The 245,740-nt window shown below is 38.6% G+C and overlaps 1 protein-coding gene, 1 long non-coding RNA gene and 2 pseudogenes across 2 annotated transcripts in view; 1 reads left to right on the plus strand and 3 right to left on the minus strand.

Moving 5' to 3' along the window:
- Positions 1–60,703: 60,703 nt before the first annotated feature.
- Positions 60,704–180,801, minus strand: FAM184A (family with sequence similarity 184 member A). Its single transcript, XM_029223297.1, has 18 exons — positions 180,173–180,801; positions 123,362–124,216; positions 122,508–122,643; positions 120,892–121,073; positions 116,526–116,723; positions 112,788–112,910; positions 104,510–104,671; positions 102,183–102,304; positions 101,568–101,718; positions 81,966–82,178; positions 79,771–79,924; positions 75,943–76,070; positions 74,388–74,572; positions 73,798–73,944; positions 67,404–67,521; positions 65,346–65,450; positions 62,640–62,842; positions 60,704–61,052 (listed from the first exon to the last, which is right to left on the minus strand). The coding sequence occupies exons 1-18, from the start codon at positions 180,338–180,340 to the stop codon at positions 60,971–60,973; spliced, it is 3,432 nt and encodes a 1,143-aa protein (XP_029079130.1). The 5' UTR covers positions 180,341–180,801; the 3' UTR covers positions 60,704–60,970.
- Positions 135,474–136,250, plus strand: LOC114895765 (annotated as a pseudogene).
- A 26,237-nt stretch (positions 180,802–207,038) lies between the features above and the next one.
- LOC114896294 lies at positions 207,039–212,837 on the minus strand (annotated as a pseudogene).
- Positions 212,838–243,477: 30,640 nt separating this feature from the next.
- LOC114896177 overlaps positions 243,478–245,740 on the minus strand; it is a 6,110-nt gene continuing 3,847 nt past the window's right edge. The window contains exon 3 of the long non-coding RNA XR_003793732.1: positions 243,478–243,738. This is a non-coding gene — a long non-coding RNA (uncharacterized LOC114896177). The remainder of the gene's footprint in view (positions 243,739–245,740) is intronic.

Below are 245,740 nucleotides of genomic sequence, written 5' to 3' on the forward strand. Positions count from 1 at the left end.
CTTAATATTTCTGTTCCCCAGTCTATTTGTCTAACTATAAGAACACGACGTTGTCTTAATTACTCTAACTATAATGAATCTTGAAAGCGGGTAGTGTTTGGCCTCCAATTTTGTTCTTTCAAAGTTGTTTGGGCTCTTCTCTTTCAATATGAATTTTAAAGCCAGCTTGTCATTTTCTATTAAGAAGCTGGGATTTCTGTTGGAGTTGCATGGAATCTATAGGTCAATGTGGGAAGAATTTATGTGTTAATAATATTGAATCATATGACCCTTGAACAAAGTAAACCTCACCATTTATTTAGGTGTTATATAATTTCAAAAATGTTTGATCTTTTGTCAAATTTATGTCTCAAATTTATCCCTAAAATCATGGGGAAGGAGGAACCATACTTTTTTAAAAATTTTTATTTACTTTTGGCTGCGTTGGGTGTTTCTTTGCTGCACACGGGCTTTCTCTAGTTGCGGCAAGCGGGGGCTACTCTTGTGGTGTGCGGGCTCCTCATTGCAGTGGCTTCTTTTGTTGCGGAGCACGGGCTCTAGGCGCGCTGGCTTCAGTAGTTGCAGCACATGGGCTTAGTAGTTGTGGCACGTGGGCTCTAGGCGCGTGGGCTTCAGTAGATGTGGTGCACGGACTTAGTTGCTCCACGGCATGTGGGATCTTTGTGGACCAGGGCTTGAAGCCATGTCCCCTGCATTGGCAGGCAGATTCTCAACCACTGAGCCACCAGGGAAGTCCAAGGAACCATACTTTTTGATGATATGTAAATGATATTTTCAATTTCAATTTCTGGTTCTTTTCTAGCATGTAGAAATACAATTGATTTTTTAAATTTTATTATTAAAATTTTTAAATTAATTTTTTTTTTAGAGCAGTGTCAGGTTCATAGCAAAATTGAGCAGGAAGTACAAAGATTTCCTTTATGATCCTTGTCCCCACACACCCACAGCTTCCCTATCAATATCCCTTTACCAGAGTGGTGGGTTTATTACAACTGATGAACCTGCATTAACACATCATCATCACTCAAAGTCCACGGCTTATAGTAGGGTTCACTCTATGTGTTGTACATTCTGTCCATTTTGACAGATGTATAATAACATGCATCCACCCCTGTAGTATCATACAGAATAGTTTCACTGCCCTAAATAAAAATCTTCTGAATTCTGGCTGTTCATCCTTCCCTCCCACCTAACCCCTAGCAACAACTGATCTTTTTACTCTCTCTGTAGTTTTCCAGGATATCATATAGTTGAAATCATACAGTATGTTGCCTTTTCAGACTGGCTTTTTCACTTAGTAATATATATTTAAGGTTCCTTCATGTCTTTTCAAGGCTTGGCAGCTCATTTCTTTTTGGTGCTGAATAATAGTCCATTATCTGGACATACCACACTTTATCCACTCACCTACAGAAGGACATTTTGGTTGCTTCCAAGTTTTGCCAATTATGGCTAAAGCTGCTATAAACATCCACGTGCAGGTTTTGCCGTAAGTTTTCAGCCCCTTTGCGTAAATACAAAGGAGCATGATTGCTGTATCATATGATAAGAGTAGTTTTGTAAGAAACCATTAAAATGTCTTCCAAAGCAGCTGTACCATGTTGCATTCCCATCAGCCATGAATGAGAGTTCCTATTGCTCCATATCCTCTCCAGCATTTGGTGTTTTCAGTGTTTTGGATTTTAGTCATTCTAATACATGTGTAGTCTCTTATTATTATTTTGCTTTGCATTTCCCTGATGACATATGATGTTGAATATCTTTTCATCTGCTTAATTTTCATCTATATATCTTCTTTGGTGAGGCATCTTCAGGTCTTTTGCCCATTTTTAAATAACATTGCTTATTTTCTTATTGTTGAGCTTTAAGGATCCTTTATCAAATGTGTCTTGCAAGTATTTCATCCCAGTCTGTGGCTTGTCTTCTCATTTTCTTGACATTTTCATTCACAGAGCAGATTTTTAATTTTAATTAAGTCCAGCTTATCAATTGTTTCTCTCATGGACTGTGCTTTTGGTGTTATATTTAATAAGTCATCACCCCAGAGTATCTAGATTTTCTCCTCTGTTCTAGGACTCTTATAGTTTTGTGTTGCACACTTAGGTCTATGATCCATCTTGAGTTAATTTTTGTGAAGAATGTAACGTCTGTGTCTAGCTTGTGTGTGTGTGTGTGTGTGTGTGTGTGTGTGTGCACGTGCCTGTGGACATCCAGTTGTTCCAGTACTATAACAGAGAAGAACAAACTTGACTCCATGTTGAATCTATTCCTTTAGCTCTAACCCTTGTGCTCTGTTGCCTGTGCTTAGTCATGCTGGCTCTGAACCTTTTATAAAAGAATGTTGCCTATAGCCTGAAGTATACGGGATAGCCCATTCTCAAGGCTCTGACCTTTAAAGCTGTAACACTTTTCCATTCATATAGAGATAAAAAGTTGCAGAACAGAGAATAACATCTGTCTTGTTGGAGGTTTATAGGAATATTGTGACCAGGCCTACCTGGACAGCTGCAAGAACAAAGGATTCCAGCACCAAGAAGTTTACAACAACCAGCCACACCCCTCTCCCCTTTTAGCGCAAAAGAAGCCTGAGTTCTAACTGAGGAAAGATGGTTCTTTGGGACACCATCTTCTCAGTCTGCTGGCTTTCTGAATAAAGTCGCTATTCTTTGCCCTAACCACTTGTCTCTCGATTTATTGGCCTGTTGTGTGGCAAGCAGTAAGAGCTTGGACTTGGTAATAGTACCATTTGTTGAAAAGACTATCTTTGCTCCATCTGTCAACGATTTGTATTGCCTTTGCTCCTTTGTCAAAGATCAGTTGGCTATATTCATGTGGGTCTATTTCTGGGCTCTCTATTCTGTTCCACAGATCTATTTGTCTATTCTTTCACAAATACCACACTGTCTTGATTACTGTGGTTTTATAGTGAGTCTTGAACTCAGGTATTGTTAGTAGTCCTCCAACTTTTTTCTTCTCCTTCAATATTGAGTTTGCTATTCTGGGTCTTTTGCCCTTTCACATAAACTTTAGAATCAGTTTGTCAACATTCACAAAATAACTTGCTGGGATTTTGATTGTGATGAGATGACTCTATAGATCAAGTTGGAAAGAGCTGACATTTTGACATATTGAATCTTCTATCCATGAACATGGAATATCTATCTCTTCACTTATCTAGTTCTTCTTTGATATACTTTATCAGATTTTTATAGTTTCTGTCATATACATATTGTATATATTTTCTTAGATTTACACCAAACTATTCCTTTGGGGAGGGTGTTAATGTAAATGGTAATACGTTTTTAATTTCAAATTCCACCTGTGCATTGCTGGTATATAAGAAAGCACCTGACTTTGCATATTAACCTTATATCCTGCAATCTTGCTATAATCACTTATTAGTTCTAGAAGATTTTTTGGTAGATTTTTTCCATATTTTCTATATAAACAGACATGTCATATGCAAATAAGGACAGCTTATTTCTTCCTTCCCGATCTGTATGCTTTTTATTTCCTTTCTTATTTCATAAAGTAGGACTTCCAGTATGATATTGAAAAGCAGTGATGAGAGGGGACATCCTTGCCTTGTTACTTATCTTAGTAGGACAGCTTCAAGTTTCTCACCATTAAGTATGATCTTAGCTGTAGGTTTCTTGTAGATGTTCTTTATCAACTTGAGGAAGTTCCCCTCTATTTCTAGTTTGCTGAGAGTTTTTATCATGAATGGTGTTGGATTTTGTCAAATGCTTTTTCTGCATCTCTTGATATGATCCTGTGATTTTCTTTCATTATCCTGACCATGTGAGGGATTACATTAATGGATTTTTAGATTGGAACCAGCCTTACATATCATGATAAATCCAACTTGGGTGTGGTGCCTAATTCTTTTTATACAATGTTGGATTCAATTTGCTAATATTTTGTTAAGGATTTTTGCATTTATGTTCATGAGAGATATTGGTCTGTGGTTTTCTTGTAATGTCTTTGTAAGATTTTGGTATTAGTGTAATGCTGGCCTGAAAGAATGAATTAGGAAGTATTCTCTCTGCTGTCATGTTCTGGAAGAGATTGTAGAGAATTTGTATAATTTTGTCCCTAAATGTTTGATAAGAATTCACCATTAAACCCATGAACCTGGTGCTTTCTGTATTAATTTTATATATATATATGTGTATGTGTGTATATATATATATATATATATATATATACATATATAAGCCTATTCAGACTCTATTTGTTCTTTTGGCAGATTGTGTCTTTCAAAGAATTGGTCCATTTCATCTAGGTTATCAAATTTGTGGGCATAGAGTTGTTTGTAATATTTCATTATGATCCTTTTAATGGCTGTGAGATCTTTAATAATATCCCCTCTCTCATTTCTGATATTAGTAATTTGTATTTTCTCTCTCTTTTTCTTAGGCTAGAGGCTTATCAACTTTATTGGTCTTTTCAAAGATTTTCTCTATTGATTGCCTCTTTTCAGTTGCGTTGATTTCTGTTCTGATTTTTATTATTTCTTCTCTTTTGCCTACTTTGGATTTAATTTGCTCTTCTTTTCCTGGTTACCTAAGATGGACGCTTAGCTGATTGATTTTGGATTTTTCCTTTATTCTAATATATGTATTCTATGCTATAAATTTCTCTCTAGGCACTGCTTTCACTGCATCTCACAAATTTTGATAAATTGTGTTTTCATTTTCATTTAGTTCAAAATATTTTAAGATTTTCTTTTGAGTTTTTTTCTTTGACCCCTTTGTTATTTAGAAGTGTGTTGCTTAATCTTCAAGTATTTTGTGTTTTTCCATCGTTCCTTCTGTTATTGATTTCTAGTTTACTTCCACCATGGTCTGAGAGCAGACACTGTATGATTTCTATTCGTTTAAATTTGTTAAGGTGTGTTTTATGGCCCAGTATGTGGTCTGTCTTGGTGAATGTTCTATGTTAGTTTGAGATGAATGTAATCTGCTGTTATTGGATTAAGCAGTCTATAGATGTCCATTATATCCAGTTGATTGATAGTGTTGTTGAGTTCAACTATGGCCTTACTGATTTTCTGCCAGCTGGATCTGTACATTTCTATAGAGGGGTGTTTAAGTCTCCAACTATAATTTAGATTCATCTGTTTCCCCCTTGAGTTCCATCAGTTTTTGGCTCACTTATTCTGAGGCCCATACATATTAAGGATATGTGTTATGTGTTCTTGGTGTGTTGATTCCTTTATCATTATATAATGCCCCTCTCTCTCCCTGACAACTATTCCTGCTTTGAAGTCCACTCTGTCTGAAATTAATATAGCTACTGCTTTCTTTTGACTAGGTTAGTATGGTATATCTTTCTTTATCCCTTTACTTTTAATCTATAGGTTTTTATCTTTAAAGTGGGTTTCTTATAGAAAACATATAGTTGGGTCTTATTTTTTTAATCCACTCTGACAATCTTTGACTTTTAATTGGTGAATTAAGACCATTAGACATACAAAGTGATTATTGACGTAGTTGGATTAATATCTACTATATTTGTTAGTCTTTTCTACTTGTTACCCTTGTTCTTTTTTCCTATATTTGCCTTCCATACTTTTTCTGACCTTTGTGGTTTTAACTGAGCATTTTATATAATTCCATTTTCTCTCCTTTCTCAGCATTCAGTTGCTTCTTTTTTTCTTTTTAATTGGTTGCCTACTAGAATTTACATTATAACTATCTAAGTCCACTTTCAAATAACATTATACCACTTCAAGGGTAGTGCAAATATTTTATAGTAGCAAAGTAATCCTGAATCTTCCCTCCTATCCCTTGTATGATTGCACTCATCTATTTTGTTTATATAAGCTTATAAGACTTAGATATGCATAATGACTACATTGTTGCTATTATTATGTCGAACAAATTGTTGTCTTAATTGCTAGAGCAATTAAGAATAGGAAAAATAGAAGTTTTGATTTTATTTTTATTTAGTCCTCCTTCAATACTCTTCCTTACTTTATGTAGATCTGAGTTTCTGACATATTATTTTCCTTCTCTTCAAAGGACTTTTAAGTTTTCTTGCTAGGCAGGTCTGCTGGCAGCAAACTCCCTCAATTTTTGTTTGAGAAAAATCTTTATTTTTACTTCACTTTTGAAGGGTAATTTTGCAGGGTACAGAATTCTACGTTGGTGGGATTTTTCTCTCAACACTAAATATTTTACTCTACTTTCTTCTTGCTTGCATAGTTTCTGAAGGTAAGTTGAATATAAATTTTATATCTGTTCCTCTACAAGTGTTTTTTTTCCCCCCCTGACTTCTTTCAGAATTTTTTATCTTTATCATTAATTTGACATAAATTTGGTGGAAGTCCTCAGTCATTATTACTTTAAATATTTCTTGTGTTCCTTTCTCTTACTAGTTTTGGTATTCCCATTATTTGTATGTTATACCTTTTGTAATTGTCCCACAGTTCTTGGATATTCCAGTGGGTTTTTTTTTTTCAGTCTTTTTTCTCTTTGCTTTTCAGTTTTGGAGGTTTCTACTGACATATCCTCAAGCCCAGAGCTTCTTTCCTCAGCTGTGTGCAGTCTGCTAATGAGCCCATCAAACACATTCCTTATTCAGTTACAGTGTTTTTAATCTGTAATATTTCTTTTTGCTTCTTTCTTAGAATTTCCACCTCTCTGCATACATCACCCATCTGTTCTTGCATGCTGTCTATTTTATCCATTACAGCCCTTAGCATATTAATCATAGTTGTTTTAAATTTTCAGTGTGATAATTCCAACATCCCTGACATATCGGAGCCTGGTTCTGTTGCTTGCTCTGTTTCTTCAAACTGTGTGGGGTTTTTTTTTTTTTCCTTTTAATATATCATATAATTTTTTGTTGAAAGATGGAGATGATGTACTGGATAAAAGTGCTGTAAATATGCCTTTAGTAATGTGGTGGTATGGTGTGGAGTGGGAAGAAGTTCTGTAGTCCTGTGATTAGGTCTCAATCTTTTAGTGACTGGATTATCTTTGCCACTGGATTATGAAGTTTGCATGTTCTTCTCAGTCCCTTCCCCAGTTATGTGGGACAGGATGGTTAGAATGGGCTGGAACTGGATATTTTCCTTCTCCCATGTGGAAGCTAAAGGAGGCTGGAGTTGTGTATTTTCCTTCCTTCATGTGGAAAGCTAGAGCCAGCTGGAGATGGATATTTCCCTTTCCCAAGGTCAATTAGTCTCTGATAGACCCCAGCAGGTTAGGCTCTGGTTAAATAGTTTCAGCTGAGGGCAGAGCTTATTAAGAAGAACAGAATGCTCTGGTGTATTTCAAAATGGCTCTCTTTCCCCAGCTCCTGCCAGAAGCAGGAAGGGATTTTTCTCCAGTATTTACTGTGAGAACCTGATGAACTCCTGGAGGTAAAACCCACAAAAGTGTGAGTGGGCCCCTCTGGAGTTTTTAACTTTTCAGACTTGCCTGCACCAAGCCTCCAGTGATTTGTCAATTACAGTTCAAGTTTTCCTACCCCAGCACGGGTTCCTGTAGAAGTTTTCAGCTCATGAGTTTCTACTCTGGTAAGTTGTGATTCTCTGTTGTCTCTTCAGTTTGGAGGGCAATAATTTGCCCTGTGACCTCACTCTCATGGATTTAAGAAGAGTTGTTGATTTTTCAGTGTTTCAGGTTTTTACTTGTTAGAACTGAGTGGCAATTTTCAGGTTTCTTACCTGCTGGACAAGAAATCAGACATCTCAATCATCTCTTAAAGAAATTTAAATAACAAGAAAATTATTGTATATATTTATGCATGCAGGTATGATTTCCTGTGCTCTTTCATTATTTATTCATGTATTTTCTGTACCTCTTCCCTTTGGCTCCTTTGCAGATTTTCTACTTATCACTGGGTTCAGCAGTTTGTGATTTGCCTGGATGTATTTTTCTTCAATTTCTCGTTGAAAATGAGAAACTCAGTTTTTTCTGTGTTCCTTTCTATGTAGGAAAAAAAAAGTTTTTTTCCTACTATGTGTTTTTTCTCTGTGAGTCTCCTTTAGTCCTCACAAAAAACACTTCACTTCTGAACACCAAATGTGTGGGGGTTTTACCCCACAAAAACACGCACGTCTGACACCAGTGGGGTGTCTTACAATTTACGTTCTATTATTATCTACCCAGAGCTAGCATCAGATCCCATAGGTTAAGGGCTCAGTACCACAAGATTGAACCCCTCCTCCCCACACACACATACTTCAGACACCAGTTGCAAGCCCGGGTTATCACCTGTGCTTCTGACCAATCTGCTGTAGATCAGAGGTTCCAACGACCCCCTCCTTGGGTTTGATCAATTTGCTAGAACAGCTTACCGAACTCAGGGAAATACTTATGTTTACATTTATAAGGATATGATAAAGGATACAGATGAACACCAGATAAAGAACTACAATAGGATCATGTCTGGGAAAGCCCCTGAGCAGCTTCTGTCCCATGGAGTTGGGGTGCATCATCCTCCTGGTGTCAAGGTGTTGGCTGACCTGGAAGGTCTCCAAACCCCATACTACTGGGATTTTACGGAGGCTTCCTCACATAGGCATGGTCTGTTATTAACTGTTTCCAGCCCCTCTCCCCTCTCTGGAGAGATGTGAGACACTGGCTTAGTCTTTCTGGTGACCAGCCCCATTCAGGAGCCATCCAGGAGCCCTTTAGAGTCTTCTCAATAGAACAAAAGATGCTCCCACTGCTCTTATCACTTACGAGTTTACAAGGGTTTTCAGAGCACTATGTCAGGAACAGCATCAAACATAAATATTAGAGATGCTCCTTATCTCTAATATCACTTAGGAAATTACAAGGATTTCAGGAGTTCTGTGCCAGAAGCCAGAGGCAAACCCAGTATAGTTGATTCTTGAAAAATGTGGGGATTAGGGGTATTGATCACCTGCATTGTCGAAAATTCGCATATAACTTTACAATCGGCCCTCCATACCTGCAGTTCCACATCCAAGGATTCAGCCAACCTCACATGATGTAGTACCATGGTGTGTATTTATTGAAAAAATCCACATATAAGTGGACCTGCACCATTCAAACCTGTGTTGTTCAAGGGTCAAATGTATATATCTTCTGTTATCTCACACTTGTGTTTTGGATTTGTTGAGTTTCTTGGATCTGTGGGCTTATAGTTTTCATCAAATTTGGAAAATATTTTGGCTTCTACTTCTTTTGATATTTTTCTGCTTCCCTTACCCCTGTCCTTTGGGGACTCCAATTATACATATATTATGCTACTTGACTTTGTCCTACATAACTCACTGATACCCTGAATATTTTGGACTCTGTTTCATTTTGGATAATTTCTATTGCTATGTCTGTAAGTTCACTAATCTTTTCTTGGGCAATGTCTAATCGGCTGTTAATCCATTCAATGTATGTTACACCTCAGCCATTGTAATTTTCTTCTCCAGAAGTTAGATTTGGGTCATTTAAAAAGTATTTTCTACCAAGTCTCTACCTAACATGATCCTCTACCACTTATTGTTCATATTGTTAATTATGTAGTTTTGAATCTTTTATCTTGTTTTATTTCTGTAAGTTTTTAGTTGTATAGTTTAAAATTATTATACTGTATTACAAGAATTCTTAATTTCTATTTTTGTCCTACTGTTTTGTATTTTCTTTTATTCTACTTTCTCACAATTTACATTCTGCTAAAATGCAAACAGGAATTTTTGTTGGTTTTGAAGCTACTAAAACAGGGCCTTTCACATAGTAGATTCTGAATACTGTTTGTTGAATTGAATTCTTGTCATATTACTGAAATGTTTGTTCTTATGACTTGGTTCTAGTCTTTAAATATGTTTTTCAGTTTTTAAAATTTTCATCAATTTATTGCATATCCACTACTTTCTTCCTTTGCTCACTCCAATACAGCAACAGTGCTGCTGCTTAGACATTCCTGCTTTTCCTAGCACTTTGCATTTGCTGTTACTCCTGCCTGGAATGCTCACCTCCAGTTCCCTACCTGGTTCAGTCCCCACATCCCCACTCCCTGCCTCATACTCCATGTCTTCCCTCCCTTGTTCTTCTCCATTTTATTTATCATTACCATCTGACAATACACAATTGTGCTTTTTACTGATTTTTTAATCTATCATATGTATATATGTATACAGATACACTCCCACAACAATATAAGCTCCACAGAGCACACAAAGCAGGTTTTTTGCATTTTTCCCCTCATTGGTATATCCCTAGTCATAAAACAGTTCTCAGCATATTGAAGGTGTGCAACAAATGTTGGAGATATTATTTTTACATGACTAATTTTTTTTAAATTTACTTCAGCCTTTGACTTTTTACAGTTTTGTTTTTGTTTTTGGTGAGACTAGTTCACAAGGCTCACAGGATGTCTTTTTCAATGTTTCCTGCTCTGTGAATTCAAACCATGGTCCCTAATAGATTCCAGCCCTCTCCTTAGAAACGGACAGACCTCTTTAAACTCAATTTGAACACATAGATTCATTCTGTCTAGATTTGGCTTCCTTACAAGGATATTTAATATGCCTCCTTTTTTTAAATATAAATTTATTTTATTTATTTATTTTTGGTTGTGTTGGGTCTTCGTTGCTGCCCTCGGGCTTTCTCTAGCTGTGGCGAGCGGGCGCTACTCTTTGTTGCTGTGCGTGGGCTTCTCATTGTGTTGGCTTGTATTGTTGCAGAGCACAGGCTCTAGGTTCACGGGCTTCAGTAGTCATGGTGCATGGGCTCAGTAGTTGTGGCTTGCAGACTCTAGAGCACAGCCTCGGTAGTTGTGGAGCACAGGCTTAGTTGCTCCATGGCATGTGGGATCCTCCCGGACCAGGGCTTGAACCCATGTCCCCTGCATTGGCAGGCAGATTCTTAACCACTGTGCCACTAGGGAAGCCCTTAATACGCCTATTTTTTACACCCCTCGTTTGAGAGGGCCCATTTATTGTTTTGCTGCCTCTCTCAATTCAACCAATGAAGCACATATTTGTCTCTGACCATCTCAGTGCCGCTGTAGGTGATGGTGTTGCTAAATCCTTTATGGAGAGAATATGGATTGGAAGAATATTTTCCCATGGATCACTCCTCAATGAATCAAAGAGAAAATTTCAAGCTCCAATAATTTATAATGTATTATTTGGAAGGGCAAGTTATAGGAGAAAGTTTTCATAGAGAAACCTTTATCTGTGATCTGAGGAAGCAGTATTCAACCTCAGGGGGTGTGCAAGACGAACCACTGTGATGAAGAGACATTTATTGGAACTTCTATTTATATATTTTATATTTATTTTTGAGTCTAAAAATAATATATTTAAGTATTTATTGTTGGACTTCCCTGGTGGCACAGTGGTTAAGAATCTGCCTGCCAGTGCAGGGGACACAGGTTCGATCCCTGCTCTGGTAAGATCCCACATGCCGTGGAGCAACTAAGCCCACAAGCCACAACTACTGAGCCCGCGTGCTGCAACTACTGAAGCCCACATGCTCTAGGGCCCGCCTGCCATGACTACTGAGCCCATGTGCTGCAACTACTGAAGCCTGCACGCCTAGAGTCCATGCTCTGCAACAAGAGAAGCCACCACAATGAGAAGCCCATGCACCGCAACGAAGAGTAGCCCCCACTCGCTGCAACTAGAGAAAGCCCGCACACAGCAATGAAGACCCAATGCAGCCAAAAATTTAAAAAATTTTAAAGTTTAGAAAAAGTATTGTAAAAATTGCAACTGGACCCTTATGTTTATGTCAGATGATTTTCAGGTAAAGTTCTTGAGTTTTCAGGGGAGAGGGGGAGGTCTAAAATTGCATGCGTGGACTGTAGCACTGTACCTCAATTTCTTTGTTTTCTGTTGTGACTGTGTTGCAGTTTGTGTATAGATCTACAGATTATATATTGTTCAGGTTATATCATATTTTTATTATAATACAATTAATATGACATTGATGTATTACATTAGTATATAACAATGATATATTATTTAAATATATGTTGTCACCCTACAGATTATATGTCTCTAAATTTAACTAAATTAACATAGAAAAAACTTAGATTATATCATCTACTATCATTAGCCATGAACTGTGCCTGAAGAGGCCTTGAAATATAAATGCCATCACCATAGTGATGGGTTTTTTTCTATATAATGTGTATATCAGTACAATAATATGTGCATCTATGTAAATTAGTTACTTCTTTGGGGTTGTGTGCTCACAAACATTTTACTATGGGTATATAATAAACAAACATTGCTTTAGGGTTATAGTGAAAGTTTATGAAAAAGTTAGCCTCTCTTTTTTTTTTTAACCATCTTTGTAGCTCACCATGTGAATCAAATGCTTATTAAAGGCTGATACCTTGGCTCGCCTGAGACTCATGGAATAAGAATCTCTGGAGGTGGGGCCCTGAAGTCAGTATTTTAAACAAGTAACCAAGGTGACTCATGCATACCAAAACGTGAGAACCACTGTGTTAAATGATGTTTAAATATTTCCCCTCAATCTTAATTTTCAAAATAACAGCTTCTGAGCCCATTGGTAACTATATTGTTGAAATTAGAGTATTATAAAAACTAAAATGAAGGCAGCTATCTGAAGATCATTTGAACACTCCTGATTTCCCATGAAAAAGTTTCCCTCTTCATCTCCTACTAAAGCGTTAATGACAGAAAGAGATCAATCATTTTGTCACGTTTGTGCAAATTAGAGTATCAACACACAACGTCTGTCACCATACAAAGATAATTGTTTTAACTTCTGGTTAACCTAAGACTGCAGGGAAGTGAAAAGACATCTGGCTAAGGCAGCAAAACAATATGCCAAACTGCATTTGATAGAGACCGTTCATGAAGGTGAGTTTAAATCTTAATGCAAACTTCTTAGCTTCAAAGTAACAAGTGAAATAAATGCCATTAAGAGGGCACAGACTTGGCCAGATTATTAAGGATAAATCTATGGATATTATTTCCAAGTGTATGTGTTTTTAAGGAATTCTTGGCTGCAAATAACAGAAGCTAACTCAAAATAGCTTCAGTAAAATTCCTATAAAGATACTAAGTACCTTAAAGAGCCAAAGAGGAGGAATTCAGGTTAAGTCCTTCCTCAGGGAAGGACTTAACCAAGAAGTGAAAGCCCTCAGGAATCTCTGAATCTTCAGTCTCTTTCACACTTCTTTGCTCCACGGTTTCTTTCTGTTTGGTTGCTGTTTCTTACTCCTCAGTTTAGTTGAACTTGGTGCCCTTGCAGCTCCAAGTCTTAGGTGTTACAGATGCAGCTACATGATAAAATTAACTGAACTTGCTTTGTGCTGAGTTCCACGTTCTTGATGAGAGAATCAGATTTTCCCAGTTAGAGCTCTATACTGATCTTTGGTTCAATTAGCTACAGCGAGGCCGGCCAAGTCATATAGTTAAACGTGACTGCCAGGGGCCAGCCCTGTGGACCAAGGAGTGTTTTTAGGGGAAGTACACAGAGAAAACAAGAATTGTTGATTCATTAGCTGGGCATAGATCCTCACTGATTCTCAGGAGCCTCCAAATGCCCGTATTTTTGTGGATCCCAAATACCCACCCAATGCTGGGATCCAGAACTCCTCTCGCCGTAAATCACTTTATTAAACATCTAAGTTGAGTAAATTAGAGTAATGATCTCTTATTACTAGAACACTTTAAAGCCTATTCTGGTTTCTAGATTATTTTGGGGGATGGATATCACTGATGCGTGCCTGGCCGTCATAGTCAATAGGACAAATTTCCCCACTTAAAATGTTTTTAAGAAACATGAATTGTGGCCTATTTTTAAATTATTAGAAAAAAGTGGTTCAATAGCAACTACAAATGCATTTTGAACACTAACTGGCACATAATGATTATGCAACAAAGTTATTAAATGAAAAATAAAATCAGTGACTTTTCCACAATATGTTATTTGTTTATGACATTGCTACACAGAAAATTGAATTTTAGTATGGAAGGACTTTTTTTTCTTCAGTTTTTTCAAGATATAATTGACTTACAGCACTGTATAAGGTTTATAGCATAATTATTTGACTTACATACATCATGAAATGATTACCACAGTAAGTTTAGTCAACATCCATTATCTAATATAGATACAAATTAAAAGATAAGGGGACTTCCCTGGTGGCGCAGTGGTTAAGAATCTGCCTGCCAATGCAGGGGACATGAGCTCAAGCCCTGGTCCGGGCGGATCCCACGTGCCATGGAGCAACTAAGCCCATGGGCCACCACTACTGAGCCCACATGCCACAACTACTGAAGCCTGTGTGCCTGGAGCCCATGCTTTGCAACAAGAGAAGCCACTGCAGTGAGAAACCCGTGCACCACAACAAAGAGTAGCCCCCGCTCACCCTGCAACTAGAGAAAGCCCGTGCGCAGCAACGAAGACCCAACACAGCCAAAAATAAATAAATTAATAAATTAATTAATAAAATAAAAAGATAACTCTTAGGATTTACTCTCTTAACAACTTTCATATGTAACATACAGTGGTGTTAGTTATATTAATCATGTTGTACATTGAATCCCTAGTACTTACTTTCTTATACCTGAATGTTTGTAACTTTTGACCACCTTCATCCAGTTCCCCTCCCCCTAACCCCCACCTCTGGTAACCATAAATCTGATCTCTTTCTTTTATTATAAGTTTGTTTTTGTTTGTTTGTTTTTTGTTTTTTGCGGTACGTGGGCCTCTCACTGTTGTGGCCTCTCCCGTTGCGGAGCAAAGGCTCCGGACGCACAGGCTCAGCGGCCATGGCTCACGGGCCCAGCCGCTCCGCGGCATGTGGGATCTTCCTGGACCGGGGCACGAACCCGTGTACCCTGCATCGGCAGGCGGACTCTCAACCGCTGCTCCACCAGGGAGGCCCGAGTTTGTTTGTTTTTGAAGTGTAACTGACTTACAACACTCTGATGGTTCCTGGTGCACAACATAGTGATTCTATCTTTCTATACATTACAAAATGATCATAATAAGTTAGTTAACGTCTGTCACCATACAAAGATAATACATTATTATTGACTATACTCCCCACTCGGTACATTTCATACCTGTGACTCATTTATTTTGTAACTGGAAGTTTGTACCTCTTAACCTCACTCACCTATTTGTCTCCTCCCCTCTGGCAACAAGCTGTTTGTTCTCTATATCTATGCCTCTGTTTTCTTATGTTTATTCATTTGTTTTTTAGATTTCACATGTAAGTGAAATCGTACAGTATATACAGTATTCACTTGGCATAATACCCTGTAGGTCCAACCATGTTGTTGCAAATGGCAAAATTACATTCCTTTTTATGGATGAGTAACATTCCATTATTATATACCATAACTTCTTATCCTTTCATCTATTGATGGGTATGAAGTTTGCTTCCATATCTTGACTATTGTAAATACTGCTGTAATGAACATAGGGATGAATGTGTGTTTTCGAATTAGTATTTTTGTTTTCTTCAGATAAATATCCAGGGGCGGAATTGCTGGATTTTATAGAACTTATTTTTTTACTTTTTGAGGAACCTCCATACTGTTTTGTTTTTTATTTTATAATTTTTAAAAATTGAGGAATAGTTTATTTACAATGTTGTTCCATACTGTTTTTCATAGCAGTTGCACCAATTTACATTCCCACCAACAGTGCACAGGGGTTCCTCACCAACACTTTTTTTATGTGATCTTTTTGATAATAGCCATTCTGAAAGATGTGAGGTGATATTTCATGGTTTTGATTTGCTTTTCCCTGATGATTAGTGATGTTGAACATCTTTTGATGTGCCTGTTGGCCATCTGCATTTCTTCTTTGGAAAAATGTCTATTCAGGTCTTCCGCTCATTTTCAGTTGGGTTGTTTTTTTGATACTGAGTTGTTTGAGCTGTTTATATATTTTGGATATTAACCCCTGTCCGTCATCATTTGCCAACATTTTATCCCATTGTGTAGGTTGTCTTTGTCTTTTCATTTTGTCAGTGATTTCCTTTGCTGTGTAAAATATTTTAAGTTTAATTGGGTCCAATTTATTTACTTTTGCTTTTATTTCCTTTGCCTTAGGAGACAGATCCAAAAAATTACTACACCTTATGTCAGAGTGTTCTGCCTGTGTTTGCTTTTAGGGGTTGTAGGGTTTCAAGTCTTACATTTAGGCATTTAATCCATTTTGCATTTATTTTTGTATATGCTGTGGGGAAATGTTCTAATCCCATTGTTTTATATGTAGTTATCCAGTTTTCCCAGCAGCATTTATTGAAGAAAATGTCTTATCTCCATTGTATATTCTTGCCTCCTTTGTCATAGATTAATTGACCATAGGTGCATAAGTTTACTTCTGTGCTCTCTATTCTGTTCCAATGAACCTATGTGTCTGTGTGCCAGTACCATGCTGTTTTGATTACTGTAGTTTTGTAGTATAATCTGAAGTCTGGGAGGGTGATACCTCCAGATTTTTTTATTTTTCTCAAGATTGTTTTGGGCAATTTTGGGTCATTTGTGGTTCCATATTTTAGGATTATTTCTTATAGTTGGGTGAAAAATGTCCCAGGTATTTTGATAGTGATTGCATTAAATCTGTAGATTGTTCTGGGTAATATGGCCATTTTAACAATATTCTTCCAATCCAAGGGCTCAGGATAACTTTCCATTTCTTTCCATTTCCTTTATCAATGTTTTATAATTTTCAGTGTATAGGTCTTTCACTTCCTTGGTTAAGTTTATTCCTAGGTATTTTATTCTTTTTGAGGTGATTTTAAATGGGAGTTTTAAAACTTTATGATAGTTCATTATTAGTGTATAGAAGAGCAACAGATTTCTGTATATTAATCTTGTATCCTGAAACTTTGCTGAGTTCATTTATTCTAGTAGTTTTGGGGTGGAGACTTTAGGGTTTTCTGTATAAAGTATCATGTCATCTGCAAATAGTGACAGTTTTACTTCTTCCCTTCCAATTTGCATGCCTTTTTTTTTTTCTTGTCTGGTTACTGTGGCTAGGACTTCAATACAGTGTTAAATAGAAGTGGCAACAGTGGGCATCCTTGTCCTGTTCCTGAATTTAGAGGAAAGTCTTTCAGCTTTTCACCATTGAATGTGATGTTAGCTGTGGGTTTCTCACAAATGGCATTTATAATGTTGAGATATACTCTCACCCACTTGCATGAGATTTTTATCATGAATGGGTATTGAATTTTGTCAAATGCCTTTTCTGGTCTATGGAGATGATCATGTGATTTATCCCTCCTTTTGTTAATGTGGCGTATCACACCAATTGATTTGCAAATATTGAACCATCCTTGTGTCCCTGGAATAAATCCAACTTAATCATGGTGTATGATCCTTTTTTTTTTTGCTGTACGCGGGCCTCTCACTGCTGCGGCCTCTCCCGCTGTGGGGCACAGGCTCCAGACGCACAGGCTCAGCGGCCATGGCTCACGGGCCCAGCCGCTTCGTGGCACGTGGGATCCTCCTGGACCGGGGCATGAACCTGTGTCCCCTGCATCGGCAGGCGGACTCCCAACCACTGCGCCACCGGGGAAGCCCTATGATCCTTTTTACATATTCTTGGATTTGGTTTGCTAATATTTTGTTGAGGATTTTTGCATTTATATTAATCAAAGATATTGGCCTGTAATTTTCTTTCTGTAGTGTCTTTGGTTATTATGTGAGGGTAATTGTGGCCTTGTAGAAAGAATTTGGGAGTGTTCCGTCCTCTTCAGTTTTTTGAAGTGGTTTGGGAAGGAAGGTATTTTTTCTTCTTTATATATCTGGTAGATTTTCCCTATGAAGCTGTCTGGTCCTGGACTTTTGTTTGCTGGATTTTTAAAAAATTCAATTTCACTACTAGTGATTGGTCTGTTCAAATTGTCTGTTTCTTCCTGATTCATTTTTGGCAGTTGTGTGTTTCTAGAAATTAGTCCATTTTTCTAGGTTGTCCAGTCTGTTGGCATATAACCGTTCATAGTCTTTTTTATGATTTTCTGTATCTCTGTGGTATTGGTTGTTAGTTCTCTTTCATTTATTATTTATTTGGGTCCTCTCTCTTTTTTTCATGAGCCTGGCTAAAGGTTTATCAATTTTATTTACTTTTAAAACAACCCAGCTCTTGGCTTCATCTTTTCTTTTTTTTGTTCTCTATTTTATTTCCTCTCTGATTATTATTTCCTTCCTTCTGTCGACTTTGGGCTTTGTTTGTTCTTCTTTTTCTAATTCCTTTAGGTGGTAGCCTAGGTGGTTTGAGATTTTCTTGTGTCTTCTTTTTTTTTTGGCCACGCCATGTAGCATGTGGGCTCTTAGTTCCCCTGACCAGGAATCAAACCTGTGCCTCCTACAGTGGAAGCATGAAGTCTTAACCACTGGACCACCAGGGAAGTCCTGAGATTTTCTTATTTCTTGAGGAAGGTCTGTATCACTATAAACTACCATCCTAAACTCTTCTTCCTGCATCCCATAGATTTTGGAGTGTTGTGTTTCCATTTTCGTTTGCCTCAAGGTATTTTCTCATTTTCTCTCCTTTTTAAAAAACTGTGTTTATTTATTTGTTTTTGGCTGCATTGTGTCTTCATTTCTGCGTGCAGGCTTTCTCTAGTTGCGGCAACTGGGGGCTACTCTTCGTTGCAGTGCGTGGGCTTCTCATTGTGGTGGCTTCTCTTGTTGCAGAGCACAGGCTCTAGGCACACAGGCTTCAGTAGTTGTGGCTCACGGGCTCTAGAGCACAGGCTCAGTGGTTGTGGCACATGGGCTTAGTTGCTCCACGACATGTGGGATCTTCCTGGACCAGGGCTCGAGCCCATGTCCCCTGCATTGGCAGGCAGATTCTTAACCACTGTGCCACCAAGGAAGTCCCTCATTTTCTCTTTGATTTCTTCATTAACCCTTGGTTTTTTAGTCACATGTTGTTTAGTCTCAAAATGTTTATTGTTTTCCCATTTTTCTTTTTGCAATTGATTTCTAGTTTCATACTGTTGTGGTCAAAATATATTTGATATAATTTTTATCCTCTTAAAAATCTGAGACTCGTTTGGCGGCCTAGGTAGAATGTGATCTATCCTGGATGATATTCCATGTGCAATTGAAAAGAATATATATTATGCTGTTTTTGGATGGAATGTCCTGTAGAAGCCTGTTTACTCCAGCTAGTCCATTGTGTCATTTAAGACCAAGTTGCCTTATTGATTTTCTATCTGGATGATTTATACATTGATGTAAGTGGGGAATTAAAGTTCCCTACTATTATTATATAATTGTCAATTTCTCCTTTTTATGTCTGTTAGTATTTGCTTTAGGTATTTAGGTGCTCCTGTATTAGGTGCTTGTATGTTAACAAGTGTAATAATAACCTCTTCTTTTATTGCTCCCTTTATCGTTATATAATACCCTTCTTTGTCTTTTGTTATAGCCTTTGTTTTAAAGTCTTTTTTATCTGATATGAGGATTGCTACCCTTACTTTCTTGTTGTTTCCATTTGCATGAAGTATATTTTTCCATCCCCTCACTTTCAGTCTGTGTGCCTTTAGCTCTGAAGTAAGTCTCTTGTTTACAGTGTATAGAAGGGTCTATCTACCCTATGTGTTTTGACCAGAGTATTTGGTCCACTAGCATTTAAAGTAATTATTGATAGTTATGTACTTACTGCCATTTTGTTATTTGTTTTCCAGTTGCTTTGTAGTTCTTCTCTGTTCATTACTTCTTTCTGTTTCTTCTCTTTTGGTTTGATGATTTTCTTTCATAGTATGCTTGTGTTCTATTCTTTTCAGTTTTTTGTATCTATAGTAGGTTTTTGATATTTGGTTACCATGGGGTTCATATATGTTGACCTGTAACTATATCTACTGGTAGTCATTCAAGTTGAAACACATTCTAAAAGATCTACATTTTCTCTTCCCTCCCCCACATTCTGTGGTTCTGATGTCATCTTTTATACCATCATGCTTATCCTTTAACTGTTTATTATAGTTATAGTTACTTTGTAAATTTTTTATCTTTTAATCTTCATACTGTCTTAAGTGGTTGATCTTTAGTCCCTACTATATATTTGCCTTTCCTAGTGGGATATTCCCTTTTCTATAGATTCTTCTTTTCGACTTGAGGAAGAACTTTTAACATTTCTCTTGGTAGACATAGTAATGATGGACATTTTAAAGTTTTTACTCGTCTGAGAAGTTCTTTTTCTCTCCTTCTATGCTAAAGGATAATCTTATTGGGTAAAGTACACTAGGTTGCAAGATTTTCCCTTTTAGGACTTTAAATATATCATGCCCCTTTTGGCCTGCAAAGTTTCTGCAAGGAAATTATGGAATAACCTTGTGGGGATTCCTTTGTATATGACTCTGTTTTTCTCTTGCTAACTTTAAATTCTCTCTTTAACTTTTGCCATTTTAATTATATGTCTTGGTTTGGATATGTTTCGGTTCATTTTGTTGGGAACCCTCTGTGCTTCCTGTACCTGGATATAAGTTTCTTTCTTCAAGTTAGGGATGTTTTCTGCCATAATTTCCTCAAGTACATTTTTTAAAATAAATTTTATTTTATTTTTGGCAGCATTAGGTCTTTGTTGCTGTGGGCGGGCTTTCTCTAGTTGTGGCTGCGGGGGCTTCTCATTGTGGTGGCTTCTCTTGTTGCGGAGCACGGGCTCTAGGCACGTGGGCTTCAGTAGTTCTGGAACAGGGCTCAGTAGTTGTGGATCACAGGCTCTAGAATGCAGGCTCAGTAGTTGTAGCACACGGGCTTTGTTCCTCTGTGGCATGTGGGAACTTCCTGGACCACGGCTCGAACCCGTGTCCCTTGCATTGGCAGGCAGATTCTTTTTTTTTAAACATCTTTATTGGAGTATAATTGTTTTACAATGGTGTGTTAGTTTCTGCTTTATAACAAACTGAATCAGTTATACATATACATATGTTCCCATATCTCCTCCCTCTTGCATCTCCCTCTCTCCCACCCTCCCTATCCCACCAATACAGGTGGTCACAAAGCACCGAGTTGATCTCCCTGTTTATACAGCTACTTCCCACTAGCTATCTATTTTACGTTTGGTAGTGTGTATATGTCCATGTCACTCTCTCACTTTGTCACAGCTTACACTTCCCCCTCCCCATATCCTCAACTCCATTCTCTAGTAGGTCTATGTCTTTATTCCCGTCTTACCCCTAGATTCTTCATGACATTTTTTTTCTTAAATTCCATATATATGTGTTAGCATACGGTATTTGTCTTTCTCTTTATGACTTACTTCACTCTGTATGACAGACTCTAGGTCAATCCACCTCACTACAAATAACTCAATTTCATTTATTTTTATGGCTGAGTAATATTCCATTGTATATATGTGTCACATCTTCTTTATCCATTCATCTGATGATGGACACTTAGGTTGTTTCCATCGCCTGACTATTGTACATAGAGCTGCAATGAACATTTTGATACATGATGCCTTTTGAATTATGGTTTTCTCAGGGTATATGCCCAGTAGTGGATTGCTGGGTCATATGGTAGTTCTATTTGTAGTTTTGTAAGGAACGTCCATACTGTTCTCCATAGTGGCTGTAACAATTCACATTCCCACCAGCAGTGCAAGAGGGTTCCCTTTTCTCCACACCCTCTCCAGCATTTATTGTTTCTAGATTTTTTGATGATGGCCATTCTGACCGGTGTGAGATGATATCTCATTGTAGTTTTGATTTGCATTTCTCTAATGATTAATGATGTTGAGACTCCTTTCATGTTTTTGTTGGCAATCTGTATATCTTTTTTGGAGAAATGTCTATTTAGGTCTTCTGCCCATTTCCGGATTGGGTTGTTTGTTTTTTTGTTATTGAGCTGCATGAGCTGCTAATAAATTTTGGAGATTAATCCTTTGTCAGTTGCTTCATTTGCAAATATTTTCTCCCATTCTGAGGGTTGTCTTTTGATCTTGTTTATGGTTTCCTTTGCCATGCAAATGCTTTGACGTTTCATTAGGTCCCATTGTTTATTTTTGATTTTATTTCCATTTCTCTAGGAGGTGGGTCAAAAAGGATCTTGCTGTGATTTATGTCATAGAATGTTCTACCTATGTTTTCCTCTAAGAGTTTGATAGTTTCTGGTCTTACATTTACGTCTTTAATCCATATTGAGCTCATTTTTGTGTATGGTGTTAGGGAGTGATCGAATCTCGTACTTTCACATGGACCTGTCCAGTTTTCCCAGCACCACTTATTGAAGAGGCTGTCCTTTCTCCACTGTACATTCCTGCCTCCTTTATCAAAGATAAGGTGACCATATGTGCATGGGTTTATCTCTGGGCTTTCTATCCTGTTCCATTGATCTATATTTCTGTTTTTGTGCCAGTACCATACTGTCTTGATTACTGACGCTTTGTAGTATAGTCTGAAGTCACGGAGCCTGATTCCTCCAGCTCAGATTTTCGTTCTCAAGATTGCTTTGGCTATTCGGGGTCTTTTGTGTTTCCGTACAGATTGTGAAATATTTTGTTCTAGTTCTGCGAAAAATGCCAGTGGTAGTTTGATAGGGATTGCATTGAATCTGTAGATTGCTTTGGGTAGTAGAGTCATTTTCACAATGTTGATTCTTCCAATCCATAACATAGTATACCTCTCCATCTATTTGTATCATGTTTAATTTCTTTCATCAGTGTCTTATAATTTTCTGCATACAGGTCTTTTGTCTCCTTAGGTAGGTTTATTCCTAGATATTTTATTCTTTTTGTTGCAGTGGTAAATGGGAGTGTTTTCTTGATTTCACTTTCAGAGTTTTCATCATTAGTGTATAGGAATGCCAGATACATCTGTGCATTAATTTTGTATGCTGCTACTTTACCAAATTCATTGATTAGCTCTAGTAGCTTTCTGGTAGCATCTTTAAGATTCTCTATGTATAGTATCATGTCATCTGCAAACAGTGACAGCTTTACATCTTCTTTTCCGATTTGGATTCCTTTTATTTCCTTTTCTTCTCTGATTGCTGTGGCTAAAACTTCCAAAACTATGTTGAATAAGAGTGGTGAGAGTGGGCAGCCTTGTCTTGTTCCTGATCTTAGTGGAAATGCTTTCAGTCTTTCACCATTGAGGACGATGTTGGCTGTGGGTTTTTCATATATGGCCTTTATTATGTTGAGGAAAGTTCCCTCTGTGCCTACTTTCTGGAGGGTTTTTATCATAAATGGGTGTTGAATTTTCTCGAAATCTTCCTCTGCATCTATTGAGATGATCATGTGGTTTTTCTCCTTCAATTTGTTAATTTGGTGTATCACGTTGATTTGCATATATTGAAGAATCCTTGCATTCCTGGAATCAACCCCACTTGATCATGGTGTATGATCCATTTAATGTGCTGTTGGATTCTGTTTGCTAGTATTTTGTTGAGGATTTTTGCATTTGTGTTCATCAGTGATATTGGCCTGTAGTTTTCTTTCTTTGTGACATCCTTGTCTGGTTTTTGGTATCAGGGTGATGGTGGCCTCGTAGAATGAGTTTGGGAGTGTTCCTTCCTCTGCTATATTTTGGAAGAGTTTTAGAGGGATAGGTGTTAGCTCTTCTCTAAATGTTTGATAGAATTCACCCGTGAATTCATCTGGTCCTGGGCTTTTGTTTGTTGGAAGATTTTTAATCACATTTTCAATTTCAGTGCTTGTGATTGGTCTGGTCATATTTTCTATTTCTTCCTGATTCAGTCTCAGCAGGTTGTGCATTTCTAAAACTTTATCCATTTCTTTCAGGTTGTCCATTTTATTGGTATAGTGTTGCTTGTAGTAATCTCTCATGATCTTTTGTATTTCTGCAGCATCAGTTGTTACTTCTCATTTTTCATTTCTAATTCTATTGATTTGAGTCTTCTCCCTTTTTTTCTTGATGAGTCTGGCTAATGGTTTATCAATTTTTTTATCTTCTCAAAGAACCAGCTTTTAGTTTTATTGATCTTTGCTATCGTTTCCTTCATTTCTTTTTCATTTATTTCTGATCTGATATTTATGATTTCTTTCCTTCTGCTAACTTTGGGGGTTTTTGTTCTTCTTTCTCTAATTGCTTTTGGTGCAAGGTTAGCTTGTTTATTTGAGATGTTTCCTGTTTCTTAAGGTAGGATTGTATTGCTATAAACTTCCCTCTTAGAACTGCTTTTGCTGCGTCCCATAGGTTTTGGGATGTCTTGTCTCCATTGCCATTTGTTTCTAGGTATTTTTTGAATTCCTCTTTGATTTCTTCAGTGATCACTTCTTTATTAAGTAGTGTATTGTTTAAACTCCATGTGTTTGTATTTTTTACAGATCTTTTCCTGTAATTGATATCTCGTCTCATAGCGTTGTGGTCGGAAAAGATACTTGATACAATTTCAGTTGTCTTAAATTTACCAAGGCTTGCTTTGTGACTGAGATATGATCTGTCCTGGAGAATGTTCCATGAGCACTTGAGAAAAATGTGTATTCTGTTGTTTTTTGGATGGAATGTCCTATAAATATCAATTAAGTCCATCTTGTTTAATGTATCATTTAAAGCTTGTGTTTCCTTATTTATTTTCATTTTGGATGATCTGTCCATTGGTGAAAGTGGGGTGTTAAAGTCCCCTACTATGAATGTGTTACTGTCAATTTCCCCTTTTATGGCTGTTAGCATTTACCTGATGTTTTGAGGTGCTCCTATGTTGGGTTCATAAGTATTTACAATTGTTATTTCTTCTTCTTGGATCGATTCCTTGATCATTATGTAGTGTCCTTCTTTGTCTCTTGTAATAGTCTTTATTTTAAAGTCTATTTTGTGTGATATGAGAATTGCTACTCCAGCTTTCTTTTGGTTTCCATTTGCATGGAATATCTTTTTCCATCCCCTCACTTTCAGTCTGTATGTGTCTCTAGGTCTGAAGTGGGTCTCTTGTAGACAGCATGTATATGGGTCTTGTTTTTGTATCCATTCAGCCAGTCTGTGTCTTTTGGCGGGAGCATTTAATCCATTTACATTCAAGGTAATTATCGATATGTATGTTCCTATTCCCATTTTCTTAATTGTTTTGTGTTTGTTATTATAGGTCTTTTCCTTCTCTTGTGTGTCTTGCCTAGAGAAAATCCTTTAGCATTTGTTGTAAAGCTGGTTTGGTGGTGATTAACTCTCTCAACATTTGCTTGTCTGTAAAGGTTTTAATTTCTCCATCAAATCTGAATGAGATCGTTGCTGGATAGAGTAATTTTGGTTGTAGGTTTTTCTCCTTCATCACTTTAAATATGTCCTGCCACTCCCTTCTGGCTTGCAGTGTTTCTGCTGAAAGATCAGCTGTTAACCTTATGGGGATTCCCTTGTGTGTTATTTTTCCCTTGCTGCTTTTAATATGTTTTCTTTGCATTTAATTTTTGACAGTTTGATTAATATGTGTCTTGGCGTGTTTTTCCTTGGATTTATCCTGTATGGGACTCTCTGTGCTTCCTGGACTTGATTAACTATTTCCTTTCCCATATTAGGGAAGTTTTCAACTATAATCTCTTCAAATATTTTCTCAGTCCCTTTCTTTTTCTCTTCTTTTTCTGGAACCCTATAATTCGAATGTTGGTGCGTTTAATGTTGTCCCAGAGGTCTCTGAGACTGTCCTCAGTTCTTTTCATTCTTTTTTCTTTATTCTGCTCTGCAGTAGTTATTTCCACTATTTTATCTTCCAGGTCACTTATCCGTTCTTCTGCCTCAGTTATTCTGCTATTGATCCCATCTAGAGTATTTTTAATTACGTTTGTTGTGTTGTTCATCATTGCTTGTTTCATCTTTAGTTCTTCTAGGTCCTTGTTAAATGTTTCTTGCATTTTCTCTATTTACAAGATTTTGGATCATCTTTACTATCATTATTCTGAATTCTTTTTCAGGTAGACTGCGTATTTCCTCTTCATTTGTTAGGTCTGGTGGGGTTTTATCTTGCTCCTTCATCTGCTGTGTGATTTTCTGTCTTCTCATTTTGCTTATCTTACTGTGTTTGGGGTCTCCTTTTTGCAGGTTGCAGGTTCGTAGTTCCCATTGTTTTTGGTACCTGTCTGCAGTGGCTAAGGTTGGTTCAGTGGGTTGTGTAGGCTTCCTGGTGGAGGGGACTAGTGCCTGTGTTCTGGTGGAAGAGGCTGGATCTTGTCTTTCTGGTGGGCAGGTCCACATCTGGTGGTGTGTTTTGGGGTGTCTGTGGACTTATTATGATTTTAGGCAGCCTCTCTGCTAATGGGTGGGGTTGTGTTCCTGTCTTGCTAGTTGTTTGGCATAGGGTGTCCAGCACTGTAGCTTGCTGGTCGTTGAGTGAAGCTGGGTGCTGGTGTTGAGATGGAGATTTCTGGGAGATTTTCACCATTTGATATTATGTGGAGCTGAGAGGTCTCTTGTGGACTAGTGTCCTGAAGTTGGCTCTCCCACCTCAGAGGCACAGCACTGACTCCTGGCTGCAGCACCAAGAGCCTTTCATCCACATGGCTCAGAATAAAAGGGAGAAAAAGAAGAAAGAAAGAAAGAAGGAAAGAAGGAAAGAAAGGAATAAAGGAAGAAAGAAAAGAAGGAAGGAAAGAAGGACAGAAGGAAAGAAAAAGAAAGGAAGGAAGGAAAAGAAGGAAAGAAAGACAATAAAATAAAATAAAGATTAAATAAAATAAAGTAAGATAAAATAAAGTTATTAAAATAAAAAATAATTAAGAAAAATTTTTAAAAAGAAAAAAACCCAAAATGGATAGAACCCTAGGACTAATGGTGAAAGCAAAGCTATAGAGACAAAATCTCACAGAGAAGCATACACATACACACTCACAAAAGGAGGAAGAGGGGAAAAAATCATAAATCTTGCTATCAAAGTCCACCTCCTCAATTTGGGATGATTCGTTGTCTATTCATGTATTCCACAGATGCAGGGTACATCAAGTTGATTGTGGAGCTTTAATTCACTGCTTCTGAGGCTGCTGGGAGAGATTTCCTTTTCTCCTCTTTGTTCGCACAGTTCCTGAGGCTTAGCTTTGGATTTGGCCCCGCCTCTGTGTGTAGGTCACCGGAGGGCGTTTGTTCTTTGCTCAGACAGGACAGGGTTAAAGGAGCAGCTGAGTCGGGGGCTCTGGCTCACTCAGGCCAGGGGGAGGGAGGGGTGCAGATGTGGGGTGAGTGGCGGCAGAGGCCGGCGGGACGTTGCACCAGCCTGAGGCACGCTGTGCATTTTCCCAGGGAAGTTGTCCCTGGATCCCAGGACCCTGGCAGTGGCAGCTGCACAGGCTCCCCGGAAGGGAGGTGTGGATAGTGACCTGTGTTCGTACACAGGTTTCTTGGTGGTGGCAGCAGCAGCCTTAGTGTCTCATGCCCGTCTCTGGGGTCCGCGCTGTTAGCCACGGCTCACGCCCATCTGTGGAGGTCCTTTAAGCAGCGCTCTTAATCCCCTCTTCTCTCGCACCGGGAAACAAAAAGGGAAGAAAAAGTTTCTTGCCTCTTCGGCAGGTCCAGACTTTCCCCCAGACTCCCTCCCGGCTAGCCGTGGTGCACTAACCCCTGCAGGCTGTGTTTATGCTGCCAACCCCAGTCCTCTCCCTGCGCTCCCACCGAAGCCCGAGCCTCAGCTCCCAGCCCCGCCCACCCCGGCAGGTGAGCAGACAAGCCTCTCGGGCTGGTGAGTGCCGGTCGGCCCTGTTCCTCTGTGCGGGAATCTCGCCGCTTTACCCTCCGCACCCCTGTTGCTGTGCTCTCCTCCACAGCACCGAAGCTCCCCCCTCCGCCACCCACAGTCTCCGCCCACGAAGGGGCTTCCTAGTGTGTGGAAACCTTTCCTCCTTCACAGCTCCCTCCCACTGGTGCAGGTCGTGTCCCTATTCTTTTGTCTGTGTTTGTTCTTTTTTCTTTTGCCCTACCCAGGTACGTGTGGAGTTTCTTGCCTTTTGGGAGGTCTGAGGACTTCTGCCAGCGTTCAGTAGGTGTTCTGTAGGAGTTGTTCCACGTGTAGATGTATTTCTGGTGTATCTGTGGGGAGGAAGGTGATCTCCGCGTCTTATTCTTCAGCCATTTTCCCCCTCCTGGCAGGCGGATTCTTAACCACTGTGCCACCAGGGAAGCCCTCTCAAGTACATTTTTTTTTTTTTTGCGGTACGCGGGCCTCTCACTGTTGTTGCCTCTCCCATTGCGGAGCACAGGTTCCGGACGCACAGGCCCAGCGGCCATGGCTCACGGGCCCGGCCGCTCCGCGGCATGTGGGATCCTCCCGGACCGGGGCGCGAACACGTGTCCTCTGCATCGGCAGGCGGACTCTCAACCACTGCGCCACCAGGGAAGCCCTCAAGTACATTTTTGATCCTCTTCTCTCTCTCTTCTCCTCTTGGTACCCCTATAATGTGAATCCTCATAAGCTTAATGTTATCCCGAGATCTCTAAAACTGTTTTCATTAAAATTCTTTTTGTTTTCTAATTGGGTGATTTCCATTACTGTATCTTCTAGATCAGTTATACATTCTTGTGTATCATTCAGTCTGTTATCCATTCCTTCTAGTGTTTTTTATAATTATATTTCATCTATTGAATTCATTTCAATATTTGTTTGGGTATCTGTTATATTTTGTAGTTCCTTGTTAAAGTGTTCACTGCGTGCATAAATCCTTAACCTAATTCATTTAATATTTTTATGACCAATATGTTCAATTCTTCATCTGGTAAATTACTTACTTCTATTATTATTTTCAGGGTTTTTCCCTTACTCTTTAAAAAAAATTTATTATATTGGAATATAGGTGATATGTTAGTTTCAGGTCTACAGCAAAGTGATTCAGTTATACGTATACATATATACATCCTTTTTCAGATTCTTTTTCCATATAGATTATTACAGATTATTGAATAGAATTCCCTGTGCTATACAGTAGGGCCTTGTTGATTATCTATGTTATATATAGTGTATCTGTTAATCCCAACCTCCTAATTTATCCCTCCCCAAGCCCCACCTTTGCACTTTGGTAACCATAAATTTGTTTTTTAGGTCTGTGAGTCTGTTTCTGTTTTGTGAATAAGTTCATTTGTAGCAATTTTTTTTTAGATTCCAAATATAAGCAGTATCATATATTGCCCTTCTCTGTCAGACTGACTTCACTTCCTATGGTAATCTCCAGGTCCATCCATGTTGCTGCAAATGGCATTATTTCATTCTGTTTAATGTTTGAGTAGTATTCCATTGTATATATTTACCACATCTTCTTTATCCATGCATCTGTTGATGGACATTTAGGTTGCTTCCATGTCTTGGCTGTAGCAAACAGCACTGCAGTGAATATTGGGTTGCGTGTATACTTTTGAACTGTGGTTTTCTCTGGATATATGTGCAGGGGTGGGATTGCTGTGTCATATGGTAGTTCTGTTTTTAGTTTTTTGAGGAACCTCCATACTTTTCTCCATAGTAGCTATACCAATTTTCATTCCCACCAACAGTGTTAGGAGGGTTCACTTTTCTCCACACCTTCTCCAGCATTTATTGCTTGTAGATTTTTTTGATAATGGCCATTCTGATCGGTGTGAGGTGATACCTCATTGTAGTTTTGATTTGCAGTTCTCTAATAATTAGTGATGTTGAGTATCATGTGCTTCTCCACCATCTGTATGTCTTCTTTGGAGAGATGTCTATTTAGATCTTCTGCCAATTTCTTATTGGGTCGTTTATTTGGTATTGAGCTGTTTGCAAATTTTTGAGATAAATCCCTTGTCAGTTACATTGTTTGAAAATATTTTCTCCCATTCCATGGGTTGTATTTTTGTTTTGTTTATGGTTTTCCTTACTGTGCAAAAGCTTTTAAGTTTAGTTAGGTCCCATTTGTTTATTTTTATTTTCATTATTCTAGAAGGTGGATCAAAAAAGATATTGCTGCAATTTAGGTCACAGAGTGTTCTGCCTGTTTTCCTCTAAGAGTTTTATAGTATCTGGTTTTACATTTAGGTCTTTAATCCATTTTGAGTTTATTTTTGTGTATGGCGTTAAGCTGTCCAGTTTTCCCAGAACAATTTATTGAAGAGACTGTCTTTTCTCCACTGTATATTCTTGCCTCTTTTGTCATAGATTAATTGACCATAAGTGTGTGGGTTTATTTCTGGGCTTTCTGTCCTTTTTCATTGATCTGTGTTTTTGTTTTTGTGCCAGTACCATACGTTTTGATGGCTGTAGCTTTGTAGTATAGCCCGAAGTCAGAGAGGCTGATTCCTCCAGCTCTAGCTTTTTCTTTCTCAGGATTGCTTTGGCTATTTGGGGTCTTTTATATCTCCATACAAATTTAGAAACATTTTGTTCTGGTTCTGTGAAAAATGCCATTGGTAATTTGATAGGGATTGCTCTGAATCTGTAGATTGCCTTGGGCAGTACAGTTATTTTAACAATAGTGATTCTTCCAATTCAAGAACACTGTATATCTTTCCATGCTTGTGTTATCTTCAATTTCTTTCATCAGCATCTTTCCTTTCATCAGCATCTTATAGTTTTTGGAATACAGGTCTTTTGCCTTCTTAAGTAGGTTTATTCCTAGGTATTTTATTCTTTTTGATACAGTGGTGAATAGGATTGTTTCTTTAATTTCTCTTTCTGATCTTTCATTGTTAGAAATGCAACAGATTTCTGCGTGTTAATTTTGTATCCTGAAACTTTACTGAATTCATTGATGAGCTCTAGTAGTTTTCTGGTAGCATCTTTTAAGATTTTCAATGTATAGTATCATGTCATCTGCAAACAGTGACAGTTTACTTTTTCTTTTCAAATTTGGATTCCTTTTCTTTCTTTTTCTTCTCTGATTACCATGGCTAGGACTTCCAAAACCATGTTGAGTGAAAGTGGACCTCCTTGTATTGTTCCTGATCTTAGAGAAAATGCTTTCAGTTTTTCACTTTTGATTATGATGTTAGATGTAGGCTTTTCATATATGGCCTTTATTATGTTGAGGTATGTTCCTTCTGTGCCCACTTTCTGGAGAGTTTTTATCATAAATGGATGTTGAATTTTGTCAAAAGCTTTTTCTGCATCTATTGAGATGATAATATTGGTTTTTTATTCTTCATTTTGTTAATGTGGTGTATCACAGTGATTGACTTATGGATATTGAAAAATACTTGCATCCCTGTGATAAATCCCAGTTGATTGTTGTGTGCGATCCTTTTAATGTATTGTTGGATTCAGCTTGGTAGTATTTTGTCAAGGATTTTTGCATCTATGTTCATTAGTGATATTGGCCTGTAATTTTCTTTTATTTGTGGTACCTTTGTCTGGTTTTGGTATCAGGGTGATGGTTGCCTCATAGAATGAGTTTGGGAGTGTTCCTTCCTCTGTAATTTTGTGGAAGAGTTTCTGAAGGATAGGTGTTAACTCTTCTCTAATTGTTTGATAGAATTCACCTAGTCCTGGACTTTTGTTGGGAGTTTTAAAATCACAGTTTCAATTTCAGTGCTTGTCATAGGTCTGTCCATATTTTCTACTTCTGACTGGTTCAGTCTTGGGAAATTTTACCTTTCTAAGAATTTGTCCACATCTTCTAGGTTGTCCATTTTATTGGCATATACTTGCTTGTAGTAGTCTTTTATGAGCCTTTGTATTTCTGTGGTGCCTGCTGTAACTTCTTTTTCATTTCTAATTTTATTGATTTGAGCCCTCTCTTTTTTCTTGATGAGTCTGGCTAAAGCTTTATCAATTTTGTTTATCTTTTCAAAGAACCAGCTTTTAGTTTCACTGATCTTTTCTATTGTTTTCCTTGTCTCTATTTCACTTATTTCTGGTATGACTTTTATGATTTCTTTCCTTCTACTCACTTTGGGTTTTGTTTGTTTTTCTTTCTCTACTTCCTTTAGGTGTATGATTACATTGTATATTTGAGATTTTTCTTGTTTCCTGAGGTGAGATTGTATTGCTGTTAACTTCCTTCTTAGAACTGCTTTTACTGTGTGTCATAGGTTTGGGATCGTCATGCTTCAGTTGTCATTTGTCTCTAGGTATTTTTTGACTTCCTCTGTGATTTCTTCAGTGATCCATTCGTTTTTTTCATACCATATTTTTTTAGCCTCCACCTGTTTGTGTGTTTTTTCACAGTTTCTTTCTTTCAGTTGATTTCTAATCTCATAGCATTGTGGTCAGAAAAGATACTTGATATGATTTCAACTTGCTTACATTTTTGGAGGCTTGCTTTATGTCCCAGCATGTGATATATCCTGGAGAATGTTCATGTGCAGTTGGAAAGAATGTGTATTCTGCTGCTTTTGGATGGAATGCTCTATAAATATCAACTAAATCCATCTGGTCTAATTTGTCATTTAAGGCCTGTGTTTCATTATTAATTTTCTGTCTGGATGATCTGTCCATTGATATAAGTGGGGTGTTAAAGACCCCCACTATTATTGGGTTACTGTTGATTTCTCCTTTTATGACTGTTAGCATTTGCCTTATATATTGGGGTACTCCTATGTTGGATACATATATGTTTACTATTGTTATATCTTCTTCTTGGTTTATGCCTTGATCATTGTGTAGTGTTCTTCTTTGTCTTTTGTAACAGTCTTTATGTTAAAGTCTATTTTGTCTGATAAGAGTGTTGCAACTCGGCTTCCTTCTGCTTTCCATTTTCATGGAATACCTTTTTGCATCCGCTGGCTTTCAGTCTGTATGTGGCCCTAGATCTGAAGTGGGTCTTTTGTAGACAGCATACACATGGGTCTTCTTTTTGTATCCATTCAGCCAGTCTGTTTCTTTTGTTTGGAGCATTAAATCCATTTACATTTATGGTAATTACTGATATGTAAGTTCTTATTGCCATTTTGTTAATTGTTTTGGGTTTGTTTCTTTTTTTAAAAATTTTTTTATTTGTTTCTTTTTGGCTGTGTTGGGTCTTCATTTCTGTGCGAGGGCTTTCTCTAGTTGTGGCAAGCAGGGGCCACTCACTATCGTGGCCTCTCTTGTTGCGGAGCACAGGCTCCAGATGCACAGGCTCAGTTGTGGCTCACGGGCTTAGTTCCTCCGCGGCATGTGAGATCTTCCCAGACCAGGGCTCGAACCCGTATCCCCTGCATTAGCAGGCAGATTCTCAACCACTGTGCCACCAGGGAAGCCCTTGGGTTTGTTTTTGTAAGTGTTTTTTCTTTCCTTCCTCTTTTGTTCTCTTGTTATTTGATGATTATCTTTATTGTTGTGTTTCGATTCCTTTTTCTTTTTTGTGTATATATCTATTGTAAATTTTTGCTTTGTGGTTACCATGAGGTTTTGACATAGCAGTCTATCAGTATACGAGATTGTTTTAAGTTGCCAGTCTCTTAATTTCAAATACATTTCCAATAACCTGCATTTGTACTCTCCTCTTCTCACGATTACTGGTTTTGATATCATATTTGTGTGTGAATAATTTTCTACCTTTACTCTATGTTTGCCTTTACCAGTGAGCTTTCCCATTTGTCATTTTCTTGTTTCTAGTTGTGAGCTTTCCTTTTCCACCTAGAGAAGTTCCTTTATCAATTGTTGTGAAGCTGGTATGGTGATGATGAATTCCCTTAGCTTTGGCTTGTCTGTAAGACTTTTGATTTCTCCACTGAATCTGAACAAGAGCCTTCCTGGGTAGAGTGTTCTTGGTTGTAGGACTTGCCCTTACATCACTTTATTATTATTTTTTTGAATTTTATTTTATTTTTTTATACAGCATGTTCTTACTAGTCATCAATTTTATACACATCAGTGTATACACGTCAATCCCAATCGCCCAATTCATCACACCACCACCTCCACCCACCTGCCGCTTCACCCCCTTGGTGTCCATACATTTGTTCTCTACATCTGTGTCTCAATTTCTGCCCTGCAAACCAGTTCATCTACACCATTTTTCTAGGTTCCACATATATGAGTTAATATACGATATCTGTTTTTCTCTCTCTGACTTACTTCATGCTGTATGACAGTCTCTAGATCCATCCACGTCTCAACAAATGACGGAATTTTGTTCCTTTTTATGGTTGAGTAGTATTCCATTGTATACATGTACTGCCTTATCCATTCATCTGTCGATGGGAATTTAGGTTGCTTCCATGACCTGTCTATTGTAAATAGTGCTGCAGTGAACAAAGTGGTGCATGTGTGTTTTTGAATTATGATTTTCTCTGGGTATATGCCCAGTAGTGGGATTTCTGGATCATAGGGTAATTCTATTTTTAGTTTTTTAAGGAACCTCCATACTGTTCTCCATAGTGGCTGTATCAATTTACATTCCCACCAACAGTGCAAGAGGGTTCCCTTTTCTCCACACCCTCTCCAGCACTTGTTGTTTGTAGATTTTCTGATGATGCCCATTCTAACTGGTGTGAGGTGATACCTCAGTGTAGTTCTGATTTGGATTTCTCTAATAATTAGTGATGTTGAGCAGCTTTTTATGTGCTTCTTGGCCATTTGTATATCTTCTTTGGAGAGATGTCTGTTTAGGTCTTCTGCCCATTTTTAGATTGGGTTGTTTGTTTTTTTAATACTGCACTGCATGAGCTGTTTATATATTTTGGAGATTAATCCTTCATCCGTTGATTCGTTTTCAAATAGTTTCTCCCATTCTGAGGGTTGTCTTTTCGTCTTGTTTATGGTTTCCTTTGCTGTACAAAAGCTTTGAAGTTTCATTAGGTCCCATTTGTTTATTTTTATTTCCATTACTCTAGGATGTGGATCAAAAAAGATATTGCTGTGATTTATGTCAAAGAGTGTTCTTTGGGGCTTCCCTGGTGGAGCAGTGGTTGAGAGTCAGCCTGCTGATGCAGGGGACACGGGTTCATGCCCCAGTCCGGGAAGATCCCACATGCCGCGGAGCGCCTAGGCCTGTGAGCCATGGCTGCTGAGCCTAAGCATCCGGAGCCTGTGCTCTGCAATGGGAGAGGCCACAACAGTGAGAGGCCCGTGTACTGCAAAAACAAGAACAAAGAGTGTTCTTCCTATGTTTTCCTCTAAGAGTTTCATAGTGTCTGGTCTTACATTTAGGTGTCTAATCCATTTTCAGTTTATTTCTGTGTGTGGTACTAGGGAGTGTTCTAATTTCTTTTACATGTAGTTTTCCAGTTTTCCCAGCACCACTTATTGAAGAGGCTGTCTTTTCTCCATTGTATATCCTTGCCTCCTTTGTCATAGATTAGTTGACCATAGGTTGCGTGGGTCTATCTCTGGGATTTCTATCCTGTCCCATTGATCTGTATTTCTGTTTTTGTGCCAGTATGATATTGTCTTGATGACTGTAGCTTTGTAGTATAGTCTGAAGTCAGGGAGCCTGATTCCTCCAGCTCTGCTTTTTTCCCTCAAGACTGCTTTGACTGTTCGGGGTCTTTTGTGTCTCCACAGAAATTTGAAGATTTTTTGTTCTAGTTCTGTAAAAAAAATGCCATTGGTAATTTGATAGGGATTGCATTGAATCTGTAGATTGCTTTGGGTAGTATAGTCATTTTCACAATATTGATTCTTCCAATCCAAGACTATGGTATATCTCTCCATCTGTTCGTATCATCTTTAATTTCTTTCATCAGTGTCTTATAGTTTTCTGCATACAGGTCTTTTGTCTCCCTAGGTAGGTTTATTCCTGGGTATTTTATTCTTTTTGTTGCAATGGTAAATGGGAGTGTTTTCTTAATTCCTTTTTCAGATTTTTCATCATTAGTATATAGGAATGCAAGAGATTTCTGTGCATTAATTTTGTATACTGCTACTTTACCAAATTCATTGAGTAGCTCTAGTAGTTTTCTGGTGGCATCTTTAGGATTCTCTATGTACAGTATCATGTCATCTGCAAATAGTGGCAGTTTTACCTCTTTTTTTCCAATTGGTATTCCTTTTATTTCTTCTCTGATTGCCGTGGCTAGGACTTCCAAAACCACATTGAATAATAGTGGTGAGAGTGGACGTCCTTGTCTTGTTCCTGATCTTAGAGGAATTGCTTTCAGTTTTTCACCATTGAGAATGATGTTTGCTATGGGTTTGTCATATATGGCCTTTATTATGTTGAGATAAGATCCCTCAATGCCCAGTTTCTGGAGAATTTTTATCATAAATTGCTATTGAGTTTTGTCAAAAACTTTTTCTGCATCTATTTAAATGATCATATGGTTTTTGTTCTTCAAATTGTTAATATGGTGTATCACATTGATTGATTTGCATATATTGAAGAATCCTTGCATCCCTGGGATAAATCCCACTTGATCATGGTTTATGGTCCTTTTAATGTGTTGTTGGATTCTTTTTGCTAGTATTTTGTTGAGGATTTTTGCATGTGTATTCATCAGTGATATTGGTCTGTAATTTTCTTTTTTTGTACTGTCTTAGTCTGGTTTCGGTATCAGGGTGATGGTGGCCCCATAGAGTGAGTTTGGGAGTGTTCCTTCCGCTGCAGATTTTTGGAAGAGATTGAGAAGGATGGGTGTTAGCTCTTGTCTAAATGTTTGATAGAATTCACCTGTGAAGCCGTTTGGCCTGAACTTTTGTTGGAAGATTTTTAATTACAGTTTCAATTTCATTACTTGTGATTGGTCTGTTCATATTTTCTATTTCTTCCTGGTTCAGTCTTGGAAGGTTATACCTTTCTAAGAATTTGTCCATTTCCTCCAGGTTATCCATTTTATTGGCATAGAGATGCTTGTAGTAGTCTCTTAGGATGCTTTGTACTTCTGTGGTGTCTGTTGTAACGTCTCCTTTTTCATTTCTAATTTTATTAAGTCCTCTCCCTCTTTTTCTTGATGAGTCTGGCTAATGGTTTATCAATTTTGTTTTATCTTCTCAAGGAACCAGCTTTTAGTTTTATTGATCTTTGCTATTGTTTTCTTTGTTTCTATTTCATTTATTTCTGGTCTGATCTTTATGATTTCTTTCCTTCTGCTAACTTTGGGTTTTGTGTGTTCTTCTTTCTCTAGTTCCTTTAGGTGTAATGTTAGATTGTTTATTTGAGATTTTTCTTGTTTCTTGAGGTAGGCTTATATAGCTATAAACTTCCCTCTTAGAACTGCTTTTGCTGCATCCCATAGGTTTTGGATCGTCGTGTTTTCATTGTCATTTTTCTCTAGGTATTTTTTGATTTCCTCTTTGATTTCTTCAGTGATCTCTTGGTTATTTAGTAACTTATTGTTTAGCCTCCATGTGTTTGTGTTTTTTATGTTTTTTTCCCTGCAATTCATTTCTAATCTCCTAGCCTTGTGGTGAGAAAAGATACTTGATATGATTTCAATTTTCTTAAATTTACTGAGGCTTGATTAGTGACCCAAGATGTGATATATCCTGGAGAATGTTCCATGCGTACTTGAGAAGAAAGTGTAATTTGCTGTTTTTGAATGGAATGTCCTATAAATATCAATTAAATGTATCTGCTTTATTGCGTCATTTAAAGCTTCTGTTTAATTATTTATTTTCATTTGTTACGGTCTGTCCATTGGTGTAAGTGAGGTGTTAAAGTCTCCCACTATAATTGTGTTACTGTCAGTTTCCTCTTTTATAACTGTTAGCTATAAAATTGTGTTACTGTTAGCTATAAAATTTTGTTACTGTCGGTTTCTCTTTTATAGCTGGTAGCAGTTGCCTTATGTATTGAGGTGCTCCTATGTTGGGTGCATATATATTTATAATTGTTATATCATCTTCTTGGTTTGATCCCTTGATCATTATGTAGTGTCCTTCCTTGTCTCTTGTAACATTCTTTATTTTTATTTTTTTTTTGTGGTATGCGGGCCTCTCACTGTCATGCCCTGTCCCGTTGCAGAGCACAGGCTCTGGACACGCAGGCTCAGCGGCCATGGCTCACGGGCCCAGCTGCTCTGCAGCATGTGGGATCCTCCCAGACCGCGGCACGAACCCATGTCCCCTGCATTGGCAGGCAGACTCTCTACCACTGCACCACCAGGGAAGCCCCAACATTCTTTATTTTAAAACCTATTTTATCTGATATGAGTATTGCTACTCCAGCTTTATTTGATTTCCATTTGCGTAGAATATCTTTTTCCATCCCCTCACTTTCAGTCTGTATGTGTCCCTAGGTCTGAATTGGGTCTCTTGTAGACAGCATATATATGGGTCTTGTTTTTGTATCCATTCAGCCAAACTGTGTCTTTTGGTTGGAGCATTTAATCCATTCACGTTTAAGGTAATTATCGATATGTATGTTCCTATGACCATTTTCTTAATTGTTTTGGGTTTGTTTTTGTAGGTCCTTTTCTTCTCTTGTGTTCCATACTTAGAGAAGTTCCTTTAGCATTTGATTTAGAGCTGGTTTGGTGGTGCTGAATTCTCTTAGCTTTTGCTTGTCTCTAAAGCTTTTGATTTCTCCATCGAATCTGAATGAGATCCTTGCAGGGTAGAGTAATCTTGGGTGTAGGTTCTTCCCTTTCATCACTTTAAGAATATCATGCCACTCCCTTCTGGTTTGTAGAGTTTCTGCTGAGAAATCAGCTGTTAACCTTATGGGAGTTCCCTTGTATGTTACTTGTTTTTTTTCCCTTGCTGCTTTCAGTAATTTTTCATTGTCTTTAATTTTCGGCAGTTTGATTATTATGTGTCTCAGTGTGTTTCTCCTTGGGTTTATCCTGTATGGGACTCTGTGCTTCCTGGACTTGGGTGGCTATTTCCTTTCCCATGTTAGGGAAGTTTTCAGCTGTAATTTCTTCACATATTTTCTCGGGTTGTTTCTCTGTCTCTTCTCCTTCTGGGAACCCTATAATGCAAATGTTGTTGCATTTAATGTTGTTCCAGAGGTCTCTTAGGCTGTCTTCATTTCTTTTTTCTTTATTCTGTTCTGCAGCAGTTCTGTCTTCCAGGTCACTTATCCGTTCTTCTGCCTCAGTTATTCTGCTATTGATTCCTTCTAGTGTATTTTTCATTTCAGTTATTGTATTGTTCATCTCTGTTTGCTTGTTCTTTAATTCTTCTAGGTCTTTGTTAAACATTTCTTGCATCTTCTCGATCTTTGCCTCCATTCTTTTTCCGAGGTCCTGGATAATCTTCACTATCATTATTCTGAATTCTTCTTCTGGAGGGTTGCCTATCTCCGCTTCATTTAGTTGTTTTTCTGGGGTTTTATCTTGTTCCTTCATCTGGTACATAGCCCTCTGCCTTTTCATCTTGTCTATCTTTCTGTGAATGTGCTTTTTGTTCCACAGGCTGCAGGATTGTAGTTCTTCTTGCTTCTGCTGTCTGCCCTCTGGTGGATGAGGCTATCTAAGAGGCTTGTGCAAGTTTCCTGATGGGAGGGACTAGTGGTGGGTAGAGCTGGCTGTTGCTGTGGTGGGCAGAGCTCAGTAAAACTTTAATCTGCTTATCTGCTGATATGTGGGGCTGGGTTCCCTCCCTGTTGGTTGTTTGGCCTGAGGCGACCCAACACTGGAGCCTACCTGGCTCTTTGGTGGGGCTAATGGCATACTCTGGGAGGCTCATGCCAACGAGTACTACCCAGAACTTCTGCTGCCAGCGTCCTTGTCCTCACGGTGAGACACAGCCTCCCACTGCCTCTGCCGGAGACTCTCCAACACTAGCAGTATTGGGCTATTTCCTTTCCCATGTTAGGGAAGTTTTCAGCTATTATGTCTTCACATATTTTCTCAGGCTGTTTCTCTCTTCTCCTTCTGATACCCCTATAATGTGAATGTTGGTGCATTTAATGTTGTCCCCAGTGGTCTCCTAAACTGTCCTCATTCCTTTTCATTCTTTTTTTTTAAATTCTATTCCTCAGCAGTTATTCCACCATTCTGTTTTCCAGATCAGTTACCCATTCATCTGCCTCATATATTTTGCTATTGATTTCTTCTAGTGTATTTTTCATTTCACTTATTGTATTGTTCAGCAGTGTTCATTTGTTCTTTAAATCTTCTAGCTCTTTCTTAAACATTTCTTGTGTCTTCTCTGTGCCTCCATTCTTTTTCCTAGAATTTTGATCATCTTTATTCTCACTACTCTGAATTCTTTTTCAGGTAGATTGCCTATCTCCACTTCACTCAGTTCTTCTGGGGTTTTATCTTGTTCCTTCAACTGAAATGTATTTTTCTGCTGTCTCATTTTAAGTTTCTGTTTTGTGGTCTCACAGGCTACAGGACTGTAGTTCCTCTTGCTTCTGGTGTCTGCCCCCTCATGGGTGAGGCTAGTCTAAGGGGCTTGTGCAGGCCTCCTGGTGGGATGAACTGGTGCCTGCCCAGTAGTGGGTGGAGCTGGATCTTGTCCCTCTGGTGGGCAGGTTCATGTCAAGGGATGTGTTTAGAGGAAGCTGTGGGCTCAGGAAGACTTTAAGCAGCCTGTCTGCTGATCAATGGGGCTGTGTTCCTGCCCTTGGTTGGTTGGCTGGCGTGAGGCATCCAAGTCCTGGAGCCTAAGGGCTGTTGGTTAGGACCAGGTCTTGGCATCAAAATGGCAGCCTGCAGGACAACTCATGCCAATAAGTACTTTCCTGTACCTCCACCAGCAGTGTCCTTGTCCCTGCAGTGAGCCACAGCCAACCCCTGCCTCCCCAGGAGACTCTCCAAGACCCGCAGATAGGTATGGCTCAGGCTTCTTTGAAGTCACTGCTTTTTCCCCTGGATCCTGGTGCACACGAGACCTCACGTATTCTTCATGAGTGGTGTTTTTGTTTTCCCCCAGTCCTGTGGAGTTCCTACGATCATGCCCTACTGGCCTTCAAAGCCAATTGCTCTGGGAGCTCCTCCTCCCGATGCCAGACCCCCATACTGGGGATCCTGACGTGGGGCTGAGAACTCTCACTCCTGTGGGAGAACCTCAATATAATTATTTTTCAGTTTGTATGTTGCCCACCTGCCTGGTATGGGATTTGATTGTATTGCAAACGTTCCCCTCCTACCATCTCATTGTGGATTTTTCTTTGTCTTTGGAAGTAGAAGATCTCTTTTGGTAGGTTCCAGTCCTTTTTGTCAATGGTTGTTCAGCAGTTACGTGTGATTTTGGTGTTTTTGGAGAGGAGACATGCTCAGGTCCTTCTACTCCACTGTCTTGTCAGGAAAACCTGTGATTTTTTTTTCATTGAGATTGTTGATGTACAATATGATGTAAGTTTCAGGTGTACAACATAGAGATTCACAGTTTTTAAATATTATATTCCATTTATAGTTACTATATACTATTGGCTATATTCCTTTGTTCTACAATATATCCTTGTAGCTTATTTTATACATAATAGTTTTTACCTCTTAGTCCCCTACTCCTATCTTTCCCTTCCCCTCTTCCCTCACCCACTGGTAACCACTAGTTTGTTCTCTATATGTGAGTCTGTTTCTGTTTTGTTATATTCACTAATTTGTTTTATTTTTTAGATTCTACATAGGAATTATATCATAAAGTTTTTGTCTTTCTCTGACTTATTTCACTAAGTGAAATACCTTCCAAGTTCATCCTTGTTGTTGCAAATGGCAAAATTTCATTCTTTTTTATAGCTGGGTAGTATTCCATTTTGTGTGTGTGTGTATTTATGTGTGCGTATATATGTATGTGTATATATAATATACACATACATATCACATCTTATTTATCCGTTCATCTGTGGATGGACACTTACGTTTCTTCCACTCTTGGGAATCGTAAATAATGCTGTTATGAACATCGGGGTGCATTTATCTTTTAGAATTAGTGTTTTTTTTGGTTGTTTTTTCCAGATATTTACCCAGGAGTGGAATTGCTGGGTCATATGGTAGTACTATTTTTAGTTTTTTGAGAAACCGCCACACTGCTTTCCATATTTACATTCCCACCAACAGTGTATGAAGGTTCCCCTTTCTCCATATCCTTGCCAACATTTGTTATTTGTGTTCTTTTTGAAGGTAGCCACTCTGAAAGATGGGAGATGATATCTCATTGTGGTTTTAATTTGCATTTAGCTGATGATTAACGATATTGAACATCTTTTCATGTGCTTTTACCCATCTGTATGTCTTCTTTGGAAAAATGTCTCTTTAGTTCTTCTGCCCATTTTTTAATCAGGTTGTATTTTTGATGTTGAGCTGTATGAGCTGTACATATATATATATATATATAGTATAGTAATCTCTTATTGGTCATATTTGCAAATACTTTTTACCATTCTGTAGGTTATCTTTTCATTTTGACAGTGGTTTCCTTTCTTGTGCAAAAGTTTTAAAGTTTGATTAGGTCCCATTTGTTTATTTTTCCTTTTATGTTCTGTGCGTTAGGAGACAGAGCTAAAGAAATATTGCTACAATTTGTATCAAAGAGCATACTGCCTATGTTCTCTTCTTGGAGTTTTATTATTTATGGTCTTACATTTAGGTCTTTAATTGATTTTGAGTTTATTTTTGTATACAGTGTTAGAGAGTGTTCTAATTTCATTATTTTACACATAGCTGTCCAGTTTTCCCAATACTTCTTATTGAAGAGACTGTCTTTTCTTCCTTGTATGTTCTTGCCTCCTTTGTCATAGATTAGCTGACCATAGGTGCGTGGGTTTATTTCTGGGCTTTCTCTTCTGTTCCATTGACCTATGTGTCTGGTTTTGTGCCAGTGCCATACTGTTTTGATGACTGTAGATTTGTAGTATAATAGCATGATGTCAGGGGGGAATGATTCCTCTAGCTCTCTTGTTCTTTCTCAAAATTGTTTGGGCTATTCTGGGTCTTTTGTGTTTCTATACAAATTTTTAAATTATTTATTCTAGTTCTGTGAAAAATGCCCACGGTATTTTGATGGGGGTTGCATTGAATCTGTAGATTGCCTTGGGTAGTACAGTCATTTTAACAAAATTCTTCCAATTCATGAACATGGTATATCTTTCCATCTGTTTGTGTCATCTTTAGTTTCTTTCATCAGTGTCTTATAGTTTTTCGAGTATATGTCCTTTATCTCCTTAGGTAGGTTTATTTCTAGGTATTTTATTCTTTTTGATGTGATTGCAAATGGGATTGTTTCTTTAATTTCTCTTTCTGATATTTTGTTGTTAGTGTATAGAAATGCAACGAATTTCTGTATATTGATTTGTAACCTGCAACTTTACCAAATTCACTGATGAGCACTAGTAGCTTTCCGGAGGTGTCTTTAGGATTTTCTTTGTATAGTATCATGACATCTGCAAACAGTGACAGTTTTACTTCTTTCTTTCCAATTTAAGTTCTTTTTATTTCCTTTTCTTTTCTGATTGCTGTGGCTAGGGCCTCCAATTCTGTTGAATAAAAGTGGTAAGAGTGAGTATCGTTGTCTTGTTCCTGATATTAGAAGAAATGCTTTCAGCTTTTCACCACTGAGTGTGATGTTAACTGTGAGCTTGTTATATAAGGCCTTTATTATGTTGAGGTATGTTCCCTCTATGCTCACCTTGTAGAGAGTTTTTATCATAAATAAAATGGATGTTGAATTTTGTCAAAAGCTTTTTCTGCGTCATTTGAGATGATCATTTTTTTTATTCTTCAAATTGTTAATGTGTTGTATAACATCAATTGATTTGTAGATATTGAAAAATCCTTGTGTCTCTGGGATAAATCCTAATTGATTGTGGCGTATGATCTTTTCACTGTATTGTTGGATTCTGTTTGCTAATATTTTGTTGAGGATTTTTGCATCTATGTTCATCAGTGTTATTGGTCTGTAATTTTTGTTGTTGTTGTTACCTTTGTATGATTTTGGTATAAGGGTAATGCTGCTCTTATAGAACCAGTTCAGAAGTATTCCTTCTTCTGCAATGTTTTTGGAGGGTATTGGTGTTATCTATCATCTAATTCTTTCATAGAATTCACATGTGAAACCATCTGGCCCTGGGATTTTGTTTGTTGGGAGTTTTAAAATTATTGATTAAATTTCATTACTGAAAATTGGTCTGTTCGTATTTTCTATTTCTTTCTGGTTCAGTCTTGGGAGATTGTACATTTCTGGGAATTTGTCCATTTCTTCTCAGTTATCCATTTTATTGTTGTATAATTGTTCATACTAATCTCTTATGATCCTTTGTATTTCTCTGATCTCACTTGTGACGTTTCCTTTTACATTTCTGGTTTGATTCTTTTGGGTCCTCTCTTTCCTTCTGGGTTTATCAATTTTATTGTCTCAAAGAACCAGCTCTTAGTTTCATTGATCTTTTCTAATTTTTTCTGCTCTGATCTTTACAATTTTTTCCCTTCTACTAACTTTGGGTTTTCTTTGTTCTTTTTCTAGCTCCTTTATGTGTATGGTTATGTTGTTTATTTGAGATTTTTCTTGTTTCCTGAAATAGGCTTGTATTGCTATAAACTTCCCTCAAGAACTGCTTTTTCTGTGTCCCATAGATTTTGGATTGTGTATTTCCATTTTCACTTATCTCCAGGTATGGTTTTTATTTCCTCTTGATTTCTTCAGTGACCCATTGATCAATTAGTAGCATATTTATGGTATTTTAATGGTAGCATATTTTAACCACTATGTTTGTGTTTTTTCTGGTCTTTTTCTTGTAGTTGTTTTATAGTCTCATAGTGTTGTCAGAAAAAAATTCTTGATATAATTTTAATCTTCTTATTTTATTGACACTTGTTTTGTGGCCTTGCATATGATCTATCCTGGAGAAAGTTCCATTTGCCTTTGAAAAAATTATGTATTCTGCTGCTTTTGGATGGAATGTTCCATATGTGTCTGTTAAATCCATCTGGTCTAATAAGTCATTTAAGGTCAGTGTTTCCTTATTATTTTTCAGTCTGGATTATCTCTCCATTAATGTAAGTGGAGTTTAAAGTCTCCTGCTATTATTGTGTTGTCAATTATTCTCTTTCTGTTTGGTAATATTTGCTTTATGTATTTAGGTGCTGCTGTATTAGGTGTATATATATTTATTTATTTTTGGATGGATTCCTTGATCATTATGTAATATCCTTTCTTATCTCTTGTTGCAGACTTTGTTTTAAAGTTTATTTTTTCTGATATAAGTATTGCTACTCCAGTTTTTCTTTTCCTTTTGGTTTCCATTAGCAAAGAATACCTTTTTCCATCGCTTCTCTTTCAGTCTGTGTATGTCTTTATTTCTGAAGTGAATATCATGTAGGCAACATATACATTGGTCTTGTTTTTTCAGTCCATTTAGCCACTCTGTCTTTTTTCTTTCTTTTTTTTCAACTTTATTGGAGTCTAATTGCTTTAAAATGTTGTGTTAGTTTCTGCTTTATAACAAAGTGAATCACTTATACATATACATATGTTCCCATATCTCTTCCCTCTTGCCTCTCCCTCCCTCTCACGCTCCCTATCCAACCCCTCTAGGTGGTCACAAAGCAGCGAGCTGATCTCCCAATGCTATGTGGCTGCTTCCCACTAGCTATCTATTTTACATGTGGTAGTGTATATATGTCCATGCCACTCTCTCACTTTGTCACAGCTTACCCTTCCCCCTCTCCATATCCTCAAGTCCATTCTCTAGTAGGTCTGTGTCTTTATTCCTGTCTTACCCCTAGGTTCTTCATGACATTTTTTTTTTCTGAAACTCCATATATATGTGTTAGCATACGGTATTTGTCTTTCTCTTTCTGACTTACTTCACTCTGTATGAGAGACTCTAGGTCTATCCACCTCATTACAAATACATCAATTTCGTTTCTTTATATGGCTGAGTAATATTCCATTGTATATATGTGCCACATCTTCTTTATCCATTCATCCGATGATGGACACTTATGTTGTTTCCATCTCCGCGCTATTGTAAATAGAGCTGCAATGAACGTTTTGGTACATGAATCTTTGAATTATGGTTTTCTCAGGGTATATGCCCAGTAGTGGGATTGCTGGGTCATATGGTAGCTCTATTTGTACTTTTTTAAGGAACCTCCATACTGTTCTCCACAGTGGCTGTATCAATTTACATTCCCACCAACAGTGCAAGAGGGTTCCCTTTTCTCCACACCCTCTCCAGCATTTATTGTTTCTAGATTTTTTGATGATCGCCATTCTGACTGGTGTGAGATGATATCTCGTAGTTTTGATTTGCATTTCTCTAATGATTAGTGATGTTGAGCATTCTTTCATGTGTTTGTTGACACTCTGTATATCTTCTTTGGAGAAATGTCTATATAGGTCTTCTGCCCATTTTTGGATTGGGTTGTTTGTTTTTTTGTTATTAAGCCGCATGAGCAGCTTATAAACTTTGGAGATTAATCCTTTGTCAGTTGCTTCATTTGCAAATATTTTCTCCCATTCTGAGGGTTGTCTTTTGGTCTTGTTTATGGTTTCCTTTGCTGTGCAAAAGCTTTGACGTTTCATTAGGTCCCATTTGTTTATTTTTGTTTTTATTTCCATTTCTCTAGGAGGTGGGTCAAAAAGGATCTTGCTGTGATTTATGTCATAGAGTGTCCTGCCTATATTTTCCTCTAAGAGTTTGATAGTTTCTGGCCTTACATTTAGGTGTTTAATCCATTTTGAGCTTAGTTTTGTGTATGGTGTTAGGGAGTGATCTAATCTAATACTTTTACATGTACCTGTCCAGTTTTCCCAGCACCACTTATTGAAGAGGCTGACCTTTCTCCACTGTACATTCCTGCCTCCTTTATCAAAGATAAGGTGACCGTATGTGTGTGGGTTTATCTCTGGGCTTTCTATCATGTTCCATTGATCTATCTTTCTGTTTTTGTGCCAGTACCATAATGTCTTGATTACTGTAGCTTTGTTGTATAGTCTGAAGTCAGGGAGCCTGATTCCTCTAGCTCCATTTTTCGTTCTCAAGATTGCTTTGGCCATTCGGGGTCTTTTGTGTTTCCATACAAATTGTGAAATATTTTTGTTCTAGTTTTGTGAAAAATGCCAGTGGTAGTTTGATAGGGATTGCATTGAATCTGTAGATTGCTTTGGGTAGTAGAGTCATTTTCACAATGTTGATTCTTCCAATCCAAGAACATGGTATATCTCTCCATCTGTTTGTATCATGTCTAATTTCTTTCATCAGTGTCCTATAATTTTCTGAATACACGTCTTTTGTCTCCTTAGGTAGATTTATTCCTAGATATTTTATTCTTTTTGTTGCAATGGTAAATGGGAGTGTTTTCTTGATTTCACTTTCAGAGTTTTCATCATTAGTGTATAGGAATGCCAGAGATTTCTGTGCATTAATTTTGTATGCTGCTACTTTACCAAATTCATTGATCAGCTCTAGTAGTTTTCTGGTAGCATCTTTAGGATTCTCTATGTATAGTATCATGTCATCTGCAAACAGTGACAGCTTTACTTCTTCTTTTCCGATTTGGATTCCTTTTATTTCCTTTTCTTCTCTGATTGCTGTGGCTAAAACTTCCAAAACTATGTTGAATAAGAGTGGTGAGAGTGGGCAACCTTGTCTTCTTCCTGATCTTAGTGGAAATGGTTTCAGTTTTTCACCATTGAGGACGATGTTGGCTGTGGGTTTTTCATATATGGCCTTTATTATGTTGAAGAACGTTCCCTCTATGCCTACTTTCTGCAGGGTTTTTATCATAAATGGGTGTTGAATTTTGTCGAAAGCTTTCTCTGCATCTATTGAGATGACCATATGGTTTTTCTCCTTCAGTTTGTTAATATGGTGTATCACGTTGTTTGATTTGCGTATATTGAAGAATCCTTGCATTCCTGGAATCAACCCCACTTGATCATGGTGTATGATCCATTTAATGTGCTGTTGGATTCTGTTTGCTAGTATTTTGTTGAGGATTTTTGCATTTATGTTCATCAGTGATATTGGCCTGTAGTTTTCCGTTTTTGTGACATCCTTGTCTGGTTTGGTATCAGGGTGATGGTGGCCTTGTAGAATGAGTTTGGGAGTGTTCCTCCCTCTGCTATATTTTGGAAGAGTTTGCGAAGGATACGTGTTAGCTCTTCTCTAAATGTTTGATAGAATTCGGCTGTGAAGCCGTCTGGTCCTGGGCTTTTGTTTGTTGGAAGATTTTTAATCACAGTTTCAATTGCAGTGCTTGTGATTGGTCTGTTCATATTTTCTATTTCTTCCTGATTCAGTCTTGGCAGGTTGTGCATTTCTAAGAATTTGTCCCTTTATTGCAAGTTGTCCATTTTATTGGCATAGAGTTGCTTGTAGTAGTCTCTCATGATTGTTTACATTTCTGCAGTGTCAGTTGTTATGTCTCCTTTTTCAATTCTAATTCTATTATTTGAGTCTTCTCCCTTTTTTTCTTGATGAGTCTGGTTAATGGTTTATCAATTTTGTTTATCTTCTCAAAGAACCAGCTTTTAGTTTTATTGATCTTTGCTATCGTTTCCTTCATCTCTTTTTCATTTATTTCTGATCTGATATTTATGATTTCTTTCCTTCTGCTAACTTTGGGGTTTTTTTCTTCTTCTTTCTTTAATTACTTTAGGTGCAAGGTTAGCTTGTTTATTCGAGATGTTTCCTGTTTCTTAAGGTAGGATTATATTGCTATAAACTTCCCTCTTAGAACTGCTTTTGCTGCATCCCATAGGTTTTGGTTCTTCATGTCTCCATTGCCATTTGTTTCTAGGTATTTTTTGATTTCCTCTTTGATTTCTTCAGTGATCACTTCCCCGTTATTAAGTAGTGTATTGTTTAGCCTCCATGTGTTTTTACAGATCTTTTCCTGTAATTGATATCTCGTCTCATATCGTTGTGGTCAGAAAAGATACTTGATACAATTTCAATTTTCTTAAATTTACCAAGGCTTGGTTTTTGACCCAAGATATGATCTATCCTGGAGAATGTTCCATGAGCACTTGAGAAAAATGTGTATTCTGTTGTTTTTGGATGGAATGTCTTATGCATATCAATTAAGTCCTTCTTGTTTAATCTATCATTTAAAGCTTGTGTTTCCTTATTTATTTTCATTTTGGATGATCTGTCCATTGGTGAAAGTGGGGTTTTAAAGTCCCCTACTATGAATGTGTTACTGTCAATTTCCCCTTTTATGGCTGTTAGCATTTGCCTTATGTATTGAGGTGCTCCTATGTTGGGTGCATAAATATTTACAATTGTTATTTCTTCTTCTTGGATCGATTCCTTGATCATTATGTAGTGTCCTTCTTTGTCTCTTGTAATAGTCTTTATTTTAAAGTCTATTTTGTGTGATATGAGAATTGCTAGTACAGCTTTCTTTTGGTTTCCATTTGCATGGAATATCTTTTTCCATCCCCTCACTTTCAGTCTATATGTGTCTCTAGGTCTGATGTAGGTCTCTTGTAGACGGCATATATATGGGTCTTGTTTTTGTATCCATTCAGCCTGTCTGTGTCTTTTGGTGGGAGCATTTAGTCCATTTACATTTAAGGTAATTATCGATATGTATGTTCCTATTCCCATTTTCTGAATTGTTTGGGGTTTGTTATTATAGGTCTTTTCCTTCTCTTGTGTGTCTTGCCTAGAGAAGATCCTTTAGCATTTGTTGTAAAGCTGGTTTGGTGGTGCTGAACTCTCTCAGCTTTTGCTTGTCTGTAAAGGTTTTAATTTCTCCATCAAATCTGAATGAGATCCTTGCTATTGAGTTGTATGAATTCTTTATATATTTTGGGTATTAACCCCTTATCAGATATGATTTGCAAGTATTTTCTCTTTTTTTTGAATTTTATTTGTTTTATATAGCAGGTTCTTATTAGTTATCCATTTTATACATATTAGTGTATATATGTCAATCCCAATCTCCCAATTCATAACACCACCACCACCCCTGCCACTTTGCCCCCTTGGTGTCCATACATTGGTTCTCTGCATCTGTGTCTCAATTTCTGCCCTTCAAACCAGTTCATCTGTACTATTTTTCTAGGTTCCACATATATGCGTTAATATACGATGTTTGTTTTTCTCTTTCTGATTTACTTCACTCTGTATGACAGTCTCTAGATCCATCCACGTCTCAACAACTGACCCAATTTTGTTCCATTTTATGGCTGAGTAATATTCCATTGTATATCTGTACCACATTTTCTTTATCCATTCATCTGTCAATGGGCATTTAGGTTGCTTCCATGTCCTGGCTGTTGTAAATAGCACTGCAGTGAACATTGGGGTGCATGTGTCCTTTTTTTTTTTTTTGTGGTACACAGGCTTCTCACTGCTGTGGCCTCTCCCGTTGTGGAGCACAGGCTCCAGACGCACAGGCTCAGCAGCCATGGCTCATGGGCCCAGCCGCTCTGCGGCATGTGGGATCCTCCCAGACCGGGGCACAAACCCACGTCCCCTGTGATGGCAGGCAGACTCTCAACCACTGTGCCATGAGGGAAGCCCGCATGTGCCTTTTTGAATTATAGTTTTCTCTGGGTATATGCCCAGTAGTGGGATTGCTGGGTCATATGGTAATTCTATTTTTAGTTTTTTAAGGAACCTCCATACTGTTCTGCATAGTGGCTGTATCAATTTACATTCCCACCAACTGTGCCAGAGGGTTCTCCAACCCTCTCCAGCATTTGTTGTTTGTAGGTTTTCTGATGATGCCCATTCTAACTGGTGTGAGGTGATACCTCATTGTCGTTTTGATTTACATTTCTCTAATAATTAGTGCTGTTGAGCAGCTTTTCATGTGCTTCTTGGCTATCTGTATGTCTTCTTTGGAGAAATGTCTATTTAGGTCTTCTGCCCATTTTTGGATTGGGTTTTTGTTTTTTAATACTGATCTGCATGAGCTCGTTTGATTCATTTGCAAATATTTTCTCCCATTCTGAGGGTTGTCTTTTTCATCTTGTTTGTAGTTTCCTTTGCTGTGCAAAAACTTTGAAGTTTCATTAGGTCCCATTTGTTTATTTTTGTTTTTATTTCCATTACCCTAGGAGGTGGATCAAAAAAGATCTTGCTGTGATTTATGTCAAAGAGTGTTCTTCCTATGTTTTCCTCTAAGAGTTTTATAGTATGTGGTCTCACATTTAGGTCTCTAATCCATTTTGAGTTTATTTTTGTGTATGGTGTTAGGGCGTGTTCTAATTTTATTCTTTTACATGTAGTTGTCCAGTTTTCCTAGCACCACTTATTGAAGAGACTGTCTTTTCTCCATTGTATATCCTTGCCTCCTTTGTCACAGATTAGTTGACCATAGGTGCGTGGGTTTTTCTCTGGGCTTTCTATCCTGTCCCATTGATCTATATTTCTGTTTTTGTGCCAGTACCATATTGTCTTGATTACTGTAGCTTTGTAGTATAGTCTGAAGTCAGGGAGCCTGATTCCTCCAACTCTGCTTTTTTCCCTCAAGGCTGCTTTGACTATTCAAGGTCTTTTGTGTCTCCATACAAATTTTAAGATTTTTTGTTCTAGTTCTGTAAAAAATGCCACTGGTAATTTGATAGGGATTGCATTGAATCTGTAGATTGCTTTGGGTAGTACAGTCATTTTCACAATATTGATTCTTCCAATCCAAGAACATGGTATATCTCTCCATCTGTTGGTATCATCTTTAATTTCTTTCATCAGTGTCTATAGTTTTCTGCATACAGATCTTTTGTCTCCCTAGGTAGGTTTATTCCTAGATATTTTATTCTTTTTGTTGCAGTGGTAACTGGGAGTGTTTTCTTAATTTCTTTTTTAGATTTTTCACCATTAGTATATAGGAATGCAAGAGATCTCTGTGCATTAATTTTTTATCCTGCAACTTTACCAAATTCATTGATTAGCTCTAGTAGTTTTCTGGTAGCATCTTTAGGATTCTCTATGTATAGTATCATGTCATCTGCAAACAGTGACAGTTTTACTTCTTTTCCAATTTGTATTCTTTTTATTTCTTTTTCTTCTCTGATTGCTGTGGCTAGGACTTCCAAAACTATGTTGAATAATAGTGGAGGGAGTGGACATCCTTGTCTTGTTCCTGATCTTAGAAGAAATGCTTTCAGTTTTTCACCATTGAGAATGATGTTTGCTGTGGGTTTGTCGTTTATGGCCTTTACTATGTTGAGATAGGTTCCCTCTATGCCCACTTTCTGGAGAGTTTTTATCATAAATGGGTGTTGAATTTTGTCAAAAGCTTTTTCTGCATCTATTGAGATGATCATATGGTTTTTATTCTTCAATTGTTAATATGGTGTATCACATTGATTGATTTGCATATATGGAAGAATCCTTGCATCCCTGGGATAAATCCCACTTGATCATGGTTTATGGTCCTTTTAATGTGTTGTTGGATTCTTTTTGCTAGTATTTTGTTGAGGATTTTTGCACCTATATTCATCAGTGATATTGGTCTGTAATTTTCTTTTTTTGTAGTATCTTTGTCTGGTTTTGGTATCAGGGTGATGGTGGCCTCATAGAATGAGTTTGGGAATGTTCCTTCCTCTCCAATTTTTTGGAAGAGTTTGAGAAGGATGGGTGTTAGCTCTTGTCTTAATGTTTGATAGAATTCACCTGTGAAGCCATCTGGTCCTTGACTTTTATTTGTTGGAAGATTTTTAATCACAGTTTCAATTTCATTACTTGTGATTGGTCTGTTCATATTTTCTATTTCTTTTCTACTGCCATTCAGTAGGTTGCCTTTTCATCTTGTTGATAGTTTCCTTTGTTGTATAGAAACTTAGTTTCATGTTGTCCCACTTGTTTATTTTTGCTTTTGTTGCTTTTTAAAATTGAGATTAAACATATATAACACAAAATTTATCATTTTACCCATTTTTAAGTGTACAATTCAGTGGCATTAAGTTCATTCACAATGTTGTGTAATCATCGCCACTAGCCATCTCCGGAAATTTGTCATTGTCTCAAACAGAAACTCTGTACCCATTAAATAGTAACTCCCCTTTATCTCCTTCCCTCAGTTTCTGGCAACCTCTGTTCTTCTCTCTGTCTTTAAGAATTTGTCTATTCTAGGTACCTCACATAATATACAATATTTGTTCTTTATTCTGGCTTATTTCACTTAGCATGTTTTCAGGGTTCATCTGTGTCTTAGCATGTATCAGAACTTCATTCCTTTTAAAGGTTGGATAATATTCCATTCTATGTATATATCAAATTCTGTTATTGTGAGATAATAGATACATAAATTGGTCTAAAACAAGGTTATACAAAAACAAACATTTTAGTGATATGACAAAAATTCAATTCAACAAGCAGTATTCAGTGGCACTAATTTAGGAGCTTCAAAACCAACAAAAATTCCTGCTCACATTTTGGCAGAATGTAAATTGTGAAGTAAAATAGAATAAAATACAAAATAGTAGGATGAAAATAGAAATTAAGCAATCTTGTAATACAGTATAATCATTTTAATCTACACAACTAAAAATTTACAAAAATAAAACAAGATATGTGTTTTAAAACTACATAATTAACAATATGAAAGATTAAGTAGTAGAGGAACATGTTAGGTAGAGATGTGATAGAAAAAAAAAATTTTTAAGACCCAAACCTAACTTCTGGAGATGAAAACTACAGTGGCTGAAGTGTAGCATACATTGAATAGGACTAACAGCAGATTAGACAATGCAGAAGAAAAGATTAGTGAATTTATAGACACAGCAATAGAAACTATCCAAAATGAAACTGAGAAAAAAGCTCCCAGAATTCAACAGGGTATTGGTAAGTTTTGTAGGACAATGTCAAGTAGCATAATATATGTATAATTGGAGTCCTCAAAGGCCAGGAGTGAGGGAAGCAGAAAAAATATTAGAAGAAATAAAAGCCAAAATATTTTACAAATTTCATGAAAACTGAACCTACAGATCCAAGGAATTCAGCAAATCCAGAGCATACGTGTGAGAGAATGGGAAATAAGTATTGGTCTCTGCTGTTGGTCCCTGGCACAGAGCTCCTGAAATCCTTTCCTAAAATGATAAAAAAATTAGGAGCATCTCTTGTTCTAATATTGTCTTTAACCCTGTCTCTGACACAGTGCTCCAAAAACCCTTATAAATTCCTAAGTGATAAGAGCACTAGGAGCAACTTTTGTTCTATTGAAGTGACTCTGAGTGGGCTCCTGGATGGCTTCCAGATGGGGCTAGTCACCAGAAAAACTAAACCTTGATTAGAAGCTTAGAATTTTTCAGCCCTGTCTCCCCCATTTCTCCAGAGTGGGGAGAGGGGCTGGAAACAGAGTTAATAATTAATCATGCCTACGTGAGGAATCCTCCATAAAATCCCAATAGTATGGAATTCAGGGAGTTTCCAGGTTGGTGAACACATCCACACTGGGAGGGTGACACACCCCAATTCCATGGGGACAGAAGCTATTGCCCTCAGGACCCTCTCAGACCTTGCCCTGTGTTTCTCTTCATCTGGCTGTTCACCTGTATCCTTTATCATATCCTTTAATAAACTGGTAAATGTGTTTTTCTGCATTCAGTGAGCCAGTCTAGCAAAGTAATCAAATCCAAGGAGGGGGGTCATTAGAACCTCTGATCTGTAGTGGGTTGGTTGGATGCACAAGTGATCACCTGGGCTTGAGCTTGGGACTGACATCTGAAGTGTGTGTGTGTGTGTGTGTGTGTGTGTGTGTGTGTGTGGTTTGTGCAGTCCTGTGGGACTGAGCCCTAAATCTGTGGGATCTGATGCTATCTCCTGATAAGTGTTGGAATTGAGTTAAATTGTAGAATGCCTGTCTGGTGGCGTAGACTTGCATGTTGTTGTGGAGAAAACCCAAAACCCACCCACACATTTGGTGACCAGAAATAAGGTGTTTTGTATAGGGAGTAAAGAAGACCCACAGGAGATAGACTGAACTAAGGATTTTCCCTACAACAGGAGGGAAAGACTCTGTTTATTTTAGTTATCCATTCATCCGTTGATGGACATTTGGATTGTTTCCACTTTTGGCCACTGAATAATGCTGCTACAGCCATTGGTGTACAAGTAAATGTTTGAATTCCTGCTTTCAATTCTGCTTTTAGGACTATACCTAGAAGTGTAATTGCTGGATCATATGGTAATTCTGTTTAACTTTTCGAGGAACTGCTAGACTATTTTCCACAGCAACTGTACCGTTTTACATTCCCACTAGCTGTGCAAAAGGGCTCCAATTTTTCTACATCCTTGTTTTTTTTAAAATAAATAAAAGCTATCCTAATGGGCGTGAAGTGGTATCTCAATATGGTTTTGACTTACATTTTTCTATTGGCTAGTGACATTGAGCATCTTTTCAAGTGCGTATTGGCCATTTGTATATCTTTATGGAGAAATGTCTATTTTTTTAAAATTTATTTTTTTAATTTATTTTTGGCTGTGTTGGGTCTTTGTTGCTGCGCCCGGGCTTTCTCTAGTTGTGGCGAGCAGGGGCTACTGATCGTTGCAGTGCATGGGCTTCTCATTGTGGTGGTTTCTCTTGTTGCGAAGCATAGGCTTTAGGCACGTGGGCTTCAGTAGTTGTGGCACGCAGGCCCAGTAGTTGTGGCGCATGGGCTTAGTTGTCCTGCGGCATGTGGGATCTTCCCAGACCAGGGCTCAAACCCATGTCCCCTGCATTGGCAGGTGGATTCTTAACCACTGTGCCACCAGGGAAGCCCTGGAGAAATGTCTATTTATGTCTGTTGCCCATTTTTGAATTGTTTTTTTGGTTGAGTTTTAGTAGTTCTTTATATAGTCTGGATATTAATCCCTTACCAAGTATATGCTTTATAAATATTTTCTCCTATTTGGGGGAACTGCATTTTCACTCTGTTAGTACTGTCCTTTGGTGCACACGTTTTTAATTCTGATGAAGTCCAATTTATCTTTGTGCATTTGTTACCTGTACTTTTGGTGTCATGTCAGAGAAATCATTGCCCAATCCAATATCATGAAGCTTTACCCTTTGTTTTCTTCTAAGAGTTTTATAGTTCTTATGTTTGGGTCTTTGATCCACATTGAGTTAGTTTTTTTATGTATGGTGTAAGGTGTAAGGGTCCATGGTTCATTCTTTTGTATGTGGATATCCAGTTTTCCCAACACCATTTGTTGAAGACTGTCCTTTCTTAATTGAATGATCTTGGCACCCTTGTCAAAAATCATTTGGCCACATATGTGAGTTCATGTCTGGGGTATCTTCTATTTCAAAGAGATTCTGACTATTAATAAGAGTAAATTAAAATTGTTAAAATTAAATATAGCTGCATTCAGAAAATTACAAAGATATTATATTCCTGGTATTACCAGAGGTGGTTATTGTGTAGTAATCTTCCAAACTGAAATTAATATGGTATAATCCATTATCACAGTGGTGTCATGTGACAGAGAATTCGGAATATTTGTAACAACATGAAAAGAAAAATTATGCACACCATTATTGTCAAAGAATATGTCTATTCCAAATAATGTTGTTGCTCTTGTTTTGTTGGAAAGATAAAATGTGTTCTCCTTTCGTATATGAAAATAAGTTAAAAGTTATGAGACTTCCTATGGATAATTTTTAGCTGGGTCCAAAGCATGATACTGCTCTCAAAATATTTTCATATGCTTTGATCATTAATACATTTTTTAGAGTCTGAATGCATAACTAAAACTTGTTTTAGACCTATTTCTAAACATCTAATTTGTATTGTTTTTGGACAAACTTTTGCATATGTTTCCTGTGTACATGAATGAAGCATTTCCTACCATGTTATACATTTTTCCTTCTCCACTCCCTAATCCACATTAACATTCCCTACAACATAAAGAGGGACACAGCAACAAAAACCAATCGTGGTTCAGCTTTTCAAGAAGCACTTTTTCTGCTCTAGCTGTAGTATAGAGTGCCATATATAGAAAGAAAATATTCCTTACGATTGTCCCATTAGGACCTATCTCTTCACTCCAGATTGAAAATCAGTATTTGGGGAAAAGCTATGAGTTAGAAACTTCCTGTTTGATGATAATGAAAAGCCTTAGGTAAATATTTTAAGATATGATGTTAAGATAAAAATAAGAATTTTAATCATACCTACATATGACTGGTTATGAAGGAGGTGACAGAATGAGATAAAAACTAAGAACTAAACATCTTGACCTAAATACAAAGATTAATTTGACAACTTCTAAGGTAAGAATGATATTGTGTTTATATATTTGGTCTTTGTCCCAGTTTCTGGCACAGAGCTCCTAAAAAGCCACTGGCATTTCCTAAGTGATGAGAGGAATAAAAAGGTGTCTTTTTTTATGTTAATAAGGTGATTTTTGGACCCCACCTAAGGATAGTTGACAGAAAAACCAACCATGTGATTAAAGGGTTAGAGCTCCTTGGTTCTCAGGGAAGGGGAGAAAAGAGGGGCTGGAGATTGAGTTCAATCACCAATGGCCAATGAATTTAATCAGTGGATTACACTGATAATGCCTATGTAATGAAGGCTCCATAAAAACCCAAAGGACTGGGTTCAGGGATCTTCCAGGTTGGGGAACCAGTACACTTTCATGTGCCATCATGCTGGGCCCCAAACTCCAGTAGGACAGAAGCTCCTTTGTTTGGGACCTCGCGCTATATATATTTTCATCTGGCTGTTGATTCATGTCCTTTAATATCCCTTATAATAAACCAATAATCTAGCGAGTAAATGGGTTTCCTGAGTTCTGTGAGCCACGCTAGGAAATTAATCAAACCCAAGGAGGGGGTCATGAGAACCTCTGTTTTATAGTCAGTAATAGCCTGGGCTTATAGGCATCTGAAGCAGAGGGTAGTATTATAGGACTGGGTCCTTAACTTGTGGGATCTGATGTCATCTCTGGGTAATTAGTGTCAGAATTGAGTTGAATTGTAGGACACCCAGCTGGTGTCAGAATTGGATGTGTGGGGAAATAAATGTCCCCGACACACATTGGAAATTGGTGATGAGACCCTTTGGTAAGGCAATTGATGGTTTTACTTCTAAAATTCTAGTATAAAAGAAATAATAATCAGTTCTCTGCAAACACTCTTGCTCCTCTGACTTTATTCCTTTTGTTGTACTTACCTAACAAAATCCTAATCCTGGTTAAGTGTCCATTATTATCCATTCCTATAATTCTGCATCCAAGCAGCTGAACGTGGTCAAAGAGCAAAATCATGCTGCTGGGTGTCAATATAAACATATAGCCTCTGAGCTCAACCACTGCCTGACAATCCTTGTACACTTCTCCAGTATATTTGCTCTACTTTCCAAGACAACTATTTACTCACCTATAGTAATTTATACCTTTCTCAAACTCTCTCATTATCTTTGTAGGAAGGTAGGGTTAAGAGTATCCATCTTACTACAAAGCCCAGGAGACTGAGTCACAGAGGTTAAGATACTTGTTGGTGGCAGAGCCAGTAGGCAGGGAGGGCGCCTCAGAGGCGGTGAGCTTCCTATCACTGAAGTATTAAAGTTCACTCAGGGATGTTATAGAGGAGATTCAAGCATTCTGTGGGAGATTAGAAGAGATGGCCTTTAAGGCCTCTTCTAACTCCAAGATCCTAGGATTCCATGTGGCTTCTTATATTCTATCAAAATAACTGTCTTGCTGAAACTTCTTCTTCAATCACAACGTTAACAATGTTATGGGACTTCTTTGACCATCTCTTTAATGTTATTATGTGTAACCCAGTGACACAGTTGAAGGTTATAAAATTGTTGCTTGTCTCTTCTTTCTCCTTCTCTCCCTCCCCAGTAGCAAAATATGATAAAACACAAACAAAACCCATCTGACCCCCCCATCTCAGTCTACTACCTTCTCTGCCTCTTTCCCTTACCTGTATAGCCAAATGTCCTCAAAGAGGGGTTTTCACTCACTCTCTCAACTCCCTATCACCTCACTTCTCCGGAATCTAGCTTTTGCTCCTGCCATTTACCCTGACTCTGCTTTTGCAAAGACCATTTTCTAGTCGTCAAAACCAACAGACACTTTTCATTATTTCCCTTTCCTGATCTCTACAGCACTTGACACTGTTGGTTGGCTGCTCTCTCCTTGAAGCATTCTTCTTTCACAACATCATGCTTTTGGGGATCTATAACTCTGCTTCTCATTCTCATCCAAGGTCTGCGTGCCCTTTAAGTGTTGGTGCCCCCGCAAAGTTCTGCTCACAACTCTATTCCTTGTTGTTTCATCCACACACCTTTGGCTTTATCTCATATATGCCATACTCCACTCCAGACCCTTGTGTTTAACTGCTTGTTATTCCAGAGAAACTTTAATTTCAACATACCTGAAATCACACTGCATCTTTTGCCCACACTTCATTTTCTTTCACAGTCCACACATATCTGTCTCCAACTCCTAGCAATTCTACATTTTCACTCTTTATTCCCTCATTTCCGTTCCCATGAACAATTCTTCCTTTCAGTCCTCATCTGAACCAAATTCAATAAATCTTGAATTGGTCTTGCTGTTAGTCAGGTCCCCATATTTTCTGAACAAATTGAGGCCAATATGCTGACTAAACAGTTTAAAACCTAACCATTGCTATTTATTACCTGCTCCAAATACTAAAGGATCAAGTTGAATTCGTTACTAAGCATTCCAGGCCGTTTGTAGCATAAAGAGTACAGGTTTCAACCTTTACGAGTTGTGTGTGTGTACGTATGTCTGTACAGTGGGGCGATGACAAAGAGGGGGAGTTCAGGTTTTTCATCTGGGTGGTTGAAGGGTTAAAAATGTTAAAATTATACTGTCTAATACAAGGTAGGTGCTCTCTTATTATGCCCCATGGTCCTACAGGATTACACTGAGTTCTTTGGATGCAGCTGGCCTGCTCCTTCCTGACTGTTGTTTCAGCTTGTGCCTTAACCAGACAGACCAAAGGTGGGGCTGTTTAATTCCTACTCATCCTTCAGTATTTTATATATATATATATATACACACACACACACACAATATTATACTTGAGTTCCACTTCCATATCCAGCTTAGGTAGCTTGACACTGTAGGCAAGTAGCCACCACTTAGGCAGCAATCACTTCCTCTTCTCCACTCCCAATGTACCCTCCATAGAGCTGATTGTGGCCCTTCTGATACTGCTGTAAAAAACCATTTGGTACTGAACTATTTCAGTGAGTATATGATTAGCTCCTTGAGGCCAGGTGTTCATCTTTGTATACCCATAGTCACCTGCAGGAGTTTTAATCATCAAATCTTTGGTAAATAAACGTCCAAATTATAAGATATGTATAAACTAGGGGCAAGAAAATGAGCTTATAACTGTGTTTTCTGAAATAAGCATTAACCATTTTTTGTTGGAAAATTCAATCTCTTATTTGAAGAAAAAATTCAAAGCAAGCATTTTATAAGAACTTTTTCTCAGGATAATTTAAAGAACACACTACCAGCCATGCATACTCATATGCAGTGGTTTATTCCTTGAAGATTTTGTGAGGATTAAATGAGATAATCTTTCTACTGGCCCCTCAGCACAGTGCCTGACACACAACAAACAATCATTTAAAAAGTTGGTCTTTAACATTATTATAATCATTCATAGATCATGTTCACCCAGGTTCTTCTAAAATCTACATTACTGAGTCAACTATAATTACTGAGTCAACTATATTTAGCACTCTTAGAAATGGATGCACTCTTTCAGGCCACAGAATACAATACAGTAGCCTGCCAAGGTGGACTGAAAACTTAAAGGAAGAAAAGGTCTCATTAACATGTGATAGTTGTTAGTTGGGTCCATGTTCATGTGTCAGTACCAAATTGCCTATTTAGAAAACTAACAAGCTGGCTTCGTAACACTGAGCATAGATGCTGTACTAGAAATCCTAGGTTCTCAACTATCAGAATAATTTTAAAAAACAATATAAATAAGTTGGCAGTATTTTATATACTTGAAAGTCCATAATTTCCACATGTGTTTTCATTCTAGCCTTGTAAACTTAGAGAACACAGTTACAGTTATACACGGAAATGAAACAAATTAACAGGTTATATTTCCCTGTCCTGATTTTGTTATTGAAGTAATTTGATATTTTATGATTATTTTGTAGTAAAACTTTTTCTGGCAAGTCTTACCTGGAATTAAAAAGTATTTAAAAGTTAAAACAAACTTACTAGCAAAAAAGAAAGACTGTTTGTTCTAACAAAATTTATTATGCAGTAATTACAAAGATTAAAGACTCTCCCATCTCAAATAAAAATAACTGTTATAATTACACACATAATACAGTACCTTATAGAGTGATTCCAATAAATATCACAGGAAATACAGGGCATTTTCAATTGGAGAGACAAATACTTTCACCGTGTCTGACAGAGGAAACCCTGTTCACATAACGATCTGCATAAGGTCATGCTTTTAGTAACAGTCCGCCTAGAACTGTGCCAAAGCAATTCTTTCAGAATGTGAAGTACCGGGCAAACCACTCCTGGCGCTGGGGATCTGGAGAAGCCACCGGGGAAGCTTCACTCTGAGGAGGACTGAATTCATAAAAAGAGAGACATGTAACCCAGCATTAAGCTGTTTTGCAAAATGAAGGGAAAAGCACATAAAACATCAGTGCAGATGACCACAACTGGTTCCCTACGTTAGGAGATGCATTTTAAAGATCTGCTACTTCCTCTACACTGGACTGTGTTCTCCACTCCATGAGAGTGCAGCAGCAGCTCAGATGAAGTCCGTGAAGGAGGAGCCACATTACAACAATTACAAGAAACAAAAAAATCAAACAGTTGAGAAAAGTCAGGTGACCTTCTTGGAATAAAAAAGTTCAGGAGGAACTGTAGGAAATAAGAGAGAACCAGGTAACATTCTTCTTGTTCAGCACCTTTTCTCTTTTAGTTAATTAAAAAAAATTTTTAGAATCCGACACAAGCATTTCTTACAGATGTGTCCTTAACTATAACTAAATTAAGTAACTAAACCATGGTATAATATTTTTTATATGTTTATATTAAACTTTCATAATTCCATAAGCAGATACTCTAGGGGAAAGGAGTACGTTAAAATGCCAATTTCCCCTCCATCTTCAAATTTATATAATTTATACTTATCTTAACTCTAACTAAAGATTCTTTGGGCTAGTTAAGAAAATAAAAGGATCCCTACCGTCTTTGGGGGAAATTACAAGGCACGCAACAATGTGTAATGGAAACTCCAGTAGTCATGTTCCTTGAGCCCATGCACATGCATCTTACTGACACCTGAACATACCCATGCACAAGGGAAAATAAGCAACACAAAGTATTTAGCAGGAGACACATTCAAAGGTGTATTTGACTATTTTTCATTCTTGCTATTTTTTTCTATTTAAAATAATGTCATTAACTAGTCATTAATCACTTAGCCTAGAAAAAAAAAGTAGTCTACCTGTATGATTGATTATTACTAGTGACACTGAGACTTAGTAAGAATAAGTCAAAAGATAAATTTTAAAATAGCACAAGATCAGTAATAGTAAGGTAAGCACAAAATGACAGCACTTTCTGACTAATTATTTAATGGATAAACAATTGGATTTCATTCAAATTTTACTTGTTAATACATTTACTCAAGGACTCTGAGATAAAACTGGAATATTAATTATAAAATTTTTTTCCTAAATTTCCTACTTCTGTCATTAAGTTCCCAGAGCTTATATATTTTTTATTTTGGCAATAAGTGCATATATATTTATAAATAAGCAAGGGAAAAATAAACAGATAAGAAACAAAAGCAATAAAAAATATCTTGAATTTCTGTAATAAGGGGGATGGATTATTAATGAAAAACTGGTGATAATTCTAAAAATGAAGCACTGGTCCATAAATATAAATATTAAAATTCTAAGCATATGAATTACATTAGTACCTCTTCAAGCATTTAGAAAATTGACAAGGAAACAGAAAAAATCTTTTTAACAGAGTTAAAAAGGAGTTCTCTAGAGAGGTGGTGAATATATTTTGAAAATATTTCACAGTAAAATTTCTTTTCCTAGGCTGTTCTTAAAGTAGTAGATTTCTGCAATGTAAGAAAGTAAATTTCTCAAGTTAAAAAAGAAAAGAAATCACTGGTGAGACGGGGCTCACCTCAAAAATGTCTTGGGCTCTTTGGGTGGCACTGGCTGTGGAAGTGGTTTGCTGCTGTTGAACTCAATATCGTGGACTGGAGAATTAGGAATGGGATCCAGGCGGTTAGGATGTCCATTGCCCACTCCACCAGATTCCAGAGCACTTAGATTGGGAACGCTCACAAACCTGTTTGTTGGTGATTTATTGTTCTTCTTCTTTTGCTGTATTAAAAATAATACATGTGAGGACAGTCCCTGCATAAGGACGAATGAGAAAATAGGAACAATAGAAGATACAAATTTGGCATGGGAAAATTTCGGAAGCTGGATGTTAAGATGAACCAGTGTTACCCAAAGTGTGGTCTGGGGATCCTTGGAGGTGCTCTTTATCTACATGGAATCCTCACAGACAGACATGCTGCTAGGACAGAAAGAATGAGGAAGAAATGTTTAGGAATGGTTCATGGGGAGGAGAGGAGGGGGTGGAAAGAAGGCCAAGGGATAAAGAATATTGGGAGGAAAAGGGAAAGGGGGAAACAGCAGATCTCATGGATACCATGAGGTTAAACGGGTTTAGGCTAAAATTAGGAGAAGGTGAAAAGTTAACATAATTTTAAAGGAGAGGTCTGTGAACTTTAGCCATCTGTCAAAGGGAGGCAGTCCTTGCCTGGAAAATAAAAGGAATGAGAAAATGCTTGGCAAAGTAGTTTGAATCAAATCTCACATTTCTACCTAAGACTTAGAGCTGACCTAGAGAAATAATTTGGTTTTAAATTCACTGCACCATCTCTCTGAAGAGGGAAGATGAAATCTGTATACTTAAGTCTCAATTACCAATTAATTGGTAGTATTACCATTAGCTCACAATCTATGAAAAAAATTAAAGGTTATAAAACAAAGGCGATCAATGTTTTTTTTTTTAATTGGTTTTTAAAATTGATGGATGAAAAGAGCAATACAATTTCAGATTATTAAAATCTATCAGCTTTCAAGTCATTAACTTTAGCCTCTATTCATCTGTAGATTCAATGAACATCATCTTGCTTTGTGTAATAAAAATTAACATAAATGTGTGCTAATTTATGAAATAACTTTTTGCAAAATGATTCCAGAGTTTGAAAAAAAAATGCAATTAATAGACAAGATGGTCCTTTTCCTTTGCTTATAATGATCTCAACTATCTAGACATTGTCCTTTGTCATTTTCTGTGAACCACGAAGTCTCTGAAAAGAAGCCTATTTTAGCATAACTGCAAAAAGAAAGGAAGAACAATATCTTCTTCAGAATTATTTGTGAAAATTGAGTCCCTATTAGTCAAAATTTACAAAGATGTATCTTTAGCATTTTCTTGTTCTAGTCATGAGAGGGCATAATTAAACCTACTTAAGGTTTCTATTTTAACAAATCAAAAGTATCATTGGTAAAGTTCTACAGTAATGGTTTTGTGGCTAAAAATGTAATTCCAATAAAATAGGTAAAAAGGAAATATTTCTAATCTTGTTTCAACAAGTCTCATAACCTAGCTTTTTAATTAAAAGCTTATTTCACCCTAAATAATGAATTTAAAAACTGAAACTAACTATATTCATTCATTCACCAATTTTTTTTTTTTTGAGAGGCCTTTATGTGCCAGACACTGTTTTGGACTCTGGAGATACAGCTATAGGCTTCCTGACTTAGTCATTCCATTTTGCAAATCATTCAAGTCATTCTGTTTTAATAAACATTTAAGTTTAAAGTTTGGAGCACTTTAAGTTGTGAAGAAAGGATAGATTCCATCTTCTTAATAGAGAAGTTTTATGAGCTTTGAAAGCAGAAATTTTTCTGGCTAAGGGCCTAAGAGAAATTACATATGATGTGCAAATTAATTAAATCTGAATCCAAAACATAGCTTTAGCATGGGCATTTTTATTTCTACTACTGATTCCTGCTAAAAGATATGTAATCCCTATAAAGCCCATATACATAATTATTCATTCTTTATTACTTGCTTTATTCACCAGAATAATTTGTAGTAGCTTACAGAAAACATGATGAAATTTTGCAACTGAACAAATATTTACTTAGTACTCACTATACCTATAGCACTATGATGGGAGTCATAGGAAGCTCGGGTACAAAGATGTATAAGACTTAGCCATGTCCATTTCATTTATCTGCAAGGCTCTTCTATCTGTCCTAAGACAGCAACAAAATGTAAGAATAGGTCATGTTCAATTTTAATTGTCAAGAAAGGTGATTAAGACTGTGAGAAGTAAGGCCCTTCTCTGAAGATTAGTGGGCAACAAAATACATGTCCAACCCAAGGCCCATTAAGATGGCAGGCCTTAAGTCAGGGAGAGCTGTTGGGTATACAGGGCTTGGAGTACTTTTCAAGACCCCATAGAGGACACTGAACACTAAGGAAATGACAAGAAGTTATCCTGAAGCGACTCAGAAGTGAGTTTTCTTTTTTTTAAGATATAAGAAAACAAAATGGTATAACCAAGGTTTTATAATATTAATAAAATACTGTTTTAAGGAATATGAATTCTCAACAAATAAATGAATATTATTAGCATCTCATTTGAAAATGAGTATATAAAGAATTCATAGATTTTAGTCCTAGATTATTAAATTTAAGAAAACATTTTTTGGAAGCTTTATCTTCTGCTCTAAATATTTTATAAAAATTTTAATCAAGTTTTAAACCATATTCCTATTTTACAATGTTTACAGCACATACCTTAGTCAGTGGATTAATAACACCAACAGTAGGACTTGAGTTAAACACTTTGTTGAAGTTAGTTTCTCGATTGACTAATTCCAGCTGATAAAATTTATTATCCTCCTATGAAAAAGAATTACAAACATTTCTTAAACATTTTCTATTGAATATTTAAAAACTTCATTGTATAAATGCCATTTCATTCAAAATTTAATATAAAACCTGAATGAAAATTTATATATCTTATTCAAAGATTTCTAGACCTGTCAGGTCTAGAAATCTTAAAGTCTGCTGGTGGGTGAGTTTTCAACACATTTTAAACACTGTGCTCTGGGATTCTTCTCTACCCTTTCATACCTTTTCCCTCCAAGGCTAGAGCTAAATGTTTTATTTGGCCCATCTCTTTTCCAGAGGGCTGACTGTGCATTTTGAGCAGGCTTAACCTGCATTCATGGAGCTGTTCTGTGCATGGCTGAGTTGTTTCCAGACATGAAGATGGCACTATGGTATATCATTATTCTTGAGTACTGGAAAAGTATTTGATCTTGCCTAATCTCCTCTGTGAGACATCAATGTATTACAGCAATGGTAACCACAGAACAGAGAAAAAGTGAATGGCCCATGCAGAGATAAACCCTTTGCCTTTGGCTTCACCAACAGGTGCTAATTGAACAACCAGACTGTAGGAAGTAAACACATAAGTGAATGGATCACTGTGCGTGTGAAAGGCAGGGTTGTGTGCTCTAGGAGAACTAGATTTTCAACCCCCTCCTAGTTACCACTGACCATCATTAATCTCAGCCCATGTGCCTCACAGTCCACAGACTTAGGGTGTAGTGAAAAGAGTGTAGACCATTCCCTGGCTAGAATTGGAAAATCAACAGCTATTTCTACCATAGGTGAAACATAGTAATACATTTGCTAATTTCATACGTAGAATATAAGGTAATTTTTCATGACTCTACTGTTGTCACACAGAGACAGAGCAAGCTATGATGCCTGTGCTCATGTTCACAAAGCTTGGAAAATTGGGTGGTTACTGGGATGAAGTAGCACATATTCTGTCTTTCCAGGAGCCCTGCTCCTGGGCTCCATCTATGAACCCCAATCAACTACCTGCTGCTTTTTGGCAGGAACTTCTAGTCCCATACAACAGGATGGCTTTCCTAAATGCTAAGAGAAATAAATATGTTAAGGAAAAAGGACTTCAGAAATAAATGCTCTTAGGCTCTCTTTGCATGCTAATGTCCAAAGTTTCCATGAAGAGATCAATGAGTAATCAGAATGATTAGCATTCTATTTCTAGTTTTACTGATTTTTATTTGTTAGTGGCAGTAAAAAGCAATACTTTAATTATTGATCAGGTCATATAATTTTAGAAGACTCTAAATGTTTTATGAATTTTAAAACATCTGTGTTTTTTTAATTCTTGAGGAATAATGACTTTAATGAAGGCAGTGTATTTATTGTTAAATCTGTATTTTCTTCCCTGATGGACTTTTCAGAGCCGCTAACATCTCAGTGTGCACTGAGACTCTCAAGACAGAGCCTGTAGCTTTTCTTAGGCTAGACCCCTAAGAAAACAGAATCCTTTTTCCATGAAGCATGTCTTTGGATCAGGTTTTAGTGGGACACACTTTAGGAAGTTAACAGGACTAAGTGGAAGGGTGCAATGCAGGCTTGTGCATGTATGTGTTGACCGTTCTTTCCCATCCAATTCTAATTCTCCATGTACAATACACACACACACACTTCAGTAGTATATTAACTGTACACTGGCAATAACATATTATTAAACATTCAATATGTATTAAAAAGTATTTCTTTTTAAAAATTACTGAAAAAAGACACAATCTCTCCTTACCATAATACCAAATTTAAAATTACTTTGTATTTCTTATCCTCATTCATAAACATTTTAATAAACGTTCAATCACAATACACATATTTTGTACTTTCAACTTTTGTTTAGCATTACTTAAAAATATTTTCTCATGTTTTCCCAATCAACAGTCTACAGGTTACTAACATGGTTACACCAGAACCCCCTACCCCCCCCAAACCAAAACAACTTACCAATAGTTTCTTTATGACCTGATCCCTTTCTGTAAGCATGGCTTTTAATTCTCCAATCATCTGTAAATCTTCTGGTTTTGATTCTCTCATTAGATATTTTTCTTCCATCTCTTCTAGTCTAAAAACAAGAAAACCTTTCATTGATATGACGCAGACATTCTTTTGCAATGCCTGTATTTTTCAGATTGGTTCAGTTGAACACACAAAAATTTAAAATCAGACTTTTTCCGTTAGAACTCGTAAGCATAATGACATGATTGCCTCGAGAGGTAGAGTTACGAAAGGCTCTCCAAGTGCAGGTGATGTTATTAAAGGCTTTGCAGATTACTTTTGGAAGAATTCGCTCATTTTTAAGTCATTTAAGTGTGTATGGGAATGAGGTGAGGTATGCTCTGTAGAAGAAATAATAGACTGAATAATACTAACCTAGCAATGCAGACTTGATGCTGGAAATGTAGGCTTACTATTAGGAGAACTTACCACGTATACGATATTGTGTGATGACATAACGTTTGTTAACATATATAAAAAGGACAGAAGATACAGAGGAAAGGGGTACAAAGGACACACACATACGACATCATTCTTTCCTGGTTTATGGGAAATGCAGTTTACAAATTCTGCATATCAGTTAATATACTGAATATATAAACTGGAAAATAAAAAACCCAGTTCATCGGATAAAAGAAGAATCATATTTCCTTCTAGGCCTGTTCTGCCCTGAATGAAATGAGAAGGTAACAGAACTAAATGCCACTGAAGACTCTAGAATAGAGGCCATTTTTTATGAGCAGAGGTGCCATGGACCCTGCAGAGTCTAAGAATATAGCACAGGGCAGAATGACGAGGGTGCAAATGGAAACTGCTAGTGTAGTTTGAAAGAAAGCACTCTCAATTTTAGAAAATTCAAATAATTAGAACAATCTTAAAACTTGTTTTCCAAATAAGCAGAATAAACTAAGCTCAACAAAATTATGGTTAATGAAGAGTCACGGAAAAATTTATTCAGTCAACAAATACTGAGTAACTTCTAGATGATCTATTCTCTAGGTATCAGTGATCCACTCCCACCCTCCAGTTCCAGAGGGGTACCAGAATCTGTGCATTTTAGTACTTTTAGTAAATTCCACTAACTCAGCTCAAGCCAAAGACTTGGAGATAACATTTTTGGCTCCCTACCCGGCCCCATGGCTAAAGTTCTAATCTGGGAAGTAGGGAGGTATGAGGGAGAGGAAGTGTGGGGTTAGGGAGTGACTGTCTCAGGATCAGTTGGGACTTCGTCAGTTCAGTGTGAGGCTAGCTTCATTATCTTCACTTTTGTTCTTCTGTGACAGTTCACTGAGCTCATATAAAGTAACCTTGCATTTTATCATGATGTGGCATTATATGGGCAAAGGTTTATATTTTATGGGCAATGGCTTTGTAAAGCTTGAGAAACATGGAAAAAGGCATTTGCGTTTCATACCAGAGTAGCCACAAGATGTCACTGGAGTACTTTCTTTATCAGTAAAAACAAGGTACAAGATTTCTGCACTGTTTCCTGCAGCTGAACAAAAATACTTGGTAGTAAATGGTCACTAAAAAACTCAATTTAAAGCCTTATTTAAAACTATTATGTCTTAGAATAATTCTGAATGTTGCTTTTAAGTATGGAAAATTCAGAAAGCATCTTCTTGGGGTGTAAATAAATACATGTACTTCATTTGTAAAGTTAAAAAAAAAAAACTATTATGTCTTTTTGTTCCAGTACAATGAGAAGTTAAGGTAAAGTGAGTCTAAAATAGTCAGTTACTATCCCTGAACCACCTTTTTTGCATAATAAAGGTCTCTGAACTTAAATTCCAGTGTATGTTTTTGTTTAGTTTCAACATTCTTTACCTACAAAATTATTATCAGTTAATCTTCTCCACAAAATACCTTTACAGCACCAAAAAATTTTTTTAAAGATACCTGGATAGTAAAGGGAAAAAAATAATTGATTAAACTGAAGAAACATCCATATAAACACAAATGGGAAAGCATTAAAGGAGAGAACAAGTAATATGATGTAGATTTAACCTGCAAACATATTCCAAGAATTATTAGTCTTTCAAAATCCTGATGGGGGAAGCACACTTCGTCCTCTTCTGATGCCCATTCACGCCAACACCGGGCAGTCAACATTTTCCCTTTCAGTTGCCCCACTCAACTCTCTAAGCCAGCTGCTTCCCAAAGACTAGGTGTGAACGACTAGTGATACAGGAGACAGTTTAGTTTGTTCTCCTTTAATCTTTCTGACCACAAGGAGGAAGTCTGTTAGGTTCTGTGTATCTTGACTGGTCTTCATAGCATATATGCTTATTACGCTGTTTCACAGCACTCAGGCAGGCCTCAAGCATCAGTGCTAGCCAGGATCTAATAACACTGTTGTATTTTCACAGAAGTCACATTTATATAGTTATGGCTTAACTTCTATTTAGAATAATGGGTGAAATTTTTCAGTAGTGATAATGGTTTTACTGCAGAGTTAAAAATTTAACAGGAAAAGTTGATTAAGTTAAAACAAGTCAATTAAAAATATTAAGACAATAATATCATAGGTAGCCAGAAATGACCAAATTCCCAAAGGCTGTATAGGAAGGATTAAAGCCTGGGAAATAACTGCCTTGAGGGAACCACACAAGTACATACAGACTTTTACTCAAAATACAGATTCCCATTAGAAGTAATACAAAGAACAGACAGAAGTAGAACATATAAAATTACTAATTAGGGTCACTGCTTGATTCTCCCCAGGCACGCACGCCCTGATTTTTTTTTTTTTTTGGCTCTGAGAATATATAGGTCAGTGTCTATGGCTCATGGATAACACAAACCAAAAATATGAATGCATAAAAAGCTGTATAAAAAAGTTTCCCAGTTGATAGTCCTTCCACACTTTTAAAATAAATGACAAAAAATCAGTAAGTTGAGATTTTAGAGCCAAACAACAGTATTATTAGTCACTAATGACTAATTTCTAAAATATGACTAAATTCTAAAATAGTCATATCTATTTTAGAATTTTAATTGTATAAAATGAAAGAACTCTAGTATACTATCTCCTACAGCCTTAAGGTAAAGGAAATATAGTAATTCAAGCAGCTTAACGTCAAACTTCTCTTTCCCATAAATTACAGGCACAGATTCAGACTTGTGACAATAGAACGACTTCATCCTTACCTCACAAGATTATGAAAATAAGCTGTATGGCAACTTAAAAATCAAATAACAACAACAAAAAACTATTAGGGTATTATAGATTTAAAAAACTCAAACAACTTTTAAGGAATAAGTAATTCTGGTGTGGTGGAGAGCTTCTTTTTAATCAGGTATTACTGACCTACTTAAAGTCCAAGTACAGAAACTCAAATGTTTCCCCCAATAGGAAATTACCTTTTGGCTTCAGTACAGTGAGAAGTTAAGGTAAAATAACCCTAAACACTAATAATCTCTGAACCAAACTACCTTTTTTGCATAATAAAGATCTGCCATGACTCCAAGTTCTGTGTATATTTACATGTAGCTTAAAGTTCTTTAAAACGGCCCATTCTCATTTGTTTCTAAAACAAAAACCACGACATATTTCTTAGATACAATGTTTTTACTAAGATACTATACCACTCAAGAAAATAAAACAATTTCTGTAGCATATCTGAAAACCTAAGTAGACTTTAATACCCAGCACTAGAGGATTTCTAGTAATAATTCCGTAAGAGACACAGAACTCTTACCACCATTTCAACGATGTTTAGAGGGTACGGTCCCTCCTTTAAACTTTTGTCCCCATTTCATTTCCCTGGAGTCCAACAAGGTTTGGGGCAGGGACAGAAGCAAGAAATGTCCAGCTGCTCCAGAGGCCCCTCAGCTGCAGGCTTCAGGTGGCAGGCTGACCCGTGCCCCTCCAGTCCCTCCACCATACCCACTGCCAAGCATCCACAGGGCTTTGCCGATTTTGAAGTTTTAAAGTCAGCATGCAGTTGATTAGGAGCTTCAGTAGGGTACCCTTAGTTCTCTGAAACAGGCTGAGAGTAGTTCAAAAGTTGTTCTCCCCAGTTCCTTCAACTGGAATGGACCCTCCCTGCTTTCCATCTGTTTAAATCCAAACCATTCAGCAGATCCCAGCAGGCTGCATCTGAGGATATGCGCCAGAAATATCCACCTGTCTAAAACTGTGCTTTTCAATATGGAGGCCACTAGCCCATATGTGGCTATTTACATTTAACTTAATTAAAATTAAATGAAGTTAAAAATTCAGTTCCTTGGTTGCGCCAGCCACTGTTCAAGTGCTCGACAGCCTCTGTGGCTAGCGGCTACTATACCGGACGGAGCAGATACAGCACATTTTTGTTACTACAGAAAAATCTACTAGACATTGCTAGCCTAAATACAGTTGTATATGTGTTTGTTTTTAACTAAATGAGTAGATACCTAAGACGAGAGGTTAATTACATAATGACAGCAGGTGAAGAAAGAAATATGGCTGGTTAGCATAGACCTAGTTGAATGGTAGAGCTAGAAAAACAGATAAAATATTTGACTTATGAGTCACACTAATCCTTTGATTAAAAATGAATATTAAAATACTAAATTATTTTCTATCTACTGAAAGTTCATAATGCGCAAAACCATAAAAAACGGAATAAAGTAAAAACAAAGATATAACCCTTACTCTTTATAACGTAACATTCCTAAGGAGACCGGACACACGGACAGACAGAGGTTATTCTTTCTGTGAGCATGTTTTCTCAGAGTATGAAGAGGGGGATACCAGGATTTTAGCCTCTGCCTGATAAACAACACTGTGGTCACTGGGGTTCATTGTAACTCATCTCTGCAAAATGCCTGAGATATCTTTTCGACACGGCAGGTGTGCAAGCTCTTACTGCAGCCCACAAGATTTAAAAATTACCCCCAATAACTGCAAACACCCAGAATCACTGTGACTGGGGAAACGACCTCATGAGTCTCTTTACCATTTCAAGGGTAACTTTATGAAGTGGTAAGTATTATAGGGAATCCTCAAAGATTTTATTTGTGAAATATTCATTGAGTGCCTACTGATGTGAAAATTCTGTATGTGTCCATTAGAAAGAACACCTCACCTCAGAGGCATCTGAAGTAAATGCCAGTGACTGGGGCGGGGGGTGTGGGGGGGTCTGTTTTCTGTTTCAGCTGAAGTGAATGTGGGCATATGTGGTACAAATTTAACAAGGCTTACTGTGAGGCTTAGCTGGTTAAATGGATGAAATGCGAGATGATTTTTAGATTGGAGGAAGGTAATAGGTAGGAATGACATAGAAGCTAATTCTGGACTGTAGAGGATAACACAGGAGACTCTTAGAAGGAAACTGTGAGCGTCAGTGTGGCTCACACAAAGGTAGCAGACAGGGAATATGGGTGGCTGTGGGATGAGGCAGGAGACGGCACACTGGAGCTACGACTTTAAGTTTGACTTTGACACCGAGGGTAATGGGAATAAGTCACTATTTTGACTTTATTGAAGCATATGGAGAGTTTTTATGAAGGCTTTTTAATTGATTGGAAGAGGAGAGACTGAAAGTGCATAAACCACTGCAGCAGCTTAGAGTAGATTATTTCTGAGATAACTTAAACTGGACCACAGTTTAGGCCACAGAGATGGCGTGAATGCCAGGTGCATTAGCTACAGAAGTTTACAAGTAAGTGTGTAGGAAAGAGAGGGGCTATTAAATATTTTTTAAAACATAAAGCAATAATTAGAACTTTGGGTTTTAATGATATTGGAGCTACTATATATGAGTACTAACTTTGTGATGTTTTACATTTATTGATTTTTAAAATCATAAAACAATCAAATGCTTGTTGTAGGAATTCAAACAATGTGTAAGTAGAGTATATAAAATAAAAAGGAAGTTTTTGCTCTTCTCCATCTCCAATACCTCCTAATCCAGTCCATAGATGGACTCACTACCATTAAAATTTGTATTTAAGATCTTTCGATACTTTTGTAAAATACGTATTATTAGTGTATATATAGGATCATGATAACCCCATTGGTCACAATATGCTCTTTTTACTTAACATTATGTAATGGGTATCTTTTGAGTTTTCACCATGGCATGATAGGTTCCTGATCCTGAGGGACAGGTCTTTGGACAAATATCATCCTAGTAGAACCACAGCAGTAGCAGCTGACAAAACATAATTGTTCAGCTGCCTTCTTGTAATTAAAGAATACATCATATTGCAGTTACCATCTGTAAATACAGCACTTAAGTTTTCCTTTTAAAGTATCATTTAATTAGATTCAAAAGACTAGCTAATCTGAGGTTAGACACAGTGCTCCTCAGTTTATTCTCCACACATGAATTTTCTTTAATATAATGCGACTTACGACACTTGTAAAGCTGCATTTATTTCCTTGAGTAGCTCGTTAGTCTTATTAAAATCTGCCCGCATGATATTTTTCTCTCTGAGGTGGTCTGCTGTCATGACATCCAGCTCTTTTTCAAGTCTCTTGTTTAAATCTTGTTCATGCAACCTGTTTAATTTATTTTTAGTTAAGAAAACGTTATTCTGAAGTCGAGCTTTCAAAACTTTCCATATTCTAACAGATTTGAAATGGTTTTAGGTATAATATACAGAAAATTAGTGGAAACAGCCTAAAGTAAAGTACTTACTTTGCTCTAATCTTCTAGCTTGTTAAAGTTGTCTCCTTTAATGCTTTTTAAAATAACATTTTTAAAAGATTTTAGTTAATTACATACAATTTCCAAAGTTAGTGAATGTATATACATTTTTCAAAATATAAACATTTCTTCTACATCCAAATTATAACATAGTCAACAAATAAAGTAAAAAGTGGTCCTCAATATCTTACTAGAAGGCTATCTAGTCATAAAAATAGGCATGTATTGCTAAATACCATTGCAACAGTCTTTCAGGTAACACTGCAAATTCCTTCTGTGGTGACTGAAGGCATACCTCATCTGTTGGTTGGATTCACTTCTTATTCTGAGAATTTCTTTTCCCTTAAGTTCCAATTCTTTGGTTAGGGCATTTATATTTTCATGAAGGTGCTGTACTTCCTTATCCAAGCCTGAGATGTGATGCTCTCTGTGCCTTACTTCGTCTTGTAGATCTGTTATTCTACTCATGTGCTCCTTACTCTGAAAAATACAAATAGTTCTTAAAAGTTTTCTGCATATTTACTTTCTGTGTTTAAGGGAAAGAAAATGACATACTGGAATGTCAAACGTAAATCTGACATTGCTTCAAAAGCAAACTGCTGAAATAAGGAAACCTCGAGGCCTCCTCTATTTTCATAATCAATATACAAGAAGTGTTTATATGGATGCCACAGGGCCACAGGGGACCCAAAAGACCATATAAGCACTTCTCCCTCATTTTACTGTTGAAGACACCAATACCCAAGAGATGATTTGTCCAAGGATGATCTATAATCAATGGCAGAGCCGATATTAGAATACAGGGCTCTTAAGTACTCAGTAAGTTACATGGTCTTGCAGTAAAATGCTGGTGCCATCGTCCTTTAATTTAAAAAGGACCTGCATCTATGGAGGCCATCCCAGTATATACACATCCCATTGCTTAGAAGACTTTGTCTGCTTCATGCCGGTCTAGTAGTTATCCTGTCTGACAGATAAGCTCCCTTCCATTTTCCTACAAGTCACTGTTTTCTGCAAATTCTGCAGGCCTAGACATTGTCAATTTCAGCAGCAGCCTAGTTGGAGAGAATATAAGTTCCCTCCATGGTTATAAAGTGGCTCATTTAAAACTTTCTAGTAATGAAGAAAAATTTGAGCTGATCACTTAACATATCTGAAGACTAACAAAGTGAAAGTCATAAGTAATAAACTAATAAACAGGGAATAACCTTCATTGTACTATGACTAGAAATCCATTCATCCAGACATACATTCAGGATCACAAACTATCTAATTAAAGAAAGTACACTTGGCTAATGAGCAAAATTTAAAAAGTGTGAATAGTAGCTGTGCTAGTGATATGGACATATAAATTATCTTTTTTTTCCTGAGGACCTGCTACTTCGATAGCTGTGCTATCTGATATGGCTGTTTAAATTAACTGAAATGAATTAAATATATTAGTAAAATTTAATTAAAAATTCAGGTCCTTGGTCACACTAGACGTATTTGGCTTGTGACTATCCTAGTGGATAGCACAGATATAGATGAGGTCCCTCATCATGGTAAGTTCTACTGGACAGACTGCTGTTTTATAGTATTCTGTTTTCACTCTTTGTATTATTTATATTTCATTGTTCACTCAAGATGCAAATAAAATTCAAAATATTCAATTAAAAGGTCACAAAATAAACTGACCACTATACTAAAGTTGAATTACCTAACTCCCTTTAAAAATAAAACTCTTTAATATAGATAGTAAATAATTACTAGTGAAAATACTAGTTATTACAAAATAATTTTCAGAAAATTGCGAACATTCAAATCTATTCACATTTATTTAAGACATCACAGAACAGAATGTTCTTTACCTGTCTTCTGCTGATATCTATGCTTCTCTCTAATTCCATTTTAGCGGCTGCCAATTCTTCATGATGATTATGCCGTAACAAATCAATTTCAGCTGCATGTTGATGGTTTAGTTCTGAGCGTAAAGAAGCTGGAATCCAAGGAAAAAAAGATTTAGTGTATTTTTAAAATATTAGTATTTTAGATAAAAATCATAAAGGAGTATTATTTTTTAAAATTAGGACACATATTCCCATTAAAATATCATAGGATTGTCTATGCCTCTTAAAATACTACATACTATCATAAAATATAAATTTAGAGGCCATCTGGCTTTGAAGAGGATAAGAAAATTTTCAGCTGCTCAAATGGATCAAGGTTTTCTATATATGTTTTCAGTTTGCAAGTAAGGTGCTAATGGAGAGGAAATTTTTAACTCTTCTCACTCACTAGTAGAATAACACATTTTAGGGTTGAATGGTACTATAACGTATATTTAGGAGGCAACTTCCCACCCACATAAGACTTCTTCCATGATAGCCCTCAAAGATGTTAAGCACTGTCTGGTGATTGTTCAGTGATTTCGAAGTCATTATTTTTATCTGAATTTGAGATTATTTCATACAATCCACACTTACTGAATGCCAGGTACTATACTATGGGAGAATAAAATACGACCCTGTTCTTATAATTGCACAGGCTAGAGGGAAGGGCATCAAGGAATTAGGTGGGATATCAGAGATGAACATTATAATGAAATACAGTGTTTCAGTTATAATGAAAGCAGCGTGGTGTAAGAACCCAGATTTCCTAGGAGAGGGGAAACTGGGGATGCTATCAACAAAGGAATTGTCACGGTAACACAGTCTAAAAGACTGAGCTGGGGTTCTCCAAGTGGAGAAAGATAAAAGCATTCAGGAAGAAGGAGTAACATATGCAAAAGCAGAAAGAACCCGCTCTGTCAGACAAGCTATAAGAAGTTTGGTATGGCAGGCGCCCACAGAGCGAGTGGTCATACTGGAAAGAAAATGGAGCCCAGCCTGAGAAAGTTCTGGTACAAAATGACTTTCACTCCATGTTTACATTCATGGTCCTCAAACTAAGGTGTGTGTGGCAGTGTGCCTGAGGGACTTTTAGAATACACACGATCATCTTCCAAAACATGAATTTTACATGAAGATTTTTGGAAAAGCCACTGTTTTTAATGTTAACACTGAATATATGAGTAAAATACAAGTTACAAATTTCAAAGCTGAAACATGAGACTTCAAAGAAATGCTGTGCTTGTAGCAAGTCAACTTAGGCTCCTCCCGAGACCCTCATGTAGAGCATAAGTTCAGCTTCCCCTGCTGTTAAGGGCTGCTTCAGTGGAAAAATTGACAGGACCTGGTGAAGGATATGAGGAATCACTGAAGGATTTAAAGCGGGGAAGTCACATGGTGAGATTTGAGTCTTGCAAAAATTAACCCAACTGGGGCTTCCCTGGTGGCGCAGTGGTTGAGAGTCCGCCTGCCGATGCTGGGCCCGTGGGCCGTGGCCGCTGAGCCTGCGCATCCAGAGCCTGTGCTCCACGACAGGAGAGGCCGCAGCAGTGAGAGGCCCGCGTACCGCAAAAAAAAAAAAAAAAAAAATTAACCCAACTGGAGTTTGGAGAATGGACTGTGGGAAGGAAGATCAGCAAGAAGGTTGCGGTAATAATCCAGGTGAGAAATGATACGACCGTGAATTAAGGGTGGCGAAAGGATGAAAGAAGAGGAAACAGATACAGAGAATATTTAAAAGGAGGGAATAACACGACATGCAAGCAAAAGAAAAAAGGTTGAATGCATCTCCCAGATTCGTGGTTTTGGCAACTCAGTAAACAGTGATATCATAAATTCAAGTGGGAGATATGGGAATGGAAATATAGTTTAGACCTGAGGGAGATGGTGAGCTAATATCTTAAAACACAGTGTGAGTCAGAATATCTAACAGTGTAATAAGCAGTAAAAAATATAAATCTAATTCACAGGAAAGCAGATTGGTCTAGAAATACATATTTGGAGTCACAAGCACAACAGACGGCCGTTGAAGCCATAGATGTGTGTGTAGAAATAGAAACAATACAATTGGAAAAGAAGATACACAAATGGCAAAAGAGCACATGGAAGAATGTTCAACACCATTAGCCATTAGGGAAATGCAAAGTAAAATTCACAATGAGATATCACTACACTCCTACCAGAATGGCTAAAATAACAAAATAATGACAACATCAAATGCTGGTGAGGATGTGAAGTAACTGGATCATTCATACATTGCTGGTGGGGATGTAAAATGGAATAATCACTCTGGAAAACAGTGGCAGTTTCTTAAAAAACTAAACATACAATTATCACATGACCCAGCAACTCAACTCCTGGGCATTTATCCCAAAGAAATAAAAACTTAAATTTGCACACAACTGAAAACACACAGATGTCCTTCAGTAGGTAAAGGACAACCAATATGGTAGGCCAATACCATGGAGTACTACTTAGCAATAAAAAGGGACAAACTATTGATACATACAACAACCTGCATGAATCTCCAGAGAATTATGCTGAGTGAAAAAAGCCAATCTCAAAAGGCTACATATCGTACAATTCCATTTACAACATTCTTAGAATGACAACATTATAGAAATGGAGAAGAGATTAATGGTGGGGGCAGGGAGTGAAGTACATGTGGCTATAAACGGGCAGCAGGGATACCATGGTGATGGGAATGTTCTGTGTCTTGACAGTATCAATGTCAACATCCTGGCTGTGACATGCACTTTAGTTTTGAAAATGTTACCATGGAAGGAAACTGGGTAAAAGGTTCAGACGATTCAGACGAAAAAGATGCTATTTCTTATAATCTCATGTGCATCTACAATTATCTCAAAATAAAAAGTTTAAGAAACCACAAAAAGTCTTTTGTCTACAAAGACAAATGTATTTAACTCATGTTTCAGTGGATACAAGTTCCAACACTTCGCCCATTTTTACCTCTCCTCGGGAAGAGGAGAGAGCTATAACGACTTGGCCTAGAACTCCCAGCAATAGTAGAGAAGATGAACTGGGTCAACTGGTTTTCCCTTTGAGGCCCCAAATATTCAGAACACTTTGGTCTTCTTTGTTCTCAATTATTACTTGGAAAAGAGTGTGCCACTGAGGTGTGACAAGAGACGTCAAAAACATTAGGAGAATTTGGAAAAAAACACAAACAGAAGGAAAATGAGATGACAGGAATAAAAAGTCATTGAATGACACTAAAAAACAAACAAAAAATCCTTCAAATACATATTCAGTTTTTCTTCCAAACTCAACTGATCTCCTATAAAAACTATAGTGATTTTAATACCTCAAAGATAAAAGTCCTATTTAATAAAAATTCTGGAAAATATCCAAACAAAGAGTCAGACCTAGACATGACTTTTCTCATTAAAACAAAATCCTTAAGTGGAAAAAAAACCAATATGATGATCTAGTCTAAAGACATGTGGCTCCATCCTTGTCTATTCCTTTCAGTCACTGGATTGTGGGAAGCCTGAATGTTCTGACTCCGTTTAGTCCCTTAATGACAAATGGAAGCACCACTGGGTGTTGCTTACACAGCCAGAGTATGGAGAACGTTGAGGGGACCTCAATTTACTGTTTGTGTTCTATCCATTCTCCTCTGCCATACTTGCTCCTTCACCCAGTAACTTCAAATAAAATGTGAACAACACTTAGATATTCATTTTGATGTTTCAAAAATTAAGAATAAAACTTTGTGATTTCTTGTTGAATTTTAAGTTAGAAGGATGTAAAAATAAATATGACAGGATTATAATCTTTTCAAAATACCAAGCATAGCCTTTCCTTCATCTTCTAATTCAAACCGAAGCGTCTGAAGTTCCTGTTCCATTTCTGTCCGGAAGCCCTCCATTGACTCTCTGTGTGCATCTTTTAATGACTGAAGCTCTGCAGAATGTTTCTGTTGTAAATGATTTTCAAGAGCCTAGAATAAGAGAAACATATTCAAATTATTATGCTAGAATATAGGGAAGGAAATGGAAACAAAATAGAAAAATTACTAAAACTCAGTTATTATTCAAGGAAAACAAGTCTTTTTAATTCATTTTCATGAAAATTAGATATAAATGATCATCACTAGAAAATAAATCAGTAGGTTCACTTCAGTAGAATAATCATCATGAAATCAGGTTGAGTCAATATACAGTGTTTGAATTGGGATACAGACCCTTTACCTAAGGCAGTTTTCAAATAAAGCTGTTTTCTGAAGCTGCTAAGGGACATAAACCACCTAAAATGAATGAATAATTCCTCTGTGTGCACAGACTTAGACTTAGGAAAGAGGTGGGGGAGGGCAGATCAGAAAAGATCTCCTTCTGATCAGGAAAAGAGAGATGAGGGCTTTTCCTACTCCAACCTTAACAAAATTTTTGTAGCTATTTTCTGTAGTCATTCTTTGCTCCTGCATTTGTGAACAGAAGCAAAAGCTGAGAGGAGGCAGCTGGAAAAGTGAACTAAAGCCCTTCATGTGATTAATTTTAAAAGCCTAGCCAGAGAGAACACACTACACGTGGCCAAGACGAAGAGAAGATATATGGCCACAAGAGAAAAAAAACAGAGCTCGGGGTACTTCAAGTTTAGAGTGAACTGTATAGCACTCAGCCAGGAAGGGTTTTCCTTACTATAATCTATAACATGAAAGGTTTCTGAGAAAGATACCACATTCTAACTAGGGCTGTGTTTCTTCAACCACTACTCTAAAATGCTGCTTTTAAAAATTATTTGACTACTTATGTCCTTTCTGAAACGTACAGCGTAAGTCCCTCTGGATACAGGTAAAAATAAAGGACTTCTCGTATAGACATCATGACTCAGGTAAGCTTGGCTAACCTAATGACAGACAATAAAACTGCCAGTTCCGATTTCTTTTGAAAAATGATTACAGTTTTGAAAAGACTGAATGTGTAAAATTAAAGCACTGATGTGAAAGCTTACAAGTTATCACAGTTCACAAATGGAATCCAATGAATAGATTATTTAGTTAATGCGAACAGGTCAAATTTTTAACCAAAGGAACTTCCTTGATTTTCCGGACAAGATCAACAGACTACAACTTATTGTACAGGCCAATGAGTTGTTTTTAAAAGAATATGACTTTTTTGTTTTAACAATCTTTAAATAACATACCACTTCTTAAAATAGTATCTATACCCAAATAAAGGATTAAAAATGTGTATCTGTAATAACTAAACATGGTGAAAATTACTGTTAGTAACACTTTTTCTATCAAATCTTTATCTTTATCCATAAGGTCCCTAGAAGAAATTGAAAAATACAGTGTTAAGAAGTGAACTAAACCAAAGTTAATCACACTAAGGCTATGTCAAACTAACCTTTTAACACAGAACTAAATAACGGATATGGGGCGATTCTGGCACATAATTAAACAAATAATGTATCTGTTTAAGTCTTTTTTTAGTGATTTATTTGTATCACTACTTTTCATATAGCTGTTAGGGCTGTATACAGGGAACTATACTATTTTAAAATGTCTCCCATTTCGATTCATTGTGACTTCTGTACATAAGAAAAAGTATGAGGGACAAAAATGTGAGATTAAAAAATATAAATTCCTTGGGTACATGTGTCCTTTGTAGATCCAGACTGAAAGAGAAAAATTAAAAATTTGATGAAAGACTATTGTAAGTTCAAGATAGTATTAAGTGATTACAGTGGTTACAACTAAATTTATTTCATCACTGCTAACATATGACAAGCCAGACGGTGTATTAGTTTCATCATGAACTTGGCAATATCATGGGAAACAGAAATAAAATTTGTCTGCTACAGTGTATAATTAGTGTCCGTGTTTAATTACTGTGACCCCCTACAAGAAGTCATAGCCTAGAAAACACAAATAAAGCAATATATAATTTTTTGGAGCAAAAAATGAACTCTTTAAAATTAGAAGGCTAACAATTATTGGGCTGTTGATTACATTTGAACTTATGTCATTTTAAACTTACTCTTTGTTCCTTTTCCTTTTCTTCTTCCATAGTTTGAAATGCAAGGACATGTGCTTCTTGTAAAGATTTATGTCTTTGTTGATGCTGTTCCTCTAATTCTTCAAGCTCTTGTGTAAGTCGTTGTCGTTCTTGTGTAAACTGGACTTGCAGTTGCTGCAAAGAGGTCTGAGACTGGGAAAGCTGCATCTCCAGATTGTGTTTCAGCAAGGAAATCTATGCCACAGAATGGTACACAAAGAAGAATAAATACAAGGCATGTTTCACATATTGCCTATCTAAGGAAAAAAGCATTTCAAAGATACTAACAAAAGCAAAATAATTGCCTTAACAAAATATCCACTTAAAATGTTTTATAATATATCACAGATAACTAATCTTTAGGTATTACCACTTTTATTCTGTTTTCAGTAATTATCCTAAAAATAGACTGTTTTAGTGGTATTACGCTTGTAGACTCTCTAAAGAACACTGCAGCCCACATTTTAAAAATACAACAAATACCTATGCTGCACTGCCACAAAAATTCATGATGTGAAATAAAAACAAAGATAGCTAACGTATTTACTAGGTTATGGTCACTTTACGGAATCACACTATCTAGTAGGAGAAGTTAAACTGCTTATTTTTGAGGCAGCAAAGTTGAGTAGTTAGGACTGTGGGCTCTGAGTTAAAATTGTAGCTCTGCCACTTGTCACTGTCAATACCTCACCAGGCTGTGTCAGAGGGGAGAGTGTTACTATACACAGTTCACTCAGAATGGCCCCTGCAACGCAGTAAGTGCTCAATGAAAGCTAGCTAAGATTATTTGAGGATTAAAGACCTACTCTTTAAAAGATTTATTAGTTTATAATTTAGAATTCTTATATTAAAAAAGGGTTTTATTTTTGAATTTTGATTTAATTCAAAGGATTTCAAACTTTCAAGCTTTTTAAAAATCACAAACCCCTCACAATCCTCCAGTTACAGCCTTCTAATAATGACAGGTGCTTTTCATTCACTACGGAAAACTGATTTGTCCTTGCTTTTGAAAACAGACAAATCACCCTTAATATGTCCACATTGCTTCTATGTGTTTTAAAATACTTAAATTTAAGTCCACTTTAAAGACTAAAAGCACAAAATACATGCATCTGTACGTGTGTGTGTGTTCATTTACACATTTGTTGAAACCAAATTTTTATTTGATTTATTTCTCTTCTCACATACAGGAAACTTGAAACTAGATAACTCAATCACATTCTAGATGTCTGAGACTAAGGGGAACTTAAGGGAACCAGATAAAAAGGTGTCAAATGTGTTCCATTAAATAACTTAAGATACTGTGTTTATACACAAGTAAAACCGTTTCTGTGGCCAAGAAAGCTAATGGAAAGAGAGAACTTTAAAGTGAGTTTTTGTAAATGAGAAAAGACTTTCTTTCGATTGATGGAAGGCAGATATAGTCAGCCTCACATGTCTCACCAAGGAAGGTACCTGGGAAAGAAAGAGAAAGGGTGGAGAATCACCAGAGATGCAAAATAAGAAAGAAAAGAAAGAAGGAACTGGAAGACAGGAGAGGTCAGAGGTCAGCGGCTGGAAACAGTCACAGACTGTAGTGAGCTTAGGGTGGATAACAGCTGTCTGAAAGGGTTTTGAGCGAAGTTATACAGCAGGATTAGTTGTAAAGGTTAGCACGTGCCTTTGTGTAAAGGGTCAAGCACCGGTGAGAAATGATACAACTGACATATGTTCAATCTGTTGTTTTTTTTTTTTTTTGCGGTATGTGGGCCTCTCACTGTTGTGGCCTCTCCTGTTGTGGAGCACAGGCCCCGGATGCGCAGGCTCAGCAGCCATGGCTCACGGGCCCAGCTGCTCTGCGGCATGTGGCATCTTCCCAGACCGGGGCACGAACCCGTGTCCCCTGCATCGGCAGGTGGACTCTCAACCACTGCGCCACCAGGGAAGCCCTGTTCAGTCTGTTTTAACGTATTTCCAAAGAAGTAAGTTTACCTGTTGAAAGTTATATGAATTCTACTTATTAATTTCTACATAAGCCTAAGATTTCAGAGGTTATTTCATATGTTTGGAGTCACGGTGAACTGCAACACTCTGACCCCAGGCAATGCAACTCCCTACACCTCTAAATGGCAGTGGCACTCATGATTTACAGCTCAAATAAACCCTGCAAGTGTGAAAACTGCAGGAGAAAGCAACAGCTAAGCCTTATTTGTGGAGAAGGAGGACCAAAACAAATTATACTATGTGATTTCTTACCATTTTATGCAAAGAAAATCAGGCTGAAATGAATATTAAACACAATCCAGAAAGAAAAAACAAATCATAAAAGGGTAAAAGACAATAAAAACGTTTGTGAACCCTGATGTGTAAAGTGACAGAGCCATTTTCTTCCCAGCTAGGTGGTTCTTGAAATAGAGAAGGCACCTAGCCACTCTCTTCCCAAGCTCAACCCTAATCCCAGACCCAGCACAGGGACCCACATGACTACCTTGTCTCTGGTGACAACTTGTTAGAACACATATGAGAACATTAGTAAAAGACTACTGTTACATGTAGAATAATGACTCATATTGTCAAAGCTATTATCTGGCCACTGGCCACGTGAGGACTAATCTACCCGGTGAATGAACTGCTCACCCTGCCATCTGGCCTGGTACGCATCTGTCTCCACTCAAAGAAAACGGGCATGATTTTCTGATGTGTACACAGGCACTATATGGGCTAGCAGTGGCCCTGGATTCTGTCCTCCAATGAAGTGTGCACTCGGGTTAATAAGAAGCCAATCAGTTCACAGCAGTGTAGCTTATTTTCTGAAATACCTACTTCAAAAGTTCACTGTGTCAAAAGAGCTCCCACATGTTAATTTGACTATAATTTGACTCACACTTGAACCATTTAAGGATGAAATTTATCAAGAATTATAACATATTATGAAGTACCACAGTAATATAACAGTTATACATTTAAAATCTAAGCACACTTTCCAACCTCTCAAGCTTAAATAAAATACACTTAAATATTTTATATCATAATATACTTTACCTTGAAAGAACTCCAAAGTAATATTTTTCATTTTAGGATATATGATTAATCTTTATTATCTATACTCAAGAAAACAGAGTATATGCAAAAAGACATTATCATGCAATTTAGTGTTCAAGTATACTTAGTTTATATATTTTATATTCTTAATTTTGAAAGCACACCAAAATAATATTAAGGCTATCTAAAAATCTTTGGATTCATGCTCAAGACAGTAACATGAATTATAAGCAGGAAGCCTTTATCATGCAATGCAGCATCAAAACTTACTTATTTTGTTCTTTTTACAAATTAATAAATTAGTAGATTGCATCATATTGTCAGCCTTTATTCAGCATGAAAATTACATGGCACTTTAAAGACAGAAATGAGCAAAGCAACGTAAAATGAACTAATGTTTTATAGCTATAACTTAAAACAGCAGAGTTTAGTATACTTTACGGAAATACAAATAATATAAAATTTCATTAATTCAAAATAAAAGAGAACGATAGATTTTGCATTAAATACTTTTGGTAACCTTGATCAATACTTTTATTACAGTATTATATAGAAAGGCATGTGTTGAATAAATGAGAAGAAGTAGTTACTTCAAATTATATTTTCAAATTATGAAGCATATGGTACTAGTTTCTACATTTGTTATAATTTTAAATCTTAAGGCTTTTTATTTTGCTGATCTTAAATAAACCAGAGAATATTTATTTCAGTAAAAATTTTAATCCTAATTTAAAAATTCTAACCACAGCAGTTTAGATATGAATTATATAATATATTCTACTGATCAAGGAGGTACCAGATACTTTCAAACAATTTTAAAAGCCAAACTTCGCTGATAGTGACTGCTGCCTTCTGATCTCTACCATTTAAAATACTACCTTTTTGAAAATAAAGTGTTGTAAAAATTTCAAAAAGACAAAACTAAAAACATATGGATACATTTTTCTGAAGAAGGGAAAGCTTTACCTACTTCCTACAGGGCAGTTTCACAAAGATTCTGTACCTCTACAACGGTGCCTGCAGAAATCCCTCAAAATAGAAACTGAAACATCAAATCTGAGGTACTGGATATGATAGGATGTCAACATGAGATATGTCATTAATTACGTACATCCTACGTTTTTGATGCACTGTTGGGTTTTTTCCCCCCTTTAAAAAAAATCACTCTTATCACAGAAATGAAAGAATACAGAAAGTATACAAATTGTTTATCCTCGAAACAAAGCATTTCTTGAGATAGTAAATGTAATCTGTGGTTCTCAAACCTGGCTGTATATCAGAATTATCTCTGTAGATGTTAATAAATGTACTTGCCCAGGCCCTGATCCCTGGATATTCTGATTAAATAGGTCTGGAATTGAGCCCAGGCTACCTAATATATTTTTATTCCTAACTAACAAAGTAATAAGTGTTCATTGTGAAAAATAATTTTTTTAAATAAAGTAGTTTATAAAATGAAAGTGAAAGTCTCCTTCCTTCCCTTTTCCTTGCCAAATTCCAATCCCTAAGGGTAACCAGTTTTACCACTTTGTTATCTCCCCAGACTCTTACTTCTCTTTTGATATAATTTCCTGTTTTGCTTTTTTTTTTTACTACATTGTGTGTAAACAGGTGGATGCTTTTCACCATGTAGAGAGTACAGCTGCCATGACATGACAAAATATTGGCTATGTCTTACACACAAAAGTTACTTGGGGTCCCCAGGGCACACCTTAAGAGACCAGTGCTTAATGTCCAAGGTAGCTGGAACAGAGACCCATGGGGCTGCTGACTGGGACAGACATTCCCTATGTCTTACACAGAGAAAGAAACACTACTTCATTTGCGAAACCGTGAGGGAGGGTGTCCAGACCTGCAGGTGTTGCTATGTGATGGAGTGGCTTTTCAAACACTCAAGTCTATGTAGCTCCCTTCAAGATGAGTATACTCACGGATTTGCTCAATGATGGTCAATGATTTCTCCATTAGGGAGGCCAACAAGTTTGGTTTTAGAGGTTTGTTTTTCCTTGCACGGTGACATTTCTAGGGTACATAACCCATGACATGTAGGCATGCCCCATTCTTTTCAATGACTACATATAATGCGAATGGCAGGCACTGTTTCTTGCCTCCCCAAATGCCCATCTCCCCCTTTTCCTTTCTTCCCAGTTAGCTGAACTCTTGAGTTTGTTCACGGACTGAATGGAAATCCCTATCTTCAAGATGGTATGCCCCTCTCCCAGCACCAAGGAGTGAATTATGACTGGGATAAGAAAGTCACGGTAATCTAACTCTAAGGTCATATCACTCTGTTTTAGTTAATAAGCTCAAAGGAAGTATGTGGGGAACTTAGGGGGGGGAGGGGAAAGACTTTATTTCCTGATGAAAGTAAAAAATGCTTAAGGAGAGTCTCTTGCATTAGCACAGTTGTTCAAGAACATGACAGCTGGAGCTGTAGCAGCCATGTTGCAACTATGACATGACAAACTTGAGGTCCAAAAGTTAACACATTGAGCATGGCAAAGCAGAAGTACAGAAAGTACCTGAGCACTTAATTATCTTGACAGCTTGAGCCACTGTCACCTGGGTATTCTGCTGCTTATAGCCAAATGTATCCTAATAGACATCATTCCAAAGTATAAATACACTATAATTACTTTAATTCTTACTGATGGAAATTCAGATCATCTCATCTGGTTTTGCTATTATAAACATTGCACCAAACCCCCCCCCCAAAAAAACCCACAAATGGTCTAAATGCACACACATATGAGTCTATCAGAAGGCTGTACATAACTCTCTTTTAGTTTCATAGATGAATTTAATGCACAGTCACAGTCAAGAACCACTGCCCCAGAATTCATAAAATGAAAGACTCTGGCTGGTTCTTTAATGATAATCTTAAAGCAATGTCTAGAGAAGTCTTTGAAGCCCTGGCCTTTTACTTGTCCTCCGCTCTCCGTTCATTTTATGAGATCAAGGAGGAAAACAAAATATTTTCCTCAAGTAGTATTACCTATGGTTTTTTCTTCCTGTAGTTTTGATCAATTTATCAAGATATTGGTGAACTGTTTATCTTGTGCTTCTGTGTGTTTTTGAAGAAGGCTGTTCCATAAATCATGATTTTTCAAAAATGATTTGCTTTTTAGGGTAGAGGTTTTGTGTGAGAGGGTTCATTCATTTTTGTGAAAACAAGAAAATTTGTAAGAAAAAGCAATTTGAAAAATAGGATGTATAAATATAATTTCGCTTTTCAGTAAGTTATAGGTATGGAGTTGTGTTGAGCCAGAACACTTATTAATTTTGACAAGAAAGGCCAACACAAATTACTAGAAAGTCTAAACCACGTGATATTAATATTCAGTGCAATACTTTCAAATATATGAAGCAACATTAAAAACTGCTACCATAGGCTTAGTAGAGGACAGTAAGGCTAATTTACTACTATGTCAACAACTTACATAAATGCTCATGTAAAATGTTTGAAGGTGTCTGAATATTTTAATTCTTTCTATGCTTTTTCCTTTTTTAACCTCTAATTTGCTATTTTTGGAAAGTCTAGCTAAGAAAAGTAAACTTAAGCTTCTGGAATTATGACCATCCTGAAAAATTCTGAATTGTTCATAATTTTTTTGGTATTTTCTAAGATCTATAAACTGAGTTGATTAAGAACCACAGTAATGCCTAATTAATGTCCTCAAGATATTTCTGGAATATGTTTCTAATCATCCTCTCAGTTGAAAAAAATTATAAAGCTTTTATAAAGAACAGAGGAATCAACAATCACTTGTTTTTTTTAGAACAAGACAGCATATAGTGGGAAACTTCTTCCATGGAAGGCTGGCTGAGGACGGTGTGTGGAGTGGGTGGGTAGATCTCACCCTGCTGAATGACAATGACAAGGTCACATCTTGTTTGGTTGATGACTGAGTGATGAGTTCATCCTCAATGACTACGATGTTACAAAAGAGAATTAATGAATGGGGATGTCAGTGTGTTACAAACCCCTTTTACTTATTTTGTAGGAGATGAGTCAACGCATTCTCATTTCAATTACTAATAGATTCAACTTCAGTAAGGTGGTTTTTATTTTAGTGAACACCTTTTCATTTGTAACTATTTAGGAAGAAGTGACTATGTCGTTGCAAGTATTCTGAAGTACAATTCAACTAATTTTTGACAATACTCATATCTTATTTGGGTTCGTATTTCTATCCCAATCAGCACATATGTCAAAAAGTCTGGATTAATATAGCAATCATGCCCAAATTCTTACTATGTTCTATGTGACTGTTTTAAAAAATTTCTAAATGTAGCCTTATTTCACCAACATTGAGATAAATATCTTTATTGCTTACTTTAAAATATATTAAAGAAGCTGGCTTTAAATGTATTCATGTATTTCTAATTTTTACGTAGACAGTAAAGTTGAATCTAAAGAGTAGATAAAATTTTTCTTGCATAGTAGAAAGAAATTAGAAAGGTATGAGAACATAGTTTTGAAGTTATCAAAATTTCAAAGGCTATCTCTAGACTCAAGACCTGGTTCCTCTAGGTCAGGAATTGGCACATTACAGTCTGTTTCTGTAGATTAACGGATTCATTCACATATTGCCTGTGGCTGCTTTCACACAGTAGCAGAATCCCGTAGCTGCCACAGAAACTGCATGACCCACAGAGCCAGAAATATTCACCGTCTGGCCCTTGGCAGAAGAGGCTGGCTGACCTCTGCCCTGGGATATCAAGAAAAATATTCAAAGATGCTTACTTAGCTCTCTGTTAACTTATTTTAAAAAAACAAGTTGGGTATAGGTTTCATGTGAAAATAAATCTCATTTTCTCTCTTCACGTGTAAAGATAAAAAATTTTAATGTGTTTAAATGGAATATAACTTTGAAGCTTAATTTCTGCACATTTTAGTGTACATAAGTAGAAGAATAGCTTTGCCAATTCTTAGGAAAGGGATTTACTCCATTTGCTTTAAATCTTTTAGTAATTTTAACATTAAAATGTAAAATATGTTCTAAATCTATGAACCTGCACAACTATCTAACACTCTAAGAAGTCAATTGATGCTACTTTTTCAAAAAATAAACTAGTTTAACTAAAGAAGAAATACATTTATTTCCATTTTTATGAGCGGCAACAACTTAACAGTTTTTCAAAAATATTACTATATCTTTCAAAGTAAACATTAAAATAATGAAGTTTACGTGTGAGAGGTAAAATCTTGCTTGGCTTTAAAATAAAATACATGCTTATCAATACAATGTGGTAGATGTATGCACATACACAAATGCATGCCTGAAAGTTAGAAGCTTTTGTTACCCACATACAAAACATATCTTACTGAATGCCAAAAAGTGTATTTTTTAAAATCATAAGTTAAAGCAGTGATGATGTTTATGCAAAACCAAAAGTGCAACATGCCCTTATGTACAAATTGTAAGTGCCGCTCACTTACATTGTTGATAGATTTATGCAAAGCTTCACCCAGAGAGTGCCTCTATGAAAAAGATCACAGGAATAAAGGGAAACATTCAGAAATCAACTGAGTGAAAGAAAGAAGAATAAAAAGGGAGAGTAACATACAGAACATTAATTACAATATGCTCAAGAAAAAAATAAGTTGAAAACAGTTCTGAGAAAGAAATCAGACAAAAAGAAATTTACAACATAGAGTCTAAATTATTTATAGTCCCTTAGAACAGTGTCTGATGCTTGTGGGCTGGCAGACTTACCTATGCAAGAGACCAAAGGCTAGTACAAGTAAACCAGAGGTCAGTTTAAAAGATAATGGTTACCGAAGCACCTAGAAGGAATATTACTGTTCTAAATGCCTCCCAGAAATCTGCAATATAATGCTTCAAAGCATTCCACTCAGCATTGGGGTAGGTTTTAGAAGGATTTCTCTTACGAGAAATGAGCAGATGAGAACTGAAACACTAACTTGATTGACTACATAATTTGGGGGCCAGAAATAAATATGGATAATCATTGAAAATGTAAAGATTTGATAATAATCAGGTTTTATACTCAGGGGAAAGGAAGAAGAGATGCCTTCATATCTTTTCAACCCTATTCTCTAGGATATATTTGGTAAAATTATGTATGATCTAGGTTCATTTTTAAGAAGTTCACTGGAATTCTGAGTGACAAACCACTGGAAAAACACACACTCTCCCTTCCCCAAATGTGGGGAAAATGTGGTTTCATTTTCAATTGCCTCACTTTTGTGCCTTCCAAGGATACAAAATAGTATTTTAAATTTATATTATTAATATAACTAGAAAAGTTCCTATAAAATGGTTTTTACTTTGGACGCTAATCAAATTTTCAGACAAAACATAATTTTCTTTTTTTCCTCATAATGTGAATATCCCTTGGTGTGTCATAAACTAAAGCTAGCTTTTATTTGGTAAACAATTTTTTACCAATAAATTAAGACTAATACAAAATATAGTTTAGGATATAGTTCACAGAGTTGAAAAAATAAGTTGAGAAAAATGATTAACTTTCTATTTGATTACACCATAACTTCTTAAACGCTCATACTTTTAAATAAATTAGTTTGTTAATTTTATTTTTTTCTTTATGCTTTCTCATACTCATAATATGCTTTATATACTAATGAGACACAACTTCTCCAGACTTCACAAAACTTATGAAAATCTGAGGGATTTTTAGTTGTAGTTTTTTTTTTTTTTTTTTTACTGCTTTGTATTTCTCTGAATTGATGTTCTGGCATTAGAAGTTAACGTAAAATGTATGGCATTTACTTATGAAGTAGATTTTTTCACTCTTTAAGGTATCATCAGACAAAAATATATATGTTATTTAGGATTCCTGAACTAACTGATAAATTAGACCAATATGAAAGATCAGAGGTTCTTCTGTGGGAATTCTAGATTTTAGATTTTATTTGAGAGTATATTTGAACATTTGGAATCTAAACTCATATGGTCACTAACTCTGTCAACATACTGTTGGCAGGCCATGGAAATATCTAAACCAAAGGCATGGTCGCTAAGCTGTGCCCTGGGGTGACTTACACGATAGACCTGGCAACAGCAATTAGAAAAGGCACAACAGTGGTGCTGGGTCACAGTGCCCTTATTGATGAGTACATAAACGAAGTAAGATTTATTCTTTTGTTTAAAAGTTTTTTATTAGAGTACTATTATATTCCAGGAAGTACAGAGTGATATAGAGAACTGAATAAGATAGTAAAACAAACATACACAAAAAATAAGAAAAAGTTCATGGTAAATATTATGACAAAAAAAGGTTGATGTGACAGGAAATGACTAGAGGTGATACTGGGTTGATGGTAAGAAACGATCTTTTGAAAAACGTGACATTTAAAATGGCATGATCCGATTTACATCATAAAAGATTACTTCAAGTTTGTGGAAAAAAGTGAAATTGGGGAGGCTAGATAGAAGGCTGTTATATGGTGTCTTGGACTAGTGTTTTCTAAGGCAGGTGGAAGCAGGTGGCGCTGGGAGGTGGAATAAACAGGATTGACATTTACATGAGAAAGAAAGGAAAGAGGGAAAGCAAGGATGACTCCTCATCCTTTGAGCAAAAAGCAGTGCCAAGAAGCAAAGATGATGGGATGGAGATTGAGAATCAATACTTTTGAGTCAGACATGCTAAGCCTGAGATCCCTATTAGACAACCAAGTGACTGAATTTAGGTGAAGATATCAAGGCTGGAGATTTAACTTTGGAAGTCACTGACATACAGATGGTGTTTAAACCACAAAACTGGATGAGATCCCCCAAGTAAATGTTTGCTTGAAAGAATATCGGATGTACTAAAAATCTGTATGCAAAAATATTATTTGGCAATATTCTATATGAGCAAGATCCGTGCTAATAAAAATCAATGCCCTATATAATAGTCAATTTGTTTTAAAGCATCTTAAGCTACTTGTTAGTTTTTGAGATGAGTGAAAAGGGCCTCAAGAGGTCCTCTTCAGCTCATTGAAAGCACTTGGACACTTCAGCATAGAAGGCTTACTAATGTGTTTCAGCATTTCTAGTCTTGAAGGACGAATATAATAAGACTTTCAGCTAAGTGAGGAAGAAAACTGAAAATAACTAAAAATTGCTGCACTTAATTAGAAATTTACAGCTTTGTACCTAAGAAACTATGCTCTTAGAAGTAATCTCATTGTTTTAAACCTCAGTTTATTCATTTAGAAAATAGCACAAGGTTTTTTACATGTTTGTAGTTTGCAATCATATTGGTATATAACTACTGAAACCCACTGAATTACAAGCTTTTAGAGGACCCTGCCTTGTTCATATTTTGTATCCAAAATGCCAGACTTGGTACCTGGCAAAGAGTAAGTGGTCAATAAACGTTTACTAAAAAACTAAATGAATGACATGGACTTTTATTATTGAGTTAGTTCTTACTACTCTACCTTTTCCCCTTCCCCACAGTAACATAAGCAGTAATGAGAAACTTCTAGATAACGAAAAAGAAAGAAATTATTTAGAAAAAATATGTATATCTTGCATAAATCCTGTTGACAAAAGCCAACAGAATCTAAGACTTAGAAATGTAACCCTTCAGAGAAATGAACTAATGAGTATACTAAATATTTGTTCAGAAAATATTAATCTGAACAAAGACAGACTGCCAAGAGGGAAGCAACATACACTGAATGGCACCTATCTTGCCCTGCTCTATTTTGTTCTCCATACTGCAGTCAGAGTTTTGAAATTTCAATATTTGAATGCGTCACGCTCCTGATTAAAACCTTTCAGTAGCTCCTCATTGCCCTTTGAACTCTCAACAAGGCAAACAAGATCTGACCCTGCCTACCTCTACCACCTTCCTAGCTCTCTATTCCCCAGAACAAAGGTATTTGGGGGCAGGCTGAGGGCCTCTGCACGTTACTTCCCCCTCTCCCCAGATTGCTGTTCTCCTTCCCCTCTTGGCCTGACTATTGCTTCTCTTTCAGGTCTCAGGTAAAGGATCCCCCACTCAGAGAAGCCTTCCCCAAGTTCCCAGACTATGGTAGGTCCTCACGGTACATACACTTGTGTCCCATGGTTGTAATGAATTAATGTGTCACACTTATTTCTATTTGCCTTCTTTTCTAGATTACAAGCAATGAGAAGGCAGAGATCATTACAACCCCATCACTGGTCTGACACAGTGCATGGCATATCAGAAGCACTGAATTTTTGACATATGTCAAAATGTCATCAAATGCCAATATATAGAATAAAATTTTCATTACTAACAAAAGAAATGTCATTTGTTAAATTTCTAAATTCCTTGAAGCAATATCTACACTAATCTTATGTTGCAATTCAAGTAAAATATGTTAGATCTTAATAAAATGTTCCAAAATTAAATACTTAATATACAATACTGTAATTTCTTAAATTATATAAAGCTTTTTCTAATATTAATTTCAAATATACTAATATCTAGAGAAAAGCAACCAATAAACCTAAGATTAGAAGTAGGAATCACAACTTTAATAATTCTCCTGAAGCAAAAAATAGAAGAAAAAGTCATGAACAACCATTTAATGTTTTAACTAAGTTAGTAATAACTGGCTTTTAAATGAAATTAAGGTAGAGAAAAGCTAATATGTTAGGTAATCTTAACACTTCTCAGAGACTACGTCTTTAAATAACTTTATAATCATACATCCATTAAACGCCTTCATATCCAAAATATTTTAATTCTTTTTAGTATCTTGCCATAGGAAATAGAGATAGATTAAATTGATTTATTACTACAGTGCCACCTAGAAGTTCTTAAGTATTTCTCAGGTGTGTTCTGGGCCCTAGTACCCCTGAAGGCACAAACTGTTCTGCATTTCATCACAGTCCTACTATAGTATTTTGCAGAACAGATACACACACACACACACACACACACACACACTCAGTACACATTAAAACTACCCAGTATTTTAACATCTCTTTTAAAGTTAGGTATAGATATCATAGTTTCATCTCTTCACTCTCTTCTCCTAAAGATGTCAATATAAAAACTGGATAGACTTAAATTTGCAAAAGGGAGTTTTTGGCAGGGAAAAGAAAATTAAATATTTTTAGATTTGCAAATTAATTCAGAAAGCAATTTAGTACTATTTATTTTAGAAGAAAAAAGCATAAAAATAACATAGGTCTGATAAAAGAGGATATAACATAGTTGAAGTAAGAATGTCATTAATTTTTTTGACTGAAGAAAAATGTTAAACTTCCGTATTTACTAAGGAAAACATTGCAAATTAACTTTGAATCCAGGAACTGAAGTAGGAAGAATGACGTATAATGGGTGTTGGTTGGTTTTTGGTAGACCTTAATTCCATTCCACATTTTCTGAGAAAGCAAAATTGAGCCATGCCTGCTATTCCCACTCTCTGTTCTAGCTGGCTTTTCTCTTTTCTCCATGTTATTTCCCTTCGTCTTCCTGCTGCTTCTTCTTTTGACTTCCCTCTTCCTTACCCAAGTTCTCTCTTTTCCCAGGGTTCAGGCTGGATCTCTGATGCTTCTTTTACATAGTTCCTGCCCTCCTAATTTCTTGGGAGAGGATTCTGAACCTTCAGGGTCAGCTTCACTGATCTCCTGGCACTGCTTAGGGCTTCTGTCAAGGTCATGGTTCGAATTAGCTGAGAAGAGATGATTATTCCAAGTCCTTTTCTATTCCTTCTACCTCAGAATCTGCTTGCAGCTCTTCTTCCATTAAAAGGTAGTACTGTTACTCATTTAAAATGGGCATAAAACTGATGAACATATAATCTTTTTTCAATAGACAGAAATATGATTTCTAAAGAGAGAGAATTCCTTTCTTCCTAACATAAAACTTCTTAAAGAGTTGAGAGAGAGAGCCAGCAGAATGAGTCCTGAGCTTATAGTGCCAAATTTGCTCAAAATTTTGCGTTCTAAATAGTCTAGTCCAGTGCTAATAGAATTATAATTCAGAGCCACATATGTAATTTTAATTTTTTAGTAGCCATATTAAAAAGAAAGTAAAATTATTTTTAGGCATATATGTAACCCAATATATCCCAAACACTAGCATCTCAACATGAAATTATATAAAAAGTACTAGTGGGACATTCCATATTCTCTTTTTATACCAAAATTTTGAAACCCGGTATAAATTTTACACTGACATCTGAATTTGGATGAAGTTCATTTCAAGTGCTGAACAGTCATAGGTGGCCTGTCACTACCATTTTAGACAGCACTAGTCTAGAAACCAGAAAGCGGTCTGCAACAGCCTTAAGAAACTGGCTTTTCAGTCACTCTTGATCAAGAGCATTGATTTTAATGCTCTGTTTCTTATTCATGTCATTGTTCTTTCCTACTGAGTGTGACAAATGCCAAAATACCCTGGGATTGTAGAATCAATGCGTCTAAAACCACACTCACCACCTCAGCCCCCTTCAGTGAAGTGGTCTGTCGTGACCTCCCTGTCTCAGACGATGGTCTTCTTTTCGTTATCCTGGTTTCAAATCCTGGGTCAGTTTTAACATTTCCTTCTCCCTTACCAAAGTACTCCATCAAATTACATGATTTGTTCCTTTACAGTTTTCCTGGTAATTCTCAGTGAAATCAACTTAACTCACGTCCTATTTGGGTAGAATTATTTGTACTTCATATGCGTGGCAACTTCCTCTTTGGATGCCGTGCCTCAGTTTTTCTTTGTTCAGCAACTACTGAGGGCTTACTACATGCCAGGCACACTTTAGGCTGCCGGGGATGCAGTGAACAGTACAGATAAAGACCAGCTCTCATGGAGCTACATTCTAACAGGGAAGGGAAGCAACATGATGCTACGTGGTAACAAATGTTCTGAAGAAACACAAAGCAGAAGACGACGACAGAGAGTGACAGCGGGTGCTATTTAAAGTGGTCAAGGAAGATCTTTTTGAGGAGTTAAGATCTGAGCAGAGAATTGAACAAATTGAGGAACAAGCCATGTAGATCTGGGGAAAGAGGATTCCGTTTGGAGGGACTGGCAGATGCAGAGGCCCTGAGATGGATTAAGCTTGGTGTGTGTGGTCCAGAAACTCCAAGTAGTTCAGTATGACTGTAAGAAAGGAAGGGAGAAAGTGGCAGAAGATGACACTGGCAATGCAGCCAGAGGCCAAATCACAAGGTCCGAATCACGAGGCTACTGCAGGCCATGATAAGAGTGTGGAGTGTGTTCTAAACGCGACGCGAAGCCACTGGTGGATTTGAAGCAGAAGAATAACTTCATCCAACTTAAATTTTTTTTTTTTTTTTTGCGGTATGCGGGCCTCTCCCTGTTGTGGCCTCTCCCGTTGCGGAGCACAGGCTCCGGACGCGCAGGCTCAGCGGCCATGGCTCACGGGCCCAGCTGCTCTGCGGCATGTGGGATCCTCCCGGACCGGGGCATGAACCCGTGTCCCCTGCATCGGCAGGCGGACTCTCAACCACTGCGCCACCAGGGAAGCCCCAACTTAAAATGGCCGGATGGAAAGCAATTTGTAGGTAGGTAAGAGGAGAAGCAGGGAGACCAAATGTAGGTTCCAGGTGCGGTGCAGAAGAGAACTGCATATGGCTTGGCCTGGGCTAGTAGTGCAGGAAGTGGTGAGACACGGGCAAATCTGGGCTTACTTACTCTGAAGGTAGACAGCAGGAAGTGCTGACAGGCTGGCTGTTCGGTGTGAGAGAGGAGGCTGAGCAGTGAGGAACGGCAGGGGTCTAGGAGGGGCGGGCTGCCTTAGGCTGGCATGGCAGAGGGGTGCATGGCACGCATTCAAGAGGTCTGCTTCAGACACTTTAACTTAGGGATTTATATCGAGATGTCTCCATTTCATCCTCACTTCAACATCACAGCCATATTAAGCTGTCTAACATAAAAATTTCAGCATGTTATTCCCCTGTCCAAAAACCTTTGATAGAATCTCACAGCTTATTGCGCGAACTTTGAACTCCCAAGCCTAGAAGTCAAAGTTTTTCACAATGATCTCTCTCCCCAACTGTCCTCTTATTTTTCTGTATTCCTCACAGTGCCTGGGAAATAAGAGTATATTCAATTAAATGTTTGGTGAATGAATAAAAATATTTGTGTTCATCCTTCACCTTATTCAGGAGTCACACTAAAGCTGACCTCCTCAATGAACTCTTTCCCAATCGCACTGGTTATACTACTCTTTCTCTACTCTTTTCTCCTACCCAGCAGTATGTTGGTAAATGTTTAACAGCTCTCTGAAAAACAAAGCCCTCATCTGTAGCATGTGCTGTATCCGTGATGTAAACACTCCCACCATGGATGACTGCAAGCCACCGCCGTGATGACCCTGAATATGAAGCTGAGAAGGTATGTGCATGACAAGCTTGGTGAGCTGGTAGAGCTGCTGCAACATTGCTCCTACAGTACGAACTGTCCAGACCATTTATAAAGTTACTTACTACACAGTGACTTTTACTGTAGGTATCTGTATACAAATCTTTCCCCTATTACACTGTAAATATGTGGAGAGTAAAAATTGTGTTATATACATCACTAAAACCAGCTAAATGACCTTGGGGCCTCAAAGTTCAAAATGGAAAGTCACACATGAACTACAAAATTCCATAATTTTATGCCTGAATGATCCGTGTGTCTCTCAAATTTCTCAGTCCACTGATCTGAATGAGGGCATTGGAATATGAAGTCATGTTGCTTCCAAAATTAAATCTGCCTTGAAAAAGGTGAAATAAATGATGACAGTTTAGGATCACAAATAGAAAATACGATCACAGGGGAAACTATATAATCGCTTTGCTTTAGACTGAGTTGAAAAATAACAATGTAGTTCTTGTGCTTTCAAGGAATTCAAATGTACGCACTGATCAGCCCAGGAAGCATAATTAGTTTTCCACTAAAGTGTAATCATTGAATAGAAAAAAAAGAACACAATGAAGTATTAAAAGAAAACTAAAAGATATAAAATTAGGCTCTGATTGGTCCGCCTGCCGATGCAGGGGATACGGGTTCGTGCCCCGGCCCGGGAAGATACCACATGCCGCGGAGCGGCTGGGCCCGTGAGCCATGGCCGCTGAGCCTGCGCGTCCAGAGCCTGTGCTCTGCAGCGGGAGAGGCCACAGCAGTGAGAGGTCCGCGTACGGCAAAAAAAAAAAAAAAAAATTAGGCTCTGATTGGAGCACAGAATGAAAATAATAGCTTTTGGAACTTTTCATAAAGTAAAAAACATCTGATTAAAGAAAAATGAAATTCTTATGCTTTTCTATGCCCATTTTTCTGATACGTAGGCTATGAGGGTTAGTTTAAATCAAATTTAACTCTCAAGAGTTTAAATTCATGTGAAAGACAAATTCTTCTTTGCTCTAAGTAGGATGAAATACATGTAAGCTAAGGCACAAAAGTTAGACTTGTGTTCAGTTCACTCAGAAATAATTAAAATACATGAAAATGCAGATCTTCTGATACCTTTCATAACATACGCTTCTGCCTAGGCCCTGGCTGTTTCCTATTCTATTCGCTACTCTTACTTCCTTAATGTCACGAACCCCAGGCCAGGTCTGTTTTCCCTAAGTGCGGAGGGGTGCAGGCTGTGCTGGGTGAATAGAGTGGAGTGGCTGTAGCACTCAGGGTCGGGGGTGGAAGGTTTGAGGAGCTGGGCTGAGCAGGAGTCAGGCAAGTGGAAAGTGGTGGAGCAGGTGTCAGAGCACAGCCTCTAGGAAACTATCAGAAAGAATCAAGAGAACAAGATCCAAAGGGCCAGGAAGGGTCTTCTTTCCAAAACAAAGTTCCATTAAAAGATTGCTGGCTTGCTAGAACCGCTGTCATCTCATACGTCTACAAAGAGTGAAACCTCTAACATAATACCTACTTTCACTTCAACGTGAAATCCTTTGTTTAGTTGTTTTCTTAACTTTCCTCAGGTAGACAATCCTGGACGCAACAGCTATTTTCCAGCTTATCTACGGTAATGTGTGTGGCCTATATATTTTAGAAGTGGCGAGAAAGGAAGCTACTGTAATTTTGGAAATGGCCTGATGGCCTGAAGCAGCACAGAGCAGTTTTACCTTTGGAGGCAATTAATTCTTGGTCATCTTGATATTTATGGTTAATCTGCTTTGAAAACTGATTTAAAAATTCTTTCTATGAAGCTAGTAAAAACTGGAGCCACATGTAGTAAAGTATTTTATGATGCACAGACCTCGAACAAGATGCAAAGCATTATGTCCTCTCGGGAATGAACAATGTAGACGAGGTATCAAAAAAAAAAAAAAAAAAGACAAGACAAGAATATCAGAGAAGCATGGATGAAATCTGACAATTTAATATAAGGAAGAGTAAATGAATAATGAATAAAATAATTTGATAGAAAACAGGTGGGAGAAGTGGTGGGCCCTCTTTACATTGCCAAATCTAGCCAGAAAATGTCTATGTCAATACTTCCTGATTGAAAAACAAGGAGGACTTTTAAGGATGTTTTCCATTTTTATCATGTAGTTGAATTATTTGATAAAATTAAATCTTCCAGAGTACAGAACATCATAGAGGAGTAGTACCACTCTACCCAGTAAAACTTGTCCTTCTAGATCCCGAAGTAGAAATGTAATGTAAGTATACAGAAGGTAACTAATAAGCAATGCTAACATGCTGACCAACTTCTAATGAGAGTTGTTGTTTTCTTATTTTTGTTTCAAAGGTTTCAGATTTATTTATTCACAAAAGCTCATAAATATTCATGTAGGTATACTCCCTTTCCAGAGTAACATTATAAGTTATTATGAAATACCAGTCACGAATTGGCAGGCTCAAAGTACTCTTGAAAGACACTGCACGTATGTACCTATGTAATAAATAATTTTACAAAAAGCTTGCCCTGTTTATTTTGAAATTCATCATGATCACAATAGAAAGATAATAGTGGATTTCTGGCACTAAATTGCTGAGCTGCTTCTTGTCCAAGTTCTGCACTTGCTTATCAAGTGGTGACTCATGCAGTCAGTCCTATTTAATTACTGGCTTTGCAGGAGACTGTTAAGAATTCATAAATTTAGAAGTTGTGTAAATGAGTGAAAATGTGCAAATTCTTTTAATTATAGTTATAAATGTTCTGGAAATAACAAGCCTGACATAAGAAGATAGATTTAGAAAACCACCTTTCCTTTATGTCATTTTGAAGCATAAGAGGCAACTTCCTGTAGGTGAGAAAGTAAATTACTCACTTCTGGTAAGTGGTTTTAGGAAATCAGAATAACATCTAATAAATTTTACCTTCCACTGCCCAAATGGTATCTAATGGCTTGGAAAAAGATGTTATACTTTCAAATAATAAAAGTTTTCCATTTAAAATCTTTAATGCATTCATTTCAAATATTAAACCAAAAAACTGTAAGTGCTTCTCAGTATTTAGGACTGCAGATGTAACACAATTATTTAGCACACGGTTTCATAAGTTTATGTCTCCTTGATTTTATACATTTAAAAAATTTTAAGTTTGCCTTATGAAAAATGACAAAATACAATGAATTAATAACATACAATGTTTTATATTTCTGTAGCTAGAGAATGTCAAAGAAAATGAACCTCCATAATCTACAGACTATTAATTACCTGGTTTAAGAGATCTTCTACTTTTTTCTGCCATGAATCCCTGGCTGCATTTTTCTCTCGCTCTTTCAACTGCAAAAGTTGAGACATCGCTGACTTTTTATCCTCTTCATGTTGAAGCCTTAACTCTTCGCGAAGCTTAGAACACTCTTGTCTAAAATAGAACAAATGCACTTAATTTGTGAAGAGAATTATTCCTCTCAATAACTGCAGTATAGTTGCTTGCAGGTTTTCTAAGCATTTAATTAATCCTCCTCAAAAGCCAACTCAGAATAAGAGGTGATTATTTCATAGTTAAGGACCATAAAGTAAATTGGTAATTTATCCAAGATCATTTATTTATCAAATTATTAACAGCAGAATAGGTACTAGAGCAATAAGTCCTCTGACTTCAGGTGAGTACTCTTCCTATGTTATAGTCCAGGAAATGAAATAAAAAGTAATCTATACTTAAGCAGAAAAAGAGAATTCCAATTTCTCTGCAATTAATCATGGGAAAAATTCATTAAAAATGCTGCTACTACAGCTTCAACAGTGAGACAGTATAAGCCATATGACAGAAAACCATTTTCTGCACGTCTGTATAGATAAGATTACATTACTGAGTAAAGAATGTACCTAAGGTTTTCAGTCCATTTTATCTCTAAGTCATGGGCCATTTTGTCCACTCTCAGTTTCTCCTCTTCTTTCATGGCAGCAAGTGTTTCTTCATGCTGTTGCCTTTCTTGTTCTAGCTCACTCTGAAGAATAAAAACTTTTCAATGAAGACTAGTCTTCAAAAGCAAAGTCACTGTTGCTTATTTCAAATAAGAGTGCTTGCATTATAACTTTTAAATTCTACAGCACAATAATTGATAGTGCTATCTATGACAATTACTTGAGATTTTCTGACAATAAAATCATGGTACCCATTTAATATTTTAAATGTCCTTGTGCAAACTATATTTTATTAAGGCTTATAAGTTTGCAAATTATTTTAATAAAGTCAGCATTAAATGAATAATCTTAACTAAATTTTCCATATCATAGGTATCAAAGAATTCAATTATCTTCACCTGTACACACATTACACAGGCAGATACGCTGTTAAAATTCATTCCCATTCATATCAAAAGTATGCTATCTACAAAGCTTAAGCATTATTGTTGTATCTCACTGACGTGATTAAAATAATCATGAGAAATTTAGGCTTCTATTTTCATCCTGTAACTTCAAACCAGTGGTCCATGGGTTTAGTGTTATTATGATATATATGAAGTCTCTGTAGAGTAGCATAAATCAAGTGGTTTTCTGGAGCTTGGGGCTGGATATGACCTGTTCGGACAACACTGGCAACCATCGATCCCTGCCAGCAGTGTAGCTGCTCTTAGGGTACAATGGAAAAGGAAGAGATGATGGTCCATCCTTCTGTTAACACAATGACCCTTTCTGGATCACCCACTTGCCAGTAGCACATTGCAGCATTGTTGAGGGGCATATGCAGATTGATGGGAAAGTAGCAAGTCAGTGCTGAAATTGTTGACCTGGCTAGTAAGCAGTAAGTATTGAAACCTGAGTTCAGCCATCTTAGCCAACTGTCATTTTCACTAAGTACTCTGCCTCTAAGAATTATTTTTTTCCACCAAAGACAGTGTTGAATGGAGTAGAATTTCTCAAAGAGTATTTCTTTTACTGAATGCAAAGCACTTTATTAGACATTATTGGGGTGGGAAAAGAAGAAAACACTTGCTCTTAAGAAGCTTTACTCAAAGTTATGGTAAACTGTGATGCAGCACCTTATACTTTCTCAATTAAATTTGTCCAGCAGAACAGAAAATGAACAGTTGATAAGGTTTTGCTTAAGTTTTTTATTATGTTCTACTATTTGATAGAAGAACAATGTAAATATGAGCAAGGAACTTCAAGAAATGAAACTGAATCCAATTCTAAGCGAAAAAAATAAAATTTGAAGGCAACATGTACTGAGTGCTTACTATCTTGCTAAGCGCTGTGCTGTAATGGTTTACCTCGGTCAGTTATGACAACAGCAGTGTGACGTGCATTATCATCATCCCCCGCCTCTCCTGCATTGTGTGGATGAAGAAATTAAGACGGAGAAAAAGTAACTTGCCCAAAGTTACACACTAAGTGATAGAGGCAGAATTCACACCCAACCAATCCTACTTCAGAGCCCACACCTTAAACCATCTCTCTGAAAGAAAAAATGATAAATCTCTAGCTACTGTCCCCCTAGATGTATGGTTCATTTCTCTACCTTCTAATGCAGTCTAAATATTTGCTCTTCTTCATGACCCTGAAGAGGAAAGACAAATCTTTTCCAAAATCTGTAGGTCACAGAGAACCACTTAGTTGCTATACATGGGAGTTCAACTCTTACCAGTAAAAGAACTGTGCGTACTAACTGTAAACGGATTGAACTGTGTTTCCAAAAAGATATGTAGAAGCCCTAACACCCCAGTTCCTCAGAACGTGATGCTATTTGGAAACAGGGTCAGTGCAGATGTACTTAGGTAAGATGGGGCCACGCTGAAATAGGGTAAGCCCGTAATCCAGTATGACTGGTGTCCTTACAAGAAGATGTGAGGACACAGGAAAAATGCCATGCAAAGACAGAGAAAAGATTGAAGTTGTGCTGCCACAAGCCAAGGAATGCCTGGGGCTACCAGGAGCTGGAAAAGACAAGGAAGGATCCTCCCTTAGAGGTTTAAAAGGGAGAATGGCCTGATAACACCTTGATTTTGAACTTTCAATCTTCAGAACGCTGAGAGAATAAATTTCTGTTGTTTTAAGCCAATTTCTGTTGTTTGTAGTACTTTGTTATGGCAGTCCTAGGAAACTAATAATAATAATTATATATAAATGTGATGTTTGTAATAAACTTTAAGCAAAGTAAATTATATTTTTACCTCGCTGATATTTAGATTATAACAGGATAATGACATTACCTCAGCATTTAATAGAGCATCCTCGGTCTCCTTCAGCCTGCCTTTAGTCAAGTCCAGCTCATTTTGAAGTCTTTCCTGGGAGTCCTGAAGACTAGCAATGAGTCCTTCTGCAGAGCCAAGACCTTGTTCACTTTTGCTTACCATTTCTTGGAGGTGGCCAATCTGCAAGTAAATACAGTACTTTTAATACACCTCAGTGTAATCGACTAGCAAACAGTCACGTTTGTTTTCTTAAAGTCTTTTCTTTAGATGTAATTTTGCTGATGGATCTTTCTTGATGAATTTGGAAGAAGCACTCAACCATGATAGTCTTCATTGGTTGTTTTTTGAAAAGACCTCTATATTTATGATTTCCCTTTGTCATGGCAACCATGTAAATACATGGATACCTCAAGCTCCTGTGAATTCCTGGTTCTATCATATAATCAAATACCTATAAAAAAGAATTGAAGATGAAGATCATACCCAAGATTGAGAAAAAAGGATCTTTTAGATAAAAATATTTTTAAAACTGCTCTTTAAAATTGAATCACTTATATTTCATTTGAGCCCTGTTCTCCATCTATTTATAAAAGTGACAGATTTAGGTCAATATTGATAAGCTGGTAAATGTAGCTTAAATTAGGATATGTTGTGATCTCTATGTTTCCATAAAAAATGTGTGTCTTGAAATTGTTAAGAGTTGAATTCACACACTCTTGAAATTAGGAGCTAATAGACAATTTGTTGATTAAGCAGACCTCAAGTAATGAGAACTATTATAAAATCAGTAAATGAAATACTTTCAATTATCTAAGAAAATATTACGAAGTAAAAATCTCATTTTTATAAAACAGCCAAGCTTATCAAAAACTCTACAGAAATGACAACTGGTAATTAAAAAATAATACCTGAGTATTTCTCACTGTAAATACAGACATCACAAAGAAAACTGAAAATCCTTCTTTAATCCCCTCTCTGACCCGAAATCCCCTGCCCCCAACTTCCTGTCTCCTTTCCGTGCAGATATATGCACATGCTGAACAATTCCAGTGATGGTAGCATTTTATCTTGTTAGTATCTTTAAAGGGATGCCAACCTCATAAAATGAGCTGGGAGCTTCCATTTTTTTCTGGGCTCTGAAATATTTTCATAGCTAAGATTTACTTGTTTTTTGAAAATTTAGTATAATTCATCCATTAAAATCCTCTGGGTCTAGTGCCTCTCTAAATACATGTTGGACTATTTAGTTTCTTTCATGGCTATAATTGGTTTGGCCAGGTTGTTCAACTACTTTGAGTCATTTTAGAAATTTAAATTCTCATAGGCAGACATCAGTTTTCCTTAAATTTGAAAATTAACTAGCATATTTGTAAATAATATTCATTTACAATGCTGTAAAATTTTCTCTGTCACTGTATTTATGTCACATTTCCCTAGTCTACATAGATTACTTGTATCTTCTCTACTTTTTGTGTTGATCTGGCTTGCAGAATGTGTTCTGCAGCAGTGAATGAATGAATGGAAGAAAAGTGACTGTTAACAGAGTTAAAGAGGACTGAATTTAGGAGAAAATCTAGTTTCAAGTTCTGGGTCTGCCAGTATAAAACAGCAGTAAAAACACCTACCTCACGGAGTTACTATGATAATTAAGTTCAAGGATATATGGAAAAAGGTTCTTTAACTAGAAAGCAACATACAAATATTAGGTACCGAGCAATACTCATACATTTGCCAATCACCTATTCCACCCCTCCCAGTTTCTCCTCTCATAATTTTGCTTATGGTGTGTTTTGATATCTGTACAAATATTCTGTGTTTTTAATTCATGACACTGCCATCATATTTCAAAAAGCCTTCTTTGTCCTTGTATTTCTGTCACTTGAGTTTTGTATTTTATTTATATTTATATTCATGATTTAATATTACATTTCAATGCTTAGCCCACCTGGAACTTTTTTGGTACAAGGTTGAAGAAAGAATCTAACTTCATTCTCCTCTTCTCTTCCATTTACATACAGTCTTAAAAAAGCATTGTCATCCACTATGATTCAGATTAAACCTATTAACTCTGGCCTCTATCCTACTATTCTACTGACATTACAGGTAAGTCCTCAGAGAACTCTTGATTGCGTAACATTTTCAGGCCTCACAGTCTGATCCTAATCACTGTCTGACACTGACACTTCCACCCTCTTGCAAGTGTCTGCTTTCATGCTTTTCTGATATCCATTAATCCTTGTTCTCATGCTTTTGATTTCTCCTTTTCAATCGCTTTTCCCGGCTCTGTTAATTCAATATTGGTGCACTTCTTGTTACCAGCAATCTTCTCATTAGCTACCCTTGGGTAAGCTCTTCTTCTACTTAAATGGCTTCCAGAACTGCCCCATCTTTACCTCCAAGCCTGCACACTCTACTTAGTTCCAGCCTCGATGTCTCACAATCACCGCAAAGTCAGCATAGCCAAACGACTCGATATCTTGCCATCCAATGTATTTTTCCTCTACAGGAAGTACAGATTCCTATCTTCCAATAGTGGCATTATTATCTGTCCAAATACCTAAGCTAGATACCCGAGTCACTTTCTACCACTCACCACATCAAGCCCTATAAATTTTATTTTATTAAAAAATTTTCTTATTTTTGTATTTTATTGACATATAGTTGATTTCTAATATTATATTAGTTTCAGGTACACAGCATAGTGATTCAATATTTTTATAGATCGTACTCCATTTTAAAGTTATTACAAAATAATGGCTATATTTCTCCATGTTGCACAATATATCCTTGTAGCTTATTTTATACATAGTAGAGTGTACCTCTTAATCCCATACCCCATCTAACCCCTCCCCACTCCCCATCCCTACTGGTAACCACTAGTTTGTTCTCTGTATCTGTGAGTCTGTTTCTGTCTTCTTATATACATTTGTTTTCCTTTTTTAGATTTCACATATAAGCATTAACATAAAGAGTATTTGTCTTTCTCTATCTGACTTACTTCACTAAGCACAATACTCTCTGTGTCCATCCCTTGTTGCAAATAGCAAAATTTCATCCTTTTTTATGGCTGAGTAACATTCCATTATATACATATTGGGTTGGCCAAAAAGTGCCTTCAGCTTTGAAGTAAAAATAAAAGACACATTTTTCATTTTCACCAAGAACTTTATTGAACAATGTATTCACCCTTTTGTTCCACTACCTTCTGCCATTTTTCAGGCAACTTCATAATTTCATCTTCCCGAACCTTTTTACCTTTTTGAGCAAAGAACTGTTCCAGGTGCCTTTTACAATCTTCCAAGGAATTGAAATTTTTTCCATTAAGAGAATTTTGTAAAGACCAAAATGAATGGAAATCCAAAGGTACAACGTCTGGTGAACACAGCGGATGAATCAGAACTTCCCAGCCAAGCTGTAACAGTTTTTGCCTGGTCATCAAAACAAACACGTGGTCTTGTGTTACCCTGATGGAAGATTATGTGTTTTCTGTTGACTAATTCTGGATGCTTTTCGTCGAGTGCTGCATTCAGTTGGTCTAATTGGGAGCAGTACTTGTTGGAATTAATCGTTTGGTTTTCCGGACGGAGCTCATAATATAGGACTCCCTTCCAATCCCACCATATACACAACATCACCTTCTTTGGATGAAGACTGGCCTTTGGCGTGGTTGGTGGTGGTTCATTTCGCTTGCCTCATGATCTCTTCCGTTCCACATTATTGTACAGTATCCACTTTTCATCGCCTGTCACAATTTGTTTTAAAAATGGAACATTTTCATTACGTTTGAGTAGAGAATAGCATGCGGAAATATGGTCAAGGTTTTTTTTTGCTTAACTTATGTGGAACCCAAACGTCAAAGTAATGAACATAACCAAGCTGGTGCAAATGATTTTCAACACTTGATTTGGATATTTTGAGTATGTGGGCTATCTCCCACGTGGTATAACGTAGATTGTTCTCAGTTAATGTCTCAATTTGATCGCTATCAACTTCAACTGGTCTACCCAACCGTGGAGCATCATCCAGCGAGAAATCTCCAGCACGAAACTTCACAAACCACTTCTGACATGTTCGATCAGTCACAGCACCTTCTCCATACACTACACAAATCTTTTTTCTTTTTTTTCTTTTTTTGGCTGCACTGGGTCTTCATTGCTGCGTGCAGGCTTTCTCTAGTTGCGGTGAGCGGGGAATTACTCTTCATTGTGGTGCACAAGCTTCTCATTGCGGTGGCTTCTCTTGTTGCGAAGCATGGTCCCTAGGTGCACAGGCTTCAGCAGTTGTGGCGCATGGGCTCAGTAGTTGCGTCCCGCAGGCTCTAGAGCGCAGGCTCAGTAGTTGTGCTGCACAGGCTTAGTTGCTCCACAGCATGTGGGATCATCCTGGACCAGGGATTGAACCCGCCTTGTCCCCTGCATTGGCAGGCACATTCTTAACCACTGCACCACCAGGGAAGTCCCACAAATCTTATTTTGTGTTTCGGTTGCGTTTTTACCTTTCTTGAAATAATAAAGTGTAATATGCTGAAAATGTTGCTTTTTTTTCTTCCATCTTCAATATTAAGATGGCTATACAAAAATTAGCCAATTTTGGTCTTTTTTTAAATGCACATTGATATGACAGCTGTCACATACAATCTAACAAAATTGTTTCAAATGAAGTTAAAGACACCTAAGGGCTACTAGAGCCATCTTGTGGAAAAAACTGAATGAACCTTTTGGCCAATCCAATATATACCACATCTTCTTTATCCATTCATCTGTTGATGGGCATGTAGGTTGCTTCCATATCTTGGCTATTGTAAATAATGCTGCTATGAACAGAGGGGTGCATGTATCTTTTTGAATTAATGTTTTTGTTCTCTTTGGATATTTACCCAGGAGTGGAATTGCTGAATCATGGTAGTTCTATTTTTAGTCTTTTGATGAACCTCCATACTGTTTTCCATCTTGGCTGCACCAATTTACATACCCACCAACAGTGTAGGAGGGTTCCATTTTCTCCACATCCCTCTTCTCCACATTTGTTATTTGTAGACTTTTTGATAGTAGCCATTCTGACAGGTAAGAGGTGATATGGCATTGTTGTTTTTGATTTGCATTGTCTAATAATTAGTGATGTTGCACATCTTTTCATATGCCTGTTAGACATTTTTCCAAAGTATACATATGGATGACTACTTACGTCTTCTGCTCATTTTTTGCTTGGGTTATTTTTCAATATTGAGTTGTATAAGCTGATTATATATTTTGGATATTAAACCCTTATTGGTCTTATCTTTTGCAAACATTTTCTCTCATTCAGTAGGTTTTTCTTTTGTCGATGGTTTCCTTTGCTGTGCAAAAGCTTTTACATTTAATTAGGTCCCATTTGTTTATTTTTGATTTTATTTCTTTTACCTTAGAAGACAGATCCAAAAAATATTACTACAATTGATGTCAAATATTTACTGATCTCCTACCATGTGTCAGGCAGCATAACAACTGTGACAGAACATCTTATAATAAACAAATCCAAATGCTTTTCATTTTAACAAAATATTGAAAAAATATATATCCACTTAAAAAGCTTATTGCCAGAAGAAAATCTACAACTTAAATGTTATAAGAACATTTTAAAAGACCATAATGGTCAGAATTATTGATGATTCAGCCTACTATTTTGTCTTCAAAGGTGATCCCAAAATAACATTTCATAGGAGAACAGGGTTATCCTCCACCTGAGATTTTAAACTCACTAGCTTCCCTTAATATACTATTATGATTCTGGCATTCATGAATTTATCATCTAGATCCACAGTTGAACTACTTACATTTTGAGGCTATTTCACTTGGAAGGGTATCAAGATCTACCAACTTATGAAGATAGTACATTCCTTAATTTTTTTCTAAAACAATCACTTTCCGTTTTTATGAACTATCCCCCTAATTCTTTCCTCCTGTCTTTCCACAGATGTATCTATTTTCCATCCAATAAATGTAAGTGGAATAAAATTTTTATTTAAAAGGCAAAACTTCTGACTGGTTATTTTTTAAAATGCAGCTCTATGTGTTGGGCAAGAGGCACACGTAAACATAGGATGCAGAAAAACAGTCAGTGGATGAAAAAAGATATACCAGACAGCTTATACAATATCAAATAACACAGACTAAGCCAAAAAGTATGATTCGTTAAGTTGCTAAAACAATTTTATATTTGTATGCATATAACAAAGCCTCTAAATATACAAAGCAAAAACTGATAGAATGTAAGAAGAAATAAGCAAATACACCATCATAGTATCAGTGTTTAGAAACTGATAGATCAAGAAGATAAAAATTGAAAAGAATACAGAATATTTGAAGAAAAGAGCTTAAAATCTTGATTTAATGAACCGGAATACAGACTACATTGCATTAAACGAGTGGATGCACTCAGAACATTAAACTTCTTTTATGTGTGAGGTCACAATGCTAGGCCTTAACAAGTTTCAAAAATTGTTTTCACATGAACCACAATGCAATTAAGGTTACAAAAGCATTTCAATCTCACACAGCTTTTCCAGAGAACAGAAAAGGATATAAATCCCACTTCATTTTATGAGGCTTGATATAACCTTGATTCCAAAACCAGAAAAGGATGGTATAAAGAAGGAAAAGAACGAAGCCATCTTATTTAAGCCTAGACTTAAAAATCCTAAAATCAATATTACAAAACTGAAGCTAGTATTATATAAAAAAGATATATATAATCTGTCATGACTAACTAGGACTTATTCTAGAACTCCAAAGTTGATTTAAAATTATAAAATTGATTAATGTAAGGTACCACATTAAGTTAAAGAAAAATGAGTATGTTCCCAATAGATGCAGAAAGATCAACATCCATTTGTAATTTTTTTTTGAATTAGGAAACTAGAATTACAAGAGAATTTTCTAAACCTGATAAAGAGCATTTACAAAATAAAGCTTCAGAGAAGCATCATAATTAACTGTGAAATGTTGACACCCTTCACTTTAAGAGCAAGAAACAAAACAAGAATGCTTACTGTCTCTGGAGATCCTAGCCAGCAAAGTAGGACAAGAAAGAAAATGTCCCAGTGTGAAGGGAAGGCAGATACATACAGAGGGATGAGTCAGGCAGACGCTTGGGAGCCACTCTAAAGCAGCACCAAAATATTACCAAGGTGCTAAAACATAATTAAGAATGTATCTAGAAGCAAAATCAATTACATATTAATTAGAACTCTTCTCAGTGAGATTACAATATGTAGGTTGGAGGAATGCTGAAACCACTTGGAATTGAGAGTAGAACTCCAGGGCACATGCATGAGAAACACAGATGGTCACTAAACCACCTTCTAATGACAGCAGGACACCATAACCACAAGGATCACAGACCGCGAGAGAGGTATGCAGTGGATGATCTTGGACAGTCGAAGAGAGACTGAGCTAATACCAGTAACAACATTAATTCTCTTTTATATCCAAATGTCGTGCTTGGTACCTTCTCTGGATAAATGTTTAAAGATAATTAAAGAATACTGAGTGCAAATCATTAGCCTGCCCAGGGGCACTCATGTGTTTTGGTGTGGTTTCTGTGAGCAGAAGCAGACTGATGAGAAAGCAGGACTTAAAGACTGTTGGGAAAGATGAGGCTAGTGAGGTAGGAACAGCTGACAAGATGAGACACATCAAGACAAGAACTTGTTTTAGGAAGACCAGTCTACGAGCCCCATGAAGGATGAGCTGGAAAGGAAGGAAAAGAGGACAGTAGGGGGGCTGTTCTAGGACGCAGATGAACCAGGACACAGGACAGCAAGGGATGGAACAAGCAATATTATAGCTTTTCAACTGTCTTTACATTTCTTCTATTCACAACTTTTTGATTTATAACATTTTATTCTATTCTATTCTTACTCTTTTCTTTTCCAAGCTAAACAATACTATTTTCATATAGAATTTAAAAATTATTTTAGATGTCACTACCTAAAGATCCAGGGTAGAGAATACAAAGTCAATGTTTTGCAAAAGGGTAGAAAAAACTCTTTTGTTTTCTTTCCTGTAACGGGATATTCTCCCTTGTTTTGCTTTTCCCCACAAAAGCATCTTGGTCCAACATTTTTTATAGTAAATTTTTACCTGGTGAGATATAATCAATGTCACTATGAAAATTTCAGTATTAAAGAAAGTTTTTGATTATTTTTACTCCAGATATGTTACCTTCATTGAGGCTCATCTACTTATACACTGTTACCAAATAAGGTACTATCAGTGAGATATAACATAGGTGATTGATTGGCCTAAAGAATTCTTGCCTGTTGATTGGCTGAATTCAGCTTGTCTTCCAGTTCTTCCTTCAGGTTTTCTAGCTCTTGTTGAAGCTGATTTTTATCGTCTTCCAGGTTTAGCTTTTCCTTTTTATGTTGTGCCTCCAATTCCTTAGAAAAAGAAATTTTTTTTTAGAAATTAACAAAATTGCAAATATTGTATACTTCGAAGACTCCAAGAAAAAGACTGCTCTGTTTTATATTTTGATGCCTTGCTCTTCAAGTTAGTCTTATACTTAATTATTAATATCAGAGTTAACGGTGAATCTAGTTAATCCTAGGGGCTTAGACTCTATTATTCTGAATCACTTATGATGCAGTGGTTATTTTTTAAATGGTAAGAATATCTGACTAGTCTAGATCAACCTGAAGTCAAAAAAAAGAAATGTGTGATATAAATGATAATTTGGTGAGATGAGAAAAAATTCTATCTCTTGGGTTCATAATTCTTTTATATTTACATAAAAATACAAAATTTAGTAACACTTCTGGAACTCAGTGGTCTAGCACTGGAATGTGGTCAATGATTAACAAGTAAGAAATTAAGGTATCTAAAGAGCAATACTACTAAAATTGATACTTACTGAAGAACACCTACTATTTGCCAGACATGCTACTTACTACTTGGGATACAAAGGCAAAAAGACATGGTCTCTGCCCTTAATAGGCTCATTAAAGAATATGTGATTAAAATTAGATGTAATGGGGAGTACTGGAGTATATGAATAGGGAACTGATAAGTGCTGGCTTGTTGTGAAACTTCCACAGAGAAAGCAATTCCTAAGCATAGTTTAGGGTGTACCAGTAAGAAAAGGTGGTGAAGCAAGAGGGAGATATAACATTCTAGGCAGAAGAAACAGCATGTGCAAAAACCATGGAGGTAGCAAAGAACAAGGTATGTTACAGGTGTTCAGTATTTCTACAGTGTAAGGTGAGAACAGTAATAAATAGGGTTCTATGTTGGGTGTCCCCAAGACAAACTCCAGGTTTGATGATTTGCTGGGATGTCTCACAGCACTCAGCATTTAGTTGTACTCACAGCTATTTGTATTACGGCAACAGGATACAAAGCACAATCAGCAAAGAGAAAAGGCACATGGGGCAAAGTCTGCAGGAAGCCAGCCTCCAGCTTCTAAGAGTCCTCTCACACAGAACTCTCCCGCAAGCTGGGACAACACATGTGAAATGTCCACTAGGAAAGCTCATGAGGGAACTAACACAACACTCTAAAGTAACTATACTCCAATAAAAATTAAAAAGAAAAAAAAAACTTTCATAGAATCAGATATCGGTAAATAACTAAATATGAGAAATATAACAAATACATTATTATAATTATTATTTTATAAATTTACCTTAACCCTAAATGATATCCTTACACTTAGGATGGATTTGTAAAATTGCTTTTGTGTCTATAAAAATGGTACAGAACTTTGTCAGTTCAGCCAAGTGGTTAGGTATCTACTTTCATGATGATTAACTTCATTTCCCAAATAAACAACATACTTGGTGGGGGGGGGGGGGAGAGAGCTCATGAGGGACTTAGTGCCAGTTTTCTTACTGCAGGCTGGCCAGTTTAGCAGGTTCCAAAATTTGAGACTCCAGGAAGGAAAGTACATGTTCAGGATAAACCATATTGTTTGCATAAACAGTTTAGGCACAGGGAGCCATTCTTATCAGGGAATGGTGGGAACCCTCCTGAAATTCAAGTTCTAGACACCAGCCAAGGGCCAACCTTGCACCATGTTTTCTAAGGATGGCAGTTTCAGGCCTGCTATGTTATCTCTTTTCTGCATGGATTCTCTGTATATTCACATCCTTTTTGGTAGCTAAGTAATAAGGAATGGTGAAGTCACTTTTAGCTAAATGTTCTTTAAAAGATAATTTGACATAGGAGAAAGACTATTTGGAAGGAGGTTGGTTTTGGCTTAGGCTCAGACATGAACTAGCTGGGCAAGAAAGGAATGAAGCAGCAAGTGATAAGTTATTCTGAGAAAAGACAAGGGTGAAGATGAGGCTATCCTAAGAGGTTTTGACTATGTTCACATACAGGAAATTCATGTCATCTGCCTTAGGGCAACCATGCTTTAATGAAAGTTTGTAAGAAATGCAAATGGATGAAAGTAGATTTTCAGGTAGCTCAGAAATTGAAATTTAATGAGTGAAGGGATGATTAGAAGAGGAGTAATGAGGTAAAAATTATATTGATGAAAGATGCCTTGATTCTAGCACTTAGAACTTAATACAGAGGAATAAAGACAGGCAAAAGGCACCTGCAATTTAAATATTCCAGTAAGAGAGGAGGAGGTTAAGGTGAAAAGAGAATGTAGAAATGAAAAAGAATAACAAAACATAGCTACGGGAAAGATTACTGAAGCCACAGTTACTGCTAAATCCTTTACTATAAAACCTCGAACACTTGAAACATATACCCAGAGTCGGTAAGCATGCACACGCTTAATTAATTAACTAATCAATTAAAGCTGTACTGATTGGTTCTGGAATAGTGAGCTGGCACAGAAAAAAGGACAACCACAACTTTGAGAAATAACATATCATCAAGTTTTGTCTTTAGTTATATAAACATACAACAGTATGTTTAGATAGACATATTCTAAACGGAAGTTTTATTTTGAATTTTTAATTAACTTCAGGTGTTATTTTTTCCAACTGGTTGTCAGAAAAGGAAGAAATATAGAGGCAGAAGATCTCAATTCACATGCCACCTCTTCTATTTACTAGGTTTGTGGCTCTGAGTAAATCATTTAGGTTTATTAAACCTATTTCACCACCCATAGAATAAAAATGTCATTAATCTCCAAGACACAAACAATAAGGAATATACAAGAAAGCTTTCAGTAAACTGTCAAGTGCTATTATATAAACACATAACAACCATCCTTAATACATGCCTATACAATGTGGTGGCTAAATGCCTCAGAGTTTGATACCTGAGACCTGAATTCAAGGTCTGGCTGATTCTTACTAGTTGCATGCGCTTGAGCAAGTATTTAACCCCTCTGTGCCTCCACCTCCTCTTCAGTAAAATGGGTACAGCAATGAAACCAAAAGCAGTGTTACAAGGATTAAATGAAAAAATAAACGTAAAACATCACGGCAGTGTCTGGCACACACAGTAAGAAATACTAACACTTATTTATCACTATATACTCAGACATGTCTGGGTTTTTATATTTTGCCTCACTTAACCCTCACAGGGATATCACAAGATGGATCTTATCTTCATCTGTCAAATGCAGAGAGCCTCAGGCATAGCTTTTGGGACCCAAGAATAAGCAGCTAGTAAGCAAAGAGCTCAGTGTAAGGCCCCAATCTGTCAGATACCTTGCCTTCTCTACTATATAATTACCGTCTGCCATGTATTACTATTAGCGAGCTGATTACTTATTTGAGGGCAAAACCAAAACAAAACAGATCATTTTCCCAGGGAAGGAAACTGTCTACAGGAGAATAAGGGCTTCAACTAGTGAGGCTTCCTGAGGAGGACACCAATGTTGCTGTCTCAAGATCAAGGGAGTGTTTCTATTACGGCTTACACCAAGTAGAAGTGCCTCATATCAATCTAATAAACTACATCCCCTATAAAAACTTTTATGTATGTTACTCTTTGAACCGAGATTTACAGAGTGATTACAAGACAGCAGCTAGATCGTTATAGAAAGCCCACCAATTTACAATGCAATGCTAAGCTGAATTTTTACTCACCATTTGCAGTTTTTTCTTATCCCTAATCGCATTACTGTGGACAGCCTCAATTGCCATATGGTGCTTCCAAGCTAATTCTTCCAAAGTCTTAGAATGGGCCTCATTTAACTGGGCCACCTCTCCTTCCAGTCTATTTTGCAGGTTGTTTAGCTCCATCTCATAATATTCTTGCTGAGTTTTCTTTGCCTCATTTACTTTCTAAAATTGAACAAAAATAAAGATCAATAATTGGCATCTGCTTTTTTCATTACTGCTATTAGTATTTTGAATACCCAGTAAATAAACTTGGATGAACTAAGTGCTACAGGATTTAGATATGGTACATGAGAATACACCATTGGGTGTTCTCAGAAAATGACAGGGTGGCACAGGCAAAATGAGTAATTTTAAAGCAAATGATAAAATACATTATTATTAGGTTAGAGCCAAGCGCGAGTCAGCACATCTGCAGGCTTAAGAGAAAAAGGCTTCCTATATGTCAAAGTTGTACACAAAATGGCTTACCAATTTACCCACTCAAATGATTGTATGCAATACAATTTTATTGTGTGCCAAGTATGTGCCTTTTAAGCATGAACAGTCTAATGATGAAAAAAGTCAAAAGAGTGTGGCAGTATAATTTTTTAAGTTCTCTGAAAGGAGCATGCGTCATATGTTGTGAGAGTATACAGGAAAGGAAACTAACCTGGATGAGGTGGGAAACAATGTGATGTGTGTGAGAGACGAGAGAGAGAGAGAGAGAGAGAGAGAGAGAGAGAGAGAGAGAGAGAGCGAGAGAGAGAGAGAGAGAGAGAGAGAGCGAGCTTTCCAGAAGAGAAAACATCTGAGCTGATGACGACACATTCTCTCATTTAATTCTCACGAGCCCACCAGGAAACAAGAGATGTGAAAATTTCAAACCTAGATCTGATGTCAAAAGCCTGCATTCATAACCATTTCCAGCATTGTGAAAGCTGAGAAGCAGTTTACCAGGCGGTGAAGTTAGCAAGATGGAAACCCATGCAGCTGAGCAGTGTGGCTAGAACACAGGATTCAAGGCTGGGAGTGGAGAGGGATGAGGCTCCGAAGCAGGCAGGGTCAAATGATGACCAGGGGTCTTTTATGCTAAGGCCTCTGGATTCTATTCTGATGGCAATGAGAAATCACTGAAACTGACATTTAAAAAAAATTTTTTTTTTTTAATTTTTAGTTACTTATTTATTTTTATTTACTTTTTTTTGCGGTATGCGGGCCTCTCACTTGTGGCCTCTCCCGTTGCGGAGCACAGGCTACAGACGCGCAGGCCCAGTGGCCATGGCTCATGGGCCCAGCCGCTCCGCAGCATGTGGGATCTTCCTGGACCGGGGCACGAACCCGCGTCCCCTGCATCGGCAGGCGGACTCTCAACCACTGCGCCACCAGGGAAGCCCAAGTTACTTATTTTTAATGTTTGTTGTTTAAGCCACCCAGGCTGTGGCGTTTTGTTATAGTAGCCCCAGCAAACCAAGAAAACTTGTCAAGGGGAGGAAGTAGAAAGGAAACAAAGACAGGAAGAACTTTGGGAAGTATCTGAATTTCGGGAGCAGGAGGAGGAAGGGGAGCCGGTGAAGGAGGCGCACGAGCCGTTGGGAAGGAGGAGAGCGTCACAGAGACAAAGGGTGGGCAGGGGGCGGACAAGAGCTGTGAGTGCTGCTGAGAAAATGCGTACAGTTTTTGGGTGTGCTGGTTGTGTTCCCACTGATGCCTTAGGACCCAGTACAACAGAGCAGGAGAGGGGAAGCCAGGCTGAAAGGAGGAAATGGAGGTACTGAATGAAGGCTACTCTTTGAAGAACTTATGTGGTGTTACAAAAGAGGAAGACAAGAAAGTAAAAGTTCAAGAAAATGAGGTTAAAAGATGTTTTAAATCTCTTTAGGGGCTGGTGCAGATCCCCCTGACCTGGATGCTCTATAAGACTCTCGGAAGACAGACACACCTCATCTGGATCATTAATTCCTCCTGGATGGGCAGAGCGATCCTGCTGTCTGGCCTCTACAGCACCTGCCTGCCTGGCTCAGTCTGCAGGTCCCTAGAACTACCCAGGTGGAAATAAAAGGTCCTCACGTCATAGGAGGCAGCACACTGCAGAGGTGGAGAACATGGGTTTTGGAGTCTCACAGACCTGGGTTCAAGTTCCAGCTCTGCCACTTATTAGCCATGTGACTGGGGGTACCATGCGTGCATAACGTCTATAAGCCTCAGTTTCTCCATCTGTGAGATGGGAACAATAAGGAAGAACCTATTTTACAGGGTTGCTGAAGATGAGATAATGTGCCCCCAAATGTTTAGCAATATACCCAGCCTACTGTAAATATTTTATAGTTGTTAGCAATTATTTTACATAATAAAGAGATTATCATTATTCCTAAGGCCCAATGAGGGGGAAAAGCCCTAGGGAAGCTTCTTGAATGTAAGGCACTGGACTTTCTTTCCTTTCAAAGCCAGAAGGTTTAGACAGAGGAAACAGAAACTCCCAGCTTCTTCTTTCTTGCCTGGGCCAGACTGGGTGTCAGCTCTTCCCTTCAAGCCTCCCCTACAGGGATGGGGGTACTGGGGGCTCAGGGCTCAGAGCAGTGTTCTAGAACTGGATCCCAATCCCTCTGCTAGCTCTCCCTGACTTGGGGTCACCAGAAACCAGAGCCCCTACTTGAATACTTGAATACAACACCCCCAGGTCTTTTTGTTTCACAGCTCAGACACGAAGTCCCCCTCATCGTAGATCATAGCTTTTACCTATAAAACTGTACCAGTCAGGGCTCAACCAGAGAAGCAGGAAGGAGAAAGAAGGGGAGGGGTGCTGAGGAAGAGAGAGGCCATCAGGAAGGGTGGGCAGGAACTCTTGGGCATGGGCTAAAGCTGCTGTCCACAGGCAGAATGTCTTCAGTGACTGACATTTTTAAAAAAACAATCATCTTGGCAGTAGGCTAGTGAGCTGATGGAAGGCAGGGAGAGTGCAGAGCTGACAGGACTTGGGAACCGATAAGGGGGTTAATGAAACAGTAATCAAGAACGACTCCCAGGTTTCTGATTTACCAAACTAGACAGACTATAGTGCTCCTGGTTGAAAAAAGGAGTAAAGGAAATATAGTATTTTGAGGGGAGAAAGTTCTAGGCAGGTTGATTTGACACATCTGTGAGAAACAGGTATCTGTCTGCAGTGGGAGTTATCTAGTGGGAGTTAGATACACAGGACTCAAGTTCAGGGAAAAGATCTGGCCTAGACGAACGGCTTTGGGAGACATCACTGACCACGTGACAGCGGATGTTACTGGAATGGATGAGCTTGTGGAATGAGATGAGAATGCAAGAGGAACATTAAAGGTAAGGACACAGAAAAGACTCTAAAAAAGACTGATATATGTATATGTATAACAGATTCACTGTGTTGTACACCTGAAACTAACACAGCATTGTAAATCAACTATACCCCAATAAAAACTTTTTTTTAAAAAATTAGATAAAAATTTAATTAAAAAATTAAATAAAAATTAAAAAAAAAAAAAAAAAAAGGTAAGGCCACAGAGAGAAGAGGGAAGCTCACAGACTCAGGGCCTGGGACTGCAGGGTCTGGGAGACAGGAGGAAAGTGTGAGAGAACCAAAGAGAGATGCTGTAAATCAGAGGAGTCAGTATCCCAGGAAGACAAGATCCCCCCAGTCCAGCAGCCAGGACATCACTGGAGGCTGAGGCCAATGTCGAGCCTGTGGAGTGGTGGCAGGAGAAACCAGCCCACACGAGGTAAGGAGTGAGTGGGAGGCGAACCAGGGCGAGGAGAACAGGCACTTTTCAATACACTTGGCTGCTGAGAGAAGGAGGAAGAGTGTCCCAAACCCTCACCTGGTATTGTAGATATGTGAAAAGCTGGAATAAATATTCAGCAATTACTCTACACATCATATGTCTTATTTATTTCATTTAGAAATTAAGTATGTTGGTATATGAATTTTCAGGGCTTGATTTTGGTCATCCTTTTCAGTTTAACAGACATTTCCTAGGTGTATACACAATAATACGTTTCATCAACAGAAAAATAAATACGATTAACCGTAATGTACATCCCACTGAAGTAAGAGTTCATTCAGCTTCTGGCTTGAAATAGGTTGAAATGTCGTAAGTTCTTACGTTATAAATTGTTATCAGCAATATTTTGAACATATACACAATATGGGATAGCCCAGCTTTATATCAATACCTTTTCTCCTCAAAATAAAAACAAAAAATTCCTAGAGTTAAGACGTAGACTGTTACTATGGAATAGAAGTAAACACTCTAAATAAAATCTGAAAAAGAGGAAAACTGAACTTTTCTTTCATGGGGGGTGGGGGGTGGAGTTCTCCATCATTCTTTACCTTCTCCAGTTCCAAAATCTGCTGCTTCTGCTCTTCATTCAGACTCTGGGTTTTGCTTTGCAAAAAAGCTCTTTCTTCTTCAAGCTGAGATACTCTCTCATTGGCCCTTGATTTTTCTGATTCTAGATCTTTAATTGTAACCTCCTGGGTCATTTGAGTTGCTTGAAGCATTCCAATATGACCTACCCCCCCAAAAGAAAGCCCCAATTTAAAATCTGTTACATTGTGGTATAAAACAGTTTATAGTTAATGACACAATGTACTTACTATGGAAGTAAAGTAAATGGTCTGCATGTACAAATAGTTCTCTGGTTTCCTCACCGTATGCAATAGAAATATTTACCATGGGAATACTTATTATCCAAGTAGAATTACTTAAACTAGAAAGCAGTCCATTTTCACATCACTGATGTTGCTCCCTGCACCTAGGACCATTCCAATCATTTTTGAAGATTTCAATCTCTACAAGTTGAGGTAGAAACAACTCCTCAGGGTACATATAAAAGTCCTGGGAGTAAAGCAAAGTAACAGAAGTTGCACTGAGTAGCACGATGGCACTAAAATGAGTAACTTATTCTTTTCTAACCTCTTTTTTTTCAAACTTTAACATAAAGAGGAAGAAATCTGTGTGCAGCAAGGAAAGACGGCAGGGGGCAGTTTGGCTGAAACTAAATTTGTTGTAGACAACAGACCTGATAAAGAACTGAGGCAGAGCAAGAGACAGAGAAGGACAGCAAGGCTATGAAAACCTAAAATGACAACAGCAAAAAGACAAAAGTGTGCGGGGGTGGTATGAACAGAGACAGGGAGATGGAAAGTGAATATGAGAAAATATGCTCAGAAGGCATATGCGTTAGGACAGCGGTTCTCAAAGCGCCCTGGACCAGCAGTGCCTGGGAGCACCGGTCACAAGTGAAGCTCGCCCCAGACCCCTACTGCGTCAGAAACTCTGGGGCTGGGGCCTAGCGTCTGTGGTCGCACGAGCTGTCCAGGTGATTTTCATACATATTCAAGTCGAAAAGCTTCTGCTTCAGGGGGAGGGTAATCTGGGATTCACCAATGAGCCAGTCAATCACATGACATCCTCACAGAACTCATTCAAGGGCCTCCCCTGGCTCACCAAACACCCCAGCGAAATGTCACTCCAGATCGATACAGGCCACCCCCCTCCTCTAGTGAGGGCTTCGAAGTGAGCATGTCAGCCATGTCAGGATGGGCGACCGAGCTTTAGTACGTAAAATGATCCTCATTAATAAGCCAAATGAAATGAGGCTGTTGTAATTTAAATATAGTTCCACTAATTTAAGTATTTTCAAATATTTATGTTTTAAAAGGACATGTTTTTAAAGGACAACGCCTCTTAGAGTGTTTTTCTTTTAGTGACTGACTTATTGGTGCTAAAACCTATAATTCTTAATTTTTTATAGAAATATATTCCTAAAAATAAGTTATCATTTGCTTATCTCATGACTGATTAACAAGATAACAGAACCCTTTAACATGTTTAGAATCTAAATAATTCTAAAATATGAGAAGAAAAGGCCAATTCTGTCTCGAATTAACATTTAAGTGTTGGCTTTAGCTGAGGAACACACCAAGAACTGTGTAGAACATACTAGCTTTGAGGACAAGATCTGAAGCTTGCTGCTGTAAACGTTCTCTGGCTGCTGCTAGCTCACTTTCCACTTCCTTGTGCCTGCTTAGTAAGGCCACTTCTCCCTCCTTGGCATCATCAAGCTGTTTTCGAAGAACCTAAGAAAAATCACATAGCCATTATTAATATGCAAGGATGATGCTAAGCTAAAAAATTCATTTAAACTACCAGCAGCAACTTTCTCTTATTCAAAAGTCACACTTAACAATACCTAGTTTTGAATCTGTATCAGCGACACGTAACTTGTTATCTTCATAAGTCATATGACCCAAACATGAAAGGCTATTCGACCCTTTTTAATATATTTAAATGCCGCGCAGATATTAAAAACATACCTATGAAATTTTCTATGCCAAGAAACAAAGAGACTTGCCAGAGAGACTTTTTGGCTTTTTTTTTTTAAGACTTGTGCCATACCCCTATTTATAAAGCAATCTTAGTTTTTTGTTCAGTGTCTGGACATCAACTGATGTGCAGACCCCATCATTAATGGAGGAAAAGGAAAAAAACATAATTAAAGACCAATATTTTAAACTTCCCAAATCGCTGGGAAAATATTAACATGTTATTAAAAAATCCTTTCATGAACAATCAATAAGGTTTCAAGCTTATCTTTTTGGGCCTTTCGTATCTGAAACTGTTGTAGGAAATAACAGCTACAGGGTAATAAAGATTACCTTTTCACTGATTTTGTCACAAAAGAAAAGCAGAAAAAAAGCAAAATGGAAAAAAAAAAGTGAAAGTGGCCTAATCGAAAAGAAAGAGAGAAAAGTGGGAAAAACAACCCATGTGCTGAATGCAATGTTCTTTACTCACCTGGACACTACTCTCTGCTGTAACAAGCGCTGTCTGAAGCTTCTGGCATTTGTCATGGAGGCTTCCAGCTTCACCCTGTGCCATCTGTAACTCTGCCTTTAATTTTCCTATGGCTTTTCGTAAGATTGCTTCTTGTCCCTGAAATTCTTTTCTAAGATCTGCTTCCTTTTCTTTGCTAGCCTGGAGGCTTTCTGCTGTAAAAAGCTGTGACCTTTTCAAAGTATCCAGCTCATGTTCATAAAAGGACTGAGCTTTACGCAACTTGCCTTCATAATCCTCAATTAGCTTTTTCCGCTCGAGCCTTAGCTCCTCCAGTGTCTTGTTTAAGGCCTCCACCTCCACTCTGTGCAGCTCCTCCGCTTTCTCCTGTCCTTTACTAACGGAGGCACTGTGATCCTGCTGTGACTTCAGCAGCTCTTGGATCTCCCGTCTGTGAGCAGTTCGCAAATCTTCCAATGCCAACCGTTTGTCTTTTTCAAACTGTACTTGGACTTGTCCAAAACTCCGTAATCTTTCCTCAAATTTCCTTCTGATCTCTTCAACCTCTCTAGACATGGTTACTATGCGTTGGACATGCTGGGCTTCTGCACAAAGTTGCATGTCCTCAACTCTGTGCTTATAAGCCTCAAATTCTGTCAAAGCCTGCTGCTTCATTTTTATGTGATCTTCTAATGATGCTTCTAAAACTTGAATCTTTCTCTTAAGGTCTAACTCCTCTGATACTCTGCTTTTATACTGCAATATTTTTTCTCTTGTTTCTGCAAGAATTTGTTGGATTTCTTCTTCATGAGCATCTTTGAGGGCTTGAATTGCAGATTCGTGCTCATCATTTTTAGTGTTCAAAGCATATATTACCTGCATGGTTTTAAAGAAAAAGGGAGAAGAATTCAGTAAACCATGTTATTTTCTAATTGAAGTTAATTCTTTCATTTGGATTGACATTTTTTTCTATGCAGATAATATTGGCTATGGTAAATATTAAATACTAAAACTTCATGCACTGCTTTTGTACTCATAGATTTATTTAGCAAATTTACATAGCCCAATCTTAAAATCTGTACTTGAAGACTTTTTGAGTAGGTTTTTAAAGCATTCAAAATTAAGAATGTTTTCCTAGAAATGAAACAGTGAGGAGGAAAGAGACAAAGGAGGCTACCTGGTCTATGAGAATGGAGTTTTCCTACGGCCCAGTCTAGCTTCCTGGGGACTGTGGTGGGATCAGGAGAAAAGCCTCATGGTAAGTCTCTGCCCTGCACTGGAGGCCTAGAGATGAAGGAGGCTTTGCATGAGTGGAAGTTCTAGGCCCTATGTCTTCCCAAAGGCCTCTTTCAACTGCCTAAAGTCTGGTATATTTTAAATTTAGAAATTTCCTTTTCTAATTCCATTATGGTCTGTTTTTAAAGCTGATCCTTTTCACTCCCAAGTGGTCTCCTTACAAAATCCAATTAGTACTTTTGTGCTCACCTATCCAATGTTGTAGTTTTACTTATTGCCTAATTTTCCCTCTGCCTCCAAGCAAGCCAGATTCCTAGAGCCAGAGTGTTCTGAGTACAGGTCTTTATTTTCATTTTTGTCCTTGGGTTTTAATGATTCCATTGAGATTTCCCCACCTTAATTCCAATGACAACATACTCCTTTTATAGTAACACTCCCACTCTCATATGTTTCTTGATGTCCTCCACATAGCCCTGTGGTCCAACAGTAATATTCACAACTGTTACTTAAGGCTTAGAGATGTGCCTACTTTCTTCTGAAGTAAAAAAAAGTAAATATTATACACTCCAGCAAAAATCCAGAGGCTAAAAATCAGCGTCCTGGAACTTCACTTATTTTAATATGATCTTACTTTGGCTTCAGAAATGAAGTCCAGCACCAAATACTACCTATCTATCATCTATCTATCTATCTATCTTATCTATCTATCTATCGTTGTGTTGGGTCTTCATTGCTGCACGTGGGCTTTCTCTAGTTGTGGAGAGCGGGGGCTTCTCTTGTTGCGGAACACAAGCTCAGTAGTTGTGGCTCACAGGCTCTAGACCGCAGGTTCAGTAGTTGTGGCACACGGGCTTAGCTGCTCCCCGGCACGTGGGATCTTCCCGGACCAGGGCCTGAACCCGCGTCCCCTGAATTGGCAGGCGGGTTCCCAACCACCGCGCCACCAGGGAAGTCCCAGCACCAAATACTTTTGCAATTAAGATGAGGAAGTGTTGCCCTTTTTGTAGAGAACTTGTTTATGCAGACTGAGGCAACTGAGACAAACTACCTGGCTCTCCACAGATCCTGGTAACTCCAAATCCTGCTGCTAAATCTAGGCTGTCACCTGCTAAGCCTGCAGCTACACTGGCAGAAGGCAGAATACACACTGGAGCTACCCCACTGCAGGGGCTTCACTCCCTCCATACAGGGCTTTGTCTTCCACACCCAGTCCCCTGTCCATACATTCGGCTAGGTCTGCTGTATCTATTTTCTTCAGCGTGACTGAGATGTGGTCATACCAAAAGAAAAAAGGTTGAGAGATGGCAAGATTCTACCTGTCTTGCCACAATTACCCTTCTCCTACAAGGGCCACAGGAAAACATGTGCACAGAGGAAAATAAATACTTATTCACAGTGTCTCTCTCTTTTTTAATAAACCTAATTCCAAATTCCATGTTATGTCCCAAATGGGCTAACACACATCCCCATGGAGGACTCCTTTTATTTACACTTTTAATCTTAAAGGTAGCCTATAAACCAAGAAAGTTGGGTGGCTTCCTATTCCCTTCCCTCAGGGTCATACCTGTCTACCACACTGATGCCAGGAAAGACTGGAAGGGGCACTATGGAAAAAGACACCAACCAGCTGGAGAGAAGTCCATTTGCCAGAGTGCCTGGAACAGAGCTGGTCGAGCCCACAGGTTGTAGACCTTCCCAGAGCATGTCTGCATGCATTCCCTCTTCATCTTACTAATAAGCACATGGAAGGAAAAGAGATAATCCAAAGAGATGGGATCCCCAAAGAAAATAAGTCACGCTGTTAGCACTTTGCTCCAGGAAATGATCATGAAAAGGACCAGTCCATGGTGGGATTCTGTATAACTGGTGATGAAAAGGGAGAGGGAAGCAACATGTGAGCCTCCCCTTGTCAACTATTTATTGAAATACTCTTCTCTTTTTTCTAATTTAATTTCCCTCAGTCTTCAAGAGTCAGCTCAAGTTCTGCCTCTTTTAATAAGCCTTCCAAAGCCACCTACATCCATGGGATTCTATCTTTTCTTTATATCCAACATCACCATTTCCTTACCACCACTCATTCCTGAAACTCAGCAAATGTTAGATTGGTTTAATTTGGGGTGTCCTGACAACAAGGCTGGAAAGCTGTGTGATGATGTTAGCCTAGAAAAGTAGCTGAAGGTACAGAAGCTCAGGAGCACATAAAAATGTGAATAAAAAGGTGAAATTAAAGGGGATCAAGGTTACGAATTAAAGCATTAAATTAAAACAGAATTTAAGTAAACAAAACTTCTGATAAATAATAGGGAAATATTATGGTGAGAAGTTCTATTTCATTACATATTCTAATCCAGGGATCAGCAAACTAGAGCCTACAGGCCAAATATGGCTGCTGCTTGTCTTTGTAAATAAAGTTTTATTGGAGCACAGCTAGGTCCATTCCTTTATGTATTGCCTACAGATGCTTTCCCACTACAACAGCAGAGTTGAGTTGTGGAAAAGACCTTATTACCAACTCCTGTCCTAACCTATACATAGCTATCTTACCAGCCAAAACTGGCAGCCAAAAATAAAAAAGTCTGATTTTGCACTAGCTTTGTTAACTCTCTACTAAACAGTCTAGGCTTTGTACCACTACAACTCATGCACTGACAACACCAATTATGTGATTCTGAAAGTATATTACATAAAATAAATACAGTATCATGCTGACCATATATTTGTAATCTTCCAGGAAAGCAATGTTAAAATAAATTTCTAAAACCTTAAAAAGGAACAATAAAAAGATGGCAAGGACAATAACAAATTAGCAGTGCTCTTAGAAACGACCATATAAAATATACCACTAATTATATTATTTTTAAATGAGAATGCTATATATGAATTTTCAAGTACCTTAACTATACAAAGTACCTTCTAGCTATTCACTTTTCTACATAATTACAAAGGTAACCATTTATTAGTATCTTTCTCTGATTAATTATTATTTCTCAGACAAAGGTAATATAGATGGTTCTATGTTCTTTGAACACATAGAAGATATATGACTTGAAGTAACAGAATGGACCCAAACTGAATTTTTGACCCTAGGTAAAATAATTTCTCCAAGCTTCAAGTTTCTCAATATTAAATGGAGATTGTATTTATTCTACCCTAGTGACACTGTTATAAGATCAACTTATCATTGACATTTTAAAACGATGTTATATAAATATTTTTAAAAATATAAAGCACTATAAGATACTAAGCCTTCCTTGTTAGTTGTATCATTTATTTATGGAGAGAACGAGACTAATTTTAAAAGGAACTTCAGTAACTGATCATAATCATCCAAAAAATCGGCTATGATTTTCCACATAGAAAAGGAAATTCTCTAACGTCTCTTTTCATAAACTATTTTAAAAGACATTAAGAGCCATTCGCAATTTTTCTGGAACTATGAACATTCATGGAATGGGACAGTACAATCATTTCAGCAATTTCATGCAATTTCACAGTTCCATTTTATGCCAGTGATGCATAATTTAACTATATAACCCATGATGAGTAAGCAATTGTGAGTAATTTTAATTTTTTCTATGAAGATTTTCAGGTACTCTTACCCACAGATAAAGTGAGAACAATTCTAGATCCTAATTTTAAAAATGCTACTTAGGTAAAAACAAAAGTGTCTGAAATAGTTCTCACTGTTGACTGCTATGAACTGAACTGTGTCTCCCCCCCAACCCCACAAAATTCATATGCTGAAGCCCTAACCCCCAACATGATGTTATATGGAGATAACAGGAGGTAATTAAGCTTAGACAGGTCATGAGAATGGGGTCCTCATGATAGGACTTAGTGCCTTTATAAGAAGAGACACCAGAGCTCTTGCTTCCTCTCTTTGTCTCCACCATGTGAGGACACAGCAAGAAGTTCTACAGTATTCTGCTATGGTCGACAGAGCAAATACATTGGCAATATAAATGTTCCCACTAAAAGCTAACTCATTAGTAATAAAGCATGTTCATTGATAAGTATGTTATATTAGCTTAAAATATTTTAAGTGGACCTCAATTGTTGCATATTATACCAACAGGTTTAACCCTGCTAAGGTAAGGGAATCGTTGAATAAATGATGGTACATTCCCACAATGTAAAACCATGAAACCATTAAAAAGCACATCTCATTTAGGAGGATATTTCAAAGAAAAAGCTTGTAGTATAAGGCAAATACACATGCTACTATATACAATAAGATCCAATCGCATACAGAGAAAACAATGAATGTGCATGTGTGTGCAGATGCATATTTAAAGGTGTATTAAGAAATTAACCAAATTTTAACTGAGGATATTCAGTATTTCTAAGCCTTCTGTAATGAATGCATGTTACTACTATAATCAGAAAACAATAAACCATTTTCAAAGATTAACATTAACAGTACTAAAAGAATGAATCAATACTCGAAATGCCTTAGCTGTAGAAAAACATGACAATGAAAATGAAAACAGAAAGTTAAAGGAACATTAATTCCAACAGATACCCTTCAAATTTCCTTAAAAATCACTGACTGAAATAAAACTGATTTATAAAAATCATCCTTAAACTTTTTCAAGAATACTGAACATTAATCATTACACTTATAAAAAAGAACATGTATTTTGGAAATGTAAAAAAAATCTAATTACCTAGATAAAGTTTGATAGTTTACTAGCAAATCTTTAATGGTCAATTCCTACTTCATTCATTCTTCCCTTCAACAAAAATTTACTGCACACCTGCTATGTGCCAAGACCTATAATCGGCACAACGGTGAACTGGATGCATATGTGTGGTGTCTATTCTCTTGCAGCTTAGTGGAGACTAGCCTTAAAGAAATATTTACTCAATTTGTCAAAGTGAAATATTGATAAGTCTTACGAAGGAGGAGAAATACAAAATGAGTCTTTGCTGGGGTGGGAGTGAGGATGGTAATGTATGAGTTTTCCCTTATTCTGAGTAAAATGCTTCTTTATCTTAACCAGAATCTCTTTTTAAAAAAAATTTTACCGATGTATAGTTGATTTACAATGTTGTGTTAATTTCTGCTGTATAGCAAAGTGATTCGGTTATACATATATTCTTTTTCATATTCTTTTCTATTATGGTTTATCACAGGATATTTTAACCAGAATCTCTTTTAGTCAAAACGTTAAGGGGAAGGCTATAGAGATGGAATTACAGGCTGAAGGAACGGTATGAGCGAAAGACACATCGATGGGTGAGCACAGGACTCTGTGAAAGGAAAGATGGGCTCTGGAGCTAGAAAAGTGGACATGGTCCACACTGCAGAGATACTCATAGCTGCTGAGCTGGACAAGATCAAGAGGGAGAAACTACTGAGGAAGAATGAAGAAGACCGAGGACCAGGCCTTGGGCGGGTTTCCGCGGCGGGAGGAGGATGAGGACCCACAGGCAGAGGCCACGTGCTGAGAGAGATGAGCAAGAGTGGAAGCAGGGCATCACAGTCCACCGTGTGAGGGACGGGCAGGGCGTCTTGTCAAAAGCTGCACAAAAGTCAAGAAAAAGGAACACTTGAAGCCCCTGCATTCACAATCTCAGAAATAATCTTTGAGGGAGCACATTCAGTAGAGTGGTGAGGGCAGAGCGAGTGGACAAGTGAATACTGAGTAAATGGAGGCACTCAGCTAGCAGAAAAAAAAACTCCAAGAAATAGTCGGTCAAAGGAAGGAAATAAATAGGGACAACTAGGATGATGGCTTAGGGGGCAGCAGCGTCCATTCCAGGGAGAGTTGTTTTTTTTTTTTTAAAGAGGAATTGAAAATGTATCCTAGGGAAGGGCTAATTGTTGCACCAAAGTCATGGAGAAAGTCTGAGGCTAGGATTGCCTGACACAGGCGGAGAGACTGGCACTGACTGACAGTAGGGAAAAACTCCTCCCGAGAGAGCAAGGTTAAAGAGGTGGAGAGGGAAGACGGGCAGCTCCCGTCTGACTGCTGCATGCTCCTCCGTAACAGGGAGATGAGATCACGCTCTTAGAGCGCAGAAGCCATCAGTAGCTTCTCTCCACTAGCCACGGATGATGCTCTTCACCTTGGTGAGGCCAGCTTCAGTCAGTCTTCCCAGTATGTCTGTCTCACGACAGACTCAACCACTCAGCAACCATGAGCAGACCCTGTCATCACTGCTCCTCAGGGTGATGTTTTCCTCTATCTCTTGCTTATTTGAAAATTCTGGATATTTGTTCACTTTCCTTTTCTGATCAATGCCAGAGACAGTCAGACAGACCAACAGAAGAGAGAGAGAGAAAAACTCACCCTCAGAGTATATAAGTACTACATGAGGCACAAGACTACTTAACAAAGCAAAAAGGAGCAATCTCAGATTCGACAATTTTTTTTAAAGTTCTGGTACAATTAATCTATGATAAACAATATATAATGGAAAATAGCCTCTTCAATAAATGGTGTTGGGAAAACTGCACAGCTACATGCAAAAATAAATAATCAAACTGGACTACTTTCTCACACCATATACAAAAATAAACTCCAAGTGGATGTAAGACTTAAATGTAAGATGTGAAACCAATCACAAAACTCCTAGAATAAAATGTAGTTAGTGTGCTTTTTTTTTTTTCTTTTTGCGGTACGCGGGCCTCTCACTGTTGTGGCCTCTCCCGTTGCGGAGCACAGGCTCCGGACGCGCAGGCTCAGCGGCCATGGCTCACGGGCCCAGCCACTCCACAGCATGTGGGATCTTCCCAGACCGGTGCACGAACCTGTGTCCCCTGCACCAGCAGGCAGACTCTCAGCCACTGCACCACCAGGGAAGCCCCAAGTTAGTATGCTTTTTGAGATCAGTTTTAACAATATTCTTTTTGGATATGTCTCCTCAGCCAAAGGAAATAAAAATGAAAACAAACAAAAGGGACTACATCAAACTTAAAAGCTTTCTGCACAGTGAAGGAAACTCAACCAAACAAAAAGGCAGACTACTGAACGGGAGAAGATATTTGCAAACGATCTATCTGATAAGGGGTTAATATTCAAAATGTACAAATAACTCATACAACTCAACATCAAACAAACAACCCGATTAAAAAATGGAAAGAAGACTTGAATGGACATTTTTCCAAAGAAGACATACAGATGGCCAAGAGACATAGAGAAGATACTCAACATCACTAATCATCCGGAAAAGGCAAATCAAAACCGCAGTGAGATATTACCTAACACCTGTCAGAATGGCTATTATCAAAAAGACAACAAATAACAAGTGCTGATGAGAATGTGAAGAAAAAGGAACCCTTGCGCACTGTTGGTGGAATGCAGATTGGTGCAGCCATTATGTGCCGACGCACAGTGAAAGCAGGAAGAAGGTTCCTCAAAGAATTAAAAATTGAACTACCATGCAATGCAGCGATTCTATTTCTGGGTATTTTTCCAAAAAAAACAAAAACACTAATTCAAAAAGATATATGCACCCCTATGTTCACTGCAGCATTGTTTACAACAGACAAGATATGGAAGCCACCTAAGCGCCCATCAATATGTGACTGGATAAAGAAGATGTGGTTCACCCACATACCCACCCCCCCACACACACAATGGAATGTTACTCAGCCCTAAAAAATGAAAGTAAAAACAATTTTATTTTATACTGGAGTATAGTTAACAATGATGTGTTAGTTACAGGTGTACAGCAAAGTGATTCAGTTATACCCATACAAGTATCCATTCCTTTTCAAATTCTTTTCCCATTTATGTTATTACAGAATATTGAGCCAAGTTCCTTGTGCTATACAGTAGCGGCTTGTTGGTTATCTATTTTAAATATAATACTGTGTACATGTCAATCCCAAACTCCCAATCTATCCCTCCCCTCCTGCATTTTCCCCCTGGTAACCATAAGTTCGTTCTCTAAGTCTGCGTTTCTGTTTTGTAAATAAGTTCATTTGAAACTTATTTACAAAATGAAATCTTGCCATTTGAGACAACATGGATGGACCTAACGAGTATCATACTAAATGAAATAAACCAAAGACAAATACCATATCATTTCACACATGTAGAATCTAAAAAAACAAAACAAAGAACAAATAACAAAACAGAAACAGACTCACAGATACAGAGAACAAGCAAGTGGTTGCAGGGCGGGGCAGGGCCGGGGGTGGGGGTGGGGTGAGTGAAATAGGTAAGGGAGGTTAAGAGGTACAAACTCCCAGTTACAAAATAAACAAGTCGTGGGCATGAAATGTACATCATGGGGAATATAGAAAATATTGTAATAACTTTGTATTATGTCAGATGGTAACAGACATCATTTTGTAACATACAGAAATACCGAATCACTATATTGTGCACCTGGAACTAATGCAGTGTTGTAGGTCAGTTACACTTCGATTAAAAAAACAGATCTCATACATTTTAAACAAAGGAAGAACTTCCCTGGTGGCGCAGTGGTTAAGGCTCTGCGCTCCCAATGTAAGGGGCCCGGGATTCATTCCCTGGTCAGGGAACTAGATCACACATGCCACAACTAACAGTTCGCATGCCACAACTAAGGAGACCATGAGCCACAACTAAGGAGACCATGAGCTGCAACTAAGACCTGGCGTGACCAAATAAATAAATATTAAAAAAAAAGCAGCCCTAAACACAGGAAGAATATGTTTCTACAATTCTGTTTTTATTATTAAGCCCTCTGATACAATTAGCAAAAGGTTACTTGGTCCTTAAGCCACCAAAGTTAAAGAATATTGAAAAGAGTCTCTCAAACTTCTCAAAAACACTGGGTTATTGACCTCTGCCATATAGGGTCTATCTGTTCTAGAGCAATAACACAGACCAGAGAACTCTGCACCTCAATTTACATTCAATGGCACTCCCAAACCAGCCTTACAAGTAAATGTTTCACAAATATAACTGATGAGCTCTAAGTAGCTAACTTAGAGAATCTAATGTTTTTATAAAATGGTTCACTTTTTGGAACCTGATTATTATTAGCATCCTTAAGGGCATGTTAATCAAATGCATTTAAAATGTGTTTTAGAGGTGATGATATTGCACAAATCCATCCGTATTTTACTATTCTACTGATGGTCAATAATAGCATATATTTATGCTACCTAGGTTATAGGATTAATCATTGCAATGTAAGAAAAGTTTACAGAACTGAATTCAAGAACTAGCCTCAAGCAGCTCCATGCTAGCAGAATGAGGTGGAAAAAAGGAAAAAAATAAAATGAGGTCACAAATGACCAATTCATCCTGAAGAAAAAAAAACAAGAAGCAAAACCCACAGAACATCATTTAGTGTAAAATAAGCGTCTGAAAGAAAAAAATCCCAAACTCATACAGCACTAAGCATGTGCATGCGTGCACGCGCACACGCACGCGCGCACACACACACACTTTTTTCTGAACCATCTGAAGATAAGTTCCAGATACTTGTCACCCCTAAATACTTTGGTATATATTTCCTAAGATCAAAGACAATAGCACTATTATACCCAAGAAGTTCAGCCTAATGGAATATTAACTAATATACAGCCTATATTCAGGTTTACCAAATTATTCCAATAATAAAATTTATAGCAGCTTTTCTCTATCAGTGCAGATCCAATCAAGGATCCCACACTGTACTGAGTCTTCAGTCTCCTTTAATCTGAACATTGACATTTTTGAAGAGACCAGGCTGGCTGTCTTGTAGAATACATATGATACAGACTCATAGAATTATGTCAAGTTCCTCTTTGTGGAAATTTTATGTTGTGCTTTCTCAATCCACCCTATTGGTGATTAGAGTACTTAATACCATATTATGAGGGCACATTTATCAGTCTTCTTTTCAACTATTACTCTTTCCCAACCTTCTTCCAACCCACTGTTGCTTTTTCATGATGTCCTTCCTACTCAGTTTAAAGAAACGAGAAAAAAAATGACAAAACGAATTTAATTTTGTTTAAAAAGGTTTAGTCCCTATGAAAACCCATCCTACCTATATGTGACAAGCCCTCCAAAGGGGCTGCCTGAATAGTAAGAGCTCCCCCTGTGGGCTACCTGTCCAAAGGCCAAGCATGAACTGCTCATAACTCTGAGGGGATTTTTTAAAGAGGCTGAGAGAACGGTGAAGAAACAAGGCAACTGGCAGGCTAGGTATTTAGAGAGAATTTTAACAGTCTTTTGGAATATGATATGAGATGTAAACCTTTTAACCCATATTCTCACAAAATATTAAGCCACATATTCATTTGCCATTATTAACTATGGAACTGGATCTACCAGGAAGATTCACAGAATATGTGTAGTTCAAGGTGAGTGGAAGGGGAACAGATGCTACCCACATACAGTAGTTTACTCCTGGCAATGAATTACTTCCACGTTTTTCTTTTCTTGGTCCAGTTTCTTTTGTTATAAGTTAGAAAAAAAAGTTTTTCAAACAAAGTCTGTTCTTCATTCATTATGTAATCAAATTAATTCCAACAGACTTATGTCCAAATAAAACATTTACGAACCAGTTAACAAAATAAAAAGCTCATCTGGATTTTTTTAAGCCAAAGGCACTATAAAACTCTAAATTAAAAAGACCTTTGGGTAGTACGGCCCGGCCGCCCGGCCATCGGAGGGCGCATGCGCTGTGCGGCCGGGGCAGCGCCGTCTGGCTCGGTCGGGCAGGGGCCAGAGCTCGGTGCGGGATCGCAGGGCCAGCGGGCTGCCGACGGTGGCCTAGGTGGCCGGCCGAGTACTAGGATTTCACGTATTTTTGCTGAACTTACACACACACACACACACACACACAAGACGCTTGGGATGATGGATTAACAAGAACATTGAAATTCTGTGAAAAGTTTCAAATTGGAGCATACTGAATTTTCATCCTAGTCCACCAGCTCTGCTGCTCACTTAAATACAGATGAATGAAGACCCCATTCGGGAAGACACCTGGCCAGCGGTCCAGAGCTGATGTAGGCCATGCTGGTGTATCTGCAAGCATGATGAAGAAACAAACATCCCACAAAAAACACCGGACCAGTGTGCGGCCGAGCAAACCTGTTTCCCAGCCCCGGAGGAACATCGTAGGCTGCAGGATTCAGCATGGGTGGAAAGAGGGGAATGGCCCCATCACCCAGTGGAAAGGAACCGTTCTGGACCAGGTGCCTGTAAATCCTCTGTATCTTATAAAATACGATGGATTTGACTGTATTTATGGACTAGAACTTAATAAAGATGAAAGAGTTTCTGCGCTTGAAGCCCTCCCTAATAGAGTTGCAACATCTCGAATCAGTGATGCACACCTAGCCGACACGATGATTGGCAAAGCAGTGGAGCACATGTTTGAGACGGAGGATGGCTCTAAAGACGAGTGGAGGGTAATGGTCTTAGCACGTGCTAATGAACACACGGTTTTACATCACCTATGAAAAAGATCCTGTCTTGTACATGTACCAGCTCTTCGATGATTACAAAGAAGGTGACCTTCGCATTATGCCCGATTCTAATGATTCACCTCCAGCAGAAAGGGAACCGGGAGAAGTTGTGGACAGCCTGGTAGGCAAACAAGTGGAATATGCCAAAGAAGATGACGCTAAAAGGACTGGCGTGGTCATTCATCAAGTAGAAGCCAAACCATCTATTTCATCAAGTTTCATGATGATTTCCATATTTATGTCTACGATTTGGTGAAAACATCCTAGATGTCATCACGACCTTTGCCAAATTTGTGGAACTATTAAATGTATAATTTGTAGACATAAAGACTTGATCGCTTTCCAGTTTAATGAAAGCTTAAATGTCCCTGTGCACCCACAATCTCTGCCAGCAGAACTGGTTTTGTTCTGAATAGTATAGATTTAGGTGAACACAAAGCATTTTGCGTAAGGAACTCCTTCCTCTTAAAAGAAGTCTATCTGTTTGGAAGGGACTTACAGGCAAGTCCGGTAAAAGTTAAGCTAGTATCACAGTCATTTAAAACTGCAGTAGATCTTATTCACTTTCCCCTTCATGCTTAACACTCTTATTCTGCTGCCACAATGCAAGCATAGTTTGGTATTTTTGTTATTGCCTTTTTTTTTGAGATATATATGTATCTATATCTACCTACCTATCTATATCTGTGTGTATACATATATAATGTATATGTACAAACAGATCTGTGTGTACACACACACGCACTTCATAGGCAGTCCTTTCTTTGTGGGTTGGAGTGGGGCTTACATAATTTTCTCCAGTTTAACAGGAGTGCTGACCCAAGCCATTTGTATTCAGTGTATTTAGTGTATTACTGCTGTTTATTCAAAATTAAATTTGGGCACAGGAAGCACATCAGGACATTCAGCTTGTTTTGAAAGTCAAGTTCAGAGCACCATTTCAGTCTGGAGGCTTTAAAGTGTAAATTCAAATATGAATCACCTGTGAACATTTAATGACCCACATTAGAATTTTACAAAACAGTTAGAAATCTGGGTAAAAGGCTGCCTTTAATTCTAAGCTTTGTACATTATTTGTTTACATTTTTATCATAAATACTTCTTTTTAAGCAAAGCCCAGGTACTTGGTCCACATAGTGTAATGCAGGTGTATTTTGGATGGCACATTTGGTCCATTATTTGTACAAATTAGTAACCTGGATTTTAGCACATGGATTTAAAAGGCAACAGTATATCAGTGGTTTCTGTGTATTTGGTAAGTTCCTGGAAGAACATAGTGCTTTTATATTAGAAATGTAAGTTTAAGAACGGCGGTGTTGCCTTTTAACAAGTTCTCTGGGATACCTTTATTTTTATTACTATTATTACTGATATATGATTATGGTCAGAGGGCTTTTCCCCTCAAAGAATGACTAGACAAATAACAGCTTGAATTCCTGACACCTCTTGTGGTGCTGTATGTTCTTGCTCATGGCGTGCTGCTGATGTGGACTCATTGCATTTGGTAGATCTTGCCACATCAGGGTCAGTCACCTGCACTGGCTTGTGGGTGTGACTGACAGCAGCCCTTAGCCATCGAATCCTTTCCTGCAAGTTGTCCTTAACTAAAATAGAACTGCAAAAGTGGTTCGTTTAGAAGCAAAACGTCAGTCTATCACTTTGTTTTGGATGACCCCTGGCAGTTTGAAAGCTAGGGGAAAGATGGTTTGTGAAACCAGTCTTGTGGAGATTGAAAATCTTACCTCAGATTTGGGCAGAAGGCTTAAATGCACATGAATCTCAGCCAAACACCAGGTCTGTGTGACGTCTGTCATGGCTGTTCTTGATGTTAAGAGATTCTGTAGTTTCAAGGCTGCGCTATGCGAGGTCTGTGTGATGCCCATTTTCGCCTTCAGGAAGGCTGTGCCTTGTTGTGCTGGTGGGTGGTAACCTCGCGCACCATGTAAATACAGCACCCCCGTTCTCTCCAGCGTGCCCAGTGCCTCACCGAGGGCAGCCAGGGGTGAGCTTCTCCATGCAGTAGGTACCCAGGTCTTAGATGTTCCTCCTGTGCTTGAAACAAGTGTCATGCTACAGATCTGTCATCTGTTCTCCCGGTGGCTCTTGTAAGAGTTCCTGCATGTGAATCTCAAGGCTGAGCCGAGCTCCCTGTGCCCAAGTGGACACGTGTGGCCCAGAGAGGGAGTTGTCCAGCGTGCACTGCATGAACAGGACACAGTGACTTCAGACTGAAAAACAAAGTCCTTTGGAGGTATCCTGAGGGTTGGGGCAGCTGAAACATTTCTGGCATTACTTAATGACTCGCATTGTGGTTTTTCTGCAAGTACCTTTAGCAACTTTTAATACCGCGTGACCTCTCTAAATGAATGTGACGTGATTTATTGTCATCATTGTTCCATTTATTGCCTTTAGGGTTGAAGGAGGGGGAAGGGTTTTCTTGTTGTTGTTTTTCCTTTTTTTTTCCCCATTCTTTTTTCTTTTGGTGGCTTAAACCACACTTCCTGATGCCGTGACTAACTCTGCTCCCCAGCCGAGTATTTCAGCCTTCGTCTAGGCTCATGTTTCAGATCTGCATGCATTGCTTGCATTTTCCTGGTATCGGAATGTTGGTTCCTTGTTCTAGGAATACAACATTAATTTCTAAAATTATCATGGGACTTGTGACAACACAAGACATGAAACTCTGTATAAAATGTATTGGCCTTTCTCACTGACCTGCTACAGTATTATTGTGTCGTGTGTGTGTGCGCGCGTGATGTCTGGCTGCCATGTAAAGCTTCAAAGGAAAACCTTAAAAGCAGACCATGCTTTTTTGCATGCTCTATTCTAAGTAGAATGTTCAATGTAACTAACTAAAATTGCATGTTAAATATATTTCGGTTTTTTCTTTTCTATCTTTGTTTTTATTTGTTTTCAGTTTCTGTATATTTGCTTAATTGTGCTGTTTTAGTAGTTGTAGGATAAAGATGCACTGGTGAAGCAAATGTAGTGCCAACAGGAGGTGATTTTCCAGTTGTGTATGTCCTGCAGCATTTGAAGGGACTGTGCATTCTTAAAACAATCACAGTTGCTTCTAAACCAGATTTCATTTCTATTATTGCTTTACGTGCCAAACCCCGAAATGCATTGGTCTTGAATCTCTGAACGCTGTGGACCCATTAGAAGACTGTTTTAATTGTCACAAATTGTAGTGCCTGAAAACATTCTTCAAGCTGACTGTCTTAAAAAAAAAAAGAAAAGAAAAGAAAAGAAAGTTCTCCAAAGACATGACAGGAATTATTGTAACAGAAAATAATTACGGTCGAAATGTCTGTGGTTCCTTGGAAATGCTGCGCTTTTTGTATTTTCCATCATTAGTGCAGTTTGAACGAATGTGTATAGTTCCGAGGTCTTCGTGTTCGCATTTTAAAATTAGGTAAATGACCTCATCTTTCAAGCTTGAATTCATTTTTAATTTTAATTTTACTTTATACAATGTGTAGACAGTTCCCTGTTCTCTGCATTTAGAAGTATAAACAATATAAATCTGTTAATGCTGTAATTTTTATAATTATGATGTAACTCTATCCTATCCTTAAAACATTTAAAACAAACCCTTTATGTGCAAAAATAAATAAATAAAAATTTTAAAAAATAAAAAGACCTTTGAAATCCAATTGCTTTGGGAAAGAATTACCTTTAAAGATATGTTTGTTCTATGCATTTCTATAATGATTGTTAGAAGAATCTTTTTAAAAATATAAAGTCTAATAACATTGGAGGTATTTTCCTTGATGGTAATAGAGAATACATCTGTTTCTCCAAGAAAAATTTAACTTGACTTTTGAAATAGCAAACAGAAGTCTTACTATAAGGCTTATTATTTAAGGTCCATGCAATGGGATCTGTGTTACCAAATCTTAACCAAAAAAAAAAAACAAAAAAAAAATCAATCAACAAATTTTGAGTGAATGCCTTACTATGTTCTCAGCACTTTTTTAATATGCATTATGATAAAGAAAAGTGTAAACGTTCGTACGTAATCTTACTTAAATAGAACTGCTTAACACACACACAAAGTTAACGGCAGACAATTTTACATAATACACGTAAAGTGTCAAGCTGTTGAGTACAGAATACTGTATATACAGCATGAGAGGTTTTCAGTAGAAGAACTGGATGAAGACTGCAGTAAACAGAAAGGCTTGAAAGGACAAAGGCCGGTGGAGAGAACTGTGAAGAAAGCAACCTGAGTTAAGGCACAAGACAGGAATGGTTTTGGCGGGTGGCTGGTATGGTCAGATAATCCTGAACAGAGAGACGCGTGAGTGCCAGGGAAAGCCAGATAGAGTCAAAAAGTTCCTGGTGATGCGTTTTGTCCCTGCAATTTAACTGGGAAATGAGTCTCTCTAAGAATTTTAGGAGATTTAGAATCTATACATATTTTTCGGTCTGTATGCTCACAGTGGTGCTGGACAATGATTCTAAGACATACATTTCTTTTCCCCCACATTTAAACATCTCATAAGTTGAGAAGAATCTTATAATCAATTGTGTATCACAGATGGACAGCATTTTTTCCCTCTAAGTGGTACATAAAACAATGATGCATCTTAAAAATCAACCACCACCACGAATCTAGAGTGCTATGAAGTCATTAGAAAAAACGAATGAGTAAAGTCTTTTATGTTTAAAGTAGAACATAATCAATTCTCAATTCTACAAAAAATTGTCTGAACCTCTTGCTCACAAGGAACAGAAGAAACCTGAGGGTCTACAGTAGGAAGGCGCAGGAACAAGTCTAAATTGACTTTCTTAACACAGAAAGTGAAGATGAGACCAAGCCAGAGAGACCAGAGGATATAAGGCAAATGCAGAAATAGTAAATTATTCGTCAGAGTACAAGCTGTAAAACCTAAATGCTGAGAGAGAGAGATGCCATTGAAAAGCAAGTTGAATTGTCCAGCAGAGTGCTAGAAAACACGGGGTAAAACCAGGGGCTGATGATAAAGAGGTTGTTTCCAAGTTTGTCAAGAGCAGTTAAGCCCTCAGGTCATCACTTGTACCAAGCAGACAGTTAACCCTCCTCTATGCTGGTAAAAAAAACAGAAGAGAAGTGAACGGGGAAAATAAGCTGGAGCAGTTCCAGCCTGGGGAACCAGAGGAGGGCAGGTGATAAGGCATGAAACTAAGAGCAGAGAATTCAGTGAGAGCCACGGACTGGGAGACGATATTTGCAAAAGACATCTGATAAAGAATTGCTATCCAAAATATACAAAGAACTCTTAAAACTCAACAATAAGAAAATGAATAACCCGATTAAAAAATGGGCAAAAGATCTGGACACCTCACCAAAGAAGATATGCAGTAGTAAATAAGCATATGAAAAGATGCTCAACATCACATGTCATTAGGGAATTGAAAATTAAACAATGAGTTACCACTATACACCGGTTAGAATGGCCACACTCCAGAACACGGACAACATCAAATCCTGATGAAGAAGTGGAGCAACAGGAACGCTCATTCACTGCTGGCAGGAATGCCTTTCAAAGTGGCTGCACCATTTTGCAGTTGAGCAGTTTCTGACAAAACTAAATGCTCTCTTGCCATATGATCTGGCAACCTTGCTATTTGGTGTTTACCCAAATAAGTTGAAAACTTATGTCCACATAAAAACTAGCACATGTATGTTTTATAGGAGCTTTATTCATAATTGCCAAAACGTGGAAGCAACCAAGTTATCCTTCAGTAGATGAATGGATAAGTAAACTGTGGTATCTCCAGACAATGCGATATTATTCAGCACTAAAAGGAAATGAGCTATCAAACGATGAAAAGACGTGGAAGAAATTTAAATGCATATTATTAAGTAAAAGAAGCCAATTGAAAAGGATACATACTGTATGTATATGACATTCTGGAAAAGACAAAGCTATGGAGACAGTAAAAAGATCAGTGGTTGCCAAAGAGGAGGGAGGGATGAAAAGGCAGGGCACAGAGGATCTTTAAGTCAGTGAAAGTGTTCTGTATGATACTATAATAGTAGACACATGTCATTACACAGTTGTCAGAATCTATAGAACATACAGCACTAAGAGTGAACCTTAGTATAAACTATGTATTTGGGGTGGTTATGTGTCAATGTAGGCTCATCAGTTAACAAATGTATCCGTCTAGCGCAGGATGTTGATAGTGGGGAAGGCCGTGTCCATTAGGGGAGAAGGGTATGTGGAAATTCTGTACTTTCTGCTCAATTTTTCTGTGACTCTAAAATTGCTCTAAAATATAGTCTATTAATAAAAACTGCAGCCTGTACAGTGAGTCCCCATTCCCCTTCCCTCCCTAGATTCCAAATGCCAGGGGTCAGGCTTATAACAGGTCCCTGGCAGCAGACTAAAGAACCCTCTGGAGGAAGTGAACCACTCAAAGCAAAAAACCTAATCGTAACGACATTTGGGTGTGTGTGCTCAATTAAAAAAATCATCTGAGGGGCTTCCAGTTTCTATGCAGGATGTAGAAAGATGGAAAGAGCAATGCTCCTCAGTAACAACTAAAAATACCAAACAACCTACAAAATCATAAGTTTTCTTGAACCTATCAAAGAGCTGAAATCACAACACAACCTCCTGGCTTTAAATCTAAGACAAGCCTCCCAGGACACACAAGACACAAACTTACGGCAGAGCACAGACGTAAGATGAGGCTCTCATACAAGTGAGTAAGAAGAATTCAGCTAAAATTTATAACAAGCTGTTAAAGGTAGAGCATGGGTTTAGCTAAACCACTCCACAACATTGCTGCCTCAGCATCCATTTTGTGTGGTCAATCGGCAGCCTGCAGGGCCTTGAACTGATACTATCCTCTCCATCTAGTATGCATGCCCTAGAAAACAGCCCACGGGCTCATAAGTAAATGAAGTTCCTGATGTGACTCCCCCAGCTGCCCTGGTGATTGTCAGTCTCCCCCACCTCCCAGGGTCTTCCTCTTGAGCCCCTTAGATAAAAACAGGCCCCTGAGAAGCTTACCAACCACCTCCCCCTCCTTTTTGGTTTGAATTGACCTATCTGGCCTTAGCCTGGGACCTCCCCTTGGATCCACTCCAATCGCTGCCTACACCCTGCCTTAACCTCCCTCATGGCCCCTTAAGGTGTGCCATGTACCTCCTCCAGGACCTGTAAAGTAATCAATTTGATTTCAATTCTCTTATGGTCTTTTATTGAACCATCCATCAAAAATGTTAACAAATGTTAATTTAACAAAGTTACAATGGGCAAGTGTGAGAACACAGAACCCACGAATGCCACAGGCACACGGGACTGTGCACACTCACAAGCTCTCAGCCATGACCTCAGTGGGTGACCACAAGGAAGACTGGGGACAGGGCAGAAGACAAGAGAAAGCCTTCCTCCATGCAACAAGCCAGCCAGCCTCAGCTGAAAAAGCACAAAACCCCACCCAGATCCTTATCATCTAAGGAACAAGAGCCATAAGCTACCCGGGTAAGAGCAACAAACTTTGTTTCCCCATTGGCCCTACCTCCCCCCTCCCTCCAGGGCACAGGTGATAACCAACCGAGTCTGGGGAAAGAGAAAAAGAGTAAAACCTTTTGGGCAAGGGTGAAAATGAAAACAAAACATATCAAAACTTCTGAGATGCAGCTGAAATGGATTGGCAAACTGCAGCTTGTTTCTTATAAATTTATTTATGTATTTATTTATTTTTGGCTGCGTTGGGGCTTCCGTTGCTGTGCTTGGGCTTTCTCTAGTGGCGGCGAGCGGGGGCTACTCTTTCGTTGCGGTGCGCGGGCTTAAGGCAAGTGAAACCATAAGTGACATTCCTTCCTTCATCTACTCATCTTCCATGGCTCTGTGGTCAAAGAACCATCTCAAAGACCCATGGAAAAGAAAATTAGCTCCTAATTACAAAGAAGCTAGGAAACCCTTGCTATATTGATAAAAATAAATCAAGAGTAAAGGAAGGCTTGTTCCTCTCATTCACCAACACAAAATGCTATTACTGTCCATGAGTCTCTCAAAACTTCTGCTTTTTTTGTTTTATTCTTCTAATTAGATCAAGGAAAGAGACCCTAATAGAAACTAGCTTTTTTTTTTAAACCACTTACTGGCTTCTAGTTGTTTCTCCTCCGCCTAGCTGCTGAGCAGCTTACATGATCATCTCATAGGGCTGGCTCTTGCTCAGGTCTCCTCAAAAAGCCACTCTGGCATTACTCCCTTCCCTACCAAATCCTATTTCTCCAGTAGAAAAATCACCCACAGGGATTTCCCTGGTGGCGCAGTGGTTAAGAACCCGCCTGCCAATGCAGGGGACACGGGTTCGAGCCCTGGTCCAGGAAGATCTCACATGCCGCGGAGCAACTAAGCCTGTGAGCCACGACTACTGAGCCCTCGTACCACAACTACTGAAGCTCGTGCGCCTAGAGAAGCTCTGCAACAAGAGAAGCCATCACAATGAGAAGCCCACACACTGCATTCTGCAGCTTGGACTTGGAGGAGTCGGAATAGTAGTGGAGAGGGAATGTGGAGAAGGCTACAAAAATGGCAAAGGAGACCAGAGTGCCTGCCATCCTCATTCACAGACAGACGATGCATAAGGCACCACAATGAATTTAGTAATGAGAATGGCAAATAACAAAGCTGCAACAAAAAAGATTTCCTATATTTTCAAGTTCAACTCAAACTATCTTCTCAAATACAATGAACAATTGTTTTTAAAAAAACATTTATACTGCAAAAATCTGGATTAGGGAAGTAGATATGTATTTCGTAACTAATTATGTTTTTCTCTGAACCTTCGCCAATACTCGTATCCTCCCTGGAATGTCTTCCTCTTGTTATGTCCAATTATCAAAAACTATCTTTTTAAAAAGTAGTATGTTCTATATATTTTCTGATTACTAAAGTAATCTTTGTGCCTCGTAGAAAACTTGAAGAATATTGGGCTGGCCAAAAAGCTTGTCTGGGTTTTTCCATAAGATGTTATGGAAAAACCTGACTGAACCCAAACGAACTTTTAGGCCAACCTAATAGAATAGATAAAAACAACAACAACAAAAAAAAAAAAGGAAAAAATATTTGTCACCCTTTATCCTATTACAATTGTTACCTTTTTTTTTTTTTTCACCTCTCTCCTTATAACAGAATTTTATAAGAGATTGGATACAGGGAACAAAGTGCAAAGAAGAATAAAAATCACACTAATACTTGTAACCTGAGAAGTCAGAAAAACAGTTGTGTCTATGATGGAAAAGGTATACTTTGTAAAGTTAATTCTACCAAGTTGATCCTCAGATGAACAGACAATTTTGTAGTAATTGTTATGCCCACCAAATAAAAAATTACCCAAATACACCATAACTATGCACCATAGTTTTTATGATACCCATCCAATTTCCTGTAGTATTGCTCTTCTCCATTTCTACTTTTCTTCTCAAAGGAATTTCAGTCAGAGACATGCATAATATATAATACACTAATCAATACTGTCAAAACTAAAGTGGTGGGCTTCCCTGGTGGCACAGTGGTTGAGAGTCCGCCTGCCGATGCAGGGGACACGGGTTCGTGCCCCAGTCCGGGAAGATCCCACATGCCGCGGAGCGGCTGGGCCCGTGAGCCATGGCCGCTGGGCCTGCGTGTCCGGAGCCTGTGCTCCGCAACGGGAGAGGCCACAACAGTGAGAGGCCCGCGTACCGCAAAAAAAAAAAAAAAAAAACTGAAGTGGTAAGGCTATGCAAAAGTATTTTTAAATCTACCATAATATCACCTCTATTCCAACCAGCATATGAATCCTAGGGAGACCTACAATATGTAGGTTCCTATAATATTTTGAACATATCTCCACTATGGTACTTATTTAACATGATATAATATATCCCATCCCCATAAAAATCTATTTTTTATCCTATATTTAGAGCCTTTGCAATAACTGGATATATAAGGTATCATATGTAATATGTATTGGGCAGTATTAGTGAATTGTTAACCAACATTTTAACTCAAGTCCTAGAAGGTTCTGTATCAGATATACAAAACAGGATAATAATAATATTCCAAAGGTCCTGTGCTGTGGAAACAGGATGAAGAGTAAAGTGTCATCAGCCAGGAAGAAGGAAGATGAAGCCAATGAACATTCCTGCAGCTAACAAGTACCTTCTTTTCAGGAGGCCCAGGCAGGAAGCTGATTTCTCCTACAATTTTCCTGCTTCTTACTTCAAGAAGCAGTACATCAAAAGCATGAATTCCCTGTGCCACATATCAAGAGAGTGAAGCCATTATGACTGGCATGTCTCCAGTATTTGGGAGAAGCCACGTCAGACCCCAATCCTTTTTTTTTGGCCCCAGCCCTACTCTTACATACTCCAATAATGTGCCTCTGAATGGCCAAGAATGCAGAAAAGATATTAAGAAGAGTGAATGTCACTACAACAATTACCTGGTACATCACAGGATCCACAAGACTGTAGAATCTTTATTGGTAAGAACATTCTGCCACTGGATGGAGAGGTGGAGATAGAATAGGAGGGCTATAGTGTGTTATCTTGTCTGGTCACAGGACTCAAATAAGTAGGCGTTTGAATAAGGGCTTGGATGTCAGCAAAATTCAATAAGGTGAGTCATGTAAGATTGGAATAATATTATTTCATACAACATACACTAAGCTCTTTAGAACCTGTTGAATTTGGGGAGATACCCTCCTTGAAAAATCAGAGCCTTCAGAGCCAGTGGCCCTATACAGAGGCCCAGGTCCCCAGACACCAGTGTTGAAGACTCAGGTCCTGAGCTGGGGTGTGGACTACTGAATAGCTCCTGAGGTACAATCAGTCTCTCAGACTGGGCCCTCCACTATGTCAGCCCTTGACTAGCCCTTATGTCCTCTAAGTCACATATTCCCTTGCTCAAGCATAATTCAAGGACTTAAAATAATATTAATTATCTGTTTTGGATGTAGACAACTATATTATATTTTTCTCATTTCCTCGTTTTACACCTAAATACGCTATTTAGAATGAAAATATACAAATGTGTCACCTAAGAGTTCTTCCTTCTCTTTTCCTCACCTCCCACATGAAGTCGTTGTTAAGTCCTATCAGTTATACTTCCAAAATATATCATGAATCTCTGCAGTTCTCCATCTCCACTGCAACCACCCTAGTGCAAGCCACCATCACCACTGGCTCCAGAGCAAGGACCACTGCAGTGGTCTCTTCAATGACCTCCTGGCTCCCATTTACGCTGTGCTGCAATCCATTCCTCACTCAACAGCCAAAGTGGTCCTCTCAAAATATAAATCATAACTAACCCTTGCTTTCAACCCTCTAATAGTTTTCCATCACACACATACAGGGGAAAAAAAGCCAAAATCCTTTTCTGTGGCCTTCAAAGTTGTACTTGACCTGGTCCCCACTCCTGACCTAAGCCTAAAGCCACTTTCACCAAAGGAATCAACAAACATACCACCAGAGACAGGACAGGAAGCAGCAGTAGCTGAGACAGACCAACTGTGTAGCTGTGTTGAGAGAGGTTTTGTGTAAAACTCATGGGGCATCTGAATTTCTATATACTGAGTTTTCTTAAAGGAAGTACCCCAATATAATGAATCAATCAAAAGTCAAGGTACCAACACTTCACAGAATTCAATAAACATGCCTTTCTTTGTATGTAATGGAGAACCAGTGAAGGATTTTAAGCAGAGAAATAACTAGATCTGACTTGCATTTTAGAAACTGAAATTCTGGTTGCCTTGTGGAGGATATATGCAATGGGAGGAGACTAAAACAGTCAAAATGCATCAAAATAACTCAGGAAACAGCCTGAGGTTCCTACACAAATCTTGATGGGGAGGGATGAGACCTGACTGAAGAGCTGTTTAGGAGGTCATACATAGCATGAGAATCTGGTGGTTGATTCAAGGTGGGAGGAGAGATACCCTCTCCTAGTTGTTCAGTCTGTCAAGGAGGTTATGGACCTCTATAAATTTTATTCTAGCTTCAAGTAGGGCTCATATCTGACGAGTTACAGGGACTTGTATGGCACCCCTAACTGAGATTACTCACATTCTCCCCGCCCCATTGGCGATCTCTGGGCTGGGATGGGATGTAACGCAGGAGCCTCTGACTCCAGGTCCACCGTTCCATTCTGAGCATCTATCTTCCCAGCAGAGCGGGCGCTTCTAAAAACACACCACCCAAATTTCTCTAGCCTTCGCTACAGCTCACTGTGCTGAACTATTTTCTACTCAACAACCAGAGGGCTGTTACACTCCCATTAATAACTTGTGATCAATATGGTGGTCATTCTCAAACTGATGTAGGGGTAGGACACGGTATAAGAATCAACAAGTGCCCTTTTAAAAAACTACATACTCATTCCTCTCCCCTTTCAGATGGCTATCCACACACCCACCAAGGGGAGTGACTGATTGGAAAGATTTTTTTTTAATTTTTAAAATATTTATTTATTTAGTTTTGGCCGCGTTGGGTCTTTGTTGCTGCTCGCGGGCTTCTCTCTAGTTGCGGCGAGTGGGGGCTACCCTTCGTTGTGGTGCACAGACTTCTCATTGCGGTGGCTTCTCTTGCTGCGGAGCACGGGCTCTAGGCGCGCGGGCTTCAGTAGTTGTGGCTCGCGGGCTCTAGAGCGCAGGCTCAGTGGTTGTGCGCACGGGCTTAGCTGCTCCGCGGCATGTGGGATCTTCCCGGACCAGGGCTCGAACCCGTGTCCCCTGCATTGGCAGGCGGATTCTTAACCACAACACCACCAAGGAAGTCCCTGCTTGGAAAGATTGAGAACTACCTGCTGCTTTACTAAATGCAAAGATAAGGGCCTATAAAATTAATTCAGTAATTAAAAAGAAGAAACACTATGCCAACCTATTCTATAAGAATAAGAATTATGAAACATAACAATAGTATCCAATACTGAGTTCCAAGAGAAGTTACTCTGTGTTTTTGAAATATATTTTTCTGTCGTTTTTTACGATGATAAACATTTTCAGGTCTCAATTTATTTCTCAGCAGGAACTACATATAGTTTAATGAAACGAATATTATGATGCTCTTCCTACTGAGAAAACCTCAGTGCCATTCTGAAAGGATCTGAAGAAAGGTAATGAAATTCTAGAAAAGAGTTTTAAAGTTGTCAATATTCAAATTCTTTAGAGAAAAAAATTCATATTAATGACCAAAACAAAAAACCCCACATATTCCTCTTTTTACCATCCTGTCTTTGTTTTTGTTTTTTTTTTTTTTGCGGTACGCGGGCCTCTCACTGTTGTGGCCCCTCCCGTTGCGGAGCACAGCCTCCGGACGTGCAGGCTCAGCGGCCATGGCTCACGGGCCCAGCCGCTCCGCGGCACGTGGGATCTTCCTGGACCGGGGCACGAACCCACGTCCCCTGCATCGGCAGGCGGACTCTCAACCACTGCGCCACCAGGGAAACCCCTGTCTCTGCTTTTTTTTATCAGCAAATTTTAAAGAAAATACTGTATGTAACCCTGAAAGGAAAGCTAAGATAAATGAGTGAATTACAATAAAATAAAGCAGGTTGGCTTAGTAATTAGATACAATAATCTAGATTTTTCCAAAGTGTGACACAGGAGATGACTTTAAGTATTCAATATATTTATTTTAATGGTCCCTAGAAATAACACAGTAGTAGCACATCAAATCTGTGAAGTCATATATTATTGCGTAAGGTAAGATTGAAGCAGGCAGAGGAATTCACACAGACACCTTGTCTTATAGGTCCTATACTCAGGAATGCTCTTGCTCTGAGCCTTGAGTAACTGAACAGTGTGACAATCCCTTTTTAAAAGATAATGACGAGATATAACTCACATACCAGAAGATTCACCCTTTTAAAGTGTACAACTCAGTTCTGAGTATATTCACAAGGGTATAACCGTTACCGCTACCTAATTCCAGAGTATCTTCGCCTAAAAAGAAACCCATGACCATTAGTAGTTATTCCCACTTCCCGCTTCCCCACAGCCCCTGGTGACAGCTATCCACCCTCTGTCTCAATGGACTGGCCTATTGTGAACATTTCAGAGAGTGGAGTCACACAATATGTGCTTTTTGTGTCAGGTTTCTTTCACTTTTGATGTTTTCAAGGTTCATCTGTGTTTTAGCATTTATCAGTACTTCATTCCTTTTTTTTTCATGACCAAGTAAAATTCTACTACATACCACATTTTGTTACCCGTTCATCAGTTGACGGAATTTGGGTTGTTTCCACTTTTTAGCTATTATAAGTAATGCTGCTCTGAACATTCATGTACAAGTTTTTGTGTGGACGTCTTTTCAATTTTCTTGAGTATATACCTAAGACTAGAAATGAGGGGTCACGTGGTAACTTCACGTATGTTAACCTACTGAGAAACTGAAAAGCTATTTTCCAAGGTGACAACATCATTTTACAATCCCACCAGCAATGCATGAGGCTCCAATTTCTCCATACCTTTGCCAACAATTTATTGGCCACTTTTAAAATTATGGCCACCCCACTGGGTGTGAAGTGGTATCTCATTGTGGTTTTGACTTGCAGTTCCCTAATGACTAGTGATGGCAACCTAACTCCTTGAAAGTATACGTGGTACAGATAATACATCTCTCTGGTGTCCAATCTCATATTCTACATTTCTTTCGGCATTACAACAAGCTCTTTTACCCTCTATTACTCTCTGCGGTGGATGTGGTTTATTGCGGGCTTCTTCCACCCTTTCAGCCCTTGTCCTGACTGCCTCCCCAAAAGCCATGCCCTTTGTCTAACACACCTACTCTCTTCTCCCTCCTACAAGGCCTGCAGCACCCACTTCTTCTCTGCAGAGAAGCCTGGTCTTTATCATTTTCCTGCTCCCACCCAACGACACATACTCCGCTTTACCTCAGAGAGCCCTGCCCTCATACCAGTAGCCTCTGTCAATCCTAACTCTGCAGACTTCAGTCCTTCCCATTCTTTCAACTCCCTCTTCCATTCCCCAGTCTGACATTCCACATTTCCAAAGTCCTTCCTAATTCCTCCACATTCCAAACCACCTCTCCCTGTGACTCCAGCCTCCTCTGTGCCCCTCTGGTCCTCTCCATGTCTCCCCCTCCTGACACGCCTCAGGCCACAAGCGCTACATCTAGCCCTTCACTGACTCTCTCTTCTACGCACTATGAAATGTTATCCCACTCTTGTTCTCTACTCCCCACTTCTCACTACAGCCTGGAGTCTGTCTGCCATTTGAGTTGTAAGTGACTAAAAGCAATAATGGAAGAAAACCTTTTCCAATCGAAGTGCTGTGATGGTTAATTCTGTGTCAACCTGACTAGGCCATGGGGTACCCAGATATCTGGTCAAATATTATTCTGAGTGTGTCTGTGAGGGTTAGTCTGCATGAGATTAACATCTGAATTGGGGGACTGAGTAAAGCAGGTTGCCCTCCCTAACGTGGGTGGCCTCACCCAACCAAGTGAAGACCTAAATAGAATAAAAAAGGCCGAGTAAGAGGGAACTTCTTTGTCCCGATTGAGTTGGCACATCTGTCCTCTCCTGCCCTTAGACTGGGTTCACCTGGGTCTCCAGCTTGCCGACTGTAGATGTTGGGACTTTTCAGCCTCCATAATCATGTGCGCCAATACCTAATAATAAATCATATTTATATATCCTATTATATATTGCTAAAAGATAAACGGAGGGATATTTAAAATTTTAAGAGTTTATTTGAGAAAAAATTGAGTCGCAAACCAGAAGTGATTGGGAGCACTCCACCAACAGGAACTCGGGGACGGGCTTTAACAGAGAAGAGGTAGAAGCAAAGCAAGGAAGTTATCTGGCTACAGCTTAAAGCCTAGTTGGCTCTTTGTGATGGGTTCTCCTTAGGCTTAGATTTCATAATCTTGAGGCATTTACAGGCTTAGATTTTGGTTGGCTTACCTAGGCCACCATGGCATTAGAGCCACCTTAGTCTAAGAGCCACCTTGTTTAATTAACTTAACGATATATATCCTACTGGCTCTGTTTCTCTGGAAAAATCTGACTTATACTTAAGCCCTGGAAGCCCCTTGTCCCACGAATAGGCAAATGAGCAAAAAACATGCAGAGGAGTTTAGATTTGGTCTAGTGAACAAAGAAGAGAAAATGAATACTCATGCAGGGGATTACATTTATTAATCGTACCACAGCACTAAGAAGCAAGATAAATTGAAATAGGGAGAGCACGAAAGTCAGGAGACTACAAAAACAAGGTCTACACTGATTCCTACCTGGGGAATGCAAATGAAAAGGAAAATCTAATAGAAATACCAAAGAAAAAAACAAAAATACTTAAAAAGAAAAATTTAATCCCCAAATTCCACTCTCAAAGGAAGGTAGGGTCAGACAGAAATGCTAGAGTAGAGAAAGGAAACTAGATTTTTTTTGGCCTATTTCTTTTATTCTGTGGCATGTGGGAGATGTCTGATGGAGAAGGTGGTTAATTCAATTTTGGACATGTGGTATTTCAGGTGATGGCAGACATCCAGGTACAGGTGACAGTCTTAAAAATTAAATGGACAGAAGCTTCCTAAAATTAATTTAGAGTTCTACCACCCCACAGCAACATTTTACGCTCACCAGAATATATCTCTCGTCTTATTCAAGGGCATCACTTGGCATTGGGCATCAAAGTAACAGGCTACTGAATCACAGTTCCAGCATGCAGTTAGTTTCAGCTCTGTCACGAAAATCTTCAAATATCTCCCAAACTAAAATTATTCATATAATATACCAAGTATTTTATCCCTTTCCAAAGTGATGTAAATTTGGGCACTCAAACATGCTGAGCATTTACACTGTGATAAAATGAAGCCAAGGACAAATACAAAGGAAAGAGCTGTCATAAATATTCAGTATTCGAACCACAATATCACTAACCTCCTTAAATCACCCTAGATGGAACTATGTCCTAGATAATCCTGGCTTGGTGGGATCTCACCAGTGTGCTAAAGATTCGGTTCTCTTCCTTCCTGACACACTACTTATGTAAATACTACCATCTGCCCCCTTCTCAAAGAGGATAGAAATAAGAGCTTAATCAGACTGAAAATTTTCTTCCACAATATGGTTAAAACTTAATGTACTGTAACTTGAAGCCAATAAAGGTTGTTGCCCAAATACACACATACACCATTACAAAAGATCCGAAATCTTGGAAGTAATCTCCAAAAGCCTTGAAATTATTGTCTTCTTGCTTATTGTCCCAATAGGTAAGTAAGACTGGCAAGTGGCTAAGCAGTGAAAATATCCAAAATGCACACCAGTATATTTTCTAACTTTCTCCTACACTCATAATAGTAAGTAAGACTGGCAAGTGGCTAAGCAGTGAAAATATCCAAAATGCACACCAGTATATTTTCTAACTTTCTCCTACACTCATAATAGAAAGTTTTCTTATTACCATATATTACCATATATCTAATAATGCCTTCGTTAAATATTGAGGGAAAGCGTCTCTGCTAATCTGGAGATTCTATATTTGTGTTTAAAATGGCAGTAAGAGGAAGATGGTGGAAGAGTAAGACGCGGAGATCACCTTCCTCCCCACAGATACACCAGAAATACATCTACACGTGGAACAGCTCCTACAGAACACCTACTGAACGCTGGCAGAAGACCTCAGACCTCCCAAAAGGTGTGTGGATGAAAGGCTCCTGGTGCTCCAGCCAGGCGTCAGGGCTGTGCCTCTGAGGTGGAAGAGCCAACTTCAGGACACTGGTCCACAAGAGACCTCCCAGCTCCACATAATATCAAACAGTGGAAATCTCCCAGAGATCTCCATCTCAACACCAGCACCCAACTTCACTCAACGACCAGCAAGCTACAGTGCTGGATACCCTTTGCCAAACAACTAGCAAGACAGGAACACAAGCCCACCCATTAGAAGAGAGGCTGCCTAAAATCATAATAAGTCCACAGACACCCCAAAACACACCACCAGATGTGGACCTGCCCACCAGAAAGACAAGATCCAGCCTCATCCACTAGAACACAGGCACTAGTCACCTCCACCAGGAAGCCTACACAACCCACTGAACCAACTTTAGCCACTGGGGACACACACCAAAAACAATGGGAACTACGAACCTGCAGCCTGCAAAAAGGAGACCCCAAACACAGTAAGATAAGCAAAATGAAAAGACAGAAAAACACACAGCAGATGAAGGAGCAAGATAAAAACCCATCAGACCTAACAAATGAGGAGGGAATAGGCAGTCTACCTGAAAAAGAATTCAGAATAATGACAGTAAAGATGATCCAAAATCTTGTAAATAGAATAGACAAAATGCAAGAAACATTTAACAAGGACCTAGAAGAACTAAAGATGAAACAAGCAATGATGAACAACACAACAAATGTAATTAAAAATACTCTAGATGGGATCAATAGCAGAATAACTGAGGCAGAAGAACGGATAAGTGACCTGGAAGATAAAATAGTGGAAATAACTACTGCAGAGCAGAATAAAGAAAAAAGAATGAAAAGAACTGAGGACAGTCTCAGAGACCTCTGGGACAACATTAAACGCACCAACATTCTAATTATAGGGGTTCCAGAAGAAGAAGAGAAAAAGAAAGGGACTGAGAAAATATTTGAAGAGATTATAGTTGAAAACTTCCCTAACATGGGAAAGGAAATAGTTAATCAAGTCCAGGAAGCACAGAGAGTCCCATATAGGAAAAATCCAAAGAGAAACACGCCAAGACACATATTAATCAAACTGTCAAAAGTTAAATGCAAAGAAAACATATTAAAAGCAGCAAGGGAAAAAACAACAAATAACACACAAGGGAATCCCCATAAGGATAACAGCTGATCTTTCAGCAGAAACTCTGCAAGCCAGAAGGGACTGGCAGGACATATTTAAAGTGATGAAGGAGAAAAACCTGCAACCAAGATTACTCTACCCAGCAAGGTTCTCATTCAGATTTGATGGAGAAATTAAAACCTTTACAGACAAGCAAAAGCTGAGAGAGTTCAGCACCACCAAACCAGCTTTACAACAAATGCTAAAGGAACTTCTCTATGCAAGAAACACAAGAGAAGGAAAAGACCTACAATAACAAACCCAAAACAATTAAGAAAATGGGAATAGGTACATACATAACGATAATTACCTTAAATGTAAATGGACTAAATGCTCCCACCAAAAGACACAGTTTGGCTGAATGGATACAAAAACAAGACCCATATATATGCTGTCTACAAGAGACCCACTTCAGACCTAGAGACACATAGAGACTGAAAGTAAGGGGATGGAAACAGATACTCCATGCAAATGGAAACCAAAAGAAAGCTGGAGTAGCAATTCTCATATCAGAGAAAATAGACTTTAAAATAACGACTACTAGAAGAGACAAAGAAGGACACTACATAATGATCAAGGGTCGACCCAAGAAGAAGACATAACAACTGTAAATATTTATGCACCCAACTTAGGAGCACTTCAATACATAAGGCAAATACTAACAGTCATAAAAGGGGAAATCGATAGCAACACATTCATAGTAGGGGACTTTAACACCCCACTTTCACCAATGGACAGAGCATCCAAAATGAAAATAAATAAGGAAACACAAGCTTTAAATGATACATTAAACAAGATGGACTTAATTAATATTTATAGGACATTCCATCCAAAAACAACAGAATACACATTTTTCTCAAGTGCTCATGGAACATTCTCCAGGATAGATCATATCTTGGGTCACAAATCAAGCCTTGGTAAATTTAAGAAAATTGAAAGCGTACCAAGTATCTTTTCTGCCACAACGCTATGAGACTAGATATCAATTACAGGAAAAGACCTGTAAAAAATACAAACACATGGAGGCTAAACAATACACTACTTAATAACGAAGTGATCACTGAAGAAATCAAGGAGGAAATAAAAAAATACCTAGAAACAAATAACAATGGAGACACGACGACCCAAAACCTACGGGATGCAGCAAAAGCAGTTCTAAGAGGGAAGTTTATAGCAATACAATCCTACCTTAAGAAACAGGAAACATCTCGAATAAACAACCTAACCTTGCACCTAAAGCAATTAGAGAAAGAAGAACAAAAAAACCCCAAAGTTAGCAGAAGGAAAGAAATCATAAAAATCAGATCAGAAATAAATGAAAAAGAGATGAAGGAAACGATAGCAAAGATCAATAAAACTAAAAGCTGGTTCTTTGAGAAGATAAACAAAATTGATAAACCATTAGCCAGACTCATCAAGAAAAAAAGGGAGAAGACTCAAATCAATAGAATTAGAAATGAAAAAGGAGAAGTAACAACTGACACTGCAGAAATACAAAAGATCATGAGAGATTATTACAAGCAACTCTATGCCAATAAAATGGACAAACTGGAAGAAATGGACAAATTCTTAGAAATGCACAACCTGCCAAGACTGAATCAGGAAGATATAGAAAATATGAACAGACCAGTAACAAGCACTGAAATTGAAACTGTGATTAAAAAGCTTCCAACAAACAAAAGCCCAGGGCCAGATGGTTTCACAGGCGAATTCTATCAAACATTTAGAGAAGAGCTAACACCTATCCTTCGCAAACTCTTCCAAAATATAGCAGAGGGAGGAACACTCCCAAACTCATTCTACGAGGCCACCATCACCTTGATATCAAAACCAGACAAGGATGTCACAAAGAAAGAAAACTACAGGCCAATATCACTGATGAACATAGATGCAAAAGTCCTCAACAAAATACTAGCAAACATAATCCAACAGCACATTAAAAGGATCATACATCATGATCAAGTGGGGTTTATTCCAGGAATGCAAGGATTCTTCAATATACGCATATCAATCAACGTGATACACCATATTAACAAACCGAAGGAGAAAAACCATATGGTCATCTCAATAGATGCAGAGAAAGCTTACGACAAAATTCAACACCCATTTATGATAAAAACCCTGCAGAAAGTAGGCATAGAGGGAACTTTCCTCAACATAATAAAGGCCATCATATATGACAAACCCACAGCCAACATCGTCCTCAATGGTGAAAAACTGAAAGCATTTCCACTAAGATCAGGAACAAGACAAGGTTGCCCACTCTCACCACTCTTATTCAACATAGTTTTGGAAGTTTTAGCCACAGCAATCAGAGAAGAAAAGGAAATAAAAGGAATCCAAATCGGAAGAGAAGAAGTAAAGCTGTCACTGTTTGCAGATGACATGATACTATACATAGAGAATCCTAAAGATGCTACCAGAACTACTACTAGAGCTAATCAATGAATTTGGTAAGGTAGCAGGATACAAAATTAATGCACAGAAATCTCTGGCATTCCTATATACTAATGATGAAAAATCTGAAATTGAAATCAAGAAAACACTCCCATTTACCACTGCAACAAAAAGAATAAAACATCTAGGAATAAACCTACCTAAGGAGACAAAAGACCCGTATGCAGAAAATTATGACACTGAGGAAAGAAATTAAAGATGATACAAATAGATGGAGAGATATACCATGTTCTTGGATTGGAAGAATCAACATTGTGAAAATGACTCTACTACCCAAAGCAATCTACAGATTCAATGCAATCCCTATCAAACTACCACTGGCATTTTTCACAGAACTAGAACAAAAAATTTCACAATTTGTATGGAAACACAAAAGACCCCGAATAGCCAAAGCAATCTTGAGAACGAAAAACGGAGCTGGAAGAATCAGGCTACCTGACTTCAGACTATACTACAAGGCTACAGTAATCAAGACAGTATGGTACTGGCACAAAAACAGAAAGACAGATGAATGGAACAGGATAGAAAGCCCAGAGATAAACCCACGCACATATGGTCACCTTATCTTTGATAAAGGAGGCAGTATAGTGGAGAAAGGTCAGCCTCTTCAATAAGTGGTGCTGGGAAAACTGGAGAGCTACATGTAAAAGTATGACATTAGATCACTCCCTAACACCATACACAAAAATGAGCTCAAAATGGATTAAAGACCTAAATGTAAGGCCAGAAACTATCAACCTCTTAGAGGAAAACATAGGCAGAACACTCTATGACATAAACCACAGCAAGATCCTTTTTGACCCATCTCCTAGAGAAATGTAAATAAAATCAAAAATAAACAATGGGACCTAATGAAACGTCAAAGCATTTGCATGGCAAAGGAAACCATAAACAAGATCAAAAGACAACCCTCAGAATGGGAGAAAATATTTGCAAATGAAGCAACTGACAAAGGATTAATCTCCAAAATTTATTAGCAGCTCATGCAGCTCAATAACAAAAAAACAAACAACCCAATCCGGAAATGGGCAGAAGACCTAAATAGACATTTCTCCAAAAAAGATATACAGATTGCCAACAAAAACATGAAAGGAGTCTCAACATCATTAATCATTAGAGAAATGCAAATCAAAACTACAATGAGGTATCATCTCACACCAGTCAGAATGGCCATCATCAAAAAATCTAGAAACAATAAATGCTGGAGAGGGCGTGGAGAAAAGGGAACCCTCTTGCACTGCTGGTGGGAATGTGAATTGGTACAGCCACTATGGAGAACAGTATGGAGGTTCCTTAAAAAACTACAAATAGAACTACCATATGACCCAGCAATCCCACTACTGGGCATATACCCTGAGAAAACCATGATTCAAAAAGTGTCATGAACCAAAATGTTCATTGCAGCTCTACTTACAATAGCTCGGAGATGGAAACAACCTAAGTGTCCATCATTGGATGAATGGGTAAAGAAGATGTGACACATATATACAATGGAATATTACTCAGCTATAAAAAGAAACGAAATTGAGCTATTTGTAATGAGGTGGATGGACCTAGAGTCTGTCATGCAGAGTGAAGTAAGTCAGAAAGAGAAAGACAAATACCGTATGCTAACACATGTATATAGAATTTAAGAATAAAAAAAAAATGTCATGAGGAACCTAGGGGTAAGATGGGAATAAAGACACAGATCTACTAAAGAATGGACTTGAGGATATGGGGAGGGGGAAGGGTAAGCTGTGACAAAGCGAGAGAGTGGCATGGACACATATACACTACCAAACATAAGGTAGATAGCTAGTGGGAAGCAGCCATGTGGCACAGGGAGATCAGCTCAGTGCTTTGTGACCACCTGGAGGGGTGGGATAGGGAGGGTGGGAGGAAGGGAGACGCAAGAGGCAAGAGATATGGGAACATATGTATAACTGATTCACTTTGTTATAAAGCAGAAACTAACACACCATTGTAAAGCAATTATACTCCAATAAAGATGTAAAAAAAAATAAATAAAAATAAATAAAAAAATAAAAATAAAATGGCAGTAAGAGCTATTTCCTAGTAATGTATATTAGGTACCATCTCTCTTTTTTTAATCCCTTAAAAGTTTGTGGTTAATCACTGAAAAAGCTGTAAGTGTGAGTTAAATTTTTTCCTCTCTTCCCAGAAAGTGTATGTTTTGGCAGACTGTATTTTCCAAAAACGATCACAACATTTCCCATCCCACATGCTCTTCTGCAGTGGGACCTTGCCACTCCCCCATCAAGAAGTAGAGTCTGACTCTCCTCCTCTGAAATCTACACTGGCCTAAATGATTCACTTGCAACCAAGAGAATGTGGCAAAAGTGACACTGAGACTTCCAAGCCTACATCAGTAGACGCCTTGCAGCTTTCTTTCGTCTCTGGAGGACCCAGTCTCCAGAAGCCGACAAACTGTGAAAAGCTCCAGCTACCTGGACAGGACATGTAGTTCCTCTAGTCAACTGCCCCAGCTGAGCCCAGCCTTCAAGTCATCTCAGTCCAGGCACCACATGAGTAAAGAAGTCATCCTGGAAGTGGATTCTCCAGCCCCAGTTGTTTCAACTCCCCCTGATCAAGTCATACCCAGCTACTCTGGTCTTCCCATCTGAAAATCCAGACATTGTGGAGCAAACCATCCCCACTGTTTCTTTTCTGAATTCCCAACCCAACAATGTATGGGAATAAAATGGCGGTTGTTTTATACAAGTTTTTGGGTGGTGTGAAAGGCAGCAATAGGTAACTGGAAGGTATGTTAGGTAACATGGCCATCTCCTCACTTTAATGACCACAGTCCACATTTTTCTTCCCGTTTACTTTACTGAAACTTTCATTTCCAATATTTTTTTTTTTTAGATGTCCCTGTTAATTTCCCCAATTTATTTTGACAGCTCAACTTTAGAAACCATCATATCCAATAAAACTATTTCCTAGGGTTTGGTCTTCAGCTTATTTGTTTTATAAATTTATCTATTTACTTATTTATTTATTTATTTTTTTTTTTTGCGGTACGCGGGCCTCTCACTGTTGTGGCCTCTCCCGTTGCAGAGCACAGGCTCCAGACGCGCAGGCTCGGCGGCCATGGCTCACGGGCCTAGCCGCTCCGTGGCATGTGGGATCTTCCCGGACCAGGGCACGAACCCATGTCCCCTGCATCGGCAGGCGGACTCTCAACCACTGCGCCACCAGGGAAGCCCTATTTACTTATTTTTAGCTGCACTGGGTCTTCGTTACTGTGCATGGCCTTTCTCTAGTTGCGGCGAGCAGGGGCTACTCTTCGTTGCGGTGCACAGGCTTCTCATTGCAGTGGCTTCTCTTGCTGTGGAGCATGGGCTCTAAGCACATGGGCTTCAGTAGTTGTGGCACACAGGCTCAGTAGTTGTGGCTTGCGGGCTCTAGAGCACAGGCTCAGTAATTGTGGCTCATGGGCTTAGTTGCTCCATGGCATGTGGGATCTTCCCCGGCCAGGGATTGAACCTGTGTCCCCTGCATTGGCAGGAGGATTCTTAACCGCTGTGCCACCAGGGAATTCCCAGCTTATTTGTTTTAAAAGCTTCTTTCTAACATCCCTCTTTACTTACTGGAATTATTTCAGTTTTTTTCACCCTTTTATTCCAATCTGTGTTTGAATTAGGTCATGACTAAAGGCATAATTACTTGAAGCAAATGCTGTGCACCCAACTATACCATGATAAGTAAATATTCTGTCAGGCATAAGAATTATTCAGTACTTATCATAACAATAAACTATACCAGTACTTCAGGCGTTTATCATTATAAATGCTGTGTTAATAAGAAGTGGCTATACTGAATTTTATCTACTCTTACCCATAAGAATTATCTTGGCAGAAAAGCACATTTTACTATTTTCAGCAAAAAGACTATTCTTATTTGAGATATAATCTTAATATAAACTCTTCAAACCACTGCATCTTTGTAAGTACAGCCTACTTTATAACTTACTACTATATTTAATAAGTATAAATTGGTCACTCACAAATCACAGCATAAAAATATCAAATTCTTCATTTTCCTAATGGAACTTCACTTTCTTTATGAGTATTTGGTTGATGAAATGTGTGAAAATGAGTAGTAGTCACCTGCAAAAGCAGCAGGGGAAGGCAGTATCCTGAGGAGGAAGCCAGGTTTTCAATTAAAGTAAGAAGACGGCATATTTTCTGAAGAGATGTGGCTGCAGAGAAGTTTGCTAAGCATGGAATAAGAGTTCCAGAGAGCAAATATAAAAACCCAACAAGTGTCCGGGAGAAGAAAGCACAACTGCCTGAGGATAAGCCAGGTGACCCAGGGGGCTATATGTGGAGCCGGGTCCAGGGACAGAGACGTGACGTAAGATAGAAAGAGCTGGCTTGAAGCTTCCAAGATGGGCTCTGGTCTTACCATTTGGAACACAGCAGACTGTGGGTTTTACACAGGATCCCAGATATGTTAGAGAAAAGTGACCAAGGCCAGCCTTCTTACTTCCACTGTACAACTGTGAGAAAGTTACTTTAAACGTCTCCAAGCCTGGGGGTTTTTTCTGTAAAGTGAAGAGAATACTGCCAACTTCATAAACGTATGATGACGAAACAACACAAGTAAACTTCTTAATACAGGGCCTGATAACACTTTAGTGTGCAATACGCTTTTCGGTTTAATGGCTTTTGTTCTTGACGTGGTCCTCCCAAGAAACTGTAACCAGGTATGTGGGAGGCAAGACTGGTCAGTCCCACTGCCTCCCATCTGTCGTGAAGGCAGCTGTGCTCAGTAGAGGATGAAAGCACTCAGAACGTTCTTGCTGATCTGACCAGAGTTCCACTCAGATAACACTGACCATTAAGCGGTTTACTGAATACAAATACCGCTTTGCCTCAGGTAACTTCTGTCTCGTACCTCTGCTAGACTGCAGGCTCTTGGAGGACGTGCTCCTGACTTACTCGTGCCCCCCACAGGGTCTAGTATTTGTCAGACACTCTGAATGGCTGCTGAATGACTATCCATACAGGGATAAAGGCAAAGTCCCACACCTCAGAGATGTTCACTCCAGAGGCTACATTTTGCACAAAATCTCTTCTTTTGTTAAATAACTTCTATGCTAGTTTTCTAAAAGATGCTTAGATTTTATAAACTGTCATTTTCAGATTTAAGATTAAGTATCAATCAACAAAAAGCTGACAATCTAAAAAAAGTCCCAGATATTTAGTAAATAGGCATTTTTATTTACGTTATTCACTATTTTTAGGAGGACAAACTATCCAGAAATGTTGTATAAACAAGTTAATAATCAAGTTGAAAAGACAATTTGAGCAAATAATTCACTTAAAAGCATCACATTTTTCTCAAAAAATCTAGCCCCTTGTTTTACATTTGTTGAATACCTATAATTTTCTAGCTGATGGTAAAAAAAAAACGCTTAAGCAAAATAAGATTCTGCGTTGTAAGACCATATATTCCAGCTTAGTTAGACATGTGAATGCAGAACGGCCGCAAATTAAATTCCAGTATCCATCCTCACTCCCTGGTTCCTTCACCCATCTCTGTCCCTCTCAGCCAAAGACACAGATTCTCTTCCAACAGAAGCTGGACTTTACATTGTACCTAATACATCATGGGGTCTGGAAGTGATGCGGGCCTTCACCTAGCTGCCTAATGCTGCTTTCTAAAAAGTCAGACAACCGAGGTTCAACTCCTACCTCTTCTAGCAGCAGGGCCCAGGGCAAGTCACTTAAACTCTCTAATGCTCAACTTCCTCATAAAGTCTAATAACCTCACAGGGTATGGTAAGAATTGAATTAAATATCATAAGAAAATAACACGAAATCGTTGCTTAAAAATGGTATTTACTGTTAACCATTCCAAATCATTATTCTTCCCCCATAATGAAAACAGCCTCTTGCTTTATTACTCAGCTTTATCACTCACTCCACCTGCCTCATCAGAGTAACAAACCAGGCTCCCAGTCACTGCCCACTTTAGAATAAATTTAGCCATGGGACTCGCAAATCCTCCTATCCCAACTCTGCCATTATCTTTGGAGATTTCAAAAGTGCATGTAGAATCCAAAAGGCCAAACTTAAAGTTCTTTGGGATTCCTAACTCTAAGAACCTCACTCACCCTTAAACATTCTCAAGACTGTGCCCTGGATCTTGTTATAACTTAGTCCATCTTAGAAATCTTCATATAGCTCTCTCTAATGCTACAACTCCTTGCGTTATCCCTCAACCACTGGCCATTATCTACATTACACACCGATGGTCCTCTCAATTCCTAAATTTTCCTTTATCTATTAGCTCCATCCTAAACCTCACTTCCTTCCCCGTGCAGCACACCAGGGTAGATTAACTGAAGTATTCTCTATCAAAGCTCTTTAAGTCTCTTAAATCCCAGCTCTGCTACACCTCTCAGGCAAAACTCAGACTCTGGATTAATCCTTTAATAACATGCCTTTTCTCCTACATTTGGTGAACAATGGTCCTCTCCACAGTACGGCAGGACTTTGCAGAAAACTGCGCAGCATTCAAACTGATACCAAATATCACATCTAAATTCCTCCTGGGACAACCACACATCTCACTGATCGTTTCACTTGAATCTGGTTAGCTATTTTCTCCTCCTTCCCACCGCAGCTATTCTAAATGTTTTCTATTCTGCTTAAGGCCCCAGTCACTCATGATTTTAAAAATCACCTATATGAGGGGAGATTACTACACTTCCCCTCATATTTAGTAATCTCTCCTCAACTCCCTCGCAACACCTGCTACAGAGAATCTCACTTGGTGAAGCACTAAAGTCCCACACTAACAGCCACGAGTCAACTTGAAGCTGGAGCCTCCAGACCCAGTTAAGTCTTCAGAGTGACTGCAACCACACGAGAAGCCCCGAGCCAGAGCCACCCAGCTAAATGACACCTGGATTCCTGGACCTCAGAAACTGGGAGATAATGAACGTTTGTTGTCTTAAGATGCTAAATTTGGAGGTAATGTGTTACACAACAATAGATGTCCTTCCTGTATTCCTATCTCAGTTTACATCAATCAACATCTATCTAGTTGCTCATTCATTCATTTAACCATTATTTGAGTACTTACTTTGTGACAGAGACCTGTTATCCTCAATCTTCCCTACAATAAACTGTCATAAAATCTTTACAAGTTTATCTCCAAAACGTTTCTCCAATCTGCCCCTCATATTTGAGATTTCCCAAATCACCTCTTTCCCTCTCTCACCATAGTCCTAATTCAGGCCCTCACAATTCTCACCAATACTATATTACAATAGACTCCCAATTAGTTTCCTTGATTCTCATCTGTCCCTGTCAAATGTGATCTATTTCAGACACAGAGAAACAGCACATACACAAGAGTTAAGGTGGCAGGACCAGGAGGAAGTTCTCTCAAGGATTAGATGACTCTGTAGTCTTTGTACACAAGTAACTTAGGCTTGATAGTCTTCATAGTTTTAGTAAAATAGAAAGTAGCTTACCTACTCAATGTGTATACAGAAAGAGGAGAGGATACAACTGTGGACAATTCAGAGACAGCCACATGGCACAGCGCTGCCATACTGAGTTACGTGATGTTGATTAGATAACACTGGGTTACATGATGTTGTAGAGCAATAGAAGTCCATGCACTGGTTCCCTGTTGCTACTGTAACAATTTATAACAAAGTTAGTGACTTCGAGCAACACAAATTTATTAATCTTATAACTATGAAGGTCAGAAGTCTGAAAAGAGGCTCTTGGGGAGTATCTGTTTCCCTGCTGTTTCCAGCTTCTAGAGGTCATGCATTCCTGGGCTCGTGGTCCCCTTCCATCTTCAGTGCCAGCAATGGCTGTCAAGTCTTTCTCACACCCCATCACTCTCACACTGACTCTCCGGCCTCCCTCTTTTGCTCAGAAGAATCCTTGTGATTATACTGCCCCATCCAAATAACCAAGGATAATCTCCATTTCAAGATCCTCAACTTAATGATACCCGTAAATGTAATGTAACATATTCACAGGTCCCAGGGATTAGGACGGGGACGTCTTGGAGGTGGGGGGAGGGTGGCAGTATTCTGCCATGGTCCAGTCCCAGAATCTGCTCTAGCGATGTTCCACAATCCAGAAATACAAACAGAGAAAACAAATAGCAAGTGTGACGCAGGATTGAAGGTTAAAAATATGTAGAGTCCTAAAGAGCAATATTAAAGCGACAGGCTTGGCTTCAGATCAAATTCTTATTTTTTTCTACAGCAGTTAACTTTGCTAATTCCTTCATGACCACAGAGTAGTCTTACCTGGGCTCCTTTTTCACCAGTATTTTCTGATTATCACCAGGAGACTGGGACAAGAAAGCCTGTACCGATCTGAACATACCTTACAATTAACAACATTGAAAGTGCACATTCTTCTAGGTCATTTAAGGAAGATATATGTCAGAATAGAAACCAGTAAGACTAATTATCTGCCAAAGACATTCTATATTTGAATAAATAGTTTTTAAGAGTTTTCTGTATGCTGCATGAAGTCAACCCAGAAACATCCAACCAATTGTGCTGTAGTCTCAGTGAGTAAAAGATTTCTAGTTATCTTTAGGTGCCTAGACAAAGGCTTTTAACAAAACCAACTCCCACACTGACAGTTTGTGCTGGAAAGAAAGTAACTGTAACTGCAAACATTTTAAGCAAATGATGACTATAAAAAATAAGACTTTGTTTTACTTAAATTAAAGTAAGTCAACATTATATTTTTAAAGGGTTCACTCCATGCCATGAAATAATTTATACATTTCCTTTTTCTGACCTAGGGCAATATGGTAGACCCAAGTTCAGATTATGTAGATTACAATTTACATACAAGGAGAGAATCTGATTGTAATTTTATCCCATGCTTATGATTGCAGGGTGGCTGCTAGGTGATTGGCAACTCACACAAAAGATGAGTATTCCCATCCCCACCATCCCTTCCAGCCCTCTCATCTAAGGGTATTTAGGGAAACATTAAGTCAAACTCACACTCACATGAGGGTGTTTAGGGTGTAATAAGAGTCATAGTCATACAGGCCCATGACAACATCTGACAAACCAGAGCAGGACTAAGTAAACAGCAGATGCAAAGTTCTACATCCATTTTTAGATACACTAGATCCTCGTTATTCATGGATTCCATATTTCCAAATTCGGCTACTTGCTAAAATTTACATGTAACCTCAAAATCTAACACAATATGTTAGACAAGCTTTATTCAGGCATGAATTATAGTGCTGTTTGCTGTGAATACTATGTTAATGAATCAACAATATGTATCAAATAAAGTGTCATTAAACAGAAATACACCTAAAACAAGGTTATGTATTGACGGCTTGATGAAAATGTGACCACAGGGTGTTAGGACCATAACCCCGTATTTCCCCTATATAACCTCATAGAATATAACTACCTCAAATAATGAGAGTCAAATGTATTTTATTGTCCGTCCAATCTTTACTTTTGATAGCTGTGGTCCCTAATAATGTAGAATATATCCCCATCAGAGGAGAAAATATATACAAAAACAAATACGTTAGAGCAGAAGCTGAACCAAATGGGAGAGGCCTGGAGAGTGGGTACAAATGGACATTTATTGACCTCCTCTCCTACACAAATTACCTTATTTCATCTTTACAGTAATTCTATGAGATAAGCTTTGTTATTCTTATTTTACAGATGATGAAGCTGAGGCTCTGAGAAGTTAAAACACTTACTAAAGGTCACAGCCTAGTAAGTGGTGAAACAGAAATTCAAACTGGGGTCTGTCCAACCCACTGAAACACACCTCTGGCCCGTGTGGCAGGCACTGCTGCCTTATTGGGCCAGTGGCTCTGGGAACGTCACTCTCTGGCCCACAACTGAGACACCAAAACCCAAAACATACCCATTAACTCCTGGGACTCAAAAAACCGAAATTTCCCTCATCCCCTTTACTCCTGGTCATTACAAAGGTTTGTAACCAGAGAATGTGTCAACCTTATTCTTCAAATTATTCTTAAAAGCCTATTAAAGAAGAAGTTGAAAGGTATTAGCATAGTTTCTCTAAGAAAATTATATATATATATTCTACTCAAAACAAACCAAACAGAAAAAGCTGCCAATAATTAAACATTTAAAATTTGTCATATTAAACTAATCTCTTGATTAAAATGTTCACCTACTTTATTGTGGTCACATTTTCTCAAAAGTCTATAGAACTTAGATAGCCTCATCCAGCAGAGGGCAGACAGCAGAAGCAAGAAGAACTACAATCCTGCAGCCTGTGGAACAAAACCGACATTCACAGAAAGACAGACAAGATGAAAAGGCAGAGGGCTACGTACCAGAAAAGGGAACAAGATAAAACCCCCCAAAACAACTAAAGAAGTGGAGATAGGCAACCTTCCAGAAAGAGAATTAAGAATAACGATAGGGGCTTCCCTGGTGGCGCAGTGGTTGGGAGTCTGCCTGCCGATGCAGGGGATACGGGTTCATGCCCCGGTCTGGGGGGATCCCACATGTCACGGAGCGGCTGGGCCCGTGAGCCATGGCCGCTGAGCCTGCGCGTCCGGAGCCTGCGCCCCGCAACGGGAGAGGCCACAACAGTGAGAGGCCCACGTCTCGCAAAAAAAAAAAAAAAAAAAAAAGAATAATGATAGTGAAGATGATCCAGGATCTCAGAAAAAGAATGGAGGCAAAGATCGAGAAGATGCAAGAAATGTTTAACAAAGACCTAGAAGAATTAAAGAACAAACAAACAGAGATGAACAATACAATAAATGAAATGAAAACTACACTAGAAGGAATCAATAGCAGAATAACTGAGGCAGGAGGATGGAAAAGTGACCTGGAAGACAGAATGGTGGAATTCACTGCTGCAGAACAGAATAAAGAAAAAAGAATGAAAAGAAATGAAGACAGCCTAAGAGACCTCTGGGACAACATTACATGCAACAACATATGCATTATAGGGGTCCCAGAAGGAGAAGAGAGAGAGAAAGGACCTAAGAAAATATTTGAAGAGATTATACTGAAAAACGTCCCTAACATGGGAAAGGAAATAGCCACCCAAGTCCAGGAAGCACAGAGAGTCCCAGGCAGGATAAATCCAAGGAGAAACATGCCGAGACATATAGTAATCAAATTGACAAAAATTAAAGACACAGAAAAATTATTAAAAGCAACAAGGGAAAAAACAAAAGCAACAAGGGGAAAATGACAAATAACATACAAGGGAACTCCCATAAGGTTAACAGCTGATTTCTCAGCAGAAACTCTACAAGCCAGAAGGGAGTGGCATGACATACTTAAAGTGATGAAAGGGAAGAACCTAAAACCAAGATTACTCTACCCTGCAAGGATCTCATTCAGATTCGATGGAGACATCAATAGCTTTACAGACAAGCAAAAGCTAAGAGAATTCAGCACCACCAAACCAGCTCTACAACAAATGCTAAAGGAACTTCTCTAAGTGGGAGGAAACACAAGAGAAGAAAAGGACCTACAAAAACAAATCCAAAACAATTAAGAAAATGGTCATAGGAAGTACATATCGACAATTACCTTAAATGTGAATGGATTAAATTCTCTAACCAAAAGACACAGGCTTTATGAATGGATACAAAAACAAGACCCATGTATATGCTGTCTACAAGAGACCCACTTCAGACCTAGGGACACATACAGACTGAAAGTGAGGGGATGGAAAAAGATATTTCATGCAAATGGAAATCAAAAGAAAGCTGGAGTAGCAATTCTCATATCAGACAAAATAGACTTTAAAATAAAGAATGTTACAAGAGACAAGGAAGGACACTACATAATGATCAAGGCATCAATCCAAGAAGAAAACGTAACAATTATAAATATACACACACCCAACAAAGGAGCACCTCAACACATAAGGCAACAGCTATAAAAGAGGCTAACAGCTATAAAAGAGGAAATCGACAGTAACACAATACTAGTGGGGGACTTCAACACCTCACTTACACCAATGGACAGATCATCCAAACAGAAAATTAATAAGGAAACACAAGCTTTAAATGGCACAACAGACTAGATAGATTTAATTGATATTTATAGGACATTCCATCCAAAAAACAGATCACACTTTCTTCTCAAGTGCGCACGGAACATTCTCCAGGATAGATCACATCTTCGTTCACAAATCAAGCCTAAGTAAATTTAAGAAAACTGAAATCATATCAAGCATCTTTTCTGACCACAACACTATGAAATCAGTAATGAATTACAGGGGAAAAAATGTGAAAAACACAAACACATGGAGGCTAAACAATACGTTACTAAATAACCAAGAGATCACTGAAGAAATCAAAGAGGAAATCAAAAAATATCTAGAAACAAATGACAATGAAAACACGACAATCCAAAACCTATGGGATGCAGCAAAAGCAGTTCTAAGAGGGAAGTTTATAGCTCTACAAGCCTACCTCAAGAAACAAGAAAAATCTCAAATAAACAACCTAAACTTACACCTACAGGAACTAGAGAAAGAAGAACAAACAAAACCCAAAGTTAGCAGAAGGAAAGAAATCATAAAGATCAGACCAGAAATAAATGAAATAGAAACAAAGAAAACAATAGCAAAGATCAATAAAACTAAAAGCTGGTTCTTTGAGAAGATAAACAAAATTGATAAACCATTAGCCAGACTCATCAAGCAGAAGAGGGAGAGGACTCAAATCAATAAAATTAAAAATGAAAAAGGAGAAGTTACAACAGACATTGCAGAAATACAGATCATCCTAAGAGACTACTACAAGCAACTCTATGCCAATAAAATGGACAACCTGGAAGAAATGGACAAATTCTTAGAAAGGTATAACTTTCCAAGACTGAACCAGGAAGAAATAGAAAATATGAATAGACCAATCACAAGAAATGAAATTGAAACTGTGATTAAAAATCTTCCAACAAGGCTTCCCTGGTGGCGCAGTGGTTGAGAGTCCGCCTGCCGATGCAGGGGACACGGGTTCGTACCCCGGTCCGGGAAGATCCCACATGCCACAGAGCAGCTATGCCCGTGAGCCATGGTTGCTAAGCCTGCGCATCCAGAGCCTGTGCTCCACAACGGGAGAGGCCACAACAGTGAGAGGCCCGCATACCACACACACACACACACACACACACACACACACACACACACACAAAAATCTTCCAACAAACAGAAGTCCAGGACCAGATGGCTTCACAGGTGAATTCTATCACACATTTAGACAAGAGCTAACAACCATCCTTCTCAAACTCTTCCAAAAAACTGCAGAGGAAGGAACACTCCCAAACTCATTCTACGATGCCACCATCACCCTGACACCAAAACCAGACAATGACACTACAAAAAAAGAAAATTACAGACCAATATCACTGATGAATATAAATGCAAAAATCCTCAACAAAATACTAGCAAACAGAATCCAACAACACATTAAAAGGATCATACACCATGATCAAGTGGGGTTTATTCCAGGGATGCAAGGATTCCTCAATATACGCAAATCAATCAATGTGATACACCATTTTAACAAATTGAAGAATAAAAGCCACACGATCATCTCAATCGATGCAGAAAAAGCTTTTGAGAAAATTCAACACCCATTTATGATAAAAACTCTCCAGAAAGTGGGCACAGAGGGAGCCTACCTCAACATAATAAAGGCCATATATGACAAACCCACAGCAAACATCATTCTCAATGGTGAAAAACTGAAAGCATTTCCTCTAAGATCAGGAACAAGACAAGGATGTCCACTCTCACCACTATTACTCAGCACAGTTTTGGAAGTCCTAGCCACGGCAATCAGAGAAGAAAAAGAAATAAAAGGAATACAAATTGGAAAAGAAGTAAAACTGTCACTGTTTGCAGATGACATGATACTATACATAGAGACTCCTATAGATGCCACCAGAAAACTACCAGAGCTAATCAATGAATCTGGTAAAGTTGCAGGATACAAAATTAATGCAGAGAAATCTCTTGCATTCCTATATACTAATGATGAAAAAGCTGAAAGAAAAATTAAGGAAACACTCCCATTTACGATTGCAACAAAAAGAATAAAATACCTAGGAATAAACCTACCTAGGGAGACAAAAGACCTGTATGCAGAAAACTATAAGACACTGATGAAAGAAATTTAAGATGATACCAACAGATGGAGAGATATACCATGTTCTTGGATTGTAAGAATCAATATTGTGAAAATGACTATACTACCCAAAGCAAACTACAGATTCAGTGCAATCCCTATCAAATTACCAATTGCATTTTTTACAGAACTAGAACAAAAAATCTTAAAATTTGTATGGAGACACAAAAGACCCCAAATAGCCAAAGCAGTCTTGAGGGAAAAAAGCGGAGCTGGAGGAATCAGGCTCCCTGACTTCAGACTATACTACAAAGCTACAGTCATCAAGACAATATGGTACTGGCACAAAAACAGAAATATAGATCAATGGAACAAGACAGAAAGCCCAGAGATAAACCCACACACATATGGTCAATTAATCTATGACAAAGGAGGCAAGGATATACAATGGAGAAAAGACAGTCTCTTCAATATGTGGTGCTGGGAAAACTGGACAGCTACATGTAATACAATGAAATTAGAACACTCCCTAACACCATACACAAAAATAAAATCAAAATGGATTCGAGACCTAAATGTAAGACCAGACATTATAAAGCTCTTAGAGGAAACTAGGAAGAAACCTCTTTGACATAAATCACAGCAAGATCTTTTTTGATCCACCTCCTAGAGTAATGGAAATAAAAACAAAAATTAAAAAATGGAACCTAATGAAACTTCACAGCTTTTGCACAGCAAAGGACACCATAAATAAGACAAAAAGATAACCCACAGAATGGGCGAAAATATCTGCAAACGAATCAATGGACAAAGGATTAATCTCCAAAATATATAAACAACTCATGCAGCTCAATATTAAAAAAACAAACAACCCAATCCAAAAATGGGCAGACGACCTAAACAGACATTTCTCCAAAGAAGACATACAGATGGCCAAGAGGCACATGAAAAGCTGCTCAACATCACTAATTATTAGACAAATGCAAATCAAAACTACAATGAGGTATCACCTCACACCAGTTAGAATGGGCATCATCAGAACATCTACAAACAACAAATGCTGGGGAGGGTGTGGAGAAAAGGGAACCCTCTTGCACTGTTGGTGGGAATGTAAATTGATACAGCCACTATGGAGAACAGTATGGAGGTTCCTTAAAAAACTAAAAATAGAATTACCATATGATCCAGCAATCCCACTACTGGGCATATAACCAAAGAAAACCATAATTCAGAAAGACACATGCACCCCAATGTTCATTGCAGCACTATTTACAATAGTCAGGTCATGGAAGCAACCTAAATGCTCATCGACAGATGAATGGATAAAGAAGATGTGGTACATATATACAATGGAATATTTCTCCGCCATAAAAAGGAACGAAATTGGGTCATTTGCTGAGACGTGGATGGATCTAGAGACTGTCATACAGAGTGACATAAACCAGAAAGAGAAAACCAAATATCGTATATTAACTCATATATGTGGAACCTAGAAAAATGGTACAGATGAACTGGTTTGCAGAGCAGAAATTGAGACACAGAAGTAGAGAAAATACGTATGGACAGCAAGGGGGGAAAGCTGTGGTTGGGTGGGGATGGTGGTGTGATGAATTGGGCAATTGGGATTGACATGTATACACTGATGTGTATAAAGTTGATGACTAATAAGAACGTGCTGTTAAAAAAAAAAGTCTATAGAAAAAAATGAGAAAAATATATAGGCTAAAAACGGTACTATAAATTGATAGTGTTAATTAATAGTGCCCAGCACAGTATCTTTCAAGGACTAGACAGTCAACAAAAGTTTACCAACCTTTTAGATCTACATGCTCTATTTTAGTCATATTTAAGTATATCTTCTCTTGTTGCTCTGAGTAGATCATTATATTAAACATACACGAATACACAACTTCCTCTCAAAATTACTTGTACTTTGTTTACATAGTGCTTCACTAGGCAAAAGATCGAAGAACAGACAGGGGGCAAGGGGGGAGGAGGGATAAATTGGGAGACTGTGATTGACGTATACATAGTACTATATATAAAATTTATAACTAATAAGAACCTACTGAATAGCACAGGGAACTCTACTTGATACTCTGTAATGGCCTATAAAGGAAAAGAATCTAAAAAAGAATGGAGATATATATATATATATGTATAACAGATTCACTTTACTGTACACCACACCTGAAACTAACACAACACTGTAAGTCAACTATACTCCAATAAAAATTTTAAAAAGAAAAAAAAATGAATAGAATACTATTTAGTGTTTTGGTTATGAAATGTTTTCTGAAAGAAATGAGATTCTGTTAAAACTGTGCTTAAGGAGAAACAGGATGAAAAATGCAAATACCTGTGAACACTCAGACACACATTTAGCAGAATAAACAAAATCTTTCCAACCGGAAAGCCCAATATATAGAGTATGTAACTATCCAAACTCCGCACTTCATTTTATAAGGAAGAGAGACATGGCAAATAAAAAATGAAAGTAGGGCTTCCCTGGTGGCGCAGTGGTTGAGAGTCCGCCTGCCGATGCAGGGGACATGGTTTCGTGCCCCGGTCTGGGAAGATCCCACATGCCACGGAGTAGCTGGGCCTGAGCCATGGCCGCTGGGCCTGCGCGTCCGGAGCCTGTGCTCCGCAACAGGAGAGGCACAACAGTGAGAGGCCAGTGTACCGCAAAAAAAAAAAAAAAAAGAAAGAAAGTAACAATTTATTCACAAATAAAGTTTCAGCATTTGGCAAAGGACTGGTATATGTCTGGCCTAATCTGTAAATATACTGATTATCAACAAGGATCTGGAAGTGATAAAGGACTCTACATAATTTATGAATGGTATGACTTGAATGTAAGTATATTATTTTGGAAAGTAGAAAATCATTAATCCCTATGGTTAACTTCTTGTTAACTAAAATAATTCATTATCCAACAATTTTGAATAGGGATTTATCTTTATATTTTACTAAAATTAGCAATTTTATTGATAATTAAATACTAGTAATGCACTTTATGAACATTTTATTTTCAAACCTTCTTAAACCTCAAAACAGAGATGTACAATTAAAGAAATACAGATTAGTAATTTTTAAAAGTCATTAAAATACTATCTCCCTTATAATAAATAAGGTGTTACCGCGTAGCTGAGTCTATTATCCAAATCCCAAGTATTATGGTTAATCACTAAGTCTTGTTTTTCCATCCACTATAGGTCCTTTGGTAGCCTCAGCCTCCCTTTATATCTCAAAATGACAGTAATAAAAGATATAGGACAAAAATTTTTCACATATTCAACTTCACTACTTTTTATACATTCTTGTTAAAGTTTTGGTAGGAAAGACAGATGTAATCATTAATGAAATAAGTTTGAGGCCTACAAATGACAGTACTCACTGCTGTAGTTTAATAGAAAGCTAAAAATAAAAGGTTTATTTTCTAAAATATTTGCTCTGGTCTCAAATGTTAAGTATACCAAACTTAACTGACCATAACTGGTGATCCTCAACCTGCAAAGATTGGTGTTTCCAAAATTCATTTCTATATATTAATTGATTGACAGTCAGAGACTATTTTCCAAAATATTTTAAAGGACCGTTAAGTTATGGAGTTAAAGTAAAAAAAAAAAAAACAAAACCTTTATGGCTCAGAGCACACCTGAAAGTAGTATTTTCCCCACATATTTATAAAACAGTTTTTATTTAAAAAAAAAAAAACACTGAATTCATCTAGCAATTTTCTCCCATCTCTCCTCAGGTGTTTGTCTCCCAAAAGGGATGGGGGACACCAATTCCAATAGACTCACTGTTGGTTTCATTCAAAAGTAGCCTGAAGGATAGAAACCTTCTCCGATGAAAAAACAAATATGGAATTAAGAATTTCTATTATTGGGCTTCCCTGGTGGCGCAGTGGTTGAGAGTCTGCCTGCCGATGCAGGGGACACGGGTTCGTGCACCGGTCCGGGAAGATCCCACGTGCCGCGGAGCGGCTGGGCCCGTGAGCCATGGCCGCTGAGCCTGCACGTCCGGAGCCTGTGCTCCGCCACGGGAGGGGCCACACAGTGAGAGACCCGTGTACCGCAAAAAAAAAAAAAAAGAATTTCTATTATTCACATCAATCCCATTTTCATGGCATAATATTCAAGTTTATTTGCTCACAGATAAAAAAGGTTTTTAATCTCATAACATAAATTGAAAGGGCAGAATAACAGTACTTTACCACTCTTACCCCACCCCCATTACCTCCTATTGTCATTTGGAAGTTAACTGGCTTTACAGACCCAGGTTACTCCATTCTCATCTCAAATTTAAGATATGAAAATTTCAGAAATACTCATAATTTTAAGAAAGCATAGAAATTTACTTATTAATTAAAATAAACAAATTGTTTCAATCAAATTTTGCTGAACCCTTATCCTTCATACTTTTAAGAGGTTGACAATTTAGAAGACAGCACAAGATTTTCATAAACAAATAAGACAGAGAGGGGTCAGGGGGAGAAAAATTGGAAAACTTCCAACATACTGCCCTCAGAAACGGGACTTAAGCAACAATCCAATTAAGAAAGCAAGCAATCAAAAGAAAAATAATTAAAATAACCACATAGTAGTAACTCTGACCAAGTATGACAGTATCTAAATCAACCTAATTAAAGAATTTTTAAAGTCTGGAACGACTGAAGCTGTTAATAAACACATGAAAATATTATAACATTTATCTGAGAATATAAAAAAAAAATAGCTGTTACAAATCTACCAAAGCCACAGTCACAAACTGTACAACCCACATATCCAGAAATTGTGCAGTGTATGGAAGAGGCAGGTGGGTTTCACTCTCATCAGGTCTGTGATTCAAATGGTAAGCAAAACATAGTTCCAACATGGGGAAAAAACTCCGTGGCCTCTTAGGAGCTGAGTGGGTAGTATTAGTTAGAAGGAAGGCATACACAGCAAAAAGAGACCTGCTAGTATGGCTGCCCCTCTCCTAGACCATTCCAGAGACCTGGGTTCGAATCCAAGATCTGCCATTGACAAGCTATATAGTCTTCAAATTACTTTACACCCTCAACTTCCATACCTGTAAAATGAGAGGGTTAGGCTGGTAAGAATCTATGGTTTCTTCCAGCTCTAAACCTTTTAACTCTAAAGGCAGTCGATTTATAAGTTTTTAGACAATTGATTAATAGCATATCATGCTTTTGTGCCCACCTAAGCTGCTGCGTAATAGAATGACAAAGCTGCAATGTAACAAAGGAGGGAAAAAAAGATGCTACGTTTGGTATATGCCAAGCTGAAACAATCCAAGTCATAACCAAAACTAAATATTATTATGAAACAGTATTTAGGTAATTCAAACAAACCAACTAGTGAGAAATCAGTTGAAGTTAACATAGAGAAAACAGAATTGTTTGAAAATTTCACTGGTTTTGGTATTATATAAACACATTCAGGTTTTGAATATAGTAAAAGCAGAGTTAATATTAAATGATCAAAAGACTATTTTTGCATATTTGCTAAGAATCTGGCATATAAATTATCTTCCTTTTGAAATGATAAATAATATTTATATTTTAGACAAAGCGCTTTATGTTTTTATTTTTGCATCAAAAATAATATATAGCTTTTTGAAGCAGTTTAAGGGGAAGCCAAATATTTAAATATTTAAGAGTAATTTAACTCAGCTGAAATGATCTAGCATTAATCCAGAAGAATAGCAGATACAACTCCTCAAAAATATTTACTGACTTACTCTACTATATAACAAAATTACGTGGTACATCATTATCTTCAATAAATATTAATTAAGCTTTTAAAACACTACGTGCAAAACATTCATATTAAGGTTACATGAAATATATAGTCTCTACAGCTGAGGAACTTACAGCCAAATTAGAGAAACAAAGTATACTTATAAACACAATAAATGGTGTGCAAATGTGTATTATTAAGTATCAAATAAGAAGTACAGACAATAAATGTTACAGTAATTCAGAGTAAGGCAAACCCAAAAAGGCCCAGGTTGGTCAGGGCAGTTCTTGGGAGGAGACACATAAGTTTGATATTAAAAGAAGACTTTTAAGAATGGTTTGATGCTAAGCACAGAGAACACAAAGCAACTGTTCCTGCTCTTTGCAACCTTATACCCAACCTTATACTAGTTACATCCGTAAGTGATAACTGGACTAAACTATATCAAAAGTGCAACAACTGGGGCTTCCCTGGTGGCGCAGTGGTTGAGAGTCCGCCTGCCAATGCAGGGGACACGGGTTTGTGCCCCGGTCCGGGAAGATCCCACGTGCCGCGGAGCGGCTGGGCCCGTGAGCCATGGCCGCTGAGCCTGCGCTCCGGAGTCTGTGCTCCGCAACGGGAGAGGCCACAACAGTGAGAGGCCCACGTACAGCAAAAAAAAAAAAAAAAAAAATGGTAGAGCAGGAGTTTTAACTCAAGACAGTGTGTCAGATTCCCAAGCCATGCTAACAATAACATTGAAGAGGTGAGTTCTGCTGACTCATTTCCAAAAGAAATAAAATCTTATTTTAATGGTTACCTTTATAATGTCTAATTTTGAAATACAAGCTATTGCCAAGTTCCAAACATAGTTCTATTAACAAACCTCTACTGGTGTGAATTTATTAATAAACTCTTCATGAGTGAAAACTCTATAAAGCAGATAGCAGTAAAATTTCTATCAGTCAATATATTACTCATGATATCATTCTTATGGTATTTACCATAAGCATATGTGACTATAAAACTGACAGTTTCCAAGTTGGTACCTAAAGCAAGCAGGTCTTATTGTATGTTTCAGAAACTGAAGGGTGTTGGCTGAAACACAGCCCTATTATCAGACTGTTCCATTCTCCTGCATTGTCTTAGTAACAGAGATTAAGAGACGGGGTGGGGTATTTCAGTGTTAATCAGCGGTTCTCCACCTGCCCCTCCCTCCCCTGGGAACATTTGGCAACATAAATTGGCCTGGAGACATGTGTATTGTCACTACTGTGTGTGCATGTGGGGACTACAAGTAGAAGCTGCTAGGTAGCACCAGGGATGGTGCTAAACATCCTATAGTGCACAGGGCAGCCCTGCCCACTCCCAACAAGGAATTATTCAGTCTAAAATGTCAGTAGTGTCGAGGCTGAGAAACTCTAGTGTGAGATTAAATGTCTGAGGCACTTAGCAGAAAGGTGGCGTGAGTGTTTAGAGACTGTAACTATAAACACTAAATCAGAGTCCAGTAATACTCAGGAAAGATTAGATATAGCACTCAAGCCGTGACGAGAGCGCTGGCAAGAGGGCAGCCTCCTGCTTTGTTAGGTTTGAGGTGGGTAGTGTAAAGAAAGTGATTGCCACTTCCAGTAGTACTCCAACATTTCACAGTTGTGATTTTTTTTTTCTGATAAAAGAACAGGAAATTGAAAAAGTATAAGTAAAAAGAAAAGTAGTTTGCTGGAGAGAAAAGAAACTTCATTTGTTAAATTGTAGTTCCACTACCAGCTTACTGAGTGTTTCTATGACTTACAGCAGGGCCCTAGAGGGTTACAACCTAAAACAAAAATAATGGATGTTTTGGACACACTATAAGAGAAAATCAGAACAAATAAATATACATGTGCTTCACTCTGGACATCAGTATTCTAAAGACCAAACATGATCTCAGAAAGCCTGGCTTTTAGCTCCCAAATGTGTAAATGCTCTGATGGTATACTACTGTTCCTTCTTGGGCCTTCCCTTCTCTGAATTTGGGGACCCTCAGTCAAAAGAGAAAAAGTAAAAACTGGACACGTAGCAACCTCTGAGATGGTGCTGACATAAAACAAACACCAACAAGCAAAATTACTTGGAGTTGAAAGAGTCGGACTTCAGAGGTTATCTAGTAGCAAACCCCACAATGCCAGCCTCTCTTCACATACCAACACCCCTAACAAGTGGTTAGCCAACTCCACTTAAACACTAAACTAAGGTCTATCACTTCTACTAGCTTTCAGAAACCACGAATCACTTCTCACGTAATGGGTATTGAAAGATTGCTCCTGAGCTCTAAAGAGAGCAATGTAATTGATCTAAGTTGCTCCTGCTTCACAGATACCAACTGTTTCTCATTATCAACATTTCCTTAAGCAGAAAAAAAGCTCACCATCCAAAGACGATTCTAAACTACAATTGGCCAAATCTGCGGGCGTATTTGCCCTTTGAAAATTATCTTCTGATAGATTGAAACATTTAAGTAAATGCAGACACATGATTCATCTAAAAAGCCTTGTTTGACATTCTGTCAGTATAAGGAATGACTCATTAAATCCTGAAAATGGCACGCTAGGTATGTTTTATCCTCCTACATCGCTCAGCAGGGTTTATTCTCCCCTTAACTACGTAACCAGTGAAAGATACTGATGGAATTCGAAGACTCCGGATATTGGGTAAATACGGTACTGTACTTTTACAGTAAAGCCTCGTGGAGCCTTGGCAGATAAACGAGAGCAAAACTAAAGTGATTCATTATTGTGCCGTAAAAGAAGTAGATCCTAATTTGTTCTGTGCTGGCTTACCCCAAAAGGGTTGCGGGGGGCAAGTCCCATAAACCCAGCTTTGCTGTCGGGTTTAATTTAGTTTAAATTAACGTCACCGGCGTTGCACCGAAGTTTGAACGGTTACAGGAGGTAAGCCTCTGGCTGTTGCTTCCCCAAAACAGCCCCCTTTCAACTCGCCCCGGGCGCAGGGCGCGCAGCCTCCCAACCCGGCAGGTGGGCCCCGCGCGGCGTCTCCGCAGTGCCCACCCCGCAGCCGCTCCCTTACCTTGGTGAGCTGGGCGATTTTCTTGCTCATTTTCAGGTGCAAGTCCTGGCTGTAGTCCATGCAGTGCCCCGCCTGCTGCGCGGCGGCCGGCGAGGGCGCGAATTTGGCCGCCCCAGCCGCCGAGCCGCCGTAATAGTGCTGCTGCCAGCTCATGCCCGGGGTCGCCATCTTCCCGGCAGACCCCGGCCGGGGCACCAGTGCCCGCGCTCGGGGGGCGGCCCGCCGAGCAACGGCGACGGGGGCGCAGAAGCCGGGGCGGACGCTTCCGGACCCGACACCCGGCGCCCGCCAGCCGCGGCCGCCCGCGCCCCCCCGCCCGCGAACCCCGAGTCACCGCCGTCCAGGGACGGGGCTGCCCCGCCGGCCCGAAGCCGCGGGCGACACCGGCGCGGGGCTGATGCCCGGGGTGCGGCGGCGGCCCCGGGCCCTATCCGCTCTCACCCTCTCTTCAGCTCGCGCCTGGCGAGGGGAGACGTGGGCAGCGTGGCACCGCAGGTCCCGCTGCCACCCGACACCCAGAGGGACAGCCGCCTAGGGGGGTGCGGAGGGAGGAGGAGACTGGGCGGGCTGCTGCGGGGGAAGGCGGGCACCATGGAGGAGGACGCGGGAGCCGCGGAGCCGCCGTTACCAGGGCTCGCGGAGCGCGCGGGGTGGAGACGTCATTTCCCCGCAGCCAAGCTCCGCCCCGCGCCGCCGCCTGCCCCGCAGCCGGACGACCGGCGCGGGTTCCTCTTGCAGGGCTCGCAGCCAGTGTCTACCCCTGCGGCGGGGAGCCCCGAGCTCCGGCCGGCTCGTGGTAAGGATCGTGTGCCGCGCGCGTGCCAGAAAAAACTGGGCCGTGGTCACCTTCGGTGTGTAGAGCGCGTGCCGATTTACCGAGCCTTTCCACGTGCATCATCGCGTGCGCTGGGCCCAAGTGGCTCTTCCCCAAGAAAAGCGGCAAACTCACATCCCGCTCCCTCCCAACGATGGCCTCAGCACCGGAGACGTGCGTAATGAAGTCGCGGGGAATCCGATACCCCCTACCCAGACCCTTCCTTCCAAACTCACACAAACATGATTGTTAGAGTGCCTTAGGCTGACCGACTACGTGCCAGGCACTGTCCCTCATTCAACATCAAGTGTCTATGTGGAGAGGACACATTTCATCAGTCAATTGGTACAGCATTGCACCACTACTTCTTCCCAGTCTAATGGAGCCCCAGACAATTATATATGAAATCTACTTGGCTGCAAGTAAAGGGGAAAACAGAAGCTGAACAAGATGTCCTTAAGGATTTGGAGCTGGGCTAAAATGTGTCATTACTTGTGCATTTTCACCTTATTAAATGTGTTATTTCCTACTAATTTTCTCCTAACATCTCTACTTCTGCAGGTCAAATAATTTTTTTTTTAACGTAGTGTCCTCTGTTGAAGTAAATCAGTCATTTTAGAGCATTCTTAACACAAACTTTAAAAATATAGAATCGTGCCTATTTAAAAAAAATATGCTGTCATGCAGTTTTGCAGGACTGAATCCTCTCCTGTTATAATATGCAATTTCTCTTTAGCATGCAACTAACCACCATATAAATCTGATATTATTAACAAATCCGATTGGGGGCCATATTAAAGTATTTGTAACAAAATCTAAACGTACAAGATGAAGGTCAAATAGGATCTTGAAATACTTCTGGAACTGTTGGAATTCCAGAAAGGAATTTTGAAATTGGCTACCTCTTTTCCCAGATGCTAAGTACTCAGCCTTCCCTCTAACAGAACTTTCAGAAAATAAGTTGTCTAGTTCCAAGGTCCTGAATGGAGCAGATAGCCAGAAACAAATATCATGCAAATTTTGCTCCCTTCTTAAGCTCTAATGATTAAATGAAATTAAAGAGAATTAGAAGGTGGGTTATTTCATCAAATTCTAGGCATGGAATATTCACAATGATTTTAGAACCCTCGTGTCCTTTATATTCTATGCAGAAGTGTGTGTGCTCCAAATGCTCCTAAGTTTCCCTAAATTTTTATAGCTAACTTTTGCTAGGGCAAAGAAGGTGTTTTTTGTTTTTGTCTCTATGATATAGTGGAAAGAATATAGGACTGGAAATAAGACCAACATGTAGCCTCAACTGAGTCACCAATTTTGTTCATCCCTCAAGTGCATCCTCTGAAGAGTGTTATCAGCCCCTTCGCGGTCTAACTTGGGAGTTAAAGGTTGCAACTCTGGTCCACTAGTAGTTCACTCTGAACCCCATCACAAGAGTTCCTGCCATTGCTATACAGCATAGCCCAGGAGGAGCCTTTTTCTAAATACTCTGCTCAATAGACACCCAGTGTCATTCCATGAATCAAATAGTTCTACCTGACCACAGTGGGATAAAACAGGTCATCTGATACAGAATTCTATTTAATTATGAATGATACATAGAAATATAAAGTCTAATATAATACACTCATAATCCCATCACTCAGAATCACACTTTAAAAAAATTCAGTAAAGAAGTTGTGCAATAAGAGAGAAAAGAGGAAAAGCTAGTTAGGCAAGAAATCTTTGTTTAGTACCTATATCTCCCGTGAGATGGTTTATGCAGAAATATTTCTCAAAAGCCTATTGTGTGCCAGGTGCTGAGGCTGCAGTGATGACTAAGAATCAGTCTCTGTTAGCAGTCTAGTGGGAAAGACAGACAAGTAATAAGGTGCAATACAGTGTGGTAAGTGTTAATTAAAGGAACTCACGAGAGGGGCCCTTAACCCAGCCTTGGAGTGTTGAGAAGGCTTCACACATGTGAAAAGGTCATGTCTGAATGGACTCCTGAAGGATGAGTTCTTCGGATTAAGAGAGATAGTAGATGTGGACTTCTGGCTCTGAGGACAGCAAGGGCAAAGCCCTGGGGATGAGAGAGAGCATAACCCATTTAGGGAACAGCAAGTGGTATGATATGGCTGAAGCAAAGGGTTTGATGGGATGTCGAAATATGAGGCAGAGTATGTAGCAAGATTATTCGGGAGGGAGAACTTATTTGCCTTGATAAAGAGGTTGGGACTTTATTCTAAAGGCAATGAAGACCTACTGAAGGGCTTTAAGCAGGTGACTGAAATAATCACATTCACAGTTTAGTAACGTTAACTCTTGTGACTGTGGAAAATGGGTTACATGGGCAACTTTGTAGACATGGAGAATAGTTAGCTGGGAGGCTATTGCACTTACTCAGGTAAGAGAGGATGGACCAGTGACCTAAAATATGGCAGTGAGAATAAAAGAAATGCATGGATCTGAAACAACCATAAGATAAAATAGAAAGGACACTGGGGCTGAGGAGGAGAGAGTAGTCAGGGGCTCCCCCTGAGACAGGGACTGGAGAAGGAGGAAGAGGTGGGGGAAGGTGATAAATTCAAGGTAGAACGTGTTATCTTTGAGATGCCTGTGGAACGCCTAAGTGGAGATTTCAGTTGCAACTGAATATAGAATAGGAGAGGTAATAAGAGTAATCACATTTAGCACAGGGAGATCAGCTCAGTGCTCTGTGACCACCTAGAGAGGTGGGATAGGGAGGGTGGGAGGGAGACGCAAGAGGGAGGAGATATGGGGATATATGTATATGTATAGCTGATTCACTTTGTTATACAGCAGAAACTAACACACCATTGTAAAGCAATTATACTCCAATAAAGATGTTAAAAAAAAAAAGACAAAAAAGAGTAATCAAATTTGAATACAACAAGAGAAGGTAAGTATTGCTTACGTGAGAAGACCAGAAGCCATCGGTATGTGAAAAGAAGCATCTGTCTAGGTGGGTTGTCATCTATGACATGATAGAACTTATCCTTGAGAAGTAGTTGTAATCCATAGATGGAAGCATCAGGCCCAAGGGAATGATACCTGAGAAGTGGGCTTTTAATGCAGAATTTGGGCACAGCAGGAGTAGAGGCTGATGCAGGGGAACAGTCACTGAAAGCAAGTAGAGGAATGAGCTGGAAGTAAAAATAATTGTGAGGATTAGAGCTGGAAGAGAACTTCAAGTCTCTTATTTTACACATATTAAAGATTAGAAAGGTTGAGTTGCACAGATTTTAAAAACCAGTTAGAGCTAGAATTATGACCTAGATACTTTAAACCCCAGTTCTTTCTGGTTTACCAAACAATAGTTTAAAGCTGTTTATCAGAGAATCCCTGTTCTGGTATTCTTTAACTAGACATTTCTTATGCTAATGTTTCCATACACTGATCTTTCAACTATGATTTATATTTGCAGTGATGTCGCACAGGCTTGCAAATCCCCTACACACTTTCTGAATTGTTAGAAATGGTGGGAGGAGGGAAGAAGAAAGTGGTAGTGGTCACTGTAAAGACCAATTAATGATGAAGCTAATGAGGCTCATGTGATTCCTTCCAGGAGGTGTCCTCACGAGTGATACCATGATTATAAAATTTAGTAAAAATTTATAAAGATAACATTTTTTGTATTTTTCCATTAAACTTCCCAAATTGTGTATACTTCAGGCTCCAGGAAACCTAGATTAACCCCAGGCAGCAGTACCTAAAGTTAAGAAGTAAAATGAGGAGTGGAATGGAATATTTCATACAATGGACTATTACTCAACCATAAAAAAGAATGAAATAATGCCATTTGCAGCAACATGGATGGACCTAGAAATTATCATATTATGTGAAGTAAGACAGAGAAAGACAAATATCATATGATATCACTTGTATATGGAATCTAAAACAATGATACAAATGAACTTATTTACGAAACAGAAACAGACTCACAGACATAGAAAACAAATTTATGGTTCCCAAAGGGGATAGTGGGGGGAAGGGGATAAATTAGGAGTTTTGGATTAACATATGCACACTACTATATGTAAAATAGGTAAACAACAAGGACATACTGTATAGTGCAAGGAACTATCTTCGATATTTTGTAATAACCTATAATGGTAAAGAATCTAAAAATATATATATATATTATTTTTCAGAAGAATTTCATACGTATTTCATATATATGTATAACTGAATCACTTTGCTATATACCTGAAACTAACACAACATTGTAAATTAGCTATACTTCAAATTTTTTAAATGGTAAAATTTTTTTTAAAATGAGGATCAAGATGCATACTCAAAACTTAATGGACCAAAACCCCAGGCAACAAAAGAAAGAACAGGTAAATTGGACTTCATCAAAATTTAAAACTTTTGTGCATGAAAGGACTTCACCAACAGGGTCAAAAGGCAACCCATAGAGAAAATATTTGCAAATTATATATCTGGTAAGGGATTAATATCCAGAACTTATGAAGAACTATAACTCAACAATAACAAAACAACACAACTGCAAAATAGGCAGAGGACTTGAATAGACATTTCTCCAAAGAATATATACAAATGGTCACTAAGCACATGAAAAGATGCTCAAGGGCTTCCCTGGTGGCGCAGTGGTTGAGAGTCCGCCTGCCAATGCAGGGGACACAGGTTCGTGTCCCGGTCTGGGAGGATCCCACATGCCGCGGAGCGGCTGGGCCCGTGAGCCATGGCCGCTGAGCCTGCGCGTCTGGAGCCTGTGCTCCGCGACGGGAGAGGCCACAACAGTGAGAGGCCTGTGTACCGCAAAAAAAAAAAAAAAAAAGATGCTCAAGACTACTCACCATTAGGGAAATGCAAATCAAAACCACAATGAGAAACTGCTTTACACTCATTAGAATGGTTATTATAAAAACAAAGTAACAAGTGTTATACGAAGAAATTTGGGACCCTTGTGCATCACTGGTAAGAATGTAAAATGGTGCAGCTACTGTGGAAAACAGTATAGCAGTTCCTCAAGAAGTTAAATTTAGAATTAATATATGATCCAGCAATTCCACTTCTGAGTATGTATCAAAAATAATTGAAAGCAAAGACTCAAAGACATATTTGTAAATATTTGTACACCAATATTCACAGGAGCATTATTAACAGTAGCCAAAACGTGGAAGCCACCCAAGTGTCCATCAACAGATGAATGAATAAATAAAATGTGGTATATATATACAAAGGCATATTATTCAGCCTTAAAAAGAAAGAAAATTCTACATGCTACAATATGGATGAACCTTGAAGACATTATACTAAGCGAAATAAACCAGTCACAAAAGGACAAATACTGTATGATTCCATTTATATGAGGTACCTAGAGTAGTCAAATTCATAGATACAGGAAGTAGGATACCTCCTACTTTTTTATATTCCTATAAAAAAGTTATATATCAATTATACCTCAATTTTAAAAAAAGAAAGTAGGATGGTGGTTGCCAGGACTGGAAGGAGGTGAGAATGAGGAATTTCAGGTTGGGAAGTTGAAAAAGTTCCAGAGGTGGATGGTGGTGATGACTGCACAGCAATGTAAATAACTTCATGCACTGAACTGTACTCTTAAGAATGATTAAAATAGTAAATTTTATGTTATGCATGTTTTAGCACAATAGAAAAAAAAGTGGACACTGATTTCTTCAGTGAAAGACATCCTTGCTACTTATGGGAAATCCATTTTAGAGAACAATGAGAGAATGCTGTTCCATCAACCAACAAGCATTTTTTGAATGCTTCCTTTGCGGAGGTGAAACAGTCATTTTCTATCCCAGGTCATCGTTAACTATAGAGAACATCTGGATTTGAGGTTTGAAAGAAGGAAGAAGTGAGGAAATGTTCTTTTTTCTTTTCTCCTCCATCCCACTTGTGCCAGAAGAGTCATAGAGATCAAATCAGCCAGTAAATTAAGAATGGTTTTAGGGCTTCCCTGGTGGTGCAGTGGTTGAGAGTCTGCCTGCCAATGCAGAGGACACGGGTTCGTGCCCCGGTCCGGGAAGATCCCACATGCTGTGGAGCGGCTGGGCCCATGAGCCATGGCCGCTGAGCCTGCGCATCCGGAGCCTGTGCTCCGTAACGGGAGAGGCCACAACAGTGAGAGGCCCGCGTACCACAAAAAAAAAAATGGTATTAAATATCTACAAAAATGCATGACAAGTGGGGTTGGCCAGGTGATCTCCAAGGAACCTTTTGTTCTCATCTGCATCACATTGTTAAGCCTCTTAGAAACATTCAGGACTTGAATGGGACTTAATCTAAGGTCATGCAACGAGGCTTAGTTGCATAAGGAACTCGGAATCAACAGAGACTGTCTACCAGCAACTGAACTCCAGCAGAATCAATAAACACAGTAGATCTGTGTAAGACTTCACACAAATACAGAAAATATTTTGTGTTAAACATTTTTCAAATGACCACTCTTCTCTTAATGCAAGGCTTCAAGTATAATTGGAAAGAGTATCAGAATCCTGATAGTCCAGGCCTGATTGTGCCACTAAGCTACCTCTTTTATTTTCATCTTTAAAGCAAAGACATTGCCCAAATGATCTTGAGGGTTTCTTATATTTCTCATATATTACATGGTGAATTATCTTGTATTTTTAGAACATAATTTTGTTACATTTATTTGGATATACCACAAATCAATCATGTCCCAACCTTCACTTTCACCTTTTAACACACTCAAAGCATGGTACACAGTATAATCCTAAGTCAGGTTTCGAATCTGTCCAGATAAATCCAGATGGCTACAAGCTGGTAGACATCACCATAAATGAGTTTGATTGTCATTCATTGATGTCTTGCTATGTGCTTCCTTCTCTTTTTAACCTCTTTGTTATTTTTTTTCCTTTCCCTTGAGCTCAGAAAACTAATCTCTGTCACATCAATCAATTGAAAATAGTATTGAATACCTTCTAAAGTGCACAATCCATAACAAATGTTTAATAACTGTTTGTTTCTGAATTTTAGTTGACTTCATCCACCAAAAATATTATTAGTTTTTCCTTTATTAACAAAGCCAAATTTTTCTATAAACATCATGATCAACCGGCAGCTAACTGGTTTATCAACCTGCTTTGAAAGCAGAGACTGAATCAGGTAATTTACCTGGTAGGTGATTGTGGGAGCCAGAGAAATTGACAAACATAAGAAGGAAAAGCCATTAGAAGATACATTATTGATCTGACTACCTCTTTGATCAATTGGGACTCAATCTCACTAAGGACTCTCTGAGGAACCGTGTAGAATGCATATCAAAATTTTCCCTGCTGGGACAGAAGGCTGACATATTTATCCACTATATCGCTTCACTCATCGGTTGAGGGTGGCTCTCAGGGGAATTAACTTCCCTGTGTGTCTGGTCATTCAGTATGGGTTTAGCTCCTGGGGCTTTGGAGAGAGCTGTGAGTTAGCAGCAGGCACTTGAGGGGTACCGTGGCCTGTGTAGGAACTGTCCAGCACCTCTGCAGCTGAAATCAAAGGAAGTGGCACAGTACGCCAAAACTATCTACTGTAGTCTATGACTTGCACCTTTCAGATACATTTCAGATACATTTCAGATACATTACCGTGTGTAAAGTCCATTCTACCACCAGTTCTTTACCGTCACGGCCAGCTGCTAATTTTCAAAAGGAGTTAAGGCAAGAGAGTTAGTGTAGCAAGCCAATGTCCCTTGCTGCAACTGGTCCAAAGGCCATAACACATTCATCAGGTCCCTTCTCCACCACCCATTTTACATTCCTCACCCTTAGCAAACACTTCTGCTGGTAAAAGTTATTTGCTTGGCGGGGAGACCCAGGCCTTCAACCTTGAGGAGTTCAAGCTTTGCCCATGTCAGGCTGAGGTTGCTACAAGTTTTCATTCAGTGCTATCACCAAGCATGGAAGTATAAGGTGAATCCCAGTGAACATGTTGCGATCTAGAAAGACTCCTCCTTTTCTCCATTATTTACCAAAAATCCTAGGTGCTCATGATAATTGGATCAATTACCCTGCCAGTATAAAAAGTGCCTTTCTTTAAGCACTGATCTTCTGGAATAAAGAGCCAGAGTGAACAGGTGGTAGTCACAGCTATAGGTTTTGTGAGACTCTTACTGTGTCCCCTACTAGAAGTGATTTTCTTTCTCCCACCTTTAGCAGTAACCAAGACCTAAAAATGTCATAGAGCCTAGGGACATGGGAATAGGAAGCACAAATTCTGCAAGTATTTCTGTTACTGGGTATGATGGTGAGAGGAGCCATTCCTACTTCCCCTCCTTGGTTTCCAGACTCATGTATTTTAGCTGTTGGTACACAGCACCCTATATCGGTCATTGGCTAAATGCATATACCACATCCTGTAGGACAGCTCTCAACCATGCAGGATGTTGTCCCAAACTAATCTTAGCTCTCATAATAATCCTGAAAGATATACTATAAGCTAGGAAGCCAAGCACATATCCAGAATAGGAGATGCCTCCTGTAGGGATGAACTGCTTCCTCCTCTGTGGGGTGGGGGTGGGGAGATCTGATGTAATAAACTCGCCACTAAGTGCTTGGCTGTGTCCTTGAGGATTGATACCCTTCCCAATGCTTAGTACTGGTCTTTGTCGCTGACAAGTCAGAACTTCTGCAGAAGCAGTAGCTATGTCAGTTTGGTGAGAAGCAGCCAATACTATTAGGGCCATGTATAGTCTCTATACCTGCCAACAAGGCTACTATATTCATGGGTTCATCGCACTAGCACTGAGGTGTCAAGAAAAGAAGCTGGCTTAACCTAAATGGGAGGAAAGTCCAAAAGGGAGGGGATATCTGTATGTGTATGGCTGATTCATTTTGTTGTGCAGTGGAGGCTAACACAACATTGTAAAGCAAACATACTCCAATAAAAATTAATTTAAAAAAAAGAATAGAGGCTGGCTGACATTTACCTGAGGAGAATCCTGTCTGCCTGGTTTTTAAGAGCCTACTCAGTGAAAGATACTTTATGATAGACGTTAGTGTGAGACATATAGCTGTGCATATTTGTTTCTATTCCTTTAGGTACTTACATATGCCTTTTCCTCAAATCTCTTTATACTAAATATTATAATCTTGCTCATTCTAGGCCTCCGACAAATCAGCCTAATAATTCACCACTGCACAAGAGAGCATATATAACCTTATGTTAGGCTAGTTCTTCCTCCATACACCAAGTGCCTATTCCATGCTCTGAGAACTGTGAGAGTTTCTCTTCATCACTGTATTTTAGGTCTACCTGTGAATGGGGTATAATGCAATAGCAGACCATTTGCACCTGTACCAACATATTGAGCCAAGCCATCTTTAAAATAGGCTCAGATTTTTTTCTTCCTCTATCACTTGGTCACAGGGAACATCCCATGAAGCCATGGGTGTGGACTGATAGAGACTCACTGATGCAACAGAGGGTAGTGACATGAGAATCTGACTACCTGTTTATAAAATTTACTTGTGCCTCCTGGACTTTCTCAGGCTCCATCCTGTATGTACCATTTCTATCATATGATGAATCACTGCTGTGCAAGCTCACCTTGTAACTTAGATGTTTTGACATTTCCAGTTGCAGTCACTTGATGTCACATGGTCATGTTTTCAGTCTCTACTAGGACCCTGGAATATAACAGAAACTGTTTTTCAAACACTGGGTGGTTCCCTGTAGCAGAAGTCATGTCTTGACTCAGAATCTCAGATCTCTGAGTTGCCACTCTTGTTAAATATCTCTAGCACCACTGAATCTGTCGGGTCACGTAGTCCTAGATACAAGGAAGCTTGTACCACTGCCTGAAGCTGCCGTAGAGTCTTCTCTTGCTTTGGACCCTACTTGTAATTGGAAAATTTCTGAGTCACTCAATAAATGGTTTGGAACAGTATACCCCATGTGGTATCTGCTGCCTCCAAAATTAAGGACCAAATTTGTGCTGTACCTCTTTCTAAATGTTAGGAATACAAAGTTCAATAACTAAGTATATCCATCCTAGTTATGCACTCAGATATTGGGAGAGTAACCATAAGATGGCCTGCAAGCCTACTGGAGATGCCTTGTGCCAGGACTCCACTTATCCCCTGACCTCCTTAAGCTCCCACTTTACTGACAGGGCCATGTTGGCATTTAGGTTCCCTGTTATCAGTGTCACCTTAAATTCTGTATCTAACAGCCCGTGAAAGGTTTGGGTAAAGGGTCATAGGCTTTTTTAGGGGAAGAACTGAAGAGTTAATGTATATATTTATAATGGAGTTTCAGGGTCTTTCCTCAAGAGGGATCAGGCTTCCCCCTCAGGCAGTGGGTCTGGGTCTGAGAACTATCTCAGATACAGAAACTCAACAAAGGGTTATGATTCTCTATTATGGTTGCTGATCTTAGCCTGCTACTCACCTGCTTTTAATTTTTTCTGAATATGAAAGTCAAGTATTACTTTTGCAGGCTGACTATCTTATCCCTAGGAACATAAAGGTCTATTAGCAATTACTCCAAATCCCTGGGTCCAGGCACCCTGGTTACCCTTCTAATCTTATTGCCTATTATAGTAATTATGCCTTTGATGTTTAAGTACAGCTACTTGGCCTTTAATATCATGGAATTTTTTCAATCCTATTGACTCTAGGGAACCCAATTCTGTGGCAGCCTTTTATTCCATGAACCCTGGTTCATAGACAACAATGACACTGAGATTTTAAAAAATGCTAGTGCATTTCTTATTGCCCTAGTGAAGGGAGTATTCTGGGAAACATAGTCAAAGAGTGGGTCTCACATAAAAAGCTCATTCTAATGTGCTACCTCCTTGAGCCTTCTGACCTGTTCCTTTATACTCTGATGGTAGTTCTGGCATCTCTACGTCATTGTCTTGTCCAAGCTTCCAAGCACCATCTTAGCACTGTGTTGGGACAAGCTCCAGGGACAATTGAAAGGATGTTAAATCCTGTGTCATATTACATTTTCCAATAAACTCTCCCCTATTGACCCTTATATCCCACTCACTATTCAATTTAACACTTTTTAATCTATTCCCATAGATCTTTCCCTCATTCCTGTCAGTACATACTAACCAGATACTGTAATTCTTTCATTGTTATTTCTTCCCATAGCAGAGACTGTACCTCCCTCTTACCATATTCTAGGTCCTGATTCACATTATCAATCTGAAAGCAAGTGGAGGAGTCAGTGGAGGGGATCCCAAGGAGGACAGCATCATCTTGTAAGTCCTTCCTCTCAGGGAGATGTTTATCCTCTTGAGGCAAGGGGAGACTGCTGTCCTCTAGCCATTGGGAGGAGACTGGCTTCTACAGCCTCCATGACTCAAGAGCATCCAGGGTTTAAGGTCCGCATACATTTCCTCACTGATGCCTACATTCCAGGTGTTGGGGTCCTGGTCTTTCTCTTTCAAAGCTGTCGCTTGAGCAGGGAGACCCTCATGTTCAGTCTCCTTTGCCATTGTGTCACTCTTAATATTAAATTCGGAACCTGGCTTTCAGCACAGCCTGCCCTTTTGCCACAGGATCTCCTTACTGTCTGTCACGGAGGACTCTGATTTTCACAAAATGCCATGAGTTGATAGTTGGCTGGACTGAACTTATCTCTCTTTTCCTTTAAATCATTCTTCAAGGCTTCTAAGGCAGTTTACAAAAGCCATCCAATTTCACTCCATGTGTAATTACCATTGCCCCTTTTCATGCCAGTATTAGAGGTACTGGAAAAGCAAAGCTCCCTCTTCTTCTACATCCTATCCACCACAGTTGAGAGTTTGGTATTTATGCCAGAGGTATGGACGTTACAATTACCACCAGCAATGGAGTTTTTGTTTCCATCTAACTGGTGAATAAACCATTTTCAGAATACTATCCTGAGGTCTGCTTTCTAGGGTTATATCTGGTATTGCTGTCTTAGTTTGGGGGTCCCTCAAAAGCAGAGCCTGAAGTAAGGACTTGAGTTTAGGTAATTAATTTTCTGGATGACTCCAGAAAATAGGAGGGAAGTGAGTAAGCTTATTGAGAGAAGGAAGATGAAAAAGTCAGTGAATGGGAGAAAATATTTACTAATCATATATCTGATAAGGGGTTAATATCCAAAATATATTTTTTAAAAAAGATCATACAACTCAAAAGTTAAAAAAAAAAGCAAAAACAAACCAATTCAATTTAAAAAATGGGCAGAGGATCTGAATAGACGTTTTTACAAATAAGACATGCAGGTGGACAACAGCAACATGAAAAGTTTCTCAACATCACTAATCATCAGGGAAATGCAAATCAAAACCACAGTGAGATGTCACCTCACACCTCTTAAATTGGCTATTTTCAGAAAAACAAGAGATAACAAATGTTGTCCAGGATATGGAGAAAAGGGAACCCTTGCGCATTGTTGGTGGGAATGTAAGCTGGTGCAGTCACTGTGGAAAACAGTATGGCGTTTCCTCAAAAATTTAAAAATAGAACTACCATATGATCCAGCAATTCCACTTCTGGGTATTTATCCAAAGAAAACAAAAATACTAACTCGAAAAGATATATGCACCCTATGTTCACTGCAGCATTATTTACACTAGCCAAGACATGGAAACAACCTAAGTGTCCATCAAATGATGACCAGATAAAGAAAATGTGACATAATACTATTCAGCCATAAAAAAAGAATGAAATCTTGCTATTTGTAACAACATGGATGGATCTTGAGGGCATTATGCTAAGTAAAATAAGTCAGACATAGGAGGACAACTACCATATGATCTCACTTAGATTCTAAAAAAATAAAATAAAATAACCAAGCCAATAGATACAGAGAACAGATTGGTGATTGCCAGAGGTGAGGGGTAGGGGTGGGCAAAATGGGTGAAGGGGGTGAAAAGGTATAAACTTCCAGTTATAAAATAAATAAGTCATAGAGATGTAATATACAGCTTGGCGACTACGTTTAATAATACTATTTGTATTACACGTTTTAAAGTTGCTGAGAGAAATAAAATGGAAGAAACTATTGATCCATGATACAACATGAATGAATCACAAAATAATTATGCTGAGTGAAAGAAGCCAAAAAAAGTGTGTACTACATGACTCCATTTACATAAAATTCTAGGAAATGCAAAGTAATATGTAGAGACAGAAAATAGATCAGTGGTAGCCTGGGGAGGGGATGGGGGTGTGAAGGGGAGAAGCAGGAGGAGGGAGGGGATTATAAATGAGCAAGAGATAGCTTTTAGGAATGACAGATATGTTCATTACCTTGACTGAGGTGATGGTTTCATAGGTACATACCTATATCAAAACATCAGATTCTATACTTTAAATATGTGCAATTTATTTTTGGTCAATTATAACCCAAAGAAGTTTAAAAAAAGAAAAAGAGCAGTACTTATTTTTAATCATATACAATTCTCAATTAATTTTGTTTATTACTTCCAACCAGTGCGCCTGGTCAATCTAACCATCAGCTTGTATGCCCCTTCTGAGCTAGACTGTTTTTAACAAATGAAATTAGCTTCTCAAGTCCATGTTTCTCCAAGATCTCTGACACACAATAAGTGAAAGAAGAATTTTTGTCTTGCTACCGAACCAAAAACCTCTAAGAATCTTAAACATCCAAGTAGCACTTAGGTGTTAAGTATTTTTTAAAAAAGGCACGTAGAATGACCCAATTTTACATATTATATTAATTCTCAGCAGAAAAAGCTAATAATTATATATCAAATCTTATTTCCCCTACTGACTCCTATTATAATATACTTGGAATAAGTTAACATATTTTTGAAAAGCATAGCATATTCTTTATCTCAAAGTCTTTTTTACAATTTTCCTGTACTCTAAAAGCATCAAGTCAGTAAAATAAGCCAAATCTATCATTTCATACCCAGCTTTAACTCTTAACAACCCTAGTGAGTATTTCGTTATAGACAAGGGTGCTAGAAAAGCAATAAGAAAAGAATTTGAGTTGGAGAACTATAGAAACCTCATAAAGGTCAATCTCCCTGAAGAATCCATTCTATAAACATATATGTCCCAAGTTTTCTTGGCCTCATATGAGTCTTCTTGAGCTATCCCATTCCATAATCATCAGTATTGTATATATACCTGGTATATCTCACCAAATCTCACATTTATGAATTAACTACTACTGGGCTTAAAGAAAGCCTGGATAGATTTCAATAACTCTTCATAAGGATAAGTTTCGCGAGTCATGTCACCTGACTTTATGTACACTTAAACATTCATCAACTATTAATTGCTATGAGGTGGAACAGGAATAAAAAGTTATTATTTTAAAAGGTCAGTAAATTAAACTGAAAAGTGAAAGACCTGGGTATCATCCAGAAACCTACAGGGTGTTACTGTTTCCCTGAGGTATGAAGAGCCGAATGCAACTATCAGGACAACCCATGGTATACCCAAGAACATATGGTGAAATAAACGATGTTTATTATGATATAGTAATTTTTGATGAAATAAATTATGTTTATTACAGTGTAAAAAAAAGAACTTTTCTAAGAAAGTAATTCTCAACAGTTCTCATCACAAGAAAAAAATTTGTAACTATGTATGGTGACAGACATTAACTAGGCTTATTGTGGTGATCATGTTGCAATATATACAAATAGTGTACCATGTTGCACACCTGAAAGTAATATAATGTTGTATGTCAATTATACCTCAGTAAAAAGAAAGAAAGAAAGGGAGGAAGGTAGGGAGGGAGGGAGGAAGTAAGGGAAAGGGGAAGAAAGAGGGAAAGAAAGAAAGGAAGGAAGGAGGGAGGGAGGGAAGGAAGGAAGAGAGGAAGGGGGAAGAAATAAAGAAAGGAAGGGAAGAAAGAAAGAAAAAGAAAGAAAGAAAGAAAGAAAGAAAGGAAGGAAGGAATAGAGAAAGAAAGAAAGAAAAAAGAAAGAAAGAAAGAAAGAAAGAAAAAGAAAGAAAGAAAAAGAAAGAAAGAAAGAAAGAAAGAGAAAGAAAGACTGGATAAAGTCAGTGAAAGCTATGCTATTGAGCTAACTACTACCACTGAGGAGAACAGAGCTCAAGTTTCTGAGGATCCTCCGAAGAACCTTGTGGAATACACCTTAGAATTATTCCTCCAATGAATGGGAGGCTGAAGCATTTATCCCCTGGCTTCCATGCCCCGTTGGTTGAAGCATACCTGGGGGGCATTTCTTCCTTACATTTTGAGCTTTTCCTGCACGCTGTATAAGCTCCCACTGCTTCAGAGAAAGACTTGGAAAAGAAAGCCAGAGAGATGAAGAGGGTACTTGGGATGGGACTCTGTCAGCACGCATCGGAAAATCCACTACTCTTGCAGCGAAAATCTAAGGTGGGCTGAGCGGACATAGCGCAGGTTACTAAGAGCATTTGCTTCATCACCAAAGCCAGTTCCATACACCAGTAAGTGGTCTCCTAGTCTCCTTGAATTAATATTCCAGTTTTATAAGCCGCATCCATTCTTACCAGAATAACCTTTGTATACTCAAAGTCACTGAGTGAGAGAAGAAACAATCTATGTACATTTTATAAAGTTCGTGCTGAGGTCAGGAAAGATCCTTGCTCTTAGGAGTTGTGTGATGGTGTGACTTCCTGTCAGGTGTCTGTGTGTGTTAACCTGTGTTAAGATATTGGGGGAAGAGCGTTAAGCAGATTATCAGTTGTCCAATCTCTTGCTCCAGGCTCAAAACTCCAGTGTCCAGGAGATAGAATTTTGCTTCACTTTTGATGACAGTCTCTGGGAGGGCCTCTCCCAGAGAAGATATTAAAGTATCTAGATGAGAAATAATACAGGTTTTTCTATTGTTTGGTGAACTTCTGGTCCACATTCCATCCTTCTAGAGAACGGGAAGACTAGGAAGAAAGAAAAGGGTAGTGTTTAAGAGTATCATTAGCATCGTGTCTGAATCTTGGCTGAGATTCAGTGTGGGAGAGACAGCACTTTGGGTAAATGTTTGGATACATATTTATCTCCCTCTGCCCCCCACACTTGCTCCTCTCAGGTCCTGGCCTGTCCTTGGCATTGGTAGATATGGGCTGATCTCCAGGCAGCCCAGCCAAGTTCACAGCTTAGAGACAAAGCAGTAGATTTTGGCACATACTATTCAAAGCTCCCTCTCTTTTCTCATTTGAAGAGTTGATGTGTCACCCTAGGGGGATGAGAAACGGAGTTAAAAAGAAGGAATGAAGGGAGTACAGAGTAGGGGCCAGAAGAGACAATAATGAGACGAGTCCAGATTTAGAGAAATTATATTTAAAGGAGTATTTGGGTCAGAACAATGATGACATTATCTTCCATCCTTTCCATCCAGTGGTTCACACTGTTCTCTCACACCTCTGCCTCATGACTGATTTTATTTACAACTTGAAAAGTGCTACTTCCTTTTTCAAAAAGGCTTATTCACTTAAGTAAAAGAGCTTAGCTTTCAATTCTTCACCACTTTTCCTCTTTCTTCTTCCTGTCCTACTCTCCAGTTTCTCAGGCTATCTTTATAAAAAGAGCAATTAAAAGCAAAGACTGGAGCTTCCCTGGTGGCGCAGTGGTTGAGAGTCTGCCTGCCGATGCAGGGAACACGGGTTCGTGCCCCGGTCTGGGAGGATCCCACATGCCGCGGAGCGGCTGGGCCCGTGAGCCATGGCCGCTGAGCCTGCGCGTCTGGAGCCTGTGCTCCGCAACGGGAGAGGCCACAACAATAAGAGGCCCGCGTACCGCCAAAAAAAAAAAAAAGCGAAGACTGAAACAATATGAGAGCCATCACAACGAACGCCTGTAAAACAAGTTTCACATATTGACACTGAATTTAGAAAATGGAAAACTGAGATGTCTTCCTTTGAGTTTCATCCAAAAGCAGATTCTGCATTAAGGATTTGGGTACAAGGAGTTTATCTGGGGAGTGATCACGGAAGCAGGGTGAGAGAGAGGGGAAGTGAGACAGAAAATGGAAGGAGACAGGGCAAGATGGTGCATTGTTACTGCAAAGGTTACTGGGGTGAGCAATTGGCCTTCACTACCACTTGTGGACTCTCTGGGAGGCTGTGTAAAACACAGCTGAAGTAGTCCCAACAAAGGACAAGGAAGTGGGAGTATTTTCCCATCAATATCCACTCATTAATGGTTGAAGATGTGCTCCTGGGACTTTAACTCCCTAGGAGCCCTCAGGCAGAGAAATACTTAAGGTAAGGAGTCGCTGGAGGTAAGCAAATTGTCTACCCAAACACAGCTGACCTCTGGGGTGAGCTGAGGGGATGTGAGCAGGGCATTGATGTCAGAGTTGCGTATTTTTGTTTTTTGATGGAGTCTTTAGGATTTTCTATACATGAAACCATGTCATCTGCCAAAAGAGACAATTTTATTTATTTTTCATTTCTGATTTGGATACTTTTATTTCTTTTTTTGCCTGATTGCTCTGGCTAGGACTTTCAGTATTTTTTTTAAAAAAATTTAATTTGATTTTGATTCCTTTCTCTTTTTAAAAAAAAATTAATTTATTTATTTTTGGCTGCTTTGGGTCTTCATTGTTGCACGCAGCCTTTCTCTAGTTGCAGAGAGGGGGGGCTACTCTTCGTTGTGGTGTGCGGGCTTCTCATTGTGGTGACTTCTCTTGTTGTGGAGCATGAGCTCTAGGCACGTAGGCTTCAGTAGCTGTGGCTCGTGGGCTCTAGAGAACAGGCTCAGTAGTCGTGGCTCACGGGCTTAGTTGCTCCACGGCATTTGGGATCTTCCTGGACCAGGGCTCGAACCCAGGTCTCCTGCATTGGCAGGCAGATTCTTAACCATTACTCCACCAGGGAAGCCCGGACTTTCAGTATTATGTTGAATAGGAGTGGTGAGATTAGGCAACCTTGTGTTGTTCATAACCTTAGAGAAAAAGCTTCCAACCTTTCACCATTTGATATGATGTTAGCTGGGGGCGTGAGGATAGTTAGTTTTAGAAGATTAATTTGAATTTTCAAATATTCTAGATACCATAGCAAGAGAAATGAAGAAAGTATTGGCTTTTAGGACGTGGAATCTATGATGGGACTTAAACCTCTTGAGGGCAAGGATGATGTCTCAGATTTGTATTCCCAGAGTTCAGCATAGTGCCTAATAAATAAGGGGTTGTCAAATAATCTAAAAAACTAGGAGGACTTCCCTGGTGGAGGACTTCCCTGCGCTCCCAATGTCTGGGGCCCAAGTTCCATCCCTGGTCAGGGAACTAGATCCTGCATGCCACAACTAAGAGCCCACGTGCCGCAACGAAGATCCCGCATGCGGCAGCAAAGATCCCACATGCCACAACTGAGACCCAGCATAGCCAAATAAATAAATATTTTTTTAAAAATTAAAAAACTGGGAAAATTTAGTTACCCACAGAGAGTATCCAAATGGTATCACACAGAGAGTATTCCTACAAAGATTCCAAGAATAGAATCTTAACTGTTCAAAGTTTCAAGATGCTAAAACTCAACAGGACTTTCATTATTTCATTTTTTAACAGTGCATGCTTTCAAAATTATAAATTCCATTTTATTCACTTGTAAAAAGTATATAGGTCTCCACTCAAGTGTGGAGTGCACACTTCTTCCAAAAGAGTACTATGGAAAGAAGGGAAAAGAGTAACTTTAGAGTGTAGAAACTGACAAACACTACCTTAGCCAGATGATCAAGGTGAATATCAACCGTGATACGTCATTTTGATAGCATGTACCATTGATACAATGTGATGAAGTGGCACTTTAGCTCTGTGATTCTCCTCCCTAAAACTCATAAGCCCAGGATAATTATGAGACAAATGTAAGGCAAATCTCAGCAGAGAAATATTCTACAAAATACTCACAAATACTCCTCGAAACTGTCAAGGTCATAAAAAACAAGGGAAGTCTGAGAAACTGTCACAGCCAATAAGAGCCTAAGGAGACATATCTATTAAATGTAACATGGTATCCTGAATGAAATCCTGGAACAGACTATGGACATTAGGTAAAAACTAAGGAAAACTGAATAAACTATGGACTTTAGTTAATAGTAATGTACCATACATTAATGTTAATAACAGAGGAAACTGGACATGGAATATTGGGAACTCTCCATACTATCTTCACAATTTTCAGGTAAATCTAAAATAGTTCAAAAAATAATTATTTAAAAAATATATGGGCTACAAATAGTCAAAACAGAAATATTAGCTCTCTAGTTTCCTGTTTTTCCAATAATTTCCATCTCATACAAAGCTGTTTTTGCCCTTCCAGTAATAGACATACACATAGAAGCATATTCACATCACAGAAATTAATAATAATCTGTAGTTTGACAGTAAATATCAAGTACATTTATTGCCAAGATACATAGTAAGTTAGTTGGTAAACATTAATTTTAATTAACTATGTGTAACTAACCTAAAGGCATCAATCATGAACAGCCAAGTGTCAGTAAGTTACCAATTCTATGATTAAAGAAACTGTACCACTATCCAAGGTGAGGGAATTGTCTTGGATTTTTGGCATGTTTTCTATAAACTGTCATTTGTGAATTGGATATTACCAGGAAGAGAAATGCTATTTAAAAAATCAAACTGACTTATTTTTAAAAAGAACTTATTATATAATAATAGCTACTGTTGTATAGCTATTACTCAGAATGTTACCTTTTGTCTTCTCGTCTGTTTTCTTATGATTTTGGAAAATAGGAAGCCAAGTACTGACAATGCCATTAGGTTTTTTTACTAGTTCAACTCTTATAATTAGAGGTCATATGAAATATTCAGAGTAAACTCAATATATTTACATAATTGCTTGGCTCTTACTAGCTTTAGAACTAATTAACTGGATGAACTTTGGTAAATTACTTAATCTTACTGTGTCTCAGTTTTCTCATCTCTAAGAATGATGGCTAGTAATTATCTCATATGACACCAAGTTGTCATGACGATAAGTAAAGTAATAAGGCATGAAAATTACATGGTAGGTAAGTTATTTTTCAGAGTACTAAAAGTTCTTTGTAAATAAAAACATTCACTGAAAAAAATCTCAGAAATTATGGTGAATGGGAAAGATTCTGTAAGAGGAAAGATTAGTAACTGGGAGTAACTTTTTCTAAAAATGGGGAAAAAACCCATTTATATTTGTTATACTAATTTATCCAGGTTACTCACTTTACGGAATGTTTCTGTAGGCCATATATTCCTTTCCCAGGTCTCAAGGGAATATAAAAATTTGGGGTTAAATCTTTTATCCTAAACTTGTAAGAAAAGATAATTAATAGGGACTTCCCTGGTGGAACGGTTGTTAAGAATCCGCCTGCCAATGCAGGGGACCCAGGTTCACTCCCTGGTCTGGGAGGATCCTACATGCCGTGAGCAACTAAGCCCGTGAGCCATAACTACTGAGCCTGTGCTCTAGAGCCCACGAGCCACAACTACTGAGCCCATGTGCTTAGAATCTGTGCTCCACAACGAGAAGCCACTGCAATGAGAATCCTGCACACTGCAATGAAGAGTAGCCCCTGCTTGCCACAACTAGAGAAAGCCCATGCACAGCAACGAGGACCCAACACAGCCATAAATAAATAAATAAATAAAATTTAAAAATAATTAATATAAATAATTAATTGAAAATACCACTTAACATATAGTAAACATTAAATGTATAAACTGCATATGAAAAATACTGCATGATCTTAATTTGCTAAAGCCTGTAACTTCTCTCATAGATACTCATGTTCATACTACTTTCCTAGGTTGTCATGGTTTATTAATATTAACCCGAATGTGAACTCAAGGTTTCTGAAGCAGAGAAGATTAATATTTGCTTACAGCAAATAACTGTGCCAGTTCCCTTTTGTCCTAATTCTTAACCATACAGCAACATGATAAGAAGTAGATCTGGCATCATCCCACATATATCAGCGTTTGTAATATGGTTAAGCACCCTGAAAATATAAATCTGGGCGTTTATGTAGAAAGGGACTGCTGTCTCTCCTCCTATCCTGAAAGATGGGGACAAAAACCTTTTTTCCTTGAGAAGGATCCTAGGTTCTTGCTCTTACCCTTTGAAATATAAATAAATCTCTCCAGGGGAAGATAAGACTAGCATCTCCAGGGGGGGATGTTATAGCTGCCCCAAAAGTGTTGGGCTGAAATGTGAAATGTAGCACTCCATCACTGCAGGCTACAAGGATAAATTTGATGGGCATATTTTTAAAAGGATGTCATAGATGGAATTTCTGTATTAAGAAGGATGAGGGACTAGAGAATCTCCAAATTTTTCTTCTTTTGAGTTTGTGATATAAATTAAAAAGGCATTGATTTTTTCCTGCTATTAATAGTCTGAGGAAATTTAAGACAATTCATTAGGTAGCAACATTCTTTACAAATATGAACTGAATTGGAATAAAAGGTCAGTCAGGCCAGGTTCTCCAGAGACCAGAATCAGGACTTCTGGGAATAAGGTCCAGATTTATGTTTTAATGAGCTCTCCATATAATTCTGTGTATTCTAAAGTTTGAGAAGCACTAACGATGACATCATGATGATGATGGGAATTTTTCATGCAGAGTTTTTGCATGATTGCCATAACATTCCTTTTCCTCTTATTTGTGGTTAATATAGGTAGCTCATCTAGACCTTTTAATGCCTTGATACAGGATGGGTGAATTCCTCTTGACACCCTTACTAAATAGTTACTTTTGTCGAATGAGGATGTAGAAGTGGGAGGAACTGGAGAGCTTGCCTAGAGCAGAGTAGAACCATAGCCAGGGACCTAGGGTCTCTTCTTTCTTCTGAAACACGGTTAAATGCTCTATACCCCACCCAGGTTGAGAATTTTTTCTTGATTTTTTTTTTAGGATTCTCTATCTACCTTTTCAAATTGTATACTTCTCTTCAAATTGCAGGAACTAGCTGGCTTCCCAGCCCCTCACCATGGATCGGAAATGACATCGCCCTCTGGAGGTTGGGTTGACTTCTATTTTGGAAGGAATCAACCAGGCTTCGATGGATGGATGGTTTGATGGAGAGTGAAGAGAGCTGCTGATCAGTACAAGCTGAGACTCAGTACAAGCTTGGGCACCTTGGGATGCTGCTAGGCTTTCCAATCATCAAGTGTCTGAGTGGAGCTGGAAATGCTAGAACCAACAATCTCTGTTCTCTAGGAAATAGGATTGCTTTCTCCTACTCAGCTTCAAAATTTTTCTTCCTAGCTTTTGAGGGCACCTATGAGTTGACCCAATACCACAAATCTATATCTATTTCTCACATATTTTCCAAAACAAGCTTTCCTCTGCACCCCACAAAGAAGTTGATTGTGTTCATACCTCCTTGCCTTTCTATTTGGAAAGTTCTTTTTTTTTTTTAAACTTCTCCTTTCATAATTTCTCCCTTTTCCTATCTCCTCCATAAGATCTTTCTCAAATATCCTTGGTCTTATATTCTGTGTCTTATATTCTCAATCTCTGTAGCACTTATCCTCTGAACCATATGATTTAGCCATTAACTACATGTTGTGCCCCATTATTTGCTCTAGTGTTAATGTGTCGTAGATTTTTTATTCTCCAAATTAAAAGTGTCATGAGACTTTTCACATCTCTCACTTTACAAATGCAAAAGCCTGCTTAGTAGAGAAAAGAAATTAAGGTCATAGATTTAGAACTGGTTTTAGCACTTGAGCCTCTGCCCCTCCTCCTATTTAGTTCTATTCTACCAGGTGCTCTGATTCTGGAATATTTTCTCTAAACTCTCTTATCTTACTTTTTTAAAAATTAATTTTTTATTGGAGTATAGTTGACTTATCTTACTTTTAATTAATTAATTAATTTTTATATTCATTTATGTATTTTATTTTTTGGAACCAAGCAAATAAACCGCTTTATTTTCAACTAGTGGGAGAATAACCTGGAATTACAGGTGAGCCCCCACTGCAGGAATTCGCACTGTTATGAAAAGTTGGCTTACAAAGTCCTTTAACGAGTTCCTGTCTTCTTGATCTGCACAGTACATCAGTATCTTCTCCACAGACAGGAAGGTAATCATGGCTCCTCTTCTCCAAAAAATTAGGTTTAAGTTAATTGTATGACTTAAGGAGCTCAAGCCTATCTAGTATGAATGAATAAAGAGTCTAAGGGTTTGGGGCAAACTTCAGTGGAGAAGAGGCCCTAGATCGGGGTTCCAGGCTTGCATCTGTCACCTGTTGACTGCACCAGGGACCCCAATCCTACAATCATTAGATTTTAAAAGGCTGCTTTTATATGTACAAGATCAAATTACTGAAATTTTACTTTGGTAGTACATTTTTTCAAATTTTGGAATATACATTTTCAAAATTTTCTACTGCAATAGACTAAAGGTAATAGGCCTTATCACATACTGCACACTGTTTATAAACTTCAAAATGAGACTGTAACAGTGCCGTGAAAGGGATGGCACCCGTTCTGACTGAACTCTATGGCTAACTTTGTTTCTTACTTGTCAGGCACTATTCTAAGCCCTTTGCAAACATTTAATTAGTCTTCACAGTCCTATGGGCTGTTACCTCCATTTTACAAATTTTAAACAAACAGAAAAAAACAGGTCCAAGTAACTTGTCCAAGGTTGCTATTAGTGTAACCAGGATTTAAATGTTCAGCCCAACTGCTTATAACCACTATGCATACTGCCTCTCAAATCAGACACGAGTCAGCCCCAGCACTGAACAGGGCATGTGAACATCCCCTGCTTAACTTGACCTCATCCCTGACCTTCTCCCTTGATCTTAAGATTCTTCTTTCATTCCTCCCTGAATTTTCAGATCTTCAAGGTAAACCTTTCCATCCTTATCCTAAGTTCTAACCCTTGCTCCTCTATACTACTTCCTGCCCTCAGAATGCCCCATTCTCCCTCTTTTTAAAACATAAAAAGGCCTCACTGTGGCACCCATTCTCCTTTTCTCTAAATTGCCGTCACACCTTGATTCAGGCAGGCCGCTCCCTTCAAACACAGACAGCTTCTTCAACTTGCCTCAGCTCAGACTGTTCCAAAACGCCTCAGCTGCTCTGCCCTGCACCTTCCCAAAGGTCTTCTTCGCAATTCCATACAACCTTCTGGGCGACAAACTCCTGCTCTATTTAATACAATCTCATGGCTTTCTTGTTCTGCCCCATTTGGGCTTAAACATGCCAACTCCACTACTTAGCATAAACCCCCAATACTAAATTAGACCCTGAACCCATGCCCCATTAACTTTCACACTCCAGGTGATTGCAACATGTTTAACAATATAGGTATTTTTTTCTTTTTTTACATCTTTATTGGAGTATAATTGCTTTACAATGGTGTGTCAGTTTCTGCTTTATAACAAAGTGAATCATTTATACATATACATATGTTCCCATATCTCCTCCCTCTTGCGTCTCCCTCCCTCCCACCCTCCCCATCCCACCCCTCTAGGTGGTCACAAAGCACCGAACTGATCTCCCTGTGCTATGTGGCTGCTTCCCACTAGCTATCTATTTTACGTTTGCTAATGTATACATGTCCATGCCACTCTCTCACCCCATCACAGCTCACCCCTCCCCCTCCCCATATCCCCAAGTCCATTCTCTAGTAGGTCTGTGTCTTTATTCCCATCTTACCCCTAGGTTCTTCATGACATTTTTTTTTCTTAGATTCCATATATATGTGTTAGCATACGGTATTTGTCTTTCTCTTTCTGACTTACTTCACTCTGTATGACAGACTCTAGGTCCACCCACCTCACTACAAATAACTCAATTTCATTTCTTTTTATGGCTGAGTAATATTCCATCGTATATATGTGCCACATCTTCTTTATCCATTCATCTGATGATGGACACTTAGGTTGTTTCCATCTCCAGGCTATTGTAAATAGAGCTGCAATGAACATTTTGGTACATGACTCTTTTTGAATCATGGTTTTCTCAGGGTATATGCCCAGTAGTGGGATTGCTGGGTCATATGGTAGTTCTATTTGTAGTTTTTTAAGGAACCTCCATACTGTTCTCCATAGTGGCTGTACCAATTCACATTCCCACCAGCAGTGCAAGAGGGTTCCCTTTTCTCCACGCCCTCTCCAGCATTTATTGTTTCTAGATTTTTTGATGATGGTCATTCTGACCGGTGGGAGATGATATCTCATTGTAGTTTTGATTTGCATTTCTCTAATGATTAATGATGTTGAGCATTCTTCCATGTGTTAGTTGGCAATCTGTATATCTTCTTTGGAGAAATGTCTATTTAGGTCTTCTGTCCATTTTTGGATTGGGTTGTTTGTTTTTTTGATATTGAGCTGCATGAGCTGCTTGTAAATTTTGGAGATTAATCCTTTATCAGTTGCTTCATTTGCAAATATTTTCTCCCATTCTGAGGGTTGTCTTTTGGTCTTGTTTATGCTTTCCTTTGCTGTGCAAAAGCTTTGAAGTTTCATTAGGTCGCATTTGTTTATTTTTGTTTTTATTTCCATTTCTCTAGGAGGTGGGTCAAAAAGGATCTTGCTGTGATTTATGTCATAGAGTATTCTGCCTATGTTTTCCTCTAAGAGTTTGATAGTTTCTGGCCTTACATTTAGCTCTTTAATCCATTTTGAGCTTATTTTTGTGTATGGTGTTAGGGAGTGTTCTAATCTCATACTTTTACATGTAGCTGTCCAGTTTTCCCAGCACCACTTATTGAAGAGGCTGTCCTTTCTCCACTGTACATTCCTGCCTCCTTTATCAAAGATAAGGTGACCATATGTGCATGGGTTTATCTCTGGGCTTTCTATCCGGTTCCATTGATCTATCTTTCTGTTTTTGTGCCAGTACCATACTGTCTTGATTACTGTAGCTTTGTAGTATAGTCTGAAGTCAGGGAGCCTGATTCCTCCAGCTCCGTTTTTAACAATATAGTTTTACATGGAATGCTAAGAGCACTTTTCATATTTTACAGAACTTGAAACATATGGACTTTCTATTAATATTCATACCATAGCAAAGCCAAATTGAACTCCTAAATAGATGCATTACAATTTGTTTAGAGTTTAAAGGCTTAATGGCAACAAGGGAGTAGGAAAAAGTGAAAGTTTGTTTTATATAACTGAATGGAAAATAAATTCAAGAGATAGTAAATAAACTTTAATATGGTCTCATGTGCCCTGAAGGAGGTGGTGCCTGATTTGGAGGAGTGATTGCTATGTCCAGATAGTCCCCTATTTGGAACTTCTGTGACTGCAGCGTCATGGAATCGTCATCAGTCCCCTTCTCCCAGACACGGTGCTGCCAACTCCTTTACTCAATAGCCAGGCCTTTTAGGATCCGTAAAAACAATTGCAAAACTGAGGTGTGTGCTCTTCTTTCTGCCTTCTGGCTAGACTTCTTTTACTAACCTAGTCAATTCTTTCAAGGTTGCATCCATCCAAGTGTATATCTGCAGCTCGCAGGACGGCACGTTTCCACGGGAGAACTCGTGCATGCGGTGGTGGCGGCCGTAGTTGGTGGTGAAGACGCGCAGCAACAGCGGGCAGGTCTTCTCCCGATCGATGGGCTTCTCGGGCTCCTTCTTAATTTCCTCCTGGGTAACACACGACTCCACCACCATCTTCCTCCTGCGGCCCCTATCTTACTTTTTAAATGACTCCTTCTCTTTCTCTCTCTTGGGTGTTGATGAATGTTCATTTCACAGGATGAATATATTAGTTATGTACAGAGACCACCAAATGTTCTCATAAAATATAATAGGATATGGATGGGAACTGCATTATCTTGACCTTGTGACATCTCACAAATGAGTTATTATAGCATGTGGTAAAATCTGATAAATTAAACTCTTTAATGAATAGGGACTCTTCATGATGATCTTTATGAGAAATATTAATTAACTCAACTCTACTTTTATTATTTAAAAAGTCATTCTCTCCTACTATTTCCACTCCTAAATGCTACTCCTTCACTTATCTAAAGGCCTACTAACTCATTACTTTTAATGTTGCACAATGTCTGCCTTAGTTAATTTTTCCTAGAGGCACATCTGATTAAAATGTAATTCTGTACTATATTTTAGGCACACTTTCTCAATTGAAAAAAACAAGTATATTTATTATTTCTGTCTCTAAACACACCTTTAATTCATCTACCCATCTCAGAATGCCTATCTATCTAAGGGATTGGGTCTGCTTCACCACCATAAACATGACTATGGTTATTGAAGCAAATAGGGGAATATTTTTCTCACATAACAGGAAATAGGAAGTCCTACTGGAAAGTAAGTAATCCAGCTAGACGTGGGTAGCCCAGGGATGGTTAGCACCTCACCTGGGTCATCTTCTCCAGGCTCCTTTTTCTACTTTGCAATGTTGAACATGTGCCTTTTGTTTTCTTGATAGTCTCATGGTTACAATATAGCTGCCCCACATTCTGTTTCCTATCCAAGTTTTAGGTAGGAAGCAAACAAATCAAACAAACAAAAATAAAAACAACAAAGAGAACAACAACAACAAAAAACAACAAGGAAGCAGGAAGAGCCTCTATCAGGAGAATAAAACTTGGTCTGCAGCAGAGGAGCTTACATGTCAAGGACAGAACTGTGTCATGTGATCTCTGGTTGCAGTGGAGGTAAGGAACTGTAGTCTTTTTTAGTTGGGTACACTGCCAGCCTAATAAAAAATTGGGGGTTTTATTATTAGGGAAGATGGTGAGAAGGATATTGGGTAAACAACTAGCAGTGTCTTATCACAAAAAAGCCAGAGGCAAATCACTCAAACGATTTAACCTACTTTGAAAGTTCCAAGACGTGGCAAAGAGATTATAATGTGTGCGTGGTTGGCTGGGACATTTCAGGCAAGATTGTCGAAAGCTTTGAGCCAAATATCAAGCCCTCAGATACTGCTTCCACTGATTCATTAGTCTTTTATATTACTCAATTAAAATATGCCTCATTAGTTAAACCCAAATAAATGCTTCAAGAGTTCCTTATATTGAACGTAGGAGACCTAAGGAAAAATATTGATTCTACTCTGTTTGAAGGGCCAAAAATACACAGGAAAAAACAGCTACGCTTTTGTCAAGCGTTATGCCTAGTTTATTGATATTTGCTGCCACCTGCAGTTTAAACTTGATATTCACTCTGGTCGTTACCTGTAACTGGGGCATGTTGACCCAGGAAGTGAAAAGAAAGAAGAAAATTGCACGAAGAGTATCTTTGTCACTGCTGCGGCCATATGCTTACTCAGAATTGAATTTCTTATTTGCACACCATGTTCACAGTAGCATTATGTACAACAGCCACGAGGTAGCAGCAACCCAGGTGTCCACTGATGGATAATTGGATTAACAAAATGTGGTATGTGCACATCATAGAATATTGTTTAGCATTAAAAAAGAAGGAAATTTTGACACACGCTACAACATAATGAGTGTCTCTGAAGACATTTTGCTAAATTAAATAAGCCAGTCACAAAAGGACAAATACTGTATGATTCCACTTATCTGAGGTTCCTAGAGACACAAAGTCCAAGGGTGGTTGTCAGAGGATGGGGGAATGGGGGAATGGGGAGCTAGTGTTTAATTTGTGCAGATTTTCATTTGGAGGAAGATTATAAAGTTCTGGAGATGGAAGGTGTTGATGGTTGCACAATGATGTGAATGTACTTAATGCCACAGAACCGTACACTTAAAAATGGTTGAAATGGTAAATTTTATGTTATGTATATTTTACCACATTAAAAACAATTTTTAAAATATGGAATTTCCAGGGAAGCTGATTCTGTAGAATACAGAACTGCACATACTCTAATTTATGTTACCATGTAGTAACAAATTGATACTAAGTCTTTCGGGTTTCTTCTGGTCCTGAAAAATAGGTCCCTTGCCTGTTGATGAAGAGACTGTCAAGTTCTAATCACTATGCAAATTGTTTTGGCCGCGTCAGGGACGCAGCAATTTAATGTATTGGCTTGGCCAAAAAGTTCATTCCTGAACGAACTTTTTGACCAAACCAATACTACAAAAAAGTATGTATCAGATTCAACTTCAGGGAAGAAGGCAAATAAGGGTAACTTGGGCAATTCATATATCTCTGAAAAAGCAATCTATTGGTATATGGAGCTGAATATTTTCATTACAAGAATTAGTTTTTGGGGACTTCCCTGGTGGTGCAGTGGTTAAGAATCCGTCTGTCAATGCAGGGGACACGGGTTCAATCCCTGGTCCGGGAAGATCCCACATGCCGCGGAGCAACTAAGCCCGTGCGCCACAGCTACTGAGCCTGCACGCCACAACTACTGAAGCCTGCGTGCCTAGAGCCTGTGTTCCTCAACAAGAGAAGCCACCGCAATTAGAAGTTCATGCACCACAACGAAGAGTAGCCCCCGCTCTCCACAACTAGAGAAAGCCCGTGGGCAGCAAAGAAGGTACCCAACACAGCCAAAAATAAATAAATTTTTTAAAAAAAGAATTATTTTTGGATGTTAAACAGCTGTTGAAAATTTTTTAAAAAATCATTTCTATAGTTTTCTGGTAGTTTTAGAACACAGCAAAATAATAAGACTATGCCTATGTGTATATTATTTTAACTGTTAAAAACTATATAATCCCTGAATTTTATTTATTCTGGAAAGAAAGCAGGTGGGGACCGCCTAGGTTCATGCAATGGCCTATTACATAGGGTTTCTGAATGGTCATATTTCAAATTGAACATGTCATATGTAATGGCTTCCACCCAGGTTATGTTTAAATCATTTAAAAAATCTTTTAATGTAATATTTTTAGTTTTCTGGTCATTGAAAGTTTAATGGGTTCTACATAAAGCAGCCTCCTCATATTTTTCCTCTTTCAGCTTATTGGGTTTCCCTTCAAACACTTATGATTCAGATCGCCAGAAGCTGTTACCCCTTATACCCATGAAGAGTGGCCCACCAGACAGCTGTCACTCTAAAAAGAAACTGAATTTTATTCTTTTAGGAATAAAATTAGGAAATTGTCTGCTGTCCTTTTTCATTACTTGAGATGGTCACACTATTTTTTTTTAAAGGAAACACATGTAGAAAAGATAAAAACTGAATTGAGAAAGATATTTGAAATATCAGAAAAAATGAAAAAAGACGCAGAATCCAGGGCATCCATGGAAGATTTATGTGTGTGGGACAGAGGAAGAATGACTTTTGCAAAGAACAGCAACAAAATTACTAACTGCCATAAAAGACCACTTAAAATACGTGTTGCCTTATTCGCAATGCTGGGTGGAGCTGTTTGGGATAAAGGAGGTGGAAGCTTTATTTCTTGTCTATCTTGGCAGAGAGGAGCATAACTGACTGACAGTCCCGCTGCTGGCCCTTCTGGGTCCACATGTCTCCAGGGTTACTCCAGCCCATAACTTCGCCTGGCAGAGGTACAGTTCCTGTGGATGGGGCCCTGCTCTCATGGGCAGCTTTGGCTAGTGGATTCCACACCAGCCTGGGCAAAGTTTCTTAGAACTGGGCTGCAGTCTGAGGCTCCTACAAAATTCTAATTCTTTCCCACCTCCTTTCACAGGTGTCAGACCTGCATTGCTGTCTGAAGCCTTTCCCCTTCTACTCCTGCTTTATCCCCATTATCCTTTAGAAGCACTTCCCCTAATAAATCTCTTGCACTTCTAATCTATCTTTGCATCAGCTTCTCAGAAGTCCCAGTTTACACACCAAGAAACACACCAATTTACCAAGCTAAGTATTCAGGACAGTAGTGCTTGAATCCACCCTTCCTCTGATAGAATAGCAGACCCAGTCAGCAGGCTTCGCTTTCCTAGTCACCCCAGGCAGCCTCAAAGCCCCACTCCCCACATCACTCATTTCCAGCTTATTTCACTCAACACTTTCCTTTTAAACACTCTCACTGTATTCTTTGACATTCTAGAACTGTATTCAACAAACTGTCACATATGTCCAAGCTGCTATAAATTCCCCCGATTCTCTGAATTCTCAACATCCTTCGCCTTCACTGCTGTAATGAGACCTGGTTGCATCCTGAGGTCTCTGATTCTCCTGCAGCCTTCTTGAGCTCCCATTAGGCTCAGTGCTAGGATATGGGATAAGAACGCTCCTCATTCCCAGTCACACTTTGGAAACCATTTCTCTTCCTTTCTTTCCACCCCCAGCCCCAATCACAGTCCTTTGGAGCTCACGTCATATAGCTCTACCGTGTTGCTATCATCTCTTATTCACCGAAGACTTTAGCTTCCAGCTCAGTATTTCTCTCCACTCAGGGCTGTCAGATTCAGCAAATAAAAATACAGGACACCCATTAAATCTGATTTTCTGACAAACAACACACAATTTTTTATTTGGCAACTCTCTCTCCTCCCTTACTTCCCTCATCAGTTTCAGTGTTTCAATATCCATGTGGATAATTCTAACACTGGCCTCTGGTTACCAGCCTCCTAACCTCTAATGATCTTTCCTTCTACTACACGTTAACAGCCACTTCTATGGTCACACTCAGAAACTTGACCTCCACCAAATCTCAGTTTAAAACATGCACTTTCTGACATTTGCCTTCTAGTGTTCTAGCTTACACACTCTAGAAGAGGAACAGGATTTGGCAAACTATGACCCACAGCCCACATTCAGCCCAAAGACAGCTTGTGAGATAAGAATAGTTTTTACGTTTTTAAAGAGTAGTAAACTTAAAAAAAAAAAAAAAGAATATGTGACAGAGACTGGAAGTGAATCACAAGGCTTAAAATATTTACTATCTAGTACTCTATAGAGTTTGCTGATCTTGTTCTAGAACCTTCTCCGTATTGAGACCTCTAATTCACTGATTTCACTTCTTTCTCAGTCCTCTCCTGGCTTTCTTTCCTCTTTGTCCAGCTTAGGTTTCCTGCCTTTCTCCCTCTATCACTGTCACTTACCCCTAACTTAACCAAGTTGAACCCAACTTCACTCTTTGTGCTTGTACCCCAGCAGCTGAGGTTTGCTTGAGAAAGAAAATCAGAAAACCGGGCTGAGGAGAACTGTATGATCATAAACCTCATAGGAATATTCAACATGCCCAGTAATTGTACCACTTTTCCCTCATAAATGGACTTTCCTACACTGTAAGGTCACCACCTCATAGCTGCTTCTCTCTTGTCAATGCTCCTCTAGATGTTGCCCTGTTGCTTTCTACCAAAACATCTCAAAATTGTTATCTACACTCACTACAAAATGATTCTTGAATTTTGTCCACAAATCTATTTCTCCTCATCTTAGTCAGAATTCACAAGAAAACAGAGCCCGTTTAATGGGCAAGGTGTAATGCTAATGGTATGAGATGACAGAAAGGAAAGCGAGGCAGGGGGCCATGGGAAGCCATACAAGGTAATGTCCTACTGCCCTGGCCACCGTGAGAAGCTTGACCATGTGGACTTTTTCTTTGGGCAAACCGGTTGGAGAATGCGTGCCTGGGAAGAGGCCATCACTGGGAGAGGGGTAATTATCTGACCACTCCCTCCTTTTCCTATTCCCCACTGCCAAAGTGATAGGAGCAGACAGAGACCCGTGTGGGTGGCTGGTTAGTCAACCTCAGGGCAGAATAGTGTCAACCCACAGTGTGGCTGAGGCAGGACACAACATCAGAAGGTTCAGGAGACAGGTAAGGCTGAGGGGACCTAAGAAGGTACATGAGATATGCCCATGTCTCAGTCAGTTCTGGTTGCTGTTACAGAATACCATAGACTGGTGATTTAAACGACAACCATATTTTTCTCACAGCCTTGAGGCTGGGAATTCCAAGATCAAGGGACAGGTAGATCTGGTGTCTGGTGACAACACTTTTTCTGGTTTGCAGATGGCCATCTTCCTCTTGTGTCCTAACATGGTGAACAGAGAGAGAGGAAGCATACTCTCATGTTTCTTCTGAGAAAGGCACTAATCCTGTTTATAGGTCTCCACCCTCATGCCCTAAGCACCTCCCAAAGGCCCTACTTCCTAATACCATCACATTGGGTATTAGACTTCAACATACGAATTTTGGGGGAACAGAAACATTCAGTCCATAGCAGCACAATAGTTTCCCTTTTTCAGTAGATCCATAGCTCATCCAACACATTTTTTCCCAGCCAGAAACCTTAGACTTTTTCTTGATTCTCTCCATTCTTTCACTAAGCTTCTTCAATAAAGGGGCAAGTACTGTCAGCTTTGTCTTCAAAAGATACACTGAATCCATTTTCCATCTCCACTGACAGCACATCAAGTATGCTCCAGCAATAACCTCCCAACTTCTTTTTTTGTTTTATAATCCACTCACCAATAGCAACCAAAGTTATCTTTTAAAAAGTAAATCAGATAACATCAGTCACCTACTTAAGACTCTCAATGGCTTCAATTTCACTTGGAGTATAATCCAAATACCTCACCATGTGTCATGATTCTAAAACTATTTATCGAGCCTATACTATATGGTAAATATGGTTTTTAAACACGTGGGGTACAAAAGTAAACACCACAGGAAATAATTCCTGCCTCATGAAATTTATATTCTGGTGACAGGAGAACATTAATAAGCAATAAGTTTAATACTAGGTTCAAATAAATGCAATGGTATAGATAAAAAGTAGAGTAGGGTAGGGGGGTTTGGGAAAGCTGGGGAAGTGAGTGGCAACTCCAGATTTGGTCATTATGTTGGGAAGAAGGTGACAATTTAATAGTGAGTTAAAAGAGGTGGATAGTTTGCTGTGCAGAAATCTAGGGGGAAAGCATCTAGGAAGTTCAAATGCTCTAAGGCAGAAATGTGTTTGTGTTTTCAAGACCCAGCAAGGAGGCCAGTACAGGGAGAGCCTAGTGGAGAAAAGGGAACTCTCCTACACTATTGGTGGGAATGTAAATTGGTGCAGCCACTATGGAGAACAGCATGGAGGCTCCTTAAAAAACTAAAAATAGGGGCTTCCCTAGTGACACAGTGCTTGAGAGTCCGCCTGCCGATGCAGGGGACACGGGTTCGTGCCCCAGTCCGGGAAGATCCCACATGCTGTGGAGCGGCTGGGCCCGTGAGCCATGGCCGCTGAGCCTGCGCGTCCGGAGCCTGTGCTCCGCAACGGGAGAGGCCACAACAGTGAGAGGCCCACATACTGCAAAAAAACAAAAACAAAAACAAAAACAAAACAGAAGCTTAAATATATAAGCAGTGTGTAAGTTTCAATTGTTAATTTTAAATAGTCCCTGAAATTGCTTGATGCAGAATTTACAAAACTTAGTGATGTTAGAAAATCTGGAGTGGCATCTACACTTTATTAAATGTTTTTGCTGAACCAACTTTCTAGTGCAGACCTCTAAGATAGCTGCTCTTAGTTGAGTGATTATTTGATATTTAAGTGTAAACTAACTCATCGGCTGTATCGCTTACACCTGGCTTCATGCTAAATCGATTAGAAAGCTAAGTGGAGCGAGAATAAGGCAAAGTGATTTCTCAAAAAGGCATGAAGCTCTGAAATGTTGATGAAACTGAACAGTGGTATACTCTGCTTTGCTAATAAATTGACGCAATCCCTAAAAAAATTTGGCTCTATTTATTACCCTTTTTTAAGTAGACTATTTGTCACATTTTAGTGCAACTTTTTTTCTTTGCAAGTTAATTAATGGACCCATCCTCGAGTAGGACTACTGCTCTTCTGTGTAGGGTTGTGGATCTTTACAGAAGCACCAGATGGTCAGCCCTCCCTGTACAGGAAAATCCAGCCTCAGTGGTCAAAGAGAAGTGGGAAGAGGTCTCCGAAGGGCATGTCCTGCATAAAGAGGGCTTCTAGGGGAATTCAGGTATTGCTGGTCTAACAGGAACTAGCTCCTTTGTTAAACCTCTGCTATTTATGTTGACAAGTTGATTGCTGTTCACGCTGTTTGCAGTATGTATAGCTATTTTGGTCACATAATTTTTGGTGAGACAGATAGATATTTAGGAAATAAATCTAGGTGGTTATATTTTAAAACTGTAGAGAAATATATCTGGAGACATTTGTTTCCTCCCTATTCTATTTTTAATTCTGTCTGTCTGGGTCACCCATTTTTTGTGGGGTTACATTACAGTTGTAATATGCAGGTGCAGATAGATTTTCAGACACAAACATTTACAAAGAACACCCCCAAAGCATATTCACTATCAATTACTATTTATGGAACCCCATGTTACTGATAAGTAAAACTGGCCTTTAAAATTTTCATTTTATTATGAGGTAGCACCTCACACTGGTCAGAATGGCCATCATCAAAAAATCTACAAACAATAAATGCTGAAGAGGGTGTGGAGAAAAGGGAACACTCTTGCATTGTTGGTGGGAATGTAAATTGATACAGCCACTATGGAGAATAGTATGGAGGTTCCTTAAAAAACTAAAAATAGAACTACCATATGATCCAGCAATCCCACTACTGGGCATATACCGAGAGAAAACCATAATTCAAAATGACACATGTACCCCAATGTTCAGTGCAGCACTATTTACAATAGTCAGGTCATGGAAGCAACCTAAATGTCCAAAAACAGATGAACGAATAAAGAAGATGTGGTACATATATACAATGGAATATTAGCCATAGAAAGGAACGACATTGGGTCATTTGTGGAGATGTGGATGGACCTAAAGTCTGTCACACAGAGTGTAAGTCAGAAAGGGAAAAACAAATACCGTGTGATAACACATATATGTGGAATCTAGAAAAATGGTACAGATGAACCTATTTCCAGGGCAGGAATAGAGATACACACGTAGAGAACGGACATGTGGACACAAGGGGGGAAGGGGAGGATGGGATGAATTGGGAGATTAGGATTGACATACACTACCATGTGTAAAATAGATAGCTAGTGGGAACCTGCTGTACAGCACAGGGAGCTCAGCTCGGTGCTCTGTGATGACCTAGATGGGTGGGATGTGGGGTGGGGGGGAGGGAGGTCCAAGAGGGAGGGGATATGTGTATATATATAGCTGTTTCACTTCATTGTACAGCGGAAACTAACACAACATTGTAAAGAATTTATACTCCAAAAAAAAGATGTTATTGGCTATTCATAGCCTTAGCTAATCAGTGTTTATGGAGTTAAAGATGACAGTCAAAGAAATTTTTTAATTCAAAAGATTCTTTTCTTTTTCATTTGGTTTAATTACCTGGCCTATAAACAACTGAAATTCTGGCAGGGTCTCTATAACTCCAGTTCTTAGCCACTGCCTTAAAGACTTTTTATACATGTATATTAATGATGCAAGAGCTTTACAGTATCAAAGTTCATCTTACAAGTTCAACATCTTTTATTAATTGGCAACATTTTATGTAATTTTTAGAATTAAGTTATGTTGAAACTTATGATAGCATCTCTTGAATTCTTAAATCAAGGCAAAAATGATTATAACTAGTTCATTGGCTTTAACTTTATGCCAGTAATTGTAATCATAATTTTAAAAATCTACATTTATTTATGACGCTTTACCTGGGGTTGTGAAAAAAGCTTCTCATACACTATTAAAAAGAAGATAGTTTTATATGCTATTAAAATGAGTCATGCTGAAATCATTGCTTACAAAGGGTCCATCTAAGTGATAATGGGTACAAAAAGTAGGTTACGCTCTGGTAGTAGAGGTCTTTTTTCCATCTGGCGAATCTAATGATACTTGAAAAGATGTTAAGTCATGAACAAACTAATAGCCTAATTAGAACATCAAATAAAACATGACCCTAATGGCTTATTTTATTTTGCGCCTTTAAAGTACTTTTGGTAACAATTACTAATCTGTATATTCCAAACAGATACAACCTCAGAACCTCTAGAGTACTGTAGTTTTTTTAGCTTTTTGAGGGTTATGTATCTGAGGAAAGTGATGAGCCCTTTGGCCCAGGAGAATGCGTATGTTCACACCTAATTTTACATAAAAATTCCTGGGATCCATAGATCTCTAGAAATCCTGTTCTGTTAGTCTCAGAGAAAACATTAATTGTAATTAAGTTAATTTTACTAATGCTTTGAAAGGTATTATTTATAAATTACTCTTTATAAACATTGTTGTGGCTTGATATTCAGAAATTTTAATTCATATCCAGGCGATAACATTTATTAATATTTTCTTAGGATAAGCTTTTAGAAAATTTGCATACAAGTCTGGTCTCAGACTTAAGCCAGCTTTATTAATCAATCAATCAACCAGCAAATGTATGGTTACCAGTTACTGTGTGGCCATCTTTAAGAAGTAAAATAACGTGAAATATTGTTGCCTTTTTCTTCAGGTTTATTCCCTTACATTCTAGTTATAAACCTAGATGGACACACCGATTTGCTCATCAGTGTTGGAGATTTTGCATTTTCTGGCATATAAATTACATGTCTACAACTTTGCACCCACAACTGGCAAACTACTTTCGAATTCCCAAGGAGTTGGGTCTAATTCCACAGGGTGTCCATAGGTTAATATTCTGTGAGGAGGAGATTATCAGAGTCTTGCTCATAGCATGCACCTCAGGGAAGTAGCAAAAGCAAGCCAGCAAGTAGATTTTTCCCAGTAGCGTGCCAGCCAGGGGGAAGTTTCACAGTGGACGTTAGGATGCTACCTTGAAGAAAGAGTTTCTGAGTAGTTAGTGTATCCCAACAAGAAACGGATGGCACACTCAAATTAGGATAATTTGAGAAGGGTCCATTTACAGAGAGATAATTACAAAAATGCAGGTGAGGTAGGGAAGTGATTACAATAGTGCAGGAACCTGGGGCCACTAACTGGGACTGTCACCACCCCTAGGTCTGAGGGGCCGTGACAAGGAAGAGGTTACTAGAAGCTGGAAGGGGAAGAGTGATGGAAAGCAGGTCACCTCTGTCCAGGGACACAGCAGCCCAGGGTGGCCTCCCTGGGAGGGAGCCAAGGATATAAGTATCTCTGTGTCACTCTCCTCCCACCTCTGATCTCTTTTAGCGATAACCAATAAAAACCCCTCTGGTCAGCCCCCTGGGGCAGAGAGTGGTAACAGATAATGGGGGAGAGTGGCTCTTAGGGCAAAGGGAATGTTCTTCCAGACAGTCCTCAACCTGGAAGCTAGACGTTTGAAATCCCACCTTTTTCAATCATGGATGGCACTTAAAAAATTATGGCAAAATACCACAGGGGCAGAAAATTTTTCCGTTGTTTCCTTTTTCTCTGAACCTCTCCCTGCTTCTTCCTCCCATGAAGCTATTAAAACCGGACCCTTTAAAAATCAGACCCTCTGAGGATATAAAGGCTAAACCCCTAATTTCTTATGTTCCCTGGACTAAACCTGAACTATGAAGCCATGTTCAAAGATTTTCCCAAAGTAACTGAGGATCCCCATGGATTTGCAGAGGAATTTAATATAGTCATTTAAGCTTATCCACCTGGTTTTTCTGATTTACATCAGCTAGTTCATATGCTTGTACGTGAAGGCCAGGCCCAACCGTGAATGAAAACTGCTAACTGGGGTGATCCTGAGAAGTCTTTAGAATTACATCGTGGAGACAAAGAAATTCCTGCTGCTTTATTATATGATCAGGCATGGGGAATTGCTAGGTGACTCCATTTGGCAATTCCTAGGGCTGTCCCAAAACCAGTTGATTGGAATAAAATTTAGGCTTTTACTGAGAACCCCAGTGGGCCCATGCATGATTATTATAGCCAGCTCCATACTGAAAACTCTGGTCTGTTTGTGAATGTTGAATCTACTCGGGAAGACTTTATGTTCATTGACAGGCTGAATGGAGATCTTTTTCTTCTAGTTAAAAGGACCAGGATGGAATGGGAAACTATGTCTAGTCCAGATTTAGTTAATTTAGTAAATGAGCTCACCTGCACCCTAGGTGATCAGACCAAAAGGAAGACCACTAAAGTCCTTAAGTTTCAACTCCAACAAATGGAGGCCCCTAAACAAAAACAAAACCCTCTTAGTCTCCACCATTATTGCAAAAATCCAGGACACTGGAAGAAGGACGGTTAGAAGCTTAAGTGCTCCAGGTACCTTCAGACTTTTCAATGCCCTCCTGACCCCCAATGATGGGACTCTGAGGAACTGTAGGGGTTTTTCCCAATCCTTTCCCAGTCCTTCTTAGTCAACGTGGAGGAATTGGGAATGAATCTTTCTCTGTCTTTACTGACACTGGAGCTATACTCTTGGTGCTCAACCCCACTGTTATTAAAGCCTCTGCCTCAGAGTACGAAAATGGTTCAAATAGTAGGGGTATTACATAAACTTCAACAAGTTCCTGTTTCTAAGCCCATCCCCTTTGGTTTAGACCCTCTAAGAGATACTTACCCTTTTCTCCTTAGTTCCTCCACCTCTGTTTATTTATTGGGGAGGGATTTCTTAGAAGTATATCATGCTGGAATATCTTTCTCCCGAAATGGGGAAATAATCTTAGAACTTGATAGCAGCAACAAAAATAGCCAAATAGGCAAAGCAAATGACCCTCCAACATCCTCTATTTCCTCCGCCTCTGATGACACTAGAGCTAATTTTAGGGACACTAATAATATGTCCCTGTTGGACCAGTTACCACCTTCCTTATTGGCAAAATCCTTAACTGATATTGGTAGAGTACACCTTCTATTGAGGTCCATATAGATCCCTCAAAGCTTCTCCCCAGAATTAAACAATACCTTATAAATAAAGAGGCCCTGCAGGGCATTAGGCTGATAATGGAAGACTATAAGGCCCAGGGCTTCCTTATTCCCTTCACTAGTCCCTGCCACACCCCTATTTTACCTGTAAAGAAACCTGGTGGCTAAGGCTGGAGATTTGTCCAAGACCTCTGAACCGTAAACAATATTGTTATCCCTCATCAACATTTTGTTCTCAGTCCCCTTACTTTATAAGCCTTCATCCCCACTGGAAGCACATTTGATTGATTTATGTAGCTCCTTCTTCAGCATCCCTGTGCATAAAGCTAGGCAATATTTCTTTGCCTTTATTTGGGAAGGAAAACAGTACACCTGGAAGTGATGTCCCAGGGTTTTACCAAAAGTCCTTCTTACTCCTCACCTTAAAAGCTTATTTAAGAGAATATAAAAGATAATATAAAATTACCTGCAGCCTCTAGTTTATTACACTATGCAGTTAACTTGCTTCTCTGCTCCCCTTCCCAGGTCTCCTTACAGGAAAACAGCATCCACCTGTTAAAGCTTTTAGCTGCTAAGGGACATAAAGTTTCTTAGGAGAAATTGCAGTTTGTTCAAACCCAAGCCTGTTGCTTGGGGCACCTGATCTCAGAACAAGGCCTGCACCTAGATCCGGATAGGCTTTGTGGCATCCTGAACTTCCCAAAACTCAAAACCTAACACCTACTATGAGGTTTCCTTGGGTTGGCTGGCTATTGTCAGACCTGGATTCTGAATTTTATCTCATGGCCTTGCTGTTATATGCCTTACTATAAAGAACACCAGACCTGACCCTATTACTTGGAAGGATCAAAATGACCTAATTTTAATACCTGAAAGGAAAGTTTGATAAATGCTCCCTGCCCTTGGATACCCTAATTATCAACTTCCCTTTTTCCTCTTCATATATGAGAGGGAGGGAAGTGCTCTTGGAGTACTTACCCCAAAACGTGGAGATGACTATTGCCCCAAAAGGTATCACCCTGTGGCACAAGGATCCCCCACTTGCCTCAAAGCTATTCCTGTCACTCCGTCCCTTTAGTTAAGGCCAATGAAGAAATAGTCACTGGATCCTCTCTAACCATTTTTGTACCCCATGCTGTAGATGCTCTTCCAAATTCTCATCACACTCGACAACTTTCGGCCAGTTGTCTCACCTCCTATGAAGTCTTCTTGCTAACTGCTCCTCTCTTATAATTCTTTCACTCTGTAATAACTTTGACCCTGTCACAATTCTTGCCTTCTCTACTGATGATATTCCTCATGATTGTTCAACTCTAGCAAACCACCTTTTGACCCCTTGCAATGACTTACAGGAAACTTCCCTAACCATTCTTGAGTTTTCATGGTTTACGCATGGTTTTTATTTAAAGGATTAAAATGGTAAATATTGTGCTGGATACGCAGTTGCAACTCCATTTGAAGCCATCGAGGTGGCATCTTTGCCTTTGGCTACCTCGGCCCAATGAACTGAATTATACTCTCTCACTCGGACTAGTACTCTAGCCACAGGCAAAACTACAATTATTTATACTGATAGTCAGCATGCCTTAGGGGTAGCCCATGACTTTGGAATGCTATGGAAACAGTGAGGTTTCTTTACCTCTAATGGGCATAAAATTAAAAATGGCTCTTATGTTCAAAATTTATTAGATGCCTTACTCCTACCAGCCACTTTGGCTATTACTAAGGTCCCTGGGCATTCCAAACTTAACTCCCTGGAGACTAAAGGAAACTACCTCACTGGTATTTCCACCAAGAACACTGCTCTCAAAGGAGTCAACAACCAAGCTCTGTCATGGTCTGGAGGGATGCTCCCCCAAATTATGATCTAGAAAAATTGATTACAGGTGCCCAAAACTTGATCCCAGAAAAGGAAAAACAATATTGGAAATCTAATAACTGTTGTTCCAGAAGAAAGAGAGAACTTTGGTATAGACCAAATATCAATCCAGTCCTTCCACAGACTCTAAAATTCCCATTACTGACTACTGCACGTACATTAAACCATTGGTCTGCAGACAAAATAATAAAGTCTATGAATCAATACTGGTAGGGAAATATTAATAAGACTGCAAGAAGCGCCAACTTTGTTTGCCTTACCTGTTCAAAGTATAATCCAGGGAAACCAGTCTGCACTGCTTCCAGACTCTATAAATCACTCAGTGAACTGTTCAAGGTTTGGCAAGTAGAATTTATTCAGCCTCCCTTGTCTCATGGATATAAATATGTTTTAGTCATGGTTTGTATGTTTTCCCACTGGTTTGAGGCCTTTCCATGTAGACAAGCTACTGCCTCTTCAGTGGCTAAAATACTATTAGAAAAAATTATCCCTACCTGGGGAACCCCTCTTGAGCTCCATAGCAACTGGGGAATTCATTTTACTGGTCAAGTACTACAGCAAGTCTGTGCTGTTTGGACAGTCCTACAGCATTTTCACCGTGCTTATCACCCTCAGTCTTCAGGACTAGTTGAACAAACTAACAGCATCATCAAAACCCAATTGGCAAAATTTGTGGAAACCCTTCAAATACCTTGGTCAAAAGCATTGCTTTTAAGTCTCAGATCTACTCCTTTGAAATTCATAAACTCTCACCCTTTCAAATAATTGCTGGCTGCCCCCATGCATCTATCTTTCACCTCTTTTGATCTTCAACCAATAAAAGGAGATATACTTCAGTGTTGAAAAGGTCTAATTACATCCATTGAAAATAACCATGCTCTAGTAGAGCAGTCTTTTCACAGAGCACTCCCAGGAGATGAAGACCTCAAACACCACACTTTGCAGCCTGAAGATGCTGTCTCTTAGAAAAGACATCTCCAGAAAGACTCTCTTCAACCCCATTGGAAAGGCCCCTATCAGGTACTATTAACCAATTCTTGTGCCGCCAAACTCCAAGGAGTAAACTCTTGGATTCTTGTGTCATATCTAGAGAAAGCATCAAGCCCTGACTGCACCTGTATACCAGGTGGTGACCTGGAAACAAAGATTTCCAGGAATTGAAGCAGGTGATAGCTGAAGGAGATAGCTTCCCCAAGATGACTAGACCAGGCCTGCATGCTTTTTTTTGCTGTTGCTTCTTACCTTATTTTCTCCCTCTCTTTCTTGGAAAGACGATGCTCTTATCCATATTTTCCAATCTACTGCAAAAGTGGAAAAGCTTTCTGACCACTGGACCTGTCACAGGAAACTCCAATCTGTTCATGATGTTGGAGACCCCTTGTTCTCACCTGTAACCAATTTCTCTTTAATCCCAAATGTCACAACTGATTATACACACAAACCTATGTATGTTACCTATTGGGTTAGGCTGTTACAACCAGGTGTTTTCCCATACCTTGTTTCAACATTTCCCCAGTCATAACTGTACTTGCTCAACTAACACCTCCATCTTTGCCAACTGTATGACCTTTGCTCCTAACATTCTTTTCCTTATCTAAATATGATTTGTCTCCCTGCACCCAAGGGAAATACAAATAGGCTAACTCCTCTCTGCCAGGCTTTCTGGAAAGATTTTTTAAAGGATGAGACAGTACCTCCCAGAATGTCATCCCAATTCCTCTGATCACTGGCTTGAAAAGGTCAATCAAGAAATTCCAGCTGATGGATCTGTCAATAACTAGACCTTAGATGGAGTTCTCTGCACACCACCTGGTTTCATTTTTGTCTGTGGTGGATGGCATTTACATGGCCATCTAGACAACTGGTGAATTGAAGGTCAAAGCTTATTGGGACATTTAACTGTCCCTGTTAACATCCATAACAAACAGAAGCTTCCCATTGGTCCACCCCATTAAGCCTCTATGGCTGCCTTAAATGAGAACTTCCAGGAGTCATATATGACTCTGGGTTTGCCTCTGTAGAGTGAGTCTCTCTCCCTTGCGTCAGAGTAAATGCAAGAGATCAGAAGTAAATGCATGATCAAAAGTCTCTCCCTAACATTAGAAGAGCTAGCCAATTCTACAGCCAAAGCATTAGCAGCACAACAATGATCATTTGATTCATTGGCTAAAGGGGTTTTGGACAATTACATAGCGCTTGATTATGTACTTGCTGAACAAGGATAAATGCCTCTGTAGAGGTAGAAACTCAATTACACAAGATCAAGGGACAAGCATATTGGTTACAACAAATTTCACTTGACTCTCCATGGTCCTTTCACTTGTTCAGTTGGCCACCTTCAAGTCTAGGGTCCTGATTTAGGAACATCATACAAATTGGATTTGTCATATTACATTCAAAAAATTTTGCTTTGCATAATTATTTTTAAACTTTGTACCTATTGCATGTCAAACCCTTGTAGAAATGACATACCCAATAAGATAATGCTAGCTCAACACTTTGAGATGATCTCCAATGCTTATGACCTTAATAAGACAGAGTTTAGATGGGAAATTCCTGAGAGTTCTCCTTCCTACCCTTCCTTGTTACTCAAGTGTGGCCTCAATGGTTTCCAGTCTGTACACTTTCCCTCCGATGTGGGACATGACAGCCAGGAAAGGTCCTTCCTGGCATCTAGGGATAAAACTACTAAATACAGAAAACCTGATTTTTGATAAGTGATGTTTTTGAGGAAAGAGCTTGATCGTAAGGGGAAAATGTGAAAATGAATAAAGGAAAACCTTACTCAAAATGGAGTAGAGAAGCCCTGAAGGTGGAGCTCTCACACACATAACACTCATACCACTTACTTTACATACCCCAGCAGGAAGAAGGATGATTTTCTCCTCGCCCAGCAACGGCCCAGCCAATGAGAAACTGCTGTAACTCAACCAATGAGACTGCTTGAACTCTCACTCTCCTCCAATACACTTTCATTCGAAACAACCTCTCCCAGTTCCTCCTTTCCTCTATAAAAGAATGCTCCTCTCCTTTTCTCTATGGACTTGCTTATAGCTCACAGTAGTTTGCATGTCCTGAATTGCAGTTCTTCTGCTATTCCCAAATAAACTTGATTTTGCTGGCTAAACTCCTTACCTTTTTATTTTAAATGTTGACATTACGTCTGATTGCTTCCCCTACCAGACCAGGGCAAGGACTCTGTTTTTCCATCTCTACCTTTTCTATACCTCTAACACTTAGCACAATGCATGGAATATAGTAAATGATAAGTAACATTTTTGTTGTTGTTGAAGAAAAGAAAAACGTGATATAAATTAATTTTAAGGTAGTCATGGAAGGAAACCAGAATAGGCCACCACCAAATATGCCTCTTTGACATAAAAATTATTTTGAGCTGAAGGCAATTAAGATGCAGCAAATGCAGAAGAAGTTTCCTCTTTTTCCTAAAGACAGGATATAAATTCTCCTTCTACTGGAGACAGAATCTTATCAGCCCAGAGAAGGCACCAGAGGAATCTGTAAACAAAACTTACTCCATTATATTTCTCTCCCATATATTTACCTTCCTACAGTTTGCTATCCTTGGAAGCCTAAAACTGCTTAACTTTTTCCTGTTATTTCTCTACAAATGTATTGTTCTTTGTTGAATATGCTATGGAAGCCGAAATTCTAAGCCACCGCTTTGAGCTGCTTTTGATTTAGGTTTCTCCTGTGTGATATGTGCTGCATGTGTTAATAAAGTGTTTTTGTCTTGTTAATCTATCTTACTGTTAAAGAGTCCCAGCTGAAAACCAAAGTCAGGTAGAGGTAGAGTTTTGTCTCCCTACACCACTGGTGAGGTGGACCAGGTAATAGCGGCTAGTATTTGATTGCTGATTCCATACCAATCCCGGTTCTAAGCACCTAACGTAATGTAAATCTCATTTAATCTTTAGAACAATTCTATGAGATAAGTACTACTTCCATTTTATGGTTTAAGAAACTGAGGCGCAGATAAGCCATGTGACTTGTTCAGATTCACACGGCTAGTAAGGAAAGTAGCCTGTATCTGAATCTAGGTGTCTTGTATCAGAGCCTGTGCACTTAAGTGCCACAACATATTGCCTCACAGAATTTTCCTCAGTGTGATCTTTTGCTGTTTCAGTGTAGAGAGGATACTAGTTTTCTTTTGCTGCATAGCAAGTTGCCATTAACTTAAAGCCTTAAAAGAACAATCACTTATTAGCTCACAGTTCTATAGATCAGAAGTCTGGGCATGCCATGGCTAGGTTCTCTGCTCAGCATCTCCCAGCACTGAAACTAAGTGTTGGCCAGGGCTGTGATTCTCATGTGAGGCTTGCAGTCATCTTCCAAACTTATTCAGGTTGTTGGCAGAATATAGTTCCTTGTGGTTGCAGGTCTGAGGTTCCAACTTCTGCTGGTGGCATTGCTCTTAGCTCCCAGGGGCTACCTACTGTTCCCTGCCACATGGCTCCTCCGTTGTCAGAGTCAGCATTGGAGACTCTCCTTTGCATCACATCTCCCTCATGTTTGACTCTCTTTCCAGGAAGAGTCCAATCTCTTTAATGAGTTATCTGATTAGGTCAAGCTCACTAAGGATAATCTCTCTATCTGAAAGTCACTTATTTGGGACCTAAGTCACACCTGCAAAATCCATTCACAGTAGCACCTAGGCTAGGGTTTCACTGAATAATTGGGAAAAGGTATGTGCACACTGGTGATAGTGGAGTACTATGGAATTCTGCCTACCACGGTTAGGGATGGGGTGGGGTGGGGGTAACAGTGGGAGGACAGAGTCTAGGAACTGACAAGGGAAACTGGTAGCTCTGCTCTTTAGAAAAATATCTAAGCTCATGCAGGCTATGAGAGGGCATGTTCTGGGTATCTAGCAATGCCATTGAACTTCACAGAAGAGGACTTAGCCCAGGAATTTGGAAACCTGACCCTGCCACTAAGTAGCTATGTGATCTTGGCCAGATCATTTAACTTCTGCAGGTCTTGAACTTAGGGGGCTGAACAGACCAGGGATTTCCAACCAGGCAGGAAAGCAAGAGTGAGGCAGCTGCCCTGAAGTCACCTGGGGGGACTCTTTCAAACCAAGTATGTCCCCTTCTTTCCCAAGATGTTGTCACAGTTCTGAGAGGTGGAAGGGAAAGGTTGACAAGGAAGGGTGATGAGCATGTGCAGTGTGGAATTGTTCCTTAAGTCATTCCCTCATCCATCCATTCATTCCACAAATATTCACTTAAGACCACCTACTTTGTGCCAAACACACAGGGAGGAAGTGAGAGAGAATAAAGCAGACAGGCTCTCTGCTTACTCTTCAGTCAGGGACACAGAGGCAAGTGAGTGCAAGATGGTGAATGTTACTGAGAGGGGAACCACAGGGTGCTAAGGGGGTTGAGAGCACGGGTCCTTTTTGAGGAACTGATGCTTAAGGAGTAGGCATTAGCTAAGAGGAGAGGGTGGAAAAGCAACAAAGCGGGGAAGGTGGGGACTGTTTCAGGCAAGGAAAGAGCATTTATGAAGGGTGGAAGCTTAAACGACTAAGGCACATTTAAGGACCTATAATTAGACCACTATGACCTGAATTGTTACATGTCCAGCTGGTACATAGCCAGCTGTACAAATCACGCTAATGAGTTTGAATTTTTTTGCTAAGCACAATGGGAAGACATTGAAAGGTTTTAGGCAAGAGTGACTTGAAGAGATTGGCATTTTAAAAATAGCAACTGGGCTATAGTTTGAAAAATATAGTGAAGAGGGTGGCTGTAGCAAAGTCAGGGAGGTCACTGCAGTTGGCTAGGGCCAGGATGGTGTCCATGGGCACGGAGAGAAAAAGGCAGATTTGAAAGAGATGCAGAGTGGTTGGTTGGATTTGAGGGATGATTTGTATATAACACCAATTACAGGAGTTATAGGATTAAATGTGACTGCATGTATTTTAACTCACAGTTGCCCCTTTGTACTACTCAAGATGTGTCTTCTCCATTCACAAGATCTTTAGGTTGCAACAAGACAGCAGATCTTCTATATCCTTTCGGGATACTTATTCCATTGGTTTGGAATATTCCACTGGGAATAAGTTTTTAAGTGAGATATAGAAGATCTGGATTCCAATGCCTTATTTCCTTATCTGCTCAATGAGGGGGTTGAATTGCAAACCTCAGAGACTGATTCTAGGGCTGACCCTCCTGACCCCAGGTGAGCTAATCAGAGGAACTGGGATCACTCTGGTTTCCCCCCAGGCTGGCCCGAGCTGCTGGCTGCAGTAATAGCGGAATTGGCAGTACCCTGAGCAAAGTGCCCATATGGATCAAGGGCCACCCCAAAGGAAGAACTTTTGTACTCCTCCAGTCCCAGGAGTAATGCAAAGGTAGTAGCCAGAGAGAGTCATGCCTGTAAATTTGGCTTCACAGCCTGATACCTCTGAAAGTTGCCCAACATGTCACATGGAAGGGTTATGTACCTTGAGCACATGCGGGTATTTAATCACAGTCAATTTCCTTTTAATTTCTCATTTCTCAGTGGAAGAATATGCATTGAGTACAGTGAATGACATGAATTCAACATAAAGTGTACTGCATTTTATAAACTTCATTTTGCTCTGTCCTCAGAGATTCCAATCAGCAGTGGAGCTCTGTGCCTGGTCGGAGATGCCTGAATGCAATCTGCTGGGGATGGCAATGGGAAAGTTATGTCTGTGGCTTGCCTACCCCCAGGATCCCCCCAGCAAAACCAGCCATGAAGCAGATATGATGGAGATTTTCCACCCTTTTAGGACCCAGACTCATGTCACTGGATATATATCGCCTTTTTGTAAATGCATCTCAGAATTTGTCTTTATGCGCATTTTAATCTAATTTCACTCGTACAATTGCTTAGATGAATTGTAGAAAATGCATTTTATTTTAATCCACTAGAGGGCGCCAGAGGCATTTAGACATTGGCGCAAACAAGCTTTACCTAAGGTTCTTAGTATACTTATTACAGAAATTTCCTGAACACACTGAACTTCATGGGGCAGGAACACACTGAACTTTATGTAGCATACACAGCAGGGTGTAGGAACAAAGGCTCACAAGGATTTAAATATTAAAAAACTATATAGAAATTAAACACTTAGAGATTGTCAATATTTAGAATATGGGTCATATATTTTTCCAGTTAAATAATTTCAACTGTTAAATAGAATCTATGTGATTTACATAGAGTCAGAGGACAATCTGAGAACTACCATTAGAGTGAGACTTCCAGACTCCAGAAATGAGATTTTAGGGAACCTCCAACTCAGGGAAGAGTATGTTGTTTCTGAAATAAGCATTTCATGAAATCCTGCCAGATTCCTGTGCATCTTACCCAGGGAATAGAAATAAATGCCTTAGATTCGATGGCCTTCAGAACCAGATGTCTCCATAGTATCCAATACAACCTGGCACACTGGCCCAGAGACACAAGCAGCTTAAAAAACTGAAGAAAGAAAAGAGTGCACATGGATCCTCATGGAGAGAATTTAATAAATTCTGTCCCCATAAACAGCAGTTTAACATAAAATGAAAGTGCTTGGATTGACTTATAGGAAAGTGTGTTAGAAAGCCCAAATGGTATAAAGAAAATTAGCAATCTAGCCCCTTTAGATGCTGCTGGCCCTGTGGAAATTTACAAATTTATTTGTTTAAATCAACATCATATAGCCAGAATCTTTGTGATAAGAGCTGGTCGTTATAACAGGTCTCTGAAACCTAATTTGAATATCAGATAAAAACTCAGAACAATGCTCTATCCCACCCCACCAAGGCCCACCCTAACTGGGTATTTGCTATAATCTCAGGGTCAGAATTGTATTTCCTGATGCTGATGTATTTCCTAAACCAAAGGTGAAAGGGCATGCCTCCTTTTGGCTCAATCTAAAAACAAAGATTCTAAGCACAGTCAAATTTGAAATATTTTTCCTCAAAGATTGTTCTGGGTGAATTAAATAAAACAATAATTTTAAAGAGTTGCAAGGCCCAAATAGCCCAATGGACCCTGATAAGTGTGGAAACAAGATTCTTCCCTTTACACTTCTGCCTGAGAAATCTGGGCAGGTTGGCTGCAATCTCAGAGTTCTTCATTATTCTTTCTTCAAAGGTTTGTTTCCTCTGTAAGGAGGGCCCTCATATACTTTTATAACCTAATCTACTCAATCATAAAATATAACCCTGTATTATGTTTTATGCTGTAGATGTATTTCAAAACAGAAAGACAGTAGAGGAGTGGGAGATGAGGTGGGGGAGTTAAAGAGGAATAAATTTACTCCTATAATTTATTCTCAGACTAGTATTTGGAAAGGAAGTTATGAGATGGAGAACAATTCAGTAATTTACACTTTACTCTTCTGAGTAAATCATGCAAATGAATAAAATTCCATTTCTAGCTAACTTGATTATATCTCCTTCCCTACATAATCATGTCCTATTTTGAGAATAAAATTTTAAAGTTTTTTTCCCTATAAAAATATTCTTTTTTTTCTGTTTTAAAATAACAAATGCCAAGTTCCCTATGGATTTTAATGATGAACATCAGACTGTCATCTTTCTCATAATAAAGAATACATTTACAATGTCATTCAGTCCCTAATGACTGCAGAATGAATTTCAGTCCCCTGTCTGCCCCTACCTGCTAAAAATTTTTCTCTTATCAGCCTTTTGTTGCAAATGCAATACAATTTATAGTAAGTTAGTTGGCTGCAAACCCTGGTAATTCCTACTAGGCTGGCTTGGCTAGAGGACAAGAACTCTTGTTTGAGGTTCTGATACAGCTTCAACGTCATGAGATCATTAAAATTGTCAGCTGGTCTGCAGCAGCTGCCTAGGTCCCAGGTTCAACAACTTGCACACACCAAACCTACATTTTTGAAGAGAAAGGTAATTCTAATTGTAAATGCCACTTTTCATTCATTTGCAAATTTCTTATTTACTCAATCTCTGATTTTTTTTAAACATGTTAACCACTTTCTGTTCCTGCCCTACCTATCCCACCCCTGAGAGACATATTTAATGGATTACAGCTCTTTCTTCCTCGGAATGGGGATATAGTCCTGTAATCCAGCACAGTGATCCATAGTTCCTACAATTATTGGAAGTTGGCACTTGAGGTGAAATCTATTTACTACCTTGGCTTTAAGTTATACCTTTCTGAAACATTAGGTTCCAATTAGCTTTTCCCTTGGTAGTAAGGAGCTTAGAGGATGGGTTGAACTGGGACCCAGATGCTCACATAATGCTCCCTTCATTTTAATCAACACTTAGTATTGAAAATATCAGGGGACAAAAAGCCAAACCGGGCAGTAAAGACAGACTTTGTTCATAAATATTACTGGCCTGAGACTTCTGAGTTGAGAAACTGGGTGACATAAATCTTGTTTGATTGTGTTTGTTTATGCTCAGTTGTGGATATTTTTGTGTGACCAATGAGTGATAATCTCATCAGAGGTTTGAGAATTAGTAAATCCTCAGGAGGGAACCTGTGTTCAGAGAAGAAATCTCGGCAAGTATTTGGCACATAAGTAAACTCTAATTGGTTGCTGCCAACTGCATTCTACAGCTCAGTTCCTCTACAGGCTTTTTCACATGAGTTTTAATTTATTCTGATTGTTTTACTAATTTATTCTGAATTATCTTAATTGATTAAAAAATGTCAGAAAGATAATGTGGTAGATTAGCTATCCAGCATAACTTTCCTATTTGAAACAGTCAAATCTTAGATAGTTTTTTAAAGTCTCCTTTCCTTCCCACCTGCATTGGTAAACTGACATTGAAAGTAAGAAAACCAAAAACCTCCCAAACAGAAGAGAAAAGAAGAATTCTGGAAGGTAAGCAAGTTCAAACCAACCATCACTCTGAGGTTTCTGACAAACCTTGGAGACCTTGAGATCTGTTTGATCAATGCAGGGAGTAGCAGGGCAGGAGGTGAAACCTAGGGCCTCCTCCAAGTGAAAAAACTGATGCTAGACATTCACATACAGCTGAGACCCCAAAGAGCTACACCCTCGATCTCAGGGTGAATAAGAAGTGAAACCCCCTGCCTTGAAGGGGAAAGTGAGAAAACCTGTCTGTCTTGACCTTGGCACCAAGGGAAGGGCAAGGAACAACTCTGTAGAGAATTCGTAACTCTATGCTGATCTCAAGTGGCTGTGCGTTCTGAATTCATCCTACCCATGTGGCCACAAAAAGCCTTATGTGTAGAATGTAATTTGAAGTGGTTTCAGGTTTGTGGTGCCCCTGGATGACTGGCAGAAGCAAACACAAATCCCCTCTGGAGAGACTCAGGCTACAAAGAAAAATGGAAAGTTGCCATGAAATGATCCTCATTAGAGGAAACTCTGAAGTTGCCATGTACTTTGAGGAGAAGGAAGGTCTGAGATGCAAGAAGGAATGGGGAGCAAAAATATTGCTAAATATGCGGATAGATATAAACACATACTGTCTAAAACAATAATAATGTTTTATTTGTGGGGAAAAAATAAGGTAAACCAAAAGATTAGATAGCAATAAGCTTGTAAGGTGTAGAGAGGAAAGGAGTTAAGTTTTTTAAGGTTCATATGTTATTCAGGAGGGGAATAAAGATATTAACTATAGTTTTTTAGGTGTGTGTATTAAAATAGCTTGGACTGCCATTAAAAGGCTAGGAATAGTATAACTCTCAAAGACATAGAGAAGAAAGAATGAGATGGGAAAAGCATAATTTTAATCAGTCTAAAAGAAGGCAAGAAAGCTAGGGAAAAAAAAACCAGAAAGTTAAGACAAAGAGAAAGTACATGATACAGTGCTAGAAATAAATCCAAATATATAAATAATCACAACTCTCTAGTTAAAGACAAGTTTCATCAAAATAAATAAAATCCTCTGTATGTTCTCTATAACAGATATACATAAACATAAAAACACAGAAAGATTGAAAGTCAAATGACTGAAAAGATATTCAGGCAACACCTAAATGAAAACTGGTATAGTGGAATTGCTACTGGACAAAATATAATTAAAGGTTAAATATGAAGTTACTTTATGATGGAAAAAGTTAAATTCATCAGGATGATATAACAAGTCAAAACTTGTATGCACTTAATGAAGTCTGAAAATATATAAGCCAAATACAGAACTGCAAACATAAATTGATAAATCTGTAAGCATGGGGGAAATATTAAATATCCCTCATAGTAAAGAAATATCTCTCATAGTAAATTATAGATAAGGCAGACAAAATATCTGTAAGGATAAAGACGATTTAAAGAGCAAAATCAACAAACTTAATCTCCCAAGTTGGAGTATGCACATTTTTTTGAAACACAGATGAAACATTATGAAAACTGACACTGTGAAACTTGACATTAAGCTTCCACAGGCACTTTGTATAAAGCCTCAAGTCAAAGGCTTTATATCATATAGATATAATCTATATATAGATCATATATATATATATAGATCATATATCATATAGATCGCTATATATATATATATGTATATAGATCATATATCATATAGATCGCTCCTCTAACACAATGCAACTAAATTAGAGATCATTAAACAAACATAACTAAGAAAATCCTATACATTTAGCTATTCAAAAAACCACACATGTCTAAGGGTCAAAGAAACGAGTCAGAGAAAATTAGAAAATCTTAATCTGAACAATAAACATACTCCCCATCCAATTTTTGGGGATTCAGATAAAGTGGTACTTAGGGAAAATTTATATTAGAAAGAATAAAGGCTCAAAATTAATAAGCAAAATATCTAACTTAAGAAGTTAGAGAGAGGAGAATTAACACAAAGAAAGTAAAAGACGTAATGCAATTTGATCAGAAAATAATGAAACAGAAACAAAAATACAATAGAGCAACATAGTTGCAAACTGATTTTTCAAAAAAAACAAAAAAAAGAACAAACCTCTGGGAAAATTAAGGAAAACAGGGAGAGTATTCTCAAATAAACGTCATGAAAAAAAGAGTGATATGACTAAAGATGTCAAAGTCACGAAAAAAAAAAAGTCAATTGTGGGCTTCCCTGGTGGCGCAGTGGTTGAGAGTCCGCTTGCCGATGCAGGGGACACGGTTTGTGACCCGGTCCGGGAAGATCCCACATGCCACGGAGCGGCTGGGCCCGTGAGCCGTGGCCGCTGAGCCTGCGCGTCCGCAGCCTGTGCCCCGCAACGGGAGACGCCACAACAGTAAGAGGCCCGCGTACCGCAAAAAAACCCACGAAAAACAAAAGTCAATTATTTTACAATCTAGATGAATACATTCTTATGAAAATATAACTTGTTAAATCTCAAGAAGAAATAGAGAACCTGAATAGTCTTATAACCTTTAAAGAAATGAAATAGTTAAAAATTTTTGCACAAAGAAATTTTGATCTTCAGATAATTCCAGTCTTACACAAACCCTTTCAGAGAGTAGAAATGGAGGGAAATACTCCCCAACTTATTTTATGAAGTCAACATTACCTTGATGTCAAGTCTAGACAAAGACATTACAAGCAAATCCAAAACCCAGAACACCCTGAAATAGGCCAATCTCAATCATTACCACAGATACAAATTCTGAACAAAATTTATATTAGCAAATTGAAAATGCATAAAAAGACAGTACATTATGATCAAATTGCCTTCATCCCACAAATGTAATATTGGTTTACTTTTAAATTGTCTACCGCCTCATAAATAAATAGAGAAAAATCAGGTGATTATTCCAACAGATTCAGAAAAAAACATTAGAAAAACTCGACATTCACTTAGATTAGAAAAATTCTTGGTAAAGTGAGAATAGTCATTGTCATAGCTTGAGTCCCTCAAGAAGAAGAACCTGAGATGGGGGTTAACATGCAAGAAGCTGACTAGCGGGTGTTCCTGGTGTTAGCATCTATGGAAGAGAAAGAAAGTAGGACTGGGCAGAGGGGGGAGAAGTTGGGCTGCACTGTAGACTCAGGGAAAGCCTCAGCCAACCCTAAAGAGAGCTCTGAAATGAGGGTGGCCTTTTGCAGTTGGCTTGACTTGGGGTGAGTAGATTGGGCCTTTATATCTCATGTCAACCCGAGGTGGAGCTGCCCCAGGAGGAGGATGTGAGATGGGCAGGTTGACTCTCTTTAGCTAAAGAAGGCTGACAGTCAAGGGCTGTCTGGCAGCAGCACTCCCAGCTGCTGGAAGAATTACTTCAGCTCCCAAGTAATTGGGAGCTCAGAGGCACATCAGAGTGTCTGTTACAAGTCTGTACAAAAATCCTACAGCAGATGTCACAGTTTATGTTAGCGTGTGGAAACCGTTCCCTTCAAGATTAGAATCAAGACAAGGAAGCCCATTATCACCACTTCTATTTAGCACTGTGTGCTGAGACTGGAAAAGCAAAAGGTTTAAGGATTAAAATGGCAACAAAATGAATATGATTTGCAGGTACAATGATTGTCTATGAAGAAGATAATTTACAAATAAATTATTACAATAAACAAATTTGTCAGAGTTGCTATATACAAGGTAAAAGTATATAGATATGTGTATACATATGTCTGTCAATTGTATTTTTATAAATAGTTATTTAGAAAACCTTATTTTAAAATACTATTTACAACAGCATAGAAATATAACTTGAAATAAATCTAACAAAAATGTGTAATCCCTTTATGGAGAAAATGATAAAATTGTATTGAAAAATATTAAAGAATATGTTAAATAAATGGGAAATATATGATGTTTATGGACAGAACTCTGTTCTATAAAGATTTCAATTCTTCCCAAATTGAGCTATAGATATGATGAAACTCCAATAAAAAAAAGTACCACTGTGGTTTTTGTGGAATTTCATTTATTTATTTTTGGCTGTGTCTGGTCTTCATTGCTGCACACGGGGTTTCTCTACTTGTGGAGAATGGGGGCTACTGTTTGCTGCGGTGCACGGGCTTCTCATTGCAGTGGCTTCTCTTGTTGTGGAGCACAGGCTGTAGGTGCGCGGGCTTCAGTAGTTGCGGCACAGCGGGCTCTAGAGTGCAGGCTCAGTAGTTGTGGCACACGGACTTCATTGCTCCGCGGCATGTGGGATCTTCCCAGTCCAGGGCTGGAATCCAGGTCCCCTGCATTGGCAGGCGGATTCTTAACCACTGTGCCACCAGGGAAGCCCGTTTCTTTGGAATTTGACAAGCTGATTTGAAAATTTATATGGAAGAATAAAAGACCAAGGAAGAAGAAAAGTGAAAAAACTTGCAATACTGGATAAGATGACTTATTATCAGATTATATTATTAAGAACATGATGCTGATACAGGATGAGACAAATTGACAAGTGAATAGAACAGACTAGAGCCCAGAAAGAAATCCCCATATATGCATATATGGAAGCTGGATTTTCACAGATCATTGGAAAAAGGAGACTATTTTGTAAATGGTTTAAGGACAATTTGGTTCCCATATATTTTTAAAAATCTGAAAATAGATCCTAATCTTATATCATAAACAAAAGTCAATCTAGGTGTTAAAGACTTAACGTGAAAGGCACAACCATACAGTTTTAGAAATAGCATATAGGGAATAGCTTCAAAATCTTGAGTAAGGGAGAGTTTCTTAAAGAAGACACAAAAGTGCAAATTATGCAGGGAAAGATGAATACACTCAAGTACATTAAAAGTGAGAATTCAGATTGTCAAAAGACACAGTAACAAGAATACAGAAACAACACGAAAACTGAGAGATGATGTTTGCAACCCTTATTATCAACAAAGATTAGTATCTGGAATATACAAAAACTTTGAAAAAATCAATAGGGAAAGACAAACCAACACAAAAATGGAGAAAACACACAGGAGCCAGATACTTACAAAAGAGGAACACAAAAAGTCCATAACCATAGGAAAAGGCGTTAACCTCATTAGCAATCAGGGAAATGCAAACCAAAACCAAGATAAGTCTTGTAAGTTATGTTTTCCTTTGCCCCCAAACTTAACAGCAAACATTTATTATCTAACAGTTCCTGTGGGTCAGGAATTTGAGGGTGGCTTAGCTGGGTGATTGTTATCCAGGATGTCTCATGAGGTTGCACTCAAGAAGTTAGTGGAGACAAGGATATACTGTACAGCACAGGGAATACAACCTATATTTTATAATAACTATAAATGGATTACAATCTTTAAAAATTGTGAATCACTATGTTGTACACCCAAAACTTACAAAACTTTGTAAATCAACCATACTTCAATTAAAAAAAAGAAGGAAAAAAGAAGGTAGATGAGCTGTAGTCTTCTAAAGGTTTCACTAGCACTGGAAGATCTGCTTCCAAGATGGCTCACTCACACGGCTAGCAAGTTGATATTGGCTGTTGGCTGTTGCCACATGGAGAAACTGCTTGAATATCCTTACAATATGGCAGCTGGCCTCTCTCAGAGCAAGTGATCTAGAAGAAAGTCAGGCAAAGCTGTGCTGTCCTTTGTAATCTTGCCTCAGAAATCATAGTCCATCATTTTTGCAATATCTTATTGTTTATGCAGATCAGCTGTATTTATTGTGGGAGTGCAGTGTATCAGGAGGTGAATGTTAAGAAGCAAGATTCACTAAGAACCATCTTGGATACAAGCTACCATAGCTACCATTCCACATGTAATAGACTGACAACATTTTAAAAGTCTACCACTCCCTGTCATGAAAAAGACACAATGACACTCACTAGGACCACATGGGGAAAAATCAAGACAGAAGAGTTAACTATGTTGTGTGGGTCCCCTATCCTCTTGTCATCCTTCTGGTGAGAGAGAGGCGCTAGGGCCATTGAGCCATACTGTCTTTCTCAATCCAAGAGTATAGAGCAATAAAGACTGTCACCTGCCTGCACGTGGGAAGATAAACTGGTACAGACATGTCAAAAATATTTGCATTTCCTAGGAGAGTTGAACTTTTTGCACAAGCCATGATCTAGCAATTCCACTTGCAGTATATATTTTAAAGACAGTTTTGCACATGTGCGATAGAAAAACATGTTTACAGAAGTCTTACTTTTAAGAGCAAATATTTATAAATAATCCATTAATGGATAAACTAATCATGGTGTACTTATCAAGTGGAAAACTATATAGTAATGCAAAATGAATGAACTAAGGTACATGCTTCAATGTGAAGTAATCTAAAAAACAATGTTGAACAAAAGATGCAAATCACAAAGGAACATGCACAATGTATTCTTTAGAGACATACATATGAGATAAAACTGTAAAGAAAAGTAAGAGAATAAATGATCAATACAAAATGTAGGCTGGTAACTACTTCTGTGGGAGAGGGATCAGGAAGTAATTGGAAAGGAGCACTGGTAATGTTCTATTTTTCAAATGCCATGGTTCTTTAAATACTACTGATACATTTTATATAGTCTTTTTGCGAAAAGAATATGCTTCACAATAAAAAAATGCAAATAAAATGTTCTTAAAAAGTAATTTTAAATGTCAGGTCTATTTCAGTGAGCAAACGAATTTTTCTTAAATATTCATCGTTACACATCAAGCATCTCCCCATCCTCCATTCCTCTTAATCAAAAGAGAAAAGTATAAATGTACCAAGCCTAGAAAAGCGAGTTGAGTTTCTTCAATTCACAAATGCTACCACAAAAGTCATGGTAATTTGCCCTCAGAGCTCCTTCTGATTCATTGTCTGGCTCCACATCTTTGATGTGGATTTTCAGAACAGCTAAAATAGGCTGAGAAAAATAAAACCAAATCCAACTTCATGCAAAAGAAAAATTAGAATTGGACTGAAATTGATTTGCTAGGTGAATTCTATTCTTCCTCAGGTCTGTGACATCATGCCATGTTAATGTTAAAACATATATTCTTCTCTTTATTTTCCTCATTGTTCTGTAAATGGTTCAGAAGAGAAATGTCATCAAGTCCAGATGAGTTACCAAGATGGTCTTAAATATTAGGGTTCTCTTACTGATAAAAAAATCAGAAGAATATTTCCAGAAATATAGTACATTTTTCTACAGTGCGTTAATCACTAAACTTTTTAAGAGTTTCCAAATCGTAAATAGTTTCAATAGTGTATATGCATTTTAGTTGCATAATCATATAAAAATAATTCATTGGCATTAAGAAAAGATCAATAGCACAGATGTGACAGACCCACGGATCAGTCAGCGTTCTTTGGTTGCAAGTAACAAACACCAAATCTGATTAAAACTAGCAAATAATTTATTTTGAGAATGTGGGGTGTCTCACCAAAGCGAAGAAACAACTGACCAAGCAGACTTTGGAAAGGGCAGGAATTAGGGTAGCTTCAGGAATCTAGATGGTAGAACTCATTAGGCAGTATTTTTTTCCTAGGTACTATCATCAAAATAAATTAGCTCCAGTATCTTTCAGTTCTTGTGTCACTGTGCTCGGTTTTCAAATTCCTGCGACAGTCTGGCCTGGGCCACCTCTTGGCAAGAGGAAGGGTATGGCATAATTGACAATTCTACCCAGACTGCTGCAGTGGTAGGTTTGGGGTGGTAATGGGAAAAGATCCAGTATTCTCCAAAGTAAAATCAGGTGCTGTTACTAAAAGAATAGGGGGTATTGACATTGGGCTGGCAAAACAGCAGATATCCACTATAACCCTCTTAGCAGAAATTAATTTTGCTGTAATCTTCTTATCCAGAACCATTGCACAATTTAAATTAATGCTACAAACATTTGGGCATTGTCTTAGTCGGCTAGGACTGCCATAACAAAATCCAATAGATTGGGAGGCTTACGCAACAGAAATTTATTTTCTCACAGTTTGGGAGGTTGGAAGTCTGAGATCAGGGTGCCAGCATGGGTGGGTTCTGGTGAGACCCCTCTTCCTGTTTGTAGATGGTCATCTTCTCCCTGTGTCCTCACATGATCTTTCCTGTCTCTTTTTCTTAATGCCACCAGTCCTATCAGATTAGGACCCCACCCTTATTACTTCATTTAACCATAATTATATCTTAAAAGTCCTATCTCCAAATAGAGTCATACTGAGGGTTTGGGGCTTCAACATATAAATTTTGTGGAGACACAGTTCAGTTCATGGCAGATACCACTATGGGATTCACAGTTTGCTAACTTACTTTTTTTCTTTTTTCTTTTTTTTTTTTTCGGTACGCGGGCCTCTCACTGTTGTGGCCTCTCCCGTTGTGGAGCGCAGGCTCAACGGCCATGGCTCACAGGCCCAGCGGCTCCGCGGCATGTGGGATCTTCCCAGATCGGGGCACGAACCTGTGTCCCCTGCATTGGCAGGCAGACTCTCAACCAATGCGCCACCAGGGAAGCCCTGCTAACTTACTTTTGACAGTCTTCTTGTCCTCATGCACACATTTGATTGCAAATTCTGGAGAATGTGTGCTGTTTTCTAAGTAATCTGTCTGGGGTGTGTCACGCTCTGTGGGGAGCCCTACCTCTCTGCCTCCTGGACCAGGAAATACTGTGCTCAAAGCCAGAGGCTCGTGTCTGATATCCATGTCCAAGTCCATTACTTTTCTGCATTTCAGCTCTGGAGCACTCTCTGCTCCGGTCTTGGTAGCGTTTCCTCTTCTGTTTTTCAGACACCCCAACAGGAACTGCTTAGCTAGGCCATGTGGAATTGTGGAAAGGTGTCAGAACGCCTATGTTCTATCCCTAGCTCCAGCATCTCAAGCTGTGTGACTTTAGGGAAATCATTTAACTTCAGTAAATTCATCTATGCCACAAATGTGCACTGCTTTCTTACTTGCAAATTTGGGGCTAGGTGTTGAGAAGTCAGTGATACCTGCTACGAAAGAAAATGTAGGATGCTGTGAGAGCACGTGAGGAGGGTGAGGGCCTAGCAATGAATCTGGCAGTGTAGGTTGCGGAAGGCTTTCTGGAGGAAATGACCTTTGATAAGGAAAATGAAGGATGAGCAGGAAGGAGTTACCTAGGAGTAAAGTGGGGGCAGACTGGGGGAGGACACACCTTCAAGACAGAGGGCCCAGCATGTGTACAGGCCCTGAGGTAGGAGTGACTTGGCACACGGATCTTCTGGCTAGATCAGAGATGCACAGGAAGAGTGATGTAAGGTGAGGCTAGGCAGGAAGGCAGGGGTAAGAGCAGACCATTGTCAGACCTGTCATCGATTCTGTTCTCTGTCCCAGGACCTGGGGTAGGAGTAAAGGAGACTTGCTCCAGTGTGTGTTTTCAAAAGATCACTCAGGCTAGAATATGGAGGATTACTGAGAGGAGGAGGAGGGATGGCTGAGGCTAGATCAGTGAAGCAGCTGGGGGGACGGTGGCTTGGAATAGAATGGGGAGAGTAGAGATAAACATATTAGTCATTTCTTTTTTTTTTTTTCAGTACGCAGGCCTCTCACTGTTGTGGCCTCTCCCGTTGCGGAGCACAGGCTTCGGACGCACAGGCTCAGCAGCCATGGCTCACGGGCCCAGCCGCTCCGTGGCACGTGGGATCCTCCCGGACCAGGGCACGAACCCGCGTCCCCTGCATCGGCAGGTGGACTCTCAACCACTGCGCCACCAGGGAGGCCCCCATATTAGTCATTTCTAACCAAGATTACTATGCCTGAGGATTATATTAAACCTACCTGACTGGCCCAGAGTGATGTTTACTGAGTGATGAACACATTCAACATTTATCGAACCAGACACTTCTCTAAGTGCTGAGGATATAGCAGGAAACTAAACACAGAGTTTTCCCTCACACAGCTTAGTTGCTAGTGAAATGGCTTACATTCTAGTGGGGTAGTTGAAGGGTCAAATGAGATATGTAAATTGCCCAAATGTGAACGGTTACCTTGGGATCTCTAGTTCACTGATTTCTAGAGAATGCTGGTTTTCAGCTTCCGCCCTGTATTAGTTTCCTGTGGCAGCTGTAACAAATTACCCTGTATGTCTCCTGTGGCAGCTGTAACAAATTACCACAAACTTAATGGCTTAAAACACCACAGACATGTTACCTTCAGTTCTGGAGGTCGGAGATCTGAGGTGGGTCTCAGTGGGCTAAAATCGAGGCAGGGCTGCATTCCTTCTGGAGGCTCTTGGAGAGAATCTGTTTCCTTGGCTTTTCTCGCTTCTAGAAGCTGCCTGCATTCTTGGCTCAGGCCCGTCCATCTTCAGAGCCAGCAACAGCCAGACACGTCTCCCTCACACCCCATCCCTCTGGCACTCACCCTCCTTCCTCTCTCTTTGACTTATAAGGATTCTTGTGATTGCATTGGGCCCACCTGGATAAATCCAGGAAACTCGCTCCATCTGAAGATCCTTCACTTAATCACACATGCAAAGTCCCTTTTACCATGTAAGGTAAGGCATCTACAGGTTCTGGGGGCCAGGACATGGACACTTTCAGGGGTGGGTATTATTCTGCTGACCCCATTCTCCAGTGCAGGTTCAGTCTGTCCAAATCATGACACTGAATCAAATTTTTTCTTTTCTCTTTTTGGTGACCTCCCCAGGGTGTCACAGAGCAGTAATGTGAATCACAGAGACAACCAAGTTGGTTCAGTCTCTTTTTCCTGTGTCTGAGAGGTTTTAAGAGAATCCTAGAGGTACTCCCTCTTTATAAGAGGGTCTAGTGTCAAAAACACAGGTCTGGCCTGGTGCTGCTGGGGAAGAGAGCTGGGCAGGTGGTTCCTAGTTATGAGGGCCGCCTCGATGTTCTCAGAATATTCCAGCCAGTATCTGGAAATCTTTAACCATGAGTGCTCTGTCGAGCACGATATCCTACCTACAGGGTTACTAGTGGGGAAAAAAATGACACTTTAAAGAATATCCCCTGACACATTTTATAGCACAGGGGTAGGAAAAGATTCAGGTGAATAAGAGAAGATCTGGAACTTGTTTCCTTATGGGGGAAACGATTCTAAGCAATTCCTTAAAGAATTACACTTTCGCATAATGCTGTTATTTTTCTTTTAATTTTCTTATTATTTATTTATTTTGGCTGCGTTGGGTCTTCATTGCTGCGCACGGGCTTTCTCTAGTTGTGGCAAGTGGGGTCTACTCTTCATTGTGGTGTGTGGGCTTTTCATTGCGGTGGCTTCTCTTGTTGTGGAGCACAGGCTCTAGGCACACGGGCTTCAGTAGTTGTGGCACACGGGCTCAGTAGTTGTGGCTCATGGGCTCTAGAGCGCAGGCTCAGTAGTTGTGGCACGCAGGCTCAGTAGTTGTGGCACATGGGCTTAGTTGCTCCACGGCATGTGGGATCTTCCCAGACCAGGGCTCGAACCCGTGACCCCTGCATTGGCAGGCGGATTCTTAACCACCGTGCCACCAGGGAAGTCCAATACTGTTATAAAGGGATAAGAAAAACACCACTGGGGATTTTTAGTGACCCCTTTAAAACTAAATTTATTGGCATTTTATCGTCAGGGACCAGGCTGCAGTTTTGTATATCTTTCCCATGGTTGCTCTAGAGGAGCAGCTCTGAAAAGGAAATAAAGGGTTAAGTTAATAAAGGTTAAGTTCAAGTCCTCTTTTTTCCTTCAAGAAAATGACTAGGGTTTTCTGATTCTAGGTTAGAAACTGCCAACTCAGTAACAGCAAGTGAAAACCCACCCCCTTCAGATGCACACATAGTGTGAGGTGGGAGTGAGGCCTGGGGCTGCCGCAGCGCCTGGCGGGTCCTTGGCTGCACTTTGCAGGGACAGGCACATTTGGTTTGGACCTCCAGCCCCTGTGAGTGAGAGGGCCAGGCCGTGGAGTGTGGTTTCAAATACGTGGATGAAAACGGGCTTGAGAGGGAGGATGGATACTAGAGCGTTGCAGAAGTCAAGGCTGTTATACGGGAGGAAAAGAGTGCACTCTGCCCCCATGAGTTGCCCCTGGTGTGACAGGGACAAGAGCTGACAGTGGAAAGCTGCGCTGAGAAAGGGGGCAGGACAATAAACTTTCTGGCCCCGTGTCTTTATTGCCTGCCATACACCACGCTCATGGGTCCTCAGGTCAGATTTGCTTCTTTGGCGAAAACGATTCTCCATTTTCCCCGGCCTCTGAGAAGCCACTGGAAGAAGTGGCCAGATGAACTTCAGGCGGGACGGGCCTCATCTTTGAAGGACAAATGCACAGAGGCACCCAATCTGCACTATCCACTTTCCTAGAGTCACAGTGCACTTATTTCTTCCTTTCTCAGCCATTTTCCAAACCCTGCTCTCCGCTTTCCTTCAGTCCTTGTAATCAGCATCATCTCATCCACACCTTTCAGTGGCTGGCGACACAATGCCTGCAACCTGGCTCGCTGGTCTCAGTTCCCCGCAAGGCAGTCTCGGCTCTCAAGGGCACCGGCTGAAGAACAGACGCTGCCTCTGCGTCCCCTTTCCCACACTCCAAGCAGGAAAATGGGTGAAAGGGAGGTGAGGACGGGCCTCTCTTTCCCTTTCAAAACACTGGCATCAAAACCCTGCTAGGATTTCCATGCAGTACTTCATTGTGCATTGTGGGCTACAGCCCAGGTCTTTTCTATGAAAGCTAGAATTGATTCACTAGGTAATAAATGGAAGAATCCTCCCCAGGCTTCCCAGCAAAATTACTTACACTATTAGTAGCATTAAGCAGGCTTTTACAACTGGAGATAAGCTACCCTGATGTTCCGTCTGTCTAGATGTGTGAAATCCAGGGCTATTTCACATGGCCTCGAATAGGTGTCAGAGCCAGAGGAGAATGTGGCTGTTTGTGTCTCTGATCTCCTGCTTGGATTTGTTCCTATGAGGAAATGCTCTTTTTTATTCTTTCACTAGAAAGCCATAGCTCATTAAAACTACAAACAGAGAGCATAAAAAAACCACACGTTTAAACTCTGACTTTGCCTTAGGGTTTAGCAACCTGCCTAGTCAAATTGCCCTAGTGTTGCTATTAAAGCAAAGCTGCCTCTGTAAATAAATCACCAGGTGGCTCTGTCCAAGCATCTGAGAAATTTGTGTCAACATGTCTGTCACTTCTGCTGGCTGCCTGCAGTTTCGACAGTCAGGTGCAGGGTAGGCACCAGTCCCAGCTAGCGTCCTGGTTGTAGGGCTGCTGAGCTGTTGAATGGGGGAGATCAGCTGAACTCCTTTAAAAGCCCATCTCAGGGTCCCAGAGTTGTATGTCTGGAAGAGTCAATGTGATAATCAGTAACACCTTTTTTGTTTGTTTGTTTGTTTTTCAATAGACGAGCTCAGAAAAATTTGAAGTGAAATCTTATATTATTATTATGGTTATTATAGTCTCATTTAAGGAATGACATAACAAATCCTTTTTAAACACAAATAATCATCCCTTAATTTTACTTCTTCTAGAAGTGCTGATTTTCATATGTTGGAAAATGGTTACTCCTCTAGAGAACAGCGATCAGGGGTAAGTAAGCCATTTAGCAGTAATATAGTTAAATCTAGAGAACAGCGATCGGGGTAAGTAAGCCATTTAGCAGTAATATAGTTAAATCTAGAGAACA

This window comes from Monodon monoceros, unplaced genomic scaffold (genome assembly GCF_005190385.1).
Source record: "Monodon monoceros isolate NGI ecotype Baffin Bay Population unplaced genomic scaffold, NGI_Narwhal_1 Super_Scaffold_15, whole genome shotgun sequence".
NCBI lineage: Eukaryota > Metazoa > Chordata > Mammalia > Artiodactyla > Monodontidae > Monodon > Monodon monoceros.

Coding starts and splice junctions, on each gene's coding strand:
- FAM184A (XM_029223297.1), bottom strand. CDS start 180,340: ATGGCGACCCCGGGCATGAGCTGGCAGCAGCACTATTACGGCGGCTCG. Junction 116,724..120,891: donor AGATTTTGGAACTGGAGAAG/GTAAAGAATGAT, acceptor GTTCAATTTTAG/AAAGTAAATGAGGCAAAGAA. Junction 74,573..75,942: donor TAGATATCAGCAGAAGACAG/GTAAAGAACATT, acceptor TGTATTTTTCAG/AGTAAGGAGCACATGAGTAG.